Raw genomic sequence first — 268649 nt, 5'->3', positions numbered from 1 at the left:
GGACACAAACCGGCACCCGTATGGTTGCTGGCACTGCAGATGGCAGCTTTACCCGCTACGCAACGGCACTGGCCCTGGTCATATCTTCTTAGGTTCCTCTTGGCTGTCATGGGTCTCCAACTTGCCTTGTTTTCTGAACATCTTGGCAGTTTTTACAAGTACTTGTTAGGTATTCTGTGGGTTCATTTGATGTTTCACTCATTATTAGATTAGATGCTTGGGGAGAAAGAGAAGATGAAGTGACATTTTTATCATATATCAATATTTATCATATATACTGACAACATGTCACAGTGGATTCTGATCTTGATTTCCTGGTTGAGGTAATGTGTTAGGTTTCTCCACTGTGAGTTTTCTCCCTCTGCCCCTTTTTGCACTGTGCCTTGGTAAGGAAGTAACCTGTATGTAGCCCATGCCGAAGGAGGGAGAAGTCAGATTCCCCTTCCTCGAGTGTAGAGTATCTATATAACTTACTTGGAAGTCTTCAATCACTTATTTATATCAGTAGGGACTCATGGATATTTATTTATACTTTGTGTTATAATCTAATAACACTTTATTTATTTTATAAATAAATAAAATGCTCCAGCATTGATCATTGGGTGCTCTTTCAGTTCATTTCTGTGTCTCTTTGAAATTCACTCATCAATGTTTAGCTTGTTCATTTTGCTTTTTGAGTACTTTCTTACTTCTTACACTATTAAATACTCTGTTTATCTGGTATATTTCTTGCCTTGGTCCTAGAATCAGCCATTTATTTTCCCTTCATGAGCCCTGATTTCTTTTATTGGAGAGTGGTATTAGAAATGAATATCTGGGTGCTAGATACTTCTAGGTCTTCTCTGATGAGGATCAAGAAAATGTATGCCGGTGCCGCGGCTCACTAGGCTAATCCTCCGCCTTGCGGTGCCGGCACATCGGGTTCTAGTCCCGGTCGGGGGGCCGGATTCTGTCCCGGTTGCCCCTCTTCCAGGCCAGCTCTCTGCTGTGGCCAGGGAATGCAGTGGAGGATGGTCCAAGTACTTGGGCCCTGCACCCCATGGGAGACCAGGATAAGTACCTGGCTCCTGCCATCGGATCAGCGCGGTGCGCCGGTCGCAGTGCGCCAGCCGTGGCGGCCATTGGAGGGTGAACCAACGGCAAAGGAAGACCTTTCTCTGTCTCTCTCTCTCACTGTCCACTCTGCCTGTCAAAAAAAAAAAAAATGTATGTATGCATACTGACCTGTGTATCACACACATCTGTAGATGTTTTTGCATGTAACTGTATACACCTGTGTTAAGCTAAACATGAGATTATACTGATATCTCCAACTCTCATCTCATCAATTATCAAATGGATCATGCTATTCTCTCCTTGATCTTCTGTATCCTCCCAATCTGTTCCTCACCATCTACTATTGATTTGTTTATGTTAAATTCCAATATAGACATGTGAATTAGCATCAGAATTGTTTTCCCATAGCATTGTACCCCTATGAGGAATAAGAAGAAATCAATTAGGTAATAGAGCTTTGAGGCAGTTTCTTTTGAACTTTGTCCTATGTGCTATACTCTTTTCTAAACTTTATTATATCAGCTCTTTCTGTAACTCCCCTTTGATGAGGTGGTGTCATACATTTGTCATGTTGTTAGAGTCTTTTGTCCTACTCTGTATTCTTTCCTGGAATCTTTGGACCTTCTAGATGATTCTTTAAGTTTCTTGTCTATGATAACTCACTCTATGTAAAGTTCTATGGGGTTTTTTGACAAATGCATAATGTCATGTATCTTCCATCACAGGTTCAAACAGAAGAGTTTCACTGCCCTAAAACAAAGGCTATGTACACAAAGGCTATGTACATTACCTATTCAGCTCTCATCTGCCAGAATGCTGGGCAGTCTATGATCATTTTAGTGTTTACCACCCCAAATGTCATATAATTGGAATCACATTGCATGACTAATTCTACTTCTAAAAAATGACAAAGATCTCAAAGCTCACACTTTTCTAAGTATCTTTCCAACTGTTATTTTTAAAAGATTTACTTATTTATTTATTCGAAAGGCAGAGTCACAGAGAGGCAGAGGCAGAGGCAGAGGCAGAGAGAGGTCTTCCATCCACTGGTTTACTTCCCAAATGGCCACAATGGCTGGAGCTGAGCTAATCTGAAGCCAGGATCCAGGAGCTTCCTTCACGTCTTCCCCATAGGTGCAGGGCCCAAGGACTTGGTCCATCTTCTACTGCTTTCCCAGGCTATAACAGAGACCGGGTTAGAAGTGGAGCAGCTGGGACCAATATAGCATGCATATGGGATGCTGGCACCACAGGTGTCAGCTTTACCTGCTATGCCACAGCACTGGCCCCCAGTTATAATTGTTCTGAAACTCATCTTGTCATATATATATATATATATATATATACACACACATATATATATTTTATTCAATGCAAAGAAATTAATAAATCTAAAGTATACTTTATTATACAATTTGTGAGTCAAAAGAAATAAGTAGACATATATTACTGATTTGTCTTTCAATATTGGTTAGGTAAATTTTATGGTTAAGCATAAATCTTTTTATTTTCTAGTTCAGTTTTTCTGACTCTATTTGTCCCCTCTAGAAAACTGAAGTTTAGCTCTTCCTAAAATGAACTTTAAAAGTACAGGTTGTAAAATTGATTTAAGTTAGGCTTTCCAATTTACTTGGTCATCAGAATAAGAGGAGATATAATTTTTTAGAAGATTTATTTATTTGAAAGGTAGAGTTACAGAGAAGCAGAGGCAGGAGACAGGAGGCAGAGAGAGAGAGCGAGCGAGAGCGAGAGCGAGAGCACTGCTGGCTCACTCCCCAGATGGCCACAGCTGATGGAGCTGGGCTGATCTGGAGCCAGGAGCCAGGAGCCAGGAGCTTCTTCTGGGTCTCCCACATGGGTGCAGGGGCACAAGGACTCAGGCCATTTTGTACTGCTTTCCCAGGCCATAGCAGAGAGCTGGATTGGAAGTGGAGCAGCTGGGACTTGAACATCCATATGGGATGCTGGCGCTGCAGGCTGCAGCTTTATCCACTACACCAAAGTGCTGGTCCTGAGGAGGTATAATCACTTGACAGAGAATACATAAGGTGTAATTATATACTTGGAATAAAGCAAATAGCAAAAATCTCACCAGTTACGAATGATGTCCATATTGCCAAATGCGATGGACATTCCCCTCTTGTTGTTCTCCCCCACCCCCATTGTATTTGAAAGAAAGAGACAGACCGATATGGATGGAAAGAGATTTTCAATTTGCTATTAACTCCCCAAATGCCCAATTCAGCCAGGGGCCAGGCCAGGCTGAAGCTAAGAGCCCAGAACTCAGTCTGAGTCTACTTCAGGGGTATCGGGAACCCCAATATTTGGTCTATCATCCTCCCTTCCTGCTGTGCATTAGCAGGAAACTGGATCTGAAGTACAGGAGGTGGGACTTGAAACCAGACACGCTGGTATGGGAGGTGGGCATTCCAAGTGTTACTTAATTACTGCTCCAAACACCCACCCCACCCCTGTCTTTATTCCCCTTGGTTTCTCAGAATATGTGCATAGACCAGTACTCCCCACTTTGGAAAACCTTTTCCCCTTTTAGCTTCAAGTCCCTACGTTTTCTTGTTTTCCTTCTATCTTACTGCCACCCACTAAGAGTTTCTTGAGGTACTTAAGCTACCCTTTTCTATTATTCTACCTTCTCTGATGTTCCCCATTACCAGTCTTCAGATAAGCTCTATATGCTTGTTATACGTCTCCAGTTTGATTTTTGTCTTGATCTTGTTTCCTTCATTTCTTGAAGTTTAAATACTGAATTATTCTGGAGAGCAAAGAGGCGTATTGCAAAGTGAAAGTGCAAGTTTTCAGCTCCATTTTTTTTCCAGTGGCCTTTTAAGTGAATTCTTAGGCCTCAATTAGTAATTTCCTACAGGAAATATCTATGTAACCCTAAGTCTTTATCAGGAAGTTATATCCACTTATCATTGTTTTTCAACCTCTTTTTTTGGTCTATGAATTATCTGGAAACATTCTGAAAGGAGTCATCTGCTGATATGGTTCTGGCCAAAAATATTTGTTTTGGCTGTGACAGGAACTCTGTCAATAAAGTCTTTAGGAACATTGGTTGCTCTGTATCCTGAACAGGTGGCCTTTTCACTGCCCCTTAATTCACAGCGCTTAGGCAGTTTTCTACTAGCACAATATTATCAACCTTGGTTACATATTGTAATTACGTGGGGGAACTTTCTAGAAGTACTGAGGTTTAACTCATTTAGAGATTCCTGTTATAGACCCTGAGTTGTGCCCAGATGGAGGGTAGTTTTTCAAAGATCCTCGGTGATAGTAATGTGTGGCTAGGTTTGAAATCACTGACATCTGTAGTAGAACAACCTTGTCAGTTGAACTTGGTATTCAGTTGTACCGCACCACTCCCAGCTGAGTGTACTTGGGCATCTTACTTAAATTTTTCCGAGTCTAATTTCTCAGCTATAAAATATTATCAATAGTATCAACACCATGAAACCTTGGGTTGAAGAGGAAATACTTTAACCTAATGTGACAAGCACTTCAGAGGACCTACTATGATTGTTAAGCTCTAAGTCCTGCCCTTTGCATGGCAACATTTTTGTTTTTACCATAAATGTCTTTCTTTTGTTCTCTCAGATGGAAATATATTCTCAAATCAGCATGTTACATCCTGTTGTTATTGAAAATAATAGCTGTGAAAGAGTAGTGGTTCAAAAGTCAAGTTATAAGACCTAGTGTCAGCTGTACTTACTCACTCCTGATGCATTTAGACTGGACACCTGGTGACTAACCCCCACTTTGTTCTACTTCCAGGTCTTTCCTCCTATTTTTAGAATTGTGTTTGAAATTTACATCCTTTGTCCTTACTTTTAAAAAAATATTTATTTATTTGGAAGATAGAATGATGGATAGAGAAGGAGAAACAGAGTGATCTTGGTTCACTTCCTAAATGCCTAAAACAGGCTGAGCCAGTGGCCAGAAACTTGATCTGGGTCTCCCACATGGGTGGCAGGGATTCAAGTACTTGTGCCAGCATTCCCAGGTGCATTAGCAGGAAGCTGGATTGGAACCAAAGTAGCTAGGTCTTGAACCTAGCACTTTGATAGGGGATGTGGGCATCTCAGGTGGTGATTTAACTTGTTTCACCAAAACCCCTGCACTTACTTCTTCTTTCTTTAGAATTAACCTCTGGAAAATCCAAGAACTCAGTGTTGCCATGTCCATCATTTAGTGGGGCACACAATGATAGTGATGGTGATGGTAGTCATGGAGATAACATTAGTGTTGTTTTCAGGACCTGTATACATGCAATATACAAAATTTGTTCACCTTATATTAATAGCAAATTTAAAAAGAAATGCTACTTTAGCTCTTGTTTTCAGTCCAATTTTACCTGAAACAAAGAATATCTTGAATTTTGAATTTGAATGGAAATCTAGGCTATAATTAATGTAGACATAATGCCATCTCATTACAGAAAAACTGAAATATTGGTTGTAAGGTTCAAATCAATGAGGAAAGGAATATGAGTATAATCAATATTTTATTCACATGCTGGTGATTTATTTTGTTGTTTTAGATAATGCACTGTTTAGAAGTATATCAATCCATAAAAGGCCTTCTTGGATCCATTTGTAAAGTGTCAGTCTAAGAAATATAGTACTTGAACAGCAATATTTACCCCCACAGCAAATACCATTTTGAAAAAAATCGATACCTCATCTCTTCAGCATAGGGAAAGTAACACACAGCACTTTACTCAGCAAAACATGATTCTCATCTATGAAAGATGCTGCTCAAACAATTCAGTGCCTTCGTAGACTTTACAACAATTGAGTAATAGCAAGAAAAGGAAGGGAAAAATGTTTCCTAAGTAAGATAGCCAAAAATCCAAAGATGACTTCCTTAGGTGATTTTCCTTTTGTGATTTAGAAATTACCGATAATGAGAAAATAGGTTAGGCATCAATATTATCCTTAGACTAAATTTTTCATAGAAGAGAAGCAAGGAAGGAGATCTGGGGGAGCAGACTGACAAATTGCATGATAGCCATAAGTGAGAGGGCAGCCGAACAAGAAGGACACACAGAGTATTGTCCTGTGCACAATAAAGGAGGTCCTGTTACACTGGGAAGTCATTTTTAACTGGAGAGAAATGCCAACACATTGATCCTGAATGTAAAGGAAACATCACCAACATATGTGAATGTATAACTAATGCTCAAGTCTTATTTTCTGACAAAGCTGCAATTTCTTTTTTTCATCACTATTTATACAAAGAATATTTATACAGAGAAGCAACTGTTCGAGTTTCAGGACATTTGGATGATCTAAGCCAATCTTGCTAAAGAAATAGTTAAAGGTAGGTAGCTAGAGGAAGGCTGAAAGACTAAGAAGTGGTCAGTCTATAAGTGTGTGCTTTCTGATGACTTCTCATGAACTTGTTAGTGGGTCTTCCTCAACCACATCGTCAGGTCGCTGATGTCAGACGATGTGTTCACACCCAAGGAGTCTCTAAGAAGTGCTTGTCACTAAACTCGAAGTCATCTTCTGGAAGATCCAAGACGGCTGAATAGAGAGGACCTGCACTCACTTCCGCCCAGAGAAGAACCAGAACACCAGGAGACTGAGGCAAAACTTCAGCGAAGAAGTCATGAGAACTCTAACAGCACAGAAAGTCAAAGGCAGCAGAGAAAGAGGAGAAAAGCACACTGCAGCTCCTACCCAGGCTTCCTGGACTGGGGACAGGAGGTAAGGATGTCATTTTCCAGGGAAAAGGTATGTGGAAATTGCCACAACCCCTGCCAGTACCACAGATTGGCAGCCCTAATTACAAAATTCCATAGTTGTCACTGTCTTTAAATCCAGTCCAGAAAACTGATGGATCTGAGAGACTGCTTTGTTCCAAAAAAGGAACCTAATTTACCTCTCTACTCCTGCAAAGCCCCAGACCAGAACTGCTGAGGTACAGACAGCTGTTTCTAAGCTCAATTCTTAGATTCCGGGTACCATCGATGGGATGGGATGTGCAGCTGCTAGTGCACAATCCCTAGCATAACTCATGATCAATCTTTGAGACGTGGGCAAGATACTCTGCACCCCCTGCAGCTTTGTGCCAGAACTATTGGCTCTATGAATCCTGGAAATATATGTGCTTCCCCCATGGGGCCTGAGAAAGGCTCTATTTCCATTCTTCTGCTGTAGACTCATGTTTGTCAGTGCATAGTTCCTAGCATAACCTACCTTTTTCCCACGGGACCTGGGAAAGATGCATTTCCTACCCTGCAGCTCTGCAACTGTGATAATTGGCACTTTATTCCTAAGAGTCCCTAGAACTCACCCTCTGGGACCTAGGGAAGACTCTATCCAGGCCCATACCTGCCGGTACAGAATTCCTAGAATAGCCTAATATTTGCCCCGTGGAACTAGGTTAAGTTCCCCTTCGCATTCCTCAGTGCTGGGACTAGGACTTTTGATGTTAAAATCCCCGACATTACCCACACTCACCCAGAAGGACATGGGGAATTTCTCATCCACATCACTGAGGTTGCCTGGGAGGATAAGGGGACAGCCCCCTCTATGCCTTACAGCACCAGTAATGTGGCTACAGTCATCACAAACCCTAGTGTGACTAACACCCAATTCTTTTTGTTTCCTTTTAAAGATTTATTTACTTATTTGAAGGGTGGTGTTAGAGAGAGGGAGAGGCAGAGGTAGAGGCAGAGACAGAGAGAGGTCTTTCACCTGCTGGTTCACTCCCCAAATGGCTGCAAAGGCCAGAGCTGTACCAATCTGAAGTCAGGAGCCTGGAGCTTCCTCCAGGTCTCCCATGTGGGTGCAGGGGTCCAAGAAACTTGGGCCATCTTCCAGCGCTTTCCCAGGCCACAGCAGAGTTGGTTCCCGAACCAGTGCCCATATGGGATGCCGGCACTGCAGGTGCCGGCTTTACCCAGTATGCCATCGCGCCAGCCCCATAACACCAGATTCTATGGGATCTGAAAAGCACACCTTTGGAAGCCCATCCACTTGAAAGCTGTATTGCGACCTCCATGAGGTATTGCAGACTAGAAAACAGTGGCACTTGTAGACACTGCTGGCATCTGTTACAGCTGAAGAAATCACTCAGAAGTTACACTTCTGGGCTCACCAAAACCAAAGCAACTGCTCACTGACACGCCACATTCCATCTAAATCAAAAGTCTTTTCCATTGACAGCTACTTCATAAAGGAAAAGGAACTATTCACCAGAGGTGAAGACATCGACACAGGCACAGGAAGCAAGAAGCATGGGGCATGATACCTTCAAAAGAATACCATAGTCCTCCAGAAATAGATTTCTTTTTTTACAGGCAGAGTGGATAGTGAGAGAGAGAGAGACAGAGAGAAAAGTCTTCCTTTTTGCTGTTGTTGGTTCACCCTCCAATGGCCACCGCGGCTGGCACGCTGCGGCCAGATCATTGCGCTGATCCGAAGGCAGGAGCCAGGTGCTTCTCCTGGTCTCCCATGGGGTGCAGGGCCCAAGCACTTGGGCCATCCTCCACTGCACTCCCAGGCCACAGCAGAGAGCTGGCCTGGAAGAGGGGCAACCGGGACAGAATCCAGCACCCCGACCAGGACTAGAACCTGGTGTGCTGGCGCCGCAAGGTGGAGGATTAGCCTATTGAGCCGCGGCGCTGGCCAGAAATAGATCTTGATTTGAAGGCAATCTATTAAATGCCTGAAAATAATTCAGAATAATGATCTTGAGGGAACTCAATGAAATGCAAGAGAGTACAGACAGGGAATTTAAGGAAATGAAGAAACTGTGTAATACAAGTCCGTCTACTCTGCTTCTGATGCAGCATCTTGCGTAAAATGACTGGTAACATAGCTGGAAGATGACCCAAATACTTGGGCCCTTGCAAGAATCCAGACTAGAACCCTGGGTGCTGGTGCTGCAGGCAGAGGATTAGCCAAGTGAGCCACGGCACCAGCCCAAATGAATCCATTTTTAAGGCGGTGAGGTGAAAGCTCACTGTGGTTTTGATTCGCATTTCCCTGGTAGCTAGTGATCCTGATCATTTTTTAATGTGTCTGTTGACCATTTTGACATGAATAAAATTTGTTAAGAATTAAAAGAGGAAAAAAAAAACCATCTACAAAGTTCTGAATTGTTTGGGCCCGTTCTGAGAGAGTTATCACTGCCAAGCTTGGTTGGTGTATCACAAGTATAACTCACTTTAAGGAAACTCAATATAATAAGATACAGATAATGATAATGTACTTTATATCTTAAGAATATGGAAGATTTTTAAATATTTTTTAATTTAATTAATTAATTTATTTTTATTTGACAGGTAGAGTTATAGACAGTGGGAGAGATGCAGAGAGAAAGGTCTTCCTTCCGTTGGTTCACTCCCCAAATGGCCGCCACGGCCAGCGCTGCACTGATCCGAAGCCAGGAGCCAGGTGCTTCCTTCAGGTCTCCCATGCAGGTGCAGGGACCCAAGCACTTGGGCCATCTTCCACTGCCCTCCTGGGCTACAGCAGAGAGCTGGACTGGAAGAGGAGCAGCCGGGACTAGAACCCAGTGTGCCGGCGCCACAGGCAGAGGATTAGCCAAGTGAGCCACGGTGCTGGCTAAATATGTTTTTACAACAAAGAAATGATAAATGTTTGAGGAGATATGTTTATCCTGATTTGAACAGTATGCAATGTATACTCATATATGTGTCAGTATATCACATGATACCCCACAAATATGTAAAATTTTATGTATCAGTTAAAATATAATAAAATGTGGATTATTAATAAAATATGGATGTGTATAAAAGCTTAATAATTTTGAGAGAAGTCCACCTAGGCTTTGAAAGTGATTGATGAGATTGGCTAGGGGAAGATCATAATTGTAAGTTCAGGTAGAGCTACCTGAGATAAATCTGAAGGGGGGTCCAAAACTCAGTTGCCAGGCCAAAGGGTAAGAAGGACGGATAGTACACACATGCCTAGGTCCAAACCAAGCCTTTGATCTAGGCAGGTAACTCACAGAATTTCAGAGATCGGGCAATTGTCTCAGATCCATGTGAAAGTCAGCAGGGATCAGAGACCTGGTTTCCAGAACATAGGGATAAAGAGCAGAAGACCTAGACTTTGAGGAAACTATGATATTTAGCAGAGGCATGAAAAACTGGGCAGTAAGTAAGACCAAATACCAGGGATGTGAAAAAGAAGAACCCAGCAGCTCAGGACCTGTGGTGCCATAAGCCATCAGTGACACTGGCTCAACACTGAGTCAGAGAGCTGTGGGTAACCAGGACACTTTAGAGGACCAGGCCCCAGGCCAGGACAGTGCCTGCGTCAGAGCAGTTTAATCGCCCAATAGCAGATGTTTGAGTCTCACAAGAGTAAGATGTAAGACATATGATTATAGGGGTGGTCTGTTTACCCCAGAGTAAGAATTCAAATATGTGGTATTTGTTTTTCACAAAAACCGTTCTGTTTAAATTTTTTGGCAGAGATTTGTTGTATAAATTGCCTTAGATATTCTTTGCCCTTTAATCAATTCATTCAGAATTTATTACTTTTATATTTTGACCCAGGAATAAGCTGTGCACTGGGGATAAAGGGTTGCATAGGTTATGACACTTGCCTTTGGGGATAAACAGATTGGAGGCCTGACACTTAAAATATCAAGTGGTTAGTACAACAAGGAAGATATGTGTAGGATACTATGGGGCACGGCTTGGCAAAGGGAAGCCAGAGAAGGTCTCCTGAAGGAGAGAGCTGCCATATGTGAAGTCTTCAGGTAAATAGGTAAGGGTGGAGGGACGTTGTAAAATGGGAAAAAGGGCATTCTTTCCTAGATGACTGCAAGGCAATGTGGCAGGGATATATGATAGGTGGTAATGCAAGAACTACCAAGGAGTAGCAGAAAATGAAATTGGGGCTGGTGCTGTGGCATAGCAGGTAAAGCTACCACCTGCTGCACTGGCATACCATATGTGTACTGGTTCTAGTGCTGGCTGCTCCACTTACTATCCAGCTCCTGCTAATGTGCCTGGAAAAACAGCAGAAGATGGCCTAATTCCTTGGTCCCCTGTACCCATGTGGGAGTCCTAGGTGAAGCTCCTGTCTTCTGGCTTCAGCCTGGCCCAACCCTGGCCATTGCAGCCATTTGGGGTGTGAACCAGTGGATGGAAGCTTCTTTCTCCCTCTCTCACCTTACTTTTGCAATAAAATGGGTTCCTTGATCTGAAGGAATGTTGTGTGAAATATCATGCATAGATGAAGCATTTTGTAAGCTTTCAGATGGTGGTGCTCCAACAAACACCTTGGACAGAACATAATCGCTTATGAGAGCAGATGTAAACTCTGCCAAAATCAATCTGTGGTCCTCTTCAGAGTGAAAAATTGTGGTGTTACAAAGTGGTTGGCTCTTCTCCTGAGGCTTTGCTCAATATTGTGTTACTTTTTCACTCAACAGTCATTTCTATTACTAGCAACTATGACACTCAAAAGTGAGAAGAGCTAGATCAAATTTTGTGAAAGCTGGTCTTATGCATAGTCTTCACTTAAATCTAGTATCTTGCCTTACCATGGAAACCATGTTCAAGGGTGTATTATGTTAGTATTAGATTGGCCAAGGAGAAAGACTTGCTGACATTCATTGAACAAGTCATCCTATGTAGTTTTTTTTTTTTTTTTGACAGATAGAGTTAAAGACAGTGAGAGAGAGAGACAGAGAGAAAGGTCTTCCTTCCATTGGTTCACTCCCCAAATAGCCGCAATGGTTGGCGCCACACCTATCCGAAGCCAGGGGCCAAGTGCTCTCTCCTGGTCTCCCATGTGGGTGTAGGGGCCCAAGCATTTGGGTCATCCTCCACTGCCCTCCCGGGCCACAGCAGAGAGCTGGACTGGAAGAGGAGCAACCAGGACTAGAATCTGGTGCCCATATGGGATGCCGGTGCCGCAGGCAGAGGATCAACCAAGTGAGCCACGGTGCCAGCCCCTCTATGTACTTAGTTTTTGATTGCTTCCTCTATAGTTTCTAGAATCTTTCCTTAGCTCATCAATCATGGACTAGGTTCCCCAGAAAGTTGAACATCTGCTGAAAGATCATATGTAAGTACTTTATTAGGGGCTATTGCTCCATATGGCATCATTGAGGACATCAGCCTGAGAAGGAGGGAGAGTCAATATAAGAAATTCTCATTGAGTTGGCCACCATTTTAAGGGACTGTCTTAGAAACCCTGTGAAATACAACTCAGGACCATACCTCTTGGGGTATAAAAGAAACACTTACCAATTCACTCCCTTCTTGATTTGTCAAATGTTTATCTCATGGGATAAATGCTTGTGTTTCTGGGTTTAATATGGATCAGGATCCTGTGGTGTCCAACTCTAGACCCTCAACAGAGAAAACTCAGGATGAAAGGTAAGGAGTACATGGTGCAAGACCAGTGTACTTGTATAATATGCACTTGTATAATCTAGTTGCGCTTGTATAATATGTGCCAGAATTGTCACAGAAATGGTTGTCATATAAGTGTCTGAGTATGAGGGACAGGTGGAATGGAGCAGATCTGAAGTGGTTTATGAACATTACCTGAGACAGTCCTCAAAGTTTTGTATACTATATGTAGCCGCTTGCTATTTTTAGAAAAATATGTAAAGCCACTTAAATCTGAGATCCTAAGTTGAAAACTAGAATATTAAATATTTTGGTTAGCAATGCTAATTGAGTGTACCTTCAGTGAAACTGTATCATTATAGTGTTAACAAACTAGGGAATTAGACTAATCTGTTGCATGTGTGTTTGTGTGTCTGACTTTTGCCCAAATATTGTTTTCAGGACAGTTTAAAATTGGAAATCTGCCAAGAGGAACATGTAGATATATTTTCTCTACTCAGGTTAAGGCAGTCACTATGTAAAGAAGCTAGCCTGGGCTTGGTATATTGATTCCTGGGATTCCTATAAGGTCAGCTACAAAGATGCTTCAACTCATGAATTTAAGTATGAACAAGAGCCTCAGAGCAAAACATGTCAATTGAGCCTGCACCAATATGAGTGGTTGGTATGCCCTTGTGCCCCTTCCATGGTTTACCAACTTTGTTTGAATATCACTCGAAGTAACACTGAACAGCTTATGTATTCCTTATACATTTTTGAAAGATTTATTGTTTATTTATTTGAAGGGCAAAGTCACAAGAGAGAGGGAAAGGGAAGAGAGGAAGAGAGTGAGAGGGAGAGAGTGAGAGAGAGATTGATTTTTTTGAACATTTATTTATTTGAAAGGCGAGGTTTTACACACACACACACACACACACACACAGAGATCCTTCATCTGCTAGTTCACTCCCCAAATGGCTACAACAGCTGCTTAGGTAGGCAGAATCCAGGGGGTCAGGAACTCCATCCAGTTCTCCCACATGGGTGTTAAGGACTCAGTTATTTGAGCCATCATCATCATTATCTGTTGCTTCCCAGGGATATTGGCTTGGAGCTGGATTGGAAGAATAACTTCAGGGTATTACAAGAATCTCCCTGTCACCTTCTAATTATCTTGAAGCCAGGGACCATATCTTACATTTACTTTGGCTTTCTCTGTAGCACCTAACATAGAAAAGAATACAATATTAGATATTAAATAAATGTCTGATTGACTCTGTATTTGAGGGTGAAATTATTGACGTCAAATCAAGTATCTCTCAATTCCTCACTGAGTAAATATCAAGGCTGCACTGTAATTTTAATCTGTCATTTGTACCTAAGTTTGTTGCAAAGATTACGGATGCTATTACCCTTCCCCTAGTCTTGTGCTGTGTACAAAGCCTGTGTTTAAACAGGAGCAGCTGCATTCTTGTTCTCTGAATCCTGGTTTATGAGTTACTGGGGCTCAGTTCATAGCCCTGTTTCTCACAAGGCCTCCATTGAGTCCAAAACCATCTTTTGACTTGTCTTTGATCTTGTTGCCCTACTTCTACCTGCCAAATGGCTTCTGTTTCATCATTGTGCCACGAATCTAACAGTGGATCAGGCTGTTCAAGCCTGGATATGACTTAGAGGTAAGGTCAAATGGGCTGTTAGGTTGTGCCAATGGAAGTCAAGGATGGCGATGATAGTATCATGCTGCAGCAGTGTGCTTGCTGATTGGGTTGCAGCTTCAGTCTGGTTGAACATTGTACCTCAACAATGAAATAGCAGATCAAATTAAGGCCAAAGTGTCTTTCAAGGGGTTGTTGAATAGACAGTATTTCTTATTTGTAGCAAGTATCAGTCCATGTACTATGATTTGGTAAAAACTCTGAATGTTCAAGTTGCATTTTGTTTCCTTGGCATACTTGGAGTAATATCTGAGTATTAACTCAAATGTTTTCCAAATTATCCTTAGTCCCTATGTAGTAGTAGTCCATGGTTATATAAGAGGATTATTGAGTGTGATGAGTATTTCAAAGGTTCTTGAGTGAAGACGTTTTTCTTTATGGACTCAGAGTACATGTTTTATTATATGACTATGCTCCACTTGGACTTCTGTATCTTTTTCTGCTACTAGATACCAAGCTGGGTTAGATAAAATTCATCTGTGTGTCATTAGTGCACTTCTTCATGCTCCAGCATTTAGGACATATTCTTTATTAAAAAATATTTATTTATTTATTTATTTATTTGAAATGTAGAGTTACAGAGGGAGAAAGAAAGAGAGACAGACAGTCTTCCATCTGCTGGTTCACTCCCCAGATGGCTGCAACTGCTGGATCTGCACTGATCCAAAGCCTGGAGCCTGGAGCTTCCTCTGGGTCTCCCATGTGGGTGCAGGGGCCCAAGGGCTTGGGCCATCTTCTACTGCTTTCCCAGGTCATAGCAGAGAGCTGGATCAGAAGTGGAGCAGCTAGGTCTTGAACTGGTGCCCATATGGGATGCTGGCACAGCAGGCAGCAGCTTTACCTGCTACTCCACAGTGCTGGCCCCTAGAACATATTCTTTTGAGTGGACAAAGTAATGAATATAGGACAACCACTGAATATATAATGCTATTTAAGATCATTTAGTCTAGAGGATAAGATGTCCACATCCCACATTAGAGTACCTGGGTTTGAATGAGTTGGGTTTGATTCCCAACTGTGGTTTCTGACTTCAACTCCCTACCAAAGCAGACCCTCAGAGGCAGTGGTGATAGTTCGAGTAATTGGGTTCCTGACATTCAAGCTGGTGGTCTGGCTTGTGTTTCTGGCTCCTGATTCTGGCTCTGTACCAGCTCCATCTGTTGTGTGAATTTGCAGAGTGAACCAGTAAATTGGAGCTCTGACATTTCTCTGTCTTTCCCTGTCTCTCTGCTTTCCAAATAAATACATACAATTTTTTTAAAGATAGAATTTTCTCAGAAGACTTAAAAGAAAACATTGACAATGGATGCTGAGCTTTTTCAGTGAGTATTAAAATGAAGAGAAAAAAGAATAGAGCCAAAACTTTACTAAGTGTAACTTTATTCCATGAGTAGGAAAAAAATAGGTAATATATTCTATTTTGTCAAACAGGTACAGGCAGCTTTCCTCTCATGAAGTGATAGAATATACAGACTTGGAGAATGTTTCCAGGCAACCAAACTAGATAATAGCCTCAAGATTAGTAACTGAAAATATATCATAACCTGTGAGTTTTCAGATAATTAGTTCATTAAATTTTTAAATGGATTCTTTCACAGTTTATAAGTAGAGAATAGCACTACATGAAAATAATGATCCTCCTCTTAAATTTCTATTTTTTCTAATTAGTTTTACTCAGATTTTAGATAAATGATAAACAAATGTGCATTTAGGCACACTTGTCAAGGGAAATATTTCTGATGTTTTTACTGTAAGTATGAAACTGGCTATAGGCTGTTGGTTTGAGAATAGTTCTATGTCATTCATCCTTTTTCAAATGGCCAGGAATAGATGAATGATTAGTTATTTAAACTGCTGTTTCAGTATATGTTCAGATGGTTATTTACCTTACTTGGTTTACTGATAGAGCACATTACATTAATAGCTTTTTTTTTGTTCCTAGCATTCTTGAAATATATCCTGACTGGCTATGGTGGTTTTTTTTTCATTTTATTGCTTTATAGATTGGTATTAGTTAATATTTTATTATGAATTTTGAATTATTATTATGTTTTCTATATATTTTACTTTTGCTTCTTTGTCAGAGTTTGAGTAAGGATTATTTTAGAATGATGAAATTAACTTAGAAGCATTTCATTTTTTTTCTATACTTTTTAAATTTCTTTCCCCCAGACCTTTTATTTAAGGTATAAAAACTCATGTATTTCATAAATACAACTTTAGGAACATAGTTATTCTTCCCACCCTACCTGCTCTCCCACTCACACCCCTACCCTTCTTCATCCTCCATCTCTTATTCTCATTCTTATTTTTTATTGAAATCTATTTTCAATTAACTTTTTACACAGAAGATTAACTCTATAGTAAGTAAAACGTTCAACAAATAGTATAAAAAACTTCAACAGTTTTTTATTTCTCTTTTGTCTTTTTTCTATGACCCACTGTTCATTCAGGAGCATGTTGTTCAGTCTCCATGCCTTTGCATATGTTCTAGAGAGTTTTGAGTTGTTGATTTCCAATTTCACTCCATTGTCATCAGAGAAGATGCATGGTATCCTTTCAATTTTTTTTTGAATTTGCTGAGACTTGCTTTATGGCCTAACATGTGATCTATCCTAGAGAAAGTTCTATGTACTGGTTAGAAGAATGTGTATTCTGCAACTGTAGGATGAAAAGTTCTGTAAATATTTGTTAGGTCCATTTGGTCTATAGTGTCAATTAACTGTTGTTTCCTTGCTTATTTTTCTGTCTGGTTTATCTGTCTATTGCTGAAAGTGGGATATTGAAGTCCCCCATTACTATTTTGTGGGAGTCTATTCTCCCTTAGGTCCATTAACATTTCTTTTAAACAGCCATGTGCCTTGTAATTAGGTGGATATACATTTATTATAGTCACATCTACCTGTTGAATGGATCCACTAATCATTACATAATGTTCTTCTTTGTCTGTCTTTACGTTAAAATGTATTTTGTCTGATTTTAGGATGACTATACTCTTTTTTGGTTTCTGTTAGCACACAACATCCTTTCACTTTCAGTCTACATGTATCTTTGTTAGTGAGATGTGTTTCTTGTAGGCAACAAATAGATGGGTTTTCTTTTTTAATCCATTCAGCCAGTCTATGTCTTTTTTTTTTAAAATTTTTTTTTTTTGACAGGCAGGAGTGGACAGTGAGAGAGAGAGAGACAGAGAGAAAGGTCTTCCTTTTTGCCGTTGGTTCACCCTCCAATGGCTGCCGCGGCCAGCGCGCTGCAACCAGCGCACCGCGCCAATCTGATGGCAGGAGCCAGGTACTTATCCTGGTCTCCCATGGGGTGCAGGGCCCAAGCACTTGGGCCATCCTCCACTGCACTCCCTGGCCACAGCAAAGAGCTGGCCTGGAAGAGGGGCAACCGGGACAGAATCCGGTGCCCCGACCGGGACTAGAACCCGGTGTGCCGGCACCTCAAGGCGGAGGATTAGCCTAGTGAGCTGCGGCGCAGGCCCAGTCTATGTCTTTTAACTGGAGAGTTGAGGCCATTTACATTCAAGGTGACTATTGATAAGTAATGACTTGGCCTTGTCATTTTCCCAAAATATTCCTATTGTTTATTTTGGATTTCCTTTATACTTTTACTGAGAAATTTTATACCTTTACCTTCTTACATAATGATGACGATGTTTCTGTGTGTAGCACATCCTTAAGCATCTTTTGTAAGGCTGGGTGAGTGGTGACAAATTCTTTCAATTCCTGTTTGTTATGGAAGGTCTTTATTTCACCTTCATTCATAAGTGAGAGCTCTGCAGGGTACAGCATTCTGGGTTGACAGGTTTTTCTTTCTTAAGACTTGGAATATATCTTGTCATTCTCTCCTAGACTGTAGGGTTTCTGATGAGAAGTCAGCTGCGAGTGTAATGGAGATCTCTGAAAGTAATCTGGCATTTCTCTCATGCGCATTTTAGACTCTTTTCTTTATGTTTTACTGTGGAGAGTTTGAGTACAATGTGTCATAGTGAAGATCTTTTCTGGTGGTGTCTATTAGGAGTTCTATGTGCTTCTTGTGCTTGGATGTCCCTTTCTTTCTCCCAACTGGGGAAGTTTTCTGTAATTGTTTCATTAAAAAGGCCTTCTAATCCATTCTCTCTTTCCAAGCCTTCAGGAACCCTTAAGACTCATATGTTGGGTAATTTGATAATATCACATCAATCTCCAACACTATATTTTAGTTTTCTAATTTCTTCTTCTTTTTATTGTAAAATTTCCAGAGGTTTGTCTTCTTACTCAGATATTCTTTTTTCTGCCTCACCAAATTTGTTAAGGTTTTCCACTGCATTTTTTATTTGATCTATTGAATTCTTAATTTCTAATATTTCATTTTGATTTCTTTTTAAAATCTCAATTTCATGGGAGAAATTTTCATTCATGTCATACATGGATTTCTTTAGTTCATGGGTTTGCTCTGATTACTTCTAAATAATCCTACAATCAGTTTTTTGAATCCCATTTATAGCATTTCTTCATTCTCTTTGTCTTCACATTCTAGTACTGAAGTGTTTTGTTCCTTTGGAAGTGTCAGGTTATCTTCCTTATTCTTGAATTTCTGCATTTATTTTTAGGCATTTGTGGAGATACTTGTTAGGTTTTTTTGTTTGTTTGATTTTCTCCTGTGATGGCCTTTATCTTTGGACTATACCTCTGTGGCTTAGTGGAGTGTCTGCTCTTTCAGTGAGTACTTAGAGACATGTGCTGGGTGTGGCCTGGGAGCTCTGTTGTGTGCTCCAGGGTGAGGGAAGTATTCAAGGTGACACCCAAGTTGAGCATGGTAAATCTCCTCTTCTTCTTTTTTTTTAATCAGAGGGGAGGATTAATCTGCTCTGTTGGTAATAGTCTCATGTTCATCTCTTCTCCTCCAAGGAGACCAATGCCTGGTCACTAGCCCTAGTGGGTATAATAGTCATTCATGCTACCACAAGAACCACACGAAGGATCTATGCAGTCCTCAGTGTGAGCATGGATCCTGCAGCAGTGACCTCTACCAGGGAATCAGGGAGCCCTGATCATAAGGAGTCACCTACAGTGACTGTCCAAAGACCCAGCCACACCCTGCACCCTCCCACGCAGCCACAGTGTTTTCATAGTTCTAGCACTCAAGACTCCCATGGTCATGACCACCCAGCCCCTTGTCAATTTTCTCAGTCAGACTCAGTTGTCACTTCTCAGCTTGTTGCTTGGTTGTGCAGACATGAGCTGGAGCAGCTCTTACGTATGTCTAAAATGGTGCCTGCCCCCTCTTGGCTAGTTATATGATGCTGGTACTAGGTGGTTAGAGAGAGAGAAACATGCCCCACTTTTTTCCCTCTAGGTGGACAGGTACACTGTTCCCCACAGGGCTCCAGGCAAGACTCACACCAGGCTCTTCCTGCAACTTTATTGCCAGTGGCTTGGGCTATCACAGTCTGGTCTCACCTCACTCTCCAATGCTGGTGCTGAGGCTCTTGGCTGCTGGAGTCCTGAGTTGTGTGTATCCACACCTTCCACATAGGTTCACAATGTCCCTCTAATTTACCTGGAGTTTCCTCTGCCATTTTCTTCCAGACACTTTCCTGAGATTGCACTCTCCCCATGTTTTTATTTTTTTTATTTTAACTATCTTCCCCTAGACTAGAGCAGTAAGCTCTCTCACTATTCCACCATTTTGGTTTCTGTCTGTACTTTTTAAACAACTTAAATAGCAAAGGTATTACCTGCTACTTGAAAGATCAAAAGTACTTGTCCTTCAACTTTATAGGCCATGCATTATTTTTTAAAATATTTATTTATTTATTTGAAAGGCAGAGTTACAGAGAGGCAGAGACAGGGGGAGAGAGAGAAAGAGAAAGAGAAAGGGAGGGAGGGAGGGAGGGGTGTTCTATTCGCTGTTCATTCCCCAGACGGCCACGATGGCCAGAGCTGTGCCGATCTGAAGCCAGGAGCTAGGAGCCTCTTCTGGTTTCTCCCACATGGGTGCAGGGGCCCAAGGACTTGGGCTATCCTCTACTGCTTTCCCAGGCCATGGTAGAGAACTGGATCAGAAGTAGAGCAGCTGGGATTTGAACCGGCATGCACATGGGATGCCAGTACTGCAGGCAGTAGCTTTAACCTCTATGCCACTGTGCTGGTCCCCATGAATTATTTTTAAAATAATTTCTTGGGAAATTTTTGCAAGTTATTCTATGGTTATGGATACTTTATTTATTTTTCAGATTTTTTTCGTTATTCTGGTTTTATATTTTCTAATTCCAAATGCCTTTTTAAAAAAAATCTTTTCTTAAATTGTAGATGCTTGAGAGCGAGCGAGAGAGACAGGAGAGAGAGAATCTTCTACTTGCTATTTCCTTTTTTCAATGCCTGCGGCAGCTGGGGCTGTGTCAGGTTAAAGTCAGGAGCTGGACCTCTAGAGTCTTTCACGTGGGTGGCAGGGACCCAAATATTTGAGTCACAACCTGCTGTCTCCCAGGGTGCACCTCAGATAGAAGCTAGACCGGAAACAGAGCATGATCTCCGACCCAGGCACTCAAATATGGAATGCAAGCATCCTAAGCAGCATCTTAATTGGGTCAAATGTCCACCCCCAAATGATTAACTTTTGATCTAATTTAAAGATGAACTCTGATTTATCTTTATGTTAGCATTTTTTAATTTATAGATTTATAACTGATTAATAATTTCTGCTTGTTTTCCTTAGGTTTGTTTTATTTTTTCCTGGTTTTTAAGTTAAGTGCTTTGCCCATTTATTTGACTTTAGAAAGTAATAGTTAAGACCATTTAAAGTAAAATTTTTTGACTATGTGACTTGGTCACATTTCCCATGTCACCTGTTGAAGGAGTAATCTGAACGTATTTTACGTGATTGAGTACTTTAGAACAATATAAGGATGATAGGAAGAATCGATAGTCGAGAGTAGGAGTCTCTTTTTACGAGGCAAAAGAATGTGATTGCAGACATAAAATGAAATTTGGCCAGAGGAATTGGAAGGGCAAATATTTATAGGATGGGAACCCATGAAGTTTAGGGGAAAAATAAGATGTAATTTAGAGATAATCAAACCATTGTCACCATTTTTAAAATTCCTTGAAAATGGAAGAATGGTAAAGATTAATATTCAATAGAAAGATTGTTGAGGGATTTTACACTATTGCCCAGAATTTACAATATGATACAACACTAATTTTCCTTAATTGCTCTGGTCAAATGTGATGGAAATGCCCATGAAAATATTTACTATTGGAGCCAGAGAGCAACTTGTTTCTAAGAAACACATTATGAAGATATTTCAAATTCAAAGACATTAGAAGTAGTCTCCACGGTTGGCCGAGTGCTTTAAAGAGAAATGTGAAACCACTTGCGTTTGCTAATTGCCTACTCAGTTGTCTTTTTTGACCTCTTCAGTAGCAGAGAATAAAGTAATAATTGCATGATTTCAGACCTGTCTATTAAGCACAAGTTCAAGTCCTTGCTATTCCTTTAAATTTACTGACCTTGATCAAATTACTTCAGTGGCTCTTACCATTAATTTCCACAGAAATCAAACAAAAGGTAAGAATTCTTAGATACCCTATTCCCTTCTAATGTTGAAGTTTATGAATTCTGTGATCCAAATTTTTACTAATGTTTGATAATTTCAACTTATTTTTCCAGTTTTATCCATCTGTAGATGTATCTGTCTATAACCATTGATAAATAGTAGTATATATATATCTAAGGATATAGACACAGATATAGGTATCAATAGATAGATACAGATATACATAAATAGGGACATAGATATCTCTATAAAGGCATATATATATATTGATATAGATAGATTTGGATACCTATGTATAGATACAGATATTGATAGAGAGATATAGACATATTTTTATCATCAGGTAGAAATACATCCAAACCATGCCAAAATATAATGATAACCCATATTTATTTTTTATTATGTGTTAGGTACTTTACATGCATTCTCTAATGCAAAGAGGCAATATAGTATAATGCTTACAGAGTCAAACATCAAAGATCCAATCTTCTCTTCCATTCACCACTTCCAGCCAGGTGGTTTAACATTTTTATTATGTTTGGTTTTTAAAAATTGAAAGAGAAAGGGAGAGAGAAAGGGGGGCAGAGATATATTGAAAAAATCTTTCATTCTTCTCATTTACCCACAAAATGCCTGCAACAGCTGGGATTAGGCCAGGCCAAAGCCAGGAGCACAAAACTCAGGCTGGATGTCCTGCCTGGGAAGTAGTAACTGAAATGTTGGAGCCCATGCTTGGTGCCTAGGATGTGCATTAGCAGGACACTGGATGGAGGTGGAGCCAGACTTCAGCTCAGGCATTCTGTTATGGGATGTGGGATCCTAAATGTTATGCTTAATGCCAGCCTGATCCAGGTGGTTTTTGCCAAGTGTTTCTGAAACTTTAGTGTGCACAGGAGTCTGTCAAATAGAGAAGCAGGTTCCAGTACAGTTCTCTGAACAGGAGCTGGAAATGCTGCATGTCTAACAAGCTCTTAAGTCACACAATGCTTCTAGTCCTTAAGCCACATATCTGTGCTCTGGGGATTAAGGAAACTATTCAAGTAAAGCACTTTAGTTGTACCTGGACTACAATAAAGATGTAATAAATGTCAAATGTTATTATGATCAACACTTAAATCAATCCCAGGATTGATTTAATAGGCAAGATGGGTGCCTATTATTATCATTTTTCCTAGGGAGAAAACCAAAGGTAGAAGAGCTAAATAAATTGTTCGGGGTCACATAACTAGTAACAAGTTCAAGGCTTTGACTTAAAAGGTATTTATTTCCCCACAGTCTGTGCAGGAAGAAACTGCTCACAGTCCTTTGTTCATAATTTTTTCCTCTCCAGAATTGACTCCAAAAATTCTTTTTACTACTATTTGTTTCTTCATTAATTGGGCAGAGTTTCTTCCTGAATATTTGAAAGTATGCATCATGTGACACTATTAGTCATGTCCTCAGTAGAAACAGTTTCTGTCTTCTTGTGTTGACAGTTTCCTCTCCAAGTCTTGTGCATCTTAGTTTTTCAGAAATATTTCTTGATTTGTTCATTTGCATTAGCTTTTTTTCATACTGCAGATGGAAAGACTAAGAAAGGACTAGGTTCTTTCCCTAGGTGAGAGGGTTTTTGAAATAATGCTGCAGACTTCCTGACAACAGGGTTTGTGTCTTGAAAGGATTTGGTGGGGGAATGAGGTAGGCTGTGTGTTCTGCCTGCTGGTTTCCCTTGTGACCACTGGTACCTCAGTGGGAGACCTGGTGAGGATTAACTGTTTCATGACTGATGCATCAGTTTGGGAATGAATTTACAACCTGAACTGAAGACAAAAGTCATATGATTTGTACACTTACCATTTGTCATCCGGTCAGTTTTCTCTGAATTCAAAAGAACTTAAAAAGGATAACAGTCAATAACCCTAAGGCACTAATGGATGTGTGAGTCAACCTTGGCTCAAGTTTTTGCTCTTTTATTGAAAAAGCAATGACCCAAGTCATTTTTATAGGCACTAATGTTCTTTGTGTACCAGAAGCAAAGTGAATTAATGTTTGCGATTCCTAAAAACATTAATTGTTTACATTTTAAATTGAATTTGGGTTTGAAAAGCAAATAGAAAATATTGGATTAAAATATTAAGCAGAAAAAAATTGTACTTATTCCATTCTTAGAGGTTGTTCCCAGAGATAATTTGATATGGTTCATTAACTTTCAACTCTCATCCACCAAAGCTATTGCTCCTTTCATCTAAGTTCATTTAATTAGTTTTGTTCTTCAGGTTTTCACTTGAGTGGTTACCAAATCAATGGCTGAGAACATATTATAGAAGTTTAGGGATTTAATATATTTGGAGAGCAATGATTTAAAAATGTAGCATGTCAGACTTACTTAAACTGGTTAACAGAAGAGAAATTAAATCTCCCAAAATAGCATCACTATGCAGACTATGCCAGTAATTTAAGGGGAAGTGACCTGATCTGAGAAGTGAGGACTATTGCTATAAATCTCAGCATCTGACTTTACTACAAGTTTCATTTCCTCCTAGGTTATTCAAAAGGCATGTTAAGAATGAATGCTGTTGCTTGGAACTTTGGCCTGTGGGGGGTAGGTTTTTTTTTTTTAATGCTTTTTGCTGCTGAAACAAAGCAGTTGTACACACTTGCTAATTTATGGGTCTTTTTATTCATTCCATGCAGTTGTGTCAAGAGGGTGCTGTGAACTAGCCTGGCTATTGGAATGAATGAGGGGAGTCTGAGAGTCTGAGAAAGGGAAAAAAGCTAAAGATTTCCTATTAATGTTTGGCTGGATAAGTGGATGTAATAGAGCAGTTGCTCATTTACTGAGAGACTGGGGAAGGAGACATTTTAGAGGCTGTGGAATAAGAATCCAGAGTTGGGTTTGGGATACTAAGAGATGTCTTGTAGGTGCTAAGATGTGAGTGTTCTGGGCTGGTGTTTCAGAGGTCATCATCACACAAACAGAATATTAAGCTATTACATTAGGTCAGAGCACCTGGGGAGTAGGTACAATTTTCCATAAGGTCAGTATCTGAGCCTTGGTCATCCCAAGGGACAGCCTCCAAATTAGATGGAAAAGGAGCAGCCTATGAAGCAGGAAGAAAAATAATCAAGTGTGCGGTCCTGGAAGCCAGCACAAGTGGTGTTGTAAGGACAGGATTACCTCTGCACAGTGTTGCCTGGAGTAGAGGAGGATGTTGATACTTGTTTGGCAATGTGAATGAACCTAGAGGAAAGCAGAGTTCACATTCTGATTAGAAAGGTTGAGAATGTGAAGACAGTTATCACAGACATCTCCCTTGAGGAATTTTTTTTTTTGACAGGCAGAGTGGACAGTGAAAGAGAGAGACAGAGAGAAAGGTCTTCCTTTGCCGTTGGTTCACCCTCCAATGGGCGCTGCGGCCGGCGCACCGCACTGATCCGATGGCAGGAGCCAGGTACTTATCCTGGTCTCCCATGGGGTGCAAGGTCCAAGGACTTGGGCCATCCTCCACTGCACTCCCTGGCCACAGCAGAGAGCTGGCCTGGAAGAGGGGCAACCGGGACAGAATCCGGCGCCCCGACTGGGACTAGAACCCTGTGTGCCGGCGCCACAAGGTGGAGGATTAGCCTAGTGAGCCACGGCGCCGGCCTCCCTTGAGGAATTTTGCTATAAATGTAAATAGAAAAATAGGCCAGGTGCTAGAAGGAGATGTGGGTCAAGAAGGGTTTGTATGGTGGGAGATATTACAGTATAACTGCATGTAGATTTTTGAAAGACTGCTGATGCAATGAAAAGTGGGGGTACGTTTAGGAGCAATATGTGAGTAGGGGTCAGTTGATAGACTTCAGATAATATTAGGAAGGATTAGCTTTAGATAGAGACAAGAACAATTCATCCATTGTGATAAGAGGGAATGTAGAGGGTATGTGCAAAGATGTCCATAGGCTATTAAACTTGATGTAGGGAGGATATGAAAATGGTCTCTCCGATACCTCTGGTTAGGAAAATGGGAGGTAGTTCTTTTGGCTCGGTGTAAGGATGGAGCCAGTGTGGAAGTCTGGGGAGACAAAAAGCATGAAAGAAGTGCCCAAAGAGTTGGAAAGTCAGAGCAATGTATTATTAGTATTAGCTTTTGAGTAGTATTAGCTTTTGAGGCTCAAGTTTGTATTTGAAAAAGCAGTCAGCATGGCTCTGTGTTTTCCTCTAGCAACATTCGCCTGTGTAGTTCAGATACGCAGTAGGTACAGGGTTGGTTTCAGTACATGGGGATTTTATCAAATACAAAAGAAGCAAAGTAACTGATGATATATGGAAAGAGTGATTAAAATGATGGATCTTGAGATCTAATTTGGTAGGAAAAGAAAGAGGAATTTGAGAAGGTGGTGGTAGGATTAATGAATTGAATATCCCAGTGGGGCCAAAGGAGTTTCAGATTAAGTATGGGAGGGAAGGTGAGCAGGAAAGATTGGGTTTAGAGATTGGGAAATGGTATGCTTGAAATTGAGATTGCAGCTCTCAATCAGTAAAATGATCTAGGGTGTAACCAAGTATGCAGCAAGAAAAAGGAAAGATCAGTTGAAGTGGGGGTGAGGGTAGAGTTGTGGCACAGCAGATTAAGCTGAGGTCTGCAATGCTGGCACCTCATATGTGTACCAGTTTGAGTCTTGCTACTCTACTTCTGATCCTGCACTCTGCTAATATGCTTGGGAAAAGAGCGGAGGTGGGCCCAAAAGCTTGAGCCCCTGCATGCATGTGGGAGACCTGAATGAAGTTCCTGGTTCCTGGCTGCAGCCTTGCCTGACCTTTCTGTTTTGAACGTTTGGGGAGTAAACCAGTCAATGGAAGATCGCTCTCTGTCTCTGTTTCTCTTGTCTCTCTCTCTCTCTCTTTCTCTGCCTTTCAAGTAAATAAAAAGACTTAAAAACAAAGAAGTGTGGGGGGTATCAAGAAATTGCAGGCCATAGTATAAATGGACCAGTTATTTGAACAATTTATCACTAATCAATCACAGGAAAAGTGATAGAAAAGAAGACACAACCCAAAATTCCAATTTTTCAATCCAGGGAATGAGAGGAGGATAATAGATAATTGTGGTAAGAAGTGATGGCAGTTGAAAAATATATTTTTGAAATCAAAACTTTAAAGGGAGCTCTGACAACATGACGTGTGTTTTACTGGAAAATTCAATTTCTCAGGCAGAGACCTAGAATAAGCAGAGTGTTAGGTATTACTGTTGTTGGAACATTGCCAAATAGGTGTGCTAGAGCAAAATGGAGAGGTAATGAAATATGTTTTCAAGGGGGTCATTCTAATTGAGAATGAATGAAATTCAAACCAGGTAAGAAAATAAGGGAAAAATTAGAAGAATGACCAAGAGGCAAAGTTAGGTATTGGCTCTTTTTCAGTGGTTTGGAAGTCTTGATAAATAGAATTAGAGAATTTGGGAACAGTGTGTATGGAGTAAACAAGATCTAAGGTTTGAGCATGGTGTTCAGATAGTGAGGAATGTGAGGCTGATATTTGAAAGTAGAAAAGTAAAGAGATTGGACTAGAATGGAGGAAACAAGGGTTTGGCATGAGAGGGTGAAGAAACTGACACAATACTGTTGATTCCATTAAATGTTTTCACTGGAGTTGGGGTGGAAATCAAGCTATAGAACAGATGATGAAGTCACAACTAACAAAAACATGCTTTAAGTTTCAAAACTTCTGTGCTTTTGGGGCAGGCATTTAGCCTAGCAGTTAAGACACCCGTTAAGATGCCTGCATATCTTATCAGAGATCCTGGAAACTACAAGCCTCTTATCAACTACAGAGTACAGTAAAATGTGTGGTTATAGAAGATGCCATCTGGTGTAATAAGGACAGTTTCCTCATCTGTAGAGTGGATATCCTGGCATTATATATGACTATCATTTAGTAGCTACATGATCTTCTATCTTCAAATATAAAGCAGGGCTAATAGTATCCAAGTACCCCTGTGGTTATGAAAATAAATCAGTGAGATGAGAGAGAGCTAAGGAAAGTACTGCTTGGCATACTGAGTGCTCTTTTACTAAAAACGTATTTATTTATTGAAAAAGCAGAGAGACAGAGACAAAGGCTAAAAGAGAGAGAGAGAGAAAGAAAGAGGGAGCACTCCCATCCTCTGGCTTACTCCCCAGGTGTCTGCAACAGCCAGAGCTGGATCAGGCTGAAGCGGAGAGCTTGGAATTTAGTCTGTTTTACGTGGGTGATAGGCTAAGTAATGCGTTAGCAGGAAAATGGAATAGGGACCAGAGCTGGAACTTGAACCTAGGCATTCTTGCATAGGTTGCAGGAGTCATATTCAGTGTTTTAATAATTATTATTTCCTTAACTTTATCAATTGCTATTCATATTTGGACCTAGAATGCTTGTTAAACCAGAGAGGAAAAATCCATAACAGTGGACAAGGATGGACCAGGAGAGATATGGGGCGTTGGGGAAATTTTTCAGTACTTCTAAAACCACATTAAGGCTGAAAATTCATATTTATAATTTGGCATTAGTTTGTAGGTTAGAATATATTGTTATTATTATGCCACAGGAAAAAGAAATATTGATTAAAAATAGATTCTGATCCCTTCCAAATCAATGTGACCTCTCCTTAACAGATCTAAATCAATCAAGCCTTTGCTATATTCAGTTCTTCAGGAGTGACTCTATTCATAGAGGTAATTTAGGATTATATGACCTTTTTAGCCATAACAGCCAAAGAAATTCCATTGGAATATGGAAAGGTTATAAGGCAAGAAATGGAAGAATGAGAGTTTTAGCAAATTAAAACTCCATGTAACTGAGTTGTTCTCTTGTCTAGGCTTGTACTCAAATCTCCTGGATGATATAGATTTGAGGTCATTCCTATGGCAGTGATATTAAACTTCATGGCACTTAAGAAATCTCTAGGGAACTCTGTAAAAAAAAAACCACAACTTTTATTTCCGAGACTTTTAAATCACCAGATGTTAGGTAAGGACCAGATCTCTTTCATTTCTGCACATCTCTTAAGGTGATTTTGATCAGAGGATCCATAGTTGGCACTTTTAGAAACACTAATAATTATAATATTATCATGTGAAAAATACAGTTTTTAAAAACTGAATCTCAATGCTCAATTGGACTTACCCCTAATGATAGAGTTAGAAACGTGCCAGGGGATTCCAATTCAATCCCATCAAGGTGGCATGTACCAATGCCATCTCACTAGTCCAAGTGATCAATTTCAGTTCATAATTGATCATAATGATAGGATTAAGAGTCAAAGGGATCACATAAACAAGACTAGTGTCTGTTAATACTAACTGGTAGAATTAAAAAGGAGAGAACAATCCAACATGGGAAGCAGGATACACAGCAGACTCGTAGAATGGCAGATGTCCTAAACAGTACTCTGACTCAGAATCAGCCCTTAAAGCATTTGGATCTGGCTGAAGAGCCCATGAGAATATTTTAGGCATGGAAAGCCAAGACACTGTGGCAAAAAACAAACAAACAAACAAACAAACACAAACCTAAATGAAAGATCTCTGTGAGTGAGATCCCAGCAGAAAGAATGGGTCATCAAAGCAGGAGGTACCTTTCTCTGAAGGGAGGACAGAACTTGTGCTTTGACTATGGCCTTGTCTAAATAAGATCGGAGTTGGCGAACTCAAGAGGCTTCCATAGCCTTGGCAGCTCATGACAAGAGCCTAGGATGATTACTGATGTCAATTGTTAGCCAGTGCTGTGGCTCAATAGGCTAATCCTCCGCCTGCGGCGCCTGCACCCCAGGTTCAGGTCCTGGTCGGGGCGCCGAATTCTGTCCCAGTTGCTCCTCTTCCTGTCCAGCTCTCTGCTGTGGCCCGGGAGTGCGGTGGAGGATGGTCCAAGTCCTTGGGCCCTGCACCTGCATGGGAGACCAGGAGGAAGTTCCTGGGTCCTGGCTTCAGATCAGCGTGGTGTGCTGGCCGCAGCGGCCATCAGGAGATGAACCAATGGAAAAGGAAGATCTTTCTCTCTGTCCTTTCTCTCACTGTCTAACTCTGCCTGTCCAAAAAAAAAAAAAAAAAAAAAAAAAAAAAAAGTGTCAAGGGTTAAATCAAAAATAGGAGTCACTGTGCTCTTACTCCCCATGTAGGATCTCTGTCCTTAATATGTTGTACTATGTGAATTAATATTATAACTAGTACTTGAACAGTACTTTATACTTTGTGTGTCTATGTGGGTGCAAACTGTTGAAATCTTTACTTAGTATATACTAAATTGATCTTCTGTATACAAAGATAATTGAAAATGAATTTTGGGCCAGTGCTGTGGCTCACTTGGCTAATCCTCCGCCTGCGGCGCTGGCACCCTGGATTCTAGTCCTGGTTGGGGCGCCAGTTCTGTCCCGGTTGCTCCTCTTCCGGTCTAGCTCTCTGCTGTGGCCTGGGAGGGCAGTGGAGGATGGCCCAAGTGCTTGGTTCCCTGCACCCGCATGGGAGACTGGGAGGAAGTATCCGGCTCCTGGCTTTGTATTGGCACAGCACCGACGGTGAAGGCCATTAGGGGCATGAACCAATGGAAGGAAGACCTTTCTCTCTGTCTCTCTCTCACTGTCTATACCTCTCTCTCTGTTTCTCTCACTGTCTAACTCTGCCTGTCAAAAAAAATAAATAAATAAAAAAGAAAGAAAATGAATCTTGATGGAGAATGGGATGGGAGAGGGAGTGGGAGATGGGATGGTTGCGGGTAGGAGTGAGGTTATGGGGGGGAAGCTGCTCTAATCCAAAAGTTAAATAAAAGTAAAAATAAAAAGTCAGTTTCAATTTTCTCCCATTTTCCTTTATTCTTGACTTGCTGTACTTAATATGTGATAAAAATGGAAGAAGAAGATTTAACATATCTTAGAGGGAAAATTATATATGTAAAATATCATCATCTTAAGAAGAATCAGCATGTTATTTTTAATTGATCTTTAGCCAAAGATGTTAGCTATATTTTTAACTCTTATTTCCCCTCCAGATTCTTGAATCATAATTGTCCATTTTCTTTGTAATACAATGATCAGTAAAGAAAATTAAATGTCTCCTGCTATAGCTGTACTTTCCAAAAAATTCAATTTTGCTTATCTAACTTCTTCTCTTTAATTTTTTTATTTTTATTTTTTGACAGGAAGAGTGGACAGTAAAAGAGAGAGACAGAGAGAAAGGTCTTCCTTTTGCCGTTGGTTCACCCTCCAAAGGCCGCCGCGGCTGGCTGCGACCAGCGCACCATGCTGATCCAAAGGCAGGAGCCGGGTGCTTCTCCTGGTCTCCCATGGGGTGCAGGGCCCAAGCACTTGGGCCATCCTCCACTGCACTCCCTGGCCACAGCAGAGAGCTGGCCTGGAAGAGGGGCAACTGGGACAGAATCCGGCGCCCCGACTGGGACTAGAACCCAATATGCCGGCGCCGCAATGCGGAGGATTAGCCTAGTGAGCCGCGGCGCCGGCCAACTTCTTCTCTTTAATTTCAAATCTTTTAGGAGCACAGAGTCAAGAATTAAATTTATAAGACTAGAAAATCTATCAAATGCCACCTAATATGTTCCTTGCCATCTAAATCTATTGAAAGTATATTTCCAAGGGATTCAGAGGTATCTGCATCTACGCTATGGTATGAAACCACATGCACCCATGTTTTCCCAATTCCACGTCTTAGACTATAAAGGTCATTTATCTCACAATGGATATTAATTTGTAGGTGATTTTTAGGCAAGAAAAAGGTACTGGTATTCTAACTAATATCTGGCGACTTTGATACACTTGGCACTTACTGTCCTTATGAACCATGAAGGACTCTTTGGGAGAAAGAAGTAACAGCAGGTGTTTAGTTCTTTAAGTAGAAAAACTGAGACCCAAAGTGTGGATTAGAAGCTGCACCAGAAATATTCTCTTTACTTGGAGAATGTTCTCTTAACTGCCTTGGGGATGTTCTACAGCCCACTCTTCCACAAAATGAAACCAATGTGAGTAAAAAAGGTGTTCAAATGACAAAAGTTAATGATATTCAGGTATAATAGTCACTTTTCATATTAATAAACAATATTTTGAATTGTATTGCTTAACCTTCTATTTTTCCACATTACCTTTTTGGAAAAGTGTTAGCAAGAATGGTGGACACAGCAGGGCAAGCATGGTGACAAGAAGGGCCAAGGACCCAGTTAACTTCAACCTGAAGAAACAACTACAGAATATGGAATTAGAGCAGTTTTATATTACAATATAATTGGCATTCACTCTCCCTGCCAAGCCTGTGTGGCTCGAATGGGGTGACTTTTATGTGGTATGTGTTTAATGAGAGCTTCTAACCTTTCCAATTCAATTCAGTATATTAATGAGATAAGAGCCATTTGATTTGGATTTTTCCAGTTCTGTGATAAGAATCAGGGGAGTTTTCAGTGTATCTGTGAGAGGTGGAAAGAATTCATACTAGAGGTGGTAAAAGGCCATCACTTCCTTAGGGAGCACAATGAGATCTTGAGTCATGGCTTGTAGCATCTCATAGAAATGGCTTCTATTGTGGTGGGGAATGTCTTTCACTGGACCTCTCCAGACATTTAGATGTTGGATAGAGTGGGTAATGGGGTTTCTGGTTGATGTGAGAATTGGATTGTCACTGGGTGCATGGGTCTGGGCAGGCAACCTCATGACTGGATTTTGCATGAGTCAAACAAATACCAAAGCATTGTGTCTTAGTGGTCCTATTTCCTGTGAGCTATTTGACTTGGTGGCCAAATGGTGTCAAGAATAGCCAATTTCATTCTCTTTGTTGATGGCCTCAAGAAGTTGGAGAAAATGTTGCACTGACAGAAATTGTCCCAAGACTTTATTTAATGTTGTTTGTGTTTTACTATAAATATTTATTATTCTGGTGAAAAGAATTTTCCTTGTGTGCCATATTGCATCTTCTGGGAAGAAAATATTGAGACAAGAGGGCATTTATCATTCTGGAGTTTATTGGCTCTTACTGTTTATTTATTCTTAAAGGGAAAACAATCCTCACACCAGGAAGTAATGAAATGACAGAGCCAAACCCACAGATTGATGGTGGAGAAAACTTGAGGTGACAAAGACACAGGCTGTTTTTGTACTGCAGTTTTTCAGAAAATGATTTTGTTCTCACCTTGACGGTACTGATGCTCTGATGTCTGCTTGATCTAGTTCTTGGCTACCCCGGGCAGGCTGTGAGACCCTCAGCTTTGAGGGGAGTCTCCTCAACTTTGAGCTTCAGCTTCTATATCGGTAAAATGATTGGTCAGAGATCTGAACCTAAATGAAGTCATCTATGATGACTGCTGTTACTATCTGTAAAAAAAATGTGAGGCTTTTTGGGGGTATGTGATGTTGACCAAGTCAAAGTCCCACAAAACACAGAAATCCTTAAACTCTGTAACTTCCGCGTTTCATGTTGCTGTGTTTGTGCAGAAGAGGGAGTGTTTAGTGTTAGGGCAGACATTTCTTTCCTCGAAGGGAAGCAAAGGGCAGTGCTAATGACTGGGAGGTCTGGTTCTCACTGTCATGAACCTTGGGAATGTAAAGTCGCATTCTGCTCTTGCATGAGTGTGAAGGGCACATAAATTACATCCATGTGTCCTTCAACTCTAGGATCCTGTCTCCCACTGCCCCTCTGTCCCGCCTCACTCCTTTTTATCCTCCCTATCCCTGTTTCTCTTTGTGTGGAAGTTTTTGTATTTTTGCAGTTTTAGCTTTATTCCGCTGTATCAGATTGTCACAAACTGGGTAATTGAAATGAGCAGAAACTTATCTGACTCTTGGTTGGGAAGTCCAGGAGCATGGTCCTGGAATCTAGTCAGAGTCTTCATGCTGTATCATAACATGGTGGAAGGGATCACATGGGCAAGACAGATCAAGAGGAGGCCAACCTCATGCTTACAGCAAACTCATTCTCATAACAACATCCATTCATGAGGGCTCCAGCAAGCAGACATGTAGCCTCCTTCCTTTCTGTCTGTATCCTTGCTTTCACCTGGACAACTACCTGTTTGGCTCTCAGAATATTGGTCTTCAATTAGCAATAATCGCACCTCGGATAAACCTCACTGGCTACGATACTGCCACTGTGCAAAGCTAGAATATTGGTCTGCAAAGAAGTTTTGATAGATGGAACAGCTTCTCTGTGGACCTCACATAACCTCTTCATCTAATAGACAAGGAAATTTCCTTATTGAAAGAAATTGTGGTAAACAATCAATAGGATAACAAAAGAAGTATATTGCTCAATTAGAGTTGGAATTCTAGATCAATTAAGCACACTGGTTCCCTTGTGTTCTGGGATAGGCACACAGTATTTAAAGGTCATTGGAGACCTACAGTGGCTTAGAGGACAGCAGGCAGGATGTAAAGAGGCTGAAAACCAAGTCTCAGGAAGACCAGTTGAAGGGGAAGATGGTGTTTGAAGTGAGAAAGAGAAAACCAAATAGGAGATACGATGGCGACTTTTATAGCCATTGAGCAGATATGTAGAAGGAAGGTGGCATCTTGAGTTTCCGTGAGGGTAGAACCAGGTTGTGGGACGGAAACCTTGAGTAGCAAATCTGGTTTTCGTGATCAGCAGGGATGTCTACAGTTAGAGCTGTTTCACAGTGATGAGGTATTGCATTGTGTCCTACGTGGCTCTGTGCAGCCTGCGTAGGAACAAGCGTTCCAGCAGAAGAGAGAACGAGGGGTTTCTTCGGAGGTTGTAGTTGATGACAGCTGAGGCCTTTGTGCTCTAATATTCCAAGAGATCCAGGATTGGGAAACCCTGTTTTGCTTAGTTCAAAGCTCAGTTTGCACTTTAGAAAATGTTAAGTCCAACTAGCTTTAAAAGGCAGTGACTTTCAAGGTTCATTTCTGGTGTATAATCCAAATAGCCTGTTACAAGATACTTCTATTGCAGAAAAAACTCAATCCACCAAATGAAACCAGTACAACACATGAAGAGGCTCTTATGAAACTACAATTTGATGGCTCAAGTGAATTAAGAGACTATAAATTCAGTTGTTTTTTTAAAAAATACTTCTCAGTATTGCATATTGATAATCAGGACACCATATATAAAATTTAACATTTTATTTATGTTTTTTAATTTGACAGATAGAGTTAGACAGTGAGAGAGAGACCGAGAGAATGTTCTTCCTTCCGTTGGTTCAGCCCCCAAATGGCCGCTACGGCTGGAGCTATGCTGATCCGAACCCAGGAGCCAGGTGCTTCCTCCTGGTCTCCCATGCGGACGCAGGGCCCAAGCAGTTGGGCCCTTCTCCACTGCCTTCTTGACCACAGCTGAGAGCTGGACTGGGAGAGGAGCAACCAGGACTATAACCTGGCGCCCATATGGGATGCTGGCACCGCAGGTGAACGATTAACCAAATGAGCCACGGCGCCGGCCCTAAAATTTAACATTTTATTCATTGGCTCAGTGTTTAAAATTTGGGCTAAATTTGTGATATCAAAAGTTTTGAATACTAAAACAAAATGTCAGGTAGATTGCATTTTCCACATTCCTTTTAATTATCTCTAAAATCCCTTCAAAGTACCAACCACACACTGGTAGTCCATTTCTCCTTAATAGCCTTTTGGGTTTATGAAATTCCTGTGAAAGTGACCTTTTCTCTTCTATTTCACTGTAATTTCTCAGTTGGACATGAAGGAAAAAAATTTAAGGGACATTCCACTTTAACAGAAACAGCAATATCTTCTGTTTTGGAATTTCAATAGGAAGCTGTGAGTAGCTTCACTGCTTTCATATTGAGTGGAACCCACTTGAGTTACTTCAGATGTCTTCATGCAGCACTAAGAAAAAAGTCCCTGCTTCTTTCTTATCCCTATCTGTAACATGCTGCAACAAAATCAACGTGATAAATTTGTTTCTCCAGAAACAACTGTGATTTCATTTTCCTTTCTCTTTAATTTGAAAGTTTTTTTTTGAGTCAGGGAAAATAGTATTTAAAATTTGTAAAAGGGAGCGGGAGATGAGAGGGTTACGGGTGGTAGGGAAATTATGGGGGGGGGGAGCCACTGTAATCCAAAAGCTGTACTTTGGAAATTTATATTTATTAAATAAAAGTTAAAAAAAGAAAAAAATTTGTAATGAGACAGTACGATGGGGAAAGGTTGCTTAACAGGTACCACATTACAATTGGATAGGAGAAATAAATTTGTGTTCAACTATACTATAGAGAAAAAAATAATGTGTATTTCAAAACAGCTATAAGGAATGATTTTTGAATGTTTTTGCTGCAAAGAACTGATGTTTGAGAAAATAGATATGTTTATCCTGATCTGAGCATCTCATACAAAACAATGTGTGCATGTATTGAAATATCACACTATATCTCATAAATATGCACAATTTTTATGTGTCAAGAGAACAAAAGAAACAAAAATATGTAAAGTCTTCCACTAAGTCCTATGTGTACTTTAATACCTAAAAAATTCATTAATTTTAAAGCTTATCTTTATTTGGTATTAGGAAAGGCTTCTACCCATGCTTTTTCTTTTGAAGACATCTTAAATTAGGAAATACCCTAATTTGATGTCTGCCCAATCCAACTGCCACTCTTAGCTAATTTTAGTCTTTGCTAAAGTTTAAGGGAAACAACTTGGGGAATTCCATATGATACAGTATCATAGCCCTGTTTGTTTGGTTACATTGGCTAGCCCCATTGAGTTTCTGTTTCTTGCTGTCATGAAGATACCATGAATCTAAAAAAAAATCTGAGTAACCTCTTAAAGTGAAGGTGAATATTGTTGAAGACAAGATATGAAATTTAGTCTAATAGCTTGCTGCTTAAAAACTGACTGCATTAGACTGTGACAGGGTGAGGAATCTTTTTTCTGCCAAGGGCCATTGTGTTATTTCTAACATCATTTGTGGGACATACCAAATTATCAATTTAAAAATTAGCTATTGATTTATTGAATATTGAGTCCTGCCTGTACGTTGCCATGGCAGGGTCAGACCAAATGATTTTGTGGACCTTATATGACCCGTAGATTGGATGTTCCCCACCCTGGTTATAGCTGTTCCTTTTTGTCCCCCTTACACTTGATATTTTGTAGACCTGAAAGTCACATATGATGCTTTTCAGATGCTGTGATATTATTAGTTGCTTGAACTCTGGTTCTTTTGGTGGCCAGTGAATGAAGTTAGGAAAAAGGCTCTGCCATCCCTGCCTTTCAGTGTAAGATGAGACTCGGGAGCCTTCAGGCAGTGCTCAGTCCCCCACTGGCCACCACTGCATTGCAGGGTCTTACCTAGAGCAGGCAGAGCTGATGTCCGGAGTCCAACAAGAGGATGTTCTGTGCAAAGGGGTGACTCATACTGAGTTCCCTTCCAAGACCACAAATTTTTTATGCTTGAAGTGTGTGAGGTACATCACAATTTCTGTTTTGCTTCTTTCTTCATATTAAATATCTCACAAACCATGTAACACTCTTATAATTCAGATTCCACATTTGCTGCTGCAAAGAACTATTTCCTATTCTCTGATGTCTAAAATTACCCAATGTTCTTAGTTACATCCATAACTAGAAGACTCACTAGATATTAAAAGAAATACCTTGTTTGCTTAAATTGATTAATTTCATGCATGAGGGATTGTCAGTTAAAATCACCAATGTATACACTTAAAACCATCACTTTAAAATTTTTATTTATTTTATTTGAAGAGCAGAGAGACAAACAGAAATCTATCTCCCATTCCCATTTCACTGCCCGAGATGTTCACAACAGACAAGGCTGGGCCAGATCAAAGCTGAGAACTAGGAATGCATGTTGGGTGGCAAGAACACCACTACTGGAGCATTACCTATTGCCTCTCAGTGTGCACATCAGTAGGAAGCTGGATTGGAAGCAGAGTTGGGACATAAACAGAGACACTGATAAGAGATGCACATGTCCCAAGTGACATAATAATTGCTGTGCCAACACCAACCCCAAAAACGTCACTTGAGCTTACAAGTCTAATAGGTAAGATGAAGGAGAGATGAGACAATAGATATCAGGGAGGCCGGAGTCAAAACCTCTTGCTTATAATGAATAGGAGAAGACTCTGAATTTGAAAGAAGACTTTCTCCTCTGGCCCCGCCATGCTGCTCAGTCTAACTCTTGGACTCTTTTTTTAAATTTTTTTTTAAATTTTTTGACAGGCAGAGTGGACAGTGAGAGACAGAGAGACAGAGAGAAAGGTCTTCCTTTTGCCATTGGTTCACCCTCCAATGGCCGGTACGGCTGGTGTGCTGTGGCTGACGCACTGCGCTGATCCGATGGCAGGAGCTAGGTGCTTCTCCTGGTCTCCCATGGGGTGCAGGGTCCAAGCACTTGGGCCATCCTCCACTGCACTCCCTGGCCACAGCAGAGAGCTGGCCTGGAAGAGGGGCAACTGGGACAGAATCCGGTGCCCCGACTGGGACTAGAACCCAGTGTGCCGGCACCGCAAGGCGGAGGATTAGCCTAGTGAGCCACGGCGCCGGCCTCTCTTGAACTCTTTACTCAGCCTTCTGACTGCCTGCTGTCTCAGCTCCCACAAATAAAACCTCAGCCCAGAAGGAAAATTAGAAATACTGTCTAAATGTTTTATTATTCAGATGAGAAAATCAAGGAAATCAAGAACATATAACTGAACAGCAAAAGACAGAGATTAGGATCTTCTGACTTGCTTCAAATGTGACCCGTATTTTCTAGGAACTATGAATCACCACCCATGTGACTATGATCCAATTAGTCTCATGCTTCTCTTTTTATTATTACAGGCAGGTAAAAATAGTGGTGTGGTTTGAACACTTCTCCATCGCCCTGGAGGTCAGCTAGCTATTATTGTCCTCCCTTTGTCAATGATGCTATGGATGTATATTAACTATTATACAGGACCTCCATTTTCATGTAATTATGGATGGTATGGTGATACTTAAGGGAAAGATGTAATGTAAATACATATAATTAAATCAGGGTGATGTGAAGGAAGCAGAAGGAGAGTAGAGGGAGGTAAGAATATACCCTGAAACTTGGCAGAGTTGTAAGGACAGAAGTGAGCTGTGCAGGATGTCCTGGGCTTGGGGATGTTGTATCAAATCCTCAAATTAGAAGTCAGGAAATCTAGATTTACCAAGAATTGGTTCACTTTCCTAAATTTTGGTGAATTTTTCTATATGGTTGCACTAGATAATTTTAGCTGTCACCTGTGGCTTTTATGAAAAGTGGGAGTTGTCTTGGAAAGAACTCGTTTTTGAAGTGACCTCTGCTGTCTGGAGCTGTGGCAAATATGATGTCATGCATGTCAATTCCAGTTTCACAGATTGTTCACCCCACCAGCTAAAAGACTGCATGATGAATTTTGAACCTTCTTTGTAGGTCTCACCAGAATGTAGCAATCTCAGGCCCTAGAGCTGGGAGTGTCCTTCTGGCTATGGATGAGAAACTCTGGGGATCCCCACAGAAAGAATAAAATATTCCTCATTCCACATAGTAGACTCATAGAATGACAAATGCCCTAACCAGCACTCTGGCCTCAGAATCAGCCCTTAAGGCATTCGGAGCTGGCTAAAAAGCCCATGAGAGTATTTCAGGCATGAAAAGCCAAGATACTGAGGCAAAAAATGACCTACATGAAAGATCTCTGTGAGTGACATCCCAGTGGAAAGAACAGGCCATCAAAGAAGGAGGTAACCTTCTCTGATGGGAGGAGAGAACTTCCATTTTGATTATGGCCTTGTCTAAATATTGATGGAGTTTGTGGACTCAAGAGGCTTCCATAGCCTTGGTAGCTCATGACAAGAGCCTCGGATGATTACTGATGTCATAAATAAGAGTGTCAATTGTTTAATCAAAAATAGGAGTCACTGTGCATTTACTCCCCTGTAGAACCTCTGTCCTTAATGTGCTGTACTATGAGAATTAATGTAAAAGTGGTCTTCAAACAGTACTTAAACTTTGTGTGTCTATGTGGGTGCAAACTGTTGAAATCTTTACTTAGTATAGAGTTGATCTTCTGTATATAAAGATAATTAAAGATGAATCTTAGTGAAGAATGGAATGGGAGAAGGGAGTAGGAGGTGGGAAGGTTTGGAGGTGGGAGGGAAGGTATGGGGAGGAAGAACCACTATAATCCAAAAGTTGTACTTATGAAATTTGTATTTGTTAAATAAAAGCTTTCTATAAAAATATTCCTTATTAAATCTAACCTAATCTACCTATACTAGCGTTTCAAAGATAACATTGTAAGGATCGGCCAGGGGTAGGCTGCCTTTCTGTTTTCCTTTGGTTGGCATTGTGGAGGACCATATCCAGAGTGGTCATATGTATTTTTTCTCAAACTTGTTTTCCCCAAGGCCAAACTCCATGCTTTCATGTTCCTTCCATTCAGTGAAGGGCACTCAGGAAAGAGTTTTAAAATGTTATTAATCTCACAAGTTATTTGCTGGGAAGATGAAAGAAAAAACTGAATTATGATGCAGGGAAAATCATGTTACTATTGTCCAGAGGCTGAGGTTCATATTTGAGGTACCCGTACTGGCTGTGTGACTTTGGACAAGTGTATGGGCCTCTCTGGGTTTCCAATTTCCATATAAAATGAGAGTTTATTGAGTGAACTGTAGTCTCCACAAACTGATTTTTCCTGTGCCCATGAATTCCAAAGTGCATTGTGAGTAATATTTAAATTAACCACTAGCACAGATTGGTCACACTGATATGGCCTCCATTAATGTTATCAATACTCAGAGCTAACACTCTTCAGTTGCTTCCTTGGTGACTGCTCCTTTTCTGAAACCTACATGCATACACCACTTATTTAAATAATAGCTATATGTGACTGGTGTTGTAATTTCCTCTTTGAAGATGATGAAATTGAGCCTAAATGAGGCTAAGGGACAGCTAATTAAGCACTGAAGCTGATATCTACTTTTGGGTTGTCTGACTCCAGAGCTTATGCTAGGATCGAAATACAACGTACAGTACAAGGTTGGTTTCTTTATGAATTGGTGCGGGCTATATTCCAGGGACAGATTTTTAAGGAGAAGGGTATAGCTGTACACTAAACTTTTTTCAACTGGATATTTTTGTTTGGTTAGATTGTTTCTAATTAACAGAGCAGATGATTTGTATAGTCATTGGAGGAGCCTGCAGGAGTAAGTTCACTTTTCTCAGATTTGGTAGTTTGTCAAATCAAAGCCCACTCCTCCAAGAGATGAACTGCCACCACCCACACCTGAGTTGAAAACCCTGAATTCACAAGAGGCTTCTAGATCTTAGCTGGAGTCACCCAACTTTGGTGAGTATGTGAGATTATCTGGTGAGCAGCCATCATCATCCACACATATGCCTAATTTTTTTAAAAAGATTTATTTATTTGATAGTGTGAAAGAGAGAGAGAGAGAAAGAGAGAGAACAGAGTGCTTCCATCTTTACTCCTCAAATGACTGCAATAGCTGGGGCTGCCCCTGACTGAAGCCAGGAGCTAGAAACTCCATCCAGGCAGGCCACATGGGTCACAGGAACCCAAGCACTTGATTCATCATAGGCTACTTCTCAGTTGTGTTAGCAAGGAGCTAGATTGGAAGTGCAGTATCATCTCTCATATGGAATGTGGCCATCTGATGCAGTGTCTCAACCTCCGGCACTTCAAACTTTTAAACACCTGATTTGTTTTCAAAAAAATGAGTGGAGTTTGAAGAAAGATTTTCACATTTTATGAGTTGTTTCTTTTAGGAGCTCTCAGTCTAGTGCAAGGTAGGGTGGGGGTGGGGTGTGAGGGATGGCCGGGAGACACATATTGGCATAGTTAGCAATGAAGGTTCTTACTTGGGAGATGGCACTAGTTTGAGGTTCCAGTGCCTTTTCTCTTACTTTGAGGCTGATCCTCAAGGCTTGCTCATCTAATACTTAATATCAGAAAAGCGCAAAAGAAGTGCATGGTATCAGCTACACTGATTTCCATGCCAGGGTGCCCATTAAACTTAAACCTCTGGTGATTTCTGGGTGGTGCCCAGATGGTAAACTTGAGTCATTCACAGAATTACACCAATAACAGTTATGACATTGATTGGACAGTTCATCTTCTGGCCTTGTTGCTACCCAAGCACTTGCAGAATTTCCTCAGTATTTCTTTATGACTATTAACAATGGAAGTTCAAGGGAAGGAGGGGGGGCAGGGAAATTTTCTAGAGATTCCAGTCCCTCTTTATTTGATAGCTTTCTTTCCTGTAAACATAATGGTTCAATGACTGCATTAGCAGATCGAGTCATTAGTACCAGGCTGTGAGTGGGAGCGTCCCATCTGACAGGGTATTTATATTTGTCAGGCATCTTTACAGTGCTGGCCATATGGACATTTAAAATCTCATGAAAGCCTCACTTTAGAAGCTTGTCTGATCAAATGTATCACTGCCCAGGTAGTAAGTAATGGAGCCTCTTAATCCAGGTCTAGTTATCTTTCCATGTCAACACAGGCTGGCTGGGGCCCCTTGGGTTTTTGGTGATGTACAGACATTGCAGGAGACAGTTGTTTTGGCTTCACAGAAACTGTGCGGTGGACAGTTACTGCTTTGAGTCCCTTTCCATTTGGTGTCATTGTGGGTGTCACCTTGCAAGTGCTGCTGCCCTGATTTCTTCATCTGATGATGAATCAATCATTTTCAATCAATCAATGAGAATCAATCATTCTTGATCAATTTATTAATTCAACTTGTTAATCTGTTAATTTTACTGAGTTTTTCAAATCTATCTGGTTAACAAGTTAATTTTGACTCCGTGAAAAGTAGTCTGGAAACCTGAAGTTTTAAAAGTAACCACCGGGGCTTGTGCTATGGTGTAGGGGGTAAAGCCGCTGCCTGCAGTGCTGGCATCCCATATGGGCACCAGTTTGAGTCCCAGATGCTCCACTTCGCATCCAGCTCTCTGCTATGGCCTAGGAAAGCAGTGGAGATGGCCCCCAAGTACTTGGGACCCTTCACCCATGTGGGAGACCTGAAGGAAGCTCCTGGCTCCTGGCTTTGGATTGGTGCAGCCAACTAGGGAGTGAACTAGGGGGTGAAAGACCTTTCTCTCTATTTCTCTCTGTCTCTCCTTCTTTCTCTGTGTAACTCGAACTTTCAAATAAATAAATAAATCTTTTTTTTTTTTTTGAAGAGGTAACCACCAGGGACTCATTGGATAATACTTGAGAAGTTCCTTAATTCTTTGGGATCCATTTTTTTTTCACTTATAAGAAAGAGGAAGACTAGGCCGGCGCCGAGGCTTAACAGGCTAATCCTCCGCCTAGCGGCGCCGGCACACCAAGTTCTAGTCCCGGTCGGGGCGCCGGATTCTGTCCCAGTTGCCCCTCTTCCAGGCCAGCTCTCTGCTGTGGCCAGGGAGTGCAGTGGGGGATGGCCCAAGTGCTTGGGCCCTGCACCCCATGCGAGACCAGGAGGAAGCACCTGGCTCCTGCCATCAGATCAGTGCGGTGCGCCGGCCGCGGCGGCCATTGGAGGGTGAACCAACGGTAAAGGAAGAAAAGGAAGACTTTTCTCTCTGTCTCTCTCTCTCTCTTTCTCACTCACTGTTCACTCTGTCTGTCAAAAAAAAAAAAAAAAAAGAGGAAGACTAGATAAATAATTTTAAGGACCCCATTTTAATCACAGATCAAATGAAATCTGACAAAGTTCAAAGACCCAAGCAGACAGAACCTGTTTAATCTGGTTGAAGCAGAGGTGGAGCCCAGGGCCTTGTCTTCTTGGACTCCATTTCCTTCTTGGTGGCTTCTGAAACTGATCCAGATGATGTAGATGGTAGCTGAGGAACAGTTGTTAGCATCTTACTAAGTTGCTACAGAGCTTTCTTATTGTCTACTGAGGACCTAATGCCAGGGAGTCTGAAGTGAAGGGGGAGGGGGAGCAAGGTGATTGAGAGGCTAGGCTCCACAGCCAGGCCATCTGGTTTTGCATCTTAGTCCTATCTTTTTACTGGTCAGTCCACCTTTCGAAAACCACTTAGACTCTGTGTATCTGTTTATGCATCTTTAAAATAGGGATCGTAAAACTATCTGCCTCAGTGTTGCTGTGAAGATTAAAATAGTTCTTATATGCAACACATTTAAAAGAGTGGCTAGCACGGCGTAAACATTAGCCATTAAAAGGCTTTGAGGGAGTGGAAGGTTAGGAATGAGCATTAATTAACCAGCTCCTGCAGAACTGCAGACCTGGAAGAGCTTTCTGATATCATGTGGCCCCTGTTTCCTATGTAGGCAGTGTCCCCTAAACTTGCTCTTTTGGAGAACTTCCTTGGTCATCTGTTAAAAATGCAGAGTCTTGGAACTCGCTGCTAGATGTACTGAACTAGCCTCTCCAGGGAGCTGGAAATCTGTATTTATAACAAATGTGCTGCAAGATATTTATACCCAAGCAAGGGCAAGTTGGAAAGTGAGGCATCCAACTGTTGCCTGTCACCGGTGGGAAAGCTGGGCACCTGGGAGGGGAAGTGGGATTAGTGTTGGAACTGGGACTAGAACCCTGCTCCTTGTCCTTGGTCTGCTGAGATTCTCACTGTGTCTCTTCTCTCTGGAATGGCTCTGTGCCTTGTTTCTGTCCAGGTGCCTGAGGATGGCTGGATAGAAGGAACAGTTGTGGAAAGATTTTTAGCAAAGTTGTGCTTAGCATTGGGCAGAAATGACCTGCCAGAGGGGCACAAGAATTCTCTTCTTTAGGTAGATATGGAGCCCCGGTGTTTATTCTTGACTTTGTGCTTCTAGGATAACAATGTCTCAAAGCCTGCATGCTCTGAAACATCTCAACAGCCTTGTCTGGTAGCTGTTCTCCCTGTTCAGATTGTGTAGGAACAGCAGTGCATTTCAAAGTGCAGGCCAGTGCCAACGTGGAGTGGGCAGAGAGATTAAGTGAAAAATGCCAAACCCTGAGTACGCTTGGCCAGTTTGCATCATGTGAACCACTTTGGAGCCTGAGGACAGAAACCAAAAATATGCTTCTGTTCAGAGGCGGCCAACAGCTTCAATTACTAGTGTTATTATTGTTATTAGCATCATCACCACCATCATTCTTCTCATGAATTTAAGGGTAAGTAGCTACACTGTTTGTTGGAGCTGTCTGCAGGAAGTTAAGAGCTATGATGGATTTTAGACAAATGAATGCAGGCATGCATGGCCCCATAATCCAGGCTTCTGCGCTAGAACTATAGCTCTTAGGTTTCCTGTTCACTAGCATTCAGTTCACCCTTATTATCATTGTAAGGCCAGTTTTCTGCACCATTTGTTTTAATAAATAATAATAATAATAATAATAATCCTACTGGGGAATTAGGAGCCTCTGCAGAAGAGAGGAGAGCAGACGACTGTAGCAGGGAGAACCTGGAGGCAGGGGAAGTGCAGTTCCTTATTCCTGGAGAGTAGGTGGAGTCCTTTACCTTGAAGAAGTTTTGAGATCAAAAGATAAGGTATAATTGGAGTTCAGGTTCTCAGGGGGAAGTGCCAATTTAAACCAAGGGTGAGGGTGGGATTGGATCTTACTTATTTACAGGTGAAAGAGGAAATTCAACTGAGTGCTCCTCTCCTGTACTTACTCAGCTTCCTTCTGTGGCTTTAGGTGGCAAATGCAGCTCCTCCTCTCACAGGAAGATGCTGACGTCCAGGTAGAAATCCGTAATTTTCCTTTGAAGGCAAAATCTTGTCTTTTATCTGATTCTTATAAAGCCTGAAGCTTTTTTTTCCAAGGCAGAGCTAGGAGTATGGGGTTGGTTCCCAGAGTGTAAAAAAGGGAAGATTTCACATGTTCTGGCTAGCCTCTTGTTCTCCAGCCAAAAACTCATTTTAAGCTTCTTTAAGAATTTATTTCTTCAGTTTGTTAAAGAGTTGGCATGGCCCAAGTTATAAGGGGAATCAAATTACATAGGTTTTGCAGTTGTTCTTGGTGCTCACAACAGTGACATTCCCCATGTTTTCTTATTAAGCAGTTATAAATTATATTCATTCTAATTTAACTGTGGATTAAGAGATATTTAGAAATGGAATGAAAGAGGTTCCATGACAGTCCCCTCATTTTTCAGATAAACAAAAGGGAACACAAAGTCATTAACTGACTGGCCCAAAGTCACACTAACTGGAAAGAGCAGAGCTGGCCTGGATTTCTCTGGAGAGTCTGGATTTTACATGCAGCTAGTCCATGGTGTGTGTCTTCCTGGTGGCTTTGTGGTCTGCACTAACCTGTATAGTGTCCGTGTGTGTGTGCGCGTGTGTGTGTGCAGAAGAGCAGAATATAAGAAATGGTACTAGTGTTTCAAGTACTTGGAGTATAGGCAGGGATTTAAGACTCACGGGTGAAACAGGAGTGAATGATACAATTCAGTGGTGGTGCTCATGTTTCTTTATGCCTAAAACTCACCTGGGTATCTTATTAAACATGCAGATTCTGTTTCATTAGACCTGGGAGGTAGCCTGAGAGTCTGTGTGTCTTACACACTCAGATGAGGTTTATTTTGAGTATGAAGGCAAAGGATGATATAATTAAAGGGTCCATTATGTGGCATGATTATAAAACCTAAAGGAGTTCAGAGGAATGAAGTACAATCATAGACAGTTTCATGGAAGGGCCAGAGCTGTGGTGCAGCAGGTTAAAGCCCCCGCTGCAGCACCAGCATCTCATATGGGCTGGTTTGAGTCTCTGCTCCACTTCCAATCCAACTCTCTTCTAAAGTGCCTGGGAAAGCAGCAAAGGATGGTCGAAGTCCTTGGGCCCCTGCACTCATGTAGGAGACCTGGAAGAAGCTCCTGGTCCCTGGCTTTGGATCGGCTCAGCTCTGGCTGTTGCAGTCATTTGGGGAGTGAACCAGAGGATAGAAGACCTTTCTTTCTCTGTCTCTACCTCTCTGTAGCTCTTTCAGATAAATAAAATAAATCTTAAAAAAAATGTTTCATGGGACACAGGGAGTTTGAAGTCACCTGGAGGAATGGTCCGAGTTTAGATTGGTAAGGAAGCGAAGCAAAGGAATAAAGTGGATTAAGAGTCTGGAATAAGTGAAATGTGCTCATGAGATGGTGAGGAATCGGTGTCTGGATCAGATGGTGTAAGGTGCAGCCTCTTGGTGGCCCCTATCCATTCCTTCCCCTGGTTTTTATGCCCTTGTGTGCTGGCCTTTGTAGGAGTTGGAGTCCTTAGCTTGCTAAATGTTGGTTTCGCTTCTATACTCTGGCTTGATTGCTTGCCTGCTGTAGTGCCATGATAGGCCTCATCCTGGACCAGGAAGGAGGCAGGCTGGGTCCTTGAGAACAAAGAAAGTAAGCTCCCCTAGAATTTATGACCTTCTGCCCCCACCAGCTCCCCTGGAATTTATGGCCCAGTGCTTCCCGCCAGTTCTCCCCGTGCCATCTCCTTTGTGTGGCCTTCCCGCCACATAATGTATATAGTCTTTAAGTTTAAATGAACCAATGAACATGTTAGGTCCCAATACCTTGCCATAGAGAGAATAAGAAGGTAACCTACATGTGAGATGACCTGCACCCTTGTAAGTGTGAGGCTATAAAAACCTCTCTTATGCAAACAAGAGGACCTTTTGCCTGTGTGGGTAGGGGGTCCCAGCCGGCTGGTAACAAATAAACCTCTGCTTTTACATCCGAGACCTGTGCCTTGTGCATTGATTGGGAAATTCGGACACAACAGCCTTGGCTGTTTAATGTATTTGAGGTTTGAACCTGAGGATAGTAGATCTCTCCCTGTCTCTGCCTTTCAAATAAATAAAATATATATATATATATATATATATATATATATATATATATATATAGCTTGAGATCTGTTCCATAGTATAGTTTAGTGATGCTGGGTAAATAATGCTAACTAGAACAGCATGTCCCTGGAAACCTTGGTAATTAAGAAGAAAGAGCCTTTATGTGTCATTTGAACCTTGTAGACTTTCTCCTTCACCTCATGCAAGGTTAGCTTTGTCAGGGTTACTCCCACTTGAATAGAGAAGTGTTTCTGTAATTGAATCTGATATTGATCTACTAATAACTGCTTCACTTATAGAGTTAGAGTTTTTCAGAGACTGCACAGTCATGATTGGTCCCCACCTTTTCCCTCCAGGAGAGAATCTGTATTCATATTAATGCCTCCGGAGTGGTCACAAGGTAACTGCTTGCTTTCTGCAGGTAACTGTTTGACCTTCACTAGAAGTTTCTTAAAAGCAGTTTGGGACACATCTCGTGGTGAAAACCCTGTGTCCTGGGTCTAGACTGTTGTGTAGCTTTGGCAGTGTGAACTGTACCATCAGGAAGGACTATGGTGGGTGGCTAAGAAGCTTTATACTTGAAGCTAATGGCCTGAAGAAGCTCATGGTTGGCAATTTATTATTCAATTGAGTTTTCAAACTTCATGTCTGTAGTTATTTCCTCTTCTGTACACTCTCTGCCCCCATCATTTCAAATTCAGCTGCAGACTCTGATGAAATTTTCTATCAAATACAAGAGCTTTATGCTTTTGTAGAAGCCAAGAGATAAAGAAAATTAAGCTATTTTGATTTTGTAATCTCAAACTTTAATAATGGCAGTGAAACGCCTTTGAAAATATTACTCATTGCTGATTAAAACATCCCTGGGAAGTGAGTCAGTGTTTTATTATTCTATGTTGGATGTTATTAACTAGAGACAATCAAAAGAAGTCAAGGAGAGGTTAAGTCAATTATATAAACCTAGGTAGCAAAGACAGGCTTAAAACCCTAAGGGATTCCAATACAATTCCATCAAGGTGGCATGTACCAATGCCATCTCACTAGTCAAAGTGATCAATTTCAGTTCACAATTGATCACACTGATAGGTCTAAGAGTCAATGGGATCACACAAACAAGACTAGTGTCTGCTAATACTAACTGATAGAATCAAAAAGGGAGAGAACGATCCAACATGGGAAGCAGGATACACAGCAGACTCATAGAATGGCAGATGTCCTAAATAGCACTCTGGCCTCAGAATCAGCCCTTAAGGCATTCGGATATGGCTGAAGAGCCATGAGAGTATTTTAGGCATGGAAAGCCAAGACAGTCTGGAAAAAAAAAAAAAAAGAAGAAGAAGAAGAAGAAGAAGACCTAAGTGAAAGATCTCTGTGAGTGAGATCCCAGTGGAAAGAACAGGGCCATCAAAGAAGGAGGTACCTTTCTCTGAAGGAAGGAGAGAACTTCCGCTTTGACTATGACTCTGTCAGAATAAGATCGAAGTCGGCGAACTCAAAAGGCTTCCATAGCCTTGGCAACTCATGACTAGAGCCTAGGGAGATTACTGACACCATAAACAAGAGTGTCAAATTGTTAAATCAACAACAGGAGTCACTGTGTACTTACGCCTCATGTGGGATCTGTCCTTAATTGTTGTCCAATGTGAAGTAATGCTGTAACTAGTACTGAAACAGTATTTTACACTTTGTGTTTCTGTGTGGGTGAAAATTGATGAAATCTTTACTTAATATATACTACATTGATCTTCTGTATATAAAGATAATTGAAAATGAATCTTGATGTAAATGGAATGGGAGAGGGAGTGGGAGATGGGAGGGGTGCGAGTGGGAGGGAAATTATGGGAGGGAAAGCCATTGTAATCCATAAACTGTACTTTGGAAATTTATATTTACTAAATAAAAAAAGAAAAATGATTGAACATCAAACATGTTACTTGTAGGGCATGAATTAAAAAAAACCCTAGGTTCTTGTATCCTGATATATACACTTACTCTCTGGATCATGCTTGTCTCTAAAACACCATTAATTTCCTGAGTACATCAGCAGTTGAATTGATATTTGCTTCTAGTTAATCTCTATTTTGACCAAAACAAGATGGAAAAAGTACTACACTGCTTGTCATAAGGTGAATTGATAATTGATCACACAAACAGGAGGTGGGGATGGTAAAAGTAATTTTGTATTCTAGGTTTTTCATTATGCTTCTGATTTTTCCATTGGAGCATTAATCACATCCTTTCATATATTTTGTGTACCACCTTCCACCTGTGAGATAGAGCACATCATAACCATTTGACTATCAAGAGGCATGGTCAAAATGATTTGTTATAATCACATTAACTAGGCTTAAAGTCGAAGTGGAGCCAGGAAGGAAGCCACAGAGCGTGATCATCAACTTGATTACAGATTGACCTTTATATTCATACATACTCAAGCAAATCTTTTTTTAAACTCCTTTCAATTTAAAAATATATTTGATTATAAGGTGCTATAACTTTAAAGGTGCATTATTTATGTAACAACAACATCAAGGGAAAATTGTAGCAAATGCACGTGCCCGTTGAAAACTGTATTCCAATTTCAGAAGCATTAAAGTAGAAATGAGGTGCTTACTGAAACTTTTTCATCATTTTCTCTTTTCAAATGGGATCTGTCTCACTAGGCCACCTTCAGCAATGATATGAACTGAGCTCATTCGCTGGCTGTGCTGGTGGTCCCCAAATCAAGTCGTGATGCTTTTTGGGTATTCACAGTATGTGCCATGCTGGGATTCTAAATTTTCTGCATTAGTAAATACACTTCAACCCAGAAGTTTCTAAGTTTTGTAAAAACAAACAACAGAAAAAAGCCCTCAATATTTCACCAAATCTCACAGTTAATTAAATATCCATTTACTCAATAAATATTTAAGAAAAGACCATCTGATTCATCTGTTCCTATTTGATGGCTTTTCAACAGAGAGATGACATTTTCCTTCCACTTACTAAATCTTTAAAGACATATAGTAATGCCAAGAGATGATGTAAGAATGTATGTCATAGAAGGTTAACAGGCTATAAAGCTGTGGTGTCTCTGACCGTCTGTTTTTTGGTAGTGACAGCTGATTTTATTATATTCCTATGTGCAACATTGCTTAACTTGAACTGCTCGCTTCTGGTTGAGATGTTTGGTTTTCTTGCAGCATCTTAAAATAAAACCCAGGCCACGTGTTCGGTGACAACAGCAGGATGTGGGGAATAGAGCAGCTCTGTGAATTTAAATGTCAGGCACACTGGGCTAAGAAAATATATTGGTCCTGTAGTGTGTTGTTGATTAAAGATGCCATTATGTGGTCTTCCAAGCCCTTTTGCTGTGGTTCTCATCTAAAGTAGAGTGTATATGGAGCTTTTTCTTATTAGACATATAAATCCCCTTCACCCCAACCCCAAAGACTCTGGCACGTGGCCTGAGAAGGATATTTTACATACTGAAGATAGGCACATAATACACAAAAAGACATATGAATAATTCTGGTATGTCTTTCTAGCCTTATTCTTGAAACTTGATGGTGTGCTATCAAATGGAATCTCCACAATAAGTTCTGGTATTAATCAAATAAGTGTTTTATGAGACCTTATATGCTGAGAATTGGAGTCCCTTTCAAATCAAATTTATTTAGCTTTATCTTACATTTTAACGTTTATTCCCATTATAGTCCTCTGTACCTATTGAGTGTATAGATCACTGCTCTCTTTTCCTGGAATAAAGCCTATTTCTTCCAGTCAGTTTCATCATCCTCTCCCATGAAATGGATCTTTGCCTGATTTTCTTAACCCCATTTCCTTGTCTGGGTTGTGTGCTAATATTTTTAAATCATTTAAAAAAATTTAAAGGCCAGTTGTGCTCTGACTTCATCTTAGAAACTTTTCTCCACTTCTTTTACTTATGAATGTCTTTTTGTGCTGTGAATTATCTAGCATTTTTTGTTTTCATCTTAAATTTCACATTTAATCATTTACAGTTTTGTGTCTGTTCCATATGTTCTATATTTTCAATGCTCTTTCAAGATCCTAGAGAATGGATAAAATATTATATATTGCTTTTATAAACTCTGTCACTTAACATATTTCTCAGCACATAGGAATAGCCAAATAATGGCTAGTTAAGTTGAATTGAGCTTTTTTTTGTTGGATTTTGATTTTATACTAACATTCTCATTGAAATTGTCAAACAACTAGCATGGAAAAGCATTATCATAAAATATTTTGAATATCAGTATGGCAGCTTCATTATAGTGTTATGTCTCACTGAGTAATGTTAAGTGCCTACATATGCATGGAATTAGACTAGATATAAATTACTCAGAAGACAGAATTTCTGTTCTCTGGAAAATTACGTGTAAGTCAACAATGCATGTAATTAGCATAACTACTTTTTAGAAGGGTCAATATTTATAATAAATAACAATATTTTCCAGTGTAATATTTATAGAAAACCATAAAATGATCTTGCTGGGCAAGCATACTATACATATTCATGCAAACATTGGTGATATATTATCTATGCATATATTTTGGGAAATGCATACTAAAAATTATTAATTGAAATAACTTATTTATGAAAGTAAGCATAATATGAAGAAATAGAACAGAAGAAAGGCCTTTGAACAAAAATTAAGTCAGGCTTGTAAAATATTCAGAAGCTTTTTGTTCCATAAATCACATTTACTTATCAGAAAACCAAAGTTTTTCTTTCTTTGAAAGAATGGCAAGTTTTAGTGTCAAATTTATAGCATTATTACTTCATTTCTTTATCAATTGCTTGAATGTGATTAGTATTCATCACTGCATATACTATGTTATAACTCAACCATCCAACCTGTCTTTAGATGTTAGAGAACAAAAGGGAATTTTCTGAGAATATGGTTGACTTATTCTTTTTAAAATCGGTCACTCAGAAAATTAAACAATAAAAGACAACCTGATCATCATCTATCTCTACTCTTGCCTTTGGGCACGATAAAGCAAAGGTTGGTTTTGGACGAAAGATTATTTCCTGCTTTGTTCAATAGGGGATTGAAAGCAGTCTGCCATACCTTCTTAGGAAAGGAAAGTTGTTTATCTCATTATCAAGACGAACTTTTCAAGAATGAGAGGTAAAAATGGTGAAAGTGATGAAAAGAAATCTCTTACCATGGTTTCTTAGAAAAACCTGGCAGGTATTTGCAGTTGCTACTGTGTTCAGGAACATTTATGTTTCTCCTAACTAAATTTCACAATGGTTCTGTCTCATTCATGTAGGGTTGACATATTCCTTAGCAATAACTACATCTTTTTCCCTTGACTTAGATTTCCTCCTTTATGTATTAGAAATGAATTTAAGTTTCTGTTTTGTTACTGTTCCCTCTCTCAGTGCTTTTATTCCCAAACCACTTTATTACTCAAGGTATTTATCTCTCTGCAGCCTTTGGAAAGTTAATCAAAGATTAACTAACTCCACTTTTACATCTTGTCCAAAGAGTATGAATAAGTATTCCAAGAAGACTGAGGCTGAATTTATTAACCATTTGGTGTTCGATGACCCCTTTGAGAATATAACAAGTACTTCCTCCATTTTCTTTCTTTCTTTTTTTTTTTAAGATTTATTTATTTATTTGAGAGGCAGAGTTATAGAGAGGCAGAGGCAGAGAGAGAGAGAGAGAGAGGTCATACATCCACTGGTTCACTCCCCAAATGGCCACAACAACTGGAGCTGTGCTGATCTGAGGAGCTTCTTCCAGGTCTCCTATGCAAGTACAGGGGACCAAGCACTTGGGCCATTTTCTACTGCTTTCCCAGGCCACATCAGGGAGCTGGATTAGAGGTGGAGCAGCCGAGACTAAAACCTGTGCCCATATGGGATGCCAGCACTTCAGGTGGTGGCTTTACCTGCTACACTATAGCACCAGCCCAACTTCCTGCATTTTCAAGGCACATGGGAAATTTTTGCTGTATTATCTCATGTGATACATAGACTTCCCACACTTTCCAATTCTGCCATAGCTCCCAGATTAAGAAGTAACATGATCCAGCAATCCCACTACCGTGTTTATATGTAAAGGGAATTAAGTTAGTATATTGAAGAGATCATCTGCACCCTGAACTCATTGCAGCATTGCTAACGATAAACAAGATATGGAGTCAAGCCAAGTGTTTATCAATGGATAAAGTAAAGATGGTATATTCAGTCCTGTCCTATTCACGGTGTTATCTTCCAAGATCACCAATGGACACCTGGCACTGGATAGTACTGAACTTTCTATATAGTATGTCTTGTCTTATGTGCTTAGTGTTGCCATATGGTACCAGAGTTGATCTGTCCTTCCATGTTTTATGCCTAGATGCCACCTTTGAATCACTACACTTGCTTTTTGGGTTATTACTAAATAAAGTAAGGGTTACCTGAGCACTGTAATACTCTGACAGTAGATCCAATAATGGGATGGCTACTAGGTGATGACTGGGTGGGTAACATATACTGGCTGATATACTGAGCAAACAGATGATTCATGTTCCACAGGTTGGAGTGTGATAGTGTAAGTTTTTACCACACTGTTTAGAACAGTACATAGCTTAAAACTGATGAATAGTTTATTTCTTAAATTTTCCATTTTATTTTCAGGCCATAGTTGAACTCCGGTAATTGAAACTGTGGAAATTGAAACCACAGAAATGACAGGGCACTGTATAAATCCTAGAATACTATTAAACCCCCTAAAAGAAGGAATCCTATCATTTGTGACAATGTGGACATGTTAAGTGAAATATGCCAGTCACAGAAAGACAAATACCAATCATCTTATCTATATGGGAATTGAAAAAAGTTGAACTCGCAGAAGTAGGATGCAGAATGTTGGTTACCAGGGGTTGGTTTGAGGGGTAGCTGTGGAGATGTTGATCAAAGTATATGTAATTTCAGTTAGATAGGAAGAATTAAAGTCAAGAGATCTATTTTAACATGAATGCAATTAATATTAATGTGTTATGTTCTTTTAAAAAATGATTTATTTATTTGTTTGAAAGAGTTATAGGGAGAGAGAAAAGGAGAGGCAGAGAGAGAGAGAGAGAGGAAGAGAGAGAGAGAGAGAGAGAGAGAGAGATCCATCTCCCAGCTGCTGGTTCACTCCCCAAACAGCCACAATGACTGGGGCTAGGCCAGGCCAAAGCCAGGGACCAGGAGCTTTATCCATATCTCCCACATGGGTGGCAGGGGCTCAAAATTTGGGGCCATATTCTGCTGCTTTTCCCAAGCAATTAATAGGGAGCTGGATTGGAAGTGTAGCAGGAGGACATGCACCAGCACCCCAGAGGATGCTGGCACTGCAGGTGGTAGCTTTCCACACTACACCACAATGCTCACCCAGTGTGTTGTGTTCTTGAAAATTACTAAGAGTAGTTTTTAAAACATTTTCATCACTTCAAAAAGAAATCCTGTATCTCTCAGCTATCAGTTTCCTCTCCTTTCTTTAGCCCAAAGTAACAGCTAATATACTTTCTGTCTATATATTTGCTTATCCTAGACTTTTCATATAATAGAATCATAATATATGATCTTTTTAATTGGACTCTTATTTGGCAGAATGTTTTCAAGGTTCATTTAAATTGTAGCATGTATTAATACTTCATTCCTTTTTATGGAATATTACTTCATTGTATGGTTATACCATATTTGTTTATCCATTCATTAGTTGATAGAATTTTGAGTTGTTCCCAATTTAAGCCATTACAAAGAAAGCTTCCAGAAATATTCACATACATGTTTTTGAGTGGATATATGCTTTTGTTTTTCTCAGTTAGTGGAATTATGGGCTAGGTGATAACTCTGTTTAACCATTTGAAGAACTCAAACTTCACCAGAGTGGCTGTAGCAGTTTACATTACCACATTCTTATACATAAGTGAAGATTCTGATTTCTTCACATCTTTGCCAATACTTACTTTTGTCAGATTTTAAATTGTAGCTGTTACAATAGGTGAGAAGTAGCATTTCATTATGACTGTGATTTATATTTCTCTGATTGCTAATAATGTTGATAATTTTTCATAGGATCACATATATATTTATATATACTTAGGTGAATATATTTTTAGATCTTATGCATACTTTAAAAGTGGGTTATTTTTTTCTTTTTTTAAAAAGATGTTTATTTATTTATTTGAAAGGCAGAGTTACAAAGAGAAGAGACAAAAGAGAGAGCTCAATCTTTTATCCTCTGATTCACTCCCCTTTGGTGCTCAGTTAGTTGTCACCAATCAGGGAGAACATAAGATATTTGTCCCTTTGGGACTGGCTTATTTCACTCAGCATAATGTTTTCCAGGTTCCTCCATTTTGTTGCAAATGACCGGATTTCATTTTTTTTGACTGCTGTATAGTTTTCTATAGAGTACATGTCCCATAATTTCTTTATCCAGTCTACTGTTGATGGGCATTTAGGTTGATTCCAGGTCTAGCTATTGTGAATTGAGCTGCAATAAACATTAAGGTGCAGACCGTTTTTTCCCCCCAATTTCATTTCCTTTGGGTAAATTCCAAGGAGTGGGATGGCTGGGTCGAACGGTAGGGTTATCTTCAGGTTTCTGAGGAATCTCCAGACTGACTTCCATAGTGGCTTGACCAGTTTGCATTCCCACCAACAGTGGGTTAGTGCCCTTTTTCCCCACATCCTCTCCAGCATCTATTGTTGGTAGATTTCTGCATGTGAGCCATTCTAACCGGGGTGAGGTGAAACCTCATTGTGCTTTTGATTTGCATTTCCCTGATTGCTAGTGATCTTGAACATTTTTTCATGTGCCTGTTGGCCATTTGGATTTCCTCTTTTGAAAATTGTCTGTTGAAGTCCTTCACCCATCTCTTAAGTGGGTTGTTTGTTTTGTTGTTGTGGAGTTTCTTGATCTCTTTGTAGACTCTGGTTATTAATCCTTTATCTGTTGCATAGTTTGCAAATATTTTTTCCCATTCTGTCGGTTGTCTCTTCACTCTCCTGATTGTTTCTTTTGAAGCACAGAAACTTCTCAATTTGATGCAATTCCTATGGTTAATTTTGACTTTGACTTCCTGTGCCTCCAGGGTCTTTTCCAGGAAGTCTTTGCTGTTCCCAATATCTTGCAGCGTTTCTCCAATGTTCTCTAATAATTTGATAGTGTCGGGTCGTAGATTTAGGTCTTTAATCCATGTTGAGTGGATTTTTGTGTAAGGTGTAAGGTAGGGGTCTTGCTTCATGCTTCTGCACGTGGAAATCCAGTTTTCCCAGCACCATTTATTGAATAGACTGTCCTTGCTCCAGGGATTGGTTTTAGATCCTTGATCAAATATAAGTTGGCTGTAGATGTTTGGGTTGATTTCTGGTGTTTCAATTCTGTTCCATTGGTCTATCCATCTGTTTCTGTACCAGTACCATGCTGTTTTGATTGCAACTGCCCTGTAGTATGTCCTGAAATCTGGTATTGTGATGCCTCCAGCTTTGTTTTTGTTGTACAGAATTGCTTTAGCTATTCGAGGTCTCCTGCGTCTCCATATGAATTTCAGCATCATTTTTTCTAGATCTGAGAAGAATGTCTTTGGTATCTTGATTGGTATTGCATTGAATCTATAAATTGCTTTTAGGAGAATGGACATTTTGATGATGTTGATTCTTCCAATCCATGAGCATGGAAGATTTTCCCATTTTTCGTATCTTCTTCTATTTATTTCTTTAAGATTTTGTAATTCTCATCGTAGAGATCTTTAACGTTCTTGGTTAAGTTTATTCCAATATATTTGATTGTTTTTGTAGCTATTGTGAATGGGATTGATCATAGCAGTTCTTTCTCAGCCGTGGCATTGTCTGTGTATACAAAGGCTGTTGATTTTTGTGCATTGATTTTATATCCTGCCACTTTGCCAATAGTCTTCTTCTATGAGTTCCAATAGTCTCTTAGTAGAGTTCTTTGGATCTCCTAAATAAAGAATCATATCATCTGCAAAGAGGGATAGTTTGACTACTTCTTTCCCAATTTGTATTCCTTTAATTTCTTTTTCTTGCCTAATGACTCTGGCTAAAACTTCCAGAACTATATTGAATAGCAGTGGTGAGAGTGGGCACCCCTGTCTGGTACCAGATCTCAGTGGAAATGCTTCCAACTTTTCCCCATTCAATAGGATGTTGGCCGTGGATTTTTCATAAATTGCTTTGATTATATTGAGGAATGTTTCTTCTATACCCAATTTGCTTAGAGTTTTCATCATGACAGGGTTTTGAATTTTATCAAAAGCTTTCTCGGCATCTATTGAGATAATCATATGGTTTTTCTTCTGCAGTCTGTTAATGTGGTGTATCACATTGATTGATTTGCGAATGTTGAACCATCCCTGCATTCCAGGGATCAATCCCACTTGGTCTGGGTGGATGATCTTTCTGATGTGTTGTTGTATTCTATTGGCGAGAATTTTATTGAGGATTTTTGCATCTATATTCATCAGGGATATTGGTCTATAATTTTCTTTCAATGCTGCATCTTTCTCTGGCTTAGGGATTAAGGTGATGCTGGCTTCATGAAAAGAATTTGGGGGATGCCCTCTTTTTTGATTGTTCTGAATAGTTTGAGAAGAAATGGAGTTAGTTATTCTTTAAATGTCTGGTAAAATTCAGCAGTGAATCCATCTGGCCCTTTCTTGGTTATTGGTCTACTTAGCTTTTCTATGCCTTCCTGGTTCGATTTAGGTAGATTGCATGTGTCCAGGAATCTGTCCATTTCTGATAGATTTCCCTGTTTGTTGGCATACAACTCTTTGTAGTAATTTCTGATGATTCTTTTTATTTCTGTGGTTTCATCACATTTCCTTTTTCATCTCTGATTTTATTGATTTGGGTCATTTCTCTTCTTTTTTTATTTAGTTGAGCCAATGGTGTGTCAATTTTATTCATTTTTTCAAAAAACCAGCTCTTCGCTTGGCTGATTTTTTGTAATTTTTTTTTTTGGATTCAATCCTGTTGATTTCTTCTCTGATTTTAATTATTTCTCTTCTCCTACTAGATTTGGGTCTGGTTTGCTGTAGTTCTTCTAGATCCTTGAGATGCATTGAAAACTCATTTATTTGGTGCATTTCTAATCTCTTGATGTAGGCAACTATTGCTATAAACTTTCCTCTCAACACTGCTTTTGCCATATCCCATAGGTTTTGATATGTTTTGTTGTTATTCTCATTTACATTCAGAAAGTTTTTTATTTCTCTTTTGATTTCTTCTATGACCCAGTGTTCATTCAGGAGCATGTTGTTCAGTCTCCATGTGTTTGCATACTCTCTAGGGATTCCTGAGTTGCTAATCTCCAGCTTCATTCTGCTGTGGTCTGAGAAGCTGCATGGTATGATTCTAATTCTTTTAAATTTGCTGAGACTTGCTTTATGGCCTAGTATGTGGTCAGTCCTAGAGAAGGTTCCACGTACTGCTGAGAAGAATGTAAAATCTTTAGATATAGGATTGAAAGTTCTGTAGATATTTATTAGATCCATTTGGGTAATAGTGTCGATTAAATCTGCTGTTTCCTTGTTGATCTTCTGTCCGGATGATCTGTCTATTTCTGAGAGTGGAGTATTGAAGTCTCCCAGTACTATTGTATTGGAATATAAGTCTCCCTTTAAGTCCCTTAGCATATCTATTAAATAAGCCGGTGCCCTGTAATTAGGCACATATACACTTATAATAGTTACATCTTCCTGTTGAATTGAACCCTTAATCATTATATAGTGCCCCTCTTTGTCTGTATTAACAGTTTTTGTGTTAAAGTTTATTTTGTCTGATATTAATATGGTTACACCTGCTTTTTTTTGGTTTCTGTTGGCATGGAATATCTTTCTAGCCTTTCATTTTCAGTCTGTGAGCATCTATGTTGGAAAGATGTGTTTCTTGTAGGCAGCAAATAGATGGGTTTTGTTTCTTATTGCATTCAGCCAGTCTGTGCCTTTTAACTTTAGAGTTCAGTCCATTAATGTTCAATGTGACTATTGATAGGTAGTGACTTTGCCCTGCCATTTTCCCAAAGTTATTTTCTAGTATATGCTTTGAGCTTCCTATAATCTTTTACTGGTAGGTTTTCTTCCTTTATCTTCTTTCATATTGATGGCCGTGTTTCTGTGTTTCTGAGTGTAACACATCTTTAAGCATCTTTTGCAGGGCCGGACGAGTGGCAACATATTCTTTCAATTTCTGTTTGCTATGTAAGGTCTTTATTTCCCCTTCATTCACAAATGAGAGCTTAGCAGGATATAATATTCTGGGCTGGCAGTTTTTCTCTCTTAGCACCCAGGCTATGTCTCGCCATTCCCTCCTAGCCAGTAGGGTTTCTGATGAGAAGACAGCTGTGAGTCTAATTGGAGATCCTCAGAGTAATCTGACGTTTCTCTCTTGCACATTTTAGAATCTTTTCTTTCTGTTTCACTGTGGTGAGTTTAATTACAACGTGTCCTGGTGAGGATCTCTTTTGGTCATGTTTACTAGGGGTTCTATGAGCTTCCTGTACTAGGATGTCTCTGTCCTTCCCCAAACCCAGAAAGTTCTCTGCTAGTATCTCACTAAAAAGGCCTTCTAATCCTTTCTCTCTGTCCATGCCTTCAGGAATTCCTTGAACTCGAATGTTGAGTTTTTTAATAGTATCCTGTAGATTCCCAACAATATTTTTTAGATTTCGAATTTCCTCTTCTTTTCTTTGGTTTGACTGTATCCTTTCCTGTGCTCTGTCTTCTAAGTCTGATATTCTCTCTTCTGTTTCACTGACTCTGTTTTTAAGGCTCTCTAATGTGTTTGTCATTTGATCTATTGAGTTCTTCATTTCATTTTGATTTCTCTTCACTATTACACTTTCCTATTCTACTAGTTTCTGCATTTCATTTTGGTTCCTCCTTAAGATCATTTTCACGAGTGAGATTTTCTATCCTGTCTAGTAAGGATTTCTGTAGTTCAAGAATTTGCTTTTGAAAACTTCTAAATGTTCTTATCATAATTTTTTGAAATCCATATCTTGCATTTCTTCTATCTCATCATCTTCATAATCTTGGCTTGGGGTGTTTTGTTCATTTGGGGCATCATAATGTGTTCATTGATGTTGTTCCCTTGGTTTCTGTGTTTATTGCTTGGCATTTTGGAGGAATTCTTTGAATGCTTTCCTTACTGTGGTGTTTTTTTTTTTTCTTGTTATACTATGACTGTGTTAAGTGGACTGTCTGCTGTTGGAGGAGCCTTGGAGGCTTTAGATGGGTGTGGCCAGAGAGCTCTGCTTAGTTCTTCAGGGTTAAGGGTGTATCAAAGGTGACACACTCAGGTTAGGCGTGGTAGATCTCTCTTTTATTTATTTATTTATTTATTTATTTATTTATTTTTCAGGAGGGAAGTAATACCGCACAGCTGAGCAGAATGGATGGTAGTTATCTTCCAATCTCTGGCTTCTGTGTATATAGCATTCATCTGCTTTTTTTTCCACAGACCACCCAAAGAATCAGTTCTGACCTCAGTGTGGGTTCAATTTCTCCTGCAGTCTCCCGCTGGGTTGCCAAGGTTACCGAATTGTAGCATCTCTGGAGAGTACTCACATGACCTCCGTGAGTTCTCTCACCCACCGCCTCTTCCCCCTCCCTGCCTCAGTTCATTAGCTCTACCCTTTCACTAAATCCTAACCTCCTGGTATTTCACGCCCACAGAGTCAGGTTTTTCTGTTTGACTGAGTTCGTGCTCTTCCATTGGAATTTGATATTGATGTGTCTGTTGTCATTCTGTTTGCTTAGAATTCATACATGCAGGCAGGAGTTTGTTCTAACCGAAGGATCGCTGTTATTTAAAATATAAGAAGCTTCCTTAGCAGTAGTATCAATATGTGATGTGTTGCTGCAATTGCTCAGTTCTGGTTTTCCTGTTTTGGTAGTGTCTTCTGAAGTAAACTTCTGGGGAAGCCACTCATATCACTGAAGATTACAGTGGCTCTTCTTTCTTTTTACAAAGATTTATTTGTTGTATTTGAAAGTCAGAGTTACAAAGAGAGAATGAGATACCAGGAGAAAGATCTTTAATCTGCTGTTCACTCCTCAAGTGGCTGCAATAGCCAGGGCTGGGATAGGCCAAAGCCAAGAGCCAGGAATTTCATTCAGGTCTCACTTTGGGTGCAGGGGCCAAAGCATTTGAGCCATCTTCTACTGCTTTCCCAGGTGCATTAGTAGGGAGGTGGATTGGAAATGGAGAAGGCAGCACTGGAACTGGCACCCATGTGGGATGCTGGCATGGCTGCTGACAACTTAACCAGCTACACCACATGCCAGCCCCCGACAGTGGCTTCTGAATCCAAACCAAGTCACTAAGTAAAATTCATTTTCTCATATTTGAGCCTGAAGAATTCTGAATATTTTCAGAATGAAATACTTGTCCCATTCTTATATTAGTTTAAAGACTTTTCACAGTGTGTACTAAATTACTATTCTGACCCTAAATTGAGTAAGGTTCCTTTCCATATCCCAAGGAGTAATTGTGAGCAGAGGCATGGGCAGAGCTGAATTACTATATAGAACTTTTAAAACAATATTCTCTCTAACCACATTTATTATAAACACATGTGCCAATGTGCTACCCACTGGGCACTATAGGCCAGCCAAGGAGCCCAACCACCATTCACAACACTGTTTCTATTGAATTTGTATCCAGGTTCAAAGACTGATTTTCATACTTTTAAACATAATTAGGTAAAAAACTTATAGAATTTGAGTGGCCACCAGATTAAATGCTTAACTTTGGTGGCCACAATCTCATGAAACAAAAAGTCTTCCTTGAGGTCTTTTCGCATTTCGAAACAGTTTAGATTTTAGAGATAAAGTCAGCTACATCTCAGGGGAGGGAACTCAAGTAATGATAGCCAACAGATAGCAGCACATTTTAATGATGTTTTGGGTTTCTCAAACTGCAGTTATTATTTATGTTCGATTGGTTTATGCTGTTCCTTGGAGACACCAAGGATCAAGGCCAAATTTGTCTTTGAAAGGACCATAGCTAGCTAAACGTATTTTAGGATTTAATGTTGATGACCAAAAAGTAGAAGCCAACTTGTTTGGTTAGCAGTTATTGTAGCTATAGTTAGAGTAGTTATACCCCATGTAGACTATAAAGTTTAGAATGGTTGAAATGTTCTGAACAAATAGCTGTACATTTTATGCCAAATTTGTGGCACTTTTGTAATCCTGCAAATAGACAGAGTTGGACATGAAGTACCTGGTACCAGGTGGGAGTGGGGAAGGGTAACATATACTTTGTTATTGTTCTACATAGACTTTCCCATCTAGCAAGGCCTCCCAGTCAGTGTTATGTTATTCTTAATGTCTCCAGGATCCCCTTGGTGGTACCAAGTGTAGCTGGATGTGAATTGAGGGGGTAGGGAGAATTTGTGTTCTAAAATTCATTAAGATCTAGCTGGGCATAGAGGCAGAGAGAATTTGCTCTATCTCAAAGGTGGTGTGGTTGGAAATATATGGGAGGGGTGTTAACAATATCAAGTCTATTTCCTGCGAGAAACTCCACTTCTTTCTCACAAACTTTTCTTTTTTATGAAAACTATATTTGTGTTCCTCTTTATAAACTTTTCATTATTGATTATTAAGAAGACTTAGAAATTAGTTAAGCTATGCAAATCAAAATCAACTTTGTGATATAAGTCCTAAATGTCTTAAAGACAGCTGTGAGGAGAATCCAGACATCCTCCATCTAAAATATCTTTCCAGAAGCCAATAGTAGCCTGAATCATCCTGTTTTCTGTCATCTACATCATGTTTTGTGAAGCTAGAAGGTCTCACGGTGATTAAAAAATGTCCCAAGACACTCTGTTCCATTTCCAAGTGTACACACAAAGAAAAAAACTTTTGTTAGCCAATGAAATGCTTTGTTCCCTATTGGCCTACCTCTTTTTCATTCTTTGAAAGTTTTATCCCAATTCAAATTTCCTTGCTATGATGGCCTTGTTGATGTTAAATTGAATTCTAATATATTATCCATAAATACAATTTTGGTCTTTAAGTGGGATGATGAATTCTGGTGACATGGAATCAAATTTTGTAGACTTAACATTTTTGCTTAAAGGCTACTTCAGTTGTTTGTTGACAGAAAAAGTCAGTACCAAAAGAAATTTGAACTGGGGCTGGTGTTGTGGAGTAGCTGGTAAAGCCATTGCTGTAATGCTGGCATCCCACATGGATGTTCGTTCATATCCCAGCCACTCCACTTCCCCTCTGGTTCATTGCTAATGTGCCTGGGAAAGCAGTGGAAGATGGCCCAAGTCCTTGGGCCCCTGCACCCATGTGGGAGACCTGGAGGAAGCTTCTTATTCTTGACTTCAGACCAGACCGGCTCTGGCTGTTGCAGCCATTTGCATAGTGGATCAGGGATGAGGGATATCTCTCTCTCTCCCTCACTTTAAACTCTGCCTTACAAATAAACAAATAGATCTTAAATTTTTTTGAAGTACAGTTCTGTTGTCCACTGAATATGTTACTGGGACCATTACACTACTTACAACTATCTGCCATGAACTTGGGAGTCCCAGGAATGTGGTTCCTTTTGCAGAGCCAGATGGAGAGGGATGTGGTCTTCAGATCTTGACAACACATTGTTTAATTTTCTGTGAACATCTAGGTTTACTGTCATCATACTCAATTAACATCAATTTCTGGCAATTCATAACTTGGAGTCATGTTCTACTGTGTTTAAGGATTCAAGAAGGCATAATTTTAAGGAATGATTTTTTTAAACTTTTATTTAATGACTATAAATTTCCAAAGTACAGCTTATGGATTACAATGGCTTTTCCCCCCCATAACTTCCCTCCCACCCGCAACCCTCCCCCTCCCGCTCCCTCTCCCCTTCCATTCACATCAAGATTCATTTTCAATTATCTTTATATACAGAAGATCAATTTAGCATATATTAAGTAAAGCTTTCAACAGTTTGCACCCATACAGAAACACAAAGTGTAAAATACTGTTTGAGTACTAGTTATAGAATTAAATCACAATTTACAGCACATTAAGGACAGAGATCCTACATGAGGAGTAAGTGCACAGTGACTCCTGTTGTTGACTTAACAAAGGGCATGATATTATTGACAATGAACCTGCTATTGACAAAGTTAGATCTATCTCTGAGAAAATTGAAAATAATTCTTTTAGGTCTCCCCATGAGGTCACTGGCTGCTGAAGGAACAAGCAAAAACTGTTTCTGTGACTATTTCTATTGGGGATGCTTTCAGATAGGACAGAAAAAGGACATTTTAGAAATTAAAGATAATTTCCAAGTAGTAAGAAAATCACCACTGATAATCCCCTGTATACTCAGGGAACCCAAGAATACAGAAAAGGAATTTTTCAAAACAACTTTCAAAGAAAATTAATCAGAATAAAGAAACCCATGTGGGATGTGGGAAAGGGGATGTTAGAAGAGTGACATTCCTTTTTTGAAAGGGTCATGGAAAATAGAAACATAAGCAGTAATAGGACACTGATAGGCCTAAAGAAATTATGTGGTATTTACTTTTAGACTTTCGGTTGATGCTGAATTCTGCCTGAAGACTGAAACACTAGTGTCAGTTTAGACCTATGTTGTCCAATAAGGTCTCTTTGGGTAGACTGTTTAACTGTTTGGGCTTCATCATACTCATGTTTGAGAGGTGGGCAATAAAGATGACTGTCTGAACCTGTTCCCTGTAGGTTTGGGTTTCATTTCCTGCTTCCTAAATTGGAAGCCTTTTCTAATAGATATTTAAACCATGGGAAATTATTTATTACAGACGTCTATTTATATTTTCAAATCTGTGGCATGTAGTCTATAATGCTCTTACGTTCCACAATGTTGGTGAACTTGGAAATAATCTGTAGCTATTGCTCATTACCTGTGATAAGTAAATAGAGGAGTGTACCCTAATATCTTGGGAAGCCCAAGGGTGGAGAGTGTAGGGCAAGGGTTACAGAATGAGTCAGGGCCTGGGCTAGGATTAGCATCTCTGTGACTCACAAATGTGTTCTAACCACTAGACAGTTCTGCTCTTGAGAAATCTGGAGGGTAATGGCCCTCTCCTACCAGGGTTCTGAGGATTGCCAAATCAGTGTTTGTCAGGCTAACTATTTGAGTAATAAAAGTGAAGTGGGCACAGTGAAATTAGGGTGTTCTAGCTGCAGTGTTAGGCTGACTGTGTCAGAACATCTGTAGAGGTGACAGGGCTCTGCACAGGTACTGTTTTGATCTAAGACAGAGTGTCAGGGAAACCCACTATTACCTCTGTAGTAAAACATAGAGGAAACCCCACTGTGGAAGTGAAACTTTTACTTCTTACTTCTAACCATAATTTCAAAATGGAAACATTATATTCAGAGAAATACCAATAATACTAAGAATAAACATATTATAGTTTTTACAGGCTGAAATTCAGCACAATTGAGTGGGCATTAAGAGAATTTGCATAGATTCACTTTTGTGCAGGTACATTGTCATTTTTTTACATTTTAATTTTTTTTGACAGAGTTAGAGAGAGAGAGAGACAGAGAGGAAGTTCTTCCTTTTCCGTTGGTTCACCCCCAAAATGGCCGCTACAGCCGGCGTGCTGCACCAATCCGAAGCCAGGAGCCAGGTGCTTCTCATGGTCTCCAATGCGGGTGCAGGGCCCAAGCACTTGGGCCATCCTCCACTGCCTTCCCAGGCCACAGCAGAGAGCTGGAGTAGAAGAGGAGCAACCGGGACAGAATCCAGCGCCCCAACCGGGACTAGAACCCGGGTTGCCAGCACTGCAGGCGGAGGATTAGCCAACTGAGCCACAGCGCCGGCTGGTGTGTTGTCATTTAATCAAAGTGACTACACAGGTGTCATACTGATATTTAAGTTTTGATGATTTATGTTTGGTCCCATGATACTTTATATACAATTTTCTCCTGGCAATGACCGCAGTGTTACACAGTTGCGTGTCATCATCCACGTCTCCATCTACTCTTTAGCTTCTCAAGGGAAGGGATTCTGTATTTTTCTTTCTCCAGTACTAAAATGTATCTGCCACCGCAGGCACAGGTAGCAGTTAATAAAGTTTTGATGACTATGTCTTATCTTCTCAAGCATTTGAAGCAGAATGAGCAAAAGAAACTAGATGAATAGTAGATTCTCCGTGGAGAGACTAGCTTGATAATTGTCATTTGCCTACTCTTTGAGCCAGAAAGGGGTGAAAAGATATGGTCTTTAAAATTATGGATGCAAAGTCTGAACCTATAAGATAGTTTGAACTACACAATCAAAAGCTGAAATCTCTTAGCAGGATTGAAGTTTTGGAATCTACAGCTAGGAATCAGAGGAAAGGACCTGTAGGAGGTAGGGAGATTGAATAGATTCTATGTGAGAATGAGAAGAAAATGTTATTCATGGCAGAAAATGGCTACTAAGTTTTTCAAATAGTGAGTTAAATATTCAGCTCTTTACACCGTCCGTATTGAAATCTTTATTCATAATCCTTACATTTAGTAAAAAGGTTTGCAGTACAGAATTTGATCCATGGCTCTTGTTGAGGGAATAAAGAACTGGGACAGTCTACCCTGGGGTAGTGGTAGGGGTGTGAAATCCTCACACAGGCCGTCATCACAGCAAGGAATATCTTCCATGGAACATAGAAACAAGATATGACCTAAACATATATAAGGAAAGTTATGCGCTACATGTTCTCTATTGTTAAGTTAAAGGCTAATTTCTTGTAATTCCAGGAAAAGAATGTTGTATAAAATGCTATAATTTTTGAATCAAATTTCCCTAAAATTTTGTCTTGGAAATTACAGAAGACATTTGATGAACACTTACTATATGTCAAACACTTACTTCTAAGTGCTACAAATGCATTACATCATTTTATCCACCAACAACCCTGGAGCCTCTGAGACACAGAGAAATTAAGTGACTTTTCCAGTTCATTTCATTCTCACAATAACACAAGGAGTGGGAAATGTCTCCTCACTTCACAGACCAGGGATTTAAGGCACAGGGAATGAATTGATTTGCTCAGGTCACACAGTTAGTAAGTGGTAGAACTATGACTTAGATTGAATTTGGTTTAATGGTCTCCATAAATAGTGTTAAAGGCATCATAAACCATTTTTTTGAGCCAATTACTATTAGAATCAGAGGTACAAAGATAAATGAAAAAATAAAGAAAGAAAACAGCCATTGCCTTAAGAGTGCTTAAATTCCAAGTTGGAAAAGGGGTATGTGTGTATTCGTGTGTGGAAATGCATGTTGTGTGGGCAGTTGATGAGGGTGGATGAAATATAAACACAAATGAAATATGGTTTATATAGGTCAAGCAAATTTAATACAAAACAATGAGATGGGAAATGCTCTAAAATCCAAAACATTTTAAATGCTGACAAATAGAAAAATCCCATATCTGATCTTAAGTGATGAGTCACTGTGAAAACAATAGGTGCACTAAAAATACTGCATAAAGTTACCTTCAGGCTGAATATAAGGTTAAGTATGAAATACATAAATGTTGTGTTTAGACTTGGGTCCTACCCATAAGATATAATGCATATTCAAACACTCCAGAATCCAAAAATATTTAAACTCTAAAACACTTCTGGTCTTAGGTATTTCAATTAAGGGATGTTCAGCCTGTATTCTCAAGTTACTCTTATTTTAAATAGGGAAAATGAAACAAACATAAAAGTTTTCCTTCTTGAGTTATGTCCAAAAATTGAATAAAGTGTCAGGGATTTGCCAGGGGATCATTCATTATCTAATATTTTAACAGAAATCATTCAGTTTTTCACTTTAACTTGTCTACTGATTTTTTTACTTTAAACCTAGGGAATTTCTATTTGTGAATATGTTTACTCATTTACACATTGTATGCTTCCAAATCTTGATCTCCACAGAGGGTCACTGCCCTGCTGACAGGTCTCAGGGGGCTGGAAATGAGACACTCTTATCTCCAGAGAGTAATTTGCAGGAGATTGTAGTAGCTGACAAAATTGAAATGAGGAAAAGTCATTTGTCATTGAAATAAAGATGTGCTAGACAATACAAAACTATCCACCAGGTTTCCTATGTCAGGATGCTTAAAAAATACTTCACTAGATAGTTTGTTTATAGATCATGGTAGAAGTTTTTCTCACATGTTTTCTTCTCTAATCACGTTCCAAAGACAACTGTGTTTTATTTTAAAGAGCATATAATTATATTAATTATATAACTGATTCTATATTCTAATTTCATTTATTTTAGTTTTCTATTTAAAATTGCTCATTAATATGTGATACTAGTACATTTTATGGGGTACAGTGCAATACTTCAACACATATACAGCATAAACCAAGATAGATAGATAACTAGGCTTTACATATTTTATCCTTTTATCATGTTTGGAGTCTATTAGTTCCTCTGCTCCAGTTTTTTGTAGAATATATTAATGCATTATTATGAACTGTAGTCATGCCACTGTACCATGGTACAGTACAATTTGTTACTTCTGTCTGATGTCTCACTGTGTTTCAATACCCTTTATCCAACCTCTCTCTGTCCTCACGTCCCTACAAATCTCAGTCTGCCCTAAACATTATACTAAATTCAGATCAACTATTTTTTAAAAAAAGAATTGTTTATTTATTTTAAAGAAATATAGGGAGAGTGAGGCAGAGAGAGAGAGAGAGAGAGAGAGAGAGAGAGATTGAATTTCCATCTGCTGGTTCACTTCCCAATGGCTAGGGCAGCTCCAGGCTGAAGCCAAGAGCCAGGAGCTTCATCCAGTCCCACAAGTGTGTGCAGGGGTCCAATCACTTGGATCGTCTTTTGCTTTCCCAGGCACATTAGCAAGGGACTGGATTGGAAGTGGAACAACCGGGAATTGAACTGGCACCCATATGGGATGCCGGTGCTGCAGGAGGCAGTTTTACCCCTCTGCCACAGCATCAGCCCCAGATCAACTATTTTTTAACTGCCACATATGAATGAGAACATACAATATTTGTCTTTCTGTGTCTAACTTAGTTCATTTAGCATAATGATCTCCAGTTCATCTAGCTACAAATGTCAAAATTTCATTCTTTTTTATGGCTGAACGATATTTCATTGTGAACATATAACCCCTTTTTCTAATCCATTCATCTGTAGATGGAGACCTGCATTGATTCCATATCCTGGCTATTGTGAATAGCACTACAATGGACATTGATGTACATATATCTATTTATTAAGCTGATTTCAATTCCTTTGGATATATACGGGGAAGTAGGATAGCTGGGTCAAGTAGTAGATCTATTTCTAGTTTTCTGAGGAATCTCCATACTACTCACCATAATGACTGTACTAATTTGTATTCTCACCAAAAATATATGAGTATTCCTTTAAATCTACATTCTCATCAGCATTTGATTTTTTGTCTTTTTGATAATAGGCATTCTCTCCTTCTAGCTGGAGTGAGATGATACATATTGTGGTTTTGATTTGTATTTACCTTGTAGTGTTGTTGAGCATTTTTTCAAATATTTGTCGGCCATTAGAATTTTTTCTTTTGAGAAATGTCTGTTCAGGTTTTTTGCCCTTCTCATAACTGGATTGTTTGTTCTTGCTGAGTTATTTTAGTTCCTTATATAGTATGGATAAATACCCAAGAGAATATTTATACAAGGGATAAATATCCTGTTGAGTGAATAATTTGCTAATATTTCTCTTGATTGTCTCTTTGTTGATTGTTTCCTTGACTATGGGGAGACTTCTTAGTTGGATATAATCCCATTTGTCTATTTTGGCTTTTGTTGACTGCATTTTTAAGGTCTTATTAAAAAAACCTGTTGCTTCAAAAGCTTCCTCTGTTTTCTTATAATGGACTTTCTGAGAAAGAAATTATAAGAGCAATCAGAATCACAATAGCTGTAAAAATCCTTAGCATAAGTTTAACTAGGGATATGAAAGACATTACAATAAAAATTATAAAACATTAGTGGAAGAAATTGAGGAAGTCACAAAAACATGGAAAGACCTCTCATTTTCATGAAGTGGAAGAATTAATATTATCAAAATGTCCTATCCAAAGTGATTTACATATTCAGTGAAGCCTCCATCAAAATATTAATAACATTGTTCACAAAACTAGAAAAAACAATCCTAAAATTCATATGAAAATATAAAAGAGCCTCAAAAGCCAAAGCAATATTGAACAAAAAGAACAAAGCTAGATGCGTCACATACCAGATTTCATGACTTACAGCAGAGCTATAATAACCAAAACAACATGATACGGGCATAAAAACAGACAAATGACTAATGAAACAAAACAGAAATTCCAGAAATGAATCTACACATCTGGAGCCAACTGATCTTTGATAAAGGCATCAAAAACATACACTGGATAAAGGATAGCTCCTTCAATAAATGGTGCTGGGAAAACTGGATATCAACATGCAGAATATTTAAACAAGACCCACCACCTCTCACACTATACAAAAAATCAACTCAAAATGGATAAAGCATTTAAATATGAGACCTGAAAGTATAATTGAAATTGGGTCTATATTAGGAGCAACATAAAACTCAGTTATCATTGGTTTATTTTTTTTTAAAGATTTATTTATTTATTTGAAAGCCAGAGTTACACAGAGAGAGGAGAGGCAGAGGAGGGGTGGTCTTTTATCCCATGGTTCACTCTTCAATTGGCTGGAACTGTGCCAATCTGAAGCCAGGAGTCAGGAGCTTCTTCCAGGTCTCCCACATGGGTACAGGGGCCCAAGGACTTGAACCATCTTCCACTGCTTTCCAAGGCCATAGCAGAGAGCTGGATCAGAAGAGGAGCAGCCAGGACTAGAACTGGCGCCCACATGGGATGCCAGTGCTTCAGGCCAGGGTGTTAACCCACTGCGCCACAGTGCTGGACCCTACACCTGTTTTCTAAAACATAAGTTGGCTGTTGCTTGTTCCACATGTATGAAAATGGATAAAGAGTAAAGAGCGAAGGAGGAATGCCAGCCAGCCCCTTGTGACTTAAAGTACTTTCCCCTTTGCACCATGAGGCAATTTCTGTTTCTGTTCCATTGTCTGGATTTCACATGGTGAACTCTAGGGCATGCATGTTGTTATCCCAAATAAAACTGGGATTCTCTGGGTAAGGAAGGAGACTGTATTGGGTATACCGTTCATAGTGTTGGCTACTCTTCCTCCTCAAACATTGTATGTTTGTAGAACTTGAGAATATGTAGCTACAAAAACCTTAGCGATAACCCAGACCAATATAAGGGTCCTAAAGGTCAGATAATAGTTGAATTTTCCAGTTACAGTAAGGAAACAGAGAAATAGAAAGCTTAATTCATACATAATTCATCAAGTCATTACATTTGCTATTTTATTATAGGAGGATATTTCACAAAAAATTCTAAGAAAATTAAAAGACAAGTTTAATTTGGTGTCAAAAATTTTAAAATCCATGTGTTTTTTCATAATATGCTTTTATGAACTTTTAAAAGATCACTTGTATGTGTTAGAGTGTAGATTAGTTGAGCTATTTAAATGTATTATGTATTGTATTAATTTACTGAACGTACTGTATTTTATATTTTATAATTTAATTCTTTGACTTACTATATATAAAATTTGTGCATTTATTTACTGTGCTTTTTGTGTTAAGTCCTCTCCTTAATCATGGTTTTATTTGTGTGGTTTCATTACTTGCAGTCAACCACAGTTCAACATAATAGAAGGAAATTTCCAGAAATAAACAATTAATGCCTTAAGTTGTATGCTGTTATAACTAGCATGATGAAATCTTGTGTTATCCCGCTTCTTCCCACCAGAGAGTGAATCATCTCTTTAGCATATCCATGCTGTACATGTGACCCACACAGTTACTAGCTTTCTCAGTCATCAGACTGTCAGGGCATTGCAGTGCCTATTTTGAGTAATGCTTATTTTGCTTAATAATGACCCAAAAGCACAAGAGTAGTGACACCGTTAAATTTTTATAGCATATCATCATATAATGATTCTATTTTAAGTTGTTATTCTCTTATTGTATCTGATTTATAAATTAGATTGTATCTTAGTTATGTGTGTATAGGAAAAATATCATAGGTATGAATGAGAGGACTTCAAAAAGTTCATGGAAATGAAAGTAAACAATTACCTTCTAAGGTTCAAAATGTTAGAAATCCATGCATGCCAATGATCTTCAAAATGTTCGTGCAAATTGTATATTATTTAAAAACTCTGCATGGATTTTAAAAGTTTTTTTCACACCAAAATACTTATCTTTAATTCAATTTTCCATACAATTTATAATATCCTTTATGTATATTATGTATGCATAGGAAAAGCAGGCAGGGTTTGGTACCAACCGTGGTTGCAGACATCTGCTGGTGGGTCTTAGAATGTGTCCTCCATGGATAAAGGGGGACAATTGTATATTATTGTTACTTAAATTGAATACATTCATACAACATGTATGTATTTGTATTTCTTGTATGTTTTTCCTATAATTCATTTTATAATGCTTCTTTGTATTTAGGAGAGTATAAATAAATTGAATAACTGCCCCATTTATTGTTGTATATTCTTTTAAAAAAAGATTTATTTATTTATTTGAAAGTCAGAGTTAGAGAAGGAGAGACAGAAAGAGAAATCTTCATCTGCTGGTTACACTCCTCAAATGGTTGCAACATCTGGAGCTGGGCCGATTGGAAGCCAGGAGCCAGGAGCTTCTTCCTGGTCATCTATGTGGTTGCAGGGGCCCAAGAACTTGGGTCATCTTCTGCTGCTTTCCCAGGCACATTAGCAGAGAGATGGATCAGAAGTAGAGCACCTGGGACTTGAACAGGTGTCTGTATGGGATTCTGGCACTGCAGACAGTGGCTTTACCTGCTATGCCACAGTGCCGGCCCCTATTGTATATGGCCAAATAAATAACAAAAAAGACTTCTTTAAATATTATTTGAATTCATTATGTCATGAATATCATGAATAAAATGGAGAGGAGAAGGAAAAAGACTTATAATTGTCATAAATCAATTTAAAATGTAAGGAAAAACATCACATGCCAAAATTATTAATCAACAATACACTATAGTACCTAGAAATGTACAGACAGTTCTACCTGTACCACAAAATGCTTCATGAAAACTATTGAAGGGAAGGGTGGAATGAATAGGGGTGATACTTATAACTTAGATTCCTTTTCTTTTTCTTTAACTTTTATTTAATGAATATAAATTTCCAAAGTACAGAATATGGATTACAATGGCTTCCCCCCCATAATGTCCCTCCAACCTGCAACCCTCCCCTTATCCACTCCCTCTCCCCTTCCATTCACATCAAGATTCATTTTCGATTCTCTTTATATACAGAAGATCAGTTTACATACATTAAATAAAGATTTCAACAGTTTGCTTCCACACAGAAACATAAAGTGAAAAATACTGTTTGAGTACTAGTTATAGCATTAATAGATTCCTTTTCTAAAAAAAAGCATTTATTTTGAAAGTTACAGGAAGAGAGGGAGGGAGGGAGAGGGAGGGAGAGAGAGAGAGAGAGAGAGAGAGACAGAGAGAGACAGAGAGAGAGACAGAATGAATGAACTTCCATCTCCTGGCTCACTTCCCAGATGGCCACAACAGCCAAGGCTGGGTCAGGCCGAAGCCCGGAGCTTCACCTGGGTCTCCTAGTGGCCCAAATACTTGAACCACCTGCTGCTGCTTTTCCAAGGGCACTAACAGGGAGCTGGTTCGAAGTGGAGCAGCCAGGACATGAATCAGTGCCCATATCGTATGCTGGCATTGCAGCCAGTGGCTTTACTTGCTATGCTACAATGCTGTCCTTTTAGAGTCCTTTAAGATGAATTTGCTGAGACTGCTGACTGGGTGACATTGTGGCAGATGTGTATATTGAAAAACCTTTTTCCAGATCTTATATTTTATTTGGTCTCCAAATTTCTTAGTTGTCTTAGTGGACTAGGGCTGTAGGCAGTCTCAGAGCTTTCTTTCCTTTCTCTGTATTGTGCATCAGTAAGGAGGCCTAGACAGGGCCCTGATAGCAACAATTATTTCTAGCTTTCTTTTCCAAAAAGTGAGTTTAGTTTGAGAAGATCCCATTGCACTAATTTTGTTGCTACTGTCCACTTTTCACATCTCTTTTCTTCAGTGTATTTTCCCAATTTGCACCATGGAAACTCCAGTTTGTACATCAGACCTCTAAGAAGGGCCTCTTTGATTTCCCAATTACTCTGTAACCATTTTTCAAAATCTCAAGTCACTGTTTTTGAATGTGTATATTGAATTTTTAGCATTGATTTTGTTTTATCTCTATATAAAGCTTGTTAGCTGGACATAGGCTGTGCTTTTAATTATTAAATAATTAAATTTTAAATTTTCATGTTGAAAGGCATCTTTCAGTTTAATATTGATATTTCTCTTTTCCATTAGGGGACTAATGTGTCTTTTAGTTAACACAACATCAAGTATTTCACTATTTCAGTACTGTAGAAATAAGAATTTTGTAAGCCACTTCCTTGAGAATTGCCAAAGGTTGAGTCACCCAGGAAGAACATGTGGAAGTTGACAGTTACCACCCTGGGTAGGACAGGGCTTAACCTGGGTTTAAAATATGTTGATTACCTCCAATTTTTAAGGACTAAGAGTTGGAAGTACCCTTTAATAGAAAAAGGATACTTAGTGGATAACCCAAAAGGAAAGATAGAGTTCAAGATAGGGAGAGATTTAGTGAAAATCGGGCTTTGTGAAGGATGGCATCTGCCACCAATGCATGCACTATCTTGGAACAGTAGACAAAAATGCCTTATCTTTCCTGAAAGGTACAGTCAGTTAACACCTGCATGGTATTTGTGTTTCAGACAATAAATACGCAGGTTACTCCAGAGGTCTCCTAATAGTGATCTTCAAAGGAGACAAAACTGCTGGTTGTAGGTCATTAACAGTTTAGAGAGAGAATTTTGGGGGGTAAGGAATAATAGGGCAAAATAGATTAGAGTGAAAAATTATGATCTTCAAAGAATCAGCAAATGGAACTGAAGAGTCACTGAGGCCCCAAGAAAAAAGCATTATATATGTGTTTATATATGATATCTACATTTGAAGTGAATATGGCAAAATGTTAAAAAATGTCAAATTTTAAAACTGGAAAAAAAACATGGATATAGAAGGAAAAAAGAGTTATAAACAGCGTAGGTCTAGTGAACAGATTATTTATATTCCACTGTTGGACTGCTGTGATGATTAGAAAGATTCTCCTGGGTTACCTCCATTCACTGATGCAAGTTTACCCCCAGGAAAAATAAACAGCAGATAAAGCCTTTCTCCAGGAGAACTCCAACTTAAGGCTAAGATTTATGTTTGTTAAAATTCTGAGATACCAGGGCTGGCATTGTGGTGCAGCCAGTTAAGCCACCACTTACAACACTGGTAACTCTTATCAAAGTGCTGGTTTGAGTCCTGGCTACTCTGATTCCAATCCAGCCTCCTGCTAATACACCTGAGAAATAGCAGATGATGGGACAAGGACTCGGGCCCCTGCCACACATATGGGAAACCAGAATGGAGTTCCTGGCTCCTGGCTACATTCTGGCCCAGTTTTGGCTGTTGTGTTTTTTAGGGGAGTGAACCAGCAGATGAGATGAAATATATTCTCTCTCTCTCTCTCTCTCTCTCTCTCTCTCTCTCTCTCATCTCTATCTCTCTCAGTATCTGTCTTTCTGACTCTGTCTCTCCCTTTCTCTGATACTTGCCCTTCAAATAAATAAATAAATCTTCAAAAAATTCTGAAGGACCAAAGCAGTGTTCAAAATCCAAAAAATATAGTAAAAATGATTGATAATAATAAACATATACTTAATAATTTTATGACTCAAATTGGGACATTGCAAACCAATGCCTAGAGTACTAGGTATTTAGTTTAATAGTACATTTATGAACAGTTGTTGATCCTCCTGAATTTCTCTTTTTTTCTTTTAATATTCATTCATTTATTTGAATCTCAGAATTACAGAGAAAAAGAGGTCTTCCATCTACTAGTTTACTCCCCAGATGGTGACAATGACCAGGGTTGGGCCAGGCCAAAGCCAGGGATAAGTACCTTCATCCAGGTCTCTCACATGGGTGACAGGGGCTCAAACACTCAGGCCATCTTCTGCTGCTTTTCCCTGGTCATTAGCAGGTATCTGGATCAGAAGTGGAACAGCTGGGATACGCGAACTGGCGCCCATATGGTATCCCAGTGTCACAGCTGCGCTTTTACCTGTTAAGCCACAATGCTACCCTCTCTTTTCTGGTTTTATAACTCAAGCAGTGAAGCATCTTTAAATAGAAGTTGCTCCAATTGTGTTAGTCTCTTGGTTTTTTTATCTCAAGGATTTTTGCTTTTTCAGACTTTGTCTCCCAGGAAGGATTCTTCTATTAGGTTAGTATGGAGGTTGATAGTTAAATCCAATCCAGACAGGGGACAAACGAACAAACCACAATAAAAACTAAAAGGAAGTATTTACCTCCTCAGGCAGTGGGTGTCCACAGAGCACGCACACACACACATGTGCACACACACCCACCGATGCACATACATACCACTCCATTGCTCTGCCCTCATTCCCTACTAGCAAAAAGGCCTTGCGTACACATTGGGAGGGGTCTGCTCTTTGATACAAAGGCTTCTGCACAGAGATTTCTGCCATGTCTGCCAACTGAATGAGAGCTGAATTACTTTTAAAATAGTTTACATAAACTATTAACAATTAAAACTTAACCCTTCCCCTCTACCCCCAGTGTAGATGTGATGCAGATAATTTAATTTCAATGTTACAGACTACAATGGTGTGATATAATACAACTTCTAGTTAGCTAGAGCTTCAGCTCTTGCAGTAATCAGGTGCGCTACTGGAGAATCCACCCCAAAAGGGTGAACAACAAACTTTACATCAGAAAAGTTAGCTTCCAAAATTGGCTTCTACGAGTGCTTCAGTTATCCAAACTCAGATCAATACCAGAGGATTTGTTAGCATGATAAACGTCAGATAGACATTAATTGTTGAAATTTGTGACTTGCTAGCATTATGGATACTAGAAACTAGCTCATATTCATAAAATTAAATGCATTCAAGACCTGAAGATTGCCTAAAATATTTTGAAAGAAACCCCTTTTGGTATAAGTAAGTTCTATGTTATTCATTCTGTGTGGGTGCAATGCTTGCTCCATAAATAATGTTGTGGTTAGCTGTTATTTAGGTGGCTTTCTGGTAGGTTAGCACTAATGTTGGACTACCAGAATCATGCCTTTGGGATTGTGTTTGTGTGTGTGCATGTGTGTGTGTGCGCACCTCGCAAAATAATTTCATGGAAGATGATGCTTTGACATCAAGAAGCAGAGTGAGAGAGGACTTCATTGACCTAGCAGAAAAACCATGCCTTGACTGTGTTGTTCTTGCTGGTTAATGAGAATGGTCAGTCAACACTGGACGTGGGACTTACTGTCCTTACAACCTGCAGAGGGCTGTGGAAGAGTAGCTAATAAAAGTGCACTGCAGACCTTTTCATTTAACAGTATCCACAAAAGCAAAGATTTGTGTGTGATCAGAATGGCCTGGCTCCATTCGCAATAGACAAGGAATGTTGTTTTCAACTCCCTATTCACAATAGTGTCTTCTTTTAAACATCTTCAGCAGATTAAGACAGCACAAACAGCTTCTCCCAATCACCTTGGAATTCTCTGAAAACTCAGGTTGTCATGAACATCTAAAGGAAAAAAGTTTTCCAGGGGAAAGAGAAAGCATATCTGGTCTTCCATCAATGTCCCTGTCTGGCCCATGTGACAGTCCTTCCCAAAGTGCAACTGGGTGTCGCTCCCCCTCTTCGTGGAGGAGCAACACAGGACCCTGCCTAGGCTTCATATCCGAGTCACGGCACCATTATGTCGCTCCCCCTCTTCGTGGAGGAACGACACAAGACCCTGCGCTGTTCTTTCGTCTGCTCGGCCCTCCCCGGGTTTGCTGCTGGTTCCTCCCGGGTTGGCTACTATCCCTTCCACCTCCGTGGAAGGGCAGTTCCCCCTGGCCACATTCCCCACTTCCGCAGGGGAGCGGCACACCGCCGGCCGGCTCTTCTCGGGGGCTGCACAGGTGTTCCTTCAGCTAGATGTTCCCCATAGATGTTCCTGGTGCATGCCGTCTCTCTCCTCCTTTATAGTCCTCCTCCGCCAATCCTAACTCGGCTGCCCACATGCCGAGTATGCTGCTCTCCAATCAGGAGCAAGTCCTACAGTTTATTGGTTGAACTGGAGGCAGCTGTGCGGAAGCTGTTTACTTCTCTCCCAGCGCCATATTGTGGGAGAGCAGATGCATAGAATAAGTCTTAATTCCAGTAACTCAGTCTAGTCCGGTTTGCTCCCCACAGATCCCCCTTTCTTTTTATTTTTGGCGTTGATACGCGCCTGTCTTCGGTGTCCCGCGGCACACACTCTGCTCTACTTGCTAGAGTTGCCACAGGCTCTTACAAGTCCTATCAATCAGGCAAACCGAATCCGGGTCCTCTCTTCGCCATGTTGTGAGGAGGTTTTTAGGCACTGATGCGTGCCTGTGTTCGGTGCCCTGCAGCACATGCTTTGCTCTGCCTGCAGGGGCTTACAAGCCCTAACAATCGGGCAAACCGAATCCAAGCCTTCTCATTGCCGTATTGTGGGGGAGACTTATTAGTGTTGGTTCGTGCCTATCTTCGGTGACCTGCAGCTCATACTCTGGTCGAGCTGCTTGCTGGCGCTTACCGCCTTAATCAGGCAGACCGAATCCAAGCTCTCACAGTGCAGTGTTGTAGGGAGGCCTTTCTATTTCTCTATTTCTCTATCTCCGGGCATTCCTATTTCTCCCATTTTACTTCTATCTTCCAGCATTCCTATTTCTCTCATCTTACTTCTAAACTTCTGTTTCTCTTATCCCCGCAGCTTCCCGCTGCCCGCCCCGAGGCTGCTTCTCGGCGGCTTCCCGGCTGAGCCGCTTCAGCCTGCGCCTCTCTCATCTGCGCAGCTTCCCGGCTTTGCGTGGCTTGGCTTCGCGCGCTCCGCGGTCTCCACGCCCTTCGCGTCTGCACCACGGCCTCACGCCAGCCCTGTTCCCTATCTATTCACGCCCTGTGCTCTCTCTGCACGCGGCGGCTTCCGCGAGTAACACAGCGCAGCTTACGTGTCCGCCACTAGCATTCAATCTAAGTTCCCCGGGCTAGCCTGGCGAATTCAACCCAGCATACGTCTCCGCCCCACTGTTTGGCTTCCCGTCCTTTGCTCCCCGGGCTAATCAGACGGATCCCAATCTGGCTTACGTTTCAGCTTCTGGTTTCAACTTCTCGCCCCCTATTCCCGGGCTAACTTGAGAACCCCAAAGTGGCTTTCGTATCCGCCTCGGCCTGCCCCCCGCGGCTTCAATTTCCCTAACATTTTTCTCTACCCGGTATGTTTCTCCAAGCTTTCCTCCAACAATACTCCTCCCTCATTTCTCCTGGCCTCTCCCCACAGTCCGCGTCCGAGTCTGTTTGTTCTAGCTTTCACTTTCGCTTTCGACCTTAGAGATTTCTCCCAGCTTCCCCCCGTAGTCCGTATCTGAGTCTATGCCTAGGCTTTCAATAGCTTCTTCCGGCACCCTTTTCGTCCGGCTTTTCCCTAGGCTGTTTGCTAGTCTCTCTCTCCGGTATTTTCCCAGTTCTTCCCGTTTCTTCCCTCTTAAGTTTGCTATCCGACCTAGGTTTCCTAATCCGAGTCATTTCTTCCCTCCTAAGTTTCCTATCCGCCCTAGGTTTCCTATCCGAGTCAGGTTTCCTATCCGAGCTAGGTTTCCTATCCGAGTCACGGCACCATTATGTCGCTCCCCCTCTTCGTGGAGGAGCAACACAGGACCCTGCCTAGGCTTCATATCCGAGTCACGGCACCATTATATCGCTCCCCCTCTTCGTGGAGGAACGACACAAGACCCTGCGCTGTTCTTTCGTCTGCTCGGCCCTCCCCGGGTTTGCTGCTGGTTCTTCCCGGGTTGGCTACTATCCCTTCCACCTCCGTGGAAGGGCAGTTCCCCCTGGCCACATTCCCCACTTCCGCAGGGGAGCGGCACACCGCCGGCCGGCTCTCTCGGGGGCTGCACAGGTGTTCCTTCAGCTAGATGTTCCCCATAGATGTTCCTGGTGCATGCCGTCTCTCTCCTCCTTTATAGTCCTCCTCCGCCAATCCTAACTTGGCTGCCCACATGCCGAGTACGCTGCTCTCCAATCAGGAGCAAGTCCTACAGTTTATTGGTTGAACTGGAGGCAGCTGTGCGGAAGCTGTTTACTTCTCTCCCAGCGCCATATTGTGGGAGAGCAGATGCATAGAATAAGTCTTAATTCCAGTAACTCAGTCTAGTCCGGTTTGCTCCCCACACTGGGGACAGGGGACAGATGCTCTTATGTCTGTGATGATCCTGATCCATGTCGTAAATATCTCAGATGAGGTATTTTTGTGTCATTTTGGATCAGCTGCAGGAATCACAAGCAATAGTGAATGAAGCCTGCATCATTTTCCTGCTCCTTTCCCTTGGCTGGACAATGTGTGTGGTCCTCTGGGTAGAGACTTTAGTAAGGACAAGGGCTGTAGAATGAATTATCCCAGCTGGATGGAGACACATGAAAGAAGGGGGATGCTCTGGGACGAATCAGTGATTCCATGGGACTGTGTGTTTTGATACTCATTTGTGGCAGGTTCTTAGAGGAACTTTGAGGTGGTCATCTTACTGATACTGTGGGTAGATACTAAATACTTTTTTGCACCTTTGGGTCTGCATTATATTCAGTTATTGGTGATGTCATCTGACAAGTCAATTCCCATTTGTCTTTTGCCTTTTGAACTTTTATCTCAAAAAGGATGATTAATAGCTCAGAGCAATGAGACTAAAAACTGTTGCATTGGAAGAATCCAAATGAAGGGTACTGGTTAAATGTCTTTGAAGCCCTGTGTGTGTCCTGGTTTTGATGCTCATCCTTGGTTTTTCAAGTCAACTGTAGCTGTAGGCAGAAGGTCAGGACTAGAGCAACCAGGCGGCAGATACATCATCATGGGCAAGAGGTGGTCTTCACCAGAGACCCTGCAAAGAGAGGGGTGTTAAGTGTTCTGAACAAAGCCCATGATGTCTGGGAAACTGGAAAACTAAGAGACTTTAAAAAGCTTATCTTTACAACTATTCATAATTTATAGTCAGGTCAATTTATGTGGGTGATACAAGTTTCTTTGAAGATGAAAGCAGGGTTTGGCATTGTGCAGTTGTCAGTAACTGTTACAACATGTTCAGGGCTTGGTTGTGTCAGTACTTGAATCTACTACATTTCCCTTACTTGCCAGTCTGGTCATGAGTGGCTCTATTGATTGCATTTGTGGCTATTTCTTGCGCTCTGTTAGATCTGAAGATAAATGAGGGTGACTTGATAATAATTATTTCTATGACAGTGACATTTTCATTTTGTCCATTGCAAAATCACTGACAGTCTTAAATTTTCTGTTGTAAAATAGTGTATGAGATTGTGGTGTATTTTTTGTGTACTGTATGTAGTCCTGGCACCTGGGGAGGTGTTTTTAGCCTGTTTTCACTGTGTGGTTATGTGCATTTGGTAAGCATACACAGCTGCAAGATAGCTTTACAGCCTTGCAACTCAGTAATGTTTTTGCTAATAGAAAAATGGCAACGATCTGAAATTATTACCCTATAGCTGATTCCAAATGGAGAAAATACTTTCCTTTTAAACGATGACACTAACAGAAAAGGGAAGGAGCCAAATAAGTAAGAATGAGAGGGAGAGTTTGATTTTTATTCTTTAACTTTTAGGGACTGAATAAATTGTGGCCAAAGACTGGTATATTGAGATGGGCAAGGGAATAAGAAGGTAAAATGAATTCTCTAGTGAATTAGGTAGGCAGTGTCTTTTGTATTTCTAGATCCTGAACCATTAAGCAGATTCAACAGACTTTATTTAGGACATCCTGGGGTCACTGTAGTAAACAGGAATAGATCATATGGAGTATGATGGGAGTGGGAAGGAAATGAATGTAGCATGTAATTTCAGGTAGGCTGAGAGAGATGTAGAAAAGGGATTAAGTAAAAACTTGAGTGAGGTTCTAGGGACAGACTGATGAAGAGCTGTAGGAGGAAGAGGGTGTGGAAGAAATGCAACCAGAGAGACTGGGGCTGGGGCTATACTGCGGGGGACTTTGGCCTCTCCTGGCTGGGAAGCCTAGCAATTTCAATGTGGAACTGATGTCATCTCATTTATGGCTTCAAAAGCTCACTTTAATGTATCACCTCTTTTGTCTTTTATTGGCTGTTTATCAAGCTGTGGTAGAAAATCATCAAATTCTGAAAAACAGTTATTGGGAAGTTTCATGATACTTTTCATAAAGCTGAGATCCTAGATCTGCAGGTTTATGATAGTTTTTTTTTTTTTTTGTAGATTGGAAAAGGAACTGTCTGAACAGTGATGAAGGAGTATATGAACCTAACAGTTTATAACAGGGGAAAAAAGGAAATCATTGACATAAAACGCCAAGAATTAAAGCATATCTTTAATTGATGTGCTTGCTATATACCTGCTTCCTGTGGTCCGACTTCTAAGCAGCATCAGTCATTCAAGGCAGGATAGTGCAGGAAGTCAGAGGAGGGGCCCCAGACCATGACTGGTTGCATTTAAAGCTCATCTCTACCATTCTTAACAAGCTGTTCAACTATACTGAGTCTCAGGATAAGTGCAGAGTAGGGCATAATATGAGTATCTACTTACAGGGTTTTGTGAGGATAAAATGAGATAATGCACAGGAATTGTTTCTGACATAATTTAAGTATTGAGTGAAAGTTAACTGGCTATTATATTTTTTGCTAAGGAAATTCAAACCGTGGAAGATTTTTCAATTTCATATGTGATAAATCAGATACTTAGTTTGTTTTATGTAATTTGGAAGCCCGAATAGACAGAATTATAAGTCTATCATATAGTATTTGGGGAGCCAGCACTCAATGTTGGGGTGAGATCTTTTGAGCCTTCGGTGCCAGGCTAACTCAAGGTGGCTGATGTTGTTGGAGGGGGTGGGTCCCAAGTCTGGGGCGGGTTTTATAGTTTGAGGTTGGTGTGATGAATTTATAGTGATGGGGGCTGCAAGTGGGAGGAGAAGGGAAATGAGCAGATTCAGAGATAAGCTGCACTTGAAACAAAGAGCTATGCCTGCCTGTGTGTATGTTCCTGTTTGGGGCTTTGCTTTTTATGTATAGTTCCTCAATATCTCCTTAGTATATTTTTATTTCTATTTTTAAGGATTTATTTATTCATTTGAAAGGCAGAGTTTTACACACACACACACACACACACACACACACACACAGAGAGAGAGAGAGAGAGAGAAACACAGAGAGAGATCTTCCATCTACTGGTTCACTCCCCAGATGGCTGCAATGGCTAAAGCTGTGCCAATCCAAAGCCAGGAGCCAGGAGCTTCTTCCAGGTCTCCCACATGGATGCAGGGGCCCAGGAACTTGGGCCATCTTCTGCTTCTTTCCCAGGCACATTAACAGGGAGCTGAATTGAAATTGGAGCAGCCGGGACTCGAATTGGCACCATAGGCGACAGCTTTACCTGCTACACCATAGTGTTGGCCGCTTTAGTATCATTTACAACTTAGTTCTCCAAAAAACATTTTAAAATGTGAAATTTTAAATGTGATACTTAAAAATAAAAGTCCCTGGGAAAGTAGAATTGCCCTACAATACTTTGTCTTGTGGTGGAATGCCAAATGTGTTTTACATCCACGTTCTGTGTATTTTAATGTAGTGCTTGCATTTGAAATTGGCTGTGATTTAAATATCTGCTTTAAAATAGCTGAACTTCAACATGATGCTACATTTTCCTAGAGGCTACTGTTTCTCTTCTTCATTCAAGGTATAACTACATCAGAAATTATCCAATTAATGAATGGAACCAATAATTTTGAAAACATCTCTTCAAAAGTGATGCGACCTTTTTAATGGGTTCCTGCTGGATTCCCAGCTTTCTGCTGACCCTCTGAAGTCACGGTTAGATTAAAAAATCCAGTCTCTTCAATATTTATAAATCTCATAATCCTTTTAGCACCACTTTGGGCATGAATTCAGTATTCTGTTTATTTTTTATTTTTCCCTTTCCCCCTCCATACCACCTGCTCTTCCCCCTTCCTTTCTTCTTTCCATTTAGTGATTACGGAAGGAAGAACCCACTGTACAGAGGGAGTCAAGCTGTGATCTGATGATATGAGCTCAAGTCACGGTACCTGTGACCCCTGTGAGCTCGTTAGACTCCTATGTTACTTCTTAGTTTTGAGGATAGGGGCCCTTATTGACACAGACTTTCAATACAGTGTTAAGTAAAATTTATAGTGGACCATTGGTCTGGACAGAACTCCTGCATCAGGCCCAACAGGTCAAACCAAAATGAAGTCACTTGTGCTAAAGTTTCATGTCACCATACTGAAATTTTTTATCTTATCAGAGAAATTAGGAAAATGAGAGATAATAGCCAAATCCCCAAACAACCTAGTTTTAGTTAGTGTACCTAAAATTCCTTTTGCTTTAATCCTTACAGAAAAAGTAAACCTGGTGTTAACCATTCTCTATTGTTCTCTTTCTCTTTTCCTTCCTTCTAAGGAAAGCAGCTGTGGAATGATCAATTTCTTTTTGTTCTTTGTTTCTGCCTTCTTCAACCTTTTACTGCTATAAAACATATCACTGGCCAATTCATTGGAAAGGTCATTCTATTGTATAGAATGAAGTGCAACCTAATTTTAAGATTGCAAATTATGCCAGTTAAAATCTTTGAGTTTCTTATAATTTTGTCTTTTTTTTTTGACAGGCAGAGTGGACAGTGAGAGAGAGAGACAGAGAGAAAGGTCCTCCTTTTGCCGTTGGTTCACCCTCCAATGGCCGCTGCGGCCGGTGCACCACGCTGATCCAATGGCAGGAGTCAGGTACTTATCCTGGTCTCCCATAGGGTGCAGGGCCCAAGTTCTTGGGCCATCCTCCACTGCACTCTCTGGCCACAGCAGAGAGCTGGCCTGGAAGAGGGGCAACCGGAACAGAATCTGGCGCCCTGACCGGGACTAGAACCCGGTGTGCCGGCACCGCAAGGTGGAGGATTAGTCTAGTGAGCCACGGCGCCAGCCGAGCCACGGCGCCAGCCGTATAATTTTGTCTTTTGACAACAGAAATCAAACTTTGTAGGGTAAAACAAGGAAACAAATAGTCCAGAATGGACTTGGCATCAGTTGTTTTTCTAAAAGACTAAGCAGTTAAGAATTCGAAATGGATCAAGTGAGGAAAGCAGATGGAAGACAGGAAAAGAAGCAGAAAATAAAGCAGGGAGTTTGGTAAAATTTGTTGTTGAATAACTGCAAGATTAAGAATTAATCATTATATCTCTTATACTTGGAGAATAATTATTCTATACAAATTTTGAGTTTTAAAGAAAAGTCCTCTATGCATAATTATAGTAATACATTAACTGACTGGTAGGCATTCATTCATTACCCACCGTGCTCAGTATTACAACAAGGACTTTCAGGAATATAGCCATATTCATCATGGTTCCTGACTTAATTATAAGAAAAGAGATGAAAAGCATTAATAAAGTTAGAAAAATAAAAATAATTCTAATAACCCTCATGACTCCATTGCTGTAGGACTGAAAAGTAAATCAATCAGAGATAGACATATGTCAAAACTCAAATCAGTGTGTTAATGGGTATTTGAGAAGGAGAGATTTTGAAGTATTAGGCTCTCAAGGAATATTGCTTTTGTGAATGAATGTATTAGATAAGTAGAGAGAGTTTAGAGTTTTCTTTTGAAATTTCATTCACCTATTTTTAGTGTTAATATGGCACAGTTATCATTAAGGGATGTGTATTATATTTCAGATTTAAGTGACAGGGCAGGTAAAAATATAATTTGTGATGACTATTTTAGAAGCACTAAATTACATCCAAAGCATATTTTTAGGGGCCAGGATTTCATACAAAAGGCTCACAGGTCCTGCCTTCATGTTTCCTTGTGTACAAAGATCTGTGGGTGGAGAAGGGAAGGAGGGAGGGCCACCAGCAACCTCGGGTGAGGCCACAACTGGTGGATCTTTCATATTTCCTTATTTCACTTCTCTCTATAAATAATCTATAACTTAAGCCTGTTATTTAACCTCAATAAAGAAAAATAAATACAAACTTCCAGACAAGTGAATCTATTGACAAAGACAGTACTGGATGTAGAAGATAAAACGGAGAATTCCAAATTCTAGAATCAAATCAGACTTTATCACTAATGAGCTGTGTGAAACCAAGCAAGTTATAGTTGTCAATAAGTCTGCTTCCCTCACTATACTGGAAATCTCTACACAGCAAAGATTTTGTCTTTTAGAAATAATTTGCTTATACGATTACAAAGATAATCAATATTTATGGTAGAAAATAGAAGTACAAGGAAGGAGATACAAATCATCCTTTATTTGAATATTTATGATCCTTAATATTTTGTGACACATCTTTCCAAGTTTTTCCATCTCTGTATATACTCAATCAAAATTGTCATTATTTAGTACTTATGTTTTTCTGGTTCTTTTATCTGTAACACCTGGAATATAGATATTTATTATCTTAAATTTATTTTAAAATGTTAGCTCTGGAGTTAAAAATTAATTTATTTGAAAGACAAAGAGACTGTGTGTGTGTGTGTGTGAGAGAGAGAGAGAGACAGACAAGAGAGATATTGCATCTACTGCTTCACTCTCCAAATGCCCACAATAGCCAGGCCAAACTAAGGACTGAGAACCCTGTCTGGGTTTCCCACATGGATGACCCAACTATCTGCGCCATTGCCTGCTGCCTGCTTCCCAGGGTGAGTATTAGCAGGAAGCTAGATTAAGGAGTAGACCCAGGGTTAGAACCTCGACACTCTAATATGGAATTATAACTATTATGCCAAATGCCCACCTGAGAGTTATTTAATACAAATGTGTCAAATGAATAAATGGCCTTGCATTTTTTGGTTCTCAGATCCTTTCTTGAAAAAAAATTGAGAATAATAACAGCTGTAGGACTCGGAGTTCTGAGGGTCAGATGAGATATGACATGTGTTCAATTCATTAACTGGTACACTACAGGCATTTCCGTAGTTTGAAGCTATTGTTGTTACTTTATTCTTATTAAAAAGACAGAGACACATCAATGCTTAGTTGAGAATTAGAAATTATTCATGGCCGGCGCCACGGCTCAATAGGCTAATCCTCCACCTTGAGGCGCCGGCACACCTGGTTCTAGTCCCGGTCGGGGTGCCGGATTCTGTCCCAGTTGCCCCTCTTCCAGGCCAGCTCTCTGCTGTGGTCAGGGAGTGCAGTGGAGGATGGCCCAAGAACTTGGGCCCTGCACCCTATGGGAGACCAGGATAAGCACCTGGCTCCTGCCTTTGGATCAGCGTGGTGCACCGGCCGCAGCGGCCATTGGAGGGTGAACCAATGGCAAAAAGGAAGACCTTTCTCTCTGTCTCTCTCTCTCACTGTCCACTCTGCCTGTCAAAAAAAAAAAAAAAAAACGAAATTATTCATGATGCCCTTTACTTACAATTTGGAGAGAGGTGCTAAGTCTAGTTCCAGGTATTTATAATGCCACAGTATGGAAACTGATTGTGAATCCTAATGTGGGAATGGTACTATATTGGCAAAATCGGTCACTGAAGTTGAAGATAGGGAAAAAGTTGGTTGTGGAGTATTCTTTCTGGGAATGGCAACTGTTACTTTTATTTCTTTTTAATTGTTGTTTATTTAATTGAGAGGCAGAAGGAGAGAGAAAGCCTCTATCTTTTCAGTTTCATTACCCAAATTAGCTAGAAAATGAGCCAGTTTCATTACCCAAAGGAGCCAGAAATCCAGTCTGGGTCTCCTCAGTGGATGCGAGGGACCCAACTATTTAGCCACTGTCAACTTCCTGCCTCCCAGAATGTGCCTACGCGTAAAGAAGGAATCAGGGGTAGAGCCAGGACTTGAACCCAGGCCCTCCAATGTGGGATCTGATGTCCCAACTGATGTCTCAACTGCTGAGCCAAATGCCTGCCCCCCAGCCTTTTAAAGACCTTCTCATTTGTTTATTTATTTGAGAGAAAGAAAGGAAGGGAGGGAGAGAGAGAGCAGTTATTTCTTTTATAAAATAAGACTTGGCCTCTGATACCAGCAGACCCATGACTAGGACTCCAGGTTGCTAAGAAGAATCAAGCCTCCTTTCTTGTTCGTCCCTCTCCACAGACCTGCTGTGAGCCTGGGTTGCGTGAGTGGAGGCAGCGGGTTGGAAATGTCTTTAGTGGAAGCCAGGAACAAGGATGCCCTGAGGTCCTTAAGTCTTGCTCCTTAGCTGTTCCTCCCAGGTTGGAGTTACAGCTGGATGCCCCCAATCCAGTAACTTTGTTTTACACACAGGGAACTACAGCCAAAAAGAGATCACATGAACTTCTCAAAGTCACACACTAACTGGGGACAAAATCAAGGGTAGAACCAAAGGTTCCTATGAAGCAGCAAAATGCGGTGGAAAGAACACACTGGGAGTTAGGCAGCTTTAGTCTGAATTCTGATACTGCCACTTACAGGGACTTAGTGGATACTGGATCTCTCTGAATTCCATCTTTATCTGTAAGACTGGAATAAAATACCTCATTGTGTAACTTTCCTGAGGTTACCATAACAGCTGACCACAAACTTTGTGGCTCACAACAGTAGAAATTTATTCTTTCAGAGTTCTGGAGGCCAGAAGTGCAAAACTCCAGGTGTCAGCAGAGGCATGCTCCCCCTGGAGCCTCTTAAAAAAGGAAGCTTTCCCTGCCTCTTGTCAGTGTCTGGTGGTTGCTGGCGGTCCTTGGGGTTTTTGGTTTATGGCTGCTTCCTTGTGATCTCTGCCTTGGTTGTCACACGATCTTCTTCCCTGTACTTACATATGTTTGTGTCTTGTCTTCACGTGGACTTTTTATAAAGACATTAGTCACTGGATTAGAGTTCACTCTCACGCAGCATAAGCTCATCTTAACGGATTGGTTCTGCAAAGTTCTTATTTCCAAACAGGGTCATATTCTAGGATCTTCATGAAATTCGGGAGGGACACTTCTTAACCCAGTATACTTGCATATAGGACTAATGTAAAGTTAGATAATCTACTCATTTAAATTACCTAGTATGGTAGGTAGGTTTATATGAAATTTTGGGGGAACACTATTTAATCCAGTGTACTTGTGTTTAGGACTAATGTAAAGATTAAATAATGTAATGCATTTAAATTACCTCGCTTAGTTGCTGGCACACAGTAAAATGTTCAATACATGCTAGTTCTCTTTCTTCTTCTCCAATTCTAGTCTTGTGGCTTTCTTAATTGGCTACTGGAGAACTCCTCTAGACCTTGAGCTCACTCTGCTTTCATGGAGCATCAGAGGGTTGACTAGCTGCAGTTGTTTTATGTACAGTCCTGTCATTTAGATCGTTTCCACTTTCTAGGTGACAGATTTCAAGCAGCTTTCCTGTAAACCTACTTGGAGAAAACAACGGCAAAGACTGCAGATAACAGTAGTAGAAGAAGGGCTTCTTTTCACTTACTTAGTGAAACAACGTATATCCAGTTTTTTTTAAAGATTTATTTGAAAGGTAAAGTTACTGAGAGGCAGAGAGAGAGAGAGAGAGAGAGAGAGAGAGAGAGATACAGGTGTTCCATGCACTGGTTCACTCCCAGAATGGCCAGAATGGCTGGAGCTGGGCCAATAGAAAGCCAGGAGCCGGGAGCCTCTTCTGGACCTCCCACGTGGGTGCAGAGGCCCAAGGACTGGAGTCATCTGCTTTTCTCAGGCCATAGCAAAGAGCTGGATTGGAAGTGGAGCAGCTGGGACTTGAACCGGTGCCCACATGGGACACTGGCACTGCAGGTGGCAGTTTTACCCGCTACACCACAGCACTGGCCCCAGTATTTCCAATATTTATAAGAGTGATATGAAAAAGAGAAATACTTTTACTGTTGTTAGGGTTCTGTTAACCAGCATTACCTTCTCTAAAACTCAGCTAGCTATTAGACTTTTACTTAGTTAATATCAGTACTGAGAATCTGTTCCAATCTAATAATTTGATATGTGGAAGACACTGCAAATGCTCTGAAAAACCTGAATTATATAAGCAAAAATTAGAAACAATATCAATATATAATAATAGGGGTAGTTTAGGTAAACTGGTTTGTCCATTTAAAAGAACATTACACTGCTACTAAGACATGTGCACGAGAAGAACAGCTATCATACACAAGAGGGCTTCAAAAAGTTCATGGAAAATGAAATTAAAAGGTAATGCATGTTCATCATAATTTTTGAAGCCCTTCATACTGTTAATTGAAAATAATTAATAATTACAAATGCACTCATATGTCTTTATAGGCAGCAGATGGGGTGATGTCAACATAACAAAATTTTTTCCATGTTATAAATTTTCTATCATTTAAACATATTTCTAATTTTAAATAAGAAACCAACAATATGAGGAAATAAGCCCCAATTGTCTCTGCTGACATAATAAGAATGAGAGGAGCTGTAGAAAGTCTAGTTCACCTGTTGATGGTGTAGAAACTGTTGGCTTTAGGTGGAGGCAAGGGTTATTTCTCCAATGGACTAGGACAAATCTATACTGTAAGAAGAGCCAATCAGAGGACGCCTACCTCCACTGCTAGTGAGCTTAACTCATGAGTTATGGGGTCAGCAATGGACTTCTGACTGTAGTAAAGACCCTCTCGTCCATGAAGGTGACTCCAGGTAGCTGAATGTTAATTTGTGGAGGATACCACCTGCATGAAGAAAAAATATTTAAAGATAAAACAAGATAGTTCAACAGCAACAAATTGTGAAATTTATTGGTTGGTTTTACATTTGTTTTTTATGTTTTTGATGAAAACATACTAGGCTTTTGTTTCCTTGATAAGTAAGGAAAAAAGTGAAGGTTATCAATGAGATATTTAAGTTTAAAGATTATTCCAGGTTCCTTTGGCCTGTGAGTATAAGTTTAATGGTGATAACATAACCTTAATGATTTAACTCTCTGATAGTGGTAAAGTCAAAGAATTCATAGTGCTTTGCATCAATTTTATTTCCTTGGGTGACTTTGATTAGTTTACAAAAATATTTCAGTGATTACTACTACCATCTTAGACTTGATTTCTTGTGAAAGGGGACATCTGATGAAAAAACTTTCTATATTTCAAATTAAGATAATTTTAATGTATTTAAAAATTAAGTAAAACATGTTCTTAAGTTTGTTTTTTCTTGAAGTGTGTGTGTGTTTAAAGATTTATGTATTCATTTGAAAGGTGGAGTTACAGATAGAGAGAAAAGAGAAAGAAAGGTTTTCTATCTGCTGGTTCAACCAGCAGTATCTATCTGGTTCACCCCCAAATGACTTCAACAGCTGCCAGGAGCTTGGCACTTCATTCCAGTGTCTCACATGGGTGGCAGGGCCCCAGTACTTGGGCTGTCTTCTGCTTCTCTCCCGGGTCATTAACAGGGAGCTGAATCTGAAGTGAAGCAGCCCAGACACGAACCTGCTTCCCCACGGGATGCTGAGGTGGCAGGCTGCAGCTTAACTTGTTGTGCCACAACGCCAGCCCCAAGTCCTTAAGTTTAAATTCCATTGAATACTCTCAAAGAAGTGGCTCTCAACATTAAATGAGCACAAGAATCACCTGGGAAGTTTTCTAAAATGCTTCTAGACCTTAACCTCAGCACCTTGGGGTATGGTTTGGAGATCTTTGAAAGAAGGAAGGCATAATATTCTGATACAGGGATGCTAATATTCATACTTTTGGAAAAATGATAACCGCATGAAGACATATGAGCTGAAAAGGGTTTTGTTTAAATATTTGGGATTGAGGGACCAGTGCTGTGGTGCAGTGGGTTAAGCCACCACCTGCAGCACTGGCATCCCATATAGATGCCAGTTAGAGTCCCAGCTACTCTACTTCCAATCCAGGTCCCTGCTAATGTTCCTGGGAAAGTGGTGAAATATGGTCACTTGGGTCCCTGCCACCCACATGGGAGACCCAGAGGAAGTTCCTGCTGCTGGCTTTGCCCTGACCCAGTCCTGGATGTTGTGGACATTTGGGAGTGAAGTAGTGGTGGACGATTCTCTCTCTCTCTCTCTCTGTAACTTTGCCTTTCAAATAAATCAGTAAATATTTTTTAATGGGATTGACTGCGGGGGAAACAGGACACACAGCAGACCCGTAGAATGGCAGCACTCCTGCCTCAGAATCAACCCTTGGGACATTCGGATCTGGCTAAAAGGTCCATGAGAGTCTCACAGGCATGGAAAGCCATGACACGGTGGCAAAAAACAATCTAAATGAAAGATCCTGGTGAACAAGACCCCAGCAGAAGGAACAGGCCATCAAGGAGAGAGGGGCCTTTCTCTGAAGGGAGGAAGGAACCTCCACTGTGATACGGCCTTGACTAAGCAAGTTCAGAGTCGGTGAACTCAAGGGGCTTCCATGGCCTAGACAGCTCATAGCTAGAGTCTCGGGTGATTGCTGACGTCGTAAATAAGAGTGCCAATTGTTAAATCAACAATGGGAGTCACTGGGTACATGCTCCCCATGTAGGATCTCCGTCCTTAATGTGTTTTACTATGAAACTTAAAAACAACACTACTAGTCGAACAATACCCTATACCTTGAGTGGTTGTGTGAGTACAGCCTGTTGAAATCCCTGCTTAGTATATACTAAGTTGATCTTCAGTATATGAAGGTAATTGAAAATGAAACTTGATGAAGGGCAGGATGGGAGAGGGAGTGGGAGAGAGGAGGGCCACGGGAGGGAGGGAGGTTTTGGGGGGAAGCCACAACAATACAAAAGTTGCACTTTGTAAATTCACATTTATTAAATAAAAAAAACTATATAACAAACAAAAAAAGAAAAGAAAAAGAACTTAATACTTTACCCTTTTAGTATTTTTTATGTTCTACTTAAAACTATTGGTTGAACTGTGTAATTAATACACAATTACTCTTAGGTGTTTAATTAATGCTATAACTAGTACTCAAATAGTATTTTACACTTTGTGTTTCTGTGTGGGTGCAAACTGTTGAAATTTTTACTTAATATATGCTAAATTGATCTTCTGTATATAAAGATAATTAAAAATTAATCTTGATGTGAATGGAAGGAGAGAGGGAAAGAGAGGGGAGTGTTGTGGGTAGGAGGGAAGTTATGGGGGGGTATTTTTAATGGGATTGAACATTAATTTAATCACTGAAAGAAACCCAACCAATAAAAATGAAAAAAGCATTAAGAAAGACTTGGTGTGGACTTCCAAAATAAGGTTTTACTTTTCCTTTTAGGGAAATATGTAAGTAAAAGTCATCACCATGTTGTAGATGATATAAACTCTTCCATTCCTAGCACATTTTTGACACGTAATCCAATTATTTCACAATATACTTACACATGGTGAGGCAATGTTCTTTTTGTTTTATGAGCTGAAGATTGTCAATTATGTCAAAAGTTAGAGGGAAATTAGTAAGAAATGCACTCAGCTATAGTAATTTCAATATTATTATCACATGTGATTGCTTTCACACAATCAAGTTTTAGAATCTGGATTCTGATAGTGGAGTGTCCATTGTAAAAACCACATGTAGGGGCCGGCGCTGTGGCATAGTGGTCAAAGCTGCCACCTGCAGTGCCAACATCCCATATGGACACCAGTTTAAGTCTTGGCTTTTCCTCTTCCGATCCAGCTCTCTGCTATGGCCTGGAAAAGCAGTAGAAGATGGTCCAGGCCTTTGGGCCCCTGAACCTGTGTGGGAGACCTGGTAGAAGCTCCTAACTACTGGCTTTGGATCAGTGGAGCTCAGGCCGACCATTGCAGCCAATTAAGGAGTGAACCATCAGATGGAAGACCTCTGTGTCCCTCTGCCTGTGCCTCTGCCTCTTTGTAACTCTGCCTTTCAAGTACATAAATAAATCTTTAAAAAAACCACATGTAATTGTGTTGCTAAGACTGTGTTGTAACATTCATTTATCCTATAATAAATAGTATACACTTAAACAGTAGTGTGTATGCTATGAGGAAATAATGAGAGTTTTTCTTTGTGGATGAATTCATTCTTTGTGAATGAATTTTTAAGTATGTCAGACCTTCATAATTTTCTTTCTGGAGAATACAATAGATAGCTTTAAAAATATTTTAAGAGTTAAACCTGGCATTTTTTTTTCTTATCAAATTATACACCATAGTACAATAATGGTAGAATATATTAAGGCACTTTTTTTTTTTTTTCAGGCAGAGTGGACAATGAGACAATGAGAGAGAGAGACAGAGAAAGGTCTTCCTTTTCCATTGGTTCACCCCCCAATGGCGCTGCGGCCGGCGCATCGTGCTGATCTGAAGCTAGGAGCCAGGTGCTTCTCCTGGTCTCCCATGCGGGAAGGCACTCATTCTTAAACTTTTATGCGTAAGAGTGACGTGCTGTATATAATATGTTTTTTAATATCCAGATTCATGAGCCTCCATTTCAATTCATTAACTCTTGGACCAGGTCTCAGAATTTAACAAGCATTCCAGGTACTTTCCATGCTGATGGTTTGTCTTTCATACTTTGATGGATTACTCCTCTAAGGAATTGTGTAAAGTAGCTTTTGAGTGACGTAGGCTTTAAAACTTTTGGAGAAACTTACTTTGAACCTTAATTAGGGGGTGGTTAGCCATGTAAAAGAAACATTGCAAAGTTTTCAAACGTGGATTCAGCATTTGGATGTGGTGTTTGGATGGCCACGGGGAACAAGTACATCATCTTATTTCCTTTGGGAAAGCCACATGTTGGAAAATCAGGCTTGTGGCAAGACCAGATGTTATCAGGATATCCAAAACCGTGATGGGATAACCAAAGCCACTATGAAGTTCAATGATCATTGGTACTTGTTTTATGCTACATACTGTTCTAAGCTTCTTAATATGCATTGATTTATTCAGTTCTACAACTATCCTGTAAAGTAGATATTGCTTTTTTGCACATTTAAACATGGGGAAAGAGAAGCAGTGTGAAGTAATCCGTCCCTGCTCTAGCTGTAAGAAACAACCAGGATTGTTGTGAACCTTAGCAGTCTGACCTGGGCTTTCCCCCTGGACTAGAGTACCAGTAAATGGCTGCTTTTATGAAAACTCATTTGTGTTTCAGTGATTTAACAAAAGGATTTTTATCTTAAGACATGAGCCTTGAATGGCATGCAACTAAGAGCTTTTTGATCTAAAAATCCTTAGATTTCTAGAGAAGACCACCGTGGGAAAGAAACGAAAGTGATGGTAAAGGCATTTACTTAAGTAGTAAATTGCTGATGTAATAAGGAATAGGTCCAAATTCTTATGCAGGGATCACCAGGCTCAAATAAAAAAAAATCAGGAGGTCTGTGCCCCCTTTTGGATATTCTAGAGGAAAATCCTCTTCCTTGCTTTTTCCAACTTTTGGAAAGTTGGCTCATGACTCCCTTTCTCCATCTTCAAAGTCAGTGATGACAGGTTGATTAATTTTCATATCACTTCACTCTGATCTTCTCTTCTCTGTTCTCCAAATTTTAAGAACTCTGGTCATTATACTGGACCAGACAGTGGAGAATGATCTCCTTGTTTTAAAGTTAGCTCATTAGGAATCTTAGTTCTGTCTGCAACCTTAGTTCCCTTCTGCCTTGTCACCCGACATAGTCACAGGTTGCAGGAAGAATGGCTTAGATATGAGTATATTTGGGGTGTGGAGGGCTGAGTATCTTTCCTGCCTACCACAGCTTTCTAAAGAGTAAGGGCATTGAGAAATGGGGGCTTGTTTCAGCACGTGGGGCTCAGTCATTCAAGACTGGCTGTTTGACTTGGCAGGCAAGGGGCTCCTGGCAGTGACAGATGCTGGCTGAGCAATAAGGGTAGAAGGACTGTGAGCTGAGTAGCAGCTGGGAAAGGGTGAAATTGTTTCACACATAGAAAGTCTTGGAATCCTTGTTGTCTGAAGACTCCTCACTCTCTCTGCATGGACCTAATTGAGTTACTTCTGATGTTTATATAAAGGAAGGGACTTAGATTTTTCCTTTTGCTAAGGGCAAGTCACGCTGCTCACCAGATCAGGAATAGAGGGAGAGGTGGGGAGAACTACTTGCAGAGTTGATTAAAAGAGGAGGAAATGCAAGTCAAGTATGCCTTTGATTGACACTGAGCCTCCCTTCGCTCTCTACCTGCCTACCTACTTGCCTGGCTGCCTGCTGGCTTTCAAAAGAGTGCTGTTGATGTGTTTTGGGAAGTCATGATTATATAAGCACTGTTTTTATCTACACAGATTACATGTCCTTAGCACCAAAGCTGGGCTCACTCTAACAGAAAGAAACACAAATAAAAAGAGCAAAACTTCATCCACATTCACATTTAAATCTTATATTGTATCCTTCCAATAAGAGCTAAAGCATCAGGCCAAAAGCACAGGATTGGAGATAAGGAGGTGTTACAGAATATGCTTAAAAATGATACTGTTGTCTGTTGGAGGCTTCTGTTTTTGAACTTAAGAAAAGTGAAAGTGATTGGTTGAGTCCCAAGAGAAGAATCACGTGAGCTTCTAGTGAAAAGAAATCCACAAGGCATTAGTTATCTAGTTGGTACTAGATAGATCATGCAACAAAACTGCCTGCACATTGTTAAAGGACTTTACATTTTCTTTTCCAAACAGATCTAAAACTCTCTTAGGTCACTTTACATGCCTGTGGAATTCCTGTCGTTTAGTGACTGCATAGACTGAAACTGGGGCTTGTCTGTCATAAAGTCGTCAGCTATGGAATGGAAAACATATGTTGAATAGAAGTATCACAGCCCCTTGAAGGGAAGAGGAAGCCACAAAGTGTATCAGAACGTGAAATGTAGGCAGCAGCTGCTACACTGGGGACAGAAAGTGTATCTATCTCTGACACAGCATGGAGAGGATGCCTACCAGGAGACACATCATGCTTGAACACAGAGAGTGCCTTTCATTCTCTTTTCTTCAATACAAACTACCCATTTTTGCAATCATACTTGGGTGCAAGCAGGCTTCTGGTAGAGATCTGCACAAATTTTCTTATTTTTTTTAAGATTTTTTTTTATTTGAAAGTCAGAGTTACATAGAGAGAGAAAGAGAGGCAGAGAGAGGTCTGCTGGTTCAGTCCCCAATTGGCTGCAACTGCCGGAGCTGTGCTGATCTGAAGCCAGGAGCCAGGAGCCAGGAGCTTCTTCTGGGTCTCCCATGTGGGTGCAGGGCCCAAGAACTTGGGTCATCTTCCATGGCTTTCCTAGGCCTGGAAGAGAGTTGGATCAGAAGTGGAGCAGCCAGGACTGAAACCAGCGCCTATGAAGCACTGCAGGCAGTGGCTTTACATGCTATGCCCCAGCGCTGGCCCCCACAAATTTTCAGTGTTTACAATAGGTTTTGAAGGCTCACAAAGCGTGAAATCTTTGGCAAGCATCTTGCCCAAATAAGCTTATTTTAGCATAAAATGCAGTGGCAAAATTTAAAGGAATGGTACTTGGCAACCTGATGAAAATGCAAAAGAAACAGTTTTTCAGTGATAGTCCTCTTTATTTATCCTTGTGCTTCCAATTTGCTTGGCTGCCAGTGTCTTAAGTATATTTCATCAGGAGTTTCATTCAGAATCACTGGTAGTTTAAAAAGGTGGGAAAGTTTTTCTCTTTTTTTTTTTTTTTTTTTTTTGTGACAGGCAGAGTGGACACAGAGAGAGAGAGAGACAGAGAGAAAGGTCTTCCTTTTGCTGTTGGTTCACCCTCCAATGGCCACCGCAGCCGGCACATCGCACTGATCCGAAGCCAGGAGCCAGGTGCTTTTCCTGGTCTCCCATGCAGGTGCAGGGCCCAAGCACTTGGGCCATCCTCTACTGCACTCCCGGGCCACAGCAGAGAGCTGGCCTGGAAGAGGGGCAACTGGGACAGAATCTGGCGCCCCGACCGGGACTAGAACCCGGTGTGCCAGTGCTGTAAGGTGGAGGATTAGCCTATTGAGCCACGGCGCCAGCCAAAGTTTTTCTCTTTCTATTGACATTATATTCCTTCCCCCTGAAGTCCCACTTTGACTAGTTGAGTGCTTCCTGTTGAAAGTTTGCACAGTGTTGGGCTGCTTTTCAGGACTTGCCCTACTATTTTTTCTGTGATTCTCCTCCCTTTCTGCTGACTTCTCCTTTCATCTGAGGACTTGATGTTTCCCAGAGCTCCTGGTAAAAACGCTAGGTCTGTTGCCACAGGTTGATATGGCTCATGCCATTATGTGTGGAAGAAATGAAAAGCAGAAAGCAGTTTATTATTGTAACCATGGCAATTCAAAGATTAAAGTCATCTGATAATGTTAACTTTATTTTCATGCAAGTTCTACTTATTCTGGACCCATCTGAGAAAAAAAAAAAGATTGGCAAATTTTGCCTGAGCATCAAACCCAGCTCACTGCTTCTTGGAGAGCCTGTTTGTTAAGGATGGGTTATTTATTTGTTTATTATTTTCTGTAACTTAATTTTAAGTGGCAGAGAGAGAGGTAGGGAGAGCTCCCATTTGCCGGTCAGTTCCCCAAATGCCTACGGCACCCAGGACTGTGCTTGGATGAAGCTGGGAACAAGAAACTCAATCCAGGTCTCTCACATGTGTGGCAAGAACCCAAATACTTGAGACATCATTGCTACCTCTCAAGGTCTGTATTGGCAGGGAACTGGAGTCAGGAGACAGAGTCAGAGAGTGAACCCCAGGAACTGAAATGTGGGATATGGGTATTTTAATCAGTTTCTTAACCACTAGGCTAAACATCCACTCCTAAAGATTTATTTTATATGTTTAAATGGTTGAAAACCATCAAAAGAAGAATAATGTTTTTTATATTTATTTATTTATTTATTTTTTGACAGGCAGAGTGGACAGTGAGACAGAGAGACCGAGAGAAAGGTCTTCCTTTGCCATTGGTTCACCCTCCAATGGCTGCCGCGGCCAGTGCACTGTGGCCTGTGCACCGTGCTGATCCGATGGCAGGAGCCAAGTACTTATCCTGGTCTCCCATGGGGTGCAGGGCCCAAGCACTTGGGCCATCCTCCACTGCACTCTCTGGCCACAGCAGAGAGCTGGCCTGGAAGAGGAGCAACCGGGACAGAATCCGGCGCCCCGACCGGGACTAGAACCAGGTGTGCTGGCGCCGCAAGGCAGAGGATTAGCTTATTGACCCACGGCGCCAGCCAAGAATAATGTTTTAAGATACATGGAAGTTACATAAAATTTCAGTACCTAGAAATATGGTTTTATTAGAATTCTGTTGTTCTCGTTTATTTATGTGTTCCATAAAGATGCTTTTGAACTACAATGGCAGAATTGGCCTGCGGAGCTCAAACATTAAACTGTTCATTTACAGAGAGATTTACCGATCCTTTACTGAAACCAATTTGTAAATTGACAAGTATTAACTAGCCAATAATGCAAAAATTTTCAGAGTAGAAAGGATGTTTTGTTATTATAACCTTTGTTGTAAACACAGTGACTAACATGGAGATGGAAATCAATATCAACAAATACAGATAATTGTTGTAAAGAGCTACAGTGGTCCAGGTTACATAATCATTTACAAGAATATCTATTATTTAACATCTGGTTTGGAAAGACTTAACAGCAGTCACAAAATTTATAGCCTTTCTCCTAAACTTTTCTCTTTCCTATATACATATCATTGAACATAGACACTTAGGTTGTAATCTACTTTTTAACTGACTCCTAAAATTTAGAATGTGTCATTTTCTGTAATTGGGGATTTTCGTTTTTAAGATTATATAGGCTTTTAAGCCGGCGCCGTGGCTCAATAGGCTAATCCTCCACCTTGCGGCGCCGGCACACCGGGTTCTAGTCCCGGTTGGGGCGCCGGATTCTGTCCCGGTTGCCCCTCTTCCAGGCCAGCTCTCTGCTATGGCCAGGGAGTGCAGTGGAGGATGGCCCAGGTGCTTGGGCCCTGCACCCCATGGGAGACCAGGAAAAGCACCTGGCTCCTGGCTCCTGCCAGGATCAGCGCGGTGCGCCGGCTGCAGCGGCGGCCATTGGAGGGTGAACCAACGGCAAAGGAAGACCTTTCTCTCTGTCTCTCTCTCTCACTGTCCACTCTGCCTGTCAAAAAAAAAAAAAAAAAAAAAAAAAAGATTATATAGGCTTTTAGAAGGCAGAGTGCTAGTTATCCATTCCTGCATGCAAACTACTCCAAAATCTGATGATTTTAAGTAATTTTTTTTTTATTTTATAATATATTTTGTTGGTTAGTAATTCAGGCAGGGTCTGGTTTTCCTCCTCTCTGCCATTTTCCATTCATGGGGCATATTGCTAGGGTGCTGTTCTTTTTTAAGAAAGCAAATGTATAGGGAGAAAAAGGGGGAGGCTGTTCTACTTAGCTGGAATTAATGAAGCTAAAAATCAAACTAGAAGGCACCTATGCCAGGTTAAAAGTAGTCAGAAACTCTTTGATACTCTTCCTTTTAGAGGTGGGCTCTATCTTCCTTGCTCCTCTTGAGTCTGGGCTGGCTGGTAACTTTGGCTAATCGAGTGTGGCAGAAGTAATGTTCCATCAGCACTTGACATTAGCTCTAAGAGAACTGGACATTTCCACCTTGCTGTCTGAGATACCCTGCTACAGTCTGACTGCTCTGCTGCAGAGACCACATGGGGAGGCCTTGGGACGGCATGGAGAGAGCAAAGGGCCCAGCAGAGCCCTACCTCCCAGCCCCCCTCCGTGCAGGCAGGTGACTCACCAGGGTAGCCTGGACACCAGTTGAATACGGCTGAGTTACTTCAGTGGATGTAAGAGCGTGTAGAGCAGAAGAATCGTCCAGCTTTCTTAAATTGTCTTCCGTGTTCGCATCTGTGAGCTCTGGCACTGTCAGTTCTTAGGCAAGGAGAGTACTAGCTCAGGCCAGGCAGTAATGAGGGAATGGCCAGAGCACACACACAGGGTATCCTTGGTAGAAAGCGACCCATCACCGCAAATGTCCACCGCACCTCCTAAAATACTTAAAAGAGCAGCCCCACTCTAAATCTGATGTGTCTCAGAGAGGACACATATACTATATACCTAATGACATCTTGATTTAATTTAGAATATATACTAATTGTTTTTAGTTATTGAAAGAAAAGAAATCAGCATTTTCGCTGGAGAGAAATAGGTAGGTAAGTAATACACTAAGCAAGATCATGCCAGTCAGGACCTGGTTTTCCTCCTCTCTGCCATTTTCCATTCTTGGGGCACCTTGCTAGGGTGCTGTTCTTTTTTGCCATAAAGATATAAGGTCTAGTTTGCTAAAGATGCCTTTGTTGTCCAGAAGATTAGAAACCAGAGATGTAACCATATAATAGCACGTCTGGCAAGGGACTGTCTAAGAGGGCAGGTCTTTCTGTAACTGAGACATTTTGGAGGACTTTCATAGCTCAGATTAGAGTTTTAAAGATAAAACTCAACTGTTTATAACACAGAATAAGAGTACATTTGATAAATATTCAGGATATGAAAATTATTTTTTAAAGATTTATTTATTTATTTGAAAGTCAGAGTTACACAGAGAGAGGAGAGGCAGAGAGAGAGAGAGAGAGAGAGAGAGAGAGGTCCTCCATCCATTGGTTTACTCCCCAACTGGCTGCAATGGCCGGAGCTATGCAGATCTGAAGCCAGGAGCCAGGAGCTTCCTCCGGGTCTCCCACGTGGGTGCAGGGGCCCAAGGACTTGGGCCCTCTTCTACTGCTTTCCCAGGTCATAACAGAGAGCTGGATTGGAAGTGGAGCAGCCGGGTCTCAAACCGGTGTCCATGTGGGATGCCGGCGCTTCAGGCCAGGGCATTAAACCGGTGTGCCACAGCGCCGGCCCCAGAATATAAAAATTATTTAAACACATACAAATTTTATGGATATAGAAGGCACTAAACACGTTGCTGTATTTCCTCATCACTAGGATGATTCTTTCTACCGTGCTTTGACGACCAGTGACGTCAGCAAGGTTGTAGAGAACGTGGATTCCCCAGCGGAAGGAGAATTCCAGCCCCTTCTGTCACCCTGGATTTGCTTACGTGTATTTTCCTTTCTGGCAGCTCGAGGCTACTGCCTGCCTGAGCAGTTGCTTCTTTATATTGTGTGGGGTATTTGCATTCTCATTTTGTGGCAGCAAATGGTAGTCTGTTCACACATTTCCTGTGGTGGGCAGAGCTGTCACTAGCTGAGCCTGCTGTGGCTAACACCACGCAGTCTGCATTTGTCATGGTTAGAGATAGGCCCTAGCACTTCCTTGTTCTTAAAAAAGTCCCATAAGGTTGAGGAGCTTGGTTGTAATTTTTCAGCAGGCAATCAAAACCTTTGAATATTTCACACAAGGAAAGAAAGAAAGAAAGAAAACCAGGATCATATATTTTCTTCTTCACCTTTTCTCTCTGGTGTTGAGATCTGGCAGAGAGAGGGTTCTTCATGTTGAAGCAGTTACTCAAAATTGAGACCAGTGCTGGAAAACTGCTCTGTGGTTCCCGTCTTCGTTGTTGGTGGTTGTGTGTGTGTGTGTGTGTGCGTGTGTGTGTTGAGAACTTTGAACATGCAATTGAGTCTGTACTTTTTGTGGCTTGTCTGGGCTCAGATTCACAACCTTGTGAAGAGCCCTTTTATTAGTTAAAAAGGAACTCTGCTCCGTCATTATCAGACACTGTCAACAGAGACAGCACAAGTCTTGGAACAATGCTTGGTAATATAGTGGAGATCTAAGCCAGAGATCTGAAAGACCTTTGTGGTAAGTGTTGGCTGTGAAATGATTTCTATGAAGTACTTTCCCCCTTTTCCCTTCATGGCAGAGTTGATAGTTGCAGGGTACGTTCATGATATTTGTTTTCTGTAGTTTTTAAACTCCTTTTCCTTCAAAAATATTATCATTCCTGCCAGTGGTGGATTCTCTTCATGAATTCACTGCTATCATTGTGCTTAAGCGGGAGACTTCGGAAATCCCCCTGACATCCTTTCTTGCTAAATCTTTCTCTGGTTGCCCGCCTACATTTTTTTCCCTAATCTTGCCAGCCATCTCTGGCTTATTTTAGCACATGCAGCATTTCAGTTTGACATGGCAGCACACTGCACAATGCGAAAAGAAACTTGCCAGGGAGACAGTGGCCACCAGTTGCCTCAAAGAACAATTAGAGTTTTTAGGTATGGGAAGAGGGCTCTGGGGAGCTACAGTTTTTTCCCTGGGGTATAAGTGGTTTGGGGACTAGTCAGAAGCCTGTAAGCAAGCATCACTCGGAAGTTTTATCCAAACTTTTCCTTGTTCTTCAAGAGTCATTAATGGAGTGGTTTTAAGATCTAAGCTCTCTAAAGAGGAAAACATTGCTCTTGGAATTCCACATGGAGAAGCAATATTGCCCTTGTTCCTTTCTTGGCTTCTTGTGGTGTCTACTTCCTATCTTCCCAACCACCCACTTCATAGTAAACTTGAGCCCTTGTCCCTCAGAGCATTAGAGGCCGAGAAATTCCTAATAAGGCCTAGGATTATAGATCTGGAAAGGATGTGTGCAGTTTTGTCAGTGACTCCTGAAAACTCAAGGTTTAAAGTTGGCCCCCACCAGTGGATTTTCTTGTCCTAGTTTAGGACTCCTTGAATCATTGGTAGGTCAGCTGGACTGGATCTTAACTTTGAGTTGTTCAAAAAAATTTTTTTTTGACAGGCAGAGTTAGTGAGAGAGAGACAGAGAGAAAGGTCTTCCTTCCGTTGGTTCACTCCCCAAATGGCTGCTACGGCCAGCGTGCTGCTCTGATCTGAAGCCAGGAGCCAGGTGCTTCCTCCTGGTCCCCCATGTGGGTGCAGGGCCCAAGCACTTGGGCCATCCTCCACTGCCTTCCCGGGCCACAGCACAGAGCTGGACTGGAAGAAGAGCAACCGGGACAGAACCTGGCGCCCCAACCGGGATAGAACCCTCCGCAGGTGGAGGATTAGCCTAGTGAGCCACAGCGCTGGCCCCAAAATATTTTTTAAAATGTACTTTTAAAAAATTTTGATTTTAATCAGTTTTTAACCAATGCAATGTGATTTGTAGATACAATTCTAAGAACATGATGATATTCCCTTCCTCCCTTTCTCTCTTCCCTTCTCTCCCTCCCACCCTTCTTCCATCTTCCTTTTTTATTGTAGTTTTCGAGATAACATTTTAAATTTAAATTATAGCAAAAAAGGCTTAATACTTCATTAAATAAGAACTTTGACAAGTAGAAAACAAAAAGACACTAGTTTAGTGGTAATACAGACAACAGGTATAAACAATCATTGAATGGAAAAATGTCATTTAACTCACATATAATATATGACATTTAATATTACATTTAATATATAATATCACATTTAATATATATATTAAACTGTAAGGTAATCACAGATCATTAAAACTATAGTAATATAACATTCGTAACCATTGGTTTGGCAAGCATATAAAACAAAGTTTTACGAAATTGTATTTGCAGCGGTACTGATACAGAGACATTTCTTTTTCAAATTTAGCCCCCACCTACAAAGGAGAAAATGCAGTATTTGTCTTTCTGGGTCAGGCTTATTTTACTCATCATGATGTCCTCCAGCTGCATCTATTTTCTACAAATGGTAGAATTTCATTCTTTTTTTATAGCTAAATAAAATTCCATTGTGTATATATGCCATATTTTCTTTAGCCATTCATCTGATGATGGACACCTTGGTTGGTTCTAAATTTTGGTTGTTGTGAACAGTGCAAGTATATTGGTACAGGATTCTTTTTGATTTGTTGTGTTCAAGTTTTTAGAGTATATACCCAGTAGTGGGATCGCTGGATCATATAGCAAGTCTATTTCTTATTTTTAAAGAAATCTCCACATGGTTACAGTAATTTACATTCCCACCAACAGTATATAAGTTTCCCTGTGTCCACATCCTTGGCAGCATTTGTTACTCTCTGTCAGATTTAGCTGTTCTGACAGGGGTGGGGTAATATCTCATTGTGGTTTTGTTTTGCATTTCCCTGATAGCTAGTTGTGTTGAGCAGTTTTTTATGTATTTGTTGGCCACTTGTATTTCTTCTTTTGAAAACTGTCTATTGAAGTCCTTGCCCATTTCTCAACTGGATTTTTTATTGTTATTGGGTTTTTTTTTTTAAGATTTTATTTATTTATTTGAGAGGTAGAATTACAGACAGTGAGAGGGAGAGACAGAGAGAAGTGTCTTCCATCCAGTGGTTCACTCTCCAGATGGCCGCAACAGCTGGAGCTGCATCCATCCGAAGCCAGGTGCCAGGAGCTTCTTCCCGGTCTCCCACGTGGGTTCAGGGGCCCAAGCACTTGGGCCATCCTCCACTGCTTTCCCAGGCCATAGCAGAGAGCTGTATTGGAAGAGGAGCAACCAGGACCAGAACCGGCGCTCACATGGGATGCCAGCACCGCAGGCAGAGGATTAACCCACTGCACCACGGTGCCAGCCCCTGTCATTGAGTTTTTTTAAGTGTTGATATATTTGGGATATTTATCCTTTGTCATATAGGTGGTTTGCAAATATTTTTTCTCATTCTGTTGAATGTCTCCTCACTCTCTTGATCATTTTCTTTGCTATGAAGAAGTTTCTGAGTTTGATGTAGTACCATTTATTTGGTTTTGCTTTTGTCACCTGTGCTTTGGGGTCTTGTCCAAGAAGCCATCCCCTACAACAATGTCTTGGAGTGTTTCTACTACATTTTCTTCATAGTTTCAAGTCTTAAATTTAGGTTTTTGATTCATCTTGAGTTGATTTTTGTATATGGTGAGAAGTATGCATCTAATTTCATTCTTCTACATACATACATCCAGTTTTGCCAACACCATTTGTTGAAGAGATTATTTTTACTCCATTGTATGGTCTGAACACTTTTGTCAATAATCAGTTGGCTGTGTGTATGTAGATGAATTTCTGGGCTCTCTATTCTGTTCTATTTATCTATATATCTCTTTTAAGGCTAGTGTCAAGTTGTTTTGATTACTATAGCTTTGTAGCTTACTTGATGTCAGGTATGGTTATGCCTCCAGCTTGATTTTTTTTGTTCAGGATTGCTTTGGCTATTCTGGATCTTTTATGATTCCATATGAATTTTATGATTGCCTTTTCTAATTCTGAAAGGAATATTATTGGTATTTTATAGGGATTCTATTGATTCTTCTGAACCATGAACAAGGAATATCTTTCCATTTTTTTATGTCCTTGATGATTTGTTTCATAAATAGTTGATGATTTTCAATGTAGAGCTCTTTCATTTTTTGTTAAATTTATTCCCAAATGTTTCATATTTTGTGGCTATTGTGAATGTGGTTTCTGTCTTGATTTCTCTTTCTGTGAGTTCATCGTCAGCTTACAAAAAAGCTACTGCCTTTTTTTTTTAAAGATTTATTTATTTATTTGAAAGTCAGAGTTACACAGAGAGTGAAGGAGAGGCAGAGAGAGAGAGAGAGAGAGAGAGAGAGAGTCTTCCATCCACTGGTTTACTCTCCAAACGACTGCAATGGCCGGAGCTGTGTTGATCTGAAACCAGGAACCAGGAGCTTCTTCCAGGTCTCCCACGTGAATGCAGGGGCCCAAGGACTTGGACCATCTTCTACTGCTTTCCCAGGCCATAGCAGAGAGCTGGATCAGAAGTGGAGCAGCTGGGATACAAACCGGCACCCATATTGGATGCTGGCTTTACCCGCTACACCACAGTGCCGGCCACTACTGCTTTTAGTATTTTTATTTTGTAACCTATAACATTACTGAATTGGTTTTTCAATTCTAACAGCTTTTCATGGAGTGTTTAGTTTTTTCCATGCATAACTTTGTGCCATCTGCAAACATGGATGCTTTGACTTCCTCTTTTCAATTTTGATGCCCTTTATTTCTTTCTCCTCCCTAATTGCTCTCGCTAAAACTTCCAGTACTATATTGAATAACTGTGGCAAAAGTGGACGTCCTTGTATTGTTCCAGATCTGAGGGGAAATGCTTTCAGCTTTTAGCCATTCAGTATGATATTGGCTGATGGGTTGTCATATAAACCTTTGTTATTTTGAGGAATGTTTCTTTTATATCTAATTTCTGGAAGTTTTTTTTTTTTTTTATCATGAAGGGGTGCTTTCTCTGCACCTATTGAGATGACTGTATGGTTGTTGTTCTTCATTCTATTTATGTGATTTTTGACATTTACCAATTTGCAAATATTGAACCACCCTTGCATTTTCGGGATAAATTCAACTTGATCATAATGTATGATCTTTTTGAAGTGGTTTTGGATTTGACTGCTTATATCTTGTTTGAGAATATTTGCATTTATGTATATAAGGATATAGGTCTGTAGTCCAAAGAAGTGGAATGCAGGTTGGTTCTTCCCTATATCCACTTGGTAGATTCCAGTGGTACTGAGAAACTTGGAATAAAATTTTAAAGATTTATTTATTTATTTGAAAGTCAGAGTTACACAGAGAGAGGAGAGGCAGAAAGATCGAGATCTTCCATCTGCTGGTTCACTCCCCAGCTGACCAAAATGGCCAGAGATGAGCCCATCCAAAGTCAGGAACCAGGAGCTTCTTTCTGGGTCTCCCACATGGTGCAGGGGCCCAAGGACTTCGGCCATCTTCTACTGCTTTCCCAGGCCGTACCAGAGAGCTGGATTGGAAGTGGAACAGCTGGGACTCAAACCAGTGCCCATATGGGATGCTGGCACTGAGAGCTGTGGCTTTACCCACTATGCCACAGCGTTGGCCTCAACTTAGAATAAATTGTTACAGTCCTGGTGTGGCAGGGTGAAGTGGGGTTGTCGCTCCCTGTCTTCGTGGAGGAACGACACAGGACCCTGCATTGTTCTTTCGTCTGCTCGGCCCTCCCCGGGTTTGCTGCTGGTTCTTCCCGGGTTGGCTACCGTCCCTTCCACCTCTGTGGAAGGGCAGTTCCCCCTGCCACATTCCCCACTTCCGCGGGGGAGCGGCACACCGCCGGCCGGCTCTCTCGGGGGCTGCACAGGTGTTCCTTCAGATGTTCCCCTTAGATGTTCCTGGTGCATGCTGTCTCTCTCCTCCCTTATAGTCCTCTTCCGCCAATCCCAACTCGGCTGCCCACACGCCGAGTACGCTGCTCTCCTCCAATCAGGAGCAGGTCCTGCTGTCTATTGGTTGAACTGGAGGCAGCTATTTTCTCCTCTCCCAGCGCCATATTGTGGGAGAGCAGATGCATAGAATAAGTCTTAATTCCAGTAACTTAGTCTAGTCCGAGTTGCTCCCCACAGGGGTCATTACCTAGATCTCCTGGCACGGGAGTGGATTTCTTTAAATGGTTTTTTTTTTTTTTTTTTTTTTTTTTTTTTTTTTTTTTTTTTTAATTTGAAAGGTAGAGTTACAGAGAGGAGGAGAGAGATCTTCCATATCCTGGTTCACTCCTCAAATGGCTGCAATGTTTGAGGCTGGGCCAGGCCGAAACCAGGAACCCGGAGCTCCTTCTGGTTCTCCCACATGGGTGCACGGGCCCAAGTACTTGGGCCATCTTCTGCTGCTTTCCGAGGTGCATTAGCAGGGAGCTGGATTGGAAATTAAGCAGCCGGATCTTGAACGGGTGTCCATCCCCCAGTCTTGAACTGCTATGCCACAATGCCGGCCCTGGGAATGGACTTATTTATGGGCTGCTTCTGGTGTTAGTCCTAGTAGCTAAGACAAATGCCCCTGGCTCATGTGGAGTGCATGAGCATAGCTCTGGGGCTAATGCATATAAACTCCTGCAGTTACAGGATGCAGGGGGTCTGTTCTTTGCCCTCACATTGTGGAATAGAGGTAAGCTGAGCGGCTTTTCCTTGCTGAATATGGCATGCTGCTGCGCGGTGGGGGGAGGGAAAGAAAGCAACGTGGCTTCCCTGCGCCAAGCCTGGCAGTTGCTCAGACCCCAGTCAGCTCTCCAGAATGAAGTAAAAAGTTAGTGGGTGTCGGTGGAATTCCTTCACAGCTAAAACTGCGAGGAGCAGGACAGAAGGCGATTTTTTCCTACCTTGACAGGGTAAGATGGCGTCTCACAGCCAGCGGCTGCCCTGTCTTCTCTCCTCTTGTCCCACAGTTAACTCATTGTTTCTTTTCACTTTTCTTTTTAAGATTTATTTATATATTTGAAAGTCAGAGTTACAGAGAGGCAGAGGAAAAGAGGAGAGAGAGAGAGAGAGAGAGAGAGAGAGGTCTTCAATCCGTTGGTTCACTCCCCAGATGGCCACAATGGCTGGAGCTGACTGATCCGAAACCAGCAGCCAGGAGCTTCCTCCAGGTCTCCCATGTGGGTGCAGGGGCCCAAGGGCTTGGGCCATCTTCTACTGCTTTCCCAGGCCATAGCAGAGAGCTGGATCAGAAGTGGAGCAGCCGGGACTCAAACCAGCACCCATATGGGATGCCAGCACTGCAGGCGGCAGCTTTACCCGCTACTCCACTGTGCTGGCCCATCTTTTCACTTTTCACTGAAAGGCTTTGTCAGAACCCTGGAAACACAGTCCTTCCTTTGTTCTTTTCAGAACCCAGAGCAGCGTAAGTGAAGTGGCTGTGCCCTGTTCAAGTCATCTTTTATTCTCTAACTTTGTTTTGGCTCATGGAAATGCCTGTTGCAGTGCTGACCAGTAGCCATGTGTATTAGCTCATGGAAAACTATAGGGACTAACTTATGGTAAATGTGACCTAGGAATGTATATGAAGTTTGGTCTGCTATAAGCCTATAGGTTTCTTTTTGGAGACTGAGGTCAGTCACGTTTTTGTCCCTTAAAACTTGTTGTTCTGTCTTTCTGGTGGAGAGGGGAGAGGTTGATAATATGGTTTAGGAATTTCATTAAGTGTCCGGAATGGTTACTGTTCAAGTCCAGATATAAAGACAAAGTTAAATAATTTTCTTTGACATTGTACCATGTTTAACATTCTATAATATTAAAAAAAAATTCTACATGTTATTTTACCAACTTCCAAAGAGAATCTGAAACACAATACAAAAGTGCCACCATCAATGCAAGGTTGGATTTTGATCTCATTGTCCTCAGCTCTTCCTTGTGGAGAAGGGGTGGACTTTGCCCCAGGAAAATTTCTATTTCTAATAATACCTTACGTAAGAAATACTGGATACTTCTTTCATGGGATTTTGCCTTATCTTTACCATTTCAATCCAGGTAGGAAAACCAGGTTTCTTCCCTTTACACTGCCTCATTAACTACATGTGTAGGTACATGTGTTTTCTGGTCTTAAAAAATGGGAATATTTTGCTTATTCTCTAAGACCACAGAGTCATATCAACCACGTGTTTTGGTGAGAGGTCCCAACTGTTTCATTCTAAGTTTTTAAAAAACTTTAAAAACATTTTTTAAAGATTTATTTATTTGAAAGGCAAAGTTTACACAGAAGGAGAGACAGAGAGATCTTCTATCTGCTAGTTCACTCCAAGTGCCGCAAGGGTCATAGCTGGTACAAAGCCAGGGGCCAGGAGCTTCTTCCAGGTCTCCCACATAGGTGGAATGAGCCCAGGGACTTGGATCACCTTCTGTTGCCTTCTTAGTGACATTTGGAGAAAGCTGGATCAGAAGTGCCGCAGCTAGGACTTGAACCACTGTCCAAACAGGATGCCAGCATCACAGGCGGCGACCTCATCTGCTATGTCACAACACCAGCCTCTTCTTTTTTTTTTTTTTTTTTTTTAAGATGTATTTATTTATTTGAGAGGCAGAGTTATAAGACAGAGAGGGAGAGGCAGAGAGAAAGGTCTTTCATCCACTGATAAACTCCCCAAATGGCTGCAATGGCCACAGATGGTTGATCCAGAGCCAAGAGCTTCTCTGGGTCTCACAAACGGGTGCAGGGGCCCAAGCACTTGGACTATCTTCTATTGCTTTCCCAGGCCATATCAGAGAGCTGGATCAGAACAGGAGCAGCCAGGACTCAAATTGGTGCTCCTATGGGATGCTGGCACCACAGGCAGATGCTTTAACCCGCTATGTCACAGCGTTGCCCTTCCTTCTTATTCTTTATAGGTATTCACTTCTGAACAAATAGAATGAGCTACAGTGTTAGTGTCCTATGTTAGTGTCTTTCTGTTATATGTTATATGTTCTGTTATATGTTTTATAGTCTGCATAGTTTAAATTCATTAATTTTTGTTAACTACTTTCAAACTTGTAATGTTAAGCTCCCAAAGGCCCAAATGCCTTGCCTCTGATCAAAAGATATTCTAATGACTTCGGATATACTTAGTGAGTGAACCCAAGGTACAACAAGGACAAGTTCTCCCCAGATTCCCCCCATTCCAGGGCATCTTAAACACTAGGTTCTTACTCTTAACTTTCCCTTAGGGCAGTAGAAGACTTGGATTAGGAATGTAAGTGAAGATTTCCACTTTGGGAATTCCTTGCAAACTCAGGCTTTAGTCTTACAAGAACCATTCCTTAACCCTCCCTTCACCACTCACGTTAAAGATCTTCACACATAACTTTAAGGAGAGATTTAGGCTGAATTTCAAACTCCAAACAATGGCAAGATGACAAATCTGAGTTGCCTTTCCCTGGCTCTATTGTTTGTTAACTTGTAGAAGTGTTCTACCTGGTCTTCAACCATACAATAGGAGGTCTCCTTTGGGTTTGTGAGTTGCATAAATGTTACAGCTTTAGCCTGGACCATTCTGGCTTGTGAAGGTATTTGGAGAGCAAATTCATCTTTTTAAATCAAACAAATTCAAAACAAATATAAAAACACAAAAACCAACTTTTCTGACTTATTACAAATAGAAATACATGTGGATTCTGTTCTGATCTCTGCAGAGGCAGTACTACGTTTGCCAGCCATTATTTCTTACTGTTTTTAATACTAGATGCAGTTTTATTTTCAGGAATGGGAAACCAAAGCTATGTAAGTGTATGTGTATTTTAAATGTATAATATACATCTGGTTACATGTGTGTTCATATGTTTTCACATATCATAATTTAAAAATTGATTCTTCCCTTGGAATTACAATTATCACCTCCATTAAACATTTGTGAAATATGTACTATATGTATTGTGATGGACATTTTGGCATGATGACAAATGCAAAGAAGTCTATAAGTATGTATGTATTTAGAGGTCTTAGATTGTGTTGTGAAGACAGACATGTTTTTCACAAAGAGGTGAATACCTGTCATGATAGGGCATTGTTTGTACCTATTGTCTGGAAGAGATTCTCAGTGCTCCTGGAAATGATGTCATACCCTTGGAGGTCGTTGCTCTGAAGGTGTCTTGCAAAGAATCTAATCTTGGCTTCTTTGAAATGGAGTGATTGAAGGTGAGAGCAGGATGGTAACAGAGGAAAATGCTGAAACACAAGGCTTTGTGTCACATGGGTGGATGCAGAGATTCTGACTTGAGATGTTCTTTCCAGAGAAGCAAGAAGGAGGAGGGAGATGATGACAAAAGGCAGTTGGTCCAGGAAGGTTTCTGTCCTTGGGCTGGAGCTGTCACCAAATGTCTTAAAATCTTAGTCACTATATTTATAAATTGAGGGTTGTTTTACTCTTTGAAATAAGGACAAATTCCAAGATGCAAAGTTAACAGGAAACGTCTAAGCAATTAGTTTATGATATAGAAACTATTTTGATTGCTTCCTGCTTAGTAATAAAACTATCAAAAGATCGTCATTCTATGACATCTGTTGGTCTATAATCATTGATTGGAGGATAACTGTGGTAAAGGCTGACATATACTGAGAAGCATTGTGAAATAGAATACATAGAACCAGGTAAGATTAATGACAGGTCTTAGGTAGCTAGGGGAAGTGTTTGAGAGCTTAATCAATAAAGTGATCAAATCTAGTTTAAATGTATGAGTTAGTGATCTTCTGAATGTTCTTATTATTGTTCTATTACGAAGCCACCAGATTGTAGCTATAGACTAAGCAATGCCATGAGTTTTAAGTTACACCAGGGATTTCAGTGTGTTATGCTTCAGTAATGACGGTCTTGAGAGCTTCATTAAGCATCTCTAATTCCCCCACTAGTCACCTAAAATCTAATAGAGAATAGGCTGCAATGTGTTGGCTAGGAGGAACTAGAAATGGATAGTGATGAGCAGCACCGAAGTGAGATGAGGTGGTGAGCTTTCGCAACAGGGTACAGGCTTACGGGGAATGAGGAGTCATCTGAAAACATGCCTGGGAGGAAGTATGCGTGAGAGCCTCAGAGGAGAGATGTGTATGAATCAAGGCCATAAATTGGCTTAGTGAGAACCTAGAAAATGTGATGTGCAAAATTCCCAGAGCACAATTCTGCTTTAAAGGTAAAAGGAATTATATTAAGGATTGAGGTTCTGGGAAAACTATGATCAAATTATCAATTCTCACTTTCATTTTACATAAAACAGTTTACCCTGAGATCTTGGCTTTAGCTTTGGTCCAGCCCCAACCATTTAAAGGTTTTTAGGGAGTGAACAGGCAGATGGGAACACTCTCTCTCTGCTTCTCAAATTAAAAATAAAATGTTTTTCAGTACTCAAAAAGAGATACAGACATGAAGTTATATCCAAACTTTTCACTAGTTACAGAATTCAAATAAAAACAACTTTGAGCTAATATTCTTTTGCCAGTCAGATTGGGGAAAAGCAAGCATGTAATATATTCTGTTGCCCTGCCCACATCCCCTTAGCCAACTCCAAAGTTTGCCCGCAGACACTTCTCAGACATGTCAACAACTTCGTTTGTGTCGCTCCCCGTCTTCGTGGAGGAACGACACAGGACCCTGCGCTGTTCTTTCATCTGCTCGGCCCTCCCCGGGTTTGCTGCTGGTTCTTCCCGGGTTGGCTACTATCCCTTCCACCTCCGTGGAAGGGCAGTTCCCCCTGGCCACATTCCCCACTTCCGCAGGGGAGCGGCACACCGCCGGCCGGCTCTCTCGGGGGCTGCACAGGTGTTCCCCTTAGATGTTCCCCTTAGATGTTCCTGGTGCATGCCGTCTCTCTCCTCCTTTATAGTCCTCCTCCGCCAATCCTAACTCGGCTGCCCACACGCCGAGCACGCTGCTCTCCTCCAATCAGGAGCAAGTCCTACAGTTTATTGGTTGAACTGGAGGCAGCTGTGTAGAAGCTGTTTTCTTCTCTCCCAGCGCCATATTGTGGGAGAGCAGATGCATAGAATAAGTCTTAATTCCAGTAACAGTATAGTCCGAATTGCTCCCCACAGTTTGTCTTCCTTCTACACAGTTTTTGGTATACATGGGAGATGGTCCTTTCCCTGCATGGGTCAGATTGAGAATAACTAAAAGATAATGTTATGGAGTGACCTTAGCTACTGATGGGTGGTGAATAAGTATCTCACTTCCTTGCCTTTGATTGAGGCAATTCTCAGTTGTGTTCTTTACAGCCTTTCCAAGGTTCTCCAGAGTGATTCAGACTGAGTTTCTTATAGACTAGGTCAATCAACTTATCCCAGATTTCTTCTAACAGCCCTGCTCAAAGCATAGAAAATTTGATGTCCTGGGAAGCTCCTCAATCCCACGCAAATTGGAATAGTTGACCACTCTCCCAGTAGAGATAGTTAGCTAGTTGATGTTCTCTTTAGTGATTTTTTTTCCTTTTATGTCTCACTTCCCTACATTCACACAGCAATGTCTGAATTTGTTTTATAAATAAACTATGTGTCACATTTTTTTTTTTTTTTTTGATTCAAGATTTGCTGTCAGGAATACAAGCAAAGAGAGTTCATAATGCCCATGTTTGTGAGTGTGTCGGGAAATGGGCAGACTCATACTTTGTGTGGTAAGAGCATGAATTTTCACAGCCTTTTGAAGGGTAAGTGGATATACTGAAAGAGTGCAATGATATAAATATGAGAATGTTCTCTATGGAATTCTATGTAATACAGAATATTGGAAGTGGCTGTCAGTGTATCTGTCAAAAACTGTCAGTAGGAGTTTGATTAAGCAAATTGCAATATAAATATTCTATGAAACACTAAGCTGTTAAAAAAACATAAGTTTGGGGCCAGCACTGTGGCACAGTGGGTTAACACCCTGGCCTGAAGCACTGGCATCCCATATGGGTACTGGTTTGAGACTCGGCTGCTACACTTCCTGTCCAGCTCTCCGCTATGGCCCAGGAAAGCAGTAGAAGATGGCCCAAGTCCTTTGGCCCCTGCACCCATGTGGGAGGCCAGGAGAAGCTTCTGGCTCCTGGCTTCCGATCGGCACAGCTTCGGCCATTGTGGCCATCTCGGGAGTGAACCATCGGATGGAAGACTTCTCTGTCTCTCTGCCTCTCCTCTCTGTGTGTAACTCTGATTTTCAAATAAATAAATAAATCTTTAAAAAAAGCATAAGTTTGATCTTTACTTACATATAAGGAAAAGGTTTATGATATACCAGTAATCAAGGAATATCAAATTTAAAAATCTGTATTGGGGGCTAGAGTCATGGCAAAGTGGGTAAAGCCACTGCCTGTGTTGTCAGCATCCCCTTATGGGTGCTGGATTCTGTCCGGTTTGTTTCACTTTTGATCAGGTGGCCTGCTAGTGGCCTGGGGAAAACAGCAGAGGAGGATGGCCCAAGTGGTTGGACCCCTGCTATGCATGTAGGAGACCCAGATGAAGCTCCTGGCTTCTGACTTCAGCCTGACTCAGACATTGCCATTGTGACCACCTGGAGACTGAACCAGCAGATTGAAGATCTCTATTTCTCCATCTTCTCTCTCTTTTTCTCTCCCTCTCTCTCTGTCTCTTACTCCCTGTCTCTGTAATTCTGACTTTCAAACAAATAAATAAATCTTTAGTTATATATTCTATATCTGTTATTTCTCCCTTTCTTCCTGGAAATACATACAAATATCCAATGGTTATCACTGGTGAGGTATAAGGCTTAGGATTGGAGGTAGAGCATAAGAGGTTGTGAAGGGAATTACCTCTATGTTATTTGACAATTATGATTTTTACAATGAGTATATAGTATCTTTAAAATTAAAAGAAAAAAGAAGTATAATGTACTTGGAAATTAGCATTCTTTATCATTTTAATTTTTCTTAAACTTTAATGTCAATATTGGCAATGTGAGAACTGAGGATTTTGGTGGCATGTTCTCTTGTCTCTATTACTGGCGTAAAAGTGTGTTTCAATCACATTTAAGCACATAAATCATCTAAAAAGTAATTTGCTAGAGAATTGTATGTTTCTTGCTTTATATCTGATTACTTGCTATTTTAAAGATGAGAACGAGCTCATGGCTAAAAAATACATTTTAAACAATCACTATAGTTTTATTCAGCAAAATAAAGAGAAACAGAAAATTAAAATCAGCTAAAATTGATATCCAACCTCCTTAATAGCTTTTTTCTTTATTCAAGAAATTAAGTGATATTGAATGACAAAAATCTGCACCCTCTCAAGTATTTGAGAAGTACAGCATTACCTTAGGAGAAGATGCTATCTATAGTCAGGTGGATTGAATACACTGAAAAAAATGCAGTGAGAAACTAATGACTAGGAAGAGTCGATTTATTATTGCCTATGCTTCTTGTCTTATTTGTTTTTCATAGAATTTAATGAGCTTGATGAATTTGAGAATTACTAAGATGAGATCAACCATACACTTGTTGATGATAAGCATGGTCCCTACTTGGTATCCAAAGTCTTAATTTTGTGTAGACTTAGAATAGTGTTATTAACCATAAGTTGCTCTGATGATTAAATGAGAAAATAAATGGTGGTCTAGATAACACTACTCATGTGTTGATTTTTTAATCATTATACTTCAATTTTTAAAAACTGTTGTATTGGGATAACTAACAGTAAGATGGCAAAAAAGGTGAAAAAGACTTCAATAATACATGATTTTTGTAAAGTTACATCTAATGATGTTTAACATGATCAGCATGGCTGGCAGATAGATATCCATGGAAACTCAAGAGATACTAACAGGTTGACCTAAACAAGCAGCAGCAAATAATGTCAATTAAATTTGCTTTGTTGATAGCAGTATAGAATTCATTCATTCGACTGAGATTTGTTAGCTATGGATGTCAGGTGCTGTTTTAGATGCTATGTAAAACAGGGCTTCTAGAATAACAACAGTGCAGAAAGAGGACTTTGAAAAAAAAAGACTGTGGTACTTTTCTTAGAATTATATCTGTGAAATACATAAAATCTGTTTCTTAATACAAATTTTTAAAAAGTAAAAGAAAAAAATTCTTAGTTCCAAGTAGAATGCCAATAACTGGATTCAGTCCATTTTCCAACATAAAGCTCTTTGATAATAGCTCAAAGCATGAGACTATTCAAACCACAAATATTTGAAAGCATTTGCCTGGTTCTAGGGTTCTATGAGGAATCACCTTCAACTTGGAGTTTTGGGGACAGTTTTATAGAAAACTACTTTGGAGTTGATCTTTGAAGAATAAACAGTATTTCTCTGGGGAGAAAAGAGGTACTTGGTTTTTGGCTGTGGGAAATGTGCAGTTTCTCTGAAAAATATTCAAAGGTGGAAGAATGAAAAGTGGGCCCTAAAATTGGACTTTCACAGTCACATGTTGTGGTTAGCCAAATTCTCTGTCAACCTCTTTTTCCTCTCTTCCCCCAAAACTAAGTGAATTTAGAGATCCTCGTATAGTTGATACTGCTTCCTCTAGGTGGTATTTTGCATGTAGCGTGAATGAAGGGCAACAGAATCTCTAGTCTTCTGTAATGTATGGAATCCCCATCATTGGACTATGGCTTCAGGCTAAACATGGAGGGCATTTAGGAGACTGGAGGTGGTAGCTGATTTAGCTGTAATGATAATAATGCTCTACTCTGAAATCACTCTTTGAAATGCAGTTTAGATAGGGGGCCAGTGCTGTAGCATAGTAGGCTAAGCATTTGCCTGCAGTGCCAGCATCCCATATGGGAGCCAGTTTGTGTCCTGTTGATCCTCTTCTGATCCAGCTCTGCTATGGCCTGGGCAAGCAGTTGAAGATGGTCTAAGAGCTTGGGCTCCTGCACCTGCATGGGAGACCTGGAAGAAGCTCCTGGCTCCTGGCTTTGCATAGGCCTAGCTTTGGCTGTTGCAGCCATTTGGGGAGTAAACCAGCAAATGGAAGACATTTCTCTCTGTGTCTCTCTCTATCTCTATCTGTAACTCTGCCTCTCAAATAAGTACATAAAAGCCTTTAAAAAAAAAAAAAGGAAGTTAGATAAGTGTGGGGCGTTCTTACACCTGAAAGAGAAGGAGGGACTTGGGCTGAAGCAGTGGCCTATGCTTGGAGAACTCATTAGGGTCTACAAGTGACAGGATCTGTTTGGTATAATAATAACAACAACAATGATTACCATAGCAATGGAAGCAATCACAAAACGATAAAAGATAAAGATTCTTTGAGTGCTGTTGTGCTATATTTGCAAGCGTTAACTCACTTAACCACATCCTATGGGGAAGATTTATTATTAGCACCTTAGATGAGGGAGCTAAGACTTGAAGACATTAAGTAATTTGTCAGAGTTCAGAGAATTTGTTAGTGGCAGAGCTAGAATCTGAACTTCGGTCTCTGTGAATCCAAAGTCCATGATTTCTGGACGTCAGGTTGCCAAGGTGACAATCAAAGCAAGTGTTGCTTACATTATCCCTTTATATGTATTCAGAACTGGGTTCAGAAGAGGAGCAGTTTAAATAAGGGCAGGTAGCCCCTTATTTAGTGGCAGAGCCATGGCTCCTGTCCTCTTCTCTGGCCACCCTCAGTTGTTCATAAGCTATGGATACCAGAAGTACCTTGGCTCAACCCCAGTGTTTTCTTGGAGTTCCTGGTGGATCATGATCTGCAGTGATTTCTCCTGCTCATGTGTGCCCTCCTTGTGACTGTGGCTGAAAACTTGGCCATCTCTGCTATTCTATTGCTACATTTTAATAACAAAACAAGGGAAAAGACTTGGTAATGGTGCCAAGTAGGGAATTCTAAGAGTAAATAAATTCCATCTATATTGAGCTACTTTCAATAATTAGAAGCAGGTTATGAGATTACCACTGGGACTTGTACTATTGTATGGTACTCTTAATCAAGGGTGATCTTATGGACATGTTTGGAGACATTTTTGACCATCACAAAAAAAGGAATACTCTGGCATCTCATGAGTGGAGGTTAAAAATGCTGCTAAACATTCCACAATGCACCGGACAGTTCCTACAAACATTGCTTATCTGGTCCAAAATGTCAGTATTGCCAAGACTCAGAATCCCTGTACTAATAAGACACGTTGGTGACTAATGAAATAAGAGGAAAATGACTATATTTGTGTTCCCCTGTCAAAGTTAGTATCACTGATTCTTGCACAAGAGTCATTCAGATTAGATTGTATGTGAAAATGGGTTTAGTCAGATTGAAGGCGTCACAATTTACTATTACAGTTCTCCCTCAGCTACTTCCCCTTCCTCCTCTTCTTCCTCTCCTTTGTCTTCTTAAGAGGCATGGGACTATGTGTTTTTTGGAAACAGAGTCAGAGGATTTTGAATCTATCTCATCCTGGGTCTAAGAACAGCAGGTGTATCCTTAAAAGCCAGCTTTCCTCCATGGGAATCATATACATAAAAGACGGCCAGTTTCTTCAACACTAATCTCGTAAGGACTGTTTCATATCTTGGTTACCTGTTCGAAGACACAAATGATGATTAACAAGAGCAGAACAAAGTGAAGGAAGCAGCGCTGGGTCATGCGGCCAGCATCTCAGAGCAGTTTTAGAGTAATATCCCAAGTCCTTGGAAAGATGCTTTGTTCTTATAAAATGATAGTGTAATCAAATGACCCAGCATTCTCTGCAGCTTCCTGTCTTCTCTGTTTCCAAAGAGTCTTGCTCTTAAGAAACTCAGGAAGAACTCCTGATACTTTATTTTTATAATCCTTCTAGAAACGATAGGTCTATAACTCCCATTCTTTTTTTTTTTTCTTTCTTTTCTTTTTTTTTATTTTTTATTTTATTTTATTTTATTTTATTTTATTTTTTTTAAACTTTTATTTAATGCATATAAATTTCCAAAGTATGACTTATGGATTACAATGGCTTCCCCCCCATACCGTCCCTCCCACCCACAACCCTCCCCTTTCCCACTCCGTCTCCCCTTCCATTCACATCAAGATTCATTTTTGATTATCTTAATATACAGAGGATCAGCTTAGTATACATCAAGTATGGATTTCAACAGTTTGCTCCCACACAGAAACATAAAGTGAAAAATAATAGATGATTTTTTTTTTAAATGATGATGAAATCAGAGCAGACCTATTGTCATGTTTAATCCCAGTGAGAGTCAAGTTGGGAATTGATAATTTTTTTTTTTTTTTTACAGAGGATCAGTTTACTATGCATTAAGTAAGGATTTCAACAGTTTGCACCCCCATAGAAACACAAAGTGAAATATATTGTTTGAGTACTCGTTATAGCATTAAATCTCAATGTACAGCACATTAAGGATAACTCCCATTCTTAAATTATAATTAGTCAAGTCACATACTGTTCAGTTGATCTGTCTTACTTAAAATTCTGTTGTAATTTAAGTTTTCCATTGTGTTGTAAATATGGAATTATTCCTTTACTATCTGTGATTTTTATTTGGAGCATAGAATCTATCTATCTATATATGGAATCCTGTATTTCTTTTTTCTAATTAAGGCATGTTTTGGCCCTTATTCAGAGCCTTTTTCTAACTTTTATCATATAGAAAACATATTCCTAAAATGCTTGTTATAAAGGCACATTCCTAGGCCTTACTTCTCAGGCTTTTAAATCAGGATCTCAAGGAGGTGGATCCCAATGAATCTGTGGTTTTTACAAGATTCCCAGTGAATTTTATGCACTGCAGAGTTTGAGAACTAATAGCATACCCAGGTTGTCCTTCTCCTAGATGTTTACTTTAAACAATTATTTATTTTGAAAGATAGAGACAGACAGAGATTGTCAATCTGCTGGTTCACTCCCCAGATGCCTACAACAGCCAGGGCAGAGCCAAACTGAAGCTAGGAAATGGGAACTCAATCCATGCCTTTATGTGGGTGGTGGGGACCCAACCATGAAATCATTGTCTGTTGCCTTCCAAGGTGTACATTAGCAGAAAGCTGGAATTGGAAGCAGAGCCTGGGCTTGAATTCCAGCACTCTGATTTGAGATGCAGGCATTTCAAATGTTGTCTTAACCACTGGATCAAACACCTGCCCCTTCTCAGATTATTATTTTTTAATATTTAATTTCTGTATTCCTACATGACCTAATAGGTATTTATTCAAAATGACAATTTTGAACCCAAATAAACATCCTTTTAATTCCATTTCTCCATGAATTTTTTTAAAAAAATATTTTGTTTATTTATTTCAGCGGTAGAGTTACAGATAGTGAGAGGGAGAGACAGAGAGAAAAGTCTTGCATCTGTGGTTCACTCCCTAAATGGCCGCAATAGAGCCAAGCCATATCCAAAGCCAGGAGCCAGGAGCTTCTTCCGTGTCTCCCACACGGGTGCAGAGGCCCAAGCACTTGGGCCATCTTCTACTGCTATCCCAGGCCATAGCAGAGAGCTGGATTGGAAGAGGAGCAGTCGGATTTAGAACCAGTGCCCATATGGGATGCTGGCGCTGCAGGCGGAGGATTAACCTACTGCGCTGCAGCACCAGCCCCTCTCCATGAATTTTTTGAAGTACCCTTATACTATGTTTCTTTCCCCATAAATACCTATGATCAATAGCCACTACTAAGAATTTTGTAAGCTGTTTCTTCATGCCTGGTTATGAGATCTCTGAACTAGTTTCCCAAACTGTAGGTGGTGGTCCCAGCCTCGGCACAGAGATTCATCTGTGCTATCAACGTGGAGGCATATGCAGCCACTTGAGTAATTCTGACATTTTTCAGTACAAATCTTTTCCTGAGTCAGTATATCCAACCCCTCATTAGAGTAAATGACTTGATGTTTCATGTTTCATGGGATCCCTTGCTGGGGATGGGCATATACTTCCTGATGCAACTGTCAATGGGAACATGTTTTCTGTTCCACTTGTGAATCACTTGTGAATTTAATGCCTTTTTCTCTTAATTAAGTCCTTATCATGCAATGTAGCTATTACTTTTGCAGTCTGCAATGTGACAACAAAACCAGCACATTATATATTTTTCCTTCTTCACAATTTCATGGATAGAAGATTAACAACCTCATCATACAATCTTTGTTTTCTTAAGTGAGTTCTTTCATTTTTTCATTTAAAGGAAGCACTTTTCTCTTTTGAGTATCTAAATTGTCAAATCTTCTTACTCTTGTACTCGGGGCCCTTATAACAAAATTAAGTGTTATATAGACACATGGACTGCCATATTGCCACCATCTGACAACTAAGACAGGTACTAAGTGATTGACAGCTGGGTAGAATTTATAGTGTGGATATAAGACAAAGGGATGATTCACATCCTAGGCACAAAATGTGAGATTCCATCATGCTATTGAGAGCAGTGCACAATTTATCAGTTGTGCACTTGTAAAGTGGTTGTAAACACCACTGCACTCAGACCAGCTGAGGAATGCACAATTTAAAAATGAATAATTTCTAGAATTTTCTCTTTAATATTTTTGGACTGCTGCTGACTTTGGGTATTGAAACTATAATAAGGGAAACTGCAGTAAAGGGGGGACAACTGTGCAATAAAAGTTAGCATGTTTTCATGGGTGATCATTTGCTTCCATGAGAAACCCCACTCACAAGTTTTCTTTTTATTAAGAATCCTATTTTGGCATGTTGAGTTTTACATTTTTTAAGTGTTTAATTGAGCTTAACTCATTCTGATTTATTTTTCACTGAGAGACCACCTGCATCCTTTTCTTTTCTTTTTTTAAACTTTTATATAATAAATATAAATTTCCAAAGTACAACTTTTGGATTGTAGTGGCTTTTCCTCCCATAACCTCCCTCCCACCCACAACCATCCCATCTCCCACTCACTCTCCCATCCCATTCTTCATCAAGATTCATTTTCAATTATCTTTATATACAGAAGATCAACTTAGTATTTACTCAGTAAAGATTTCAACAGTTTGCACACTCACAGAAACTCAAAGTATAAAGTACTGTTTGAATACTAGCTATACCGCTACTTCACATAGTACAATACATTAAGGACAGAGATCCTACATGGGGAGTAAGTGCACAGTGACTCCTGTTGTTGATTTAACAATTAACACTCTTATTTATGATGTCAGTAATCACCCGAAGCTCTTGTCATGAGCTTCCAAGGCTATGGAAGCTTCTTGAGTTCACAAACTCTGATCTTATTTAGACATGGCCATAGTCAAAGTGGAAGTTCTCTCCTCCCTTCAGAGAAAGATACCTCCTCCTTTGATGGCCTGTCTTTCCAGTGGGATCTCACTCACAAAGATCTTTCATTTAGGTCATTTTTTTTTCCACAGTGTCTTAGCTTTCCATGCCTGAGAAACTCTTATGGGCTCTTCACCCAGATCCGAATGCCTTAAGGGCTGATTTTGAGGCCAGAGTGCTGTTTAGGACATCTGCCATTCTGAGTCTGCTATGTATCCCGTTTCCCTTGTTGGATCGTTCTCTCCTTTTTTATTCTATCAGTTAGTATTAGCAGACTCTAGTCTTGTTTATGTGATCCCTTTGACTCTTAATCCTATCATTATGATCAATTATGAACTGAAACTGATCACTTGGACTAGTGAGATGGCATTGGTACATGCTACCTTGATGGGATTGAATTGGAATCCCCTGGCACGTTTCTAACTCTACCATTAGGGTAAGTCCAAGTGAGCATGTGCCAAACTGTATATCTCTTCCCTCTCTTATTCCCACTCTTATATTTAACAGGGATCACTTTTCAGTTAAATGCCTAAGAATAATTGTGTGTTAATTAAAGAGTTCAACCAATGGTATTAAGTAGCCAAAAAAAATACTAAAAGAAATAAAATAGTAAGTTGTTCCTCGACAGTCAGGACAAGAGCTGATCAAGTCATTGCTTCTCATAATGTCCATTTCACTTCAACAGGTTTCCTTCTAGGTGCTCAGTTAGTTGTCACCGATCAGGGAGAACATATGATATTTGTCCTTTTGAGACTGGCTTATTTCACTCAGCATGATGTTTTCCAGATTCCTCCATTTTGTTGCAAATGACCAGATTTCATTTTTTTCAACTGCTGTATAATATTCTATAGAGTACATGTCCCATAGTTTCTTTTTTTTTAACTTTTATTTAATGAATATAAATTTCCAAAGTACAACTTATGGATTACAATGGCTTCCCCCCCATACCGTCCCTCCCACCCACAACCCTCCCCTTTCCCACTCCCTCTCCGCTTCCATTCACATCAAGATTCATTTTCGATTATCTTAATATACAGAAGATCAGCTTAGTATACATTAAGTAAGGATTTCAACAGTTTGCTCCCACACAGAAACATAAAGTGAAAAATAATAGATGATTTTTTTAAATGATGATGAAATCAGAGCAGACCTATTGTCATGTTTAATCCCAGTGAGAGTCAAGTTGGGAGTTGATAATTTCTTTTTTTTTTTTTTTTTTTTTTTTTTTTTTTTTACAGAGGATCAGTTTAGTATGCATTAAGTAAAGATTTCAACAGTTTGCACCCCCATAGAAACACAAGGTGAAATATATTGTTTGAGTACTCGTTATAGCATTAAATCTCAATGTACAGCACATTAAGGACAGAGATCCTACATGAGGAGTAAGTGCACAGTGACTCCTGTTGTTGACTTTACCAATTGGCACTCCTGTCTATGGCATCAGTAATCTCCCTATGCTCCAGTCATGAGCTTCCAAGGCTATGGAAGCCCTCTGAGTTCTCCGATTCTTATCTTGTTTAGACAAGGTCATAGTCAAAGTGGAGGTTCTCTCCTCCCTTCAGAGAAAGGTACCTCCTTCTTTGAAGACCTGTTCTTTCCACTGGGATCTCACTCGCAGAGATCTTTTGCCAGAGTGTCTGGGCTTTCCATGCCTGAATACTCTCATGGGCTTTTCAGCCAGATCCGAATGCCTTTAGGGCTGATTCTGAGGCCAGAGTGCTATTTAGGACATCTGCCATTCTATGAGTCTGCTGAGTATCTCACTTCCCATGTTGGATCACTCTCCCCTTTATTTATTCTATCAGTTAGTGTTAGCAGGTACTAGACTTGTTTATGTGCTCCCTTTGACTCTTAGTCCTTTCATTATGATCAATTGTGAACTGAAATTGATCACTTGGAATATTGAGATGGCATTGGCACATGCCACCTTGATGGGATTGAATTGGAATCCCCTGGTATGTTTCTAACTCTACCATTTGGGGCAAGTCAGCTTGAGCATGTCCCAAATTATACATCTCTTCCCTCTCTTATTCCCACTCTTATGTTTAACAGGGATCACATTTCAGTTAATTTTCAACACTTAAGAATAACTGTGTATTAATTAGAGAATTAAACCAGTCATATTAAGTAGAACAGACAAAAAAACTACTAAGAGGGATAATGTATTAAGTTGTTCATTAACAGTCAGGGCTATGCTGATCAAGTCACCGTTTCCCATAGTGTCCATTTCACTTCAGGAGGTTTCCTTTTTGGTGTTCAGTCAGTTGTCACCGATCAGGGAGAACATATGGTATTTGTCCCTTTGGGACTGGCTTATTTCACTCAGCATGATGTGTTCCAGATTCCTCCATTTTGTTGCAAATGACTGGATTTCGTTGTTTCTTACTGCGGTATAGTATTCTAAAGAGTACATATCCCATAATTTCTTTATCCAGTCTACCGTTGATGGGCATTTAGGTCGGTTCCAGGTCTTAGCTATTGTGAATTGAGCTGCAGTAAACATTAGGCTGCAGACCGCTTTTTTGTTTGCCAATTTAAATTCCTTTGGGTAAATTCCAAGGAGTGGGATGGCTGGGTCGAAAGGTAGGGTTATTTTCAGGTTTCTGAAGAATCTCCAGACTGACTTCCATAGTGGCTTGACCAGTTTGCATTCCCACCAACAGTGGGTTAGTGTCCCTTTTTCCCCACATCCTCGCCAGCATCTGTTGTTGGTAGATTTCTGCATGTGAGCCATTCTAACCGGGGTGAGGAGGAACCTCATTGTGCTTTTGATTTGCATTTCCCTGATTGCTAGTGCCCTGAACATTTTTTCATGTGCCTGTTGGCCATTTGGATTTCCTCTTTTGAAAAATGTCTATTGAGGTCCTCGGCCCATCTCTTAAGTGGGTTGTTTGTTTTGTTTTTGTGGAGTTTCTTGATCTCTTTGTAGATTCTGGTTATTAACCCTTTATCTGTTGCATAGTTTGCAAATATTTTTTCCCATTCTGTCGGTTGTCTCTTCACTCTCCTGACTGTTTCTTTTGCAGTACAGAAACTTCTCAATTTGATGCAATCCCAATAGTTAATTTTGGCTTTGACTGCCTGTGCCTCCCGGGTCTTTTCCAGAAACTCTTTGCCTGTGCCAATATCTTGAAGGGTTTCTCCAATGTTCTCTAGTAACTTGATGGTGTCAGGTCGTAGATTTAGGTCTTTAATCCATGTTGAGTGGATTTTTGTGTAAGGTGTAAGGTAGGGGTCTTGCTTCATGCTTCTGCACGTGGAAATCCAGTTTTCCCAGCACCATTTATTGAATAGACTGTCCTTGCTCCAGGAATTAGTTTTAGATCCTTGATCAAATATAAGTTGGCTGTAGATGTTTGGGTTGATTTCTGGTGTTTCAATTCTGTTCCATTGGTCTATCCATCTGTTTCTGTACCAGTACCATGCTGTTTTGATTACAACTGCCCTGTAGTATGTCCTGAAATCTGGTATTGTGATGCCTCCGGCTTTGTCCCATAGTTTCTTTATCCAGTCTTCTGTTGATGGGCATTTAGGTTGATTCCATATTTTAGCTATTGTGAATTGAGGTACAGACAGCTCTTTTATTTGCTAATTTAATTTCCTTTGGGCAAATTCCAAGGAATGGGATGGCTGGATTGTATGGTAGGGTTATATTCAAGTTTCTGAGGAATCTCCAAACTGACTTCCATAGTGGCTTTACCAGTTTGCATTTCCACCAACAGTGGGTTAGTGTCCCTTTTTCCCCACATCCTAGCCAGCATCTGTTGTTAGTTGATTTCTGTTTGTAAGCCATTCTAACCATGGTTGTACCCTTTTCTAAATCATTAGCATATTACAATATTATGACTCTAATAATTTCATCATTACATGCTTGCTGTTTATTGTCAAATTATCAGTGTAGGGGCTAGCGCTGTTGCGCAGTAGGTTGATCTACCTGTGGTGCCAGCATTCCATATGTGCACTGGTTTGAGACCCAGCTGCTCCATTTCCAATCCAGCTATGGCCTGGGGAAGCAGTAGAAGATGGCATAAGTGTTTGGGCCCCTGCACCCATGTGGGAGACTCAGAAGAAGCTCCTGGCTCCTGGCTTTGGACCAGCTCGGGCTGTTGCGGCCATTCGTGGAGTGAACCAGTGGATGGAAAACCTCTCTCTCTCTCTCTCTCCTTCTCACTGTCTATAACTCTACTTCTCATCTAAATAAAATCTTTAAAAATTGTAAATGTGTTCTTTAAAAACAGGCATGACAATTTTAAATTCTAAATTAATTTTAAAGGTGTAATCTACTGAAGAATCAGGAATGTTATATATTACAGATATTAGAAAGGGTTAGAATAAAGGAATTTCTCCTTTGAATGTCATCCTGGGTGACATATAACTGGAAGGTAAAGGGAACTAATTATTGTTATTTGTTTTTCTCTAGAAATCTTTTATTCAAGGTATATAAACTTAATACATTTCATATATACAGCTTTAAAAACCTAGTAATTCTTCCAAGCCACCCTGTCTCAGCCTGCACTCCCACCCTTCTTCCTCTTCCTTCTCCTATTCTCCAAAGTGATAATATTAACAATGAACTGGATTGGTACTATTTCTGAGAGTAAAAATGAATGATAGAAATTGTATGTAAGAAAGAAGGAATTGGGAACATTTTCCTATGTGATACATGTATTGCATCAAACATAGTATAATATTATTTGAACATGTACACTGCAAACTTTAGAGAAATTATGAAAAAAATTAGGAAATATGTATCCTTGATACCTTAATAGCTTCTCAGATTATTTTAATGAGATTTCGCAGCTGCTTTGAGGAGTGACTTTGCTTTCCACTTAATTGATTATTTACAGAAACAACTCTCTTCTCCTTGGTCTTCAAAATATAAAATACAGATGGTAATGTTGCCTACCCATAGCAAGAGTGTTATGAAATCTAGATGTATAGTGCTGCTAATGAAAAAGCACATGAATTGGGGCCCGTGTTGTGGCATGGAGAGTAGAACTGCCACCTGAGATACCTGCATCCTATATATGTGCCAGTTTGTGTCCTGGCTGCCCCACTTCCAGTCCAGTTACCTGCCAATGACCTGGGGAAAGCAGTGAAAGATGACCCAAGTGTGTGGGCTTCTGCCACCCACATGGGAGACCTGGATGAAGCTCCTGGCTCCTAGCTTCAACCTGTTTTAGGGCTAGCCATTGTGGCCATCTGGGGAGTGAGCTAGTGGATAGAAGATTCTCTCTTTGTCTCTCCCTCTCTCTCTCTAACTTTTTCAAATAAATAATTTTAAAAAATCTAAAAAAGAAAGTGCACACAAATGATTGAGATATTATTTATTCTTCTCTCTGGGAATATATAGCTCAGGGAAGACATATTGGTGTCTATTTAAAACCCAATGAGCCTTTGCTTCATAAAAATACTTGTCTTAGAATAACAATAACAAATACACATTACTGATACTTGAATATGTTTTAGAGTGTTTTGGTAACCACACTCTGCTTTATTTTTTATTTTTACTCTGACAGTTCTTAAAAGGTAGCTGGATTTTAAAAGATTTGTACAGCATTTGCTTTAAGTCAGATCTTTTTTGGGCATGATGATAACATTATAGATAAAAAGAGACGGTGCTGATGATTTGAATGTGTGGAAGAAGCAGGATGAATTCCTAGCATGACATGAGCCTTCAGTCCCTGCACAGGAAGGACTAAAGCGAATGCTACAGGGATCAGGGTCAGATGGGCTAGATTCACCATATTTTTGTAATGCCCAAGTCTTGATTTAGAAGGATGCAGGCTTTGATGATTTCTGAGTCTATATTCTTTTTTTTTTTTTTTTCTGAGTCTATATTCTAAGCACTAGTAAATCAAGTTATCAAGTTTCAGTAACTTCCTTGAGATCAAGATTTCAAGATCATAGTATTGTGGGGCTCAAGGCTGAACAGATTAAAGACTCTGATTAAAAGTTACCCATGCAGTTGAGAATGGTATCTCTGCTTCTTAGCATTGTTTTGTTATTGCTTGAAAAGCCTTTTTTATTTGTTTGTTTTCACTTTGATTGCTGTTTTTGGCTTAATAATATGAAGATCTAATTAATTATTATACAGTGAACATAATGTGTACATTATGGACAGGCATTTAGGAATCATTAAGGTGACTTAGAGATTTCTCCTCAGTGGATTCAGGAATAGTTTGTTGTCCAGGCACTGGTCAGTATAGAGGGAAATGAAGTCTGTGGCTGGCAGGCCCCTTTTTTGAGAGGCCTTCACTGCTCGTGGGCCAATCTCAGAGGCATTTCTCCACAAGTAGCTTCACTTGGCCCAGCCAGGCTGCACAGGGCTTTGAGGACACACCAGCTAAGCCCCTACTGGATTTTGTAGGTGAGGATTCATTCATGGTATCTGCTTTCCTTGGATGTCAAAAGAAGTGCTAGAATGATAGCAGATATATCCAGAGCCTAACTCATAAAGAACACAGAGGCATAAACCTTCTAGACATGTATTTTCAGAAGGGACATTCAGAGATACCCTACAGGATCACTGTGGGGGCCATGTGATATTGATGAGTTAAACAGCACCTATAGATCAGTCTCTGAATGCATTTAGAAAGGATCCAAGTAGGAATGATGATAAAATATTGAAAATATTGCATTTACTGCACTCTCTTTTCACATCAATGATAGCCCTTGGTATCACCTTCATCATTGCCAAAGACATTGTATGCTAATCATTACTAAGGTTATTAAATTCTTACCAAGGGGTAATCTCATTTTTAAAGATATATTTGTTTATTTTTGAAGAGTTACAGAGAGAGAGAGAGAGAGAGAGAGAGAGACAAAGACAAAGAGAGAGAGAGATTTTCCATCTGCTGATTCACTCCTCAGATGGCTGCAAAGGTCAGGGCTGGGCCAGCTCGAAACTAAGAGCTTCATCCAAGTTTCTCACTAGGGTGCAGGTGCCCAAACATTTGAGTCATATTCCACTGCATTTCCCAGGCTGTTAGCAGAGAATTGGATGGGAAGTGGAGCAGCCAGGATACAAATCAGCACCTGGGTGGTATGCCAGTGCTGTGGGCAGTGGCTTTACTTCCTACACCACAACTCTGACCCCAATGGGATAATCTTTTTAAAGACATCATAATTTCTGTGGTAGTTTCTTACTAGTATGCCTCTTTTATAGGTTAGCAAATTAAAGTTTGGAAATGTTAACTCTTTTTAGGTCACACAACCAGGAAGATTGGGCTTGATTCCTATCCAGGCTGATTGACTTCTGAGTATGGATTTCTACCCATGATGTATGGTGTCCTCTTAGAGGAAAAAGAACTGCAGAAACTGGCAGGCAGCTGAACGTAAGTGTGGTGGTTGGATTGTTTCTGAGGATACTGAAGAAGTAGTTAATAGCCATGACTTAGGGGCTGTAGATGGGGCCCTAAAAGTGAAGGGCCCTTCTGGAATCCATTATTAGCAGCTAGACAAGGTAAGTTGCCTTGACAAATACTCCCCCCTCCTTCACACTGTTTTCAATGTTAAACAGATATTGCATTTTTTTTTTTTTTTTTTTTGGACAGGCAGAGTTAGACAGTGAGAGAGACAGAGAGACAGAGAGAAAGGTCTTCATTTTTTTCCGTTGGTTCACCCTCCAAGTGGCTGCTACTGCTGGTGCGCTGTGCCATCCAAGCCAGGAGCCAGGTGCTTCCTCCTGGTCTCCCATGGGGTGCAGGGTCCAAGCACTTGGGCCATCCTCCATTGCCTTCCTAGGCCACAGCAGAGAGCTGGACTGGAAGAGGAGCAGCCGGGACAGAATTCGGTGCCCCAGTCGAGACTAGAACCCGGGGTGCCGGCGCCGCAGGCGGAGGATTAGCCTAGTGAGCTGAGGTGCCGGCCAATATTGCATTATTTATTCATTTGATTTCCAGAATGCTAGAATAACCCAAGGCTTTTGTTATTCGTTATTATTTGGTGTTTTTTCAGGTCCTACCTGACTGTTGCATTTTTCTTTGTTGACCATTGCTGGGTTCTGTCTAATGGAATAAGCAGTGGGGTTGAAAAAAAATGTGTGTTAAATTTCTGCGATGTCCTAACGCAGATACAGGAGACTGCTCACCTGTGATGATGCCATGGCTTCCTCAGTGGACAACTCAATGTACTTTAGTCCCAGGACACTGCTTTCTTCTTTCCTCACATCCTAGCTACTCATGATCAGTTTTAGAAGACTGTGTGCCTTTCCTTGATTATTGTTTCCTGGTTTGCTGTGATGGAATTACTTCTTGTATTTCCCATTTAGCCACTGAAACTTAATTACTCTGTTAGAAAAATGTTTACATTTCCTTGTTTTAAATTTTTTTCCTCCTAAACCAGCCCATATATTTATACATTTAGCTTTTGCCCAACACTGAGTGCTTTATGACATCTACCTCAGATAAACATGCATGCTTTTATTTTTATTTTATTTATATTTTATTTTATTCATAGCTTTAGAAACAACTTGGTCTGGAGTTTCTCTATGAAGTTCTAAGCTGGGTAATGTGGGGAAATGTCATTCATTTTTGAATTCCTCATACTTAAAATCTTTACTTGGCAGATGTTCAATAAATATTTATTGAATAAATGAGTGAATTTAAGATGGATTAAAAGATTAGATTCTTCAGGTGAAGTACTTTATAATCAATTGCCAGCAGGGACTTTCTTACTACTCAGTGATGTGCACCGTCTTGGAGGCCGATGGTGGTGCTGCATTCTATATATTGTTGCATGATGTTGATTTGCATGGGCTTGTACTGCTCAGTAGAGTCTGAGTGGTAATGTTTGGCAAATAGGAGTGATCTTTAATTTGCTTTCAGTAATTCAAACATGTTTCCATAGCAACAGTTTTGTTTGCTTCCTTGGTTTATTTTTAGTAACTTTTCTGAGGCTGTATCAGAGGCCAGACTGTTACATTTTGCATGATTGATTTTTAATACAGTTTCTTTTTTGTGCATTTCATTTAGCCATTTATCTCTACAACAGGAAGAGCCAACTTTATAATTACCTACATATAAGTATGAGGGCCAATTTTGAATATGTATTTAGGTTGTCGTACTAATAATAGCAGAACTAAGTCTGATGAATTTTAATATTTCTGACACTTTTGAACAACATTCAAGAAAAAAGTCAGCCAAAATAGTTAACTAAATTGGTTGATGAATTTCAGTCCAAATATGGAGATAATAGGCACAACCTAACACCTAAAATTAATATATTAAATCTGGAAAAACTAGCAATAACTTGACTGACTTTATTAGAATTTTCTATATGGCTACATTAGGGAACTTAATGTTCTTTCATTGTGTAATTAGAATTTATTTATCTACTGTTTATTCTGTGTAAACCATTAATTATGAGTTACAAACATGATGGATGTGTTTTATCAGTGATTACTGACAGAGAGGCACCCTGGTTCCATCCCAGACATGATCTCAGATATCTTCTACTTCTCTGTGTGAACCTTGTAAGGGTAATTAGTTCGAGAGTTTTATAGTAATAGTTTCCACACTGAATATAGTGGAAAGAATGTTGGCCTGGGATTCTGGAAACCTGGATTTCAGGTTCTACTCTACTACCAAGTTGTATGACTTTTTGAAAACCTCTTTACCTTAGGTGTTCATTTCCTTAACTGCAAAGATAAAATGAATGTTCAGCCAGATGACCTCTTGATTGTTTTGTCACAGACATGTTATCAGTTAAACGTGTTGTATATATATCCCTGAGCTTATAGCAAAAGTGTACCTGAGGCTATCCATTTCTTTGAATCCAACCAGGAAAGTTTGAATGCTGGCTACTGGGAGCAGAAAAGATAACATAGCTAATATTAATGTGATAACCATAGAAGCTATGAATGAGCAATTCCTCATGATCAGGTGATGGGCAGTATTCAGATGTTATCTTGTTTATTTTCATCACAACCCTGGAGACAGAGTTTACATATGAGAAAATTGAGACCAGAGATAATGAACTTAGTACTTCTCCAAACCAAGATTCAAATCCAACTTGTACTTTGAGTATAGCAACCAATCTTAATCTCTTAAACTCTACTGCCTCTATCTGCAAAACTCATTCTCCTTAATTTAACAAATATTTATTGTGAAAGTACTGTATACCAGGCACTGGTCTAGAATAGATGTTTGGCAGACCAGAGAATAAAGAAAACACATTCCCTCATGGAGCTTATATTCTAGGAAGGGGAGAAAGTGTTTTATTTTCAGTAGACTCAATAAACAAATAAATAAATAAATAAATAAATAAATGTTATTTAGGGGGTTCCAAGTGCTTTGGAAAAAGAAACAGAAAAACTGGGTGAATAGGGTGGCAAAAGTATGTGAATGGAGTGGAATGCATTACAATTTTCAGTTGAGTAGTCGAGATGGACATCACCAAGACGTTAAGGACTTGGTGAAGAACTTGAGTAAGTGAGAGGATTAGTTACATGGATATCTAAAAAAAGAGCATTCAGAACAGAAAGAACAGGGCCTTATGTGCAGAGTATGTCTGATTTTAGCTATTCCATTATTTATATCAGAGAAAAAGTCACAATAATGCAAACATTAGGAACTTAATTTAGACACTAAAATTCTTCCTCATGGTTGTGTTTATTTGGTTTAGAATCAGGTTGAATTTTTTTTTCTTTCTTCGTGTTTCTGTGTTCCATCATGCTTGCCCAAAGTCTAGTGGAAATATTTTCTTGTTTCCCATAAGAGATCTTTCCATCTTCATTTTACTTTGCTCTAATGTAGCAGCTCCCAAGCTTTCTGATCTCTGTATATTTGTATACTCCTAGCCAAAGAGCCACAGGTAGTAGGTCAACCTAAATCATGGATAATGGGAAAAAAACTATTTTCTCATCTGCTCCTCCCTACTAGTGTCCTCACAGAGCTACAAGTGCAGGGTTCTCCCAATCTTCTACACTTTGAGACCATGTTCATACAAGTTTAATATGCATCAGATCACATGGGCATTTTACAAAAATGTAGATTCCAGTTTTTTTTTTTTTTTTTTGACAGGCAGAGTGGACAATGAGAGAGAGAGACAGAGAGAAAAGTCTTCCTTTTCCATTGGTTCACCCTCCAATGGCCTCTGCGGCCAGTGCACCACGCCAATCTGAAGCCAGGAGCCAGGTGCTTCTCCTGGTTTCCCATGCGGGTGCAGGACCCAAGGAATTGGGCCATCCTCCACTGCACTCCTGGGCCACAGCAGAGAGCTGGACTGGAAGAGGAGCATCCAGGACAGAATCTGGCGCCCTGACCAGGACTAGAACCTGGGTGCTGGTGCCGCAGGCGAAGGATTAGCCTATTGAGAGGTGCCGGCCTTGGATTCCAGTTTAGTAGGTCTGCATTTCTTAGAAAAAAAATGCTCCCAGACCACACTTGTTTTAAAGATTTATTTATTTAATTTGAAACTAAAAATGAACCATAATGAAGAAGGAGATGGGAGGGGGAGAGGCAGGTGGGATGGGAGTTGAGGGTGGGTGGGTATGGGGAAAGAACCACCTAAAGTTGTATCTATGAAAAAATGCATTCATTAAATAAAAAACTTAAAATGTTTAAAAGAATGACATTTGCAAGAAAATGTGTTTTCACTTCTATAATTAGAAAAGACAACAGCTCCATTTAAAAAGGGTGTGTTAATAAATAAAAAGTAGACTCAATATTAAAAAAAAAAGAGTTACACACAGAGACGGTGAGACAGAGAGAGATCTTCCATCCATTGGTTCACTCCCCAAATTGCTGAAGTGGCCAGCGCTGAGCTAGGTTGAAGTCAGGAGCCAGGGGCTTCATCTGGGTCTCTCACGTGGGTGTCAGAGTCCCAAACACTTGGTCCATCTTCTGCTGCATTTCCCAGGTCATTAGCAGGGAGTTGGATTGGAAATGGAGCAGCTGGGACATAAACCAGCATTGGTGGCTTAAACTGATAAGTCACAATGCTGGCCCCAGAGACCACACTTTAGGACTTTAAAATTGAAATTGAATACACTGAAGGTGGTTTGGTTCCGTACTTCTAATTTCTGCTTCACCCCTCACCACAATCAAACTCACTAAGTTACACATCATTATGTGATTAAGGACAGAAAAATAGACAGTGTCAGGGCTAGCATTGTGGTGCAGTGGGTTTAGCTGCTGCTTGTGATGCTAGCATCCAATATCTGAATGCTGGTTTGAGTCCTGGCTGCTCTACTCCTGATCCAGCTTTCCATGAAAGCACCTGGGAAGGCAACATAATATAACCGAAGTACTTGGACTCCTGACACCTGCGTGAAAGACCTGAATGACATTCCTGGCTCCCGGCTTTGGCCTGGCCCAGCCCTGGCTGTTGCCACAAACTGGGGAGTGAACAGTGGATGAAAGGTCTCTCTGTTTCTCCCTCTCTCTGAGTCACTTTCCCTTTCAAATAAATCATTTAAAGAAACAGACAGTGCCACATTGAAGCAGTGGGTCACATGTTATGGTGTCTTTGCCTAACTTACTACCTAAAACCACTAGTGGCTTTCTAATTACCTGACAGTGTGATGCAAATATCTTTCTCCAAGTCACAAGACACATAATAACCTGCCTTCTGTAGATGTATTTTAGCCTTCATCATACTAATTTCCCTTCACTGACCATGCTGTGGCCATGGTGACATCATTTCAATTACAGAAGGTACTTGCATTTTCAATTTAATTGATAGTGGCTTGTCAGATATGCTTCCAGTCATTAGTATGATGAAAATTTAAAGATATTTTTAAGAATTTCTGAAATTAGTTTTGAAAATTATTTAAAAGAACAATTAAATTGTGAGACACATAAAACAGTGAATGTTCATGGCTTTCCTACTTTGTGCCAGCTGTGTTTTTAGTCATTTGAGAAATGTCAATGAACACAACAAAGATGTCTACCCTGGTGGAGCTTAGATTCCAGACTGACAAAAATAAACAGGATTAATAAATTAAGTGGTGCTGTTAATATGGGTAAGGGCAATGGAAAAAGCAGCAGAACAAAGAGAAGGAGTCCAGGGGCCAGTGCTGTGGCACAGTGAGTTAATGCCCTGGCCTGAAGTGCCAGCATCCCATATGGGCACTGGTTCGAGACCCAGCTGCTCCGCTTCCAATCCAGCTCTCTGCTATGGCCTGGGGAAGCAGTAGAAGATGGCGCAAGTCCTTGGGCCCCTGCACCCGCATGGGAGATATGGAAGAAGCTCCTGGCTCCTGGCTTCAGATCAGCACAGCTCTAGCCATTGTGGCCAATTGTGGAGTGAAGCATCAGATGGAAGACTTCTCTCTCTCTCTCTCTGCCTCTCCACTCTCTGGGCAATTCTGACTTTCAAATAAATAAATAAATCTTAAAAAAAAAGAAAGAGAGAGAGGGTCCAGATGGGAGAGAGAGATGACAGTCTGGCAAGGACCAAGAGAGGTTTGGGAATTTCTCCCTTCAGAGGAGACTGGGGAGTGGTATTCAAGCAAAGATCTTAAGGCTACCTGCTAGGCCAGTGTGGCTGGAACAAGGTAAGTAGGTGATGTGTTCAATGGGATGGTGAAGAGAGAGAGAGAGAGAGAGATTGATTGACTATGGGGCTGCCTGTTTTAGATTTATGTATACATAAAAATGATTAAAAAGTTAATCATTGAGGAGGAGAGGCCGTAAATGTTTAAAGCTCTTGTTTTCCTTTGATGCAACTTTAGGTAAAATTTATTTTAATCTGTGTCATTATACAATCCATACAAACTTTTTGGAAGTGATTTCAACTGTATATTGGAAGGAATTAAATTGTCAAGTGAAATGGCTTTTACTAAGATGTCCCAGTAACTGCAAGCTTTGTTTCCTGTTTGGAGTGCAGGCGAAGAGGATTTAAGTGCATATCTTATTTCTTTATCCACCTCCATGCCCTCAATAAGAGTTGCTTCTGCCTTCACAAATGGGGAAGTCACTTTGAGCCTCAGATTCCCATCAGGAGGGACAGCTGGCAATGGGGATGTATTTTCTTAAGTAAGAAGCAACCGTGCCAGTCTGGCGAGGCTCCCAGGGCCAGCTAGAGAGTAGAAATATATAATGTTCCATTGAATCAGATGTAAAATCCATTGACCAGCAGCAGAGAAGCAACCTCAACATCATGTAGAAATGTGTTAGATACGCAAATTCTGAGGCCAGTTGCTTGCAATGGTGCTGGCCTCTCATATTTGAGTGCTAGTTTGAGGCCTAGATGCTCTGCTTCTCGTCTAGTTCCCTGCTAATGTGCCAAGGAAGGCAGCAGAGGATGCCTGAGTGCTTGGTCCCTGCCACTTACGTGGGAGACCTAAATGGAGTTCTTGGCTCCTGCCTTTAGCCTAGCCCAGCCCCACTGCCTGTTGCAGCCATTTGAAGAGTGAACCTGCAGATGGAAAATCTTTTTCTGTTTCTCCCCATCACTCTACCTTTCAAACAAATAAATTAAATTTAAAAAAAGAAATGCAAATTCTCAGGTCTGGTTGCTGGCAGCACAGGACATTACAAGTGAGTGGAACCCCAATCTTTCCAGAACAGAGGCCTTCTAACCTTGGCTGTACCTTAAAATCCATGGGGAGCTTAACAAAACAAAATGAACAACCACTGCCATGCCTCTGTACCAGAGATTCTAATTTAATCAGTCTGGAGAAAGGCCAAGGACATCAGTACTTTTTAACTCTCCCTAGTTGATTCTAATGAGCACCATCACTACAGCAGAACAGACTTCTTGACCTCAGCAGTATTGACACTTTGGACTGATAATTCTTTGCTGTAGAGGACTATCCTGTGTACTGTAGGGTATTTAGCAGTATCCCTGGCCTTTACTAATTAGAAGGCCACAAAGCCTCTGTCCCTATTTGTGGGAGCCAAAAATGTCTCCAGCTATTGCTAAATGTCCCTTGGGGGGACAGAAGTCCTCCACTTGAGAACCATTGCTCCACAACACTGACTCACACCGTGACACTGCCCAGTAGAAATATGGAGCTAACTACATGCGTAATTTAAGTGATTTTAGCAGCTGTATTAAAAACAAGGTAAAACTTATCTTAATATAGTTAACTTAACATATCCAAAATAATATTTCAATGCATAGTCAATATAAAAATCATTTTTATTATTTTATATTAGTTCCTCAATTTCTTGGAATCCAGTATATCTTTACACTTTTAGTATATTTCAATTCAGGAGCTACCTTTTGAGCACCTAGCGACTGCTATAGTAGATAGAAAAAGGTTAGTAGGCATCAGAATCACCTTGGGTAAAAGTTTGTTAAAATATAGATTGATGGCGCTCCCTTTGGCCCTCTAGTTTCCCAACTTCTGATCCAGGGCGTCTGGGGTAAAGCCTATGAATTTACATTTCTACCAAGTTTTCAGGGACAGGATAACTACTGGTCTGGTGACAACACTGAGAGCTACTGATGAAGAGAAACCTTGTGCCTTGTCATTAAAGCTGTGGTTTGTGTAACAGCAGCAGCAGCACCTTGGGTCCTGGAAGACATGCAGTATCCCAGGCCCTATTGCAGAAATCCGAATTCTGCATTTCCTGCCTGGACTCTGCATTTTTACAAGAACTCTGAGTGATCTGCACGTACATCCAAGTTAGAATCTAAGACTTCCTAAAGAAGACCTTCCATCAGTCTCTGTGACAGTGGTCTGTTTGTTTTCTTCTTAGGACTTTCCTCAGTTCTTTTTCTCTGTTTCTCCCATGACACTTAAGAATGTAGGATCTTGTGTTTTTGTTTGCTTTTTTCTTTTCTGTTAACTTTTCTCTACAGAGGGCCCCGGGCAATGCTTTCACTTACAGGCACTTAAATATCTAAGGAATTAATGCTACTACAACAGGAGAGAAGATTGAGGACAATAATTACACAGATGCTTCACCTCCAGAGGTTTAAATAAAAATGTGTTTGGAGATGAGTTGACTGTGAGGAGTCAGGAGCTGACTGTGTGACGCCTGCTGGCTGGGAAGGGTGATGGGTGCTTTCTGTGAACTTCTCCTGTTCAGGCGGTGTGGGTGACTCATTTTGAAAGAATTGCCTCGCAGGGAGCTTATTCGCGACCTGTGTGTCAGATTCCTCTTCTTGGCAAGGTGGAGCCCCATACTGTTTCCTTTAGAGGAGTGGAAATGCTCTGCTTGTTTGTGATGTCATCAGCACCCAGGAGGTGCTCTTGGGCTGGCCCTGCTTCGAGCTCCCAGTGCTGGTGAAGTGCTGGTGACCTCCTGTCTTCTTCGCACTTCTGTAGCCACTTGGCACTCGAAAGTCATCCTGTTCAGACTGACTCAGACGCAAATAACAAAAGACCATTACAGGGTGGGAACTTGGTTTCCGAAGGGAATTACTGATGTTACAAATCTTGGCTGAAACAGCTTTTTTTTCACATGTAAAAATAGTCTTTGGGCTCTTGGATCAGTTTCATTTTTTTCTTAAGCTTTTAATGATGGAAAAATAGTTTTTCCATATTTCTTTTGGGAAAAGACAGTACTTTTTTTTAATCCCTTCTGTTGAGATTTAGTTTTAACTAAGTGTGAATTGACCAAAGGATTTGTGAATTCTGTAAATCTTCACGTGCACAAACAACTTGAATGTAGACAGAAAGAAGTAATTCAGGGGACAACAAATGTAAAAAAAATAATAAAAAGCAGAAACGAACAACATTTCACAATATTCTTTGCAACCGCCTTCTTTGCCCTTTCTCTTACTAATTTCCCTTCCCCTCATGACAGCCTTTTGAAAAAAAATTGAGATTATGTAAAAGTGAAATGTTTATTCTGTGTTTTATAGGCAGATTTAAATAGGAAACTATGTTTTTGATCAAATCAGTGACCTCGATTATTGTAGAACCATGATTGTGAAGGGGTAGAAGCAGGAGGAGGACACGTGTGACACAGGTGGCTGAGATAGCATCCCACTTTTGTTAATCTCACTGTCCTACAGGTGTGCTACAAAAGTTTGTAGCCGAAGAGTATAATTTTAAGATAATGTAATTCTGTATTTTCATTTTCAAGCTATTTCTCTCTTAGGCCTGAAAGACAATCAATGAAGGAAGATTGGTATCACAAAACCACAGGCACATAGTAAGTAAATGCTTCATAGGTGGGACTTCCCTGTAATTATGATGAAAATTACTACTTAATCCATGAAAAATATGTCAGGAAATGAGATGTGCACAGATTTGGAAATAGGCCATTGCTCCAGATGTTGTCATAGTTTAGTAGACTACTTGTGTTTATGAGGCTTCTAAAGAAACTTGCTGGATGCATCTCTTGAAATTATAAGATGAGGAATTTTGCTCCAATGTGTTTTGCTATGGCAACCATAGTTTAGTAATTCAAGTGAGGAAACACCTTGCTCTGATATTGGGTAACTCACTCCCTGGCTAGCCTACATCTATCTCTACTTTCCTGGTACCTAATCAGTGGCCAGTGATGGGGTAGCTTCAATAGTGGGGTGTTGTGTGAAGTAAGGGCCCGTGGTTAGATAGGGGAAATAGAAAATGAAAATAAAGGGAAGATTAACTATCACAAAATAGGAAAATCTAGCACAGTAGTTAGAAAGCGTAAGAAGAAAGGAAAAACATGAAACTAAATGGAAACAAGGTGTAAAATTTCAGATGCTGGTAGTGTTTAGCAGAAAAATTACGGTAAATTAAACATCATTTAAGATTTTGCTGCCTCTGTACATTACCTCATTCATCTCCAGGGTAACCCTACAGACACATTGCACATTCTTCCCGCTGGAGTCCATGAGGAAGCTGAGGCATGAGAGATTCAGTTACATAACTGATTCTCCAGCTCACTTGGGGATGAAAACAGTGAGGACTAGAACTCTGGTTCTGAATTTTCTTTGCCAGCTTCTCTGAGACTACTTGTGATCGCATGATTGTTAAGTGTAGCTTTCAGCATTTTTGAAGATTTTTGAAAGAGAGAAGGGGAGAGAGGGAGAGAGAAAGAGAGCAAGCACTCCCATCTGCTGGTTCATTCCCCAAATGCCCACAATGGCCTGAGCTGGGATCTAATACTTAACAGAAAACAGGGTGTCAGAAGCCAGATCCAGGTCCTGAACCTATACTCTGATTTGGGATGTGGGCATGTTAACTGCTATGCCAAGTGACTGCCTAATTTTCAGCATTTTTGAGTACCTCCTAACTATTTCCATAAAGATACTCTATGAGAAGAAATGTTTCATTAATCAGATCATTCTGTAACAGAATACCATAGGCTGGGTGGTTTATTCCTCCTAGTCTTGAAACCTAAGATGAAAGCACTAACAGATCTAGTATCTGGTTTGTAGATGGCTATTTTCTCCTCATGTCTTTCATGGCTGATGGAGAGAGAAAGAGAAATTATCTCTCTCTTAACGGTTATGAAGACACTAATCCCACTCATGAGGACTCTGCCCTCATGATCTAACCATTGAAAGTCCAACCTCCAAATATCGTCACATAGGGAATATTGGCTTTAACGTGAATTTTGGAAGAGCATAAACATTCAGTACACAGCAGTTGTACATGCAACATCTGTCCCTAACATTCAAGAAAGGGACAGTAGATATGCTCCCTGATATAGGGCTTAGCTGTCTTTCATCTAAAATTGTCATTGTGGCACAAAATAGTCATGATTGTTCGTGCAAATATCCTACAATTTAACTGCGTTGTGAATTTCTCTTCTGTATCTGTTGATGTCTTTTCAAATCTTTGGGGTCTAGCAATTAAAATAACTTACTTAATATTGTATTTATTTTATTAACAATTTAGTTACTATTCAGCCTTTAATTTTCAAAATATTTTATTTGATATTGAACTCTCAGGGTTTCTTGTTAAAGTACGTAAGTTGGGAAGAAGTTGAGTCTGTTTGCATTGAAATTAACCTATAATTGGCCTGAGAATAAAACTTACAAGACAAGAGTACTTCAAAAAGTTTGTGAAAATGGAAATACAAGATATGTTTTGGTGTGAAAAACTTTGAAATATTTGTATATAAAAGTCTTAAAATTCATGGAAAGTTATATTTTGGAAAGACTACAATGATTTCAAATTTTTTACACCAAAATTAACTTATCTTTTAATTCCATATTTTCCATGAATCCTTGGAAGAACCATCATATGTAGTACCTACATGTATGAGAGATGTGGCATTATTTGCTAAGAAATATTTAATGTTTTGAAAGCTCTTGTGAAACAATTTAATCTCTAGGTTGCATACTTTGTCACACACCTATTTTTTTTGCTCGTGGAGCCCTTCAGTCTCTTCAGAATAATGGCAAGAACAAATATCAGTGAATCCTTAGCACTCACTTGTTGGCTTGGACACATCATCTGTCCTGGGTACCTGTGCCAGTGTAACCAAGGTTCATCCTGCAGGCATCTGTTTGTCCTGCTTCTGTTAGCACCCACGTAAAGACTGTGTTCTGAATCCTCTCCATTTCTATATTCATCACCTCTCAGCACTGACTTTTCTTTAACCGACTGATGCTTTCAGCTTGTTGTACCTTTTTGGGTTAATAAGATCTGAGTGTTTACCACCTTCTAAAAAAACAGTATTTTATAATTGAATTGGCAGATCTGTTTCACTGTATTCTTTAAACAATTAAGTTTGATTCTGACATTTTTACAGAGCCTTTGAGTCCGATTCTCTGAGTAATGTCCAAGAGGATCGATCCAGCTGCTTATGACTCCCATGCAAGAAATTTACTTAAGTAATCCACTGTGTGTGTAGTCAAGTACTCCATCTGTGACTCTTAGGTGGTGGTTGTAATTAGGTACATAGATGACTGGGTAAGTTGTTTTAGTCATGGATACTTTACATAAACATAAGCAGTGGAACACTAGATATTTAATCCTCCTAAAGTCATGTTCTTCCCATGGCCACACCTTCTAGGAATATAATATATCATGACTTTAGAATGAAATAGTTACCAGATTATGTCTTTCAGTGACTCATTCTTGTTTGCTTATTTTGGGGATACAAGTTTAGACACTTGTATATAACATAACTTTCAAATTAGGGATCATTTATTGATTATGAAGTGATTAAGAAGAATAATTATATTCAAAGTCTCAAATTTTGGCTTTCACATACTTGCATTTTTGTGGGCTATTTTGCACATAGTATTGACTTACTCTTATGTTTTATACCAACAGCCAGGAGGAAAGGAGCTACATGACTGGGAAGTTTTTGATTTGAGTCATTCATAGGAATGGTAATTGTATAGATGTGTAGTTTGATTTGATGAAATGGGTGATACGAGATGGAGTTTGATTTGTTCTTTCTTGTGTGCCCCACGTTTCATTGCTTTATGCAGTGTCTCAAACTGACACAAGTATCAGGATCATCTGAAGGCACTTATTACATATATTGTAATAAGCCTTCTCCAGGATGACTGAACCAAACTTTTCAATAGTAGGGCCTATAAATAAATATTTGTGAAGATTTATTTATTTAGTTGAAAGGTGGAGTTACAGAGAGAGAAAGAGAGGCAGAAAGAAAGAGATCTTCCATCTGCTGGTTCACTCCTCAGATGGCCACAACAGCCAGGCTGGGCCAGGCCAAAGCCAGGAGCCAAGAACTTCATCTGAGTCTACCACGTGGATGAAAGGAGCCCAAGCATTGGGACCATCCTCTGCTGCTTTCCCAGGCACTTTAGCAGGGAGCTGGGTCTGAAATGGAGCAGCCAGGACTTGAACCAGTGCCCATTAGGGATACTGGCAATGCAGTTAGTGGCTTAATCCAATATGCCACAGTGCTGGCCCCAAAGCAAATATTTTCAACAGAAACTTTGGACTATCATGTTTGTGCAAATTTGGGAATATCTACCTTAGTGGATACCGCAGGAAGCTTCTTAGCTCACTTTCATTATATTTTAATGTTTCAAAGTACCTATTTTAGCTTGTTATGTAAAGTAAGAAAGGCAAGTATTCTCTATTCACTTTACAGATACAGTATTGTTAACTGATATTACTGAGTTGACAACTCTGAAGAGCTGGTTGAAAACAGGAGCAATCAGAATTTGAGTTTTTGGGCCGGCACCGCGGCTTACTAGGCTAATCCTCCGCCTTGCGGTGCTGGCACACTGGGTTCTAGTCCCGGTCGAGGCGCCAGATTCTGTCCCGGTTGCCCCTCTTCCAGGCCAGCTCTCTGCTGTGGCCAGGGAGTGCAGTGGAGGATGGCCCAAGTCCTTGGGCCCTGCACCCCATGGAAGACCAGGAAAAGCACCTGGCTCCTGGCTCCTGCCAACGGATCAGCGCGATGCGCCAGCCGCAAAGGAAGACCTTTCTCTCTGTCCACTTTGCCTTTCAAAAAAAAAAAAAAAAAGAATTTGAGTTTTTGAAGCTTATCTACTTCCCTGTAACCACATGGCTAACTTGTAATGAGAGGATATTTCAGATGATCATTCACAAGACATGTGGACATTCACCAGACAGTTATTAGAGAAGCAAAATGTGTCTGTAAGTCTGATGAACCTATCATTTGAGGTTCTTTAGCCATACTTTACATAGAAAGTTCATGAGAGTCACACGTAACAATATTCAGAGGTTGGATTCTGTGCCCTCCTAAACTTGTCTGGACACCAATAGATTAGTGACCAAGGTCAGGTGCTGCCCCTAGGAACTCAGAGTCTAGGCCTCAGTGGCTTATTACACTCTATTAAGGAAAAGTAGATAGACTGTCTCTAAAATACTTTTGGCACTTCGTATGCCTTGAATAATTTTACCAATGAGGGTGCCCAGTTCTAACATTCTTCATGCTAATTATCAAGTCACTACAGAACTCACCTGTGCTTTTCAAAATATGCCATTTCTCTGCTGAACGTTTTTTAAAAAAATATTTATTTTCATTTTATTTGAATGATGGAGGGAAGGAGAGAGAGGAAGGAATAGAGAGAGAAAAATGGAGGAAGAGAGAGAGAGGAAAGTCAATCTTCCACTTGCTGGTTCACTTCCCAAATGCCTACAACAGCTGGGCCTGGGCCAGGTTGAAGTCACTCAGCCCAGAACTCAATCCTGGTGTCTCTCGTGGGTAGCAGGGACCCAAGTACTTGAGTCCTCACCTGCTGTCTCTCAAGGTATGCATTAGCAGGAAACTGGAATAGCAAACAGAGCCAGAACTTGAAATGAGGCCCTTTGGTACGGTATGAGGTGTCCCATGTGGTGAGTTAACTGCCACACCAAGTGCTTGCCCCAAAACTATGTTTATCTTATTCCATTGTATAAGTGCTACTAATTCTTTAATATGCCAATTCAAATACTACCTCTTGCAAGTATTTTCTGATCCTGTGGGACTTTGCTGAGTCTCAAAGTCTGGTCCACAGGCCAGCAACATAGGCATCATGTGAGAACTTGTTAGAAGTGCAGATTCAAAAATCTATTGACCTGAATTTTCAATCTGGCAATGGTTCTGGTGATTCAGAGGCAAAATGAAATTAAAGAAGCACTCTTCTAGAATTTAGATATCTCCTATTGTACCTTCTAGCATACCAGAAAAACCTGTGGTTCTGCTTCTATCAGAGTATTTGCACATTGAATTATGTAATTAATATTTTTTGCCCTTTCTTCCAGTTTAGTCATCATGTCTTACATATTTCTGCACTTCTGTCACCTGACACATACTAGATGTTCAATTTTGTTGAATAAATAAGTAAACTAACTCATGGTAAAATCTGTTGCTCAGATTAAAATATAGTTTTCTCAGAATTTCAATTGACTTAAGCATCCTTACACAGTCAGAGTCAGATTTTGAATAGAATACAAGTACTGTCCAGCTTTCCAGGGCTACCCATTAGGAAGAAATGAGGATGAGAATTGAGGGTCAGATGGTAATGGAATGATGGGAAATTCATGAGAGGGAATTTGGTCTTGAGGTAGGTGAATGGATATAAAGACATGGCAGAGCCACCTAAGGGAATTTTGCTGTAATTGGAATGTCTCTGTCCCTCTAAAATTCATGTTGGACTTTAAACCTCAAGGTGATATTTAGAGGTGAGGCCTTTGTAGACAATTAGGCCATGAGGACTGCACCATCATACATGGGATCAGTGCAACTACAAAAGACGCTTCAGTGAGATGTCTAGTCCCTCCGACTCTTTAGCCAGGTGAGGACACAGTTATCCCTCCACCTTTTCTGCTTTACGGGGAGGCTGTGAAACAGAGCCTCAGCAGATTCTCAATCTGTTGACCTTTGATCTTGGTATTCCCAGCATTCAGAACTTTGAAGAATAAATTTTTATTGTTTATAAATTATCCAGCCTGTGGTATTTTGTTATACAAGCAATAACAGAGTAAGACCATGTGCTTACACACCAGTGGTTATGAATGTATTTTCTTGCTTAATCCATCAAAGAGATTAGGCAGGTTTCCACAAGTAACACTTGCTAATCATAATGGAGGTTTCCATCAGGACTCCTTCCTCAACCGTGTAGTTTTGCTGCAACCCATACCCCATTTTTCTTTTAGACTCACTTAGCTAAGTGATAAGCCCTGTATCAGGTGTTTTGAATGGAGCAGGAAGGCACTGAGAGGCAACAGGTACAAAGAGTACATTCTGAGTTTAAAGGAGCTGTTTGAAATGCATGAATAGATTCAGATATCTAACCTAGCAGAGTAAGTCTAGGTGCCTAGGAAAATCAGCGTAAGGTAGGAAGGATCAGATTATAAGAGATCCTGTGAGAGTGAGAGGTGGTCCAAATTCAGGGATCCCAGGTACAGAAAACTAGGTGGTACTTGTCTTACAGTTTCCTTTCTCTACTAAGTCTTTTCTGGGGTGGGCAGTGTTAACTAGGGTCTCAGTAATGGCTAAAGGTGGGGAGTGGGTTTGGGGACACCATGGAAGTGTGAAACAAATTTGGTATTGTTTTAGTCCGTTTTTCATTACTAGAACAAAATACCCGAGACTGCATACTTAAAAATAAAATGGTTATTTAGCTCAAAGTTTTGGAGATGGAAACTTTGAACAACATAGTGCCAGCTCTGGCAAAAGCACAAACATTTGGGAGAGGGAGAGATGAGACAGGAAGCGAGAGTGAGAGGGGAGGGGCCAGGCTTGTGACCACCCACTAGGTCTCACCCTTTTAAAGTTCTCAACACCTTCCAACAGTGCCACACTGGAGATCAAACTCCCGCATTAAACCTCTGGGACATGTACTCAAACCATGTTCAAACCGTTGCAAGAACTTACCCAGAATAACATCACCCTGTAATTAAGAAGAAAACGTTGACTTTGGTTATTCCTTGGGAATAGTTACAACAAGCCTAGGGTGGAGGTGGAAGATAATATTTAGATAATGAGGAGGAAGGTGTTACAAAACTAGCCAAGGGTTTTTTTTTTTTTTTTTTTTTTTTTTTTTTTTTTTTAACCTAAGACAGGGGACTTAAAATATAATGTCCAGGGCTGGCACCGCAGCTCAATAGGCTAATCATCCACCTGCAGCGCCAGCACCCCTGGTTCTAGTCCCGGTTGGGGCACTGGATTCTGTCCCAGTTGCCCCTCTTCCAGTCCAGCTCTCTGCTGTGGCCTGGGAAGGCAGTGGAGGATGGCCCAAGTCCTTGAGCCCTGTGCCCGCATAGGAGACCAGGAGAAGCACCTGGCTCCTGGCTTTGGATCAGCGCGGTGTGCCAGCCGCAGTGCCATTGGAGGGTGAACCAATGGAAAAGGAAGACCTTTCTCTCTGTCTCTCTCGCTGTCCATTCTGCCTGTCAAAAAATAAAAAATAAATAAAAATATAATGTCCAGGTAGTCAGAGTCAGGCAGGTGATGCATAAAACCAAAGCTGAGTGGAGGAGGCAGTGATGATGAAAAACAAATGTCCTATTTGAAGGGTTAGTTCTGTGGGGAGCAACTCGGACTAGACTGTTACTGGAATTAAGACTTATTCTATGCATCTGCTCTCCCACAATATGGCGCTGAGAAGGGAGTAACAACTTCTACGCAGCTGCCTCTCTCCAGCTTGAGTGATGACCTGCAGGAGCTGATCCTGCTCCTGATTGCAGGAGAGCAGTGTACTCAGCATGTGGGTAGCAGAGTTGGGATTGGTGGAAGAGGACTATAAAGGAGGAGAGAGACAACATGCACCAGGAACATCTATCTGAAGGAACACCTGTGCAGCCCCCGAGAGAGCCGGCCGGTGGTGTGCCTCTCCCCCGTGGAAGTGGGGAAAGTGGCAGGAGGAGCCGCCCTTCCACGGAGGTGGAAGGGTCGGTAGCCAACCCGGGAAGAACCAGCAGCAAACCCCGGGAGGGCCAAGCAGACAAAAGAACAGTGCAGGGTCCTGTGTCGTTCCTCCACGAAGATGGGGAGCGACATAATGGTGCCATGACTCGGATATGAAGCCTAGGCAGGGTTTAGTGTCGTTCCTCCACGAAGAGGGGGAGCGACAAGTTCCAACTTATACTGTCATGGGAAAGGTTGAACTCAAGATTTACCATATACAGAAACAAAAATTATGTTTTAAATGAAACATCTCTACTTTTAAACCTTGGATAGGGCATATGATACTGTGTGGACCATAGTCAGTTTGATAGTTGCCAATAGGTGATGTTTGGCCTTTTGAAGCTTTGAGTTGTAGGCATTTCAGGACCACTATCTCCTGAGTGCTTTAGAATCTCTTTATATCTTTGTAAATCACAGATATTGGGTAGAAATCAAAAGAAAGGAAAAGAAAAAGCTGGTTAGATAGTGTATACTAGTTCTATCATCTAATTCTAACCAGCTTCCAACTCACCAAAATAAAAAATCAAACACAGATGAGGCAAAAGAGAAGCCCTAATCAGCAGTCCAGACCCCAGCTTCTCTTTCAGTGTTCCCATGTCTGATCCCTATCACCTACCTCATTATCTGTCTGAGAAATCTGGAGTCCTTTCAACTCTGTTTCCTCCTTTAATCTTCACTTCTGTGTATATTCAGATCAAATATATTTCATTCCCTAAACATCCACAATTCAACCCTTTCTCTCTGCATCCTTACTGCCATTGTTGTTCACCAGTTTCTTTCATACTTGTCATGGGTTATTCTAAAGGTTTCCTTACTAATACTAACTGCATGAATGAACAACATAGACTCTATGGGTTTTTCTTTCAGCCTTGATCTGCAGCTGAATCCATATGTAGCGCTAAGCAAGTCCTTCTCATCTGGGATGAATGAGACGGAAGACAAGAATATTTTTAATGGTGGGTAAGCCCATCAGAGTAATTCCCAATTCTAGAATTAGTCTAAATAGCACACACATATGTCATGGAGCCACTTTTGTTGTGTAACAGGTTAAGCCACCACTGGCAACACTGGCATCCCATATGGGCACTGGGTTGAGTCCTGGCCAATCCACTTCTGATCTAGTCCCCTGCTAATGCGTGGGGAAAGTAAAGAAGGATGTCCCACATGCTTGTCCCATCTGGGACACTGGGAAGATGTTCCTGGCTCCTGGCTTTAACCTGGCACAGACCCTGATGTTGAGGTCATTTGGGAGTAAACCTGTAGACAGAAGATCTCTCTCTCTTCCTCTCCCTCTCTACCTCACCCTCTCCCTCTCCCTCTCCCTCTCCTTCTCTCTCTCTCTCCCTTTCTAACTCTGCTTTTCAAATAAATAAAAAAATAGCACACAGGCCAACATGATCTAAGAAGTCTCCATTTCCCTTTCCAATTCCTATAGATCAGCGCTAGTGACACATCCATGTATTTCTGAAAGTATGTCATGTGTTAAGGGAGCTTTTGAAAAATGATCCCTAGAACAAGCGGTGGTTGCTTTATACCAGAAGTCTCACCAGTGACACTGATCTACTAGAAATTTAAATGTCCTTTTTAAACTTGGTTTTGAGGTCTACAGATCAAACAGTTAATTTTAGGGAAAAACATGAACCATAGGGAGAAACAGATCTTCCCCCATCCTGAGGTCATCCTCTTCCCAGAGGATCAGCCTGGGCACACCTCTTGGAGGCCAGCAATTCCAGGACTGATCTAGCTCCTTCGCAGCAGGTCCAGTAATGGACACCTATTTTCCTAGTGCTAACTTGAAGAAGAACTGATAACAAAAGTATTAAGTGGTTCTATCAATAAACGTTAAAGAAAAGAATTGTACTAGTTGGGAAATGTGGCTTGGTTTTAGTTACAAGACTCTACCAGTAATCAGTAACTTATCAGCCATGAGATCTTAGATAAGCTGCTTATCCATAACTTGTGCTATTTCCCTCATTTTTACGAAGGTGAGAATTAAAGCACCTACATATTTTAGTAAAATAATCAGCATGTAATAAGCAACTGAGCAATTTTGATATAATCATACTCTTTCCTTAAAGAAAGTCTGTCACTACCTATCCTTATGCCAATATAAAATCATTTTAGATAATGCTCCTGAAAATTAAATCCAAATATTTGGAAGACTCTTAGAAAATTCTCCATGATCCCCATGGTCCAAAAGTTAAAAAAGCGAAAGCAAAAAAGCTGAAAGTTTGTCTCATTCACCTTTCTCAGCCGCAAAGTTTATCTGCCATAGGTAACCAATGTTACCAGTTTCTCATATACCTTTAAAAATGAATGCATTTATAAACATAAGCAAAAATAGATATTTTCCCAAATGCATTCAACACTTTTTTAAAATTGATATCTCCCATCTATACTGAAGTGAAGAATTATAATTTCTCAGAAGGACCTGAGGCTCTGCTGCTTTGATACACATACATATATATCTTTTGCTATTTTTCTGAAACTGTATCTAAAAATTGTCTTACATTTAGGCTACAGAACTGTGGGACATATTTTATTACTCTAGTATTTGTGCCAAACATTCCTTGTTGTATATTGAATTTATATGGCAGTTCAATATAGTTAAACCCAGATGATAAAGAACTTTCTGTGCTTAATTAAATTGACTGGGTATGTGTGTATCCTGATGCAAATATATTTCCCTTATAAAAACTCTTGTGCCCTTTGCAAGGCATAGGAAGCCTGAAATGAGTTCTGGATTTTTTCAGTGAGTTTCAAAGAGTGGTCCTTGAAGTTAGACAGCAAAGCACAGAAGTGGAACTCTGACTTTTGAAAGTAGTTTTTAGGAACACCCTTCTTTTTTCTTTATTCCCTCCCTTCTTCCAGATTAAATATAATGTTTCCAAGCTGCAAAATTATATTAACTATTAAGAAGTTAATAGTAAACTGTATCGAGGGTAAACGTAATATGTTAGGAGACCTGGAAACTCTAATGATTCTTTTTTTTAAAAAGATTTATTTACATATTTGAAAGGCAGAGCATCATGGAGAGAGAGACACAGAGTAAACAGAGAGATCATATACTTGTTGGTTCACAGCCCAATAGGCAGTAGCAGCGAGCTGTGAAGGACAAAATCAAGAGCCCATAACTCCATCTGGGCTCCTACACTGGTGGCCGGGATTCAAGCCTTTGGACCATCTTCTGTTGCCTCCCAGATCCGTTAACAGTGAGCTGGATTGGAAGTGGAGCAGCCAGAACTCAAACAGGCATTCCAATATGGGACGCTGGGGTCTCAAACAACTGTTTAACATGCTGCGCCATAATCCTGGCCCCAGATTTTTTCTTTTTAGTCAACCATTTATCCAAGGCAAGGTTAATGTTTGCAGGCTTTGCTGTATGAAATCTGGAAACTTTAGTGAATTCTCTGTTTAGACCCCCATTATCAGTTGGTGCATTCTCCTGCTCAAATCCTGAGACTGGTGTGGCAGTGAAGGACTGTAGCTGCCTCCTCCTCTGGAGAAATACCCTCAAACAAGAGCCACTGGGGGGGGGGGTGGTGGTTAAAACCTGCCCCAAGAAGTAGTCAGTGGTCATTGACATAGAAATACATAAGTCTGTGAACAAACTCCAGCCTCCTATCGGGTCAGACTACAGTGAGACCTCAGCTGAGACCATAACATTTTTATGTAGAAGAAAACAGGAGAGTGGGAAAGCAGACATTAGGAGCCTCATTTCTTTCCTTTATTAAAAAGTTGTTTACATTCTTTTTATTTGCTGTTTTGAATTCATTTAAAAATGATTATTTATTTGAATGGCAGAGTTAGAGAAAAAGAGAGAGGGAGAGATTCCATTTGTTGGTTCACTCATTTGGGGACTGGGCCAGGCAGACGCTAGGAGCCTGGAACTCCGTCTGGGTCTCCTGCGTGGTTGTAGGGGCCCAGGTGATTGTTCAATCTTCCACTGATTTCCCAGGTGCCTTAGCAGGGAGTTGGATCAGAAGTGGAGCAGCTGAACTGACGCTCATTTGGGATGCTGATGTCACAGGCAGCAGCTTCACCTGTTGCACCACAAAGCCAGGTCCAAGAATCTCATTTCAAATGGGATAGTTTGGTAACAATTAAGACAAAACTCTTCTGAGCAAAAGCGAAAGAAATGCTTTCTGTGCATTCTGCTTCTATGTCACCCTTCATTTTTTTAATTTTATTTTTATTCATGAAAAGAGAACAGATTTGGCCGGCACAATGGCTCACTTGGCTAATCCTCCCCCTGCGGCACCCGCACCCCGGGTTCTTGTCCCGGTTGGGGTGCCGGATTCTATCTCCATTGCTCCTCTTCCAGTCCAGCTCTCTGCTGTGGCCCGGGAAGGTAGTGGAGGATGGCCCAAGTGCTTGGGCCCTGCACCCATGTGGGAGACCAGGAAGAAGCACCTGGCTCCTGGCTTCGGATAGGCACAGCTCACTGGCCGTAGTGGCTATTTTGGGGGTTGAACCAAGGGAAGGAAGACCTTTCTCTCTGTCTCTCTCTCTAACTCTGCCTGTCAAAAAAAAAAAAAAAAAAAAAAAAAAAAAAAGAACAGATTTCATGTGATTCATATATACAATTCTAAGAATATAATGATACTTCCCCCTTCCTTTCTTTCTTTTTAAATTTTTGCAATAACATATTTTTAGTTTACAGTCACAGACTTAGTGCTCCAGTAAAAAAATGTGTTCAGCAGGTAAAAATGTGAAAGACTGCTGTTCAGCAGGAATATAGATAAGGGATATAAACTCTAATCATTTCCTAAGATACCAATTTCACTCACATACAATAATTTTTTTGAGCTCTATATATTAGCTAACATAATTCAGAGAAAACACATGGTATTTGTTTTTTGGGATTTAGGTTATTTTACTAAGCATAATGATCTCTAGTTACATCCATTTTGTTGCAAAAGAAAGGATTTTATTCTTTTTACTGCTGAGTAGTATTCTTTCATATATTTTTCTTTAACCAGTCATCATTTGATGGATATCTAGTTTGATTCTATATCTTAGCTATTGTGATTTGAGCTGCTGTAAACAGATACAGATAATTCTTTCGTATGCTGATTTCATTTCCTTTAGGTAAATTCCCAGGAGTAGAATAGCAAGATCATAATGGTAGATCTATTTTTAAGATTTCTGAGGCATTTCATACTGTCTTCCATAATGGTTGTACTAGTTTACATTCCCACTGACAGTGTATTAGGGTACCTTCTTCCCTCTATCCTCTCCACATTTGTTATTTTTTCATCTTTGGATGGTAGCTATTCTAACTGGTGTGAAGTGATACCTCATTGTGGTTTTTATTTGTTAATGCTAATACAGTAAACTAATTTCCAATTTGATCCTACTGGAACCCATTGCATCAGGTTAGCAGTAGTCCTGTACTGTTCATAAAATTGCCAGATTTTTCCTTGCACCATTATAATCTTGCTATTTCCTGTTCATACATGACTCAGAGTCGCTGGAAGAGCTGAAATACTGGACTTTCTCTTCCTTTTATCTAAAATTCAATAATAGGAAGTGAAGCACAGGGGTGCCCCCAGCAGTAGGAAGATAGAAGGCCCTGTTTCCGTCCTACTTCTTTTCTTTTAGAGTACTTACTTTTTATTCACAGCAAGCCAGATTCCCCAGTTTTAGTTCAGTGCTATTTATATGAGGTTTAAAAGCAATAGCTTGACCCACAGAGGGAAGGAAGTAAAGGTAAACAGGCTTTAAGTGACTTGGTCAAATTCACATAACTTGGCACAATTTTAGGAACAGACTGTTTCCTGACTCCCCAAATGTGCAGTCAAATCTGGACCCTAAAACAGGGTGGGTGATTATTTTTAGCATTTACTAAAACCTTAGAAAACAAAACGCAAATGACATTTAATATGATACTGCAAAGTGGTCTATCCATTAAAAGTGAAAATGAGTCATGTGATAGTGTGTTAAAGAGACCCAGAGCTGCGCTGGATCATCTTCTTCAGCCTTAAACTTTGAAGATGAGAACAACTAGGAGAGGTGAAATGACTTGCGTGTAATTCCACACGAGTGAGGGAAAGAGCCGAGGCTAGAGTGCAGATGTCTTGATAATGTGATTTGCTGTGTGGGAACACCACAAACCAGATATACTGGAAACTTCTCCACTTCAAACACCCAAAAATGCTGGATCAAATACAACAAACACTGCTTAAAATGCATGGCTGAACTCCCAAGAAGATAGAATCTGAAGAAATTTTGAAAAATACAAATAGTTTCATAATATTGGGAATACTTCAATCTATTCTGGAAAGTTAAGAAACGTGGAAGAATGTTTTTTTCTTCATACTATTTGTTGAACTCTTTACTTATTGTAGTGTTATTCTTATCAGTATAAAGTAAACTGAAAATATATCTTTGTAAAAAGAGTGGGAATAGGAGAGGGAGGAGGAGGAAGGGCAGGGGAAAAGATGGAGGGGGGGAGTATGTTCCTAAATCTGTATATATGAAGTACATGAAATTTGTATACCTTAAATAACATTTAAAAAAAAAAGAAAAGTGGAAGAAATAATGAAAATGTCTAACATATAATAGGAAAATATAAGAGAGAAGTGAATGATTTATCCCTTAGACAAGGGAGTTTCTAATATCAAAATATACCACTGAGTTTGTGGCCTTTTTCAGTTAAAACTGTATTTATTGTGTACTGCATTTAGTGATAAATAAGGCATATTCCTGTTGTCATTTTCCTCTTATGACCATCCTTTTTTTTATCTCCTTATCCATTATTCCTTTCTTATTTCCTATTGGATTAATTTTGTTCTTTAATGCTCCACATCAGGAAAATGCTCAGGGTACTACATCTGTGATTTTCTTAAATTTTTGGTTTATGCATTTAACCAAAATTTAAAATTAACCAGTAAATTTATTCTTCTCCAAGATAATGCAAAGACTTTAGAATAACTATTTCTGTCTACTCTCTGACAGTTTATATCATATTTATCTAGCAGTTTACTTCCGACCTAGTTTTTTTATTTAACACTCTTCTCTCATATTACTTTTGCCATCAGTTTTAATTTTATACTTATCTAATTCTGTATCATTTTATTTGCTCACTGTAAAGATTTAATTTCCTTTTCTCAGAAGTATATCCTCCAAATGATTGTAGTTAGAGTCTAAAAGAATACACTCCTTTTTTTTTCCTTGAATCAACATGTTTGTTCCTCAACCGCTGAATGATTGTTTAACTGGTGATAAAGGTCTACACTGATAGGTATTTCCCTTTAGTACACTTTAGTAGATATTTCTTTGACTCCTTGCTGATGTCAACTCTTTTTTACATATAATTGTTGCTTCTGTTTTATTTTTGTTTCATTTAAAACTTGTTTTCACTATAGTTTACTTTAGCATTTTACATTTGCTTTCATCTGAATTTGTCTCCTTAATTTGCTTATCGGAAATTTAATCCTTCTGTGGTGATGCTGGGAGATGGGGCCTTTTGAGAGGCATTTGGGTCCAGAGGGCTTCGCCTTCATCAATGGATTAATGTCACTATTAAACTGGCTTGAGAAATGAGTTTGTTTTCTTTTGCCTTCCTGCCTTCTGCCATGTGAGGCTGTAGCAAGAGGTGAGTCCCAGAAGCTAGTACCATGTTATTCAACTTTCCAGTTGCCAGAACTATAAGAGCTAAATTCTCATTCTTTATAGATTACCCAATATTAGACCTCTTGTTTTAGTAGCACACTGTTAAAGTACTATTATAAAATTCACATTCCTTCTGCTCTGGTAATAAAATAGACTATTATCAGTTCTTGGACTCCTCATGCATACTTCTCTCTAGCCATAATTTTCTTCTAAGGTAGCCATAGTCCTAACTTCTTGTGAAGTATTTATTTTGTTAGGGTTATTTAGAGAAACAGAACAAGGTTGTGTAAGGAGGTGTGGCATGGTGGGGGGGAAGACAGTGTGTGAGGGGGGCAGAGAGAAAAATAGGAAAAGGAGAAGGAGAAAAGTGAAAGAGTCAGACAGAATGACAGAGAGGTCATTTTTGGAACTGGTTCACACCCTTAGGAAGGCTGACATTGTCCAAAGTCTTCCTCAGGGTTATTCCTCAGGCTAAAGAAGCAAAGAGCCGTTACACCAAACAGTGTACTGGTAGAATTGATCTTGCTCAAGGGAAGTCAGTCTTCTGTTCTATTCAGGTCTTCAACTGGATGAGGCCCACCCACATTATGGAGAGCAATCTAGTTTATTCCACTCAAAATACTCTGACTTGAATGCAAGTTTCATCCAAAACACACTCACTGAAGTAATCAGAACACTGACCTGGGTACTGTGGCCCAACCAAGTTGACAGTATAATTCACCATCACAAGTCCACTCCTTGTCAGCCTGGTACCCACCCACATTCAGTCCTTTAAACTGCACAGAATTTCCAATGAAAGACAATAAAAAATCATATTGATACTTAACATGATACAACTATCTTATAAACAACCAAAGCCACATTACTCTTTTCCCCAGAAGAGGAACAAGCCCTTGGGTGATGTTTACTCTTTTTGTTTGTGTCCCATGACTTAAATATTATGATATAAAGTTAACAATACTTAACAATTGACTTAAACATACAGTAAATACTATTGATATTACAAGAGTAGAGGATAAGTAAGAGAAGAAAACAAAGATGTTTGCTGCACACAAACACAAACATTACTAACAAAATGAGGAAGAAATAGGCATGATAGTTATAGCCTTTTTTCATAAGTAATCCTGGGGTCATTGCTGGTATTTCCGTCTCTGTTCACAGCTTGCTCTGTATTCCCTTTGGCCTCAGCAAACAGCCCAGTGGGAGTCGTTTTTTAATCTGGTTGGGGTGACCCAAACTTTCATTCCTGAAGAGTCTGGGCTTCATTTGTTATAGTTTTCCATTGACTTTAATCATGGAATATGATAAGCAATATCCTAAAGGATGTCTGTTTTCCAGACATACTCTCCCCGACTTCATAGTGGAGTAGCAGTCTAATCTCTCCCTTAGCAATCTGGATCAATCACCCAGCCAGCACAGTCCTTCTCTGTCTGCTTGTTGGTTTAGAGGCATGTGGAGCCCCATGTGGCTGGGTGGTAATCTTAACTTCCAGCTCAATGGAATTATTGTCGTGTCTCATAGTAGAAACATTCCTCTGGAATTAGGATCTCCAGACTAGCAGAGCTTAAAACTGTGCAAATAGGAAGCAAACATTTTGCTAGAGGGCCATTAGGGGTAATGGTGAGTGCTTCCACTCTTATTCCACCTTTTGGGTCCTGGGCATATGAATCCCGGCTACATGAGAAACAGCACCATATATTGGATGCTGAAGCAAAACATACAAAGCCTTTTGGAGAACCTTGTCCCAGCCTTGCAAAATGTTGCCACCAAGTTTTCAAAAGGTTATTCTGGTTATTCTGTTGTTTTACCAAACCAACTGTTACAGGATGGTGGGAAACCCATTTAAGCTTTACAGGCAATGTCTTCACAGTAAGACATACTAGAGGACCTACTAGATTTGCTTATTAAGTCTAATCAGCATTGATAAATATAACAGATCATGTGATATATTCTAGAAAAGGAAGATGATCAAGATCCCTGCAAACTATAATATATCCCAGAGTTAGGATGGTGAAAACGGCAACTGAAAGCAACCTGCTGCTTCTGGTGGTCCTTATAAGAGAGATAGGGAAGAAAGCATTTGTCAGATCAATAGTTGATATATCAAGTGACAGAGAATGCATTAATTTGCATAAGCAATGAAATCACTTGTGCTGCAGCACTGCATTTGGAGTCATAATACCTTATTATATTTATAATAAGGCATTGTCATTCCCCAGGATTCATTCAACTCCTGAGCAGGCCAAGTAGCAGAGCTGAATGGAGTGGGGTGATGGGACTCACCATCTCTTTATATTTCTTGTTGCACCCAATTAAACAAAGAAACAGGGCCGGCGCCGTGGCTCACTTGGTTAATCCTCCGCCTGTGGCACCAGCATCCCATATGGGCACCGGGTTCTATTCCAGGTTGCTTCTCTTCCAGTCAAGCTCTCTGCTGTGGCCTAGGAAGGCAGTGGAGGATGGCCCAAGTGCTTGGGTCCCTGCACCCTCATGGGAGACCAGGAAGAAGCACCTGGCTCCTGGCTTTGGATCGGTGTGGCTCTGGCTGTGGTGGCCATTTGGGGGGGTGAACCGATGCAAGGAAGACCTTTCTCTCTGTCTCTATCACTGTCTAGCTCTATCTGTCAAATAAAAAAAATTAAAAAAAAACAAAGAAACAAATAAACTGTTAGAGCAACTTTTAACTACCAGATCTGAATCATTAAATGCAGAGTCTGTGCTTAGTGGAGCCGTGTTAATAAATTCATCCCATCCAATTTTACATCACTTCATCACTTTCTCATACCCTTAATATCCATTTCCACACATAGTTCCTGGATCTCACTTTGTATACATTAGAAGCGTACCATTGAGTACTTCTTTAGAGTATGATATAGCTCCTGATAAGTCACACTGGAGGCCAGAGTCCAAAGTCACTTTCGCTGTGCTGAAATTAAGATGTCGGAAGAGCCACATTCCCAGAGGACATTCTAAGGGGGAAATTAGTTTCTTTCCTTTTGCAGCTTTTGGTGGCTGCCAATATTTGGCAGCTTTGAACCTGTCTTGGTCACCATGCCTTCATTGTGTGTGCATCAAATGCTCATCTGCCTCCCTCCTATAAGGAAAGCTGTGATTGCAGTTAGGATCTTCCAGGGTTATCTAGGAAAAGTTCTTAATCAGATCTGAAAAATATGCTTTTCCCATATAAGGGGATATTTATTAGTTCCAGGGGTTATTTGTTATATAAATATAATAAGGTATTATGACTCCAAATGCAGTGAAATCCTTTACTGACAAAGGGCGTTTTTCAGCCTATTGCACTTACTCTATTTAATATTGTTTCCTCTTTTTGTCAGCATGCAGCCTCCAATGGCTTCGGATAATGAGTGTCATCAACTGCATTTGAAAGATATTTGAGCATTTGAGGGATGACATGCAACAGTATGATCTCTATAGGAAATAAGTTCTTTATGTGTGCATCATTTCCTCAGTGTCTACTGGAAATTCTAAATCAAAGTACTCAGTGAATGGAATGCAGAGACTTAGCTTGAGAATTTTACAGTCAATTGCAGTTACTGAAACTAACTTCTAGATGGGAAGGCAATGACATTTATCCTAGAAAAGTGACTGAAATATTAAGCAAAATAAATGATGATATCTCAAATATTGTTTGAATTTTATTTGGGAATGTGAGAGGGAGGAAGAGGAAAGGTTGGAGTGTGGGTGGGAGGGAGGGTGTGTGTGTACGTGTGTGTGTGTGTGTGTGTGTGTGAAGTATAGCTGCATTCCTAAATATATATATGCATATATATATAGAATGTATATAACTTGTATAACTTAGATAAAATTTTTAATATAAAATTTTTAAAAAAGACTCTGTAGAATCCTCTGAGTGGTTACAGTGATTCATTCATTCACTTAAGTTTTCTTCCACTGTGAAGAGGTTTTCTCATACCTCAAAAACCAGTATAATACAAAACAGAGAGATTTATTTATTTGAGAGACAGAGTTACAGAGAGAGAGAGAGAGAGAGAGAGAGACAGAGAGAGAGAGACAGGGAGATCTTCCTTCCACTGGATCACTTCCCAAACAGCTGCAATGGCCAGGGCTAGGCCAGATGGAAACCAGGAGCCAGGAACTTCCTTTGGGTCTCCCACATTGGTGCAGGGGCCCAAAGACTTGAACCATCCTCTTCTGCTTTCTCCAGAATATTATCAGGGAGCTGGATCATTTGTGGAGCAGTAAGGACTCGAACCAGCACCTGAATAGGATGCCAACATTGTAGTTGGAGGCTTTACTTGCTATGCTATAATGCTGTCCCCTGTTGTTTGAATTTTTGAAAACTATAGTTATGATTTTATAATTTTGATTCATGTGAAAAATTTTATATAACTTCCATATTTATTGGCTTCATTTATTTCCTGTGCCAGAATTGAATAAATTGAGAAATATTTCAATTTTTCAGCCTTTAAGTTACAATGAATCATGAACACAATTTAGTTGATGATTTTTATCTTCTTTTTTTTATTGTTTGACAGGCAGAGTGGACAGTGAGGGAGAGAGACAGAGAGAAAGGTCTTTCTTTGCCGTTGGTTCACCCTCCAATGGCCACCACAGCCGGCGCGCTGCGGCCGGCACACTGCGCTGATCTGATGGCAGGAGCCAGGTGCTTCTCCTGGTCTCCCATGAGGTACAGGGCCCAAGGACTTGGGCCATTCTCCACTGCACTCCCTGGCCCCAGCAGAGAGCTGGCCTGGAAGAGGGGCAACCGGGACAGAATCCGGTGCCCTGACCGGGACTAGAACCCGGTGTACCAGCGCCGCTAGGCGGAGGATTAGCCTAGTGAGCCGCGGCGCTGGCCAATTTTTATCTTCTAAGATATTTGTCAAATAGGGTACTTTGAATGAAAATATTTTGCATCAAATAATCATATAATTCAAGTGGAAATATTAAAATTGATTTGAAGTTATCAAATACTTCACTATATGTAGGTAATCTTTCAGAAAATCATATAACCTATAGAGAAAAAACAATTAAGAGTGTCAACATTTTTAAATTTATTTACCATTAAATGTAGAAGATTGAAAAAAATTTATGAAAATAAAACTATATGGTCATAATAAAAGGATTCTTCAGAAAAATGAAAATGGCTTCAACTTTTAATAGTAATAGCTAAAAATATATCCAGAAACTGACAAAATTATTAGTGTAAATAAATATGTACCAGGAACAATTATTTCTGCTTGCTAGTAATTAATGTTCAGAGGAATCAATTTAAATTTTTAAAATTTTTGGCTTTATTATAACATGCTATTTTTCTTTCTTTTTTTTTTTTTGACAGGCAGAGTGGACAGTGAGAGAGAGAGACAGAGAGAAAGGTCTTCCTTTGCCTGCCGTTGGTTCACCCTCCAATGGCCACCACAGCCGGCGCGCTGCGGCCGGCGCACCGCGCTGATCCTATGGCAGGAGCCAGGAGCCAGGAGCCATGTGCTTTTTCCTGGTCTCCCGTGGGGTGCAGGGCCCAAGCACCTGGGCCATCTCCACTACACTCCCTGGCCACAGCAGAGAGCTGGCCTGGAAGAGGGGCAACCGGGACAGAATCCGGCGCCCCAACCGGGACTAGAACCCGGTGTGCCGGCGCCGCTAGGCGGAGAATTAGCCTAGTGAGCTGCGGCGTCGGCCATAACATGCTATTTTTCTTAGAGGCAATTTTATTTTTGCAACTAGTTTTTGAATAGAATTGCTTTATAGATCTGCCAATTAAATAAATCAATTTTAGTCATTAGTATTTTTAAGATTATCTAATATTAAAGTATTTATTTAAGAGTAGAGTATATGGTAACCTTATTCTCACAATTTCTATTTAATGTTTATCAACTCTTATTTTTCTTCCTGTTTTCTAAATGTGGGTGAGATTTTAATTTTTCCCATTGTGAAGAGCATTTGCTGAGTCCCTTTCAATAGAGAAAGTTCTTTGTTTGGAGGCAATTTTTCAATGTTTCATAAAGATTTAATTTTTTTCAACTTTCATTTTTTCTACATGTTTTCTATATATTTTATATTCTTTCAACATACACTTTCTCAGTTTCTTATTCTTTCTTTCCATTGTTTGTCTCCTTTTGCTCTACTTTCTTGAGGATTTCCTTAAGTTAATCTTCCAACTCTTCCATTGAGTACTTCATTTTTATTGAAGTTTAAAAAGATTTATACAAACTATTTTCTTTCTTGTTTTTCCTTGTTATCTAAATGCTTGTTTTGATTTGTGGAATCTATTCTTTTCATGGAGACAAAAATGTTCTCTTTGTGGGAATATTAATAATTTTATTTATTCATATTGCAGTTTTTCTGTTCTCTGTATAGCATTGTTTTTTTTGCACGCTAATATTTTTAGGTGGCTTTTTCAGTCTCTACTGATTGTTCATGATTCAGGATGGGGGTCCTCAAAGCTGGTTGGAAAATCCAAGTTCATGAATGATGCCTGTAGAATTTGAACATCTCCATAGGGTGATCAATACCTTACACTTTTCTGGTTTCCTTACTCGCTATGAATATTTGGCTTTCATGATTTTCTTATGTTGTTTACGCTGGTCATCTGCTTTTCAACTTCCAGCATGCTGTTACTGTTGTGTTACTGTTGTGTCCCCTGCTGCTCTCTGCATCTTTATGGATTAAATTTTTTTTCTTGTAATTTTGCCTGTGTTCCAGGATTGAGTAAAATTATAGGATGTGTTCAATCTGCAATCGATCTTAATCTTTATATAAATTCAATTATATTCTAATCTGTCCATGATTTTTTTTTCTTTTTAAGTTTTAAGGATTTTATTCAGTGAGAGAAATGTGCAGGAGAGTGAGGGCTTTATTTCGGGGAGAAAGAGAAGTCTAGAAGCTAAGTTGGGTCCATACCAAGTGGAGGGCAGGCCAGGAGTGAGCCATGTGCAGCAAGCATGCATGCAGGAAAGCAGGGAGCAGGTGACCTGAAGGCCACATGCACTGAAGGTATGGGGCAACAAAGGCAACAAAAAAAGGGAGGGGCCCATCTTGTTCCAGGCCTTTTATCCACTTCCAAAGGGAGTGGTTATGTAGCCTGATTGGCAGGTGGGCATATAGGGGGGCATGAGATCACACAGGAGTGTGATGAAGGCATCATCTTCCAGCTCACAAACCTTATCAGTTTTATCCTCTCTGTCTGCCTACATCCTCTTTGCCACCTTGGAGAGATTCCAGCCCTTAATCCTAAGGGATGTTGAAGGGCATAGAATCATCATATCTTCTATAGCTGCTTCCTGCTTATGAGAGGCATAGTGCAGGCACTGCCTGTCCTGGGTCTGGAAGGCTCTGCTTATCTCATCTAACAAATTCACTTTATGAGCTGGTGTGGTGGAATGAGAAAGCCATGCCAAGATGGCTGTTGGCAACAGAGCCTGCCTGCCAACAGGCTGTGATTGGATGGCTTCAGAAACCACATGACCCCGGAGCCTGCCTGGAAACAGGCTGTGATTGGATGACTTCAGAAACTACCTGGCAACAGGCTGTGATTGGTTAGGTCATAGACCGCACCTTGACCAGATTGACTGCCTTGGCTATATAAGCTGCTGAACCAACTGAAATAAATGAGTCTGCAGGCTGCTTGCCTCTGGCCTGCTTTCACTCTACTCCCGGAGTCTGTGTGGTGACTCCGCACCTCTTGCCCCCACCACACTCCTCCTCTCAGACCGAATCTACTGCAACAAGCTGGAGCATTTTTGGTCACTGCCAGTGGCTGTGTCCCCTGCATGGTGTCCATGATTTTTCTAGTGCCTTTTTGGTGGTTTGTAATTTCTTCAACTTTGGGCTTGTCTCATCATTTAACACATCCCTTCTCGATTCCCACTTCTATAGAAGTTGTTTATCTTGTTCAAAGCAGAAATATTGCTATTAAGTAGCTGTGTATTTCCAACGGTATCTCATTTGCTCAAAACCAGTTTTCATGTTAATTTCTTAGCTTGGGGATTCCTGCTCTCAATAAATCATGTAAACTCTGATTGTGTGTGTGTGTGCGTGTGCGTGTGTGTGTGTGCAGCCATGGATATCACTTCCTCATGATAGAATTTTCTTGTAGTTATTTCCATCCAGAGAGTTTCATTATGGTTTTCTAGGTTGGTGGAGCTGCTTGCCCCATTCTTTCAGACTCCTGGCTTGAGGCCGAAGAGGCAATTTCAACTCATAGCTTGTAAGGACTCAACACTGTAGGTTTTAGTTTGGCTTCTTAAGAAGCAGATGTTGAGGTAAAATATTGTGTGAAAACGATTTGTTAGTAAGTGCTTCCAGGATGATTAGAAGTACAGAGAAATGAGATAGGAAAAGGTACTTTCTTGGCCCAGCAAGAGCACAGTTATCTGTCGCTCCCCCTCTTCGTGGAGGAATGACACTAAACCCTGCCTAGGCTTCATATCCGAGTCATGGCACCATTATGTCGCTCCCCCTCTTCGCGGAGGAACGACACAGGACCCTGCGCTGTTCTTTTGTCTGCTCGGCCCTTCCTGGGTTTGCTGCTGGTTCTTCCTGGGTTGGCTACCATCCCTTCCACCTCCGTGGAAGGGCGGTTCCCCCTGCCACTTTCCCCACTTCCGCAGGGGAGCGGCACACCACCGGCCGGCTCTCTGGGGGGCTGCACAGGTGTTCCCCTTAGATGTTCCCCTTAGATGTTCCTGGTGCATGCCGTCTCTCTCCTCCTTTATAGTCCTCCTCTGCCAATCCCAACTCTGCTGCCCACACGCCGAGTACGCTGCTCTCCTCCAATCAGGAGCAGGTCCTGCTGCTTATTGGTTGAACTGGAGGCAGCTGTGTAGAAGCTGTTTCCTCCTCTCCCAGCGCCATATTGTGGGAGAGCAGATGCATAAAATAAGTCTTAATTCGAGTAACAGTCTAGTCCCAGTTGCTCCCCACAGTTATCAAGCAAAGTTTCATGGGGAGAACCGTGGCTCAGTGCTGAAGTGCAGGTTTAAAGGTCGTATCTTAGAGCCCTCTTCATCAGAGGAAATTACAGAATTGATCATTAGTTAGAGAATTCTCCAGGAGTGGTATACATTTCCAGGAAGCTTGAGCTTTACAGTAGTTTTCAAAGGGGATCTAGCAGCCTGAGGTCACCTCTCAAAGACATGCAAATGCCACATATTGCAGAAAAAGCACACAGAGAGGTTGCATACAGGCATTGGTAAAGAGTTCAAAGGAATGTGGGTTGAGTAATGGTGACATTTATTTGTATCCTGTGGCTTGTCTGTCTCTGGGGCTAGGCACTCCTACTCCTCTCCTTAGCCTGTATTTGGGTCTAATCTCTCTCTACTGCTGTCCTTGCATGTGAGAGAACCTCCTACCCACCAGCCTCCATCTTTTCAGTCACTTTATTTGTTGGGATTTGTGCATTGCCTTTCTTTTTTCTATATGAAAACTCATAACAAGGGTTGTATTTTCCTTATTTTTATGAGCTTGAAGCAAGAAATTTTGTTCACTTCAGCACAGACTATCATCGTACAAGACCTGTGATGTAGTATTTATCACTTAAACAAAAATGGCCACATTTCACTGTGTGTAAAGTGATGACTTGAGTATAAACAAGAAAATAATTTAGATTCTCTCAGAAAGCACATTCCAGAAAGTCCTGGAAAGATTTGAGAAATATGGTGATTTGGCCTGCAGGTACTGTGTTTATTTTCACCAGGTTTGCCTAGTTGAAGACTATTAGGTACTAGGATGATAAAATTGTGAATGGAATAATTTGTAAAAATGATGTCTTTGAGCTTTATATTTCATTTTATTTTAACAGGACAACACAAAGGTTTGTTTGTTTATTAATTAATTAATTTATTACCAAATATAGTTTCATCCTGAGAGTCTAGTATACTTCTTAAGAGTAACAAGAATATATCTTAAGTAACAATAGAGTTATATTTCCTCAAGTTATCTATTTTTCACTTCCTAAAATATCATAGCAATCTGAGAGATACAGGCAAGTTGGATAAATAAAATCACACACAAATGAAATCCAGAATCTTATTATTGCAGCATGGCTCTTCTTTTACAAGGCTTGATCTGATTTGTGAGGATGTGCAGGAAGAGATGGTGTGTGTGTGTGTCTGTGTGTGCGTGTGTGTGTTAAACAGATTTGAATGAATCATGGTTCCTCATCAGTTTGCATCTGGAAGCTTAGGGCTTTAAAATATAGGATGATTTTCTTCTGGAAGCACTTTTAAATGTGTACCTTTATCAAATATAGAATGAGAAAGTGGTGAATAAAAATAATAAAATGAGTAGATGAGCATGCAGTTGACACTGAATTCTTGAGTCTGACTTGGGAGCAGTTCTTGTTTTGCAGTGCTCTTCAGGTTGCAGAGCTCTCTGGAAGATGAAGGCTCTTCATCTGCAGAACTGTGCATGATAATCATACACACTTACAATGTGGTGAGGACCACGTGATATAATGATGAGTAGTGCTTGCCACAGTGCCCAACTCTTGCTTAGAGCTTCATAAATGGCAGTTCCTATGGTTATTACTGAAGCATTGGCTATCAGAATAAAAGTACTAATGGATTACAGGGTATATATTTCTATTAGATAGCTACTTTAAAACCATTAACTTCACATCCACATCATACAGCAGTAAATTTGAATAGTATAGACTTCTTTTCCTTCCCTTCTCATTCTCTCCCTTTCTACCTTCCTCCATCCCTTACTTCCTTCCATAGTACTGTACATTAGATTCAGATTCAGAGCTTGTTAAATACCCCCTCACTGCAATCATACATATCATGAAATCAGGTAATACAATCTCTCGAAACCCCAGTGAAGACAGTAGAAGTTCACAGAAGTCCCTGCAGTAGGCATCAGTTTCAACTTGACCTCTTGAGAAAACACTGCCCTGGCATTTTAAAGAAAAGCTACTTCCTTCTCTTCAAAAACAGCAAAGGCAAATTGTTTCCTAATTCCAGACACCATGGCGCTCTGTGAATTTAACCTATTAATTTACTAAACATGAACTAAAGCACATACTTAGTTCGATATCATAAAATGAATCATAGATTCAAAGCAAACAAATCAACAAATACACAAGCAAACATAATCTGAGGATTTGCATTGCCAAGTAAAATGGCTGATTTTTCTGATATAAACTGTTTGCTCCATTTTTATCATTGAGACCATGGACAAATCCTGCACTAGGTGGGTTAATAATCCCAACTGATTTTTTATTATGGAAGTGCTATACATTATGCACATTTTAAGAAACATGTTCCTAAAGAATATCTGACAGTCAGATAGTTACTGACCATTATTCTTTGCAAATAGACACTTGATGATGATTTCATTATAAAAATAGCTAATGGAAACTTCTTACCCAAACCAAATTTTGTCTTCTGATGCCATTTTTCTAAGCAAACCATAGCATCAACATTTCTCTATCCTTCGTAAATTTCATAGTAGGAAACAGTATAAAACTGATTAAGATGATCAAATTGCCCTTTGGATTAGATAGTACTGTTTCAGAACTGGACCTACTCCTCTATGATCTAGAAAAAGACATACCAGTAATATCTGTAGGAGTTGGACACTTTGGCAGTTTATGACCTTATTGGAAAACCCTCAATTTACATAAATGAGTATACTTGGGACTCTTATTGATCAGATACTATTCTTGACTGTGCTTCTTCTATAAAATGCAGACATTAGTATCATGGACTTTTGTGAGGACTAAATAAAATGATATATTTAAAGTATCTACACATTGCTTGCAAGTACTTGATACCCAGTAAGTAGGGTTCCTGTTCTTGTTGACTTCTAAGTTTGAAAATTTCAGTGGCTAATTCAAAGTAGAAATTGATTAAGTGACTAACATCTAGGGCAGAATATAAAAGAAGATGGAACCTGACAGGCAGAGGTCCTTCGGGATGCCATTGTTGTTACAATAAGACATGATTTGGCATTTTGGTGATATTTTGGTGTATCTGGCATGTTGGGAAAGAGGAAATTTATTGCAACTTTAATGTTTATTATATTTTATAGCACTTCAAATTTTTGAAAAATGGTATTTGTAAATAATGAATATGGTAAACCTTATGATACCAAAATACTTGAAATTTTAGTGGTCTCTGGGTGCAGTTGTGTTGCCAAAATGGCTGGATAACATAGTTTAGCTATCCTTATCCATAGGTGTATTCTAAATCATTTTCTCATAAGTTTCTGACTAGGATTGATTTTTCTTTGGTGAATGTACAATTTAGTAGGCTAAATATTGCATAGCAAATGAGAAGTATCAGTTTTACTAAAATTTATCTCTAATTTATACCCAATAATTCATTTGCAAATAGATTCTGTACTCTTGATAATTAGGATTTTAGTGAACATATATTTTAAGTTATGGTAAAGCACTTTACTGTAAGTATTATTGGAAAGCACTGACCAAAGCCCAACAATCCTCAGGGGTAAGCCAATTAAAACTTTTTAAAAATGTAAATTGCTTACTTCATCTTCTGTGGCATTCATGGAAAACTACCAAGATCAAATACACAAAGAAACCTAGATATGTATAGGGGAGTTACTACAAAGGAGAAAAGTATGATTCTGTGGCTCCATAAATATAATAGGAGACTGACTTGTCAAATTTGGCAGTGCTTCATTGAGAATTATTTTTGAGATTCAGTTTAGGGAGCAGGAAACAGAGTTCCCAAGAAGGGAGATAGTGTATATGTGAGAACCATACAGAGGTATCATGGGAAGAAGACAAATAAGGATACAGCTGCAGGAGTGAGGAACAATTTGCTTTCAGTTGAGGCTTGAAAGAGAAAAAGGGATTTTACAGATAATGTTAAGGATTTGGGTTTTTGTTCTCAAGCAGTTTAAAGCCCACTGAAGGTTGTAAGAAATGGGAGGACATAATCAGATTTGGTGGCTACAGTGTAGAAGAACAGCTCTTAGAAGACAAGGAAACAATTAGGGAGCTATTGTGTAGTCTCGATGAGAGAGTGGTTGTTTTGACCAGAAAGTTCTGAGACTGTGGAGAGAAGTGAAATAATTTGAGAAATACCAATGATAGTTTCACTATGGGGGTAGTTGAGTGGGTGTCAAATCTGACTGTTACTGTTTTATTTAAAGATTGTGGTGCTGTCTTTTAAGAAAGGAAACTATCACATGAGAAGAGGCTAGAGCTCAATCTTCAATAAATTCATTTGAAATGCTCTTGAGAAATCCAAATGCAGTCCTCATGAAGAATTTGGATTTTAGAGAAGAGAATTCATGTCATTTTGTCCTTCTCCTATTTGTGTCTTTTATGTACATTTCTTTTGGATCTTATAAGCTTTTTCCCAGTTCATTCCCTTCCCTTCCCTTCCCTTCCCTTCCCTTCCCTTCCCTTCCCTTCCCTTCCCTTCCCTTCCCTTCCCTTCCCTTCCCTTCCCTTCCCTTCCCTTCCCTTCCCTTCCCTTCCCTTCCCTTCCCTTCCCTTCTCTTCTCTTCTCTTCTCTTCTCTTCTCTTCTCTTCTCTTCTCCTCCCTTTCTCCTTCCTCTCTCCTTCCTCTCTCCTCCCTCTCCCTCTCTCCCTCTCTCCCCCCAGCCCTCTCTGTCTTTAAACACCATTCAATATCACTTTGCTCTTAGTCATCATGCCCCCTCATAATCAGCTTTCCAGAAACCATCATATTCACTGTTTCCATTTTCCTATCTCTTAGTCATGCCTCTACTTAGTCCAGTCCTTGTCTCATCTGATCTTTGCTAAATAGCTTACTTCTCATCTTGTTTGACTTGTCAGGAACATTTTGTGCTGGCTGATTCTTTGACACTTGAGTCACTATGTATGATTGTCAGATTAACTTGATATTTTAAAGGTGTATTAAATTCAATGCATCTAAACACAAACTTTTGGTCTATATTCAAACCTAAAGGATCTTTAGTGAATGGCTCACAATTTACTCCATTGCACAAATCAGAAAACTAGGGTCTATTCTAGACTTTTAAGATTGTTTGTATTGCCTTCACCCAGTATTCACACATTGTCAACGTCATTTCTACGTTCTAAATATGAGTCTCCTTCCTTCCTTTTGATTGCCATCATTCTAGTCCGAGGTTGTCAACCATGACACTATTGACATTCAAGACTGGGTAAGTCTTTGTTGGGAAGGACTGTCTTGTGCATCGTAGGGTGTTTAGTAGAATTCCATGCTCTACCCACTGCATGCTGGTAGTTTCACTACCCTCACATGTGACAATCAAAAATGTATTTAAACATTGTCGTAAGTATCTCGGTTGGGGGGATTGTCCTCACTTGAACAGCTACTGTATTTTAAGTCACCATCCTTTTCTTTGAATTTTTATAGGAAATAACTTCAATGTGTGATAAAACAAAAACATTTACTTATTTGAAAGTCAGAGTGACAGAGAAGGATATAAAAGGAAAAAAAGAGATCTTCCATCTGCTGGCTCACTCTTCAAATGGCTACAATGGCCAGGGCTGGGCGAGGCCAAATCCAGAGCAAAGAACCCCATCCTGGTCCTCTACATGTGTGGTAGGGTCCCAAGTACATGGACCATCATCCACTGCTTTCCTGGGTACATTGGTGGGGAGTTGGATTGGAGGTGGAGTATCTGGAACTTAAACTGGCACTCCAGTATGAGATGATGGTGTTATAAGCAGTGATTTAACCCAGTCTACCACAATGCTGGCCCCCATACATGATTTTTTGGATCTATTCTCCATCCATTGCTACAGTGTTTTTTTTTTTTTTAAAGCATAGATCACTTATAACATTTATCTCTCCCCCCAATTTAAGTCTTTGCAATATTCCTAGGAAAAAAAGCCAAAAAGCACTATGACCTATAGCTATAACTTGATCTGCCACTACTTACCGTTCAATCTCATTTCACATCATTCTGTCCTCATGTTCTGCATACTTTAGCCCTACAGGCCACCCTTCAGTTTATTCTTTCTTCTTCAAAGGCTCCGAACATACTGTTCTTTTTTCTTCAATACACTTTCTTCCCTTTTCCTCTGTCTCTTCATTCTCAGCTTGACCTTCTTAATGTTTCTTTTCTTTCATATTTAAATATACATGTTAAATATATTTTTATACAGAGACTTTCAAGGAATTGACACCTTTAAGAGTACTTCAAGAAATTTATGGAAAATTGAGATTAAGGTTTTTTTGGTGCCAAAATTGAAAAACATGCGTGTTTTTTCACAATACACATTTTCCACCTGCTACTTGAAGATTCTTTGTTGGTATGGATTTCAAAATGTCTTATATAAAAACAAACATGATTTAATCCATTTTATTAATTTTTGAAGTACCTTTGCATACCATCCACACAGCTGTGCAGTTGAATGTGCAAAGGAAGCTCTTCCAGAAATTATTCTTTCAATTTTTCTGTGTATTGTGGGAAATACAATACTTTGATGTGATAGCTCAATAAATACATGTTAATATATCAGCATCTTTCTCATTTCAATCATAAAAAAATTTCTAACATTAAAAGATTGCCTCCCAGGGCTGGTGCCGTGGTGCACTAGGTTAATCCTCCACCTGCTGCTCTGGCATCCTGTATGGGCGCCAGTTCTGTCCCAGTTGCTCCTCTTCCAGTCCAGCTCTCTGCTGTGGCCCGGGAGGGCAGTGGAGGATGGCCCAGTGCTTGGGCCCCTGCACCCGCATGGGAGACCAGGAAGAAGCACCTGGCTCCTGGCTTCAGATTGGCATAGCTCTGGCCATGGCGGCCATTTGGAGAGTGAACCAATGGAAGGAAGACCTTTCTCTCTGTCTCTATCTTTTGTCTGTAACTCTACCTGTCAAATAAATAAATAAATAATCTTTAAAAAAATGAGGTAAGAAAAAAAGATTGCCTCCCAACTCTTTTGTTACATAACATTAACAATATGTACTACTTCTTCATAATGTGTATTTACTTAAGAAATTCAGACACAAGGAAAAAAATGCTTAGGGTCACTAGCCACCAGGGAAATGCAAATCAAAACCACAATGAGGTTTCACTTCACCCCTGTTAGAATACAGAAATCACCAAAAAATAAATGCTAGTCAGGATGTGGGGAAAAAGGTACCCTAATTCATTGTTGGTGGGAGTGTAAACTAGTACAGGCTTTGTGGAAGACAGTATGGAGATACATCAGAAAGCTGAAAATAGATCTACCATATGACCCAGCAATCCCACTCCTGGGAACTTACCCAGATGAAATGAAATCAACATTTGAAAGAGTTATCTGTACCCCCATGTTACAATAGCTAAATACAAATCAACCCAAATATCTGTCAACTGATGACTAGGTTATATATGAAATACTACTCAGCCATAGAAAAGAATGAAATCCTATCTTTTGCAACAATATGGTTGCCACTAGAAACCATTAGGTAGTACAATAAGCCAGTCCCAAAAAGACAAATAACATATATTTCTCCTGATCTGTGGTTAACTAATGGAGTGCCAAAAATATAATGTATAGGAATGAAATTGACAGTTTGAGACTTGATAATTGTTTACAGCCCTTATCTCTACTTTTGAGGGAGAGTGTTATTGTTTTTTTTTTTTCTTACTATTTGTAGAATTCTTTACTGAGCATAGGGATAATCTTAGGACTACGAAGTAAACTGAAATTAGATCATTTTAACATTAAGAGGGAATAAGAGAGCAATGAGGAGGAAGGGTGGGAGTATGTGCTAGAGGGAGGGTAGGGTGGGAAGTATAACTATGTTCCTAAATCTGTATATATGAAATACATGACATTTGTTTACTTTAAATTAAAAAATTTAAAAAGAAATTGCATAATTGGTTGATTAATGTTTGCATTCACCTCCAAGATAGGTACCCATAATCAATCTCAATAACTAGTTGAATGAACAAATTAGTAAGTAATTAAATATGAATCTTAGGTATATAGATTGGATCTCAAATTGTCCTGATAGAATACTTTATTCTGACTGAATTTAGAAAAAAGAGGCACTATGCTAATATTTGATCTATTCATAGTAAATTACTGTCTACTTTGTGCTCTGAAAAATAGTTTAACATATTTTTTAAATAAATTTGTTTATTTGTGTAAGTTTAGATGTGAAACAGAAGTTTCCCTCTTTTTTTATTCCTATCATTACCTGAGAGGGAAACTCTAGCCTATATTTAAACAGATAGATAAACTTGGCTCATGAAATAAATTAGTACAATTAGTTTCAGGCACTTGCCCACAAGTACTTGTAAATTCCATATATAACTATTAATATACTGCAATAAAATTATCTTGGAGCTGGCTTAGAAAAATTTAATATTCAATGAAAGACTGATTCAATAAGTAGTATTTTATAAATGAGAAAATAAAACTTTAAGAGACATAGATGTGGACAGCTAGTCAGTGCTTTTTAGATGTTAAGACTTGGCTTGAAGGTCCTTTAATTTCGTAAGCCCACTAGGAATATGGTTAGTGAAAAGGGATATGAAATACTTTTATGTATTACTATGTTTCTAGTTGAAAATATAATGGTCAACACTTACCTATCTTCTAAACTATTTAGCAAAGTCTAAACATTTTTTTTTTCATTTTCCATGAAAACAGAGAGAAAGCCATAAAGAAAAAACAGATGTTAAATTTTTGTAAACAAACAAACAAAAAAAAGCAGTGATATGATAATCTGGAGTAAATGGGCCTTGTGACTCTTCCATCTTGAGGAAGCATATTTTCCAGGAAAGTATCAATGTTTTGGAATTCTTTGGGAACTCTAATGGCTATTTTCTCATGATCCTATAATGTCTGGTTTCTATAGCATTCTGTCTACCACAATCTAGATACCATCAGGCCATTTATACCATTCATACCGATGTAAAATTGAATGGACAAGTGATTCTCCTCCATTAATTAGCCACTCTTCTTATTTTCCTTTGTAGTGTTGGAAACAATACTTTTAATGTGTTTTAAATTTTAACTGAAATATAAAGTTGTGCATGTTTATGGGGGTCTAAATGATATTTCAATACCTATGGACATTATGTAATGTTCAGTAGGATAAATAAACATTTTTATTCAAAATATTTTATTGTAATTTTTCTTTAATATACAGTATATTATCATTATCCATAGTCACCTTATGTTGCAATAGAACACCCAGAACTGCTTACTCCAATCTAACTATATTTTCATGGCCATTACTCAACCTTTCTCCATCTCTCTCTGACCTACACTCCCTGGCTTCTGGTCACCACTATTATACTCTCAACTTCTATGATCCTATATTTTTTTTAGATTCCACATGTAAATGAGATCATGCAGTACTTGTCTTTTTTTGTGCTCAGCTTACTTCACTTAAGATAATGACCTCCAGTTCTGTTCATGTTGTTACAAATGACAAGATTTCATGCTTTTTTGGCTGAATAGTATTCCATTGTGTATATGTGTAACACATTATTCATGATGGATAAAGTTGATGGACGCTTAGGGTGATTCTGTATCTTGGTTTTAAAATTTTGTTGCAATAAACATGGAGTGCAATGTCTCTTTGACACGATGATTTCATTCCCATTAAATCTATACCCAGCAGTAGCCATTCTATTTTCAGTTTTTGAGGAATTTGCATGTTTTCCACATGGCTATACTCAGATCCTTGCCAGGGGTGTATGACAGCTCTCCCTTTTTTTCTGCATCTCTGCCAGTATTTGGTATTTCTTTTTGATATTAGCTATTTTAAGTGTAGAGATATATTTCATTGTAGCTTTGATTTGCATCTCCCTGGTGATCAGTAATGTTGAGCTAGCTTCTTTTCATAAATCTGTTGTCCGTTTTCATTTCTTCTTTTGAGAAATGTCTATTTTGATTTTGTGCTTATTTTGAAATCAGATTATTTTTGCTTTTATGTTGAGTTTTTGAGTTCCTTATGTGTTCTATAAGTATAATCCGCTGTCAGATGAAGTTTGCAAAAATTTTAGATTGATTCCCCATTCTGTAGGATGTTTTTTCACCCAGTTGAATGTTTCCTTTTCTGTGCAGAAACTTCTTACCTTGATACAATTCTGTTTATCTGGTTCTGCTTTTGTTCCTTTGTTTTTGCAGTCTCATACAAAAATAATCATTTCCTAAATGGATGGTTTGAAGCATTTCCCCTGAGATTTCTCCTAGTAATTTTATACATTCAGATCTTACATTTAGGTCTGATGCATTTTAAATTTATTTTTGTATAAGATAAGAGAAATGTGTTTAGTTGCATATGGATATCCAATTTATCCAATTTTCCTAGTCTCATTTATCTAAGAGACTTTATTTTCCTCAGGGTGTGTTCATGTCATCTTTGTCATAAAACATAAAATTATTTCCTGGGTCTCTTTGCTGTTCAGTCGGTCTATGTGTCTGTTTTTATGACAGTACTGCTATTTCATTTACAATGCTTTGTAGTATGTTTTGGAGTTGGTACTATTCCTCAATATTTTATTTTATTTTTTATTACTGCAGTTACTATAAATGTGATGGCTTTCTTGTTTTCTTTTTATTTTCTTTGTTTTACGTCTAGTCTGATATTGACCTATTGAAATTCTGTTGACTTTTAAAACATTTTTATTTATTTGGGAAGTATAGAGACAGAGACAAAGAAAGTTTCTGTCTGCTGTTTCACTCCCCAAATGCCTGCAACAGGTAAGGATTCAGCTGGGGTGAAGCCAGGAACTGGTATGTCCATCCAGATCTCCTTCATTGGTGGCAGGAGTCCAACTATCTGAGCTGTCACCATGGCCTCCCATATTAGTAGCAAATTAGAATAGGAAACCTGCCTGAATTTGAACCCAATCACTCTAATGTGGAACATGGCATCTTAACTATAGTCTTAACCAGCAGTATAAATGCCCACCCATGTTTAGGGTTTTTGCTTCTATCTTTTTAAGAAATATTGACCTATAGTTTTCTTTTTGTGGTGAAAAGAGGATTTTGGTATCAGGGTAATTTTGGTCCCATAGAATGAAATATGGCATGTTTATAAAATGACTTTTAAAGATTTATTTATATATTTAAAACAGAGAGAGAGAGAGAGAGAGAGAGAGAGAGAGAGAGATTGTCCATCTGCTGGTTCACTCCCCAGGTAGCTACAATAGCCAATACTGGGACAGGCCAAAGTCAGGAGCCAGGAGCTTCATCTGGGTCTCCCCTATCCAAACACTTCAGCCACATTCTGCCGCTTTTCCCAGGCCATTAGCAGGGAGCTGTATCAGAAGTGGAGTAACCGAGACATGAGCCAGCACCCATACATGATGCTGGCATCACAGGTGGTGATTTTATTTACTATATCACAATGCTGGCCCCATCTCTACAAGATTTTGAGAAAAATTTTAAGATTAGTATTAATTCTTCTTTAAATATTTGCTAGAATTGACTAGATAATCCACTATTTTGTGGGATTTTTTTTTTATTACAAATTGAATGTTTACCTCTTACAGGTCTAATCTGATTTTCTGTTTCTTATTCAGTATTTATAATTTGTGTGTTTCTGGAGATCTGCCCACATTGCATTATCAAATTTGTTAGCATAAAGTTGTCAATGATATTCTCTTATAATTCTTTCTATTTCTGTAATGATGGTAGTGATGTCTCCATTTTCATTTCTGATAATCATTTATCTTCTTTTATTCTTGGTAATTCTGTCAATTTTGCTGATATTGTTGAAAAAAAAAAACCTAAATTTTGTTGCTCTTTCCTTATTTTATTTAATTATTTACTTGACAGGTAGAATTACAGACATTGAGATAGAGAGAGACAGAGAGAAAGGTCTTTCTTCCATTGGCTCACTCCCAAAATGGCTGCAACAGCTGGAGCTGCACCGATCCGAAGCCAAGAGCCAAGAGCCAAGAGCCAGGTACTTCTTCCTGGTCTCCCATGCGGGTGCAGGGGCCCAAACACTTGGGCCATCCTCCACTGCCTTCCCGGGTCACAGCAGAGAGCTGGGCTGGAAGAGGAGCAACCGGTAATAGAACCGATGCCCATATGGGATGCCGGTGCCACAGATGGAGGATTAACCTAGTCTACCACAGCACCAGCCCTGTTGCTCTCTTATTTTTCTAATCCCAATTTTATTTCTCTCTGCATTAATCATTATTATTTCTTTCCTTCTTCTTCTTCTTCTTCTTCTTCTTCTTCTTCTTCTTCTTCTTCTTCTTCTTCTTCTTCTTCTTCTTCTTCTTTTTTTAACAGGCAGAGTTAGAGAGAGACAGAGAGAGACAGAGAGAAAGGTCTTCCTTTTCCGTTGGTTCACCCCCAAAATGGCCGCTACAGCCAGTGCGCTGCGCTGATCTGAAGCTTGGAGCCAGGTGCTTCCTCCTGGTCTCCCATGGGGTGCAGGGCCCAAGCACTTGGGCCATCCTCCTCTGCCCTCCCGGGCCACAGCAGAGAGCTGGACTGGAAGAGGAGCAACCGGGACAGAATCCGGTGCCCTGACCGGGACTAGAACCCGGGGTGCCAGTGCCACAGGCGGAGAATTAGCCTAGTGATCCACGGCACTGGCCTCTCCATTCTTCTTTCTCCAGGTTTAGTTTCTCTTGCTCGGTTCTGAAGTGTATGGATATTTATCCTTTTTTGCGTATATGACATGGAATGATTGTCTTTCAGTGTATAGATAGTATTTTCTTTCCCTTATGAGGTCTTATACAGAAAATTAAATTTTATGTAATATAATTCATCATTTTTCTTCTTTGTGTCATGCTTTTTATGTCATTCCTAATACTTGGTTGAGAAACATTTTTTCCTCTTAATATGGATGTCTAATTATTTCAACAAATTTGTTGAAAAAATTACACTTTTTTGTTGAATTGCCTTTTTCTTTTGTCAAAATCCCCGTGGCCATATTGTGTCAGGCCATTTCTGAGCTCTAGTCATTTCCATCAGGTGTCTATCCTTCAGTGCTGCCAGATCTTCTTGATTATTTGAGCTTTGCCTTAAGTCTGATGGTGTGACTCCCACAATCTCGTTATTTTTGAGAATTGCTTTGACTTTTCTGATTTTCTTGACATTTGGTACAAGTTTTGGAATTAATGTATATCTACAAAATTCATACTATTTTTTAAACCAAAATTATATTAAATCTATGAATTTGGAAAGAATTAGTATCTTCACTCTTTTACATATTCCAGTCAATGGACATGATGTATGCTTCTATTTCTTCGAATCTTCTGTGATTTTATTCATCAGCATATTATGGTATTCAGCATACACATTCTGCCTGTATTTGTTAGATTCTTATATAATTATGCAGTAGCTTTTGATTTATTCTAAATAGTATTGCTTTGTTAATTTTGCTTTCAAGTTGCTTATTGCTAGTAAATAGAAATATAATTAATTTTTATGTAACCCCTGTATCCTGCTAACTTTGCTAACAGGTATCTTCCACTATGGTACATTTTACTTCTTCCTTCTCATTTTGTGAAGCTGTCATTTTCTTCTCAAGCTTTATTGCATTGGGTAGGACTTCCAATACAGTATTTTTTTTTTTTTTTTTGACAGAGTGGACAGTGAGAGAGAGAGACAGAGAGAAAGGTCTTCCTTTGCCGTTGGTTCACCCTCCAATGGCTGCCACGGCCAGCGCGCTGCGGCCGGTGCACCGTGCTGATCCGATGGCAGGAGCCAGGTACTTCTCCTGGTCTCCCATGGGGTGCAGGGCCCAAGCACCTGGGCCATCCTCCACTATACTCCCTGGCCACAGCAGAGAGCTGGCCTGGAAGAGGGGCAACTGGGACAGAATCTGGCACCCCGACAGGGACTAGAACCCGAAGCCGCAAAGCAGAGGATTAGCCTAGTGAGCAGTGGCGCCGGCCACCAATACAGTATTGAGTAGGAATAGGGGAATGAGAGTAGACATTATTGTATTTTTCTTTACCTTAAGAAGAACATTCAATTTTCAGCATTAATCATAAAACATTAATCATACAGTTAGCTGAGGATTTTGTTACTGTTGTTGTTTATAAAGCTGAGAAATTACCCTTCCATGTTTTATTCATAGCTTTCTAGCATTTTTTATGTGAAAGGATATTAAATTTTGTTTTTTTCTATATCATTTGATATGCTCATGTAGTTTTTTTCTTGTATGAATACAGTGAATTGCATCAATTGATGTTTGAATGTTAAAGCAGCCCTGATTTTATGGGAAAAAAACCCAATTATTTTTTTTTATTTTTTTTAACTTTTATTTAATGAATATAAATTTCCAAAGTACGATTTATGGATTACAATGGCTTCCCCCCCATACCATCCCTCCCACCCACAACCCTCCCCTTTCCCACTCCCTCTCCCCTTCCATTCACATCAAGATTCATTTTCGATTATCTTAATATACAGAAGATCAGCTTAGTATACATCAAGTAAGGATTTCAACAGTTTGCTCCCACACAGAAACATAAAGTGAAAAATAATAGGTGATTTTTTTTAATGATGATGAAATCAGATCAGACCTATTGTCATGTTTAATCCCAGTGAGAGTCAAGTTGGGAGTTGATAATTTCTTTTCTTTTCTTTTTTTTCTTTTTTTTTTTTTTTTTACAGAGGATCAGTTTAGTATGCATTAAGTAAAGATTTCAACAGTTTGCACTCCCATAGAAACACAAAGTGAAATATATTGTTTGAGTACTCGTTATAGCATTAAATCTCAATGCACAGCACATTAAGGACAGAGATCCAGGCACTTGGGCCATCCTCTTCTGCCCTCCCGGGCCACAGCAGAGAGCTGGACTGGAAGAGGAATAACCGGGACTAGAATCAGGGTGCCGGCATCGCAGGTGGAGGATTAGCCAAGTAAGCCACTGCACCGGCTGAATGTCTTTATTTTAATTATATCTTGTAGGACATTTTTGCTAGGTATGGAATTACAAATAGTTTTCTCTTTCTTTAGAATCCTAAAAATGTTTTCCAGTGCATTTTTCCCTTTTGGTTTCTGTTTGCAAATCTATGGTCATTAATCATTATTCTATTAGTAATGCATCATTTTTCATGTTTATGGTTCATAATTTCTTCTTTGGTTTGGCTGTTAGCAGTTTGATTATGATGTGTCTGTCTACAAATTTCCTTGAACTTACTTTGTTTGGAGTTTGCTGGACATTTTGATTATGTCGTTTGCTCAGTCTTGGAAGTTTCATATATTATCGCTTCTAATATTTTTATACATCAAACTTTGCTTCTGGGTTCTTTTTGACAGTATATTTTGCTATTTTGCCACAGGTTCTTGCTGAGCTGTGGTTTCAACTTTACTGATTATTTTGTTTTTACTTATTTGGAAAGCAGAGAGAAAGAGAGAGAAACCGATCTTACCAAATACCCACAACACAGATCAGGGTAACTGATAGAATCCCTAAAATGTAATGTTTTGAAGTAAAATTAACATTTTGATATTTGCTGATTGTTTATAACCTTTGTCTCTACTGTTGAGGAACAGTGGTTTTTTCTTCTTTCTATTTGTTGAACTCTTTACTAAGTGTAGGGTTAATCTTATGAGTATAAAGTAAGCTGAAAATAGACCTTTGTAAAAATTAAGAGTAGGTATAGGAGAGGGAGGAGAAAGAATGGTGGGGGCATGGCTGGGAGAGGGGGTAGGATGGAAGTATCACTGTGTTCCTAAAACTGTATTATGAGATACATTAAATTTGTATGCCTTAAGTAAGATATTTAAAAAAATACCCACTACAGTGAGCACTAGGCCAGGCCAGTGAGGAGTCTAGAACTCATTGGGTCCCCATGTGGGTGGTAAGGACCCGAGTGCTTGAACCGTTACCTGCTTTCTCCCTGGCATGTCTGCCAGCAGGAAGCTGCAATCAAGAGCGGAGCCAGGACTCAAACCCAGGTATTCCGACATGCGATGCTGGTATAACCACTAGAATCTTAACCACTATTCCAAACAATGATCTGATTCCTTTACTGATTTTCTTTTGTCATTGATGTTTTGAGTCCATTCAGTGATTTTTTTATATGGGTTGTTATATTTTTCAGTTGTAAAATTTTCATTTGGGTTTTTTAATATTTAAGAATTTAAAAAACCTAAAAGTGTGATAAAATTACACACTCAAAACTTATTCATGTTCTTCTTTGTTTGTGTCTCTAAACATAAGAGAAATTCAGTTGCCCTAGGTCACCTAAGTTGCAGGTTACAGAAGCTGGAATTTGGTCCAATTATTTTGACTCCACATCCATGCTTCATTTCCTTTTTGCTTACAAATGCTATTGAGGATTTACTATATATATCCCAGTCCAAAGGAGTATACAAATTAAAAGAAGCAATGCATGTACATAAGATAGTATAACAAAGGTACCTATAAATGTACTGTGGAGAGATAAGAAAGTTCACAATCTGCTTGAGGAAGTCAGATCTTACTTTGAGGAGGAGGTTACAAATAGTTGTCTCTCAAATTTTACAAGGGAGCAATGATGCATTTCAGCCAAAGCAAAGGTATGAATATGCCATGTTCAGGGCATGTGCATGCAACTAATTCATCATAAAACCAGAGCAATTCTGCTTCCATATACGTATTACATGACTATTGTACTTGTCAAGGTTCGGACATAGAAAACAGAAACCATCTGAGCTTATTTGAATTGAATGAGAGTTAATATAGGGAACTGAATGTTTTCAATATTAGGAGAAATGTTGGGCTACAATTCCAGGAATGAGTCGCAGGACTTGTGTAATAAGAGAAGTGTATCCTCTGATCAAAAGTGGGGCACAAATTATCCTTACGGTTAGGATTTGGGAAGCTGCTGCTTACCTCCTTGTGCCAGCTCATGTAACTTCTGTAGGAATTCATGGATCAGAGACCCACCACGACTGTTGACTCTAAAACTTCTTAGCTATTATCCATGACGACAGAATTAATTCACTCTCCTAACAGCAATGGAGTGAAGGGTCAGACACTACAACTTTTGCTAATGCTGTTTTAGAAATAAGACCACCACCACTGTTCCTAAGCCTGCCAGTCTTCTGAAACAACAGAAGGGGGACCTCTGTCTCAGTCTGCTACCGAAGTCTATATAAGATCTGAGTCTAAATCACATTTGGAGATTTAGCCTCAGGGGAGTGTGAGAAATGTCGTTTGTTTCCCTGTTTCTGCCTTATAGTGAAGTCAACTGAAAGGGCTGGAAGGTTGTTGAGAGAGTTGCTCTGCCATTTGTGCCCTGGCTATTATTTTTATGGAAAAAAGATGAATTGCATGAGTACTGATACCTCTAGGGCCATCACCTTCATATAGTATGCCCTGTTTTTCTAACGGTGTTCCCTTTTTCTCAACAATGGTTTAGACTCCTCTCTAGGAGTTATTTGTACAAGTAGTGTTTACTTTTGTGAACCATATCGATCATGATGAATGTTTGCATTGAATTCAAATGGTAGACTTGGTACTAAATAATGGTGAGTAAGGTTGTGCAGGGAGTTGCTAAGTTGAGTAATACTGTTCAGATTGGAAACGTGACTTTCAGTTAGAGCATTGTCACAGTGGAGAAAACAGTCCCGGTGTGGCAGTTCCAGCCAACTGCCTCACCCCAGATTTCCTGCTATGTCTCAATCATTAACTCAGGCATTTACTGAATATTTAACATGTGCAATGGCTGTGCAGTGTAACATTTTGAATTTATAGTTATACATTACTTTGTAGAACTTTTACAAAGAGATTTCCTATTTATTTTCTTAAGCAATGTGCATAAACATATTATGCATAACACTTAATTATATATTATTTAATATGTATGGCAATTTTATTTTTCAAAAAGAAAGGGAATAAACATGCTAACCAAAGGAGTAGCTCTACTGCATATTTTGTTTTGAGAAATTTCTTTAGTATGGTCAATCCCATTCATATTATCCAATTAGACTAATTCTATCTTTACTTGTGATTTTTGACACACATGATTTCTAGGTTATGTAGACATTAGAAAATTACAACTAAAGATCTTGTTTCTTTGCTTGAATCTCATGAAAAATTCTATATTTTTTCACTACTAGTTATTATCTTTAAATGCTCAATAGCTTCTTTCAAAGATTTTTCAAAATTGAAATTTGAAGTTTCATCTTAATTGTACAGTGTATTTCATTAAACACAAGTCTACTTTATAAGCTGCATGTAAAGCTATATTACTTTATCTTTATACTCTTTAATTATGGCAAAGCTGCCTTTGCATATATCATTTTCATTGCTATAGGTGGTAAATATTTTATATTCCATTGAATCTATCTTTATCTTCTGTCTTTTTGGCAATCCTCATAGAATTCTATCAAAAGCTACAAAATTTAATGTTTATATAATTCAAAATTTATTATTTTGATGAAGTTTTTTCTAAACATCTTTAAAACTTGAATTTTTCTGCATATCAGCCATATTTCTGATCTTTCTGATTTTTTTCCTATTAAGCCTAAAAGTTGATATAGTTCTGGGAAAGCAACTGCTTTTTTTTTCTTAAAGATGTATTTATTTATTTGATAGGCAAAGTTTCAGACAGAGAGAGGGAAAAACAAAGAAAGAGAGGTCTTCGACCCATTGGTTCACTCCCTAATTGGCAGCAATGGTTAGAGCTGAGCTGACCCAAAGCCAGGAACCAGAAGCTTCTTTCAGGTCTCCCAGGTAGATATGGGGGCCCAAGCACTTGAGCCATCTTCTACTGTGTTTGCAGACCATTAGCAGAGAGCTGGATTGGAAGAGGAACAGCTGAGACATGAACTGGTACCATATGGGTAGCTGGTGCCACAGGCGGAGACTTAACCTCCTATGCCATAATACCAGCCCTGGTAAGCAACTTCTATGCCTTCTTTTTCTTTTTCCTTTTTAAAATATTTATTTATTTATTTGAAAGAGTTGCAGAGAGAGGAGAGAGAGAATCTTCCATCTGCTCTTTCACTCCTCAGATGGCTGCAAAAGCTGTGGCCAGGCCAGGCTGAAGCCTGGAGCCAGGAGCTTCTTCCTGGTTTTACACATGGGTAGCAGGGGCTCAAGCACTTGTGCCATTTTTAGAAGATTTTATATATTTATTTGAGGGGTAGAGTAACAGACAGAGAAAGGGAGAGACAAAGAGAAAGGTTTTCCATCAGCTGATTCACTCCCCAAATGGTCGTAACAGCCAGAGTTGGGCCGATCTAAAGCCAGGAGCCAGGAGCTTCTTCGGCATCTCCCATGTGGGTGCAGGGGCCCAAGCACTTGGGCCCTCTTCCACTGCTTTCACATACCATTAGCAGAGAGCTGGATCAGAAGAGGAGCAGCCAGGACATGAACTGGTGCCCATATGGGATGCCAGCACTGCAGATGGAGACTTAGCCCACTACACGACAGTGTTGACCCTGCACTTGTACCATTTTCTGCTTCTGTTCCCAGACCATTAGCAGACAGCTGGATTGGGAGTGGAACAGCCGGGATATGAACCAGTACTTGTATGGGATGCTGGTGTTGGAGGTGGCAGCTTTACCTGCTATGCCACAAAGCTTGCCCCGAGCCTTCTTTTCTTGGTATAAAGCATCAGTGAAAAATTTCAATCTCTCTCCCTGTCCATACAACCATCAGTCTTAATCTCTCAACCACCTTTTAGGTGATTTGCAACATCCTGGATATTATTGATGAACATATGGCTATTAAATAGACATAGAAATCTGTTGTCTAGGGGCTGGCATTGTGGCACAGCAGGTTAAGCAGCCACCTGCTGCTCCACTTCTGATCCAGCTTCCTGCAATGTGCATGGGAAAGCAGGGGAAGATGACCGATGAATTTGCACCCTGCAACTTTGTGGGAGATCCAGATGGAGTTCCAGACTCCTGGCTTTGACCTGGCCCATCCCCAGCCACTGCAGCCATTTAGAGAGTGAAACAGCAGATAAAAAATCTTCTTTCTTTCTTTCTTGCTTGCTTTCTTTCTTTCTTTTTTTTTTTTTTTTGACAAGCAGAGTGGACAGTGAGAGAGAGAGAGAGAGAGAGAGAGAGAAAGGTCTTCCTTTTGCCGTTGGTTCACCCTCCAATGGCCGCCACGGCCGGCACGCTGCAGCATGCGCACTGCACTGATCCGATGGCAGGAGCCAGGTGCTTCTCCTGGTCTCCCATGGGGTGCAGGGCCCAAGCACTTGGGCCATCCTCCACTGCACTCCCTGGCCACAGCAGAGAGCTGGCCTGGAAGAGGGGCAACCGGGACAGAATCCGGCACCCCAACCGGGACTAGAACCCGGTGTGCAGGCGCCACAAGGCGGAGGATTAGCCTATTGAGCCGCGGCGCCGGCCAAAATCTTATGTCTGTCTCTCCCTCTCTCTGTCCATCCTTGCAGTCCCGATCACTCCATTTTCTTCCTGTTTATTCTGGCCTCTCAAGCTTATTAGGGATATGACTGATTCATTATAATTAGTGTTATTGTTATTTGGAAAAGTTTCTTAACCATCTTTCCTTAAAAAATTAATAAACCTGAGGAAGAAAAAGCCTATAATAGTATCAGAAGTCTACCAGTTTGGGTCTCATGATCTGTTAGCAATTTCCTGATAAAAAGCTTCATCCTAAGTTTGTCCCTAATAAAATAGAATTCACTTTCTTTTCCTTGAAAACCTAATGCTTATTTATCTAAGAGCAAACTATAACTTGATGGAAATTATCAGGTTCAAAATTTGATTAAATCTTTCCATGGTAGTCAGCTTATAGTAGATACCTATATTATATATTTTATTTATTTATTTAGTAAATATAAATTTCCAAAGTACAGTTTATGGATTACAATGACTCCTCCCCCCATAATTTCCCTCCCACTCACACCCCTCCCATTTCCCACTCCTTCTCCCATTCCATTCACATCAAGATTCATTTTCAATTATCTTTATATACAGAAGATCAATTTAGTATATATTAAGTAAAGATTTCATCAGTTTGCACCCACACAGAAACACAAAGTGTAAAATACTGTTTGAGTACTAGTTATAGCATTAATTCACATTGGACAACACATTAAGGACAGATCCCATATGAGAAGTAAGTACACAGTGACTCCTGTTGTTGACCTAACAATTTGACACTTTTGTTTATGGCGACAGTAATCTCCCTAGGCTCTTGTCGTGAGTTGCCAAGGCTATGGAAGCCTTTTGAGTTCGCCGACTTTGATCTTATTCTGACAGGGTCATAGTCAAAGTGGAAGTTCTTTCCTCCCTTCAGAGAAAGGTACCTCCTTCTTTGATGTCCCTGTGCTTTCCACTGGGATCTCACTCACAGAGATCTTTCATTTAGGCATTTAGGTCTTCTTCTTCTTTTTTTTTTTTTTTTCCAGAGTGTCTTGGCTTTGCATGCCTAAAATACTCTCATGGGCTCTTCAGCCAGATCTGAATGCCTTAAGGGCTGATTCTGTGGCCAGAGTGCTATTTAGGACATCTGCCATTCTATGAGTCTGCTGTGTATCCCACTTCCCATGATGGATCGTTCTTTCCCTTTTTGATTCTATCAGTTAGTATTAGCAGACACTAGTCTTGTTTGTGTGATCCCTTTGACTCTTAGACCTATCAGTGTGATCAATTGTGACCTGAAATTGATCACTTGGACTAGTGAGATGGCATTGGTACATGCCACCTTGATGGGATTGAATTGGAATCCCCTGGTATGTTTCTAACTCTACCATTTGGGGCAAGTCCAATTGAGCATGTCCCAAATTGTACATCTCCTCCCTCTTTTATTCCCACTGTTATATTTAACAGGGATCACTTTTCAGTTGAAATTTCAACACCTAAGAATAATTATGTGTTAATTACAGAGTTCAACTAATAGTACTAGAACAAAAAAAATACTAAAAGGGATAAAGTATTACATTGTACATCAACAGTCAGGACAAGGGCTGATCAAGTCACTGTTTCTCATAGTGTCCATTTCACTTCAACAGGTTTCCCCTTTGGTGCTCAGTTAGTTGTCAGCGATCAGAGAGAACATATGATATTTGTCCCTTTGGGACTGGCTTAATTCACTCAGCATAATGTTTTCCACATTAAATTTTGTAGCTTTTGATAGAATTCTATGGTTATCGCCAAAAGGACAGAAGATGAAGATAAATTCAATGGAATATAAAATATTTACCACCTATGGCAATGAAAATGATATATGCAAAGGCAGCTTTGCCGTAATTAAGGAGTACAAAGATAAAGTAATATAGCTTTACATGTAGCTTTACATGTAGCTTATAAAGTAGACTTGTGTTTAATGAAATACACTGTACAATATCTCCATGGTAGTCAGCTTAGAGTAGATACCTATATTATGTCTCAGTAAAATCACCGAAGTGATCATGTCTGAATAGTTTGATTGCAATGCAAGAGAGGATAAATAACTATTAAATGTTACTTAAATCAAAGAAGTCAAGGAAAAAGTGGGCACAAAGTTACAGTGGGTAAGTGTTTACAGGAAAAATCCAAATCCAATTGGAATCCCAATAGGATTTTGACAGAAGACCCTAGCAGGCTATTCTTGAATGCACAGAGTATGCTGAGTATGGTGGTTAACTTTGTAAGTCATCTATTCCAACTATAGATTTAATTTAGTTTGACATATTCTTTTTTTTTTCAAATTATTTATTTAATTGAAAGAGTTACACAGAGAGAGGAGAGGCAGAGAGAGAGAGAGAGAGAGGTCTTCCATCTGATGGTTCACTCTCCAGTTGGCTGCAACGGCTAGAGCTGTGCCGATTTGAAGCCAGGAGCCAGGAACTTCTTCTGGGTCTCCCATGCGGGTGCAGGGTCCCAAGGAGTTGGGCCATCTTCTACTGCTTTCCCAGGCCATAGCAGAGAGCTGAATTGGAAGTGGAGCAGCTGAGTCTCGAACCGGTGCCCATGTGGGATGCTGGCACTGCAGACCAAGGTGTTAACCCACTGCGTTACAGCACCGGCCCCAGTTTGGCATATTTCTACAGTGTTCTGGTCAGTCAGACTACACATGAAACATTTTGATAATTTATCAAAAGACCTGTAAAGGAGCTGTGAGAGAAAAAAAGAGCAAACAACAAATAAATATAATTTCTAGAGTTCACAGAAGTACAGGTTGACAACAAAAGAAAATAAATCATATGGTATCCTATTGTCAGTTTTCTTCATATCAGTTTAGAGCAGCTGGCCTGATATCTAAAATTACATAATAGATTGTAATTTTTGCCTCTACAATGTATGTGAACTAATGAAGAAATCATACCTTTCATTCAGTATGTTGTGATAAGAAAACTGAAAATATACCTTATTATATAATGTTTAGGACCACTGGGGTATAAAAGCAGGGCAAAGACATGGAGGCACCACTTTAAGCCCAGCAATTATAATTCTTCATGTTCATGTCTTGTGCAGTTGGAGTGAGTTGTTATTTTTTATGTCCTATAATTATGCTCCAATGTATAATATAGTATTTTCTCCCATCATTTACATATTTGATCTTTTGACTGATCTTAGGTTGGTTTTCCATTTATTGATAAAATTTCTTTTCAAAATTATCTCTATTTCTTTAATTTTCAGTAATTCTTTCTTATTATTCTCTAGCTTTTCTTTGTGTGAAAAAGTTAATAATGTCCTGAAGTGAATTTGGACATTCATAAATATATGTGCTTTTTGGAAATTAATTAGTTAAATCTTTATTTACATATTATAATCCCAGAACACGCCCCTTATTTTTAGTTTGCCAATGAATTTCCCTTCCCACAAAACTTTGAATGTAAAGTGTCTTCTTTTTTGGTTTCTGACTTTGTAGCTGAAATTCTCTGTGGGATGTTTACTAACTATTAGTAGGAATCTAGCAATTTTAATTGTTTAATGTAGTTCATAATTCTTCATGGATTTCGATTTAACTTGATTGATGAAAGATGATCATTCCATAACTACTATGGAATAGCCCCTGAGTTCACCAAATAGTTTTATATAAACTAGGTCTCAATGATTTCATGCTTCCAAACAATTAGTTGCTAGGATACTTTTTGTGAAACAATGAACAATTCAGTAGGGAAAAAAAGTAGTCTTGTTTTTTTGCCATGCCACTCCAGTCAAAACAGGTAAACTGTAATAAAAATACAATGATTATGAATCAACAAGCTCTTAACTACTAAAATAATGTAGGAAGCTGTAATCTAATTGGTGCATATGTGCATTTTCTGGGAAGAGAATTAATTACTATTATTAGATTCTCAACACTTTCAGCATTTTTTTTTTGTAACTGGGTAGACACATTGTTGAATATGAATAAATATTAAGTGAATGAATTATAAATAAGTAGCTCTAAAAATGTTGCCTTCATTGTACACAATCTAGGAATGAGCAAGAGTCATATTTTTCCCCTTGAATTTTGCTTCTTGAAAAACCTGCTTTCCTTCCTTTTTTTTTTTTTTTATTTGACAGGTAGAGTCAGAGACACAGACAGAGAGAAAGGTCTTCCTTCCATTGGTTCACTCCCCAAATGTCCGCTACAGCCGATGCTGCACCGATCTGAAGCCAGGAGCCAGGTGCTTCCTCCTGGTCTTCCATGCAGGTGCAGGACCCAAGCACTTAGGCCATCCTCCACTGCCTTCCCGGGCCACAGCAGAGAGCTGGACTGGAAGAGGAGCAGCTGGACTAGAACCCGGCACCCATATGGAATTCCAACACTGCAGGCAGAGGATTAACTAAGTGAGCCACTCGCCAGCCCCCTACTTTCCTCCCTCCCTTTCTCCCTTCCTTTCTCTCTCTCTCTCTCTCTCTCTCTCTCTCTCTCCCTCTCTCTCTCCCTCTCTCCCTCTCTCCCTCTCTCTCTCCTTCTTCCTTTCTTTTGTTTGTAGTTTCTAGAAAGCAGATATTGGAAGTTCTGATTCTATTCTGTGTCTTGATTTTTCTTTAATTCATTACTTTTTAAAAAATATTTATTTTAAAAGAGTTAGAGTGAGATCTTACATCTGTTGGTTCACAGTCCAGATGGCTACAATAGCAGGTGCTGGGCCAAGCTGTAGCCAGGAGCCAGGAACTCCATCTGGGTCTCCCACATGGTGGCAGGGGCCCAAACACTTTGATCATCTTCTGCTTTTTCCAGGCCAATTGCAAGGAGCAAGATCAGAAGTGGAGCAGCTGGGACACGAACTGGCACCCATAAGGGATGCCAGAATTGTAGGTAGTGCTTTATCTGCTATGCCACAACATCGGCTCCTCTTTCATTCATTCTAATTGTTCATCCCTCTATGATATATTCTGGCAAATTCATCAGTTTGTTCATCCAGTTCACCAATGTACCTTTGGCTCTGTTTCTTCTGCTAGTCATATTATTTAAAAATTTTAATTTTTATATCAATACTATTATCCCATTATATTTTTTGCTTTTCCCAGTAGTTTGAACTTATTCCTTAGACTTGATGGCCTCTTTTTTTTTTTTTTTTTAAAGATTTTTATTTATTTGAGAGGCAGAGTTACAGGAAGAAAGAGGGAGAGATAGAAAAGTCTTCCATCCACTGGTTCACTCCCCAAGTGGCTGCAATGGCCATGGCTGGGCCAATCCAAAGCCAGGAGTTTCTTCTTGTTCTGCCACGTGGATTCAGGGGCCGAAGTCCTTGGGCCATCTTCTACTGCTTTCCCAGGCCATAAGCAGAGAGCTGGATGGAAGAGGAGCAGCCAGGACTCGAAACGATGCCCATATGGGATGCTGGTGTTGCAAGCAGAGGCTCAACCCACTATACCACAACACTGGCCCAGTGACCTTTTTTCGTTTATCTCTCTTCCTGAGCTTACTAATTATTTCTGGCTTGCAGTTTCCTTTTTCTGTTTTGAATATAGTCATGAATTAAAAAGATTATTTTGTACCAACTTTAGAAACATTGGATGTCCGTAGATGAGGCATATATATCCACCACCTTTAAACAAAATTTCTTATATATTTTCTAAACATCATTAGAAGTTGATGACAACTTATTCAAAATAATACTGTCTCTCCTTATATACAAGATTATACAAAAAATATTAGTAGGCCCAAAATAAAACCCAACCAAGAACACTCATACTAAAAATCACTATTATTATTTTTAAGACAATGATAACAGATGACACTCATATAGTGAATAACATATGCCAGGCTGGATCTTCATATATATTAATTCACACAATGGATAGGTGCTATTTAAACATACAACAAAGCTTGATATAATTTTTTTTGACAGGCAGAGTGGACAGTGAGAGAGAGAGACAGAGAGAAAGGTCTTCCTTTTGCCGTTGGTTCACCTTCCAATGGCCGCCGCGGCCAGCGTGCTGCGGCCGGCACACCATGCTGATCCGATGGCAGGAGCCAGGTACTTATCCTGGTCTCCCATGGAGTGCAGGGCCCAAGCATTTGGGCCATCCTCCTCTGCACTCCCTGGCCACAGCAGAGAGCTGGCCTGAAAGAGGGGCAACCAGGACAGAATCCGGCGCCCCAACCGGGACTAGAACCCTGTGTGCCGGTGCCGCTAGGTGGAGGATTAGCCTATTGAGCCGCGGCGCCGGCCTTGCTTGATATAATTTAGTCCACACAATAGGTAGGTGGGTACTGTTGTAAAGGGTTTCAGCTTCATAGGTCAACAGACTGAGGTACAGAGAAGTTAAATACATTGTGTGAGGTCACACAGCTAGGAAATGGCAAAGCAAGGATTTTAACCCAGTTGATCTAGTACTTGGGTATACATTTTTACATATAATATTAGACTATTTCTAACTTAAGACATTCTCTGTTTTCAGTAATTTGGGATAATATCTCTTTTCCCTTAAAGGACATCTATTGCCCTGGAACAATTCTGGTATAAAGACAAATAAATATCCTCCCAAGAATGACTTCAGAGGTCAGAAAGGAGCCAGGTTTATGGGAATGAGAATTGCATGCTGAGGGACAATTGTTTCTTTTAATGAGATCAAAGGCAATCATTTACCAAATGAGATGGAAGAAGTAAAACAGGTTTAGGTTTTCTAATATTGTTCTTGACAAGAAGGGTAGATGTTTTAGTTTATTTGTTCACCTGAAAAAGATCCAAAAATGAAGGTAATAGCTTTATTATGCCCTATTTCCAAATAGTAGACCCTTTCCTCTCTGCTCAGAATAGACAAAATTTGAAATGTCCATCTTCCAGGTATGATGGAATTCCCTTACATTCAGCCTTTGCCCCTCCTATCAGTTATACCATGGATCTGGAAGCTTTAACTTGGTTGTGATAATGCCTTGTAACAGAAGGATAAGAACTTCTTTCTAGTCTCGGTTTACCTATTAATCAGTATAGTGACTTTAGACAAGTCACTTAACTTTTTTTTTTTCTGCCTCCACCTACTCCTCTATATTATAGCCCTCTAGGACCAAAGTTGAACCTATCTTTGACTTCAGCTTTTCTACCCCTTCTTTCAAGTGGTTGGTAAGAAAATGAGAGTTCCATATTGTTAGTGTAAGTAGAAGACTTATAATCAACACAATTCAGAAATTATGAGCCCCAGGTTGTGTCCCTGTTCCAGTAGGACTAAAGATGGATCCATCCACGTGGAATCTTTGGAAGTTGGGTTACTTCTAAGCTGGGAAGGGGATACTGTGATATAATGAAGCTTTTGGTTAAAGAGACAGAAAATTATTCCAGCTTTACTTATATCATACACACTTAAAAGAGTTTCACATAAATTCCATGGTTAAAATAGGTATTAAGCCTACTACACAGGTCTGTAACTTTACTTTTCTGAGATTACATTGACTGGATTCTCTTCTCTGTGTTATTTTCATCTTCTGATTAATTGAACAAGCAGTAGTACAGGCACCTTATTCACATATGAGTATGCTTGGAAGCAGAAGAGACCATTTCTCCTGTTTTGTTTCCTCATGGTGTGTGTGTGGGTGTATGTGTGTGTGTGTGTGAGAGAGAGAGAGAGAGAGAGAGAGAGAGAATTGATTGAGTGATTGATTCAGTTTGGCTTCAATTTCACTATATGATTTCTTCTGTTTTTATTATTTATTTATTTATTTATTTTGACAGGCAGAGTTAGAAAGTGAGAGAGAGAGAGAGAGAGAGAGAAAGGTTTTCCTTCCCTTGGTTCACCCCCCAAATGGCCGCTATGGCCAGCGTGCAGCGCCGATCTGAAGCCAGGAGCCAGGTGCTTCCTCCTGGTCTCCCATGTGGGTGCAGGGCCCAAGCACTTGGGTCATCCTCCACTGCCCTCCCGGGCCACAGCAGAGAGCTGGACTGGAAAAAGAGCAACCGGGACAGAATTGGCACCCCAAATGGGACTAGAACCCGGTGTGCCGGTGCCGCAGGCAGAGGATTAGCCTAGTGAGCCGCGGTGCCGGCCTGATTTCTTCTTGAGTTCTTGTTTGGAGGTTCTAGCAAGGGACCTCTGCTACTCATATACCCTTGACTGAGGAATGTTCCTCCATAGTGGGGAAGGTCATCCTCTTTTGAGAGAGCACACATCTTTGGGAGGGAATGCACATGGAGTGGTGAGGGAGGAAGGGGACAACCACCTAGCCAGCCAGATCTGCGGAATCAACCCTGTCCATCAATGGGGTAAAAGTTGTCAAGCAAGATGGACCTCACATTCTGATTTTTCCTTTTAACAGCAAAGAAGTTAGGCTCTGAAAACTTAAAGTGATTTCTAATTGTCTACTTTCTAATTGAAGCAAAATGCATGATTAGAAAGAAGATATCCTCTTATTTCAGTGTTTATTCCCCACAAACTGATTTTCTATCTTTTTAAAGCTTTCATTTTTTTTTCCAGCTTTGCATTCTTTATTTTTTACTTTTATTTAATGAATATAAATTTCCAAAGTACAGAATATGGATTACAATGGCTTCCCCCCCAATAACGTCCCTCCAACCCGCAACCCTCCCCTTTCCCACTCCCTCTCCCCTTCCATTCACATCAAGATTCATTTTCGATTCTCTTTATATACAGAAGATCAGTTTAGCATACATTAAGTAAAGATTTCAACAGTTTGCTCCCACACAGAAACATAAAGTGAAAAATAATGCTTGAGTACTAGTTATAGCACACTAAGGACAGAGATGTACAACACACTAAGGACAGAGATCCTACATGAGGAGTAAGTGCACAGTGACTCCTGCTGTTGACTTAACAAATTGACACTCTTGTTTATGGCATCAGTAATCACCCTAGGCACTTGTCATGAGCTGCCAAGGCTATGGAAGCCCCCTGAATTCACTGACTCTGATCATATTTAGACAAGGCCATGGTCAAAGTGGAAGTTCTCTCCTCCCTTCAGAGAAAGGTACCTCCTTCTTTGATGACCCATTCTTTCCACTGGGATCTCACTCATGGAGATCTTTCATTTAGTTTTTTTATTTCCCCCAGAGTGTCTTGGCTTTCCATGCCTGAAATGCTCTCATGGGCATTTCAGCTGGATCCGCATGCCTTAAGGGCTGATTATGAGGCCAGAGTGCTGTTAGGACATTTGCCATTCTATGGGTCTGCTGTGTATCTCACTTCCCATGTTGGATCATTCTCTCTCTTTTTGATTCTATCAGCTAGTATTTGCAGACACTAGTCTTGTTTATGTGATCCCTTTGGTTCTTAGTCCTATCATTATGATCAATTGTGAACAGAAATTGATCACTGGGACTAGTGAGATGGCATTGGTACATGCCACCTTGATGGGATTGAATTCGAATCCCCTGGTATGTTTCTAACTCTACCGTTTGAGGTAAGTCAGCTTGAGCATGTCCTGAATTGCACATCTCTTCCCTCTCTTATTCCCACTCTTACATTTAACAGCGATCACTTTTCAGTTAAGTTTCAGCACTTAAGAAGAATTGTGTATTGATTACAGTATTCAACCAAAAGTATTAAGTAGAACAAACAAAAAAATACTAAGAGGGATAACATATTAAGCTGCTCATCAACAGTCAGGGTGAGGGCTGATCAAGTCACCGTTTCTCATAGTGTTCATTTCACTTTAACAGGTTTCCTTTTTGGTGCTCAGTTAGTTGTCACCTATCAAGGAGGACAAGTGGTATTTGTCCCTTTGGGATTGCATATTTCACTCAGCATAATGTTTTCCAAATTCCTAACAGGGATCGCTTTTCAGTTAAAATTTAAACACCTAAGAATAATTGTGTGTTAATTACAGAGTTCAGCCAATGGTACTAGAAAAAAAATACTAAAATGGATAAAGTATTACATTGTACATCAACCGTCAGGACAAGAGCTGATCAAGTCACTGTTTCTCATAGTGTCCATTTCACTTCAACAAGTTTCCCCTTTGGTGCTCAGTTGTTGCCAATCAGGGAGAACATATAATATTTGTCCCTTTGGGACTGGCTTAAAAGAAGGAGGTACCTTTCTCTGAAGGGAGGAGAGAACCTCCACTTTGACTATGACCTTTGTCGCTCCCCCTCTTCGTGGAGGAACGACACAGAACCCTGCCTAGGCTTCATATCCGAGTCACGGCACCATTATGTCGCTCCCCCTCTTCATGGAGGAACGACACAGAACCCTGCCTAGGCTTCATATCCGAGTCACGGCACCATTATGTCGCTCCCCCTCTTCGTGGAGGAACGACACAGAACCCTGCCTAGGCTTCATATCCGAGTCACGGCACCATTATGTCGCTCCCCCTCTTCATGGAGGAACGACACAGAACCCTGCCTAGGCTTCATATCCGAGTCACGGCACCATTATGTCGCTCCCCCTCTTCGTGGAGGAACGACACAGAACCCTGCCTAGGCTTCATATCCGAGTCACGGCACCATTATGTCGCTCCCCCTCTTCGTGGAGGAACGACACAGGACCCTGCGCTGTTCTTTCGTCTGCTCGGCCCTCCCCGGGTTTGCTGCTGGTTCTTCCCGGGTTGGCTACTGTCCCTTCCACCTCCGTGGAAGGGCGGTTCCCCCTGGCCACTTTCCCCACTTCCGCAGGGGAGCGGCACACCACCGGCCGGCTCTCTGGGGGGCTGCACAGGTGTTCCCCTTAGATGTTCCCCTTAGATGTTCCTGGTGCATGCCGTCTCTCTCCTCCTTTATAGTCCTCCTCCGCCAATCCCAACTCGGCTGCCCACACGCCGAGTACGCTGCTCTCCTCCAATCAGGAGCAAGTCCTACAGTTTATTGGCTGAACTGGAGGCAGCTGTGTAGAAGCTGTTTTCTTCTCTCCCAGCGCCATATTGTGGGAGAGCAGATGCATAGAATAAGTCTTAATTCCAGTAACTTAGTCTAGTCCGAGTTGCTCCCCACAACCTTGTCTAAACAAGATAAGAGTCGGAGAACTCAAGGGGCTTCCATAGCCTTGGAAACTCATGACTGGTGCATAGGGAGATTACTGATGCCATAAACAGGAGTGTCAATTTGTAAAGTCAACAACAGGAGTCACTGTGCACTTACTCCTCATGTAGGATCTCTGTCCTTAATGTGCTGTACATTGAGGCTTAATGCTATAACGAGTACTCAAACAGTATATTTCACTTTGTGTTTCTATGGGGGTGCAAACTGTTGAAATCTTTACTTAATGTATACTAAATTGATCTTCTGTAAAAAAAAAAAAGAAATTATGGGACATGTACTCTATAGAATACTATACAGCAATCAAAAACAATGAAACCCAGTCATTTGCAACAAGATGGAGGAATTTGGAAAACATCATGCTGAGTGATAAAGCTTTCATTTTTAAGTGAAATCTCATGCAAACACTCAACATGGGAAACAGAAGTAAATTCCAACTCCTTTCCTGAAGAAGGAGTATTGGGGTATTGGGAGGGAAGGCAGAGGAAACCGTACCCTTGTGTGTCACCTGCCAGTTCCCCTTCATTGTCCTGCCATGGCTCGGGGAAACACTGCATAAAAATGATACGTTAAACCAGGGAAAAGAAGCCCACATCCAGGCCATTAAATCATTGAAGATCCTTGACACACACAAGACGGAACAGTCTGATTCACATTTGGGTCTTACCCATGACAAGATATCATGGCTCATAGCTAAAAGAGAAATTAGATTTTCATTTAGCAAAGTGGTTATTTTTAGGGAAAGGAAAAACAGCAGGGAGAGACTAAAGAGCTGCTCCAAACCTTACAAAATGAGCTGGCATCAGTTGCCCACATCAGAAGCAGAAAGAATTCAGGCCCTTGGCTCCATGGCACAAACTTCTAGAACTCTGTCCAATATGTGAGTGATTCAGTCTGGTGAATCAACCCCCTTCCATAATCTCAATTAATGACAACATTCTCCTTGGAAAAGGTTGCAGCATTGCTTAGAGCAGAAAAACTCACATTTGGGTGCTCTGCTGTATGAGGAGAAAACAGGTAAATATCTTTCCTTAATCACAAAATCATACCCTTGTCCTCATCAAATGCTGCCAAATTACTCACACAAAGTTTAAATTGATTCACATAACTTTCTGTGGCTTTTCTGCCTTTTGTTCTTTCTACTTGGAGAGAGAATATGAAATCAGAAATCTAATTACCCTATGGTGACGCAAAGATGAGATGTGAGGTCATCTAGATTAAGAGCTTTGTCCTGCAAACTCAGCTCCAGGGCTGGCAGTGGGACTCTGTCTCCTGCAGGGGGATGGAGACTGCCCTGGCATGGTGAGGAACATTATGGTGATTTTCAAGATTCTTTCCTTCTCAGAAAGATGCCAGAAATCCTATCTTCATAGACTGTTTACCTGAGATTGCCAAACAGTAAATATCAATCTTTGGCTAGGAGAAGCCACATTCAATAACAAGAACAAAAACTCATATATATACATAGATGTGTGTGCGTGTTTTCTCAGACTGTGTTTATGTATGCATATAGGTTTACACATATGTGCATATATATGTACACACATATGAATACACATATATGAACATAGGCTGAGAATAATATTTTTCTACAGAGTCTCTACAGTGTTTTATTTCCTTTTGATTTTATCTAGTAACTCATTTTTAATTGGAAGATCTGCCTTATATCTATTCCTCTTCTACTTTAATATCCAACATAATTAATATCCAACATGGAACCTGGAGATATTTATGATACTCTAAAACAGATAGCCCTCACGAGGCTCCATTTCCCCAGCCTCCTACTCCTTAGAAATTGTAAGTAGAGATGATGATTATCAATTTATTGACCGATTATTTTCAAAAGTGGGTTGAGCACATTCTACTAGTGTCTGGAGCAGAGCAATGAACAAGAGAGCCACAGATGCTGCTTTCAAAGAGCTTCAAGCCTAGTTGCAATCATAGATTCTATTAATTCACATTTATTAAGTACCTACAATTTTAACCACTTTAGTGTTTTGAAGAAAGAGTATTTTGTCTCATAAGTACTTGAAACTTACAAGATCCATCCAAGGTAGGCAAATGAAATTGATTCCAATGATTGTATTAGGATAGTGAGAGAGAGAGAGACAGAGAGAAAGGTCTTCCTTTTTGCCGTTAGTTCACCCTCCAATGGCCACCACGGCTGGCGCGCTGCAGCCAGCGCACTGTGCTGATCTGAAGCTCGGAGCCAGGTGCCTCTCCTGGTCTCCCACGGGGTGCAGGGCCCAAGCACTTGGGCCATCCTCCACTGCCTTCCTGGGCCATAGCAGAGAGCTGGCCTGGAAGAGGGCAACCGGGAAAGAATCCGGCGCCCCGACCGGGACTAGAACCCGGTGTGCTGGCGCCGCTAGGTGGAGGATTAGCCTATTGAGCCACGGCGCTGGCCGTATATGTATTCTTATAAGGGAGATTTTCTTCTTCTTACCTTTACTGTGATCTGTGCTCCTGGAATTTCTAAAAACTTACTTAGAAAATACTGTGCATCTATCAGTGCTTTTCTTCCTATAAATATTTCTACTATGTTATAAACGTCAGTGCTTGCTTTAAGCCATTGATTTGTATTTGCAGCACAGAAAACAAAACATTTGGTTTACTTCTGTCAAATCTAATAATAACGCTAATATCATGCTTGCCAAAACCTCCATTAAAGACATATGCCTTGACTCATTGATTCCAATAATAAGGAAAAGCACCATTTCCCGCAAGCTGGAGATTGGAGAGAATAAAAAAGGATCCCACCAAAATATTTATATAGCTTGAGAGCTCTAGGAGGCCCTCAGTAGCTGGCAGGAGTCTATGAGCTCCAGTCAGACAGAAATTCAAAGTTCCTGAGGATGTCTGTGTTGGCTCACACAATGAGAAAACAGCATATCTGAATGAGGGCAGTGACTTAGAAAAAAACTGAGCTGGCGCCGCGGCTCACTAGGCTAATCCTCTGCCTTGCGGCGCCGGTACACCGGGTTCTAGTCCCGGTCGGGGTACCGGATTCTGTCCTGGTTGCCCCTCTTCCAGGCCAGCTCTCTGCTGTGGCCAGGGAGTGCAGTGGAGGATGGCCCAAGTGCTTGGGCCCCTGTACCCCATGGGAGACCAGGAGAAGTACCTGGCTCCTGCCATCGGATCAGCGCGGTGCGCCGGCCGCGGTGGCCGTTGGAGGGTGAATCAATGGCAAAAGGAAGACCTTTCTCTCTGTCTCTCTCTCTCTCACTGTCCACTCTGCCTGTCAAAAAATAAAAAAAAAATAAAACTCAAACTTCAGGTAATAAATCTGGGGACACGGGATACACAGAAGAAAAGCAGAAATATAACTGATTTCAGACTAAGTATAGTGTCATTAATTAAGCCCAAACTTTACTCAGATCCTCAGCCGTCCAGGCAAGAAGAACAAGATGATGATGTAGTTTTCAAATGCCTGGCAAGAGGATATACTGTATATTAGCTAATTAAAAGAAAAGTTTGTCCTTGGCTCTTTAATCTGAAGTGAATGTATTATGAGGTCCTTATAAGAAGAGATTTGAGCAAAATTTGAATTTCAACCTATTGTCTGGATGTCATGTCTGTAAATATGATAAAACTATATAAAATAAAAATTCTTCAGGGTTCTATCTAGTGTCTTTTGTTCCGTAAGTTCTAGGTGATGGTCAAACATAGAATGAATAACATGTTCAATATATACTTCTGTTATGTGGTTTCCTCGGGCAAAGGACAAAACTTTTCCTATTTATCGATGGGTAGGTATAAAAGTGGGGATAATATTTTAAAAAATATTTTGAGCCATTAGCTGAGAAAGTCAGTAGGATTTGAGAGGTATTCATAGCAAATGAGATTATAAAATTGAAGACTCAAGTATCCCATGAAACACATTGCCCTCTTCTGGCCCCCTTTCAATATTGTCTTAATTCTCTTCTCTTTTATTTCATGAAGGCTAGTTTAAATCAGATGCTGGTCATATAAAAATTAATAACAAATTGGAAATCATCATCATCTTCTCTTCCAAAACCTGTTCATCTTCCTATCATCTGTCTCTCATGCATCATTTCTGCCTCCTTCTAGTTACACTTAGCCAATTAGATACTAAGACTTTCATTCTACCATATTTATAATTTTCAAATTTGTCTCTTCTTTATACTTCTTTACCACTAATTTATGACTATTATTTCTCAACTGGATTATTCCAGTGGTCTTCTTATTATCTAGGATTCCAATTAAGTTTTCATGATTTGTGGCTCTTCTAAATTGTCAACATTTTCTTCTTATAACCTTTCAATCATGTCTAAAACATGAAGCATGGAAGACAATGCTGTAGATAACACAGACTTTGCCTATCCCTAGATATATTTTTGACATTCTTATGTGAACTTTTGTTATCTATTCCTACTGAACTCTGTGTGGTTGCCTTGACAACGTGATGGTGTTTGCTGTCTTTTCCCTACACTTATCGCTGACTTTAACTGGAACATCTCCATTGATGTACAATTTTACCTAATAACTTATTATTATTCTTTTTTAATTTTAAAGATTTATTTATTTGAAAGTCAGAGTTGGAGAGAGATCTTACATCCACTGGCTCACCTCGAAGATGGCCATAATGACCAGACTGGGCCAGGACAAAGCAAGGAGCCAGGAGCTTCTTCTGGGTCTCCCATATGGGTGCAGGGGCCCAAGCACTTGGGCTATCTTATGCTGCTTTCCCAGGCCATTATCAAGGAGTTGGATTGGAAGTTGAGAAGCTGGGTCTTGACATGGTTTCCATATGAGAATCCAGTGACTCCAGCATCACGGGTGGTGGCTTTACCCACTATGCCACAATGCTAGTCCACCTTCTCATTATTCAGAGCTAAGCTCTGGTGAGCATCTCTTGCCTTTCCATGTTGGATTCGTTTTCCTGATTTGGCCTAGAGATCAGGCCACGGTAAACATGGTGTACATCATTCTAGTGTAGCAAGGTAAAGAGCATGAAATGCCATAGGGTATACAGAACTCTTCTCAATCTCCTTCAGCAGCTGTGTGTCATGGTTGAAAGTCAGATACCATTACATAAGCTTCTTATATCAGCTGCTTCCTGATGTCCCTGCCCATCCCAGATAAAGCCCCATTTCTGAGGGTAAGCTGACCCAGTGCCTTCACCTGGGCCAACACAAGCTCAGGGAGGTCCAATGACACACCACGCAGGGGAATTCCAGTGGAAATCTCAGGTAGGTGGCCTGGAGTTCAGGGAATACTTGTGGTGTTACCTCAGAGCTAGATTTCCTACTTGAAACAGAAGCAGACCTCAGGGGATCATCAGCCTACCAATGGGAGGGTTCAAGGGCAGAACAAGAACCTGCTCTATGCATTCACACTCTGTAACTTTTCATAGAAGTTTCCTGAGTCAGCTCTAAGGACACTGGCCAGCTAGTACATGTGGTCGTTACAGTCAGAGGCACCACCTAGCCCAAACATGTCTTTCCTGACTTCATGTTGCCTTAATCACAAAAGTAGTTACTTCAAAGTCTCATCCTCTACCTTCCTCACATCCTGGTTTTAATCCTCTTCTGACTTAATTTAGTTCATGTAACAGAGAATCAGGGATTTTTGATGTCTGTTACCAAAACTAACTTTTAGTTTTCATTGTGTTTTTGTGAGCATGAGAAGGGACTCCTATCAGATTGATTTCTAATGTATGAGATATTGTCTGATGTGTTTTGTATTTTTAATTTTTTTTAATTTATGAAAAAACAACAAGCAAAATAAAGGACCATCATGCAGGCATGGGGTACTGTCACAGGCAACTCCGGGGTGACCTGCTGGGTGTCAGGGCAAAGAGGAATGAGGAAGAGACCCACAGGGGTCTGCAAAGCTCAGTGCTGAGTCAGAAGAGGAGGAAAGTTGCTGGCGCTTCTTGAGAGCACTTTCCCCAAGTACAAGACAGGCAGTGGAAAGCTGACTCATACCAGTGCTTCCTGACTAGTAGAACATGGGCCTTGCACTGGGTCCCAAAGGGGGCTACAACATTCTCAAGGACCCAAACCATCGGGAAGTTTAAGCTACATATTTCTCATGCCATCATCTACTCGCAATTTGAGGGAAAGATGTATAAATTATTGGATTTAATTCACTATTAGGTTAAATTGGATATTTTGTCTTTTTATGCTAACCAATGTTTAGAGCTCAGAAAAAAGCTACTATTTTAAAGAATTAAGAAATTAAGTTTTCTATGTATATCTGAGTGGTAGTGTGACTTAAATTTCATGAACTTACTATGCACACAAACACACGTACCTTGATTATAGGAGATATTTCCAGAACATGTTTCACAGACTTCATACTCCATTCCACAGGCAAACTTCCAACAAATACTCTTTTTTCCTAGTGCCTTGGACTCATTGTTGTTCATCTCAATGCTTCTTATGGTTGTCTTTGTGATGTTTACTGTTAAATTTTGCTTCTTGAATGAAGATATCAGTGATACCACACTATTTTTGGAAGCCAGCATTTTACCATTAACTTTCTGAAGTTTTTTTTTTTTTTTACTTCACTAGAAGTTTCTGGTTTCCTAGTGTAAGAAAATAGTCATAATTATTTCATGAATTCTTGATGCTGGGCTCTCTGATGATCAGATTAGTACTGCTGAGAATTGGAAGGAAGAGAACAGGAAACTACTAAGAAAACACAAATTATCTTCAGACAATGGTCCTAGAAGGCTTCCCAAGGTCAAAACTTTGTCTGCTGTTACAATAACAGACCATTGAAAATGTAGATTTATAAGGAGAGCAGATTTCAGCTTAACTGATCTAGACTCTGCTTCTGCAAGGCAGAGACCATGCTCTTAGTCTTGCCTTCAGTTTCTTGTTTATAACAGGCTTTCAACTTTGTTGATTGTGTCGAAGATAATCAAATTCTGAAATGAGTTGTCTTTTTTCCCTCTCTATTCTTAATTCATTTAGTGTTTCTCAGAATGTGTCTAAGTAGAAAGCAGTCTGCACTGGAAATGCCCAAATGGGCTGTTATAACTATGCAGGTAAATTACTAATCTACTATTTATCATCCAGAAGATGTTTTATTTATTTATTTAAGCCATTGATATTAGAGACATGCTTGCCGAATGTTTAAGTGTGGTGTTTGACATTCAGATTACTCCAAGTTATATATGTGACCATAATAGATAAAGCTGATTCACATCAGAAAGCTACCTGTAACTGAAGTAAATAAGAACTCATAGACTGGTGCCGCGTCTCACTTGGCTAATCCTCCACCTGTGGCGCGGGCACCTGGGGTTCTAGTCCTGGTTGGGGCACCGGATTCTGTCCTGGTTGCTCCTCTTCCAGTCCAGCTCTCTGCTGTGGCCTGGGAAGGCAGTGGAGGATGGCCCAAGTCCTTGGACCCTGCACCCCATGGGAGACCAGGAGGAAGCACCTGGCTTCTGGATCAGCGCAGCGCACTGGCTGTAGCGGCCATTTTGGGGGTGAACCAAGGGAAGGAAGACCTTTCTCTCTGTCTCTCTCACTATCTAACTCTGCCTGTCAAAAAACAAACAAACAAAAAAAAACAAAAAACAAAGCAAAACAAAAAACTCAGAAATAATTATTGTAGTCTTCAAATCAAAGCCAGTATCTATGGCTATTATATATATATATATGTATATATATATATATATTCTAGACCAACTGTTAACTCTTACAAAAACTATAACATACAAAGCCACTCAAAAAGGCTTTATTAAGCAGATAGTAATATTATATATTCATATCATATCAATGAAAAATTCTCTAAGCATAGCAAACATTGACAACATTATCTTTATGTCCTAATCCATACATATTGCATTTGTTGATGTGGTCTCTCTAATGAAACTGGAATTTCTCGTTAACTGATGCATACCCATATCTTTTATTACAATCTTTCTGATATTTCACATGTACAATGATACAAATTCCAGGAACAGAATTCAAGAGGAAAGTCTGCAGAAATTCTGAATTTTGAGTCAGAAGATTATCTATCCATATCTCTCTTAATTATTCATGGTAAATACTTATAGGTGGCTGGACCCACCTTGGAGCTCTGGTTTGGTACTTTCAATCACTCTGGCAAAATAAACTTGAATTACTGTGCTTTTGATGTGGTCATATCCATTTTTATAAAATTATAAGAGCTGTTATTTATGTATAGCAAATCTCATAACATAACCCATCTGTTATTTTTTCTATCTAATTAAAAAACATGTGTTCTGATTCTGATATTTAATTATTTGTTGATCATCCTGAAGCTTGCAATCTGAAGAATCATGGTGTTTTGTTTTCTTTGTAATTGTCAGATCACCCCCAATATGCTGTGGTTACAGAATTCATGGTCACTTGGTAAAGTAGAAGGATTTGGAGATAAATTTCTCAGCAAACCTTTGAAACAACTTTTATTTTTCTGGGGAAAAAATAGATATCACCATAACCAAAAAGTGAAATCTCTGGGTTTCCACTGAATCTGGAAATATCAGAGCTAGTGGAGAGCAGTTAGGAATGAAACTACAATACATTGAAACGGATGTGAAACAGATGCAACAGACTGCTTCTCATCGCTCTTATTCCAATCGTAGGAAAATGGCATATACTCAGTCATTTAATTCTCTGCAGCAAACTCCTCGATAAAAAATTACCCTGGAATTGACGTAGGATTGTACATTGTTTGGTGGAAAATTCAGCCATTTCCCTCCTCCAAAAAATGTCATTCATCAGAGTCCTTTTTAGGTCAATCAGGGACCAAGGAAGTTGTTTATTCTCTGATATAATAAAGGGAAAAGAACATTGAATTCCTGGTGTCCAACTGATAAGTGTGTTCTTAAGTTAAAGTAGATAATGTCTAGATAAACCAATAAGTACTTACAGGCATTTTATGCTGATGATGCCTTCCAGCTGTTTTAAGACCTAGCGCCTAAAACATACATTTATTTTAAATTAACAAAGACATAGAAAACTACAGTATATCCTCTGCTTTTTGATGTGAAATTTCCAGACCACTTTCAAACTCTTTTACCAATTTTACATTTTTTTCTCCATTCCCTCTAATTTTTTTGTTGTCCACTTGAGTTTTCTCTTTTGTCCTTCTTTCACTCTGTATTCTTTCCCTGGATAATCTTAACCACTATCAACATTTTAACTAATTGAATAATTTGAAAACCTATATCTCACCTCTAATTTAGTTGTGGTCCAGACCTCCAAAATGATAAGAACAACAGTGACACCATTTATTGTGTATTTCCTATATGCTAAGCATTGGTTTTGCAAGTATACAAACATGATCTCATTTAACTCTTACAGCAACCAACTGTGAAGTAGACATTACCTCCAATTTATAGGAGAAAAAGTTAAATTTGAGTGATAGCACACAATTTGCCTAGAATCACACAGCTGGTAAACTGTGACAATGTAGCACCAAATGAATACTTTTAAACCTATGAGACTATTGCTACTTCAATTTTGAGTTGCTTTATCATGTGCATGAATGCATTAGTTACTTTAATTCATCTATACCATTGCCAGAATGTTTATTATAAGGTATAAATATTTCTTTTATGTTTAAAACCATAGGGCAACTTTTAATGGTGTTTCTACAAAAGGGAAAATGGAAGCTCCAGAGACCCTACTTATTTCAGTTTCTTGTAATTGTCTCCAAGAACCTTTCTAGGTTATTATGATGTGATATCTAGTAATCCTTCCTGGAAATGTTCAAAATCAGGTATCTAGAAATATGGACAATAACGTTGATCTGTATTATGTTTACATTTTAGAAGACCAGACCAAACATGTATATAAAACAAGTTTTGTTTTCTCAAAAATAATATCCCAAAGAACTCTACATGAAAATATTTATGAACAATTACACATAGAACTTGGGTTTTCATGAATACATTCTCAATACAATTGTGAATATATGTTTTTATTTTTCTTTGTAATCGATATAATCAAATACTTATGAAATGAAAGAAGTTAGAGGGAAAACAATTAGAGTGTTATCACTCTTATCAAATAGATAGATGGAGAAGAGATAACTGTTAGCTTTTTTTTTCTATTTAAGCAATAAACAGAACTGGAATGGTAAAAACATTCCTTTTTTCAGTAGCAACAAAACTTATAAATTACTTAGAAATAAATTTAGTAGGAAAATATACATAGAAAATTATAAAATTTATAAAACCATGTATGCCAATGCTTGAAAGAAATTCCATGTATTTAAAGATGAAAATTAATAAAATTGAACCTCATGAACTTCTATTATAAAAAATCAGAATTAAAGATTTGTGTGTAAGAAATTGAAAACTATGAACAAAAATATTGGAGTTACATTTCAAAATAATTTTGCATTTCTGGTAACAAAGAGTAGAAACTTAGCATGCATAGAGGACAAATATAAATACTTGATGTTTATTTTAAAATTTTTACTCAATAGCTTCTAGAAATAAAGTCAATTGACAGAAATGGAACAGAGAAAAATGTATCACAGAAAATACAATGTTGACATCTATATTATAATGAAGAGGTTTTTTTTATATTGACTAGAGAAAAACTAAGCAGTTGAACAGAATGTAATAGAAAAATAATAAGTAGTGATCAGCATTGTGGCTTAACAGGTGGAGCCGCCATCTGCAGCACCAGCATCCCATATGGGATGTTTGAGTCCTGGGCTGCTCCACTTTCATCCCCACTCGCTGCTAGTGCACCTGGGAAAGTAGCGGAGGATAGCCTAAGTCCTTGGGCCCCTGTACCCACATGGGAGATCAGAAGATGCTCTTGGCTTAACATTTGATAAGTGGAAATTATTAGAAAATGAAATATTTAACATCGTTGGGACTATAAAGCTTTCCTGAGTCTGGTGTTCTGGTGTAGTGAGCTAAGATGCCACTTGTAACATCAGCATCCCATATCAGACCGCAAAGTGGAATCCTTGCTACTCTGCTTCAATCCAGCTCCCTGCTAAAGAACACGGGAGAGCAGAGGCCTCTGCCACCCATGTGGGAAACCTGGATGACCACTGCAGCCATATGGGGAGTGAACCAGCAAATGGAAGATTTCTCTCTTCTTCTGCCTTTCAAATAAATATTTCTTTAAAAAAAAAAAAATAAACGCAATCTCATGTGTTGTTTGAAAATGAGAATCTCTGAAATGATTTTCCCATGATTTTTTACCTAAAATGATATACCTTTCAACTCAGTGACTACAGTTCTCTGAATATGTCCTTATAAATAAAAACATCAGTACATAGATCCAGCATGTGCAACATAATGATGTTTTGCTCAATGACTGCAAATGTGATGGTGGTTTCATAAAATTATATTGCCCAGTCTCATCACACTGCACTAGTTTGCATAAGTACACTCTATGATGAACAGTAATGAAATCACTTGATGATGCATTGCTCAGGCATATTCCATTGTTATGTGACACTTGGTTATGTACATATAAAGGCACAGCTGTGTGTTCTTTTTTATTATTTTGAAGACTTATTTATTTGAAAGGCAGAGTTAGAGGGACGGGGGAGAGAGAGGGCCAGGCTGAAGCCAATCAGTCTAGAACTCCAACCACCCATATTTCCCAAGTGGGTGGCAGGGGCTAGAGTACTTAGGCCATCTTCTGCTGCCTTCCCAGGTATATTAGCAGGGAACTGGTTCAGAAGTGGAGCCTGAGACTTGAACCAGAACTTATATGGGATGCTGGTGTCGAAGGCAGCAGCTTAATCCACTGCACCATGATGGCAGCCCCAGCTGCATTGTTCCTAATGGTTACAGAGACTAAAAATACAAATTTTCAAACTAAAGAAAATATCTATTGGTAAGAGAAATATAGAAGTATGAGCAGAATAATATACAGCCATTATTCAAAGAATGAATTATTTTTAGCCTGAATATGTCTCAGTCAGCTAGGAATTCCAATAAAAATAATCATTTATTATTAGGCCAAATATTGTGTTACATGATAAATAAAATAGAGTTCATATTATTTGATATATATATATTTATAAATATTGTCTTCACTGAATTATATCTCTTATATAATAATATATTCTTTTTTACTTATTGTATGATCTTTGTCATGAATTCCACATTAGGTCATATTAATATATATATATATATATATATATATATACTCCTAACTTCAGAAAGATTTGAATGTGTAGATATATCATAATTAGATATGAAGAAAATATCACAAAATGTTAAAAATTGATAATTTTTTGCATCTTCATTGAATTCATCTTAATCCTTTTCTGCATCATTTTATATATCTTTAAATGAAAGACAAAAATAGAGTGGCTATGTCAGCTTCATAGTCTGACAGTAAAGGAACTAGCTCTTTCCCCTTGTGGGTCCATTGCCCATGAAATGACATTTTCCTCCCTGATTACACTCTGGCTATTTTTAAAATGCTAAAACTACATCAAATAATTCATTTCTTAATTATTTTGTAGCAAAATCACTGATTTACCTAGGAGAAATTCTGATCAGTTCTTTTTTTTTTTTTTTAATTTTTTGAGAGGCAGAGTGGACAGCGAGAGAGAGAGAGAGAAAGACAGAGAGAAAGGTCTTCCTTTGTCGTTGGTTCACCCCCCAATGGCCGCTGCGGCCGGCGTACCACGCTGATCTGAAGTCAGGAGCCAGGTGCTTCTCCTGGTCTCCCATGGGGTGCAGGGCCCAAGGACTTGGGCCATCCTCCACTGCACTCCCGGGCCACAGCAGAGAGCTGGACTGGAAGAGGAGCAACTGGGACAGAATCCGGTGACCGGGACTAGAACCCGGTGTGCTGGCACTGCAGGCGGAGGATTAGCCTATTGAGCTGTGGCACCAGCTAATCAGTTATTTCTTATGTGCTTTTGCTTTCTTGTCTATTAAATAAAACAAACAGATTTAAAGATATGATAAAATAGAATACAAAATATTCAGGTTTTTTGCTGCCTCTTGATCTCTTCTCTTATGCCTCCTCCTTTTCTTTCTCCTCTGTTTTTGATTATCATCATTTAGAGGGTTAATAACATGTACAGAATACCTGTGGCACAGGTAGAACTAGATACTTCATGCTATATTGTGTGTGGTTTCTTTGGAGCCTTTAGAAACATTCAAAATAAATGATGTTCTCATTATTGTTCATTATATTATGTTGCAATTTGTGGAAACTATTACCTTAACATTAAGCACATGGTCATTTCTTATTAACTGATTCTGGATCCTTCTCTTATCGCCTCCATTACTCAATCTCCTGGATTTCCTATAATTCTACATTCAAGTGCCATTTTATTACATTCCCACAATTCTTTAAGAAAAACCAATTATTCATCCCATTTCAGCAGTTATGTAGCACATTTAGATACAATGAACAAAAGATATAGTGTCTTATAATTTATGGCAGTGTGGGAAGTACAAGTAAGTAAGCAGTAGCTAAAATACAGTAGACAAAATTTTATTAATTTTATTCACACTCTAATTACACACATCCAAACTCAACCTGAGGTCAGGGAAGGCTTTCTCATTAAACCAACGAGTAGGAAATAGTCACGTGTGGAATGAGAGAACAATTTTTTTTTTTTTTTTAAATTTTTTTTTTTTTTTTTTTTTTTTTTTTTTTTTGACAGGCAGAGTGGACAGTGAGAGAGAGACAGAGAGAGAAAGGTCTTCCTTTTGCCGCTGGTTCACCCTCCAATGGCCGCCGCTGCAGCCGGCGCACCGCGCTGATCCTGGCAGGAGCCAGGAGCCAGGTGCTTTTCCTGGTCTCCCATGGGGTGCAGGGCCCAAGCACCTGGGCCATCCTCCACTGCACTCCCTGGCCATAGCAGAGAGCTGGCCTGGAAGAGGGGCAACCGGGACAGAATCCGGTGCCCCAACCGGGACTAGAACCCGGTGTGCCGGCGCCGCAAGGTGGAGGATTAGCCTATTGAGCCACGGCGCCGGCTGGAATGAGAGAACAATTTTTAAAAAGTCTTGGAGATAACAAGCAATAGGGTGCATGAAGAATCCAGCAGTAAATTAAGGAAAGCTGAATGCAAAAGTGTGGAAAACGAACCAAACTTATGGATCACATAGCAGATGAGGTCTTTGTTGCTCATTTCAGCTTCCTATATGGATACATGTTGCCTGAAACAATACATAAACCTTCCAATTTTAACTTACTCTTGGTCTGGGCCAGGGAGAACAAACCCCTTTCAAAGTGGTGTGGCAGTGCAATTTATCTTTGAGGCTGTCCATCTTTCCTTATCTCCCTTCTTACAGCTGCTTCATACTCCCAAACCTTGACCAGGCTGATCACTTGTACTGGAACCTACATGAGATCTCCTAATACCAGAGCATATTTTGGGAAAAAGGTGATAAGAAGTCATTTCAGGGATATGTGTTGTGGTGCAGTGTGTTAAGCCACTGCTTAGGATGCCCACATTCCCTGTTGTAGTAATGGTTCAAGACCTGACTTCTAGGCTCTGACCCAGCTCCCTGCAAACGTTCCTGGGAGTTCAGCAGATGATGGCTTGAGTACTTAGGCCCCTGCCACCCACATGGGAGACCCGGATGGAATTCCTGGCTTCTAGCTTAGTCTGTCTTAGTCCTGGTTGCTGCAGACGTTAGGAGAGTGAATCATAGATGGAAGATTTTTTTTTCTCCCTCTCTGTCCGTTTCACTCTTTCTCTGTCCTTCACTGTCACTGTTTCAAACAAATTTTTTAAAAGTCATTTCAGAAGACAATATTCATGGCAGTGTCCTAAAAGTGAGAAAAAGCTAGCTTCTTGATTGTTAGGCTACGAAGTTCAGTCATTGCACTCATGGGGCCTTTGTACTGTTGATTCAAAAATACTGCATGTTCTCCCTGATACGTGGATCTTAAAAAACAATCATTGTGAACTTAGAATAGTGATTACTTCAGGAAGGGAAGAGTAGAGAGAGAGGGGACAGAAGGCTGGACAATGGGAAACAAAACACTAAAAGAACAAACTGTACTACTGGTCTATAACACGATGAGGTGACTATAATTAAGAAAAATGCACTATATACCACATAAAGAACTGGAGGAGAAAGAAGAGAGGAGGAAATGGAGAACTTAGTTGCTTGACTTGATTGGTTTTTGTTAAGTATATGTGTTAAGTATTGCACTCTAGACTCTAAAAATGTGCAACTATTACATGTTAATAAAGTAGTGAAATAATAAAAATTTGCCAAATATAAAGCAGTTACCATATGCCAAACACTAATCTAGGGGCTTTTAAAATACATCACCTCATTTAAATCTTGATATTGCCCTAGTAGGTAAGAGTTATTTTTATTCTCATTGACTGATGAGTAACTTGAGCCAAATCTAGATGGCAGAGTCAAAACTCAATTCCAGACTCAGATTAAAAAATACTTCCTCTTTACTATTGATTAGTTTTGATTTCTCTCTTAATATAAGTAATTTTCTGCAATTGTGCGTAACAGTCCAACTTGACTTGGGTTGTTTCTTTAACAGGTACTTGCCAGCGCTAATGATTTGACTGTGGAATGGCTGGGGTTTCTCTGATTATTTGTTCATTTGATCACTCATTCTGTGATTGGCTACACCTTATATAACTTCCCAATACTCATGATCGATCTGTAGTAATTTTTTTTCCCAGAGTACAGATTTAAATGCCTAGAAATTGTATGAAAAAAAGTTTTCAAAAACCCAGTTTATCTATGTCGTTACCTTTAAGACAGCATTCTCTAGCAGACTGCCCTTACTTTGATCTACTTTGTTTTATCTGTAATACTCATTTATAGAGTTGGACTATTGCTTGTTCATGCTTGGCCTGTGTTAGAGATGATGGTGGGCACTAAGGGAGGAATGATCAGAATTTTGACAAACTTGATAAATTCCTGAAGACCTGAAATGTTTGTAGAATATATAGGCAGACTATTGGAAACATGTCTGGAGCTTGTAGTAAAGTCTAAGTTGGAGATGAGATTTATCAACAGAAGTAACTTTAAAGCCAGGAATTCATATATTTTCACCACATAGAAATACAGAGAGGATATTCCATCTTCAGATGAAGATGAAATCTACTGGAACATCCACTTTTGACAGGACAATGGAAGAGAGTCCTGGGAGGGTATTGAGGAAATATTGCAGGAGAAAACTCGGAGAGTGTAGCCTCACAAGAAGGAGAGATTGTCAACAAAGAGACAGGTTACCACATAAATGCTATCAAGAGTGTTTATTCAGCAGAATTCTTTCTAAACAGGGAACCATTCTAAGTTGTTCTGATATCCCGTGTTGTTCCTATAGTATTGCCATTCACAATGTTCCATCCTGCACACTGGCATGAGAATAGGTATGGAACTCAGATCTGATGGGTCATAGCATAAGATTTCCCTCTTTGCAAAAATTGGTCCAAATGAATAGGAATGTGATAGAAGCAAAGTCTGAGTTCTTTCACATAAGAAAGAACTTCCAAATTGTGTTCATGGTGTTTTTAAAAAAAATCACAAAATTACCCTTAAGTTTTTAAGCCAGCTTGGATAATCTTCTGTGTCAAGTTGACTAGACTACAAGATGCCCATATGATAAAACATTATTTCTTGGTGTGCCTCTTAGGGTGTTTCTTGAAAAGATTAGTATTTTAACTGATAGTTAAAACAAGATATACTCTCACCAAACTTTAATGGGTATCATTCTTTCCTTTAAGGGCCTGAATGGAACAAAAAAAGTAGAAGTAATATGGATTTGTCCTCCAGTTAAGTTGGAATATTTATCTTCTCTTGACCTGAGACATTGTTGCCTGGTTCTTGGGCCTTTAGAGTCAGACTAGGACTTATACCATTGATTTTTCTGTTCTGTAGCTTTCAGATCATGGATCTTCTCAGCCTCTGTAATTGCATGAGACAATTTCTATAATAAATTTATAGACACCCAGGCACACACACACACCCCCATTGATTGCATTTCACTGGAGAACAGTAATTTATCAGTGATAAGCCTATAAGTGGGTTATAGGACAAGATCCTAGAATATACTGTTTTAACATTAACCACGTTTTCCTGGTTAGATTTTATATGAAATTTATAGGCAGTTAAAAACATTGTTAAGATGCTCTGCAATATGAAGTACATGAATAATATTGATTTAGGTGATTTTGCTTCTGAGACACCATTTGTAAGAGTGATACATTAATGCAATATTAACACTGAAATAAGACCATTTTTATAGGAAAAAGAAAAGACAGCTTATTTAAAAAATGAACATTTGGGCCTGGCATTATGGTACAGTGGGTTAAGCCTCTACCCACAATGCCAGTATCCAATATCAGAACACTGGTGTGATTACTGATTGCTCTGTTTCCAATCCAGTTCCCTGCTATTGCACCTGGGAAGGAAGTAGATGATGGCCCAAGTCTTTGTCACCCATGTGGGAGGTGAAGATGTAGTTCCTGGCTCCTGACCCAGCCCTAGCCATTGTGGCCATTTGGGGAGTGTTGGAAAATTTTTTTCCCAGTCTGTTACTCTACCTTTCAAATAAACAAAATAAATCTTTAAAAAATATTTTCAGATCTAATGATAAGCTAAGTATGGTCATATAAAATTAAAATTTCAACTCATAGAAGTGTCTCTCAATTTCTATATCATTATCCATTTTTAGTAATGAAAGAAAATTATTTTTGATGGATGTTATCAGTCCATTTCTTCAATATTTCAAACTTGGAACTTTTGTCTCTGGAAAGAAAAATCTTGTAGTCATGCTTCTTGTATCTTAATCTATTTCCCTTTAACTACTGACTAATTTGAAAGACCTGTTGATCGCAATGACCTTCAGAAACTATCTAATATTCTAATCCCATCTTTTATAAATGAAACAATGAAGCTGATTTCTCAAAGCTACTCAGCAGGAGGTATATCAGGAACTTGTACCAGTTAGCATCCTTGGGATAATCCCACCTTGCTGGGATCATCCTTTCTTAAACATCATTAGCACAACCAGACTCTGCCCTAAAACAACCAGAATGGCTTGTTAGTAAGTATTTCATTTTATGAGGCTAAGTAGGGGTTCACATAAATAATGTCATTCATACTTTTGGTGACCATGTACTTTGTCTCCTCATAATTGAGATGTGAACTAATTCACTTCAGCTAAGACAGCATTGCTGTTTATAAACACTATGAAACAGCTGCACAGAATCACCCTGGCTCTTGAAAGTTTTTGAATTAAAGCAAACTACTAAAATAGCATTTTTATTTGTTTTATGAGAATTATTTTTGACTAAATGCATATTTTGATCAAGATTAGTAATGTTTCATGATTTAGATTTTTGAGCTGAGTCTGATATTTTTATGACCACTTATGAATAGTGGTATCATGTCCTATTTGTGGGTCATTAATAATGAGGTTATGGAGAGCTGTCTGATATATCCAGCTTAATTCCATGTACTACCAAAGTCTTCCTTAAGGTAGTACCAGGGACCCTGGAGAATATGTTAAAGAATACCTTCATATATCTGGTCATTGTTTCTAACTCAATAGACTTTATGAAAAAGCCCACTAGATAGGTCCCTGAGGCTCAATTCTGTTATGTAAACATCTTAACCAGTGAGATAAACCATTCATCTACTAATGAATTCACTCATTCATAAAGGCTCTGCCCTCATGCCCAATAACCTTCCAAAAGTCTCACTTTTTGAAACTGCTACACTGGGGACTAAGCTTCCAACATGTGAATTATAGACAACATAACAAAACCACAGCAAACTCAACCCATCAGGACTTGCCTCCACTGATGTTGGCCATCTTGGCCAAAGTCATATACTTTCCCAGATGATCCATGTCCAGTGATGGATGGATTATAGAAATCTGATTGTCTTATTCTAACTTAGAACAATTCTGATGGTCAGTTTTAACATCGGTTCCTGTGGCATATGCCAAGTCTCTTCTTTGGCCATAAGTTTGACTTTTCTTTTTGTCCATTTCTGCTTTTTCCCGCTTTATTCTCCAAACATTGATCCCAAGGGCACTATCTGTTTTCTAGACGAGAGTGTGTTTTATGGCCTGAGACTGAAATATATCTTTTTCTTATTAGTTGAAATGTATTATCCAATATAATCATCTATCTGCATGCTGGGCAGTATTACACATAGAAAAATACATTTGAAAAAGTCAGCTTGTGTTTGTGAATGAAGAATTTTACATTTTCAATATAGCATAAAATCCCTATTCATAATAATCAGAATATCCTTCTTTGTGAGATGTGGGCTAACCTCAACTTCATTTATGAATTCTTGAACGGCTTTTAATCCTGCAGAGATCAACTGGACAAATAGATTCATCAGTCACCAGGCCCTGGAGAGGATTCAGGACTCAACATAGAAGTGAACCATGCTGCAGGATTGAGTGGGACTTTCAAGGAAGGTGGGTGATAGGCTATGTTATGCGTCCCTTTCTTCTCTGTCTCCCTGCAAAATGTGAACATATTGAAGCAGTGGAAATTTCTTATTTATCTTTGTGATGTTAGTGCTTATTTGTGTCCAGAAAATAGTAGATAATTAAAAGTCTGTTATCAGGGGCCGGCACTATGGCGCAGTGGGTTAAAGCCCTGGCCTGAAGCGTCTGTATTCCATATGGGTGCTGGGTCTAGTCTCGGCTGCTCCTCTTCTGATCCAGCTCTCAGCTATGGCCTAAGAAGGCAGTGGAAGATGGCCCAAGTCCTTGGGCCCCTGCGCCTGTATGGGAGACCCGGAAGAAGCTTCTGGCTCCTGGCTTCGGACTGGCTCAGCTGTGGCCGTTGCGGCATATGGGAAGTGAACGAGTGGATAAGAGACCTCTCTCTGTTTCCACCTCTCTGTAACTCTGTTTTTCAAACAAATAACAGAATTTTTTAAAGAATTATTTTATCAAGAAAATGTGGTTGTATGTGTATGGGGCTGCTGGAGCTTAATCCTGCAAGAAAATTCTCAGAAAACTGTAAGCAAAGAATCCTCAGAACTAGCCCACCTGATGGCCAAGGATTATAGGATATTTATTTCCAGTTCCTATGACCAGTTGGTGAGAGTTTCCCCTGGGAAACTTGCTTGCTTTGGAGAAAATCTCCAGCTGAAGAGGGGAAGGCATTGGTAGTTGAAAGCTGGATCAGTGCACATTGAAGAAATAAGGCCAAAGGGGTATGGTGAGTGGCTGATGGCATCTGCTATGGTAGTGAAAAAAATAGTCCTTAAATTCAACTCATAGCTGATAATGAATTAATAGCTTCAAAGGAAAGGCAGTCATCATAAAAAACATCAGCCATGGTTATGTTGTTATTTTATGGGTATTTGGAAAGTCTATCGGACCCATGTCAAAACACAATTATCATGTATGAAAATGATGGCTACCAGAATATCTCGGGAGCCAGCTGATGCAGAATCAAGCAACTGTTTTCTAGCAGGTGAAGCTTCTAGATAGACCCTATAATTATAATAAAGTAGAAATTAATAAAAAATTCTTAGGTATTAATAGACTACTACTAACCAGATGTAAAACTCAGGTGTGGTGGTGGGCTATGAGTGATGGGAGAGACAGAAGCAAGAAAGAGAGAAAACAAGCACTATGCCTCTCTATTTTATTAAAATCACATATGCTCACTATGCTAAGTAGGGGTAGGAAGAGTGTTTTGACCAGGCTGCTGCTCAGTGCAGGCACCCTTAAGGGTCTGGGGTCTCTAAATAGGTATAAATGGACATAATTTCTGCAACTTTGTTCTGCCTTGTTATTGGAGAAGTCAGGTGTCTTCAGGTGATGTAAGTAAGAAAGAGTGTAACTGGTCAGGCTCCGCCTGGCATTGCCACTTGAAAACTGAGTGGTGGTTCTAGATCGTGAGGAGTGGAGTGTTAAAGTTTGTACTTCATAAACTTCCAGTTCTCTTGATAACTTGTTGTTCTTAGTAAATGGGCACAGTTATCTTGTCTCAATTTTTGTTGGCAAAGAGTGCTAGGTGTTTAGGAATGGCTAATGGTGATGAAGAGATAGAGTCTTTTTTTTTTTTTAAAGATTTACTTTATTTATTTGAAAGACAGATTTACAGAGAGGTAGAGACAGAGAGAGAGGTCTTCCATCTGCTGATTCACTCCCCAGATGGCTGCAACGGCCAGAGCTGCGCTGATCTGAAGGCAGGAGCCAGGAGCTTCTTCCGGGTCTCCCACATGGGTGCAGGGGCCCAAGGGCTTGGACCATATTCTACTGCTATCCCAGGCCATAGCATGCTGAGAGCTGGATCAGAAGAGGAGCAGCTGGGACTAGAACCAGTGCCCATATGGGATGCTGGCGCTTCAGGCCAGGGCTTCAACCCGCTGTGCCACAGTGCCGGCCCCAGAGATAGAGTCTTAAAGGACACAAGACACTTTGGGATGTCATTTCATTTAGAATTAGAAGCCCCCTAAGTCCATCACTGTGGGTAGAGAATACATTTTTGATGAATTAAAATCCTTTTAAAATAAATTCAAATAGTTCCTTTTATGAACTATTTTGGACCTGAGAAGTACTGGAGTCTAACCCAAAGCCGCAGGTAATCACCATAGTGTTGCAGCATGTCACTTAAGAAACAGGTGGTGGTAGCTAAAGAAGCTCTTAGGAAATTCATTCAGTGAAATGTTCAGATTTCTCACTGTCTGGAGCTAGTCTACATTGAGTCTGATATCTTTGACGAATCTGCATTTACATGGTTGATGCTAAACCAGGGGTTTTATGAACCAGAGAGGCAAACGGTCTTGGAAGGAGCTTTCTCATTGGGAGCACTTCTGAATCTAACAGGAAGTGCTGAGAAACATCTTAGGTGAAAAGGTCTTCGTTTTTTGGATAAATGAACTAAAGACAGGTTGGAAATAAAAATAGTGAAATATAATTACAGGCAGAGAAAGCAGGCAAAGTAAATGTAAACATATGTTTTATTTATGAAATGAACTTTCTGACTAACTTTGTTGAGTGTGAAGAAAGACATTCTGCTTTGGAAGGAAATGGTTTAACATTTCATGTTGGTAATTATGCATGTGTAGGTGTTCTCTGAGCCAGCAGAGAAATCAAGTGTATCTCATTTAGTCTATATAGCACAGTTAATGCAACTATAATAATTTATTCAGCACCTATTTAAAATAATTTTTTGATTTTAAAAACAGAGACACTAATTTAATTCTATAACTTTTCAAAATTTTAGTATTACCTTTTTTATTTTATAGGTGAGAAAATTGTAGAACACAAATGATATCATTTAACTAGAGTTAAAATTTTTAGTTGGTAAAAGAGTCATGGGATTTAAACCTTGTGCTGTGATCTCCAATACTTTTCTGACCCTCTTGCTTGCAGATGTGAATTGTGCTGGCAGTTCTTAGAGAATCTACAGAGCAGATGGCCAAGGCACATGGCAGTTGTTCTTTCCCTTCTGCAAATGTGGGGTTGAGGAAAATGAATTTCTGGAATTGTTTAAATTCACGGAGCAGGTCAGCAAAACAACTGGAATTGGAACAAACTGTCTGCATCTTCGCACTTTCTCTTTTCTGAAGGAAAATTGATTTCCTACAGATTTCAGAGTTTGATCTGCTTGGTAGTGTGAGATTATGGGAAATCATTCGACCTCTCCCAGGTGTGAAACATTGGCAGGCACTAAATGTTAATATTCTTCAGAGAATTTTCTTCATGCCCTGTAATTTCAGCCCAAAGCATTTCACTACTCTTTTTTAAGTTTATCTTAGCACAGTTCTATCAATTAAGCTCTTAAGTAATAGGAAGCCCAAGGAGATATTATTACAGATTAAATATATTTCCCAGAATTTCATGTGCCAGTGCTCAGGAAGATGTAAGTCCTTTGGTTATGGTGTTTAGGAAAAGAACATCCCATGGAAATAATTTTCCAGCTTCCACCTATATGTGACTAATTCACTGTGACTTTTTTCACAGCATCTTTGTCGTCATTTAGATGCCCTGACACATCATGGATCACTGGGTGCTCCAGTCACTGTGTCTTGTGCTGACATACTCTGCTATGCATTGCATTTCACCTGCAAGTGAAATTCTGAGAAAACATTTCAAATAGCTTATCTGAATTTTTTTTTTTGACAGGCAGAGTGGACAGTGAGAGAGAGAGAGAGACAGAGAGAAAGGTCTTCCTTTTGCCATTGGTTCACCCTCCAATGGCCACCGTGGCCGGCGCGCTTTGGCTGGTGCATCGCGCTGATCCGAAGCCAGGAGCTAGGTGCCTCTCCTGTTCTCCCATGTGGGTGCAGGGCCAAGGACTTGGGCCATACTCCACTGCACTCCTGGGCCACAGCAGAGAGTTGGCCTGGAAGAGGGGCAACCGGGTCAGAATCCGGAGCCCTGACTGGGACTAGAACCTGGTGTGCCGGTGCTGCAGGAGGAGGATTAGCCTATTGAGCCATGGCGCCGGCCTATCTGAATTTTTGACACTGATTTTGCAATATCAATTACAGATACATAGATTTCCTACACACACAAGCATCTTTACATGCCAGGATACTGATATCTGGTACCTGCACTGATAATTCTCAACTCCAACTGATAGTATAAACCCCATAGCCATTTTCTTGTCAAGTAGGCTAAAAGCTTTTCATATTTTAATTCTCTTCCTCCTTAGGAAATCAAATATGACATTTTGTTGTTTTTGCTTGAACCATATTTCTCCAGTTCTGTATTTCCCAAATTGGGTGTATGAAGTACTAGCATCTTGTGAGATGTTAACAGGCTTTCCACGTCATCAAATGTGGTTTGAAAATGGTACATTAAAAAAGGTTAAGCACATTTGTTTATGGTAAGACTTTTTAGATTGTTAATATATTTGTGTGCAGTTCAAATATTCAGGAGGTAAATGAAATACATGCCAACTACAAATATATCTAAACAATCCTCCCAATTCACTAATATAAATAATAATATATTAATATTTAAAGGTAAATAAAAGGTAAATTAGTAAATGCTAGTGCCCTCTTGCGTACAGTTTGGAAATACTGCTTGACTTTCTCTTCATTTCCTTGACACATTTCTCTTTGGACCCAATCAAAATTGCTTTAGGTTCTTATAGGTGAGACTTAAAGTTATCCTTATTTCCAATCTCTTACCTCTAAATTTAATTTTCTCCTGGTTAGTATTTGGTTTCTTATCATTGCATAGATAAAATTATATTGCCCTCTTCCTGAACACCATTTAATCTTCTGTGATGTTTCCAGAATACATTATCCAATTAATAAACTCTGTTATGACATTCAAAGTCATTGCTGATCAAGCAACTTAAACTTTCTGTTTAGTATCTTCACAAATCTATATTCTGTGCTAATGACATTTCATTAGACTATTGCAAATCTTCTTTTCATTTCTAAGATCCATCCCAAGGATTTATACACCATGTATTACCTGGGCCTAAACTGTCCAATTGTTATTTGCCTTCTTCACTTCTAAGCATAGAAGATGGTATTAATTTTGAGAATTATACCTTACAAAGGATACATTACAAAAAGAATATAAAAATGAAGTATAAGAAAATAAGAACCAAATATAACCCTACTACCTAGAAATAGCTGTAGTTAAAACTTGCCACATAGCTTTGCAGTAGCATATGTATTGCACGTAGAAATATCTCAATGTTTCTAACTCTATATATTTTTATCTCTGCCATCTCCACATCGTATTCCATTTTGTACTAGTATAACAGAATGTCCAGAATTCATTTATAATGATCAGAAATCTGTTGGCTCAATTCTGAGGGCTGGCAAGTCCAAGTTCAAGGCATAAGCATCTGGCAAAGGCCTTCTTACTGTGTCATTGACAGGTGGAAGGAGAGAGGGTGTTGGTGGGGTGGGAAGAGAATCTACCTATTCCTGCAATAATAAACCCACTCATATGGTAACATTATTAGTCCAGTCACAAGGGCAGAACCCTCACAGTCTAAATACCTCTTAAAGGTCTCACCTCCAGTGGCTGTCAAAATGGTAATGAAATTCCAAGTTTTTGAGAGGATTCTCAAATCACGGGGCAGGCACACAGCACACATGGGTGTCTACACAGAGGTTATGCTATACTGTCTTACAGGTTAAGCAACATTTTAGATGGCAAATAAAAATCCTGAAAGAGGTTGGAACATTGTGCTGAATTTGATAAAAGGAATTTAAAAAAATGACAGATGCCTAAGGGGCTGGTGCTGTGATGTAGAGGGTTAAGCCCCTACCCGCAATGCTTGTATCTCATATGAGCACTGGTTTGAGTCCTGGCTGATCTGCTTCTGATCCAGCTCCCTGCTGGTGGCTTGGGAGGACAGCCCAGGTTTGCCTTAGTGCTTGGGCCCCTGCCACTGATGTGGGAGACCTTGAAGAAGCTCCTGGCCTTGGCCTGGTGCAGCCCCAGCCTTGTGGCCATCTAGGATGTGAACCATTGCAATAGGACTACAGATCCATTTAAAGGAATGGATATCTTTGAATTTAAGCAGTTTTAACTGTATTCATGATAGTAATGTACCTCTTTCTTTATTTGATATGAATTTCTCCTTTTATAGTTTTCAGCTTAGAATTCTGGGACTTAGGATTTAAAGCAAATAATCTGTGATCCCTTTATTTACCTCTGATTAATGACCCAGGCTATTCTGCATATAAATATAGTAACTCAATCTCTAAACAAATAGACTGTTCATAGTTGCTAGGAGAATGTTTTTACCTATGGAATGATTGAAGGAGGATATTCCTGGTTTCGGTTTACTTACTGTAAATAAATCTACAATTTATTGACTTATAACACATGACTCCTTAGAGAATGCCACATAAGCTATAATGCTCTCTGGGTTATAAAATTAGTTGTTTTATAAATTTAAATTTCCTGATTAATTGACCAACAAATCTCATTAGAGATAGCAAGTATTATTCTAGAACCAATAACTCTTATCTCATGTTAGGAAGGAAGGAATTAGGTAGCCAAATGGTGTTTCAGAACCTTTCCTGCTTTGCAGGTGCCTCTTCACTGTGCGACATCCTTAAAATTATCAGTAAAGCTTAATAAAGCCTAAGAGCTGTGGTTTGTGAGTTTTACTTGAAAATCATATACTTTGTATTAGTTCAAATGCTTGAACATATTTTCTTAGATTTATTCTTAGGTTCATGGTATTTTCAGGATATTTTAAATGTAATTTTAAAATTCTTACTTTCTGACTGTTTCTGGCATGCAGAAATATAGTTGACTTACTTTGTGCCATCAGTCTTTGAAGCTGTGATCATTAATTCTAATGGTCTATTTTATTTGTTATTATTTAAAATATATTTTATTTACATAAGGTGAAAAACTTTCATGTATTTCGTATATACAGACTTAGGAGCATAGTGATACTTCCCATTCTATCCTTTTCTCCTGACCATGTTCCCACGCCCCTTCCTCCTTCCTATTTTTTCTTTTAATTTTACAATGACATACGAAAACTGAAAAGCTTATTTTACAATCCTAAGCTTAACCCTACACTAAGTAAAGAATTCAACAAATAGTAAGTTGAAATAAACTACTGTTTATCAAGAATATAGATAAGGGCTGTAATGATAATCAGATCTCAGAATGTCAATTTTCTTCAAAAACATTTTTTTTTGTATTCTGTATATGAGTTACCACAGATCAGGGAAAATATATGATATTTGTCTTTTTTGAGCTGGCTTATTTTACTGAGCATAATGATTTCCAGATGTATCCATTGCAAAAGACAGAATTTCATTTTTTATAGCTGAATAGTATTCCATAGTGTATAATCCCCATTTTCCCTAACTTCTTCATCCAGTCTTCAGTTGATGAACATCTGGGTTGATTTCATATCTTAGCTAGTATGAATTCAGCTACAGTGAACTTCAGAGTACAGGTAACTCTCTCATATACTGATTTCAGTTCGGTTGGGTAAATTCCCAGGAGTGAGATGGCTAAGTCATATATAGATCTATTTTCAGAGAAATCTCCATACTGTCTTCCATAATGGTTGTACTAGATTACATTCCCTCAAGAGTGGATTAGGATACATTTTTCTTCACATTATTGCAAGCATTTATTGTGTTTTGATTTTTGGATTACAGCCATTCTAACTGTGGTGAAGGAAAACCTCACTGTGCTTTTGATTGTATTTCCCTGATGGCTAGTGATCCTGAGCATTTTTTCATGTCTCTGTTGGTCATTTGAATTTCATCTCTTGAAAAATGCCTGTTAATGTCCTTTGCCCATTTCTTAACTGGATTGTTGTTTTGTTGTTGTTGAGTTATTTGAATTCTTTATAGATTCTGGATATTAATCCTTTATAGTTTGAAAATACCTTATTTACATTCTGTTGTTTGGCTCTTCACTTTGCTGAGTGTTTCCTTTGCAGTGAGAAGCTTCTTAGTTTGATGTTATCCCATTTGTCAATTTTGGCTTTGATTGCCTGTGCTTCTGGATTCTTTTTCATTGTTTTCTTTTTTTGGGGGGGGTGGGAGAGGGGAGGCAGAGTTAGATAGTGTGAGAGAGAGAGAGACAGAGAGAAAGGTCTTCCTTCCATTTGTTCATCCCCTCAAACAGCCTTTACAGCCGGTGTGCTGTGCCGATCCGAAGCCAGGAGCCAGGTACTTCCTCCTGGTCTCCCATGCGGGTGCAGGGCCCAAGCACTTGGGCCATCCTCCACTGCACTCCCTGGCCACAGCAGAGAGCCGGACTGGAAGAGGAGCAACCAGGACAGAATCCGGCACCCCAACTGGGACTAGAACCCGGGTTGCCGGTGCCGCAGGTGGAGGATTAGCCTAGTGAACCGTGGCGCCAGCCTTCTGGATTCTTTTTCAAGAAATCTTTGCCTATGCCAATGTCTTGAAGAGTTTCCCCAATATTCTCCTCTAGTAATTTGATGGTATCAAGTTGTAGATTTAGATCCTTGATCTATTCTGAGTTGATTTTTGTATAAGATGTAAAGTAGGGATCTTGTTTCATTCTTCTGTATGCTTAGAACCAATTTTCCTACCACCATTTGTTGAGGAGACTGTCTTTCTGCATGGATTGATTTTAACTCCTTTGTCAAAGATTAGTTGTAGACCCATGGATTGGTTACTGGGGTTTTTATTCTGTTCCATTGGTTTACTGTCTACTTTTATACCAGTACCAGACTGTTTTGATTATAATTTTCCAATATTCTTGAAATCTGGTAATGTGATGCACCTGGCTTTTTTTTTTTTTTTTTTAAACTGTTTTGGCTGTTTGGGGTCTCTTGTGTTTCCACATGCATCTTAACATTGTCTTTTTCTAGATCTGAGAGAATGTCCTTGACGTTTTGGTTGGGATTGCATTGAATTGGGAAGTTGCTTTTGGTAGTATGGACATTTTAATGATATTAATTTTTCCAACCCATGAATATAGAAGATTCTTCCTTTTTTGTGTGTTTCTTCTTCTGTTTCTTTCTTTAATCTTTTGTAATATTCATTGTAGGGATCATTCACATCCTTGGTTCAAGTTATTCCAAGTATTTAAATTTTTGTAGCTATTGTAAATGGTACTGATTTACAAGTTTTTTTTCTCAGTCATGACATTGACCCTGTGCATACAAAGGCTACTTATTTTTGTGTGTTGATTTTATATCACACAACTTTACCAAGCTCTCTTGTGAGTTCTAATAGTCTCTTAGTGGAACCTTTTTGTTTCCCTAAATATAGGAACATATTTTCTGCAAACTGGGATAGCTTGACTTCTTCCTTTCCAAATTGTGTTCATTTGATTTCTTTTTCTTACCTAATGACTCTCTCTAAACTTTCAGAACTTTATTAAATAGCAATAGTGAAAATGGGAATCCTTGTCTGTTTCCGGGTCATAGTGGAAATACTTCCAACTTTTCAAGATTCAATGTGATTCTGGCTTTGAGTTTCTTTTTTATTTATTTATTTATTTTTTTTACAGGCAGAGTGGACAGTGAGAGAGAGAGAGACAGAGAGAAAAGTCTTCCTTTGCCATTGGTTCACCCTCCAATGGCTGCCACGGCTGGCGTGCTGCGGCCAGCGCACCACGCTGATCTGATGGCAGGAGCCAGGTACTTATCCTGGCCTCCCATGGGGTGCAAGGCCCAAGCACTTGGGCCATCCTCCACTGCACTCCCTGGCCACAGCAGAGAGCTGGCCTGGAAGAGGGGCAACCGGGACGGAATCCGGCGCCCCGACTGGGACTAGAACCTGGTGTGCCAGTGCCGCAAGGCGGAGGATTAGCCTAGTGAGCCGCGGCTCCGGCCTTAAGTTTCTTATAAATTGCCTGATTGTGTTATGGAATGTTCCTTCTATATAAAACTTGTTTAAACTTTTTATCATGAAAGGATGCTATATTTTATCAAATGCTTTATCTGCATCTGTTGAGCTAATCACATGGGTCTCACTCTTCAGTTTGTTAATGTAATTTTTCACATTTATTGATTTGTAATATGTTGAACCCTCCTTGCATACCAGGGATAAATCTCTCTTGGTTAGATTGAATGATCTTTCTGAGGTGTTATTTGATTCATTTAGCAAGTATTTTCCTGAGGATTTTTTTATCCTATGAGGTCTCTTATCCACTGATTCACTCCCCAAATGGCCACAACAGCTGGAGCTGAGCCAATCTGAAGCTAGGAGCCAGAAGCTTCTTCTGGGTCTCCAAGTGAATGCAGGGGCCCATGTAATTGGGCCATCTTCCACTGCTTTCCCAGGCACTTTAGTAGAGAGCTGGTTTGCTAGAGGAACAGCCGGGACTAGAACTGGTTTCTATTTGGGATGCCGGTGCTGCAGACAGTGGCTTGACCCAGTACACCACAGCGTCAGCCTCAAAATTTTAAATAGCCAGGCACCCTGACATTGGATGCATATACATTTACTATAGTCATATCTTCCTGTTGAACTGATCCCTTCATCATGACATAAAGCCCTTCTGTGTCTCTTTGAACAGGTTTTTTGTTTTTTTGTTTGTTTGTTTTTAAGTCTATTTTACCTGCTATTAGGATGGCTACTCCTACTCTCTTTTTTTTTTTCTGTTTGTGTGGCATATGTTGTTCTGTCCTTTGACTTTTGATCTGTGTGTATATTTGTTAGTGAGGTATGTTTCTTAGAAGTAGCAAATAGATTGGTGTTTTTTTAATCCATTCAGCCAGTCTATGTCACTTAATTGGAGAATTTGGGCCATTTACATTCAAGGTTATTATTGATAAATAATTACCTAGCCCTGACATTTTTCATAAGTATTCCTATTATTTTTTTTATTTCCTTTGCACTTTTACTAGGAGATTCTACCTGGAAAATCTTCACCATTGCTAGAAACATCTACCACTGCCTGGGAAAATCCACCTCTGCTGGGCGAGTGGTGGCAAATTCTTTCAGTTGCTGTTTATTTTGGATGGTCTTTATTTCACCTTCATTCATAAATGAGAACTTTGCAGGATAAAGTATTCTGTGTTGACAATTTTTTTTTTTCCTTTTTGGGCATATACTATGTTTCTCCATTCTCTTGTAGCCTGTACAGTTTCTGATGACAGATCAGCTGTTAGTCTACTTGGAAATCCTGTGAAAGCAAATTGGTGTCCCTCTCATGCACATTTCAGAATCTTTTCTTTATGTTTTACTATCGAAGTTTGACTTTAATGTGCTGTGGTGAAGATCTTTTCTGATTATGTCTTTTATGAGTTCTGTATGCTTCCTGTACTCAAATGTCCCTTTCTTTCTCCAAATTAGGGAAGTTCTGCTATTATTTCACTGAAAAGCTTTCTAATCCATTCTCTCTTTCCACACTTTCTGGAACTCCTCAGACACATACATAAGGTTATTTGATGGTATCCCATAGATCTCGAACACTGGTTTCAGTTTTTTGCAGTTTTTTCTTCTTTTCTTCTGTCTGACTGAGATAGTTCCTATAATTTTTCTTCTAGCTCAGATATTCTTTCTTCTGCCTCATGAAATCTGTTGCCAAGCCTTTACTTTGTATTTTTTATCTGGCATATTGGATTCTTCATTTTTAATATTTCAGTTTGATTTCTCTTCAGTATGTCTATCTCATGGGAAAATTTTTTATCCATGTCATATATGGGTTATTTTTAACTCTTGAATTTGCTTCTCATTGTTTTTGAGTAATCTTTTGATCATTCTTTTAAATTATTTTTCATGCATTTCATCAATCTATTTGTCTTTACATTCTAATATTGAAGTGCTGTTGTATTCCTTAGGGGACTCAGATTGTCTTCTTTATTCACAGTTTTCATGTTTCTACTTTTATTTTCAGGCATTTGTGTAACAACTTGTTTGTTTTCTCCTCTGATGGATTTTAACTTTGAAATATACCTGTGTGGTTAGTACGGGATCTGCTCCTTCGATTGATATCCAGAGGCATGTGCTGAGTGGGCGCAGGGATCTCCAGCCAGTGCTCAAGGGAGGTGCAAGAGTTCAGGTGACACCCACGTTGGGTGTGGTAGGTCTCTACTGTCCGCAGGAGTGAGGGTTTGATTACATCAGCTGGTGTGATCCTTGTCTCACCTCCTCTCTGCCGTGGTTATCAATGCCCAGGGTAAGCCCACAGTAGCTACACACCGCACCCATGCATTTATTTGCATGTAGTGCACAAGGAATATGTGCAGTCCTCAGTGTTAGCACAGACCCCTCTGCAATGACCAACCATAGGCAATCAGGAAACTGAGCCTCTGAAACCAGACACAGTGATTTTCCAGTCTCAGCTATACCCCACGCACTATCATGCAGTCACAGAATTCCCACAGTAACAGGGCTCCGACAGTCACAGGGAGCAGAGGATCCACTCCTGGTCCTGTGAATCTGTTCACTCCACAGAGAGATCCAAGGCATTCCCAGAGCCAGCTGTCTGTCAGTGTTCTGCCTTGGAAGTTTCAGTATAGGCACCAGTGATATAGAGGGGAGTGGAGCACCTCACAGACTTAAGTGGGAGGCCCGCCTCCTGCCAACACTCCAGGTCAGACTCAAACTCAGTGGGGATTGTGGATTTATCTCTCAGATAAAATCCCCTAATCACATGTTTGCAAGCAATGGCAGCCTGTACTCACCTAATGTTAAAATGGCACTTCTTCCCTGTATTCACCTAGAATCTTTGTTGGCTGAATGGGAAGGAAGCAATGTGCTCTTGTTTCATGGGGTTAGGTGGGCTTCCTGCCCCCTACTTAGCACTGCAGGCTGGACTCAAAGTCCGTGTGTTTCACAGGGTTCTCTGTTAATTAATATCACCAGTGACATGGGCTACCACAGTCTCCTCTCATTTCTCTTTAATAAGATCCCTATTGTATTTTTAATTCTTTTACATATACAATCATATTATCCACCAATTCTGGTAGTTTTATTTCTTGTTTTCTACTATGTATGTCTTTATTATCTTTTGTATTGTTTTATACTGATTATGAACTCTGGTACATTATCAAGAAGGCCCCAATTTTAGAAGTAAATCATTCATTATTTCACCATTAGATATGATAGAAGTAAATCATTCATGATTTCACCATTAGATATGATGTAAGCTGTAGGTTCTCCTGTATCAGATTAATAAAATTCTCTTCTATTTCTAGTTTGCTAAGTTTTCTTTCATTTATCAATGAAATTGATAAATTCAATCAAAAGTAATGTTAGAAAGAAGTTGAAGTAGTCTGCTGATTCTGTCTCCACTATCAGCAGCATCTAATTGTTGATAAAATAATAGCAATTCTTGTGCTTGTTCTGAAGTTTCTAGGTTAAAATGAACTCCTTAGTCATGGTGATAACCTCCAAAACTTGCTCATGATACGAAGTGAGCCGATTTTAAAATAAATATTCTTGGAAACTGTTTCCCAGTGTCAGAATTCCTTCAGAGAAATTAAATCTGAGAGAGTGAAAAAGAATGGGGACTGCACTGTTTCACTGTAGACGTTATATGGGTAGGTTTCTTTCTTTCCTTTTTTTTTTTTTTTTTTTTTTTTTTTTTTACTGTTTGCATTTAAAGTATGGCATCTTGACTTCCAGAACCTCAGGAACCATCTAAGATGTGTAACTCCTACAGGTATCGATGTGGAAGTGAAAGCTCAGAGAGGTCAAGTGGCCAGCAGCAGCCAGACATCTGGCTGGGCAGTGTGGCAGGGCCATTTCTGGACCTTGTGACTCTGATCCACTGTACTCTGTGCCAGTGTGCAACCAAAAATAAGAATAATTGCTGTCTATAAGAAGATAGGGAATCCCCTACAAAAGTCACTTCGATAAGAATAGTGAAACCAATATTCTATAAGAACTCTAGGAGAAGAAAAGAATAAACTCTAAAATCCTCACTGCCTATGGCTTGGCATCTCTTCGGTTCTACCTAGCAGGATGAGGTAGGTTGATTGGTTTGTCCTCACTGTGTTTATATTATATTATCACAGTCCTGATAAATTTTCTCAAGTTACCCCAAATTGAAGTTAAATTTCTCTCATTTGGCCCTTTTTCTGGAGAAACAGAGATTCTCAGGTACCAATAAACCATTTTGCACTTGCATAAAATATCTCGTGCTTTAGAGAAGTCAGAGACAACTTTGAAAGCTTGTGTTTGCCTTTTGTCTCTGTGACTGCTCAGGATCATGCCTGGCACCTGTGACTTTTTCTGCTGAGTCAGTAGATATTTTACAGGAAGTGCTGGAGAGATTTCTTGGTATTGTTGCTCATGTCCCTTGAGAGCCTGGGCCCTTATATGCTTCATCTATTAGAATTTGTTCTCCTAGATAATATTTTGGGGTGTCACAGGAAGGAGTGAGAGTAGGATACAGTAAAATTGTTGTGCCCCTGTTATAGGCAGAAGTATATAGGATATATATATATATATATATATAGGATAGAAGTATATATATATATATATGTATGTATATAGGATATATATATATATATGTAAAATTCTCATCTTGAAATCCTAACCATGATACCTCAGAGGATGGCAGTATTTGGAGATATCACCTTTAAAGAGATGGTTAAGTTAAAATGAAGTCTTTAAGATGGGCCAGTATCTAATCTGACTGGTGTTTTTATAAGAAGAGGGATTTTGGACACACAGAGGTACATGAGCACACAGAAAAGAACATATGAAGAAAGAAGAAGAAGGCGCAGGCTAGATTGCGAGGAGTAAAGCATCAGAAGAAAACAAACTGCTGAACCCTGATCTTGGGCTCCAGCCCCTGCCACCAGAACTGTGAGAAAGTGAACTTCTGCTGTTTAAGGCATATGTCTATGGTTTATGATGTTTTATTATGGAAACCTTAGGAAGCTAATACACCCTTTGATCAGATTCCCTATTTATTTTATTTTGTTATCCAATCCCCCTCCTTCTTCCCTTCCATATTTCCTTCCAGAGATGTTTGAAAAATACCTCTTCTGTTTCAGCTCTATCCTAGGCACTAGGATGAGAACACAGTTCATCCATTCCTGATGCTTGCTGCACACTTCCCACTGGGTGCTGTGGCCAGGCTCACTCCAGAAAGTATCGTCAATGGTGGCTGCTTTGTCTTGGGAAAACTCTGGTCTGTTCTCTCACCTGTTCTAGAAAGCATAAGGTTGCATTCTATCACTTCTTCCTGTTACAGAAGGCACCCAAGGGACTACTTCCAATGTCAGTGAATTTGTATTTCCGACTGTTGTGATTCTATTCTTGCCTTCTTTCCAGGATGTGAATAGAAAACACAGTGTTACACTCATCCAATTCCAAGGAAATCAGTTGTAAACCATTCTTACTTTTTTTTAAAATGTGGAACAAGCCACTTTTCTTTTTTTTTCTTTTTCTTTTCTTTTCTTTTTTTTTTTTTTTTTTTTTTTTTGACAGGCAGAGTGGACAGTGAGAGAGACAGACAGAGAAAGGTCTTCCTTTGCCGCTGGTTCACCCTCCAACGGCCGCCGTGGCTGGCACACTGCAGCTGGCACACCACGCTGATCTGAAGCTAGGAGCCAGGTGCTTCTCCTGGTCTCCCATGGGGTGCAGGGCCCAAGCACTTGGGCCATCATCCACTGCCTTCCTGGGCCACAGCAGAGAGCTGGCCTGGAAGAGGGGCAACCGGGACAGAATCCGGCACCCCAACCGGGACTAGAACCCGGTGTGCCGGCGCTGCAGGTGGAGGATTAGCCTATTGAGCCATGGCGCCAGCCAACCATTCTTACTTTTCAGCTCCTGGGAGACCAGATTGAGACTGGCAGGTGGATGTATGATCACTACTCAGTAGACAGTTTTCAGTACCAGCCCACAAACTTCAAGTTACCCAGTTTTCTGGGCACATGGAAAAATCCCTCTTCTTTGGCATTTCCCAACAACCTAGTTTTTATCGGGCATAGTAAATCATGGATGTGGACCCACAGAGCCCTGGAATGGTTTTGGGATGATGGAATTCACTTCGCCAAGTCCATTAGAAAGTCCCATTTGAATGCTTCCTTGACCTTTGTTCCTCTTTCTGTGAGGAGTTTACCTTGAGGACTTCTGCATAGATTTTATAAATTAGCTGCAAGAGCCCATAAAACTCAAAGTTGTGTGCATGTGTAGGCTCATTTTTCCCCAGAAGATTCATATTCTTAAAGGGTTGACTGTGCCCAGTACCAGTAGCTGTTATATTGTAATACCTATACATATGTGCATTAAGCAGAAACTCTGTATCTGTTTCTGTCTTTTTTGTATTTTTATGTGTGATCCAGAGTCTATTTTCACAGTTAATTCTGCAGAAACACATGTAGAGTTTCCACATTTGAGTTTAGCGTTTTTACTACCATATATGTTTGAAATCATTAATATAACAAAAAGTATAACATTTTTGTGTTTAAAACATTTTAAATAGTCCACATCAACCCCTAAATAATCTTTTGGTAAATTTTGGTTTTATCAAAAAAGACATAGTAATTTTTGTTAGTGTCTGATATGACACCATATCTACTACCATGATGAGAAGTTTTCCTCAGTCATTCTGGGAGAGGCTGACTCACTTATTATAAAAACTTTTAGGGTATTATCCAATTTTCAAGTTTCTATTTAGTTTTTCTTTTTCATTTTCTTCTTATATAGCAACTGACTGAATTAGAGTATATAGGGATTTATAAAGCATATGTGTGTATAAATATATGCATTATATACATATATATAAATATAATGTGTATTCTCAACTGCAGCTCCAAATTAGTTTTTTTTTTTTTTTTTTGACAGGCAGAGTGGACAGTGAGAGAGAGAGACAGAGAGAAAGGTCTCCCTTTTGCCATTGGTTCACCCTCCAATGGCCGCCATGGCCGGCGCGCTACGGCTGGGGCACTGTGCTGATCCGATGGCAGGAGCCAGGTACTTATCCTGGTCTCCCATGCAGGTGCAGGGCCCAAGCACTTGGGCCATCCTCCACTGCACTCCCTGGCCACAGCAGAGAGCTGGCCTGGAAGAGGGGCAACCGGGACAGAATCCGGGGCCCCGACTGGGACTAGAACCTGGTGTGCTGGTGCTGCAAAGCGGAGGATTAGTCTAGTGAGCCGCGGCGCCGGCCCCAAATTAGTTTTTTTAAAAGATTTATTTTATTTATTTGAAAGACAGAGTTACAGAGAGAGATAGAGACAGAGAAAGAGTTCTTCCATCTGCTGGTTCACTCCCCAGATGGCTGCAACAGCCAGAGCTGCGATGATCTGAAGCCAGGAGCCAGGAGCTTCCTCTGGGTTTCCCATGTAGGTTCAGGGGCCCAAGGACTTGGGCCATCTTCTACGGCTTTCCCAGTTCACAAGCAGAGAGCTGGGTAGGAAGCAGAACACCAGGACTAGAACCGGCGCCCATATGGGATGCCAGCGCTTCAGGCCTGGGCTTTAACCCACTGTGCCACAGCACCGATTCCTCCAAATTAGTTTTAAACCAAACCAAAGACAGCTTATTCCTGTGCCTAATTTTTATTTTCCTATCATGGTTCTGAGCACCTGTAACTTATTTAAATGAAGCAAGAAGTAGCAATTTAGTCATGGCCAGAGGTACTGAAAGATGTTACAATGTTTTCTAGGACTTGAATAGCTTTTATCAAAACAAAGTTTTCTAAAATGTGTTGGGGGAAACCTCAAACTAAATAGTATTTTACACAGCCAAATTTTGTATTAAAACTGTTAGTAACTTTATGGGTCTATGGTAGCATTTTGGAATCTTTGTGAATATATGATAATGTTTTATTTTGTGAGTTTGATTCCAAGACTATATAACAATATGTGTTATATATCATGAGGGATGTAAAAAAGATTTGAATATAATTTCAACTCAGTCATCTCTCAAGTTCAACCTTATTTAAGAACTACGAATTTTGTTCTCCTTCATGTATCTAAAGAAGGAGAAATTTGAGTAGAGTGGAGAATTTAGTATGGTTAGTATGGTTGGGTGTCCACTGGATTTTCTTGGTAACTCCTTGTTCTTTCCTATTTTACAAATGTCCAGAACTTCAAAGACTGAGTGATCTTTTAGGGGGAGGAGCTCGGGAGAATTTTAAGGGGGCAAACTTTTCCTTTCACCTAAATTGGCACTAATCTCCTGTCCTATATGCACTAAAATAATGCAGAAAATCTGTGTAAGAGGTCTGCTCTCTGTTGAGGGAGAAAGGGAGAAAGTGTTGACTGATTGGAACTTCTTAATTATTGAACTTTTGATAAGGGATGGGAAGTGGAGAGGGGAGAAAGCAGAGATAAGGTCTGTGGAGGAAGTGCTCTGCAGGATTCTTCTAGCCTGATCACAAATAGTACAGCTACAAGTCTCAGCCTAGTCCCTTCAGCCTGGCGATGACAGCTCCTCCTGCGGGAAGTCATTAGTTCTCCTGTTGTTCCCTGAAAGGGTAGAATCCAAATATGTTCATGACATCTCTTTGGTTTTCTCTCCTATCTGCCTATGTTGCACCTCTGTCTACTTCTAGAGTTCTCTTTTCCAGCTATTAGTTATGACTCCAAATTCTTACGAATTCCTTTGCTCATTGATCTGGGTTTTCCCTTTTTGGAGCATTCATCACTTACTGGAGAAGTCTTGTCAAAACTTTGGGAGCACATTGGAACTAGAAGAACAGCAGGGAGAGAAAATGTCTCAACATTCTCGGTTAAATGATGACACATGAATGACATCCTCCAAACTGGTTGGCATTGATACAGACCAAATGAAACAAGGTGTTCTGGGGCTCAGCTGGGTCCATGAGCAGATCCTGAGTTGGGCCAATTTAATGGCTTTAAAATGATTCCATTTGCTCTGGCTCCCTTGTCCCTCATTAAATAAATAAATGAAAATTTTTAAAAGTAAATGAGTTCCTGCCATCAATTCTGGAAAACTAGATTATGTTCTCAGCTCTCAGTTTGTGCCTCAGCCCAATTCTGGTCATTGTGTATTTGATGGGTGAACCAATGGTTGGGAGCTCCCCACCCCCCTTTCTCTCTCTGTATGTGTTTCTTGGACTCTCAAATAAATAAAAATAAGTAGAATAAAATGATTTGCTTTGATTCATGAAACCTATGCTAACAAAAAAGAAGAGTGGGAGAGATAACAAATGTACGTTTTCAATTTTTGCTTACACAGATCTTTTAATGTCATAGAACTTCTTGAAAGTGCCCATGAATTAAAGGTCATGTCTGACTGGCCTGTTTGGCATTTAATACCATGAAAATCATGAGAGAGAGCCAATTTTAGATAATGTATTTGAATATTTACCAGGTAGGGACATTTGAATATTTTAATGTGGGAATAAACAGCCGCTGACTTGGCCCACAGTAGGAGAAATGAATAAAAATGGCATGTGTTCACTGGAGTCACTAACTAGAAAACTTGGTTGCTTTCTGGCTGTTGTCTCATAAATTTCCCCACTCTGGGTTTTAGTTTTCTTATCATACAATGAGGGTTACAGGGAGAGGTAAAAACATTCATTTCTAAGGTCTGGAGCATAAATTTCTGTGATTTTAGGACAGTTTTGTGAAAATTTCTCATTATCCTGCCTTAATAATGGAAACTTCACATTCTGAAAATTTTTTGGAAAACTTAAAGACACCGTCTCTGGGAAAGGACTATAAATTATGGCAATAACTGCTATCAGATATAGAACAGAGGAGTAACTTACCAAGTAACTAGCTAAGGAATGCAGTGAGGTATGAGTAAGGCTTGCAAATAATTGGAGCTGACAAAGAACATTAGCAGGGCATAGTTTCTCTGTAACAACTGGCTTTGCAAAGTTCTGTGTGCCGAGGAAAGTGTCTAAATAAGGCCGAGAGATGAGAAGGCCTCATCTGCTTTATGGTTTCTCAGAAAGACTGAGTGATGTTAGAAGCCAACAGAGGTTTCTCTGCAGGGTCCCACATGTCAGTATGGCCCAGATGACTCACTTCACAGGTGTAATGATCAGTTTCCACAGGGTTTGTCTGACTTCCTGCCAGGGTATGTTTTTGAAGAAAGTAGATGACTTAGAGATGTACGCTCTAAACCCAAGACAGGAAGGAGGCAAAGATGCATGTTTCTGTGATATTATCTGTAGGGTTCACAGATTTGAAATTGGAATCCATGTCAAAAGAACTGAAAAGATAAAATTAATGGAGGGAGATAAGCTGATCAGCACCGGTGGCAACCGAACCAGAAAATGAAGAACAATTCGAAGTGGTATTTTGGCAGTGGAAGAAATCATTTTGGTGGGAGTCAGAGAGGAGAGACGCTATAGGTGAAAGGCTTGGGTTTGGTGTTTTAAACTGGAAGTGGAACCTGTCTCTCACCTCCTGACTGTGCAGTCGGGCAATTTGCTTCATGTCTGTGAGCCTCCGTTTCATTCTCTGTAAAACTGGGGTCACCACCTACCCCCTTAGAGCTGAGAAGTGAAGTAAGTGTAATGAAACACTGTGTAAAGGATATAAAATGACTTGTTCTTAGCTAAGAGTCCTCATTAGTAGCATGGACAGTAAAACTCTGTCCTTTGGCAGGTGAATCACATTGTGTCACATTGAAACAATGATAGAAAGATCTTCCCAGTAGTCATGTGAAATGAACTACCCGAGGTTGGCTTTGCTTGCTGAAGCTGGCTCACCCTGCTTTCTTGCCCCTGGAAGAGGTGAGCCAGGAGGAGGACTTGCCAACATCTCTTTTTCAAGCACAGAGAGTTCCCAGCAAAAGCTCAGGGTCTCAAAGTTTCCATAAAGTTCTTTCAAGATATTTCACAATCTCATTGGGATTCCTTGGACACAGGATTCTCTCTCACTTTACATTCATGAATGACGTCTAAAATGTGACTGAATATCCACAAGAAGAAAATTTTGTCATGAGAATTTTAAAATTTGAAGCAGCAAAACTCTGAAAGGCTATATTTTAGGCTATGCAAGCTTTAGTATGAGTAAGTCAGTCTAACAATGTGTTCATGGTACATGACTTTCCATTTGTATCCTATAGTGACTTCCTATGTATTGGCAAGGTTTTTGGAATCAGAATATTTGAGTGGTGCTTTCTAAATTGTTTTGCATCTTAGACATAAATTAGGTTGTGGCCTTCAATACATATGAAGCAATTATACTACTCAAATATAATTTATGCTGGGGCTCACTTTATGGTACAGTGAGTTAAGTCACCGCCTACAACACTGGCATTCCATATGGGTGCCAGTTAGAGCCTAGCTGCTCCACATCCGATCCAGCTCCCTGCTAATGTGCCTGGGAAAGCAGCTGAAGATGGCTCAAGTGCTTGGGGCTTTGCAATCACATGGGAGACCTGGAAGAAGCTTCTGGCTCCTGACTTTGGTCTGGCCCAGCCCTGGCTGCTGTGGCAGTTTGGGGAGTGAACCAGCAGATGCAAGATCTCTTCTCTGTCTCTCCCTCTCTCTTAGTAACTCTGTTATTCAAATAAATAATAAAGTAAATAATCTTAAAAATAATAATTTATGCCAAGCATTGCTGACTTTTCTTGCGATTATGATATTCGCATATTTGTACAAGTTTTTTTTTTTTTATTTTTGCCTTGCTTACATGATTTTAATGTGCTTTAGTGTAAAGAAAATTCTCCAAGACTAGAGAATTTGGCAAGTATAAGAGGTTGAAGTTTTCATTTTAGTACTATCCTCTCCCAAGTCACTCCAAGAATAAGGGGAATAGTTGTTGGTACAGGAACAAATGTTTTGTTACTGTTTGGACATCACATTTCCAGAACTCTCATTACTCAGGCTAATAACATTACATCTGGTTAGTCGTACTTACACTTTTCATCTTGTAATTTCCCTTTGGCTACATCAGTGTTAATCTCAAGAGGACTTGGACTTCCTCTGTCTCAAGTAGAATGCAGAAGCACGGCAACAAAGAGTAACAGGGCATGGAGAGATCTTTCTTTTTTGATTTTTAATCTATGTTTGCAGCATGGTTTCGTCTGCACTCGAGGACGGCTGGACCTTCGTCTCTAACTGTGCTGAAGGCGGGGGAGATGCTCTTTTCTGCCCCCTTTCACTTCCTTCTCTCTGTTTCTACAGAGAGCTGAATGATGGCCCCGCCAAAGATGCATACGTGCATGTCCTACTTCCTGGAATCTGTGAATGTGGTTTAACCCACTGCACCACAGTGTTGGCCTCAGGCTCTTAAATTTAGTTACATCTGCAAAGACCCTTTTCTAAATAAAACAACAGGAAACTTATTCTCTCACAGCTCTGAAGTTCAAAATCAAGGTGTCAGCAGAGGCATATTCCCTCTAAAAGCTCTGGAGAAGAATCCCTAGCTCTTCCCCTTGCTTTTCAGGTGGCCCTTGGCAATCCTTGATTGGTGATATCATCGTTCTTGTCTCTGTTTCTGGTATCACATAGCCTCTTCTCTGTAGTGGTCTTTGTGCCCCTGTCTTACAAGGATGCATATGACTGCATCGTGGGTGGTGATTTGTTATGTAAGAGATTGGAACAGCTTTCTTTTCACTTTCTCTTTTGCACCATTCCAGTTATTCTTTAGTGCACCTGCCCATCTATGCCCTATAAGAATAATCTCAATTTCATTTTGTATTATTGCCAAGACAAAGTATATACCAATAATTAATTCATATGGGTATGACTGGATTTTACAAAGTTTATTTTATTGTTAAGCTAACCATCTATGTTTAAATTTTAATAAATATACTAATCATCTGGAAATGTAGCTAAAAATGCAGATGCCTGTGCTTTGCCATAACATATTTCTGATCATATTGGCCAGGGATGTGATCTGGGAACCTATATATATATATATATTTTTTTTTTGACAGGCAGAGTGGACAGTGAGAGAGAGAGACAGAGAGAAAGGTCTTCCTTTGCCGTTGGTTCACCCTCCAGTGGCCATCGCAGCCGGCGCGCTGCGGCCAGCGCACCGCGCTGATCCGATGGCAGGAGCCAGGTGCTTCTCCTGGTCTCCCATGGGGTGCAGGGCCCAAGCACTTGGGCCATCCTCCACTGCACTCCCTGGCCACAGCAGAGAGCTGGCCTGGAAAAGGGGCAACCGGGACAGAATCCGGCGCCCCGACCGGGACTAGAACCCGGTGTGCCGGCGCCTTAGGTGGAGGATTAGCCTATTGAGCCGTGGCGCCGGCCAGGAACCTATATATTTAACAAGAACCTGAGAGATTCTTATATAGCTGAATATTAATCCATTCTTTTGAAAACATTGAAGAAAGTCATGGCTTTTTTATCTGCTACCCAAAATAATGTGTAATTGCAATTCAGTAAGTAACATTAGGGATTTGATTGGATTCACATTTAATAATTCACAGTGGGCTATTCAAAGAAATGAGGGTAGTTCCTTAATTTTTGGCCTGAAAGTCAAGAGGGGTCTTCATGCCATTGCTACTTTTTAGGGGAGAATTCTAGGCATGCTGCCTTGGCATGTTCTCATACACTGGCCTAGGAATGTGCCCATTTAGAAGTGAAATGGGGTTGTCAGTTTTACCCCACAATGGGACACTCCTTCCCACCCATTTTGCTTAGGGAGGCTCTATGCAGTCCACAGAGATGCTTGGCCGTGGAACTTTGGGCTCTGACTAGAAGCAGCCCGGCCTACTTTTTCAATCACCCCCCACTGCACCTCAGACCCGGCAGTTTTTCCAGGAGACTTAGTTTTGCCAGCTGTTGCCCGAGACCATGCAGTCAGGAAGGAGTCTGGCCCTTACTTCTCAGCTGAACATGAACTCCGCTGCCTTTGGGACAGAATGTGGAGCCCGCCCGAAGAGGGTTGTCAGCTTTTGCCTGGAGGAGGCCATTGTCCACCTTTCTGGGTGAGATCAGGAGCAGACAGTCATCTTTCTTTTCAATGTTGTTTTTTTTTTTTTTTTTTTTTTTTTGTCTCTTTCTTGGATGAGTAAGCATTTCCTCATGAATTAGCAATGCTGGTTTAACAGGAACATTTCCTACACAGACCCCATCGCATCCTGCCTTTCTCTCTGGTTGCCTCCAGCTCAGGCTGACCTTATCTCTTTCCTGCATCCTCTGGCCCCTCCTCAGACATTCGGTTTAGTTTCCTGATGACACTCTGCTTAGAATTCTTTAATCTTCATGTATTTAGTACTGGAACTGCTTTTCAGGCCAGGATTTATGTCTTTTATAGCAATAGAATAATACATAGAAGATTCTTTACAAATTGAGTTAAAATCTTGGACCCTTCAAAGTCAAACTTTTAAGTATGATGTGTTCTGCCCATGCATTAGGGTTCTCAAACCTCAGCAGAAAGGATTGTCATAACCGAGATGCCTGAGTCCCATCCCTTGAATTTTTTATTGTGGTTTTGTTTGAGTCTGCATTTTTAACAAGTTCCCATTTGCTGTTGCTGATGCAGGAACCACCTTTGAAGGACTGTTCTAGAAGAACCTTTTTTTTTGTATTATTTGATACAAAAAGTTTGTATTTTATATTCTTTGAGAGATGAAACTGTCTTTGTTTGCAACCCAAGTATAAGACTTCAAAATTGGTGAATAAGTTCAGATGCCTGTGTTCCATATTGGAATATCTAGCTTTGATCTCTGACACTGGTACCTGATTTCAGCTTCCTGCTGATGCACTTTCTGGGAAGCAGAAGTAATGATTCAGGTAATTGGATTCCTAGCACCTACATGGGCGACCAGGTTTGAGTTCCTGGCTCCTAACTTCAACCTGAACCATCCAGCTATTGTGGGTGTTTGGAGGAGTGAACCAGTAGATTAGAGCTTTCTCTCTTTCTTTCTCTCTCTCTCTCTCTCTCTCTCCTCTTCTACCTCTCAACTATATGAGTAATTAAAAAATAGTCAGGTATGGTGCAACACTCAGCTGAAAACTGTAGTTCAATTGAAATTTGGTAGGATACTCTATGACCCACAACCAGTGTCCTGTGACCAGCCCCTCAATCCCATGTAACATGTCCTGACCATATTTCTACTTGTTTCACTCTTGTCTTCAGGAAGTCTTCTTAAGTAGACCATGCCCAGGAAATGTCATGACTCTGGGAAAATTTAAAAATAGCCTCCTATTCCCCAGTATGTAACTTAAAGCATATTAGTGTAATAAATATTTTCACTGGTGTAGCACACTTTTAATTCAGTGGTCTTTGAGATCTTCAGTTTAATGTTTCCTTTTCATTTCTGTCCCCACCTGTGTTGGTGAGCTAAGTGCAGAAACTTAGACTTTCAAAAGCCCTTGTTCTTTGAAAAAGAAAGGACAGTCTAAGCTGAGAAAATATACCCTCATTTTGATGAGTACAGCAAAAGTTTGGGTTAACTCAAACTATTTCAGGCATTTAGCACAATTTGGAACCATTCAAGACAAATATTTCAAAGTCTCTGCTCATTTTTAGGCTTTAGAAAGGAAAGTTAGTCCCCTGCATGAACCTGTTCCCTTGATGTTATCATTATTTGCATGATGAACCATTTCTTTTTTTGTTTTTAAACTCCTATTGAAGCAAACTACCGCATTTATCACTCATTGTGTGATGTCTGATTCTTCTGTCTTTGTGTGTTGGAACCTTACCATCTCAGGTTTCTGCACATAGTAGACTTCATATGTATACATTCACAGATCTTTGGTTTTTCTCTATTGTGAGATTAAAGCAGACAAATCATGAAGCTAAGAGAAATCAAAGAAAAAGTGTAAGTTAATGGCAGAGAAGAAGATGTATTATAATTACCAAGCAGAAAAGAAGCAAGACTTTTTAAAAAGGACAACTTTCTTGGAATAGATTGTGAAAACAATCACAGTAGAAACTACCACTTACATGCCCAGAACTAATGTTCAGATGTTTTTCATTGAAAAGATGAAAGGCAGAGATTCCAAAAGAAAAAAAAAAATCTGCACAAGTAACTAATACAGGACAAAGCTCCTGGCATTCTACGTTCTTTAGAAATAATACACTGTAGAAATGTCATAAACAACTAGAGTCCCATCTCTTTGCCCTTCCTTCAAATCCTCTACAGTTTGGTATACGATTATACACATTTCAAAGTTGTAGAGCCAGTTTCTTTTTTAATTCCTTGTAATCATTTGTAATTAGGGAGATCTCTTTGTTTAGAACAATCTGGCCAGCAATTTAAATGTGCCAAGAGTCGCATGGCAGCCTTGGGCCTTGTAACAGGGAGTTGTAATTAGAACTGGATGAATCCTATTTAACATACTGGTCTGATGTCAGGCCCACACCCTTGTTCTTGAAATTCAGAGAAAAGTTAAATTGGTACAAAAATAAATTCTCTTGAAACATTTTCTCCTTGGACTTGACATTTTGGTGTTTTGGTTCTTTTTATGTTTAGCACTGAACACTAAGGAATAGAGAACAATGGGAGCCCCTCTGAGAACACCACATGAACATGGTAATTTATAAAGCAAATGCTGCCAAATGGCCAGCTGTCCACCATAGACAACCAAGAGTGCCTTAAAAGTCTTGGGCTGCAATTCCAACATCCATGACTCTGGCCTGTTAGCTGGAAGTCTAAATTTCCAAAGGCACAGGCCATGAAATGTGAAGGCTGCCTTTACCTTTGTCATTGGTTGGATAGTTCACTGATACAGAGACTTAAACTTTATGTACATATGTGTGTCCATGTGTACAGTTTAAATTGCATTTCAAAGGCAAAGTGCTTGAGATTTTCAGAAATAAATACCTACAGAAGTTAAAGACTAAAAGATAGAATGCCAGAGCTGGAGGAAATTAGAATTCATTCATTATGCCCACCTCCACCTAGCTAGGTAGTATAAATTGAAAGCAAAATGAAAACAAAAAAAATTAATATTAAGAAAGGGAAAGCTATTTTCCCAAGACCCTACAGTTTTTTGCCATTTCCTGTCTAGAGCCCCAGAGGGATTCTGGTGACTTTCATGCACTGCTATATGATGGTGAACACTTTTTAAAAATCAAGGAGAGGCCAGCGCTGCGGCTCAATAGACTAATCCTCCGCCTAGCAGCGCCGGCACACCAGATTCTGTCCCGGTTGCCCCTCTTCCAGGCCAGCTCTCTTCTGTGGCCTGGGAATGCAGTGGAGGATAGACCAAGTCCTTGGGCCCTGCACCTGCATGGGAGACCAGGAGAAGCAGCTGGCTCCTGGCTTCGGATCAGCACAGTGCACCGGCCGCTGCGGCCATTGTGGGGTTAACCAACGGGAAAGGAAGACCTTTCTCTTTGTCTCTCTCTCTCTCACTGTCCACTTTGCCTGGCAAAAAAAGATCAAGGAGAAAAGTGCATCCTGAGTCACAGTGAAAAACACCAATGAAGACAATAGTTGCTACAGAAAGAACTCTGGTTATCCAGAACTGATTTGTGGGTGGCACCATGGTTGTCCTCCACCTGCATCTTACCCAGCCCAGCCAGAGCTACAACTCTGAAAGGGTTGCCTGTGGAGGCCAGCTGTACTATGTCCACAGAAGCTTCTCTCTTTCATCTTCTGCTCATGCTTGTCCTCATTCACTGAGATGTCTAAGATTTTTTACTTGTTTGTTTGTTTTTGTTCTATTTTGCCTCCCAAGGGTCAGGAATGTTCACTTTCCTATAAGATGATTTTAAATTAGCAACTCCAAATCCAAAATTAGATAACAAAGAGTCTTTCACAAGTGTCAAAATGCAAAATGGTGAATCTTTCTCATGACACGAAGAGGTTCTGACTTCTTTTCCAAAGACAGTGAGCCAAGAGTGAAATGGAAAGAAGTCATGAAGACCAAGTGCAGATGTGGAAGAATAACCTCAGACTATTATAGTCACGATGCGGACCTAGGGCTTTAGCATTCAGCATTTTTCTCAATTGTTGGCACCTCTGACAGTTTTTCTCACCAAATGTGGGAAAATGAGGATGCTCTTCCAGAACAGAGAGCAAAATATCTTTTCCAAAATGGACGACACAGGGTAACTGGGGATCAAAGTAGTTCTTAATAGGGCACTGGATTGGTGATAAGATTTCCTAGTGATATATGAGATTCTTGAGTGAAGAACTATTTGACTCTAAAATTAGCTAACTGAAGTTGAAATCAAGGTCATGATAACCCAGAATTATCCTAAAATAAGTTAGTTTTCTTCCTCAGTCAGTCTGTCTGAAAGGCTTTGAATAAGTTAATAAATAACAGAACATAATTAGTAAATAGATACCTTTGGGAATCCTAAAGGATTTGTGGAACAGGAAGTTTTCTTGAAGAAATTTAAGGAATTCATGAATCAGGTAATTTATCTTGTAAAGAATTGAAAGTGATTGGAAGACAAAAACCATGTCAAAGAATCATTCCTAAGCTTGGGATATTTTCATTTAGCAGCAAAAGATAAAGGAACAAATGGTGATAAAAGAGGATAAATAAATGATTTTTCTAGGCTTGGAGAACATAGTATATAAAAACCATCAGGGAATAAATTCCAATAAGAGCTCATGGAACGTATGTAAATAAACCAATGTGAGTTTGAAGTTCTATTAAAACTATCATATGTGGAGATTTCCGGCAAGATGGTGGAATAGGAAGGAAGCACACTGATAGTCCGGGAACAGTTTAATAAAAGTGGAGATACTTCAGGTTCAAGAAAGAGTTGGGGAAGAACTAATAATTCATGGTGGACCTGTGTGGAGGGCATGGGAGCCCATGGCTCGGGACACCAGTGGCGGAATCTATGCACCAGTGCTGGAACGTGAGGTGAGCCAAACCTCAGAAGCCTCAGACAACTGGCGGGAAAGCGGAAAGAGGAGACTAGAGGGAACGAGGCTTAAAACCCCGTGGATAAAGTTCACCAGGCTAACTAGAGGAGAGAGGAAAAAAAAGGGACCAGTACGAACACGAGTTTCTCTCTCTCCGCTCACCTCTCAAAGGCGAGCAAGACAAAGAGCAGGTGCCATTTTGGTCATAGGTAAAAGCTGTGCCACCTCAGGGCTATGGCCGCCCACAGCCAAGCAGAAAAACCTGACTCTAGGGGGGTGAAATAACAGGAGATTAGGACCTAGTGAATGTGTGGAGCTAATGAACTGAGACTGTGAAAAAAGAGATGGTGGGTGAGAGAACACACGGAGTTCACATGAGTACTCTCCAGAGATGCTACAATTCATTAACCTTGGCAACCCAGTGAGAGACTGCAGGAAAATTTGAGCCCACACTGAGGGCATAACAGATTCCCTGTGTGGTCCTTGGAAAAGAGCAAGCAAATGTCATACCCACAGAAGCCAGAGATCGGAAGCTGACTACCTTCAATTCCACTCAGCTATGTGGAATTACTTCCCTTCTGAATCAAAATAAAAAAAAAGAGAGAGAGAGAGAGAGAGATTTACCTTGCCTAACCTGGAAGTGTCACCTTTGGCACACCCTTAACCCTGAGGAACCAAACAGAGCTCTCTGGCCACACCCATCTCAAGCCTCTAAGGCGCCATCAAAAGCAGACAGTCCACTTAATACAGTCATAGTATAACAAGAAAAAAAACGCCACAGCGAGGGAAGAAGAATCCAAATAATATCTCCACAATGCCAAGCAACAAATGCAGAAACCGAGGAAATAAGACAAGGAAGACATTATGACGGCCTCGAATGAACAAGACACCCCAAGTGAAGATTATGAAGATGATGAGATGGAAGAAATGCAAGAAGCAGATCTCAAAAAGTTCATAAGAACATTTGTAAGTTTTCAAAAACAAATGCTTGAGCTACATAAATCCTTACTGGACAGGATAGAAAATCTCTCTCGTGAAAATGAAATCTTAAAGAGGAATCAAAATGAAACGCAGAAACTAGTAGAACAGGAAAGTGTGAGAGTGAAGAGAAATCAGAATGAAATGAAGAACTCAATAGATCAAATGAAAAACACATTAGAGAGCTTTAAAAACAGAGCCAGTGAAGCAGAAGAGAGAATAACAGACTAAGAAGACAGAGCACAGGAAAGTATACAGTCAAACCAAAGAAAAGCAGAGGAAATTAGAAATCTAAAAAATATTGTTGGGAATCTACAGGATACTATTAAAAAACCCAACATTCGGGTTCTAGGAGTTCCTGAAGGCATGGAGAGAGAGAAAGGATTAGAAGGCCTTTTTAGTGAGATACTAGCAGAGAACTTTCCGGGTTTGGAGAAGAACAGAGACATCCTAGTACAGGAAGCTCATAGAACCCCCAGTAAACATGACCAAAAGAGATCTTCACCATGACATGTTGTATTCAAACTCACCACAGTGAAACACACAAAAAAGCTTCTAAAATGTGCAAGAGAGAAACGTCAGATTACTGTCAGAGGATCTCCAATTAGACTCACAGCAGACTTCTCATCAGAAACCCTATAGACTAGAAGGGAATGGCGAGACATAGTCCAGGTACTAAGAGAGAAAAACTGCCAGCCCAGAATATTATATCCTGCAAAGCTCTCATTTGTGAATGAAGGTGAAATAAAGACCTTTCACAGCAAACAGAAGTTGAAAGAATTTGTCACCACTCATCCAGCCCTGCAAAAGATGCTTACACACAGAAACACGGTCATCAATATGAAAGAAGGTAAAGGAAGGGAACCTCACAGTAAAAGATCACAGGAAGTTCAAAGCATACATTAGAAAATATCTTTGGTAAATGGCAGGGCAAAGGTACTACTTATCAATAGTCACATTGAACGTTAATGGCCCGAACTGTCCAGTTAAAAGACACAGATTGGCTGATCTATTTGCTGCTTACAAGAAACACATCTTTCCAACAAAGATGCATTCAGACTGAAAGTAAAAGGCTGGAAAAAGATATACCATGCCAACAGAAATGAAAAAAAGAGCAAGCATAGCCATCTTAATATCAGACAAAATAAACTTTTAACACAAAAACTGTTAGGAGAGACAAAGAGGGGCACTATATAATGCTTAAGGGATCAATTCAACAGGAAGATATAACGATTATCAATGTATATGCACCTAATTACAGGGCACCGGTTTACTTAAAAGATTTGTTAAGGGACTTAAAGGGAGACTTAGACTCCAACACAGTAGTACTGGGGGACTTCAATACTCCACTGTCAGAAATAGATGAACAGCCATGGCATTGTCTGTGTATACAAAGGCTGTTGATTTTTGTGCATTGATTTTATACCCTGCTACTTTGCCAAACTCTTCTATGAGTTCCAATAGTCTCTTAGTAGAGTTCTTTGGGTCCCCTAAATAAAGAATCATGTCATCTGCAAAGAGGGATAGTTTGAGTTCTTCCTTCCCAATTTGTATCCCTTTAATTTCTTTTTCTTGCCTAATAGCTCTGGCTAGAACCTCCAGAACTATATTGAATAGCAGTGGTGAGAGTGGGCATCCCTGTCTGGTTCCAGATCTCAGTGGAAATGCTTCCAACTTTTCCCCATTCAATAGGATGTTGGCTGTGGGTTTTTCATAGATTGCTTTGATTGTATTGAGGAATGTTCCTTCCAAACCCAGTTTGCTTAGAGTTTTCATCATGAACGGGTGTTGTATTTTATCAAATGCTTTCTCGGCATCTATTGAGATAATCATATGGTTTTTCTTCTGCAGTCTGTTAATGTGGTGTATCACATGGATTGTCTTGCGCACATTAAACCATCCCTGCATACCAGGGATAAATCCCACTTGGTCTGGGTGGATGATCTTTCTGATGTGTTGTTGCATTCTATTGGCGAGAATTTTATTGAGGATTTTTGCATCTATGTTCATCAGGGATATTGGTCTGTAATTCTCTTTCAGTGCTGCATCTTTCTCTGGCTTAGGAATTAAGGTGATGCTGGCTTCATAGAAAGAATTTGGGAGGACTCCCTCTTCTTCGATTGTTCTGAATAGTTTGAGAAGAATTGGAGTCAGTTCTTCTTTAAACGTCTGGTAGAATTCAGCAGTGAATCCATCTGGTCCTGGGCTTTTCTTTGTTGGGAGGGCCTTTATTACTGTTTCAATTTCTGTCTCAGTTATGGGTCTGTTTAGGTTTTCGATGTCTTCCTGGTTCAATTTAGGTAGGTTGCATGTGTCCAGGAATCTATCCATTTCTGATAGGTTTCCCTGTTTGCTGGCATACAAGTCCTTGTAGTAATTTCTGATGATTCTTTTTATTTCTGTGGTGTCTGTTGTTACATTTCCTTTTTCATCTCTGATTTTATTGATTTGGGTCTTTTCTCTTCTTTTTTTAGTTAGTTGGGCCAATGGGGTGTCAATTTTGTTTATTTTTTCAAAAAACCAGCTCTTCGTTTGGCTGATTTTTTGTAATGTTTTTCTTGATTCAATCCTGTTGATTTCTTCTCTGATTTTAATTATTTCTCTTCTCCTACTAGATTTGGGTCTGGTTTGCTGTAGGTTTTCTAGATCCTTGAGGTGAATTGAAAGCTCATCTATTTGGTGTCTTTCCAATTTCTATACACAGACAATGCCATGGCTGAGGAAGAACTTCTAAGATCAATCCCATTCACAATAGCTACAAAAACAATCAAATACCTTGGAATAAACTTAACCAAAGACGTTAAAGATCTCTACAATGAAAATTACAAAACCTTAAAGAAAGAAATAGAAGAGGATACCAAGAAATGGAAAAATCTTCCATGCTCATGGATTGGAAGAATCAATATCATCAAAATGTCCATTCTACCAAAAGCAATTTACAGATTCAATGCAATACCAATCAAGATACCAAAGACATTCTTCTCAGATCTGGAAAAAATGGTGCTGAAATTTATATGGAGGCACAAGAGACCTCGAATAGCTAAAGCAATCTTGTACAACAAAAACAAAGCTGGAGGCATCACAATACCAGATTTCAGGACATACTACAGGGCAGTTGTAATCAAAACAGCATGGTACTGGTACAGAAACAGATGGATAGACCAATGGAACAGAATTGAAACACCAGAAATCAACCCAAACATCTACAGCCAACTTATATTTGATCAAGGATCTAAAACTAATTCCTGGAGCAAGGACAGTCTATTCAATAAATGGTGCTGGGAAAATTGGATTTCCACGTGCAGAAGCATGAAGCAAGACCCCTACCTTACACCTTACACAAAAATCCACTCCACATGGATTAAAGACCTAAATCTACGACCTGACACCATCAAGTTACTAGAGAACATTGGAGAAACCCTTCAAGATATTGGCACAGGCAAAGAATTTCTGGAAAAGACCCGGGAGGCACAGGCAGTCAAAGCCAAAATCAACTATTGGGATTGCATCAAATTGAGAAGTTTCTGTACTGCAAAAGAAACAGTCAGGAGAGTGCAGAGACAACTGACAGAATGGGAAAAAATATTTGCAAACTATGCAACAGATAAAGGGTTAATAACCAGAATCTACAAAGAGATCAAGAAACTCCACAAAAACAAAACCAACAACCCACTTAAGAGATGGGCCAAGGACCTCAATAGACATTTTTCAAAAGAGGAAATCCAAATGGCCAACAGGCACATGAAAAAATGTTCAAGGTCATTAGCAATCAGGGAAATGCAAATCAAAACCACAATGAGGTTTCACCTCACCCCGGTTAGAATGGCTCACATGCAGAAATCTACCAACAACAGATGCTGGCGAGGATGTGGGGAAAAAGGGACACTAACCCACTGTTGGTGGGAATGCAAGCTGGTCAAGCCACTATGGAAGTCAGTCTGGAGATTCCTCAGAAACCTGAAGATAACCCTACCGTTCGACCCAGCCATCCCACTCCTTGGAATTTACCCAAAGGAATTTAAATTGGCAAATAAAAAAGAGGTCTGCAGCCTAATGTTTATTGCAGCTCAATTCACAATAGCTAAGACCTGGAACCAACCTAAATGCCCATCAACGATAGACTGGATAAAGAAATTATGGGATATGTACTCTTTAGAATACTATACCGCAGTAAGAAACAACGAAATCCAGTCATTTGCAACAAAATGGAGGAATCTGGAACACATCATGCTGAGTGAAATAAGCCAGTCCCAAAGGGACAAATACCATATGTTCTCCCTGATCGGTGATGACTGACTGAACACCAAGAGGGAAACCTGTTGGAGTGAGGTGGACACTATGGGAAATGGTGGCTTGATCAGCATAGCCCTGACTGTTAATGAACAACTTAATACATTATCCCTCTTAGTAGTTTTTTTGTCTGTTCTACTTAATATGACTGGTTTAGATCTGTAATTGATGCACAGTTATACTTAAGTGTTGAAAATTAACTGAAATGTGATCCCTGTTGAACATGGTGGTGGGAATGGGAGAGGGAAGAGATGTATAATTTGGGACATGCTCAGGCTGACTTGCCCCAAGTGGTGGAGTTGGAAGCATACCAGGGGATTCCAATTCAATCCCATCGAGGTGGCATGTACTAATGCCATCTCACTGTTCCAGGTGATCAGTTTCAGTTCACAGTTGGTCATGGTGAAGGGACTGGGAGTCAAAGGGAGCACATAGACAAGTCTAGTACCTGCTAACGCTAACTGATGGAGTAAATAAAGGGGAGAGTGATCCAACATGGGAAGTGAGATACTCAGCAGACTCATAGAGTGGCAGATGTCCTAAATAGCACTCTGGCCTCAGAATCAGCCCTAAAGGCATTCGGAGCTGGCTGAAAAGCTCATGAGAGTATTTCAGGCATGGAAAGCCAAGACACTCTGGCAAAAGATCTCTGCGAGTGAGATCCCAGTGGAAAGAACAGGTCTTCAAAGAAGGAGGTACCTTTCTCTGAAGGGAGGAGAGAACCTCCACTTTGACTATGACCTTGTCTAAACAAGATAAGAGTCGGAGAACTCAGAGGGCTTCCATAGCCTTGGAAACTCATGACTGGAGCATAGGGAGATTACTGATGCCATAAACAGGAGTGTCAATTGGTAAAGTCAACAACAGGAGTCACTGTGCACTTACTCCTCATGTAGGATCTCTATCCTTAATGTGCTGTACATTGAGATTTAATGCTATAACGAGTACTCAAACAATATATTTCACTTTGTGTTTCTAAGGGGGTGCAAACTGTTGAAATCCTTACTTAATGCATACTAAACTGATCCTCTGTAAAAAAAAAAAAAAAGAAATTATCAATTCCCAACTTGACTCTCACTGGGATTAAACATGACAATAGGTCTGCTCTGATTTCATCATCATTTAAAAAAATCATCTATTATTTTTTCACTTTATGTTTCTGTGTGGGAGCAAACTGTTGAAATCCATACTTAATGTATACTAAGCTGATCTTCTGTATATTAAGATAATCGAAAATGAATCTTGATGTGAATGGAAGGGGAGAGGGAGTGGGAAAGGGGAGGGTTGTGGGTGGGAGGGACGGTATGGGGGGGAAGCCATTGTAATCCATAAGTCGTACTTTGGAAAATTATATGCATTAAATAAAAGTTTAAAAAAAAAAAGAAAAAAAAAGAAATAGATGAACAGGACAGAAGATCAACAAGGAGACAGTTGATTTAAATGACACTACAGCCCAAGTGTATCTAACAGATATCTACAGAACTTTTCATCCTACAAATAAAGAATTTACATTCTTCCTAGCAGTACATGGAACCTACTCTAGGATTGACCACATACTAGGCCATAAAGCAAGTCTCAGCAAATGGAAAAGAATTAGAATCATACAATGCAGCTTCTCAGACCATAGGGGAATGAAGCTGGAAATTAGCAACTCAGGAATCCCTAGAGCATATGCAAACACATGGAGATTGAACAACATGCTCCTGAACACTGGGTCATAGAAGAAATCAAAAGAGAAATCAAAAACTTTCTTGAAGTAAATGAGGATAACAGCACAACATACCAAAACTTATGGGATACAGCAAAAGCAGTGTTAAGAGGAAAGTTTATATCAAGAAATTGGAAAGGCACCAAATAAGTGAGCTTTCAATTCATCTCAAGGATCTAGAAAATCTGCAGCAAACCAGACCCAAATCTAGTAGGAGAAGAGAAATAATTAAAATCAGAGAAGAAATCAACAGGATTGAATCCAAAAAAAAATTACAAAAAATCAGCCAAATGAGGACCTGGATTTTTGAAAAAATAAACAAAATTGACACCCCATTGGCCCAACTAACTAAAAAAAGAAAAGACCCAAATCAATAAAATCAGAGATGAAAAAGGAAATGTAACAACAGACACCACAGAAATAAAAAGAATCATCAGAAATTACTACAAGGACTTGTATGTCAGCAAACAGGAAAATCTATCAGAAATGGATATATTCCTGGACACATGCAATCTACATAAATTGAACCATGAAGGCATAGAAAACCTAAATAGACCCATAACTGAAACAGAAATTGAAACAGTAATAAAGGCCCTCCCAGCAAAGAAAAGCCCAGGGCCAGATGGATTCACTGCTGAATTCTACCAGAAATTTAAAGAAGAACTAATTCCATTTCTTCTCAAACTATTCAGAACAATCGAAAAAGATGGAATCCTCCCAAATTCTTTCTATGAATCCAGCATCACCTTAATTCCTAAGCCAGAGAAAGATGCAGCACTGAAAGAAATATACATACCAATATCCCTGATGAACATAGACCCAAAAATCCTCAATAAAATTCTCACCAATAGAATACAACAACACATCAGAAAGATCATTCACCCAGACCAAGTGGGATTTATCCCTGCTATGCAGGGATGGTTCAACATTCTCAAATCAATCAGTGTGATACACCACATTAACAGACTGCAGAAGAAAAACCATATGATTATCTCAATAGATGCAGAAAAAGCATTCGATAAAATTCAACACCCTTTCATGATGAAAACTCTAAGCAAATTGGGTATAGAAGGAACATTCCTCAATACAATCAAAGCAATTTATGAAAAACCCACAGCCAGCATCCCATTGAATGGGGAAAAGATGGAAGCATTTCCACTGAGATCTGGCACCAGACAGGGATGCCCACTCTCACCACTGCTATTCAATGTAGTTCTGGAAGTTTTAGCCAGAGATATTAGGCAAGAAAAAGAAATTAAAGGGATACAAATTGGGAAGGAAGAACTCAAACTATCCCTCTTTGCAGATGATATTATTATTTAGGGGATCCAAAGAACTCTACTAAGAGACTATTGGAACTCATAGAAGAGTTTGACAAAGTAGCAGGGTATAAAATCAGTGCACAAAATCAACAGCCTTTGTATACACAGACAATGCCATGGCTGAGAAAGAACTTCTAAGATCAATCCCATTCACAATAGCTACAAAAACAATCAAATACCTTGGAATAAACTTAACCAAAGACATTAAAGATCTCTATGATGAGAATTACAAAATCTTAAAGAAAGAAATGGAAGATACCAAAAAATGGGAAAATCTTCCATGTTCATGGATTGGAAGAATCAACATCATCAAAATGTCCATTCGCCCAAAAGCAATTTATAGATTCAATGTGATACCCATCAAAATACCAAAGACATTCTTCGCAGATTTGGAAAAAATGATGCTGAAATTCATATGGAGACACAGGAGACCTCGAATAGCTAAAGCAATCTTGTACAACAAAAACAAAGCTGGAGGCATCACAATACCAGATTTCAGAACATAGTACAGGGCAGTTGTTATCAAAACAGCATGGTATTGGTACAGAAACAGGTGGATAGTTCAATGGAACAGAATAGAAACACCAGAAGTCAATTCAAACATCTACAGCTGACTTATATTTAATCAAGGATCCAAAACCAATCCCTGGAGTAAGGACAGTCTATTCAATAAATGGTGCTGGGAAAATTGGATTTCCACGTGCAGAAGCATGAAGCAAGACCCCTACCTTACACCTTACACAAAAATCCACTCAACTTGGACTAAAGACTTAAATCTACGACCCAATACCATCAAATTATTAGAGAACATTGGAGAAACCTTGCAGGATATAGGTACCGGCAAAGCTTCTTGGAAAAGACCCCAGAAGCACAGGCATTCAAAGCCAAAATCAACTATTGGGATTGCATCAAATTGAGAAGTTTCTGTACTGCAAAAGAAACTGTCAGGAGAGTGAAGAGACAACCGACAGAATGGGAAAAAATATTTGCAAACTATGCAACAGATAAAGGGTTAATAACCAGAATCCACAAAAAGATCAAGAAACTCCACAACATCAAAACAAACAACCCACTTAAGAGATGGGCCAAGGACCTCAATAGACATTTTTCAAAAGAGGAAATCCAAATGGCCAACAGACACATGAAAAAATGTTCAAGATCACTAGCAATCAGGGAAATGCAAATCAAAACCTCATTGAGGTTTCACCTCACCCCGGTTATAATGGCTCACATTCAGAAATCTACCAACAACAGATGCTGGCAAGGATGTGGGGAAAAAGGGACACTAACCTACTGTTGGTGGGAATGCAAACTGGTCAAGCCACTATGGAAGTCAGTCTGGAGATTCCTCAGAAACCTGAATATAACCCTACTATTCAACCCAGCCATCCCACTGCTTGGAATTTACCAAAAAAAATTAAATTGGCAAACAAAAAAGCTGTCTGCACCTTAATGTTTATTGCAGCTCAATTCACAATAGCTAATTCCTGGAACCAACCCAAATGCCCATCAACAGTAGACTGGATAAAGAAATTATGGGACATATACTCTATGGAATACTATACAGCAGTGAAAAACAATGAAACCCGGTCATTTGCAATAAAATGGAGAAATCTGGAAAACATCATGCTGAGTGAATTAAGCCAGTCCCAAATGGACAAATATCATATGTTCTCCATGATCGGTGAGAACTAACCAACCACAAAAAAGGAAACCTGTTGAAGTGAAAGGGACACTATGAGAAACAGTGACTTGATCAGCCCTTGTCCTGACTGTTGATGTACAATTTAATACTTTATCCCTTTTAGTATTTTTTATGTTCTAGTACTATTGGTTGAACTCTGTAATTAACACACATTTATTTTTAGGTGTTGAAATTTAACTGAAAAGTGATCTCTGTTAAATAAAACAGTGGGAATGAGAGAGGGAGGAGATGTACACTTTGGCACATGCGCAATTGGACTTGCCCCAAATGGTAGAGTTAGAAACGTGCCAGGGGAATCCAATTCAATCCCATCAAGGTGGCATGTACCAATGCCATGTCACTAGTTAGACTGATCAGTTTCAGTTCGTAATTGATCATAATGATAGCATTTAGAGTCAAAGGGATCACATAAACAAGACTAGAGTCTGCGAATACTAACTGATAGAATGAAAAAGGGAGAGAATTATCCAACATGGGAAGCGGGATACACAGCAGACTCATAGAATGGCAGATGTCCTAAACAACACCCTGGCCTCAGAATCATCCCTTAAGGCATTCAGATCTGGCTGAAGAGCCCGTGAGTGTATTTTAGGCATGGAAAGCCAAGACACTCTGGCAAAAAAAAAAAAACAAAACAAAACAAAAAAAAAAAACCACAACTAAATGAAAGATCTCTGCGAGTGAGATCCCAGTGGAAAGAATGGGCCATCAAAGGAGGAGGTACCTTTCTCTGAAGGGAGGAGAGAACTTCCGCTTTGACTATGACCTTGTCTAAATAAGATTGAAGTCAGCGAACTCAAGAGGCTTCCATAGCCTTGGAAACTCATGACTGGAGCCTAGGGAGATTTCTGACAGCATAAACAAAAGTGTCAAATTGTTAAGTCAACAACAGGAGTCACTGTATACTTACTCCTCATGTGGGATCTCTGTCCTTAATGTGTTGTCCAGTGTGAATTAATGCTATAACTAGTACTGAAACAGTATTTTACACTTTGTGTTTCTGTGGGGTGCAAAGTGATGAAATCTTTACTAATATATACTAAATTTATCTTCTGTATATAAAGATAATTGAAAATGAATCTTGATGTGAATGGAAGGGGAGAGGAAGTGGGAGATGGGAAGGGTGCGGGTGGGAGGGAAGTTATGGGGGGGGAAGCCATTGTAATCCATAAACTGTACTTTGGAAATTATATTTACTAAATAAAAGTTTAAAAAAATAAAAAATAAAAAAAACTATCGTATGTGAGAGCTAGAATTTTAGCCCACTTATGTGTAGCTCCTAGTCTTTTACTTTAACCATTGGATTGCTGTTTCTGCATATAGTTTTCTCCTTTGTCTCTTAAGGAAGTTAAGTTCAAATACCTGGCAGAAATCTGTATAAATCTGGGGAATTAAAACTAGTCTTTGCTATCTGCACTCAGTCTAATAGTTTCTAATCAAAGCACTGTTGTCCTGTAGTCTAATTGAGATTTAGAATGCATTTAAATTAGTGAAAATTTTCTTAGATATGTAAAACATATAAAACACTTAAATAATGATGTCCATCTAAATTTTAATATTTTCTCACATAAGCATATTTACATGCGCTTACTATTTTAAAACAATGCTTTTCATTCACACTTAGCGTTTGCTAGCATAAGCATTTTATATTAGATTAAAATTCCACAGGGTTCAAATATTTGCTTTGCTTTAGTGAATTCCTGTTAGTCACATTAGAAATCTGTTTTTAACATTTGCTATTTAACAAGTCCATTATTTGGCAAGTAATTTCTGAGAAATGACCAGTTCAAGAACTGTCTGTGACGGGTAACTTGTCTGAACAAAGGAGGCTATTTTATCTTCTATAATTAACTCACAACTAAGTTTCTGTTTTGTTTAAAGCTAATGATTGACACAAGTTGTTTGATAAATATCTGTCTTATGAGAAAATTGCTGACACCTGAAAACTGTAGGCCAAATAGCAAGAGAAACACTGCTTTTTGTAAGTTCCATAAGGAGACAGCTGGAACTAACAGGCTCTGGTAATGGGGTTTGTGGTTCACCTTTAAAACTGAAAAGGTGCTCGCTGGCTGCCCATTCTTTACAAAATCTCTGACGAGATTGCAAAACTAGTCCCTATACAAACAGATTGGTGAGATGAGAATCATGTAAGTAGATCATAGTGATTAAGTGTCAGGAAGGTGGACAAGGATCTGGAGAGTCCAGAGCAGAGGGTGGCTGTGTCACCCAGCAAGTACTGGGGAAGGAATCCCAGAGAAAGTGCTGTGTGCGTGCTTTGGGTTTGAATGCTTTGATCAAACACACAAAAGGAGCAAGGACATGAACTGGAAGAATTTGCTTCTGAGCAATTTACATCAATAGCTATGGTTTTTGTTGAGCATGCAGTGGAAATTAACCTTTATTTATCCTTTCCACACAAGAAACATTTTAATCCACTCTTCCCCACTTACTCCATTGAATGGTTTTATTTTTTTTCCCATTGAATGTTATGTTGACATATTCAGGCCTTAGCTCTTTGCTCTGAGTCTTCTGTCATTCCACAGACACCCCCAAGCCCCTGGAGAATTAATGAGGACAGCCAGTGTGAATAGTGCAACATCTCCTGTTTGAATGGGTGATTTCAGGGGAAAATGATGATTCTGGAGGTTTGGGTTCAGAAGTCAGTGCATTGCTAATAAAATTTAATGATATTAACAATTTAGCTCTCCAACTATATGGCCATTCTGTAAGTCACTTCTTATTCTGAATTGGACCCCTTGCATTTATATAGTTCCATGTGGTAAACCCTGTAATTTACTTCTTTAGCTTCAATTGGTCTTCTGAACCAATGTACAGTAGCTGGAATACTAGTTGGTCAGAATTTAGGTTGCTTCAGTTTTTGTTGTTATTAACAATGACGCAGTGAAGTACATCAGGTCCCATGCTTGCTTGGTTTAGCATCTAAGCCTAATGGTGAGTGCATGCCCCTTCCCTACCACCGCTGGCCAGGGAAACCTTGTGGGCACAACTATACTCATTTACTTGGTTACCAGGGAACACTAAATTATGGACGGTAATTTGAGAGGGAGGTAGCCATAATCCCGTTAGCCATGAGCTTTATATTTTGTAGGAATTAAAAGAAATGCATGACTTTCAGGAGACTCAAGACAGTTATTGGTAGCCTGCATCACTGACTTACAATTTGATATTGTCTAAGACAGAAGGAGAAACATTTGCTTGTTGGGCTGACTTCCTGGCAGAACTACTGGATGCATTCAAAGCAATTGAGAATTACTTAGCAATCATGGTTCTTTGCCTGTTTTCTATTTCAAAATTTATTTATTTATTTTCCTTTTATTTGGGAGGTAGAACACATTTGGTTTCCACTCCAAATGTCTGCAACAGCCAGGATTGGGCCAGGCCAAAGCCAGGAGCCAGGGACTTAGTCCTGGTTTTCCTACATGGGTGACAGGGAATGAATTCATTGAATTGCTACATGGTGTCTCTCAGTGTGCACTTTAGTAGGAAGCTGAATTAGAATTGGAGTAGGTGGAACTCAAACCAGGCCCTCTGATGCAGGCTCTCCAAATTGCAGTTTAACCATTGCATCAAATGCCCACCCCACCTCCCCCATTGCCTTCCTTCCACTGTAATATATACACCTACCTATGAAACATATTCATGGGGAAATATAGATTCGGGCAGCTGAATTACTGCTTGGGTAAGATAGATTTTGTATAATGCACAAATTGTGTGCTCTAGTTTCTAATCCTTTTTCATAACTCATTTGTCATACCCTGTGTATCTCAGCATCCCATTGAGGAGAACCAAACGTAAAACAGTAACTGTTTTATTCTTTGCTTCCACTAAGTTTCTGGCTGATATGCTTATATGCAAATTCAAAGAACTAGGAGAAATATACATCGATGTTAACTGGAGAAGACTAGCCAGTATGTGTTTTCTGCTTGGAATAAAGTCTCTTGAATAACTGAAATGTGAGTTTAAGGGTGTATTTGGTATGCTAGGTATACCTATATGGAAGTATTATTAGACATATTTTTGTATGAGGTATAGTAGAATTAAATGGTCTTTTAAATGGTCATGATGATGGCAGTTAATGTAATGGTATCTTAATTGATTCTTGTCTTGTTGCATTTGTGACAATTTGGGCTTGTTTTCAGTAAACTATTAGTGAATCAGGCTTGGTCTCTGGGGCTATCATCTGGAGAACAGAACTATTTTTGGAGTTTATAAAAAGCAAAGTAGCTTGTGGTTCCAACGTTCTTTGTCCTTTTAGTAAATGAAAACTCCATTTATTGAATTTCAGGATCACAAAATATATGATTCTTTGCACAAGGAACTGTGTTGTGCCAGCCATAATTTTTGAGATTTTAGAAAAGATTGTATTAGCATAATTTTTGATAGTTGTTTGTTTTCAGCCAGCATCCTGTTTATTTCTTTCAATATACAAGTGTGGTTCAGAATGCTAATAGAAAATGGAACTAAGAGATAAGCTTACTTATGTACAAAAATATTTTGAAATCCATGCATACAAGAAGTCATCATAAAGTTCATGTAATATGCATATTATGAAAAAGCTATGCACAGATTTCAGGTTTTTTTGCATCAAAAAATCAATCCCATTTTTCTGTAAACTTGTAGAATTACCCTTATAAAATGCAGGTGTGCAAAAGGCTTGAAGCATATCATATAGAAACTAAGAGAATTGCAGTTGACCGTCATGAAATCTGAATATTGTTCATGAATTAATTTACCAAATATTTATTGAACCCGTAGTGTATATTCTGCACTGTGGAAACAAGGGTGGATCACACTAGTGTTTGTCTTCCTTATGGGTTAATTATTCATTGATATGAATCATCCACCTATCTCATGCAAGGTTATAAATGTGCAGTAGTGCATGTTCAAAGCAAACTGTTTCATTTTAAGCATATGCATGGTGTTCTGTGTTTATCATTTTGCAACATCGTCTACTTATTTTATTTTCAATTATTATTATTTAATTATTGTGAAGTATTCCACATATAAATATATAAAATGTATTTACTTTTTCCTTTCTTTATAAGAATTTATGTTGCTCCCATTTTTGCTGTCATAAAGAAGTTTACAATGAATATCCCTGGGTATGACCTCTGTGAATATATGTGTCAGTTTCCAGAAGGAAAATTTCTTGGTTTTGGGAAAATTGCATCTTCAATTTTATAGCTAATGTCAAATTGTTTTCCATGAGGGTTTTCAAATTTACACTCTTTTCAGCAGAATCACAGGAGAAAAATAGTTGTTTGCTGTCAGACTTCTATATATTTTTCTATTAATTGGTCATGTAAAATTATCACATGGTTGTATGAATTATAATTCTCCTGAGTTTTAGTTGTGTTTGATACATTTATTAATAATTTTCGTTTCCTTTCCATGATTATGGAGGCTTAGAAGCCCCACAGTTGCCACCTGCTGGTTCATTCTCCAAATGTTCACAACGGCCCAGACCGGGCTAGGCTGAACCAAGATCTGAAGATTAAATTCAGGAATCCTACATGGGTAGCAGAGTTCCAATTACTGGAGCCATCACCACTACTTCCCAAGTCTGCACTAGCAGAGAGCTAGATTCAGGAGCTGTAGCCAGGTATTAAACCAAGTACTCCCACATAGAAGGCTGGTGTCTTAACCAGCATCTTAACTGCTAGGCTCACCACCCACCTCTGATGTTTTATCTTTTAATTATATTCTTTCTGGCAGCAGTTCAGTATCCTCAGATCTATTAACCACTTTAAAGAATGCATTTCACCTCCATATTCTCTTCCAACTGTCATCTTATTGCTCCTCCATTTGCTTCCTTTCTGTCTCTTGAAAGAATTAATCTACTTACAGTTCTTAACCTATTCCAATAAGATTCTTATTAAGAGTTGTTAAATATCATGGAAATTTACAATTCTTGAAAATATCTCAGCACAAATTGACATCATTAAATACTCAGTATTAACTTCCATCATCTCTTTCTTCCTTACTGAGATAATAAATCCTGTTTCCCCTCCTACATGTTTGACATTTCATCTCCCATTCTCACTGGGGGCACTTTCTCCTCAAATTAGCCATTAATTATTAGAGCATCTAAAATCTCATTTGTAGATCTTCTTTTCATATTTTACTAAGCCTTATTCTTCTGCATGGCTTCGATACATGTATCTATTTGTTGATGCCTCTTAGATTTGTTTTTCTAGCCTATACCTCTTTCATGAACTTTAAATATACATTGGGTGTCATGTGAAATATCTTGTGTATATTAAACATTCTTAAACTCCAAGTATCCAATGTCAGTCTCATGATCTCATTATATCAAATCTGATTCTTTTCTATAATCTTTTGGTATGGTGAATGAGACCATCATCCTTCCATTTTGGGGTATGCCTCACCAGGGATCAACATGTCTCTGACCCCACAATACAAATCCAATTTGCTACTTAAGTAATTTAAGATACATTTTCACTCTGTAATGTCATTCAGTTATATTTCCTCTGTTTATATCATCAAATATTTAGCCCAAGTACTATTTTTTTTCCTGTTTGGATCACTGGAATCATTATCTTACTGTTATTATCAAGTATGTTTAATAGTGGTGCTTTCTAATTGCTTCAGAATTTTTACCAAAGCCCCAAAGCTAAGAACAAGAAGTGAAAAGTACCCCTTAATTCTAACAGACTCTTAGTTATCTCTGTAGTTTAATGGAAAAACAACTTTATGATCCCATATAGCTTACTTAAAAATAACTCTAGAGTTTTTTGAGAAAATTTAGAAGATTGGAGTGATTCCAGCCCCTGGATACCCTCAATATGAGCACATTTCCCTTTCTTTTCAGGATTCATAGATGGTTAGTATATCCAGTCTGAAAATACTATTATATTATTAAATAGTATCATGGTTATTTAAGAGATAATTTTACTTGCTTGTTTTTCTCCTCTGATTCTTGCCCCTCCCTCTATCTCTATATTTTATCTGTCAATCTGAATGGAAATTTTGTTGCTCTTCTAGCTTCTTAATTGTTAGATGTTTCTGTACAGAGATTAGCATGCCTTCACAGGCTAACCCCCACAGCTTCTTTTCACCTTGCAACTTCCTTACCTTCCAAAAATTATTTCAAGTACTTTCCTAACCATAACAGTAAACAACCAGTGGAGTAGCAATTCCCTTTAATGTTTTAATTCCCCTACACATGATTTTTCTTTGGAACTTTGACCATAAGAGCCTCTCATTCAGTTTGTTTGTCAGTAAACCATAATTTCCCAGAATTATCCCATAATTATACAATTTTAAAAGTCAGAGGGAAATGCATCTCTTCTGTGCTTAATTGCATTCTTATTGTGGTTACTGATTATTTGACAACATTAGCACATTTTTCTGCCATCTATATTTCCAACATGAACTCCATAGCTAGATTTTTGATTCCACAGAATTTACCCAGATAATGGGGACAATATGAGATATACTAAGCAAGAAAATTAATCGCTAATTCTGGGGTTGGGGTTGTGACACATCAGGTTAACCTGCTGCTTGTGATGCAGTCATCCATGTCAGAGTGCCAGTTCAAGTCCCCATCCCAGCAGTTCTGTTTCCAATCCAGCTTATGGCTAATGCACCTGGGATAGCACCAGATGATGGAGCAAGTAAGTACTGTGGTCCCCAGTGCCCATCTGTGATACCAGAATAGAGTTCTTGGCTCCTAGCTTCTGCCTTTGGCCTGACCCAACTCTGGCTCTTGTGGCCATTTGGGAAATGAATTAATGGGTAGAGGATCTTTCTCTTTCTCTCTTTCTTACTCATTCTTTTGAATGAATCAATGAGTAAAAAGTAAATTTTATAAAAAAGAAAATGCTGATTATTTTAGATGGTCTGAAGTTTTTTATCTTCTCTACAAAGCCAAATAGCATTTTAAATCAGATTTTTCAAATAGAAATAGTATCTATGACATCTGCAGATGTGGGAGACTGCAAAATGACTACACCTGTAGAATGATCCATAAATTATAGTAAAGCATATCATTGAGTGTATTTTCTGAATCCATTTGTAAGGAGATCTTCATTTGACTTCAGTCAGAGCTCACTAGTGCAAAAATCCTTTTCTCCAAAGTTGTTTATGAAAAACAGTTTTAGGCAACTGCTTAACTTCATGTCAGTCTGAGGCAGCAAACCACTGTTTGGGCAAATAATTGACTAAACACAAAGGCAATAAAAGAAATCAGGGAAATGGGATTTCCAAGGGGGTTTTGAAAAACTCTAATATATTTTGGGACTCTCAAAGACCACATGCATTCATGTGGATGTGAGCATGCTCAGCAAAGAGCTGAGAACATACTAGGCCCTTAGTTGTCATTGACTTCATGACACTGTACAAGCAGCAAGTGAAGGCTGAGGAAGAGTTATTAACTGCCTAAGTATTGGAAAGTGTTACTAGAGCCCAGTGAGCACTAGAGCCATAGAGCAGAGGCCACCCAAGGGGAGTTTTCACCTCCCACTAGCCCAAACTAGCAGGGATCCAGCTTGTAGGGGAATCTAGGATTGGCTTACAGTCAAAGAAGAGAAACTATTTTTTAAAAAAGATTTATTCATTTATTTGAAAGTCAAAATTACAGAGAGAGGGAGAGACAGAGAAAGAGAAGTCTTCCATCACTGGCTAATTCCCATGATGTCTGCAACAGCCAGTGCTGGGCCAGGCCAAAGTCAGGAGCCAGGAGCTTCTTCCAGGTCTCCCATGTGGGTGGGAGGGGCCCGAACACTTGAGCCATTTCCATGGCTTTTCCCAAGCCAATAGCAGGGAGCTGGATTGGAAGGAGAGCAGCCAGGACTCAAACTGGGACCCATATGGGAAGTTGGAGTAGCAGGTGGCAGCTCTACCCAACTGTGCCACAATGTTGGCTCCAGAAAAGAGAAACTTTAGAAATAGGTCTAGCTCATTCCTTGAGGGTGTTTATCCATCAAGATGGAATAACAGCAAAACTTCTGTTGGAGGTTGTCAAGGGCCAGGTAAACATAAGCAAAGTCTCTAGAGAAATTATGTGATCAAGATTTCCAGAGACTGCGGCAGTGGGGAGAACAGTTGAGATCTTCCATCTGAGGGTTTACTCCCCAAGTGGTTGCAATGGCCAGGGCTGGGCCAGACCAAAGCCAGGAGTCTGGACCTTATTCCTGGTCTCCCACATCGGTACAGGGGCCAAGGCACTTGGGCCATCTGCAGCTGATTTCCCAAAACACATTAGCATGGAGCTGGATTGGAAGTGGAGCAACCAGGACTCAAACCAACACCCTTATGGGATGCCAGCATTGCAGGTAGCTAGTTTACCTGCTACTTCACCATGCTAGCCCCCAGGGAGGTGTTTATTCTAATACATTGTTGTATGAGATGTAAATATCCTAACAATTGTCTTAATCATTGGGTCCAATGCCCACCACATGCTTAGTAATTTAAAAATACACGTAAGGAAAGTAATTACTTACAGTCAATCAAATATCACAGGAGGCTACTAAGCCTATTCATTTCCTTTTGAAGAAACTATAAATTTCTACCCTTGTGTGAATGCTGCCAGCCCCATGACTCAAGCTTAGATCCTAATGTATGTCAGCAAATAGGCATCACTGCACTTCCATTAACTCAAAAGGGACTGTCTTGTGAATTATGCAGTAATCTTCAACCTTTTGAAAGAATTTTATAGCAGAAATTCTTGGAAAATCAGGGTGTCCCAGTTTAATCTGTTTAAAGGCCCTGAGGAACTGAGAACTTTACAGACATCAATGCTGAAAATAGGGCATGAAACAGTTTTAAGTGAGTCATATGTGTCTATTACCAGCCAATTAACAGAACCTGCCTCTCATGGGCCTAGGCACAGAGACTCCTAAAGGACAGTGAGTTTACTGCAGAGATGAGCTGTTCCAAAACATATTTCCCAAAGGGCCTTTATGTTCCAGCTGGGCTGACATGATAATTTCACTTTATTGTGAAATAATATCCAAATAATTAAAAACTGAAGCAAAAATCAGTCTGCTATCATCCAACCATCTCCAAGCTAGACATATTGAATGAATCAGTATCCTAGCTTATCCAAAATGCAACACTTGTTTTTAAAAGATGCTGCTTTTAAAAGTTGTCAGGAAGTCAAGACATAGTCTGTAAGCAGAGTGCAATGGGATAAACGTCAGAAGATGAGATTCTCTGGCTTAAGTCTGGCCACATACAACTGTGCCTCTGGCAAACTGTTTATCCCTGATAAACAGCTTCTACTAGTAGGTATGTTGCATCATATAACTTTTATGATCACATCCAGATCTCAAATACTACTAAGATATACCATGTGAAATTGTGATATTTGAACCATTTTACATTTATATGTTGTGTGGTTCAGTCTCAGTAATTATCAGATTTATGAGTATTTATAAAAATCTCCTGTGAGGCTTTTAAACATAGAAAATTGAATATCCTCTTTTATGAATGCAAGTAATTATCTAATTGAGAATTTGGTATATTAAGTCCAGTAAGTTTACTTTTAATGGAAGGAAAATCAGCCAATTAAGCTGTTGTTTACCTGACTTCATAGAGCAATTGGATCCAAAGTCACACTGCACCGTGTGGATTATGCAGTACAAAATATTGGACCACATTAAGTGCTGGAAGATACACGTATTATGGGTATCAAATTAAATAGATTATTTTTCCACTTATTGCATTGTTTAATAAATCTTGTTTTGTGGAATGTCCCAAAATTCAGATACATTTTATATGTTTATAAACATTTCTGGACTGAAATGATTTATTTTCTTATTTATTTTGAGAGATAGAAAGAAAGAGACATACATACACCATCCACTGCTTTAGTCCCCAAATCCTGTAATGGCCCTAGGACGGGACCAAAGCTGAGAATCAGGAGCTCAATCTAGGTCTCCCATGTGGGCGGTGGTCTTCCATCTGCTGATTCACTCCTCAAATGGCTGCAATGGCAGGAGCTGGGCCAATCTAAAGCCAGAAGCCAGGAGCTTCTTTTGGGTCTCCCTCATGGGTGTAGGAGCCAAGCACTTGTGTCATCTTCCTTTGGTTTCCCAGGCCATAAGCAGAGAGCTGGATCAGAAGAGGAGCAGCCAGCACATGAACCTGCATTGGGTGCCAGTGCTATAGGCAGAGGCTTAGCCTGCTGCACCACAGCACTGGCCCCCTAGGAAACTATTTTAGAAACATATATTCCTAAGGGCTGAGGAAAGGTAATCCATTTATTTCCTAAACCCTTGTTTTAGTTTAACTCTAAAAATATGGGGTCAAGAGTGTGCTGCTATGAACCAAATGTCACTCTGAAACCAAATTTTTCACACTGCTTGGACAATGAGGACTGAAACTGCCTAACTTTCACCTCTCCAAACTCTCCTATTTGCATTACTGGAAAATTATTTTAATTCCTCCTTTTCATCCCTCCCCCATTGAAAGACCTACCTCTTATAGCATTTTCTTTTTTTATTATATATTATATTTAAGTTATACAAGTTTCATATATTTCCTTTATACCATTATAGGAACATAGTGACACTTCCCACCCTCCTCCCACCTACGCTCCAACCCTTCCTCCCCCTCCCTCTCCAATTCCCACTTTGAATTTTTACAATGATATTTTTTTTAGTACACTTAGTGATTGTATAGTTAACACTATCCCAAATAAAGGAGTTCAATAACTAGTATGAAGAGAAGACAAAACAAAACAAGACAAAATACTTTTCCTCAACAAAAGAGACAAGGGCTATAAACCATCATTGAATCTCAAAATGTATATTTCACTTCAATACATTACATTTCATTATATTTCTTATTTTTTTTTTGACAGGCAGAGTGGCCAGTGAGAGAGAGAGACAGAGAGAAAGGTCTTCCTTTGCCGTTGGTTCACCCTCCAATGGCCTCTGTGGCCGGCGCGCTGCGGCCAGCGCACCGCGCTGATCCGATGGCAGGAGCCAGGTACTTCTCCTGGTCTCCCATGGGGTGCAGGGCCCAAGGACTTGGGCCATCCTCCACTGCACTCCCTGGCCACAGCAGAGAGCTGGCCTGGAAGAGGGGCAACCAGGACAGAATCCGGCACCCCGACCAGGACTAGAACCCCGTGTGTCAGCGTCGCAAGGCAGAGGATTAGCCTAGTGAGCTGCGGCGCCGGCTCAATACATTATATTTCAAGCACTCTGTTCATTACCTCTGATCAGAGAAAACAGGATACCTGTCTTTCCAGGACTGACTTATTTCATGAAGTATAATAGTTTCTAGTTATGACCATTTTGTTGGAAGAGACAAGATTTCATTTTTTTTAAAGCTGAGTAGTACTCTATAGTGTATCTATACATAATTTCTTTATCCAGTCATCATCTGATGGACATATGGGCTGATTCCATATCTTAGCTATTATAGATTGAGCTGGAGTGAACATGGGGATACAGATAACTCTTTTATATATTGATTTCTTTGGTTTGGGTAAATTCCCAGGAGAAGGATGGCTGGATCGTATGGTAGGTCTATATTCAGATTTCTGAGGTATCTCCAGACTGTCTTCCACAGAGGCTGCACCAGTTTACATTCTTACCAACAGGGACCAGGGTACATTTTTTCCGACATACTCACAAGCATTTGCCATTTGTTGATTTCTGTATGTGGGCCATTCTAATTGGAATGAAGTGAAACCTCATTGTGCTTTTTGATGTGAATTTCTCTGATGGCCAGTGATCCTGAGCATTTCTTCAAGTGTCTGTTGGCCATATGAATTTCATCTCTTGAAAAAATGCCTGTTCAAGTCTTTTGCCCATTTTGTAACTGGATTGTTTGTTATTGGTGAATTTCTTGAGCTCTTTATAGATTCCGGATGTGAACCCTTTATCAGTTGTATAGTTTCAAAATATTTTCTCCTACTCTGTCAGTTGCCTCTTCACTTTGGTCTTTGATTCATTTTGGGTAGATTTTTGTGTAAGGTGAAAAGTAGGGGTCTAGTTTCGTATTTTGGCATGTGGGGATCCAATGTCCTCAGCACCATTTTTTTTTACTTTATGTAATAAATATAAATTTCCAAAGTACAGCTTTTGGATTACAGTGGCTTTTTCCCACCATAACCTCCCTCCCACCCACAACCCTCCCATCTCCTGCTCCCTCTCTCATTCCATTCACATCAAGATTCATTTTCAATTATATTATATACAGAAGATCAATTTAGTATATACTAAGTAAAGATTTCAACCATTAATAAACCCAAATATTCATCAACTGATTATTGAATAAAGAAAATGTGGTAAATATACACTGTGGAATACTACTCAGCCATGAAAAATAATGAAATCCTATCTTTTGCAACAAAGTGGTTATCCTCTTAGAATTGTACCTGTGAAATACATGAAATTTTCTCTTTGTATTAATAAAAACATTTTATAACAAAAAAAAAAGATTTCAACAGTTTACACCCACACAGAAACACAAAGTGTAAAGTACTGTTTGAGTACTAGTTATACCGTTAATTCACATAGTACAACACATTAAGGACAGAGATCCTACATGGGGAGTAAGTGCACAGTGGCTCTTGTTGTTGATTTAACAATTGACACTCTTGTTTATGGCATCAGTTATCACCTGAGGCTCTTTTCATGAGTTGCCAAGGCTGTGGAAGCCTTTTGTGTTGGCCAACTCCGATCTTATTTAGACAAGGTCATAGTCAAAGTGGAAGTTCTCTCCTCCCTTCAGAGAAAGGTACCTCCTTCTTTGATGGCCCGTTCTTTCCACTGGGATCTCACTCGCAGAGATCTTTCATTTAGGTCATTTTTTTTTCCAGAGTGTCTTGGCTTTCCATGCCTGAGAAACTCTCATGGGCTTTTTAGCCGGATCCAAGTGCCTTAAGGGCTGATTCTGAGGCCAGAGCCCCGCAGCATTTGTTAAAGAGA

At 39.7% G+C, this 268649-nt stretch overlaps 1 long non-coding RNA gene and 1 pseudogene across 1 annotated transcript; one reads left to right on the top strand and one right to left on the bottom strand.

Moving 5' to 3' along the window:
- Window positions 1–33669: 33669 nt before the first annotated feature.
- LOC127492904 (U4 spliceosomal RNA) lies at window positions 33670–33749 on the bottom strand (annotated as a pseudogene).
- Window positions 33750–93029: 59280 nt separating this feature from the next.
- LOC103349612 (uncharacterized) lies at window positions 93030–229582 on the top strand. The gene is made up of 4 exons (XR_007922615.2): window positions 93030–93207; window positions 130992–131121; window positions 216005–216111; window positions 219034–229582. It is a non-coding gene; the product is annotated as an uncharacterized lncRNA (long non-coding RNA).
- The last annotated feature ends 39067 nt before the right edge of the window (window positions 229583–268649 follow it).

This window comes from Oryctolagus cuniculus, chromosome 14 (assembly GCF_964237555.1).
Source record: "Oryctolagus cuniculus chromosome 14, mOryCun1.1, whole genome shotgun sequence".
In the NCBI taxonomy this organism is placed as follows: domain Eukaryota; kingdom Metazoa; phylum Chordata; class Mammalia; order Lagomorpha; family Leporidae; genus Oryctolagus; species Oryctolagus cuniculus.
This window is presented reverse-complemented; position numbering and strand designations above follow the sequence as displayed.